Consider the following 288,358-nt stretch of genomic DNA (forward strand, 5'->3'; position numbering starts at 1 on the left):
AAAGCACATGTCATCTTGAAATTATGCTTAGGCAGGACTTTTCATATAAATAATTTTCTACTAGGCAATCTATCAAAGGATGCTTTTTTCTTCCTTTTTTTTAAAGTTGATGTAGTGTGCATGTGTTTTTAAAAAAAAAGGATAAACCTTAAAAGATCATCTCTAATAACAGACTTGGTAAGAAAGAACCAAGAATTTCTTTTCTGGAAAATAATACTCTTTCTTAAACATTTATAGTTCATCATCTTGGGTTCTTGATTCAATAAATAGAAAAGTTTTAACCTTGTCTTTCACTAACGTTTCTTACTTATGGTTGTATATATTATTATATTTGCAGGTAGTTTCAAATAATCTATTACCTTATTCATCCCTTTGATTCTACTTTTTTATTTTCATGAAGCTAGCAAATTTAAAATGTAGATTATTAGTGTCCAACTTAAAAAGTGCTCTTTTTAAATTAAGGACATTGTAACCTAGAGAGTTTCACTAAGTTAAAAAAGTAAAGCTCGTACTCTTTCTTTTGTTTTAGTATAATTGTTAAAACTATATAAGAAGATTACAGGAAAGTTACAAAATAGAGAATCTCCTATTGCTTTCTCCACCTACTAATATAGCTAATGTCATTTTTGGAGTAGTTCTTTCTAGTATTTCTCATACATAAATATTTTATTGTAATTACAATGATGGCAAAATTTGACATTTGTAAAATTCTACCTTTTTTAAGTTACAGGGGTGTCATGGTTAGGGACATGTGTCAACTTGGACAAATTGTGGTAGCTATTTATCTGATTGGGCAAGTACTGGCCTGCTACTGGGCCTTAGTAGAGACTGAACGCTTAACCATGGGCCACCAAGTTACCATGAGACCTGAGTTGCCTGTCATGAGTTGGGTGTTGTCTGACCCACCAAGCCATAAAGTTGGGCGTGTACAGCAGCACTCTATTGTAAAATGGAAATGGTATATACGAGATAGAGCCAGAGCAGGTCCTGAAGGCACAAGTAAGTTACATGAAGAAGTGGCACAAATGCCCATGGTTTCCACTCCTGCTGCCACATTACCTTCTCTTTCCCAGACCAGAGCTATGGCCTCTTGGGGAGTTCCTTACAGTGAATTGACTGAGGAAGAGAAAACTTGGGCCTGGTTTACAGATGGTTCAGCACGATATGCAGGTACCACCCGAAAGTGGACAGCTGCAGCATTACAACCCCTTTCTGGGGTGTCCTTGAAGGACAGTGGTGAGAGGAAATCCTCCCAGTGGGCAGAACTTCGAGCAGTGCACCTGGTTGTTCATTTTGCTTGGAAGGAAAACTGGCCAGAGGTGCGTTTGTATACTGACTCATGCACTGTTGCTAATGGTTTGGCTGGATGGTCAGGGACTTGGAAAGACCATAATTGGAAAATTGGTGACAAAGAGGTCTGGGGAAGAAGTATGTGGATAGACCTTTCTGAGTGGGCTAAAAACATGAAGATATTTGTGTCCCATGTGAATGCACACCAGAGGGTGACTTCAGCAGGTGAATGTTTTAATAATCAAGTGGATAAGATGACCCATTATGTGGATACTAGTCAGCCTCCTTCCCAGCAACTCCTGTCATCACCCAATGGGCTCATGAACAAAGTGGTCATGGTGGTAAGGATGGAGGTTCTGCATGGGCTCAGCAACATGGACTTCCACTCACCAAGGCTGACCTGGCTACAGCCACTGCTGAGTGCTCAATCTGCCAGCAGCAGAGACCCACACTCAGCCCCCGATATGGCACCATTCCCCGAGGTGACCAGCCAGCTACATGGTGGCAGGTTGCTTACATTGGACCACTCCCTTCATGGAAGGGGCAGCGATTTATTCTAACTGGAATAGACACACACTCTGGATATGGGTTTGCTTTCCCTGCATGCAATGCTTCTGCCAAAACTACCATCCGTGGGCTTACAGAATGCCTTATCCATTGTCGTGGTATTCCACATAGCATTGCTTCGGATCAAGGAACACACTTCGCAGCAAATGAAGTGTGGGAATGGGTGCATGCTCATGGAATTCTCTGGTCTTACCATGTTCCCCATCATCCAGAAGCAGCTGGATTGATAGAATGGTGGAATGGCCTTTTGAAAACTCAATTACAGTGCCAACTAGGTGGCAAAAACTTGAAAGGCTGGGTTAATGTTCTCCAGGAAGCTGTGTATGCTCTGAATCAGCGTCCGCTGTATGGTGCTGTTTCTTCCATAGCCAGGATCCATGGGTCCAGGCACCAAGGGGTGGAAATGGGTGTGGTACCACTCACTATTACCCCTAGTGATCCACTAGGAAAATTTTTGCTTCCTGTCCCTGCTGCCCTGAGTTCTGCTGGTCTACAGGTTTTAGTTCCAAAATGGGGTATGCTTCCTCCAGGAGAAACAACAGCGATACCACTGAACTGGAAGTTAAGATTGCCACTTGGTCACTTTGGGCTACTTATGCCTCTGGATCAACAAGCCAAGAAAGGGATTACATTATTGTCTGGGGCAATTGACCCTGACTATCAGAAAGAAGTAGGACTGCAACTACATAATGGAGGTAAAGAAGAATTTTCTTGGAATATAGGAGATCCCCTAGGGCGTCTATTAGTATTACCATGCCCTGTGATTAAAATCAATGGAAAGGGCGGGCCGCGGTGGCTCAGCGGGCAAGAGTGCTTACCTGCCGTGCCGGAGGACCCCGGTTCGATTCCCGGCCCCAGCCCATGTAAAAAACAAACAAACAAACAAAATATAATAAAACAAGAAAATGTTTAAAAATGTTTCCCTTTCTTCCTCCCTTCCTTCCTTCTCTGTCTTTCCTTCCTTTAAAAAAAAAAAAAAAAAATCAATGGAAAACTGCAACAACGCAATCCAGACAGAACTACTAATGGCTCTGAAACTTCAGGAATGAAGGTTTGGGTCACCCCACCAGACAAAGAACCACAGCCAGCTGAAGTGCTTGCTAAGGGTAAAGGGAACATGGAATGGGTAGTGGAAGAAGGTAGTGATAAATATGAACTTCAACCATGTGATCAGTTACAGAAACGAGGACTGTAATGCTGTTTTGTTCACGTTATACTGTTGTAAGATATCAAGTTTAATAATGAATGTTGCCTAAGGATTTGCACCCTATTCTGGAGAGATTGAATGTGTTTCCAGTTATATGCAGGACAGTTGAGTATTGTCAGGTAAAAGGAAAAAAAAATGTGTGCTTATTTGTTTTCATCTGGAAATTAAGTATGGTTTAAGGTGATATATATATAGGTGCCAAGTTGACAAGGGGTGGACTGTCATGGTTATGGACATGTGTCAATTTGGCCAAGTTGTGGTAACTGTCTATCTGATTGGGCAAGTACTGGCCTGTCTGTTGCAATGAGGACATTTCATAGGATTAGTTCATGATCACATCAGCTGCATCCACAGCTGATTCCATTTGTAATCAGCCAAAGGGGAGTGTCTTCTACAACTAGTTATGCTAAATGTAATCACCGGAAGCCTTTTAAGGAGGACTCAGAGGAGACAGGTTCCATTCCTGCTTCAGCTGGTGAGCCTGTCCTGTGGAGTTCATCCAGGCCATCCATTGGAGTCTTCAGCTTCACAGCCTGCCCTGTGGATTTGGACTCTGTGCTCCTGCGGCCACGTGAGACACTTTTATAAATTTTATATTTGCAAGTGTTCCCTGTTGATTCTGTTTCTCTAGAGAACCCTAACTAATAAAGGGGGGGTATGCTGGTTTGAAAGGATTATGCACCCTAGAAAAGCCAGGTTTTAATCCTAATCAATCTTGTGGGAGCAACAGTTTCTTCTAATCTCTATTCAGTACTATAGGTTGGAAACTTGATCAGGTTGTCTTCACAGAGATGTGACTCTATCAATTGTGGGTATTAAACTTGATTAGATGTAGACATGTCTCCACCCTTTCTATGTGGGTCTTGATTAGTTTACTGGAATCCTATAAAAGAAGAGACATTTTGGAGAGAGTCCCTTTTGAAAACGAAGAGAGAGGTGTAGAACCACGACATAATGATCAGAGAACCAGAGTCCACCAGCTGGCAACCTTTGGAGAAGCAGGAAGCTGGGAAAGAAAGCTAGCAGACTGTCACCATGTTTGCCACATGCCTTCCCAATTAAGAGAAAAACACTGAACTCTTTGGCCTTTCTTGAGTGAAGGTAACCTCGTGATGATGCCTTGGTTTGGACATTTTTATAGATTTGCTTTAATTGGGACTTTTTCTCGCCCTTAGAACTGTAAACTAGCAACTTATTAAATTCCCCTTTTTAAAAGCCACTCCGTTTCTGGTATATTACATTCCAGCAGCTAGCACAGTAGAACAGGGGGTTTCTAGCAGCAGTCACGTTTCTCCTCTACACCGCTTGTAGCTGCTCAGAGTCAAGCCTAAAGAACTGCCTTTAAACAAAAACTATGGTGACTTCAGAGTGTATTGGCATCTCCCGGGGAGTCAGTGCCTGCCTGGGACACAGTGTGGGGAGCTCAAATGTAATCCTGGAACAGATTATAGGAGGATCTTGAAGGTAAGACAGGGGAGTCTAGAATTGTTGCAATAAACCCAGTGAAGCTATCATTTCTGGCCAGGTATGTGATCTAAAGGAGGTCATGCTTTGGGAAGGCATGGCTAGAAGCCGAATAAGGCAAGTTAATTAGGGACAGAGGGAAATAAGAGGGGGGGTTCACTTATAATCATTCAGACATGAAGTGGTCACTGCTTGTTTTTTTTTTTTTTTTTTTTTTTTTTTTAAAGAGAGAGGAAGGAAGGGAAGACAGAGAGAAGGAAGGAAGGATGAAAGGGAAACATTTTCTTGTTTTTATTATATTTTGTTTGTTTATTTGTTTTTTACATGGGCTGGGGCCGGGAATCGAACCGAGGTCCTCCGGCATGGCAGGCAAGCACTCTTGCCCGCTGAGCCACCGCGGCCCGCCCTCACTGCTTGTTTTGAGGTTGGAGACGTGGAAATGATGGAGAAAAAGTAACTCTGAGAGAGATTTGAAATTTGTAAGGGACAGTACTGGCCAGTGGACTTTAGATAGAGACTGAAGAATAAAATAACCCAAAGGCCAACTTTGCCCTCACTCCCCATCCCAGGAAGCTTCCTGTTGTCCACACCCTCTCTGAACCCCCTCCTTCTCTACCCCACTACCCAAGAAAAGAAAGCCTCTGGCCATCGAACTGCTCAGAATCAGAGACATTGATTGGGCCATTATTGTGGGGTCACTGTGTATGGAGGGCAGGAATCAAACTTCATCCTTTCTTGCACTCTGTTTCACAGAATCAGTCACCTTTGCCACCTTGGGCACCTCCAGGTTTGATATAGCTGATGAAAAGGAGGCTTGGAGAACTCTGGGGACCAGCCCTCTCTGCCTTGCTTAAGGCTCACTGGAATATCGAGTCCTGAGGCTTGGATCTGGAGGAGCTGGGCGGGGGTGGGGAATGAGGGAAGGCTGCAGAAGAAAGGGAGGGCAGGACAAGGAAGGGGACCCCACTAGTATAAGCCAAAGCCCCCAGTAGACTGTGCATCAGTGTCAGGAACTTGTCCCACTGTTAACTGCTAAATTGCAGTTCCCATTTGGGTTTTATTCTGTGTGTGTGTGAGGCTACCTTGAGAATCCCAAAGGGCAGGGAAGGGAGGATAGGGTAAGACTGGACAGGCCTGGGTCTCCAGTAATAATTCCACCATAACACAAAGTATGATCGAGGTCCCACATGGTCTCTTGTCAACTTCTAGCTGCTGAGCCTGGAACAGAGTCCCAAATTGTTAACTAGAGTGCCTAATATAGCCCACAGACATCTCTTCATTGCCTGCCCATTTTTAAAGTGAGAGTTGGCATTTCAAATCAAGAGAGTCTTCAAAACTCCTGCAGTGCCAGTTCCTTTTTAAAAATTGTGCCAACCTAATACACAAGTGGCACTATTTGGCTAGAGCCAAGCAGGAACTACCCTCCAAGACTGTTGTCTTAGTTTGCATGAGCTGCTATCACAAATATCACAAATTGACTTCGATTTAAACAACTGGAACTTACTGACTCATGGTTTTGAAACTAGGAAAACTCCAAAATTTAGATATCAGCAAGTCTCACTTTCTCTCCAAAGACTAACATTCTGGTGCTGGCTGCTGACAATCCTTGGGGTCCCTTGGTTTTCCCATCACATTATGATGTCCTCTCCTTTCTTACATTTCCTCCTGACTTCTTACTTCTTCCCATGACCTTCTTCTTAAATAGCTTCCAAGGGATCTGAATTATGACCCACCCTAGTTCAGTTTCCCACATCTTAATTTTAAAATGGCATCTTCAAAAGGTCCCATTTACAATAAGTTCACACTTGTGGGGACATGGATTAATATTGAGAACATAACTACACTGGGATACATAATGCAGTCTACTACCACATGCATGTTCTCACACTCATTGGACTGCAAAGATGCCCAACCCATCTCTAATCTGCCCTACCACCAACACCAAGGATTATTGCCTTTTCTTTTCATGCTCTAGTCAGTGTGTTTCTTATAGTAGTTAAGGGATAGAGATATTTCTTATACCTATGTCTCCAGAAAAAGTGAGTGATAGTTAGACTACGCGAGCGACTACTAAGAGATCTAATAAGTCTAAGAGACAGAGTGCATGAATGATAGTCTGAAAACCCATATTTCAAGAAAATGAAGATATTTCTACATTTTAATATGCAAAACAAAAGCCTCCCCCCACCACCACCCCACCTAGTTTTCTTCCTTGTCAATTTGGGTATTTAGGCGTGGCAATACCACTGTTTAAATAGTGATATGGATGCATGATTTTTTATAGAAAAAAAATAGGTGATTCTTTTCTGTCTGCACAATAAAAAAACTTTGAAAATTTGGGCAAACAATAATAATAGCTGTTATTGATGATAATTATTATTGTTCACTTATTTCTGGAGGACACACTACTTTAGGTGTTTCATGTAAATATCACCTAAACCTGTGTGGTAGCTAGCATTCTCCTCATTTTACAAAGAAGCAGGCTCAAATTAATCATCAAGCCCACACTCTTCCAGTATTCTATTGCTCTGCTATAATACACAAATCAGAACCACAGTGGAAAAGTATCACAACGATATTTTGTTTGTTGTTTCAAAACGATATGATACACTATTGTACAAAAATTAAGATATGGCTGAAAGTTTGCATATTATAAAACATAACTAGGGGCGGGCCGCGGTGGCTCAGCGGGCAAAGTGCTTGCCTGCTATGCCGGAGGACCTCGGTTCGATTCCCGGCCCCAGCCCATGTAACAAAAACGGAGAAACAGAATACAATAAAACAAGAAAATGTTTAAAAATGTTTCCCTTTCTTCCTTCTATCCTTCCTTCCTTCTCTCTGTCTTTCCTTTAAAAAAAAAAAAAAAAAAAAAAACATAACTAGGCGATGAAGTCAGTTACTGTTCTAGTTTGCTGGCTGCCAGAATGCAATATGCCAGAAAGGGAATGGCTTTTAAAATGGGGAACTTATTAAGTTGCTAGTTTACAATTCTAAGACTGTGAAAATGTCCAAATTGAAGCAAGACTGTAGAAGTGTCCAATCTAAGTCATCCAGAGAAACATACCTTGGTTCAAGAAGGCCGATGATGTTCAGGGTTTCTCTGTCAGCTGGAAGGGCACATGTGAGCATGGTGACATCTGCTAGCTCTCTCTCTCCAGGTCTCTTGTTTCATGAAGCTCCCCCAGGAGCCATTTTCCAAAGGTCTCTGGCTGCATGGGCTCTTGTGGTTCTTGTGGCTCTACAAAAGGGACCCTCTTCAAAATGTTTCCTCCTTTAAAGGATTCCAACAAACTAATCAAGATCCACCTGGAATGGATGGAGTCACAACTCCATGGAAGCCATTTAATCAAAAGTTACCACCCACAATTGGGTGGGTCACATCTCCATGGGAACAATCAAAAAGCTTCCAGCCAGCAATATTGAATGAGGATTAAAAGACATGGCTTTTCTGGAGTCCACCACAGATTCAAACTGGTAACGTTACCATCCCAGATTCTTACACCAACCACTTGTTAAGGTACTAAAGCATCTAGACCCATGACTAGCAGTAAGATTTTAGAGGTTGCCTAGCCCATTTTCAAACTGTGTTCCTTGGAACTCTAAAAGATCATCAGAAGAGCTTCAAGCCAATTCACCTGCCACACTTATTTGCTACATTTGCTCACACTTCCCAGTAAATGTAAATAAGGAAAGCTCATAAATTTCATTTAATTGAAAAAGAAAAAGAGCATGGAATTTTAGAGACCTAAATTGACTTCCTCCAAATCATGCATAACATATTAGAGGCAGAGTTAGAACAAAATCTCTGAGAGTGTGGCTGTGTTTAAGGCAGACTTCAAAGCTGAGACTATTGATCTGGGACCACAGGAAGCATGAAGCACTGGTGACATTCCTGTCCTGTGTTGCCCCATGTCATGCATGTTGCTGTTTAAATGCTTTTCTCCCAAGTATCATGCTAGATTATAGGAATGGAAACTCTGGAATTTCAAAGAGATTGCTTTATTTTTTCTAGGAATATCAAGATTCTCTTTTTATCAGCTCAGTTGTTTTTACTTTGACTCATCTCTGGATTCAAAATAAGGTTCCTTCATTTCCAAATATGATACTGGCCTTCAGTATTCATAAAAATTGATGGAACTTGCATGGTGGTGGTGGGGGCTTCCATTAAAAATAGCATTCCATGAAAAAATAGGTAATGAAAAGTGATCTGGACTTAACCAGTTTAATAATCTATACATATTGATCAAAAAGAAACAAAAAAAATCAATATGAATTAAGGGGGGGGAACATGAAGAGACTCTTGGAAAAATATTAAATGCAAGAAAGAGCCTAATAAAATATTTCATGATACCTAAATGTGATAATTATTTATCCTCATGAGGAGTGTTATGTAAAATATAATTTTGGCCAAGGTCGAACATGTAATTTAATAATTCAAAACATGCATATAGTTGCTGTTTTGAGTTGGCACAACAGCAATATTTCCCACAACCTTGAAATTGGCTCAGAGCCACAACAGCATAAGGATTAATGACTTTCACTCTGGTGATCCAGAGCCCAAAATGCTCATGCTACTTCTAGAGACTTCCCTCAGGGTTATGGCTTCTAGCCTATTTAATAAAATTAAGTTTCCTATATCACAGTAGCATTTTATTAAAACTCTTTCTCCCTTATGTCTGAGCAGATAAACAGACCATCCAACAAAACGATCTTTTATTACATAAAGAAAGCACATGACTCAGAACCTGCCCACACCAAGCTACTAGTTCTCAGCCATATTGCTAAATAGCAGTGAAATTTCCATCTCAACTACCGTCAGTCCAGTTAGACCCCTGATTCTTCTGCTCTAATTAAGCAGTTGTTGAGCTAAATTGATCAAATCCATTGGCCAATACAGCATCATATAACTTTGGCTTTAGTTTCTAAAGTAACTCAGAATCTGAAATTAAATTTCTTTCCCTAATAAATCTTGTGGGCGAAAATAGCTCTCTTACCTATTACCTCAGTTTATACATCTACAAAGTGAGAATTTTATCTACAAGCAAACCGCGAAGAAAGGCTGAAAATCTAAATAAATGATACATGTGACATCCAGCTTCTCTGCTGAAATGTTCATCACCCGGGCATGGCAGGAAAGGGCACTCTCCTTTGCCACATCTTGCTTTCTCCCCTTTGCCTGCTGATAAGCAGAGCAAGCCCGCACCCCCAGAATCTCTCACACAAGCTCCAAGCACAGTCCATAAGCACAAAGGCAGGGGAAGGAAGGACCACAGCTTCTCCCGACGGGTGTTGGGCTGATGGACACAGCACTCTATGGACTCAGAGCTTCAGATAAATGATTCTAAGGACCTTGAGGGACCAAAGAAATGGAGGGAAATAAAGACACAATTAAGAAGCAGATAAAGGTCATTTTAGGAACACTTCCAATTACCTAAGTCCTTCTAGCCCTTTCCCAACGTCTCCAGACCCCCACAGCGGCCCACAGCCCTGGAATAAGCAACCTAAGGGGTCATGGGCATTACACTGTCTTCCAGGCTTTCCTCACTTCTGTCTCCTCTTAGTGCCTCTTGATCCCATTGAAACTTCTCTGATAATGGGGACTAACTTATAAACATAGCTTTCCACTTTCCACTTTGTATTGTGCTAAACGCATGTTGGCACTTCCCTACTGGATTCTGAGCCCTTTGAGGAGAGGAGCTGCTCCACTCTGACAGCATCATATACATAGAAATATTTGTTGAATAAATAAAGGAATGAATGTTCTCACCTCCTGCACCTGGGCAAAAAAAGATAATAGTATCTTCTGTGTAGTATCAGCACGGTGTTTATGCTGTCTTTTCATGTACTTAAATGATCCAGCCACACGAGTGGCTTTATTTGACCAATAAAGAAATAGAGACTCAGGTCTAAGTCTAAGGCTAAAGGCTTATATCTAAGTCCAAGGTCTAAAGACTCAGATCTGAGGTCTAAGGCTCAGTCTTGCTTTGCACTTGCTGCTCCCTTTGTCTGGAATGCTTTAATAACACATCATCTCTAAGTGGGCTCCTCTTTTCCAGCCTCAACTCATCTCAGGGAAGCCTTTTCTGATCACTCAACCTAAAAGAGCCCTCTGATCTCTATCACATCTCCCTGATTTATGCATCCCACTTCATCCCACAAGTGGCATTTACGTTACCTAAAATTATTTTGTTCATATGTCTTTCCCCAGCTAAGCTCTGTGAGAACAGGTACCTTACTGAGCTTGCCCATTGCTATGTTCACAGTGCCAAGACCTTGTCTATACATAGTGTAGGTGCTCAATAAAGATTTCTCAAATGAATGAATGAATGCATGAGTAAGGGGACAAGGTGATTCGCCATAAGACCCAGGGCAGGTATTTAAAAACCAAAGCTGTTTGATCCCCAAGCCCACGGTTTTTACATCAGAGCAGTTGTTCTTCCAACCTGTTAACCAAAAGATTCCCTTGGGGAATTTGCTAAAATACAGCTTCCCAGGCACCTCCCCCAGAGATTCTGATTCAATGGGACCCAAAATCATTATTTTAATAATATTAGTGATTCTTGCATTCAGAAACTGTAGTAGTTTGGAGATTATATGTACCCCAGAAAAGGTCATATTCTTTAATCCATTCCTTTGGGGTGCAGATCTATTTTAGGTGGGATCTTTCGAATGGGATTATTTCACTTGAGGACCTGCCCCAATGTGGTCTCAATTCTTTTATTGGAGTCCTTTACAAGAGACAAAATTAAAAGAAGCTCACAGAGAAACACCCAAAGAAATTTAGAGAAAAAGCCACAGATGGAGAAGCCAGAAGCCGAAGAAGCAAAACTCAGGAAAGAAGGGCCAGAAGACGTTTCCATGTGTCTTGCCATATGACAGAAGAGCCCCAGATGCCAGCAGCCTCCCTTCAGAGTCCAAGTATTATCCTGTTGATGCCTTGAGTTGGACATTTTTCATGGTCTAAGAACCATGTGATGGTGGCCACAGAGTCCCAGAAGTTGTAAAAGAAACCAAGCCCCCAAACGCAAGCAATTTTGAAGCCTCTATTACCTAATGTTTGCCACATCCCATTGGCTAAAGCAAGTCACATGAGTTCAGAGTCACTGTGGCAGGAGACTACTCAAGCCCTGGATACAGGGAGGTGTGAAAGAAAATGGAGCCTCTTACTGCAAGCTTGCTCCTCATGTGACCTGGACTATGTTGGTGGACGAGAAGATGGGAGATCATGAGAAGTGGATGAATTCTGATTATATTTATAAAGTAAGGCCAACAGGACCAGCTAATGGATTAGAGTGGGAAATGAGGGAAAAAAAGAGAAACGAAGGGTGGTCCCTCAGTTTGGGGCTCGAGCGACTAGATAGAGGGTGATAATACTTGTTGACACGTGGAAGATTGGGGAAGCAATAATATCTATCCTTTTCCATCCCTGCCCCACAACTGTGTACAACATTTTTTTTCAAAATTTATTGATTTCAGGAGTTCTTCAAAATTGAAAATCATTGAGGACCCCGAAGAACTTTGTTGCTATGAATTATGTCTATTGGTATTTAATGCATTAGAAATTTAAATCAATACCTTTAAATACATTTACTATAGCATTTTTTAGAAATAATAAATCCATTCTGTATTACCATAAACAATATAACTTTATTCAAAATAACTCATTTACAGAACAAAAGAAATAGCGACAAGAGTGGCATTGTTTTATAGTTTTGCAAATCTCTTCAACATCTGACTTAATAAAATACCACTGAATTCTCGTATCTGCTCTTGCATTAATCTAATGAGATATTTATTTTGGCAGATACATATGAAGAAAATCCAGTCTCATACAGATATGTAGTTGGAAAGGGATAGATTATTTTATAGCCTTTTCATATAATTGCAGATATTCTTCTTTGATAACATACCAAAACTCAACAAGTGAGAGTTTCCTAAATGTTAGCTGTGATAGGAAATCCAGAACCACGCTGATGAGCTTCTCTTGCTTGTTTATATTAAAATAATATAAACAAATAGTCTGATCTGCACCTCAAGTGGGTTTCTTATTTATGCATGATTTTGTAACAACATGTGTTGACTGTTTTTTAATGTTAGCTCACTGATTTATGCAAATCTAACAATTGATAACTCTTCCATTACATAGAATCAAAAAATCACATTCATTAATATCACCACCAACCTCACTAAAGAAGCCTTCAAGTATTGGGAAACTGTCAAGCTCACAGCGGTAGATACAAGTTTTTCAAAATTCTAATTTTCACTTGAAAGCTCAAATTTTATCATTGGCAACAAATACTGTCAGTTGTATTCCTAGAAGTGACAAGCTCCCCTCATTCATTTTTAAAAGGAAACGTCTGCCAAATCGCCAAGTCTGAATAACCCGTTTGTCTGTCAGATGTTTTCAAGTAAAAAATAGTGTTTCATGAAAAAAAAGCTGCTGGTTCAGCTCGCAAGTCAGTCACACAACTGTTTGTCTTCCAGACAACCACTGTACTGCAGAATGAAGCAGAAGTGTTTTGTGTGTACTTCCATTTTCTCACACATAATATTAAAAAGATGTCTACTCAACGGTCGAGATATAATAAAATTACTGATTTTTACTGCTGTGTTTATAGTTACAACTGTCTCCTTTATACTGCAAGTGCATAACAATGAAGAATAAGTGATTCTTATATAGTTAAAACCATAGAAGAGGTGAAAAGACAAGGCATGCCCAGGGTTAACAAAACAGGTGTCAGTTATGGAGCCGCATGGGTCTGGGACCAAAACAACACTCCACGCCACGCCAAGGGCTAAAGGACATGGAAGGTGAGAATGATCAGAATGGGGTGAGATTGCACAAGGAAGCCTCTTGGAAGTCAAGTGTCGAAGGGCAAAAGGGATGTAGAGTGGATTAAAAGACAAGGCCTTTCATCTAGGAATTGTTTTGCAAGTAAAGGCAAAGCAGGGCATTGAGGAGAGGAGACTGATTAGTGGTTAAGAGCATCAGCTCTGCAGAGCATGTTGCTACAAAATGCAGAAACATTTGAATCCTGGCTCTGCCACTTTTGCTGAGTAGTGTTATGAGTAAGTAATATTAACCTCTCTATGCCTTAGTCTTCTCAGCCATAAATTGGGTATAATAACAATATCTGTTGCATAGGATGATCATGAAGATGGATGTGATAATGGATGCAAAGCACTTAGCAGAATGTCTTACCACACAGCAAGCTTTCAATACATGTTAGCTAGTAGCAATATAGTAATTGGAGGCGAAGGAAGAGGAGGAAAAGGAAGAAGAATATTGAAGCAGGATTTGGCAAGACTTAGAGGAGGGATAGCAAAGGAAAACAGCTGAGCTGGAATGAAAAGATCTCACCGAGTATTCTGAGATGATGCTGGAAAGGGAAGAAGTGAGAAACAGTTGATGGAGAACTTAGAATGCCCTGTCAAGAGGTTTGGATTAAGTACGTAAAGCAGAATGGAGTCAATTGTGAGATGCTGGCCAGGAGAGTGAAGTGACAGAAAAATAAAGCTCTATGGGGAAATGTACACTGACGTGGTATATAATGTAGGGGGACAAGCAAGGGCCAACGACAAGAATCTCCACTGGAGGCCTTCACTAGAGGCCTGATGAAGGGTATGTCAAAGGCATACCCTTTAAAAAAAAAAGGCACAAATAAAAGAATTTTCACAAATGAGAGAAATGAAAGAAAGGGAAGAGCTGAAATGGCCAGAGTTGCATGGCATGGTCTACCTACCGCCTTAGTCACGCCTCCAAACGCTCACTTCTAATCATTGGTGGTTACCCTCTAAATGGATCAATAAAGTCCTATACTGAATGTAGGTGAAGCACAAGTGAAACTGTTTCATCATTTGGGGTTGACTCTTAAAGCAGGCACACACACATAAACATACACACACACATACAGAGCATAGCAACATTGGTGTAGATCCTTAAAACTCTTGAAAGTCTTTCTATCACCTTCAGTTTAAGTCCCGTCCTCTTAACAAAGCATGCAACACTTTTCATAACCTTGCCCTGACCACGAAACAAACACATTGCTTGACACTTCCCTGAGTGCATCTACTTTATCAGGATATTTTTTGTTTAAAGTAACTGGAAACCAATTCCAACTAGCTCAAGAAAATAAGTTTGTGTGTGTGCAGAGAAGGGGTGTATTACTGGCATATGCAACTGATAAGTCAAGGAGTTGCACTCCAGCCATATTGTATTAATTGTAGTTTTTCGAATCTTTGACTATCTTTACCCCTGTGACCAATGCTGGAATGTGCAGACACATCCCCCTCTCAAGGGAACCACAACTAGGCTTGTTCCTATTCTTCCATTACTTCTCAGCTCACCTGTCAGCTCTTCCAGGAAGCTGTTTCCTGATCCCTGCAGAGCCCTGCCTCTTCCCCACAGGGTGCGGTACCTCTCCTCCTTTCTCTGCTACTACAACCCCTGTGGCTATCTCTACTGGGGTCCTGTTCCATGTCTTAATTTGCCAGGCTGCTATGACAAATACCATGCAGCATGTTGGCTTAAACAACTGGAATTTATTGTCTCAAGGTTTCAGAGACTAGAAGGCTTGCTCCTCCAGGGGTTGGTAGTGTCTGGTGCAGGCTTGCTGCAACACTTAGGGTTCCTTAGCTTGCATCTGTGCCTCACCTTGCATGGCAGCGTCCACTTTCTCTTCCAGTTTCCATTGACTTCCAGCTTCCAGCTCCTCCACATGGCTTTCTCTGACTTTACCTGAATTTCTTCTGCCTTTAAAGGATTCCGGTAATATGGATTAAGGCCCACCTTCCTGCAGCTGGGCCAAACCTTAACTAAAAATAACAGCTGCAAGAGATCCTGTTCTCAATGAGTTCATTCCCACAGGAATACAGATCAAGAACAGAAACATGCTTTTACCAGGTACATAACCCACTCCACCACACTCCCCAGAGAATGATCCCAGCCTCACTTGGCTAGATGTTAGGAGGAATGTAGAGCCTGGGACCCCGCCCAGACCTACAGACTCAGGATCTGCATTTTAATGAATCTCAAGTGGATTCCTAGGACGGTTTCAATTTGAGAAGTACAACTTTAAAGAGTGTGGCCGGTATAACAATCGCTTATTTACCTGTAAATCTCCTTGAGGACAAACATTTTATGCTGTTAGCTAAACTCTCACAGAGGGCCTGCTACATGATAGATGTTCAATAAATGCTCACTGGATAGATGAAGGAATAACAAATGAGCACACTGAATGCGATCTGTTCTTACATATTTAGGAATGATTTCTAAACTAAGATTCGATAATTATCCAACAGAAGGTTCATTTCATCTTTGTCAGGGGCAGAAATATTTGAACATATAGTTAAATTCTTCTTTAAGGTACTTATTTTTAAATGCCTACTTATTTATATCGGCTACACCTGTTCCTTCACTGAAACCTGCTCTTTGGTTTCACAGAGAAATTAAAATATTCCAATAATCAAAAAATATGTATGCTCTAAGAGTATATATATATATACATTATGCCTTAAATGTTGGCCAGTGAATCTTTATGACATTTATTGACTTTGGGAAGCTTCCTCTAGATTACTATGCAGTAGAATCTGTGCATCTAAATGTTTTTCAATCAATGTTTTCATTTGGGGTTTTCTCCCCTTTTCTTTTTATTCAACAAATAGAAGTGGTGGTAAAGAGCAGTTTGTCATTTTTAAACCATGAAAATAAAGCTTTGACTAATTGGAATATTTTCCCATTATTTAAATGCAACTTGTTTGCTATTTCATCATCCATGTAGATCAGGAAAGGCGCTGGCTAGCCCATCAATTTGTTTAGAAAGGAATAAATGAATAAGGAGACTGACAGTGTTCTCTCGTGGGAGACTCTCTGTCGCTATATTGTTGCTCCAGTATTAATTATCCACGTAAAAATAATTCGCTACACTGCAATATTATCTCCCCTGCTCTCAGCTCCCCAGTCAGCTGCCTCTTGGCCTGCCTCTTCCTACACATTCACATCTCCCAATGTCAGCAAGTGCTGCTCATTGATGTGTTCACTGTCAACAAAACACCAGGAAACTGGGGCTCTAGGCAGCCAGGAGTTATTCTGGCTTCAAGCTGCCTCTGAAAGTGAGGTTAGCTCTCCTCCAGCTGTAGGAAAGCCATAACTCCCCTTCTCTGGTTAGTGTTTAAAGGGACTGCCAGCACTTTGTGCAGGAGCTTTAAGTGAAAAGACAGGGGGACATTTGCTCTGTCTAAAAGATTTCCTAAAGCATCAGCATGGGAGGTGTAATCTATCCTTCCATGTACCATTTAAATGATGACGGAAGAGTAGATTCTGTTTATAGTGACAAAAATAAGCCATAAAGTGCAGGATAAATGAGACTTGATGGTCAGATGAGGTTCAAAGCCCCTGGGGTTTAGTACAAAGGATGTTAGGGTAGCTTTTTTTCTTTCCATTTCAATGGACTCATGCCTTCTCGATTACAATTTCAGCTCTACCTTAGACCTAATTCATAAAGTCAATTGGGTTTACGTACTCTCTTAGTTTTCCAGGATTGCTGTGACAAATATCACACAGTGGGTCAGCTTAACAACAAGAACTCATTGGCTTACAGTTTGAAGGCTAGAAGCTCAAAATCAAGATGTTGACAAGGCAATGCTTTCTCCCAGAGTCAGTAGCATTCTGGTGATAGCAACCTACTATACTTTCCAATGTCCTTGAACTGCCCTCCTGTGGCTTTCTTTGACTCCTGGCTTCTATGTCTCCAGGTTTCTCTGGCTACATTTGAATTTTCTCTCTTTATAAGGACTCCAGTCTTAGGAAGGAAGGCCCACCCTGATCAGTGTGGTCTCATCTAAAAACACCCTTGGAAGAGCCTACTCACAAATGAATCCATGTTTCAACTGATGATACATCTTCAAAGGTCCTATTTATAAATGGGTTCACACCCACAATAATGCAGATTTAGATTAAGAGTGTGTCTTTGGTGGAGTACATGACTCATTCCCCAACAACTACCATTAAGTGATTGTGTTAGTCCGGGTTCTCCAGTGAAACAGAATCAAAAGGAAAGATCTGAAAATATGAGATTTATAAAGGTGTCGCACACAACCATGGGAATGGAAGCGTTCAAAATCCACAGGGCAGGCTGTGAAGCTGGTGGCTCTGATGAAGGGTCTGGATGAACTCCACAGGAGAGGCTCGCTGGCTGAAGAAGTGGAAGAGTCTCTCTTCTTCCTTAGAGATCTCCAGCTGATTGGATTATCTCTCTACCTCCCTCCCCTCCCCACCCATGCCTGGATGCCCCCTCCCTGCTCTTTCATCTGATTACATCCTCCTCATGCCTTGGGACTCACCTTAGACAATGCCTCCTCTTCCAAGACCAGATCTATGGCCCAATGGTGTTCCACCAACACACTGCACCCTCTCCTAGGCAAGCTTCACACTCTACCTTGTGATGGTCACTTGGAGAGGTCACCAGTCATCACAACATACCTTGAACAAAGCAGAGCACCTGGCCCCAGATGCCCTTCAGAACCACCTCATGAAATCATCATGATTGCCTCCTGAGACCCAACTGTAATGCTCCAGGAAAGAAAAGTGGGGTAGGAAGAAGTTCAAGACAATTCTCATTCTCCATCTCTCTCCTACCTCCAACCTTCTTGAAAGGGATGACTAAATTTTCTCATTTAGTGGAAAGACGTGTAGAACAGGGCAAGCAGACAGAAAGTACCAGTTCCAATCTCAGCTTCTCTCCTTTGTCCTCCCAAATTTCCCCCACTTCCCAGCCAAGGAGAGGAGGGATTACTTTCTGTAGGGAAATCTTACTCCCTTGTCCCTCAAATCCCTGCTCTGAGCATGAATTCCCAATTTCTTTGTAACGACCCATTTCCTCCTCCTACTTTCCTCTGGGTTACACTTGGTTATTGTCTAGGCATGGGAGAGCCGCCCTCAGAAGGAAAGCTTCCAGAGCGGCCCAGGGTGACGCTTCAGAGGTCTTCGGGTGCTGCCAGTGTTCGCTCTACTTTGGATCACAGCCAATCATCCCCAACTCTGCTCTCCATTCAGCTTTTGTTTTTGCCAACTCTTCCCTTTAATCTCCAGATGAGTGCCTTTTCTTGCCCAGTCCCCAACTTCCAGAATAAACATTCACCCCAAAATGGAATTGCATTGCCTGGTACAGTCTAGTTGATTGGTTTCTTGCCCATGACTTCTGCACTACATTTCAGAGTCTTTTTCCACATTGTCCACCACATGGCTCTCAAATACCCTGTGGTCAGGAATCTCCATGGTGAGCCTCCCAGTAGCAGAGGGTAGTTTTCCATGTACAGTTCCATGAATTATTTCTATGTATATAAACCCCCAGAATTTGGGGAGTTTTGCCTCGATGTCACACACAACTTCATTTATGTCTCCCTGCATCATCCCTTCTCACACAGCACAAATGCAATATCTGTGGTATCAATTCTTCCCTTTTCCCAAAGGGTTGCCAAGGACTCTATGACATCATCTTACAGTCCCTTTTTTTAAGGAACACAAGCCTAGATTCTTTGCCTTTTCAGTCTCACTGAGTTTCCTGAGTACCTGAATCATTTTCATTGCTTTGCCCTTACTTTATCTATTGCTACAATATCCTTTTTGCACCAAAGTGATAAGAATTGAAAATGATATTCTAAATGAGACTCTGCTAGTCCTTTTATATAATGGTAGAATAATTCCCTTTGACTCAAATTCAATACACTCTATTCACACCTCTCAAAGCTGTTGGTACATTTTTGTATTGCTTTATCATGGTGGTTTCGAGTGCTAGCTATTTTTACATAGGATCCACAGACTGATGGAGGTTTGGATGTTATAACCCATTTGCTTTTTTGCCTCTGGCTTCATCACGTCACTGTTGTGCGAAAGCATGCACTAATGACATGTATTTAATATGCACTTCATTTGATATTGTAGATTTTCCTTATTAATTAGGTCATACACAAAGGGGAATCCCCTTCCACTCCAAAATTAGGGGAAGAAAATTACATTATTGAGCACAAACTATGCCAAATGTTTTATATGCGTTATAAAAACGCAGATATTATTGTTGCAAATAATACTATTATTATTATCATTTTTTAATTTCCATTTTACAGATAGAGAGTCAGAGAAAGAGAAGAAGCTTGACCAAAGGCCACAGATGACAGGGATCAGGCCCAGGGCTGGAACCAAAGACTGCCTGGCTTAAGGCCACTCTCCTTCTTCTGCAACACATAACCAGCCAAGTAGAGGACAGTTGGCATTATTCTCTTCTGGATGGAAAAAACTGAGACCCAAAGAACATAAATAGTTAGTTGAAGCAATATGTTATGTTGCAAAGACCTCTGAGCTTGGATTAAGGAACGCTGAGATATAGAATCGGCCCTTCCCATAAAGTACTATAAGCCATAAGCTTCTCTTGAGCAGAAGCTGTGCTTTATTTAATTTACCTATTGCTGCACAATCTTGAGCAAATCACTAAAACTCTCTGGACCTAAGACTTATCATCTGTAAAATGAGGAGCTTGGAGGAGGCAATCCCTTCACACCCCTTGCCAGTGAATCTTGATTGGTTCTAAAACAGGTTGCAGGACAAATCAATCCCTCTGGCCTTTAGCTCCTGTGTACTTAATGTGCTCCATGTTCATCATTACTTAGCATGGAATAGTTTAAACTTCTTATTAATTTCTGTTCATTGCAATTTCTTTCATTTATTGGTTTTCCCCGGAGTGAAGAACATACAGCAAAACAAGTAGTAAGAAGGCACAGCTCCTTCTACCTCCCCATCAAATTCCCATGCGGGTGAGGCTGACCGCACTTGCCCTGCTATGTCAGCGACAGGAGGACGCCGGGGAGGGAACTTCAGTCCAATTCCTGCAGCTCAGTGAGTCACCCCTGACCAAGCACAGCAGTTACCATGGCAACCCCTCCACTGTGCTCCACAGAGGCCATGGGTCACCACTGCAGATGCCACCACCACAGACATGTGCTCTTCTTCCCTCCCAGGCAGGCTTCTGACTCAGCAGCACCTTCCACTCACAGCAGCAACAGGCTGCCAGAAGCAATGAGCTAGTGCCAGGTTAAAAGGAGGTCCAGGTGGGGAATCGCTGTCCAGTGTCTCTCTCAAACCCAAAATACGCAAGGCACATGCAGTGCCAGATATCTTCCACGTGGTGGGAGAGCACCCATATGGGTCACTCCTCAGCAGACCCTATGGTCCACAAAAGGAAAATGATAAAAATGCAATAGTCCCTCACCATGCTGTGAACTAAGAATTATCCTCTTTGCAGTATAGAGATATGGGTCTAACCTTTGCAGATCCTGCTGGTGCCTTTGATGTGCATGCAAATTACCAAGGGATCTCATTAAAAAGCAGATTCTGGTGGAGACATCTGGGGTGGGGGTCTCAGTTTCTTACAATCTCCCAGGTGATTTGGATTCCACTGGCCCATGGATCCCACTTTGAGTAGCAAAGTCTTAGATCTCACTGGCTCCTACTACACAGAAAGCTGACCCTGTCCAAACACTGCCATTTATTATTTCAATAAAGAATCAAAGTAAATATTAGCTGGTTCAAATCATACATTTCTACAAGGCAGAGACTGCATTTGCTTAGAATAAATATAATAGCCATTATATTTACAGCGATTCCCCACCTGGACCTCCTTACGGAGCACTTGCTCTTTGCCAGTACAAACACACACACTTACATGAACATATATACATATATACTCCTCCCAACAACCGTTGCTACACAGTTTTTATTTAATCAGATTTCTAAGATAAGGGGACTAAGGCTCAGAGCTGTTATGCGACTCACCCAAAGTCACACCGTTGGTAAGTGCTGAACCAAAGGTGTTTCCAGTGAAGCTGACATTCCAGACATGGAGTAGTGGGGGTAATGAGGATTCCCAGACAAGTCGGATCTCTCTGGGGTCAGACACCTTGTTCAGTTACTCCAGCACTTATTAGACGTGCAACCACAGAAAAATCATTCATCCCTCTCTAAGCATCAGGGGCTTCTTTTCTATCTTTCATCTTAATTATGGGATTAGTAAAACCCACCTCCACAGTTCGTTATTCAGTTATTCATGTTTTACAGTTTCAGGCACATGGTAGGTACTCAATGAAGGGTTGCTTTCTTTCATTCTGTAATTAAACTGATCAAGTTTCAAAAAAGAGCAATTCAGGCTGAAATCAAGGAGTAGAAGCAAAGGAAGTGGTAGCAGGATGGAAGCCTCATGCTTCTTATGAGGACAAACAGACCAGATGGGGAAGGTCAGAGAATGGAGTAGAACAGAGAAGTAAAAGGCAGTCATATGACCCAAAGCCAGGCTGGACAACCAGGTAAGAAAAATAAGGAAGCAAAGAGCTAACCAGATTCAATAACTGGGATTTTTCCTGGGAAGTGAGTTTTACCAACAAAGCTGTTAGAGAAGTCTTTCCTTCCCTTTCTCATTGCTTTCTTCCTTCCTTCTTTCCTTACAGCCATCTTCTTTCCTCCCTCCCTCTCTCCCTCCCTTCCTTCCTTCTCTTTACCATGAAGTACATGACCTCCTTAAAAAGTCCCCACCACATTGGTATGGTACCTCCTGATCTTACAAGGGCATGTCCAGGGCATACAGGATTGCTGCTGGGTCACTAATTCTCCCCTATGATCTTCAGACATCTAACTCCCTGGTGTTCAACCTTTGTCCATGAATTCTAGGATATTGTAACATTTGTATCCCCACACACCTGTAGGGAACACATTCATAAAAATACATTTTATTTCAGAAAAATGGATTCCACCTAAATAAACAGAGGAAGAAGGGATTTTTTTAAATCACTTTCCCAATGAGTGAGCCAGCACTGTTTCCTCTACTCATTCAGACAACAGCAGATTCAGATAGATGGTCACCAAACCTACTTCCAGCTATACTTCCCAATCTTTCTTGCATTTGTGTCTGGACAGCATAATGTGGGCAGAAGGAATGACTGCTACTTCCAGGCTTGACCCCTTAAAACATCCCACACCAACCTCTATTTAGTTCTGACTGAGGCCAAGGTGACCTTGAAACACAAGATGGCAGAGCCACAGAAACAAGAATGCTAGGTCCCTGATGTTTGAGTAGCCATCTGACCCATATTAGAGTATAGCATGAACAAGGATTAAATTTCTATTAGGTTAGGCTCTGCAGTATGAATTCTAGTGGAGGCAGAGGGGTAGAGAGACAGTGGTATTTGTTATAGCAACTAGTATTACTTATTCTTACTAAAGCAGAACTGTAGCTCTTGACTAATGTTCCCTGTAGTCTAGCGTCAGTCCCTGCCTTCCTCAGTCCTGCTCAGCTACAGGCACTAAGGATTTTCAGGCTTCATGGAAATTCAGCCACAGCAACCCATGAGAGCTATTTTAGCTAAGCAGCAGCCTTTCCACAGGTTCAGGCCAGATTCTACCCAGGTTTATGGTTCAAGCACTGAGAAGTGACAAACAGCCAGAGTGATTCCCTGTGTCACTGCCCATAACTGTTAGCAGGTCCCTCTGCTTCCTCACTGGATGCCCTTTGTGCCCCAGTTTGGGTATTCCAGAAAGTCTAAGTGGGAAGGAGCAAAGAATTGCCCATAAGCCATGCTGTATCCTCTTAGTTATTGCTAAACTTCACAATGCATTTTCATCTGGTCTTTTGAACAATCTCTCCCTCTATCACAGGTTTCCAATCCTACATTCCAGTTGTTTTACAAGAGTATTACTCAAAAGCAAGATTCTCAAATGTTAATGAGTACAATATACAAATTTCACGGGATCTTTTTAATATGAAGGTTTCGTTCAGTTGATGTAGCATAGACCCAAGATTCTGCATTTCCAGCCAGGTCCCAGGGGACACTGACGTAGCTGAACCACAGGCTACACTTTAAGTAACAAGGCTCTAGAGGGAACTAAAAAAAGAAGCACTGATAAAGTGAGACCGATTATACTACTGAAATTCTGTCTCTTTCTTTTTTGCCTATGTCTTCAAATAAAGGAAATTCCACCAGTTGAGATATGATTGTCTTGTTGTGAATCCATTCCCACATGAGAGTTTTCTACTTCTGTCTTCTATGGAGATATCAGTGTGGTGCTAATCCTGCCACACCCAAACACAAGCACCCAAGATGTTTCCTCTCCCATCTCTTATACTGGTCATGAAAGGCTAGAGAAAGAAAGGAAAAGTGTCGCTTTCCTGAATCGCAGTAGAAACAATCCACATTTCTCTTTCAGATGCCTCAGAGCTGAACATGAGAACCAGAATCTGTAAATTATGGTGCTTGGAAGGAAATTGGAGAACATCTCAGAAATCATCTAGCCCTGTAGTTTCCAAATTTTATTTTACTTGTAGAATCCTTCCTCCCAATGCAAATATACATGAAGCTCAAAATGAAAGGAAATAAGGAGGCACCTCCGATTGAAGAAAGATGTGACTTTCAGAACCTGGGTCCTCTTAAAAGGAATTAAAGGTCTCGTCTCTCCCAGCTCTTGCCTCAGCTTAGTGGCAGTAGCAGGATAAAAATACAGATGTTCTTTTAGACACCTTGCTGCCTTCCCCTTCATTTCCACTATCCCCCTTCATTTATGGCAGTTTCCAGAGGAGCAGCATGGTACACTGCAGGGGAGAACAGGCTTTGTGGTTAAGTAAGTCACGACTGCCACTTATGTTCTGTGTGACACTGGGCAAGTCACCTATCCTTTCTGCACTTCAGCTTTCTCATGGGTAAAATAAAGATAATTCCTACATTGCAGGGTACTTGAGAAGATGAGACACTGAATTTCAACATCACATCTTACAAAGCCAGGCAAGGAGTGGACACTCAAAATTAGGAGCTCTGGTTCATTGATCTCATCTCAAGACACTCGACTGTAAAATTCATTTCCATTTTGGCAGATTTTTACTCAATGGCCTCAGAGCCCTCTCATGCTAAGGGAAACCCAACCTCCAGGTATAGTGAGGGCTGGGGGGAATACCTCTTCCACTTTCTGGCTTTATTCATTCAGTCAAGCCTATGGACTGGGATAATGATGAAAGCAGCTCTCTGAGACATGCCTGACATCTTAAGGAAGGCTTTAAATTAGGACAGATTGTGGATAAAGCATGTACTAAAGAAGACCTCCAGATACCCTCTCACTCTATACCCCATTGAGCTCTACAGATAAGGAGCCAGTGATGCCACCTACAAAATCCAGGTCCTGGGCAGTCAGAGGGTGTGTCCTGCTGGGACAGGAAAGGGGACTTCTGCAAGGCACCCTTCCCATGATGGCTAAGAGAAGCAAAGAGAAAATTATATGATGTTCTGTATAATTTTTATAGAATTTTATCAAGGACTTTGAATGATATGTCCAATCACATTTTGGGGGGAAAGGCTTCTTTTTAAAGAATTTGGGGTATTAGGGATAAGTACCACTCACACACATATGTGATACACAGCCGACAAAGCATAGCAACATTACATAAATGCACAGCAGACAGCCCTGATTCCCATAAAAACAGCTAGATATTAAAGATGAAAGACGAATATGGTAAAAGGGAAGAACAACAGATCTCCATTCGGGATATTGGTTGTTTTCCTTTAAAGGCAAGCACCTGCAGGTGCTGCTACATTTCTCCGTGGAAGGTCTGGGAGGACCAAGGCCATCACAAGTACTTGAAAGCCCCATTTAATGATGCAGATAGCCTCAATGCCACACCAGATCTACTGAATCAGAACCTGCAAGCTGGGAATCCAGGATCTGCCTGTCAAACAAACTCAAGCATTCCTACATAGACATAGAAACATAAGAAACTTTGTTGAGAGAGCAAGATTATTTGCTCTTCCATGAAAATTAGTTTATCATCACTGCCACTGCTTTGATTTAAGTCCCCTGGTGTTTTGGGGGAAAGGCTGGTCTGGGTGGGCTGTGACGGGGTCACTGGGGAGGTTTGGGTTGCCAGATTTCTGCTGGGAGGGGGGAAGGCAGGTAGAGCCACTCCGGGGAAGCCACACCTGCCTGATCCCCTCTCCTGATGCCCCATACCCTTCTCCTTCTTAGTCCTTTTGGATGACAGATGACCTCTTAACTTTATAAAAATCCCAAATTCCCTTAGAAAGTCAATTCCTCATGTTTTTTTTTCTTTTTTTTTACATATGCAGGGATTTTTCTGCTCCTCAGTGACACAGCCCACCCTGCTCTTGCAGCCCCTACTTAAAGCATATCTCCTTACCTCTAGGTATTTCTTACCCCTAAACTGTCCTGTATGCCCCACCCCTATGTCATTCTAGATCGTGGTTCTCAACCTTGGCTGTTCACCTATATCATCCAAGGGAGTTAAAATAAAAAAATAGATTCCTGGATCCCAGCTTTGATGCCCAATGCCATGGACACTGGAAATTTTAGAAGCTCTGTAGGGTGATTATATTATGCCGCCAAAGTTGAGAACCACATCACTAGTCCAAGAACAGCTACAATGCAAAGTAATGTTAAATGACCCATGGTTCTCAACACTGGCTACACTTTAGATTCACTGGGAGAGCTTTAAAAGTCACCAGACCCTGTCTCCCCTGAGCCCACCTCCACTACCCACCTCCCCACCCCACCCCAACCCCACCACGACCAGACCAAATAAATCAGAATCAATTGTTCAGTGTAGACTAGGCATTGGTAATTTTTTTAAATTTCCCAGATGATTCTAATGTGCAAGCCAGGATTGAAAACCATGATTGCAGCCCAAAGGTGTGGTCAGGAAGCCATCCCTGGAGAGAAAGGGGCTGAATGGCTGTCTGGTGGGTGGAAGCAAAGGGATAAGGAAAATGTTCTCCACTCACATTGCCACAGCAATGAGCAGCTTTTTTCAGACTCTGCTTCTACTTTATCTTTGACTACCTTATCCCACTGTTAGCTGGTTACCTGCCTGCCAATATTTGTGCATAGTCTCCAGGAGTTTACATCAATAAGGCACCCACCTGCAGACTGAAACACGGCCATTATGCGGCACGATGTTGGCGTGATGCCTTCTATATTGCAAAACTATTTTATCGGCTGGTCTTTTCGCTCCATCAGTCTGCGGGAGAGGAGAGAGCCCAGAAACCTCAGAGCAAGTTAACAAGCCTGGCTGAGGAAATGTGTTTGCCCTTTCTGAACATCTACTGTCTACTGTCAGGCTTTTCCTAAGTTTAGGATCATTACTGAGAAATGTTTTTCAAAGTACGTACTTTTTTTTTGCAATGGGTGCTTAGAGTTCTCAATTTTTGAAATGCCTAGAGCTAATTTATTACCTGTTTGTCGCATGAACCAAAAAAGAAACTTAGTAATGTATTTTGTTTTTAAAGGGAAGATATCTGGCACTGAAAACCAACATATATACATTAAGAAATAAAGATCAGGGAAAGATATGATTACTCAAGACTGTGCAGTAAGACTAAAGAAGAGCCCAGAGTAATTGAGAACCCACAATTTTTGAGTTCCTAGATTCACTGGTCATCCCAACTGTTCTCAGATTTACTTTCGCCAAATTTCCTGATGAAAATACAAAGACAGCTCATTTTCCATTTATTAAGAGAATAGAATTTGGTTTGTAGATTTGGTACTTTCCCTTGATTTCCCTTTATCTACACTCGGCTTCCCGCCTTATACTCACCAAGCTACTTAATCAGCTCTCTTCCCATAGAGTAGATGACATGGGAAGGGAGGAGTTTCTGGAACTGTTGGTCTCCTTTGTACATAGTAACTATTTTGATGGAGTCTTGATGTTGGGGGAGTAGAAGCTATTAATTAAATTAGTTTGGAGAATCATCTCTAGAGTTTGAGTATAATTAGTTCCAAGTTATGCATTACAGACATTGTCGAGTGCCTCCCCAAAATCAATCCCAATTTCCTGCCAACAGCATGTTGATTTCCCATTGGGCAATATACCCCTCCAGCTTTGTTCATGCAGCATAGAGGAGCTGAGCATGAGCAAAGTATTACACACGTCATCTTTATAGGAAGCGGTCTGTCCATGAGGTATGCTGGAGGTGAAGGTATGCATTGTAAACAGCCCCACAGTCACCAATCTCTGTTAACTGAGTGGTAAAAAGTGAAAGAATTTTCTCTCACACGTACCCAAGGAGATAAGAAGTCCTGGTAGCCATCACCCTAACTTCTCTACCACAAAAATTTCTCATAAATATCTGTGAGCAATAACTAAAAAGAAACCGGCACAGATGCTATTCAAACAGATCTCAATAGCCAAGAAAGAAAAAAGAATCAGGGGAAAAAACGATGACAGAAAATTCCAGAAAAAAAGAATATTTGCCCAAGAGCAAGAAATGTTTAATCTAAAAATATTTAAATTTTTTTCACTTAATTCTTCAAAGTATATAACTTGATATAAATGTATTTTGAACCTTTTCTCTGACAGTGAATGCCAAGATTTTAGGACATCTGTTCTAAGAAACTCTTCCACCAACTGGACCATTTTTATCTGCTCCAGTTGTGCACTAAACTCTCTACTTGGTGCAACCTCAGAGAAAGAAGGAACTCACCAAATTTAAATTGCAGTGTGCCATTGGTGGAAATATCTGTTTAAAGATGCCTCTCTCTTCTTGTAGAGAGATTGGAAATTTCCATATTTCCCATAATGGAAAAAAAATACGCATTGGGTGTGGTCAGACATACTGCTGTGTCTTTTCTCTGAGAAAAAGGAGTTATGACAGAACTGAAAACCAGTGGCAAATGACATCTACTAGCAACATGTAAGTAGTTCAGTTCTCAGTTCTATGGGTTGTGCAAGCTGGTCTGATCAGCAGGGTTACAGCTGGGGCCAACCATGGAATGAGGAGAACTGCCAGGTAAGAGGGAAGGTGACATAGAAAGGAACATGCTAAGCGTTTATGGTAAGTCCACTCCTAGATTAAGCGGTGGCTGACAACATTTACAAATCAAGGCGAAAGAAACTAAATTGAGCCTTATACCTTGCTTTTATTAAAATCTTATTTTTAATGTATCATTAGTAAACCCCATCCCTGGAAATACTGCTGTCTCCATAGAATTTTATTTCTGCAAATAAGGTCTGGAAAATTCATGGATTTGAGTGTGGTTGAGCGTGAATAGATAACTCAGACAGGAATCTGAGCATGCCTAATTACAGGTTCTATTATCTAACCAGTGAATAAACCAATTCAGATCATTTCAGCAAACATTTATTGAGAATATTCAATATGAAGAGGCCTGTGATTTTGCAAAATTAAATATACAAATAATGATGAATATTATTTTCTGTTAAACTAGTTAAGAACTAGAAGAGGCCCTAATTAACTCAAAGAACATGTTCTTAAAAGAGAGAGAGAAATCTTCATTTTTGCTGAATGATTCTAACAAATAGTTCCCTAAATATACTGAACTATGCAAAATCACACACTAAAAGCCACAGGGCAAATGGGGAAAATGAGGGTGGGGCACAACATTCAAAAGCTTTGTCCATGACACATTATTGTATAAAAGACACATCAAAAGTGTGGTGCAAGGGTAGTTCAGTGGTAGAATTCTCACCTGCCATGTGGGAGAGGCAGGTTTGATACCAGGTCCCTGAACCTTCCCCCCTTCCCCCCCAAGAAAGGCATTAAAAAATAAGAATCTAATAAAAGCCAAACGGCACATGTAAAATGGCTAAGTAATAGACATGACGATAAATAGGGCACTTTCCTGCGAAAAAAAAACCTGGAGTCTGCTTGTGGAAGTGATTATCGGAAAGGCTGCTGCTAGCAAGTCATTGTGAAATAATGGAAGGTTATTGAAATCAGATAAAAAGTTGTAACACAGGGCGTGGCACAAAATACACATAGCGAACTGAGGGAGCTAGCAGATGTTTGAGGTGTGTGCATTTCGTGTATTCCTACAGGGCTTAGTTCAGTTGGGAACAGTTTTCCCTTTTCACCTAATGTTACTTCCCGACCAAATCATGGATAAGCCCACAGGAAATTCAACTTGTGCTCCAATTGTTCCATCACATATCAATCGCACTGGAACAAATTTGTGGTTTCGAAAATAAACATTATAGCAGAATGGACCGCCATACAGATATTTCTTTTGCAAAAAGCTGTCCTTCCTCTTTGACCCCTAAACCTATCGCATTATCACTTTTGTCTAAACAATACAAAAAATATAATATTCCAAAAACATTATTTGTGGTGTCAAAATAAGAACAATAATACCCATTGCTAAACAGTTCTTCATCAAACAATGGATAATTGTCCCACCCCCAGTAATAGGTTCAGCATTTGATGGGGATCTTTAGATTCCAAAGAAATATACCTGAAAGCAACCTGTGGATCTAGGGGCTGAGTCCTCAGCCCCCACCTGTGAGAGGTTTCCTTGTATCTCTGGCAGTAAGTACCTCTCCTACTTCTCCAACTTGTGGGGCACTTCTACTTAAAATATCATTGTGCATTGGGAGGAGTGCCAAACATAGTATTCTGTGATCTCTCTTCCTTTCATCCTATCCTCACTTTTCCTTGCACAGCCCTTTGGGACAAAAATCAGCATTTGCTTTGATTTATCATTTTAGCATTTTTTTAATCTCCTATCTGATATGGGGTCGGCATATTTTGGCACAATAAGCAGTTAAGGCCGACCCCTTTAATATTTATGAAAGAGCATAGTTTTCCCCATACTACCTTAATTATTTACCCTGAGTAAGTGCACATTAAGTCATAGGCTAATGGGCGGTATATTTTTTATATGGGCTCTTATTTCAATGAAGCATTTCAACTGTCTGGTAGTGGTGACTCCTTAGGGCACTGTGAATGAGTCCAAGGCTATAGGAGCAATGAGGCTATAGGATATTCCACGCACACATTTCCATCCTAATAAATGCAAGTCACCCAAAGGATGGAACACAGCACCAACATCACTTTGGTACTTAAACCAATGGTATTTGCCTCAAGATAATGCCACCAACTTCTCTTTATAGATTTTGGCTTAAATGTGCTTGGCTGGACATAAATTACTCTTTGGGGGTTAATTCCTACTAAGAGAATAAAATCCAACCTCCTTCTGCTATAAACGCAGCTACAATTTCATTCCTGTGCCAAGCAGCAGGGAGAGAAAGCAAACGTTGGCCCCCAGTGAATTCGTCTATCTGCCCCAGTTTCCTAACACACAGGCCGTCTCAGACAAGAGACTGGGTTTTAACTCTTTCCTGTCATCCCCATCGTAAGCAGTCTGATCGCATTCTTCTTCTCACTTCTCACCCCGTTACTCACAAAGAACATCTTTTCCCATGGAACCTGAGCTAACGTACTCAGCAACCAGTGCTGGAGTCAGCAATAAAAAGTCAGGTCTCGCCACGAGAAGCACATTAGCATGCAAAATATTGCTATAGGAAGAAAAAAAAAGCTGTCGATCGCCGGAGCGCCGCTTCACTGTCTTAAATGTTGCTGTTCTCGGTGAGAATGTTCACTCACCTCTCTTCTGAGATAATGCATGTTCAGATCGTGAAGACCCTGGGTAGGACGGAAGAGCTAAAGCTACATTCCAGTTAGATTCTACACAAGTGGGGGATGGGACTGGAGGGGGGGAAGAAGGGCTTTCAGACAGAAATCGAGATAAATTCAGGGAAACAGTTAATTACTGTACACTTTGCAAGAACGGTTTAAGCGAGTCCCTGGAAAGGATGAATCTCAGCGCTAACCAGCACTGTAAAGGTACGAAGACAACTGGGTAAAGGAATCCAAATTAAAGGGAAACAGTAGTCGTGGCACAACATCCTGGATTCCTTGCCTCCCACCCAGCGGTCAGTTAGGCGGACAAATGAACGGTTAAAAAGCTCCACTGAACCATCGTCTCCCGATCGTTATACTTAAATGGCTCTTCTCAGTATAAAAGAAGCTCTTCAATAACCATAGATCTAATTTTTCTGTTAATTTTATGTAACTCTAACAGAGTCATTAACATCCATGGAACCCACTGCACGGGCAGCCCCTCCCTCCTCTGCTCCCCTCATTTCTCCTGCGAGCCTATCTCTTGAAAATTTAATTATCATCAGTGGAATTCCTGCACTAACTAAAGGCTTTTGCAATCAAATCAATAGTTGATGAAAGAGTGGTCCAAAAAAAGCCCTATTAAATGCATTATCGTCCTTCCCCTTCCAGCTCATCTGGGTGCCTCCTCTCAGGATGCTACAACTGGAGACCCTCAAAATAACATCACTTTCAGGGAGTTAAGAAATCTAAGTGTTATCCAGAGGTGGCTATTATATATTTATAAGGGCTCCCCTATATGCTTCTCCTGGATTTATTAAGTGCTCAAAGGAGCGGTTTGGCTTATACCAATGACGGCAGGCTGATCTAAGAAATCAAGGAGAGAAAACTCACAGCCTCACCGGGGCCGAAGGGAAACGTTTATGGGTATCGTGATGGCTATAAGGAAGAAGACCAGTTTTATGTGTTATTTAGAAATGGTAATAAGTCAGCTCCCCACTTCTTGCTGACTCTTAGCAACCCCCACCTTTCTGTTCTAATGGAAGCGTCCTGACGCCGTGCTGTGTCTCTTTGTGCTTTTCCACCTATGGAGAGTCTCCAGCACAAAACAACTCGCCTTGGAGAAGGAGATGCTCTGGTGGTGGTGTGTCCTTTGCTGCAATTGGTGGAGAGGGCTTTGGTGCCTCACTGAGACTACTATAATGAGATTGCTACCGGAGATGGCTCTGTACAGAGAGCATCTTACCCAGGCCAGGTAGAGTGTTTCTCCAGGCATTTTGCAGTTCTCCCCATATGTGAACTTTTTTTCAACATGTGACACGTGCATTATAAATGGTTACCAGGGGCTCCAGCAGGACGGTCAAGGGAAGCCACCAGCAGCGCAGTGCACGACGGGATCATGAACAGTACCACTTGACTAGCAGCCAATGGAGGGGTGGATTTAGATGAATTCTCAGGATAAACAATGAGTCCTCTCCTGAAGTGCCCACAGGCCAAAAGGGTAAATGAGAATCCTCATATAGAGAACCAGGCACACAAATACAGCCCAGATCCCCAGCCCCAACCCCCATCAAAGTGATAGGCCAAGAAGTAGCACTTTTATTGTCTTTTTGAAAATCCACCCTACTATTACTTTCCTGCTAAATTGTCCAGATAATTACTTCGATCTTCCGACTCACTTTGATGAAGAAACCTAGTCACGAGATAATAGCAGGTCCTTGTACAGGGCAAATGTGCATCTGCTTATTTATTTATACTGCTGTCCAATCAACAAGCAACTTCCAAGTGCCAGGCATGCCCTCAGAAAGTTTTTTCTAATCTAAATCAAAATCAAGACTCAAAAAAGATCAGTGAGCATGGAGAATGATCTAGTCCGAGATGCATTCAGTGCGCGAGATTAGAATTCAATGACAGCTGGGGCCTGGGGCTCAGTGAGGGCTTCAAGGAGGAGGCAGTCTTGCCACAGACTCCAACAGGTACCTGGCTCTCTCCATATCCCACAGATAATCCCACAGAAAATACATACATCCCAAGGGGTGGACTGAAGAAGTTGCTCACAGCCAACAGGGGCCGGAGCGATCAGCCACCCCAGAAGTGGCCTGGAAGCCCTAAGGAATTGCAACAAGGAAGCAGCCTCAGTTGATGATGTGGTCCAGTGGTTAAGTGTCCAGCTTTAAAATCAGACAGTCCTGGGTTTAAGACCCTTCACCGCCATTGGTGTGCGGCCTTGGGCATATTATTTGACATCTCCATGACTCAGTTTTCTGTAATAGGAGAAAAGTGACAGTGCCTACCTATGATAATCCCTATCAACCTGTGTTGTGAAGAATAAATGAGATAAGGTGAATAAAGCACTTTGCACATAGCCTGGCCCATGGAATGTTCAGTCACTACCAGCTATGATATTAGTCATGAGTGTCATTACTCAAGGTGCCAAATAATGTACAAGGCTAAAACTCAGTAGTCTAGAAGATGGAAATGAGGATTAGAAATACAGAATTTTAGAAGACTGGGGACAAGTGAACATTCTATACATTTGTTGATGCAAAAAAGAAAGTGAAAAACAGTTATTTCAGAAGGAGGCACTCTGGTCAAATCAGAGTATCATGGGATGTTTCTAACAGCAGTCTAAAGTCAATTAGGACTCCCATTTCCAATGACTCATTCAAATGTGAACCTGCAAAGCAGCCAGTTTTCTCTTCTCCTACTGTGTGTGTGTTCACTTGTGCAGCTGCACCAAAAATGGACAGAAAGTTTAACACAATTGCCAAATGGGCTCCACATTCAGGGTCACTGTGGCTGCACTGAGGGCTCTCCTAAGGGCTCTCATAGCAAAGCTGAGAAAAGAACAACAGATCGTGAACACTGGAGGTTCATCCAGCCAAAGTACCACAAAGTATCTACTATCCTTTGAGCAACCAAGCCTAAATAAAAGTTGGTTATAGAATTTGAGACAAAATTGAACTTCCTGAAACATAAGAGAACATCATTTTCAGCATTGTCAGCTGTGACATGTAAATACCCATAATCTCCAAAAGGAGAAAAGAAATGACAAATTTTCAATACCTAGCATGGCACCATATTCAAAGTAAGTGATCCATTTATACTGGTGATGGATAGCAGGATATATATTTGCAGGATATATTCATCAAAGTTTTCTCAGGAAGAAAAAGGTTTGCAAATGAGAGATGTCATAAATTGTTCATTTTGTTTTATTATTTAGAAATAGACATTTCACTGCCTAAAGTGAAATGTCCATATAAAGCACATTTACAAAGCACTTCATTTACAAGTTACTTTGCATCTATTTATCACTCTGAATTGCACCATCACCCAGGGAAAACTGCAAGAGCATTATTAACTCCTTTTACAGATGAAGAAATTAACTGGCCCCTAGATCATGTGATTTGGAAAAAGTAAGGACAAGACGCAAACCCAGGTCTTCCAACTACTGTCCATTCCTTATCATAATATATTCACTCCTTCCATTATGGAGGCATTGCTTGAGGTGTAGGAGAAGTCAAGGCTGAGAATGAGTGAGTACAATTGCGTCCACATAGCAGTTTAGGGGGCCTGGTCAACCAAGAAGACCCTACACAAGGTGAAGTTAGAGCACATAGGACACACTGACAGCCTGACTGAGTGGACTGGCTCCATTGGTGTTTAAGGGAGTATGAAATATGAGCCCCAAGATGCCCTAAATGCCATAATGAGGAGTCTGGGGTGTATCCCATAGGAAATTGAAAGTCATCGAAAGATTTTTAACAGTGGGGTGGTGGTGACATAATCAAATAGAACCTTAGGTACTCAAAAAAGTAAGTTGAGCCAGGGTTGGGGTCTGGATTTCAGGGGCTAGTAGAGATGCAGAAGGTTTGGAGGTAGGAAGATAAATGGGAACAGTTCTTGGGGAATATCTCCTATGCTATATCTTCTATGATTACAAATGGGTTCATACCCACAGAACATGGATTAAGACTTGAACATTCTTTTGTGAAGGACATGATAAAGTTTTGATTTAAGGATGAAAATTAGTAATAACCATCGTAGCATGAATTATGCATTGCAGAACCTGGCTATGGGACGTTGCTTCCCAGATAGTCCAATAGCATTTAGACCTCAACAGAAACAAGACTGAATGTATTATTTTCCCCCAAAATACCACTTCTCTTCCATTTTCCTCTCGCCTGGTAAATATGGCACTTCCATTCCTCTGGTTATTCAAAATCTGACACCCATCCTAAGTACTTTCTCTTCCCTTATTTTCATCCCCCCACTCAAAATATCCTATATGCTCCCTCCTTTAATACCTCTCATATCTGCCCTCCTTTATAATGCTCTCTCCTTAACATCTTTTGTATGTGTCCCTCTTCATTTACCATGCTTTGATCAGAATCTTTTATCTAAATCCTTGTCTGCAAACTTACCCCATTTGAATGTATTCTCAACACAACTAATAAAGGGATCATTAGAAAACATAGATGATTATGTCACTGCCCTGCCTAAAATCCTCTGTGGGCCCCCCACAGCCTAGAACAGAAGGTCCAATCCGTATCTGCTTCTCTACACATAAGGGGCAGAAGCTCCTCGTCTCCACTCAGTCATCTCCATGCACCTACACTCCAGTCAAACATCTACCAACAGTTCAAACTGGCCATGCTGGAGTGAGCCCAGGAGCCTTCAGAGGTGCTTTGCACCTTCATGACTTCCTCCCAAGCCCTCCCACACCTGCTGTCTACCAGATCGCTGACAGCCCTTGTCGATCATCTCTTCTAAGAAAGTTTCACTCACACAACCACCATTATTCATCAGGCCCCAAAGCAAAAAATCACTTCCTCCTTCTGTCAAGTCACATCCATTACTTACTGCTACCATAGTTCTCATCACATCATATTAAAGGAATTTATTTTTATGTTATCTGAGGGCAGGCATGCTGGCTAAGTCATTTCTCTGTCCAGCGCCCAGTACTTACCATAGAATAGATAGCTCAAACAGTTATATGAATCACTGCATACATATTTTAAAGACTAAATGATTGGATTAACAAATGATGGAATACTGGGCCCCTTTTTCCTTCTCTATCCTCAACATATATTTAATTCTGTATGAATCCCTATAGAATCTGACAACAGATGTTTAAGATACATATGAATATGTGTGTGTGTGCACGCACATGCATGGGTGTGTTCCGGGATTCTACAACCTATCTCATTATGTTCCACTTACACATTATCCACAGAGAGCAGCTAGAGCTTAACTTCATGTGCTCTATCTGTAATGAGATTTAAAGAGTCCACGATTAAAAAGTAAATCTCCACATTCCCTTAAATGAGTCAGAAGCAACTCTCCCTATGCTGGTTTTATTGCTCTTCCTCAGATCACAACATTAGCCTCTGCATCTTGAAAGCAGAAAGTCAAGAGGTATTTTTGGTAAATGATTGGCTAATAAGTTAAAGGATAGCACCTGGCTTACTAACCAGGCTGCCCAGTTTAACAAGATAGTCTTTTTTTGATGGGGCGTAAGTTAACTAATAGCCATTAGGTCTATCAGAGTGATTTTAAAAGTCTTTATTTCACCCCTTAAAGATTCAACTTGAAAATTTTGGGGAGTGACCCTGAGACAGCCTAAATAAAATACATTTGTATCGGGCGGGCGACAGTGGCTCAGCAGGCAAGAATGTTTGCCTGCCATGCCAGCGGACCCGGGTTCGATTCCCAGTGCCTGCCCATGTAAAAAAAAAAAAAAAGATATATATATATATATATATATATATATATTTGTATCGTCTTGAATAGTACAATGCCTGGTACATAAGAGACATTAAATGCACCTCTGTGCTTGTTGAATGACCCCTCCCTACTCGATTATACGATACCTGAGAGGAGGAACTGTGGCCTGTTAGCAGTGCCGCCCTCATAGAGGCGAGCACTTTGAATAAGCAAGTGTTCATGGGCATTTGAAATGCGGCAAGACAGATGCATTCTTCAAACAGTATTTGTGTAGTTTCCATTTCTTTAAGAATAGAGTTCATTGGTCTCCGTAGGTACCAGTCATTATTAAATTGAGCACTCTATTTGACATTTACAGGCACAAATCAAGTACACACCTGCAAATGCAAGCTTCCATCTGGCACCAGGGACCTAAATGTGAAATTCTAGGTATTGTCTAAAAAGAAACCAGGCTCAAAATCAGGAAATAGAAACAGTGATTCGTAACTGTTGTTTCTTCATCTGCAACAGTGATCATTCACAAATAAGTAGAGTGAAGAGTATTCTCATGGTTAACTGTTTCAGATCACCATCTGCAAAAAGAACACAACAGGATGGAAATTGCTTTTATAAAGTATTCAACACAATTTAAACATCTCATGATATGCAATGGGGCTTTCCAAGATGTGCCAGATGCTATTAAGTACAACATGCTGTATGGAAAAATCATGCAAAATGCATTCACTGAGTGAATTCTCTTGCAGGGCAGAAAGGGCCAAACACAGAAATCAACCCCCATTACTTTGAATTGGAGGCATTTTTCCTACTAACTCTCAGATATAGAACATGAAAAATAACAGCAAATGTAATGCCTTTATTTTTTTAGTCAGCAAGATGCTTTCAAAGCATTCCACAGTTATAGATCGGCATACTCCAGAATGCATAAACATTTCTCATAAACAAGAATGAGGTTTTTCCATTCACATTTGTATTGTTTTTGCTTAATAGAGTAACTTTGGGAATTATTTACTAAAGGAGCCATAACAGGAAAGATGCACAGCGGCTAAAATTCATTATAGGCATCCATTCATTTGTTAAAAATATTTTTAAAAGCAGCATATATTGACCAAATTCAGGGAAGTTCTGTTAATCTGTTTGTAGCAGCAATTGACATTTGTAAATCCTGCTCTATTTTATGGAGAATTTTCACTTTTTTCATGTTTTCTTTTAAAAAAAATCTGACCTATAAGATAGGTAAGGCAAGAATTATTTGATACATTTTTTTTTTTTAATGAGGAAACTAAGGTTCCTGGAGATTACGTGTTTCACCCAAGGTCACCAAAGAACCAGCTCTCACACCTACAACTTCCAGCTCGAGGCCTATGTTCTTTCTTCCCAGGGAAGGATGCAAGAGCTGGGCAGGGCACCCCCAACCCCTCATACAGGTCTGTTTTATGTGTCATTCATTAAAAACAAAATCTTTCATTTAAAAAAAGTTACTTTTTTAGGGCTGAAAAACATACACACTTAAAAACCAGGTTGTGACTACAGGGCAGGACATTAATATGCTGAAATCATAAAGCTGTAGAGGTAACTCAGGATACAGCATTCTGAGCCAAAAGAGCATCTGAGAGCAGGAGCCTCTACCAGGCCCCCAAAATCAGGGTTTGCCACTTTGTCTGTCCATTGTCTTTCTCATCACCCACTGCTGTGGTTCCCTCTCAGCAGGGGTCTCTTCTTCCAGTCTGACATAAACCCACCCATCAACCCCATTTCACATGAAAGCGTTTTACTCAATGCCCTGCTGATCAAATAGAATTGGTTTGCACCAACCGATTGGAAATTAACTCACGAATTTGTGTGCATCTTTTCATAGCAGTAGATGGAAGATTACTTTTCAAAGTTGTAGATACTCATGCCCAAGGCCTGGACCAGCTAAGGCTCTTGCTAAAAGACACACAGAGCTGAAAAAAACAGGGTATTAAGAATGGAGCAACACTTTGGAGACATACCAAACACAGAAGAATTTGACAGACTGTCCACTCTACAAGAAATATTTATTTTATCCATACACTATAAATCATCTTTTGTGTGGATGGGAAGCTGGCATAGAGAGCAGCCAGAAGGAGAATAAATACGATTGGTGAGGTGGAGAAGATGCAATATGACCAAGATAGAATCTACATAGGTGATTGAGTATAAAAACGTCAGTAATAAATGTCAAGTGTAGGACCAGAAGTAGGTCCATTAACAAAAACAGAGATGGCAGATCGGTGAGATTCTTGGGCAGAAAAGTTCTTGGGCAAAAAAAGCCCTGATGAGACTTGTTTTGGGATGTTAGCAGGCATCAAAGTTGCACTGTTCACGTGGTAGTGTGGAACTAGAGAGAAGTAAGGGTACAGGTCTTAGTCACCCACTGAGCAGGATGGTTGAAGCCAAGGAAGGAGGAAAGATAGTCCAGAAAAAAACCTGAAAAGGGAGCAGAAAAGATGTGTAAGAACTTAGACCCTTGGGTCAAACTGCCTAGGTTTGAATCTGAGCTCTGCCATTTACTAGCCCTGGAAACTTGGTCAATCATTTAACCCCTCAGTCCCTCAATAACCTCATGTGAGAAATGGGAATAGTAAGAATCTCTACCACATGGGTTTTGGTGATCATCAGCTATGCTAACATATGAAAAGCATTTGGAACAAGGTCAACAATCCCGGCGTACTAGTTCTATGGAAAGAATAGTAGTGACCATAATGATAGCATTGGTAATTTTATGGATTACCTTTACACATTCCTATGCAGAAGAACACAAGGGGAAAAAAAGAGGAAACCAACATGGGGATAACCAACAAAATGAGTTGTCATAGAAATAAAGAGAAGAGAGGGCTTTAAGCTGAAGAGACTAATTAACAATATTAAATGGTAGGCAAGGTAAAGGAAATTATACCTAAGAAAGGATCTTTGGATCTGAGACATTAGAGCTTACCGATGACCTTCCAGAAAGCATTTCCACTAGAACACTGAAAGCAGAAGCCAATGTCTAAGGGATAGAGTCATGAATATTGAAAAAGGAACGGGAAGTGTAGGCTACTTATTAGAACACTTTAATGGTAAAAGTAAGGGGGATTAAAAGAGACACTAATGGGGGCAGAAAAGATTTGTTTTAAGATTGGGAAATCTTAACAGAAGACAGAGAACAAACAGCTCACAGAAAGAAAGAGGATGAAGAAATGAGTTTCAACAAGTGAAGAGTATTGAAAATTGGTGATGCCAGGTGCATGAGGTGGTAGAAAGTTACTTGACCCATGGCACAGGTAGACATGTGTAGTAGAGTGAAGGGCCATTCTTCCACTGAGACAGGAAAGGAGAAGGAAATAATAGGAGAAAATACAGATACATAATGAAGTGGAGAGGAAGGAAGTTGGAGGGAGTTTAATTTGAATAGGACACTCTTCCCATTAAAGTTGAGCCAAGGTCATTTCCTATGGATGCTTGAAGAGTATTGGATTGAATGTTCAAGAAAAATAGAGTTTAACTTAAAAATCCTCCTGGTTTCCGTTTGAATGCTTCAAATGAATGCACAGGAAACTCGGTTGTCACATTTTTTGTGAGTCTCTACAGGAACAGCAAAGAAGCAGGAAGTAGAGTCCAAGTTGGGTAAGTAAGACTTAGCGAGAAGTCCAGAACACAGATGTACCAGGACACTAGGGAGGTTGGACACCTGACCGGGCTGGAGAGGGGGTTGTGATGCCAGGATCGGCTGCAGGTCCCAGAAGAACAACAGGTAGCACAGGACTGCAGACCTGAGAATAAAATAGACAAAAGCAAGCTTTGGGAAGTAAATGAGTAGTTGGGTGGTTCTGGCCTGGAAGAGAGGTGAGGGCAGAACCCCAGAGCTTGAGACGCTAGACTGACCAATTGGTGTTGATTCCTTGACAGAGCGGCTGAGGCAGAGAACAGTAGATGTCAACAAGTGCCCAAGGTTCTAAGAGGAAAAACTCACTCACCCTTTTTCCATTAATGATTGTTTTTCTTCAGATTTAGTCCAGGAACTAAAATTAAAAAGTAAGTGATAGTTCAGAGAAACCAATCCTTACATTTTGTCACACATTTCTTTATCATTATTATTGTTGTTGTTGTTTATTACCATTATCCCTTTACTATCATTTTAAAGGCAATCTTTGGAGAGAAGAGAGACAACTGCACAGGTCCACAATTCATTTTGAGTTCAGTTGTGCTGACTAGGTTACTCTCACCAGCAGCAACAACAAAAAAGACTCTCATGAAGAATTTTCTAAAATAACAGAAGCCAAAAATTTGGCCAGTTCTTTTTCCTGAACTTGTCAAACTTGAGTGCTTCCATGACTTCAAGAGTGCTTCTTTTTTAGCCTGGAATGATTCTCTTACTTATCTACTGAGAAAATTCAAACTTATTCCTCAATTCTCAATTTAAGTCTTAATTGTTCCTTAAAGCTCCCACTGGTTCCCCCAGATAGTAAGTACCACAGGGAGAGGATTTTTTAAACTGCTGTGATGTGTATCCCTTTTATTGTTAAGCCTGATTCCCTTCCTGCACACCATCTACCATAAAAGTCAAGGCAATAGCGTTTAGCTCCTCTGGCAAGAAAGAACATATAGCAAAGGGATATCCTTTCCAGGAGAAGAAATGGAAAGCCTGACCTTTCCAGTCCGGAAGATGGTAGAAGAAAAAAGAGAGACTAAAGGAAGGCAGAATATGCATAAGATACATGTGTCATAGCTTCCCATTTTTTATGTGGATGTAGCAGCTTAGGTTGAGGAAGAAGCCAAAAGATATGGGCTTTGTGTACCAGTTTCCATTTAGAATTGAAATGAAGGTGGGAGATGGCTGAGCTTGGTGGCCCGTCAGTATGTATGGTACTTGCATTAAGTAAAAATAGTAGCATGCTGTGGTGATGGAGATCAGCCTGAGTTATCACTCCCAGGTATTTCTTGAACTCTGTATGGTAGAGGAAGTCCCATCTTCCCAGTGGAGAAACGGAAGTAAAGTTCATGGTGCTTGCAGTGAGATGAGCAGACAGGAGGATGGTAATATGGAGAGGTAGTGAGAAAAGTCACCATGTAGCCAGTGGGTTCAGGGAAGCCCTCACTCAGCCTTGTGGTATATCATCAATAGCAGGGAGCACTGAGGAGGGTCCCAGACAGTAGGGGAAGACCACCAGGCTAAGGTGGCACAGGCACAAGTCCTCCCACCACAGATTCCGACATGCATAGTGAGCAGGTGGATGAAGGCATTCTGTGCAGTAGAGGGACCAGCAAACATGCTTATGAGACATTTCTCTTCTTCTCCAACACAAGATCAAGAGTGAATCAACCACCACCACCACTACCAACATATACTTATGTCATTGTGGAACAGGTCACTGTCGGAGATTGAATTACGTCCCTCACCTCGGAAGAGATTTCTTTGGAACAAGAGAGAGGGGCTAACAACCCAATCTTTGATGGGGGCAACGGGTCTTCCATCCTGGTCATCAGAGAGAGTGGGTCCATACTGGCATTTGGAAAGGACAGGCCCACCCCAGTATTTGGAGGCATTCAGGGAGACCTTGGACACCCCACTCCAGTGCTTGGAGGGTGGGGCCTCTGCCCTGATGTTCAGGTAGAGTAGGGTCACCGCCCCAGCACTTGAAGGGGGTGACACTGCCACTCCAGCAGACCTAGAGCACAAAGTATCAGGCCACAGATAATGCTCAGAACTTGGATGACAATGGAGTTTACCCTGTAGAGTTTCAGACTTGCTTGGGGCCCATGATCCCCGTTTTCCTTCCAATTTTTCCCTTCTGGAATGGGGATATCTTTCTTATGCTTGTTCCACCGTTGTATTTGGGGAACAGATCATTTGTTTCTAACTTTCACAGGTCCACAGATGGAGATGAATTTTGCCCCAAGTTGGACCACACCCATAAATGATTTCGATAAGACTTTATACTTAGAGATGCTACTAAAATGGCTGAAGGCTTTTAGGATATTAGGACTGGGTAAATACATTTTTCATGTGGGAAGAACAGGTCTTTTGGGGTTTCAGAGGGTGGACTATTAAGGATTGAACATGTCTTTTGTGGGGGACATGATCCAATCCATGGATCATGTCCCCCACAAAAGACATGTTCAATCCTAACCCCGAGTCTGTGGGTGTGAACCCATTTGTAAATAGGACTCTTGAAGATGTTATTATGAGCTTAAGTGTGGGCTTATTTGTGAACAGGATCTTCAAAGATCCTATGTAGATGAGGCCACATTGAATCAGGGTGGGCCTTAATCCATACAACTGGAGTCCTTATAAAGCACAAGAAATTTAGATGCAGTCAGTCAGGAGAAGCCAAAAGTCTGTAGAAGCCAGAAGGAGAAAGCATGTGACCGAGGCAGAAATGCAAGTCAAGGAAACCCGAGGATTGAAGCAAGCCAGCTCCAACAAGCTTCAGCTGCCAGGAGAAAACATGGCCTGTTGAGATTTTGATTTTGGACTTTTAGCTCCAAAGCTGAGATAATAAAGTCCTATTGCTTAAGCCAACCAGCATATGGCATTTGTCATAGCAGCCCTGGGAAACTAAGAGCATCACAACAAGAAAGAGGAAAGCTAAGAGAGTAAACATATACCCAAAAGGAACTAAATTACCTATAAGACAGTATTTATGCCAGAGAATAAAATAAATTAACTAACCGGTTAAAGCCCAGAAATAAATTAACTAGTTAAGGCCCAGCACACACACAGTCACACATCCAATTAAACTGGATGGGGATTTATGGGAAAGATCATTATAGAAATAAGCTCAACTTTCCCTCTTTGAATGCTTGTAGGGTTTTTTTGAATACTTGCAAGACTGGCACTATATTGTAATTACTTATTGACACATCTATATTCCCCAGGAAACTGAAGTTTTGAGAGGTAGGATCCTGCATTTTCATCTTCCAGTTCTAGCACAATCTCTGGCATATGGTAGGCCCCTGAGAAATATTTACAGAAAGAAGGAATATAAGACTAAGGGTTGGTAAGGCAGTTTCAGTGTGAATACTGAACATTCTCGACAAACATAATGGCAAAATAGACTCAAGAATGCACACCAGAAAGTTGATCTTACTCTCTGGTATGGATTTTGATGGCCTTTGTTTCTAAATTTTCTATTCAGTCTCTGTTCTCCTGTCTTTTTCCCTTAAGCATTAAGGAGAAAAGAAAAGTTGACCTCTTAATCAGCACTTTAAAAATTTGTTTGACCGACTGCTCCCCATGTCTGTATACATTGTGACATTACAGTACAGGTGAAGGAAAGTTGAGGGAAGCAGGCAAGTAGCACAGAAGTGGGAAAAAAGCCAAGAAGTAAAAAAAAAAAATGTCCACATGCACACACACCTTTATGCCAGAAGAGAATGAGATACAATTAACTAAAAAGGAATAAATTTATGCCTATATTTTGATAGCTTTAAGCCAATACACAGATAAATATAGATGACTAGATATAGATAGCGAGGTTGATAGATGCTGGAGAAATATATAAGGCAGGTACAAGATAGTCTACCCGCAACCCAGTACATTATTTCAGCATATTTTCCATTCAGCCTTGCTCCATAGTAAGAAACAATAAGAAACGTAACTAAATGGTTTTTAGAATTCATCTTTACACCTGCTTCTGTAATACGAAAGTGAATTTTGACCAAATGTTGCTGAAAGAAATTTTATTTAAAAAAAAAAAAAAGGATTTGGAATTGGAGTTGGAAGGAATTATCCACCGGAGACAGAATGTCTTTTCCTCCTCCCGTGATCCCTCTTGTCTTTCAGGGCTGGAAATGTGAAATCTACATTTCCCAGAATCCCTGCCTGCAGCGTTCCAGGTGGGAGTCTACCCTGGAACACGCAGGCGTGACCTGGAATGCAGGAGGCCAGCAGTCATCACTGTGACACTCCCCTGGCAGCGTAAGTTACATGAGAGACCTTGGCAGATGTGGGGTTTTTCTGTGAACCACACTCTGTGTTCAAGGCAGGTGCATCTGATAGTTTACTGGAGATTTTACAACCACCTTCCTCTCTGAAGGCTGATGACAACATCTAAAAGGGAGCAGAGGCCTCTCTTGACCTTCTGACAGCTTTTTTTTAAGGTATTTCCTTATATTAAATCTATAGCACATATGGTCATACTGTGGAACAGAGCATTTTGGGAAATGCTGCCTCCGGTTCAGCTCTTACAAATCCCTCTCCTCCCTTCCCATATTTAACCCATACTTAACCCACCAGCAAGTGCTTTGACTTGCCTTACCAGTTAGCTCACACAGCTGCCCTCCTGACTCCATGGCAACCCCTCAAGTGTGGACCCCCCAGGCTCATGCCTTTCCGTGGTGGAGCAGCTTTCAGTCCCCCTTCTGCCCCAGTGTCCGTCACAATGAGCGGCACATCCAATCCCATTCATCCCACCAGCAGTTCTTCTCCCATATCTCACACGCTTCTCATATGACCAAAAGTCCTTCGTTGCTATCTCCTTCCATCTTAGAGCCCACATGCTCTTAGGGTCAGATCTCTTCAAGTCCCAGCCAAACCCTACTGTATTTGCAGCACTTCCTCAGAGTCATCACATATGTTCAAACACATCGCATCTTTCTGGTACAGCTTAAGACTTCCTTCTCTACCTACTCAAAATCTCATCAATATCTTGCTCCTCTGAACGTAAATATTTAAGCATACCTGAAACATCCTGCTGAGTCCGGCCCAAACTGACCCACAGACTTGTGAGCCACATAAATGGTCATTGGTCTAAGCCCTACATTTGGGGATGGTTTCTGAGCAAATGCTAAGGAATCAACAATGCTTCCACTCTTGTCTGCCTGCAGTATCTTCTCCATAAGTCAAAGCACCTCACCACCAACAGGTCCCAAGGACTCACTCTTTTTCACCTCCTCCCACTCACCCTTCACTCTTTCCATTCCAGACACACTGGCCTTTTGTTGCCCCTTGAATAAGCCATGCTTGCTCCTACCTCGAGACATTTCTTCTTGATTCTCCTTCATCTGTAAAGCTTTTTCCTTAGGACCACGTCTCTCCCTCACTCATTATACGTGGGAATCTACCCAAATGTCACCACCGCAGAGAAGTCTTCTCTGGTAACTCACATAGAAAATCCCCACCTTTGTTCTCTGTCTTATCACCCTCCTTTATTCTTCTGCAGAACACTTAGGTTGCATTTTTCGCTTGTTCACCCTAAAAGAGAAACTTTCTAAGGACAAGCACCTCAGTGTTGCTCACTGTTGTTTCCGTGGTGCTTGAAGCCACACTTTATGCACAACAGCAGAGACTCAGTAAAGACTTAAAGATTGAAAACAAGCAATTTGATTTCAATCTCTCAAGGATTGTTTGTTATATACTGAGTCTTATGTTTTAGAACTCAAATCAGGCCTGTACAACTAGAAAAGCTTCCTGTATCTAAATGCACATAACCAATAAAGAATGAATGAAATCACATTTAGAAGTTGTTTTTCTTTTTACATGGCATTATAGTCATTTTGATGTGACACTTACATAGTTCTTGTTATATTGTTTCCTTTTAATAATGCAATTTCCATAATTTAAGGACAACTCCATGAGATCTGCACAATTGAAGGCAATGCCAGAAAATATATTTCAGGAGTGTCATGATTTGCAATCCTCATCAGCAATATGTCATTTTGATGCATCTTATGGAAAAGACATGAGGTGGGTTGTGTACACCACATACAGTTGACCCTGGGTAGGGAACTACGAGCAAATGTTTAAACTTTCAGGCCCAGGACAGCATATAGTTGTCTTCCTTACTGTGATCAACCAGGGCTGGATGCCCCAACATTCAGCCATACTCAGAAAGTTCACAGAATTAGAAAGTATTCAGCCTTTTTCTAGCCATACTCCATTTAAACCCTCTACTTAAAGATCTAAATAGCTCTTTAGAACCAAAAATACATAAACTCTCAGGTTTATGAAGCCAAGACTGCCTATAAAATGAGGTTGAAATACATATGGTGTAAGTCAAATAACACAAGTTAATCTCAAATAACATAAAAAAAATGACAACAAAAGTGGGGTTTGGATAACAGAGCTACTTAGAAATGTGCATTAATTTTCTACCAACCATGAAATAGGTCCAGCACCAACAGCATTTTCCATTGACATGTAATTTAATTATTTATGACCTTTTTCAATACTCTATGTATGTTTAAAAAAGTATAGAAAATTTTATTGAATAAATAAAAATATAGTTAGCCATTGGTAAATGGCCCCTACTTATGATAGGGCTAGAGCCCACTTAGATTACAATAAAAGTTTGATACATTATCCTAACAAAAACAAAACATAAGGATTTGCAGAATAAAGAAAATGTTGTTTAATTGTTCCATGAATGCAATATCAACATTACTAAAATTATTTAATGAAAACTTATTCCTAAAAAACAAGTCCCTCCATGCATACTATGATGTTCGGTGCATACAAGGAAGCCATCACTGCTACAGACAAGCTCAGCTGGGGTGAAGCTGTGAAGGATGAAGTCCTGTAACATGCATCTCCCTTTATGCACTGCCACCATTATTTTTTATGAGTGGAGGGCCTATTAAAATAATATTTACTTTATTGTTAGATATTAACATTGCATGGATATGACAAAAAGACTTGGTTCTGTGCCAGAAAGAACAGAAAGATCTTTAGACAAGCCAAGGAGCATGGAAGGACCCAGGCTTAGGGGTCCCTGAAGATTTTACAATCTCAGGAGTCCTCTTTAAGAAAAAGAAGGCAAAATTACAAATAGAGGATTGTTGTGGAAGTACATATTTATATAAAACTGAGAAATGAAACCTCAACAAATGACACAATTTAAGCTGACAAATACCACCAGGAGTATAGAAATCCAACAAAACCATAATCTTTTTACTGACTAAATAACTAATATACGTCTATAATCCTTTTTTCCTTCATCTTTTGGCTGGCTATTTTTGGACCACTTCCTACTAAGACAAAAAGTTTGTATTCTGTATACAGAGAATAGAAAGATAATTCAGTCTTTCCTCCAGCACAGTAGATAGAACGATGCTGCATTCATGAATATATTGCTGATATGAGAGAACTCCCATTTTGACTAGGTGTTGATAAGAAACAAATCTTCTGCTTACAATGTTAAACAACTGAACAAATTTTCGTAACCTGGCTTCTGGCAATGTGCACTTCAAACTTGGTTTCTCCACAACCCACACACTTCTGGAAGCAAGGAGAGAGAACAGGCTCATGTTGCAACATGGCGCCTGCTCCAGAAACCTTGTGCAACATGGCCTGGAGGTTGCAAAGTGGGTGGGAGTGTATGTTCCTGTACTGGGGGAGCCAGAAATGCCTTACTATACATGGAAGCAACTGCAGATCACAGCAGCTATTCCACCAAACCCAAAGTAAATCTACCCTCACCTCACCTTCTCCTTGAGCTATCTCAAAACTGTCCAAGGTTACTGCCAGGATGCCCAAGAAGAGGGGAAGTATGTCAGAAGACAAGTTGGAGTACAGAATAGTGCATGTAATTGACTGAGGTTAAAATACCTGATTTGGGCAAAGTTTACAAAACCGTATGTCTCTGTGAACTCATTTCTAGGACTTCTTCCACGGCCTTGTGAGGAGCCCTTATAAGTGAGGGAGTTGATAGTCAAGTTGCAGTAGTTTTACGGTGACACTACATCATGCAGGAGATGAAGATTAAAGAATAAATCCCAAAGTGGAAACAGATGAATGCTTCAATCAGAAATGGCAGGCACCCTGAGCTCCTATTTCTGCTCTTCCCTGCCCAGAGAATGAGGCACTGCATGGAGGCAAAACACATTCAGTTTGAGGTTGTTTAAAAGAAGCAAAGAAAAAAATATGTTAAATATTATGGTCCTGTTTTGGGGGGTAAAAACAGTTAAATATCAGCAGTTTCACATGGAGTAATCTAATAGCTAAAATGTATTGAATATTTACCATGTGCCATGATATATATCTTGCATCCATTGACTTCTTAAATCCTCACCATATTCTAGAAAGTGGGTGCTCTTATTATTCCATCTACTTCAGATGGAAAACTGAGGCTCACTGAAGCTAAGGTCCTTGTCACAGACGCATCAGATAATGAAATTGAGCACTGAACCCTGCTCACCAGGCTCATTATGCAATCCTACCCAGTGGAGTTGCCTTCACCATAAATAACCATTTTTTTTTAATTAGCAACACCCATAGATAACATGAAGACTGTACTAAAATCCTTTATAACCACTTGTTCTCTGAAATAATTTTTTTTAAGTCCACTCTAATCTTGTTTGCTGGACAAGAGGCTCTTCTTTCCAAAGGATAATTGGCACCAGGGAAAGGGCACTTTAGGTGACTATAGAGATCAAAATTAGTAATAAATAATGGGGGAGGGGTATGGCTTCCAAGTCTTCATTTTGCTGGGAAATCTAGAAGCAATTCATGAATCTCTAGAATGAACAAAATAAGAAACCAAGTTTGACAAGAAGTCAACTATACTAAATGTCAGATAAAATTATCTGAGACCATATATTTCATGTTTAATTTGCATCACATGTTTATAAAGTAGATCATTTTTTGAAGAAAAAAAGCATCCATTTCTCCAATAGTATTTCTTCTTCTTTGGAATTTGGAAATTCAGAACTTTCTCATTGGGAGAATTCATCTAGTCTTCATCCTTATTGAGCTTTTCTTCTGTGGCCCTTAAGTGGCTTAACTCTCCCAGAATCTCATTTGAAATGGCTTTTGTTAATGTTGTAACTGCCTTCCAGTGCTACTTTCATGTACTCTTTTGAAAAAATTCCCATTTCACCTTGTAGTTGAAATAGCATTGTGCGGTCAGATATTTACTACTCAGGTGACAATCAGGAAGATTATAAGTCAGAAAGATACTGAACACTTGAAGCGCATTGATGAAATGGATGAAGAGAAATGTTTAAATAGGGCGACATAAAAATTTTTCAGTTTTTAGGGAACATTTTGTAGTATAGCAAAAATATGATTTCCTAGGCAACCTCATATCAGGAGCTTGATAATCAAAACTCAAAATCTGAGAACCTTCACACATCTTTCCTTAGAACACATACACCAAAGTGAATTCCAGGGAACCATAATTCACTTAGATGTTAGTTGATGTATATGTGAGAGGCGGATAAGCGAAGAATAAAGGAAAGCTATGGTTGAACACATACTGAATTAAAAATAGGCAAATGAACAATGTAAGAGTCTCCAAGACTATTTTTTGCTAATGTTATGCTTTTTGAATTTCTAACATCGAGAGACAACATGTAGTGTTCTCCAAACATTGTTTATTTGACCATGAAACCTGCTTTTCTAGCATCTAATTGGACTAGTGTTTGGAAGAGCACACGTTAAGAAATACCAACTAAGAAAATCCTTTGTGTGCAACTGGCACGAGATTATACTTCAGTTAATTTAAGGTGAATATTCACAAACTCTAACTCCAGGACATCTGAATTAGCATGACTTCTCTCTGTTAAATAACAATGTCTAGAGCTCAGCTTCAAGCAGTTTTGAGAATAAGACCATAGAATGTTATAGCAGAAGCACTAAAGTAAGGAGGATTTATGATAGTCTCTGTTTTGTGGGCATTGTTTCATTACCCATTCGAATAAGGTGGGGGTCATCTCTAAAGTTCGTTGTGGTAGTTAGGATCAGAACTAAATGGAAAAGAAGATCCAGAAAAGAAGAAGATCCTGAGAGCGCAGAGGACCAGGCAATAATGTTGCCTTTAAAACCAATCATTCAGAAGTTATGTAACTGAAAGCACAAGATTTTTTCTGTCCCGCAATGTCTAGTCTAGTAGAGGGACACCCCATAGGCAGATTTCTTTGAAAAGGATTAAGCCTATTTTAGGGACTTAGTTTTTTTTAAAGGTTATCAAACCTTAGGCAAAAGTAAAAGAATTAGAGAAAGAAGAAAGAATTGGAAATGTAAATTTCATGACTGATAAGTAAAGCTGACAGGAAATAAAGTATTCTGGGGAAACAGTTCCTATCTATGAGACTTGCCACCAAAGGAAATAATATATTCAAAAAATTCAGTTATTTACTTATTCAAAGCACAGTTAGCAAAGGTTTTGTTAGTATTATATTATTAAAAAATATTAAGGTCATTAACTTTAAAATTTTCTCTCTTTTTTTTAATCTGTTATTTACTTATCATTTCTACCCTGTTCACATCCCCAAAGAGGTGAGCTGTCTTACATTATCAAATCATACAGAAAAATTCAAAGTAAAAGACAAACCAAGACCAATGAAGAGACAGGCATCTGGGCTTAATTAGTCATTGCAATTGAGCACTCTGATGGACTTTCTATTAGCAGCTAAGGAAACTCACTGGCTTCCTAATAAAAGGAAATATCCACATTTGTGGAAAAGAGATTACCTTCCAAGCACTATATTCCAAAAAGATTATATGCATGCATGTTTATATAAAAAATAATGAATACAGAAAGTTTCCAACTACAACGTCAATCCCACCCCACCTTTTCTCTCTCTTTCCACCCAAGCTTTGACCTGTTCTGAGGGATCTGAAGGGTGAAGGTGGCTGAGGGCTGGCCTATCCTATTCTGCAGAAGTGAAGAGTTAAACCACCTTCCAATGTGATCTCTCCAGAAGGCAGAACTTGGGGCCTGGGGTGCCTTCCCCTTAAGTGAAGCTTTGGGTCTGGATTGCTGGGAGGAGCCAGGCTAGCACTTGGTGTGGGGTGGAGATGCAGATGAGTGCAGAGCAGAAGTTTCATGCTGGCTATAGGCTAGGTTATAAAGGCGACTGAAGTTTCCATGTTTTACAGTCAGTTTCCATAAGCACAGACCTGGTCTCTTCCTTCTGCTGTCAATGCTGTTAGACTGCAGATGCGTACAGTTTTGCTAAAGTCACAGATACATTCTTAACAGTCATGTTTCCTAAATAACACCACACACATACACACACACACACACACACAAAATACTGTAGGGAAAACTTTTGATCATCATTATCACAACCTTACATGGCACTTTACAGGTTCCTTTCATTATTCAATCCAGCCCAGGAGTCTATCAGCTCATCACCTCAATTTGGAAATCCTTGGAAAACTAAGGTAATAAGAGGTATATATGTTGGATTTTTTTTTTCTCAAAAACTACTCAATGCAGGGAAGGGTTTTAGAGAATCTAGAAGAGTAGATAAGCAGAATTTCCCCTGGACCGCCCCCCTCAAATCAAATCTCAGTTGAACTTTTAGCAAATTCTGGATTGGTTGTTTTAGAGTTGACTTCCCTGCAGGTGATAGGGACAACAGAAAAGAACTCTCTGAGCCTTTGATGCCAGCTATACAGAGGTGGAACTGGAATGCTGCTGTAAAAATACCTTCATAACTCTCACCTTTATGGAATGCCAGCCCCAAACCACACCCAGTGGGATCTCAAAATGGCCAAGGGATTCTCTACCCTGGCTTTATTGGTATTTGGGGCTACATAATTCTTTGTTGTGGGGTTGGGGGTGGTTTGGTTTGTGCACTGCAGGATGTTTAACATCCTATTGGATGCCCACCAGGTGCCAGTAGAACCTCCACCCAGTTGTGACAACCAAAATACATCAGATGTTTCTTGGGGCCAAGAGGCAAGGAGCAGGGGAGATTACCCCAAGTTGAGAACCACTGGCTTGGAGTTAGGCCTAAAGGCTTTCACAAAAATTAGACCTTAAATCTTCTCAGGTGCTCAAATGCATGGAGGGTCACAACCCTCTGATTGTGAGGCCAAAGGAAAAACATAATTGTGGTTTGAAAAACTTTAGGTGAAGTGATACAGGTTGGCAACTTCAATAATTTTAAAATCTCAGCATGGCCCCAGGAGAACCTCTAATTGTCAGTAGTTCTAAATTCTGACGAGCCCACCGGGATATTAGCTGTCGTAGGAAACCACCTAGAACTTCATAACACAGATGACCACAAAATTAGTCTTTAATGTACTAGAGGTTCATATTTTACCCAGAACCTTCCCCAAAAAATGCATTATCTTATTTAACTCTGAATGAAATGTTCATTTAGACTTGCCTATTAAAGTTCAACTCATCTCTAAGGAATCTTGGCCAACTACAAAAATTTTAGTTTTCTTGAAGTTGATACTGATCTGTCTGGTAATAATCAGGAACCAGGCTCTTGGGTGTTTTATGGCTATCCCAATAGGTGATATGAAAATTATGTCATCAACATATAAGTGGATGTGTGTTTTTTAGTGCCCATGAAAAGCAGTGAGGCATGCAAATTTTCTAATTACTGTACCATTTCTTAAATATGCATTTAATGGAAGAACAGCATCATTCTACACCACTTAGAATCGGAATTTGATCTCTCAAAAGACATTTCTTTCCCACTTAGATTTTGACAATAATACTGCAAGTTGGACTTTGAGAAACACTAATAAAAGCCTAGGATAAATAATGAAATTTTAAAGATTGGCCCATAAAAAAAAATTCCTACATAGTAAAGACCAATGAAACAGCAATAAGCCTTGAGTAAAGTTTTATGTTGTTCTGACATCGTTTTATTGGTGGCCTAAAACAATGCAGCAGTGATCTCTACTAGACTAGTTTTAGAATCTAAACCATTCTAAATTAGGTTAAGGGGAGTGCCACAAATTACATAAACGTCCCATGGAGTGCTGACTTGATAATTTGTGGGCAATTGTGATTCCCCCTTTTTCGTCTATCCTGATGGAATAATACGTGAAGCAAACTTTTCACTTAGCAACGATTTGGGGTCTATTACTCAGGAGACACTTTTAACATTTTGAGACAGAAAGAAAGTATGACTTCCTGGCATACTTTCCAGCAGCAGATAAATGAAGGGCTTTCTATTTATTTTGTTGCATTTTTAAAAAATTATTTTCTGAATGAATGGCTTTTAACAGGGCAGATGATTTCTTGAATGCCAGATTAAAAGAGGTCTGAAATATATAACACAGCAGCAGGACCCTTGCAGAAAAGTCCAACGTAATTAGTCATCCACCAAGATTTATGCTTCTGCAGTTCTTCTTACAGAATACATTCCTTGGATATCAATGTCCCCAAATCTACATTTGGTACTTTCAGGCAAGCAAATCCAAAGACTCCCTCCAAAATCCATTATAACCTGATTTTTGGAAAGGATAAGTTGCTTATGAAAACATTTGGACTTAATAAATTTACAAATGACTCAACTGGATTCTGCTTGCGATATTATCTTGATAACTATAGCCAGGCTTCAGGGCTTCCTGGCAGCCTGTATCCAGCAAGGAGACAGCATGGCCTTTCCACAACCCAGAAATGAGGCCATCCTGGCCAGCAGTTCTAACACCAGGACTGAGGACAAACTTTATGGGAATCACCTGAGCATTTGCTGAAACCTGCAGATCCTTGTTCCCACCCGAGAACTACCAATCAGAATGATAGGAGAGAGGAATCTTTGGAGTCTGTATTTTAAGAAGCACCTACAGGTAATTCTAGAACGCACTAGACTTTGAACCTCAAAAGAGTGATATGTGGGCGGGCCGCGGTGGCTCAGCGGGCAAAGTGCTTGCCTGCTATGCCGGAGGACCTCGGTTCGATTCCCGGCCCCAGCCCATGTAACAAAAACGGAGAAACAGAATACAATAAAACAAGAAAATGTTTAAAAATGTTTCCCTTTCTTCCTTCCTTCCTTCCTTCTATCCTTCCTTCCTTCTCTCTGTCTTTCCTTTAAAAAAAAAAAAAAAAAAAAAGAGTGATATGCAACTAGATCTTAATTTCTTACATCCATAGCCTCACCTTTTGGGTTGTATGTTTGATCAGAGATGGTGACTACTTATCAAGCACTGGATTTAGTTTAAGAGGGAAGTGCTAATTTAGTTTGAATTCCCACTCTCTGCCATAACCACCCTTAATTGAGACATTGTTTTAGATTAAAGCCACACGCATAGCACAAACTTACACTTTTAAAAAATAATGAAAAAGCTTAACTGACTCCTTTCTCAGGATGAACCACTACTGTTGACTTTTCTCGAGATGTTAGTTTGACCCTTTGAATGACTGTCACATTTATCAGAGAAAACCTGGAGCCAAGCCTCTTCTTCTCCTCATATCAATTATTCATTATTGAATAATATTCCATTATTTTTAAATGAAATAATTAAATTTCATTTTTAAAAGAGATTCTCCATTCCCCATGAAAGATTTACAAAAATTGCTCACTATATATACTTGGCATTAACACTGATCTCATATGACAACCTATATGTTCTAATAGATAACACTTTCTCTTTTCTCTTTTCAATTGGCCAGCCAATAAGCTATAGTTACTGTTGCCCAATAGCAAGCGCTATAGCAAAAAAATGAGAGAAACTTTTGTGAAAAGCAAATGTGCACAAAGAATGAAAAGAACTTAACACCTCTTATTACTCAACCTTCACATCATATCACATACCACAAAACTCTTTCAATGAAAGAGAAGATAGTATCACTTAGGACAGTTCATTCTTCAAGGAAAAGCATGAAATGTTTGACACTTCTGCATAAAGTGATGATCTAAGCCAGATCTTTGTTGAGAGAGAAATAGAATGCATGCATATATCCACATCTTACTCCTAATTTCATCCAGGGAACAAATTATTGTGTCAAGGTAAAAAACACTTTATTTTATCCCACAAATTCAACAGCATCTCTGACCACCAGAGACTCCCAAACTAGTTCTTGTCATAGAACATTGGAGCCTTCCATACATTGTATGAGGTTAAAGCTAGAACCCCATCACATCCTCCAGTTCGTTCGTCCACAAATATGACTCTGCGATAGCAGAAGAGTTCCCAAATGTACTGGACATCCCTCCAGAGATGGAGAGCACAGAGCCCGAGTGGACCTCTCTGGAGAGGTATTCCCCAGAACCTCCACACCACAGTGCTGCTGATGCTGACATAGCCAAGGGTGACACAAGACTCTCATTCTGCAAAATTCTGCTTATAATAAAGATTATGTGGTCAAATTCATTTTGGAAAACACCATTAACTATGGTCTCCTTGTACAGATTCACAAGGCATATTACTATATCAAGGCTCAAAAAATGCATATGGTAAAGAAAATTTTAACCTTGTTGGATGTAGCATGGCTTCAGCTTACTTGACCCCAGAACTTGGTTTTCCATACTGCACCTGTGAGCATGCTAGGTACCCTCAGCTAGCAGTACATGTTGATATACAGTTCTGTCAGGACCTAGGTCTGTCTTGGGCTCCTCAATGAATGCTTAAGCAGGCTGGTCTATGGTTTTTCTAGAAATGTTAGTTTCCTCCAAGAAGTCTGGGACTCCATCAGACAACAAATTTTGATTTAGTCGCACAACTCAGAAAGACATGGGGTGACCAAAGGAAACATCAGAGATGCTTCCAAGCATTCCAAATCTAATTGGGGAGCTAAAGTAGGCATGGAAATAGAGCACAAGTAAGTAACAAACATAAAATAGAATATAGTAACAGATCAATGAATGCTGTGGCCCACACTTGTTATAGGAATTTAGCAGATAAAATCACTGGGCCCCAATATCCACACAAAGCTGCCCAGAGCGTGTGAAAGCAACACATAGGGCTTAGAATAACATCAAGATGGGAGTGGATTCTGGGACTCATTAATTAGAACGATTGTGGGGTAATAGGGAAAAGGAGGAGCAAAAGTGGATGCTGGTGGTTTGCCAAACCCCAACCAATATCATTCGTGTTAACCCCAAAGAACACCCAGGGCTGTGTCTGAGATCCTACAAAAGCTGCATGTATATGTTTAACTTTCAGAAACCTAAAACCTCCAGATGGTTCTTAGGCCAGATAAGTCCCGAAACCCAGAGTTGCCAGTCTCTCCAAGAACATCAGCCAGTTCCAGCCCCCTATCCCATGTTGTCAACAGCCCTTTCGGTATGAAAAAAGTAAGAATGGGCATAGCCCAAATATCCCTAAAGATTGGGAGACGGATCAAAGGAGAAGGAGAAGTCATAGAATTTAGGATTTAACAAGTGAGTATGACAGCTGAGTCATTATATTGATATTTCTTTTAGTCTCCAGTGTCTTGGGGCAACTAAAAGAACAACCTGAAATTATAGTACTGTTCAAGCTCTGAAATCTGTTCTCTAACTATTTGTTAAAATGTACTTTGAACTTTATTGTTTTTTGTACATATGCTATATTTCACAATTAAAAACCACTTAATTTTTAAAAAGTGGATGCTGAGCTTTAGAAAAGTGACTGTTCCAACATAATTAGAAGAATCAAGTCCTGCCTTGGCTATGGTTTGATGAAATTGAGGAAGTACAGTACAATTGTAGTGATTGTCTACCATTTCCACCCATCAGCATCCATTCAGTCTTCCTTTCTTGAAACAGAGCCCAGATTTTTAGACTGGGATTATGGACACTGATTCCCTTCCGAAATTATGAGAAGAGGCTCTCTGTCCCCCTGTGTGGTACAGTAGGAGAAGTATGAGGACTTGGTAGGTTGTCCCCAAGCAACTGGAGAATAAGCCCAATCCCAGAGAAGTCAGAGTAAACAGGAAAAACCCAGAACTGTGGTTATGTTAGAGGAGTCCCCAAGTTAAACTGTTCTAGTTTGCTGGCTGCCAGAATGCAATATACCAGAAATGGAATGGCTTTTAAAAGGGGGGAATTCAATAAATTGCTAGTTTACAGTTCTAAGGCCAAGAAAATGTCCCAATTAAAACAAGTCTATAGAAATGTCCAATCAAAGGCATCCAGGAAAAGATATCTTGGTTCAAGAAGGCCAAGGAAGTTCAGAGTTTCTCTCTCAAGTGAGAAGGCACATGGCGAATACAGTCAGGGTTTCTCTCTTGGCTGGAAGGGCACATGGTAAACCTGGCATTATCTGCCAGCTTTCTCTCCTGACTTTCTGCTTCATGATGCTCCCTGGGAAGCATTTTCCTTCTTCATCTCCAAAAGTTGCTGGCTGGTGGACTCTTTACTTCATGGTGCTGTGGTGTTCTCTGCTCTCTCCGAATCTCTAACTTTCTCCAAAACGTTTCCTGTTTTATAGGATTCCAATAATTAATCAAGACCCACCCACCTAATCCAGTTTAACAACCACTCTTGATTGAGTCACATCTCCAGGGAGATGATCTAATTATAGTCTCAAGCATACAGTACTGAATAGGGATTAGAAGAAATGGCTGCCTTTACAAAATGGGATTAGGATTAAAAATGGCTTTTCTAGGGTACATACATCCTTTCAAACTCACACAGAAACTGTATCTGAAGCCATCGATTCTGGATATTTCAGCTAATGAGCTTTTTTATTATTTAGGCCAGTTTAAGGTAGTTTTTCTGTCATTGCAGCAAACACACACTCATGCACACAACTATTAACTGGAAAAAGGCTAGATCTGATTATATGAATCTGAAATACCAGCTCAAAGAAGTGATAGATGAAGCCAGAGAAGCAAATAGGGTCAAGGGAGGGAGAACAGAAAACAGCTGAAGGATATCTTGCTAATCATCATATATAAGCATAATCCGAGAAACAGAGGAGTCCAAAAAAAAGAAAAGAGAGAGGGTGATAAGAGGATCCCCCAAATATCAAAATTTCCAGTGTGTAGGTGAACAAGGAGTCTAATTTTCTATCTGTCTCTCAAGGCAAGGGCCTTGGTCTCAATAATTGTTGTTTGTATCTATTTAATGCCTGCTGTGTGCCAGGCAGTCCTTTGAGTACTTTATATGTAACAAATCATTCAATCCTTTCACCACCACCATGAGGTGGGCACTACAGTTATTATTTTACAGATGAGAAAGCTGAAGCACTTGAAAGTTAATGAACTCACTGATAGTCACACAGCTAGAGAATGGCAGAACCAAGATTCAAAACCTGGTATTCTGTCTCTAGCATTCAATCTCTGAACCAGTATACTTTTGTACTTCTTAAACCTCAACATCTGCCTGGGACTGCTGACTTTTGGATAGGTCTAGGAATGCAGGTAGGGATTCATTTAACCAAAAATTAATCTCCCACTTTCATTCAGATTTGGTCATCTGAAATCCTGTCTCTTTTGCATAAGTATTGCTCTCTTTTTATGCTCTGTTAAAATGTAAATACATTGGGAAATATAGCTCATTCAGTCATTCACATCTTAGCATGAGTTAATTTGATGGCCTTCTTATACCAACTGAGGGCCTGGTGCCATTTAGATGTGCTAAGGAAATGAGGTGCTGCAAATCAAAAAGCTTAGAAGGGGGAGGTTTGAAAACAAACTTTTCCTCTTCAAAATTATTCTGCGCAGCAAGACATTTTTCCTCCTGCCCAGTTTCTATCACCTGAAGCCCAGCACTACATGCTTCACAAAAGTAAAGGTTTCAAAGGGTCTTCCATAAAAGTTAGCCTTCCTGTCCATGAACTTTCATAGAAGCACAGAAATGCAATGTTTATTCCAAATGCTCACTGTCTTACCTAGAGTGAAGGGTCCTAGTCGGATCAAAAATTCAAAATAAAAACATGATGGGTGTATAAGTAAAACACCAATGGCAGAAAATATGAAGGAAATATTAATAGATTTCACTTCTTAAAGAACCTTGAGATGTCAACATAGACCATGAGCAAAGTTGGGTTGGGGAGGGAAGCAAAGAACCAAGAAGGAAAAAGTATTTCCAAAACATATGCCTGGAACCCGAGGCCATATTAACATATATTGTCTGATTTAATCCTCAAAACACTTGATGAAATGGGTGCTATTACTATGGTCTTTCTCCAGTCTTTGACTCACTAGACTATTTAACTCCACAATAAAAGGGTGTCAAACATACATTTAGTGGCATGGAAAGATGTTCCTGACAGATTGCAAAACAATATATACAATAGGATCACATTTTTTTTATAAAAATGTACACCATGCCTATATACAGGAATGATTTGGCTTATGTGCATACACGCAAATCTGCATGTATATCTTTGGACAAGGACTAGAAGAATTTATTTCAAGAGATTGTTTCAGGGTGGTGGGGTCATGGGATGACAGGGTCTTTCTTTTCTTTTTGCTTACCCCAGTGTTTTATGGCTTTCTACAGTGAAAATAGGTCACTTAAGTTGGTCTTTAAGTTAAACCCAAAATAGGCTAGGACTTCAGAAGACTTTATACAACCCCCAATCTAATCTCTTTCTTATTATTAGCAAGAAGATGGGAGCCTGAAGATACAAGTGAGCAGATCAAGGTCTCTTAGAGCCAGGCAGGTTTTGGAATCCATCTGCTAGTCACCAGCCCAAGACTCTGAGCACCGCCCTTCCTAAATTAAGACATTGCACATCATGCTCTCCTGCACCATGAATACTCATCATCCTGAGCACCATCTTCTCTATTTCAGCCTTCAGAGTGACACCTTGGTGCCCTGCAAAACGATATGTGCTACATGAGATATCAGATGGAAGGCCTGAAGGAAATAACAGGCCTCCTACCAAACAACTCTTGGTAATTGTATTAAACTAATGGATCTAATAGGGATGTGAATCAATATCGCCTGGCAAGCTCTCTCAAAGATGAGGCCATCCCCATGGACATTCTGACTGAGTAAGTGTTGCAGGGCCAAGACCTGAACATTTTGAAACACCTCTCCATGTGATACTAATGCACCCCCAGTTAAGAAACAATGGCCTCTATAAACCTTCAAATATCAGTATCCTAAAGGGAACTAGATATTGTTGGCTTCATCTTTATTGAAGCCTTCCAGGTCTGTAGTTCAGAAGAGCACTTTCAGCCCTCTTCACCAGAAGCATTGTCATAGGTCTGCATTTCCTTTTGCTTATCCTTTCTAGTTCTAAACAAATAAACATTATAAAAGGTGAAGATGTTGGCTCCATCAACCCCACTACTCATATAGATTTGACCAAACCCCCAATATAAGGAAATCATAACCCAAGACTGGTCAGGTAGCGAATGGGCAGCCCTGGGCAGAGTTGAATGCTACCTGAGAACCAGTGCCGGGACCAAGGCCAAGGTCTACAAAAGGACTGCCCACCCCATGGTCTTGCTAAGCACCCACAGCCTGAGAACAGATATTAGGGCTCTGGGGGGGGGGGGGGCTTTTGGGCTAAAATCAGTCTTGGTACACATTGCCAAAGGCACTCAAAATGGTTTTGAAGCAAATCTTCTTCTGAAACAAAGATCACACTCGCTATGACCTGTTTTGCCTGAAATGGGCTGGCCCTTTCTTGTTTCTGTTTAATAAAATAAACTAGAAGGTAGGATAAAATACAATGTCATCAGAGCTTTTGTTTTCAACCTGTCTCTTCCTGTCACAAAGGATTAATGGCATGGGAACATTTTCCTTTCTTGTTAAAATGGTGGAGAGAAAAAGAATGCTGATAGCTCTTTCTAGCCAGTTGCACCAGCCATTGCTACTGATGTGAGGACTGAGGTGTCATGTGCAAAGCATGAGACTTTTTAATTGAAGTACGTGGGTCTGAGTATAATAGACAGGGAAACAAAGGTACAGAAAAAGGAACCAATTCTGGAAAGAATAGAAAATGTTTATAATGAAATGTGATGCAAAAGTGGAAGGAGACATAAGAAAATTTGAGATGCAATTGTGAAATTATGAAATACAGTACACTCTATTACCAGTAATTTTAGTGACTGCTCACTTAGGAAAGATTTTTCCTTCTTAAAGAGAAAAATAGAACAGCTTTTTCTTAGTTGAATAATAATAGAGAGATTTTAAATACTTGATTGTGTTTCTTGCTTTTTGACATTGTTTATATTTGTTATTTGTATATATTAATACATAAGTAGGTTTTAAATAAATCCTACCCAGGAACCATCTTGGATTTTTTTATTTTTTTGACATTCTTCTTTTTGACTACTGAACTCTGAAAAACTGCTTAGGAATACATTATAATTGTAAAGAATACTACAGCTAAAAATGAAAATTAAAATAAGGAGTGTTTTGTTTAAAATTATATTCAATTCCTCCACTACAGAAAACGTTTGTGGTTCCTTTGCTAAAAAGAATGAGCTGTCCTTGGTTGTTAACAAATGCAATTTGTGGGTATTTTTAATCCTACTTACTTCGTTGTCCCCAGGGGCTGCTGCAGCTAGAAATACATTAGTCCAGCTGAGTGTAATCCAAAGGGTACAACCTCAAGTCCAAATGTGGGTCTCAGCTCCTGTGCATTTTTTCCAGCCTCAAGGGTGCATTATTGCTTGTCCCCAAACTATACCAAAATTGCTCGAGCAAACCCCTTGGATAGAAGTGTGAGCCCGCCTCTTCATCTTCCTTTGATGAAATCTCCACTGACATATAAGGAAGTCTCAAGCCAAACATTGTAGGCTGTCTCTGACTCCAGGCTTTTATTTCCCAGCTACAAAATATTGGCTCTAGCACAGCTGTGAAAGAGTAATAGAGGTAGAGTCAGAAGGCAAAGGTTCAAGTCACAGTCAAATCTCTTGCTTGCTTCTGTGATTTGAAACCTCTCTGAGTGATAAACTCCCCCGTAAAACAGGAATAATACCAACTCCCCATTCTGCAAAAGGTTGTGCAGGAAGTACACACGTATATATGTTAAAGCCCTTCACACTTAACAGTGCCTGCAAATATAGCTGGTGGGTAGAAAGATGAGGACAGACATGGTCCCTCACTGCACTGTTATCCTCTCTGCTCTCTAGACCGACCTGCCCTAGCAGCCAGCCTTACACTTCTCACCCCAGGCCCTGCAGGGCCGCCATCAAGAATTCAAGGAGGGCCGGTTTCCTGGCCGCCCACCTGGAGGAGTTGTGAGCTGTGTTCTTATGCCAAAGACCCTGTGTGCTGATTGAGGTTTCCTTGAATCTAATAGCCACCAGTTAAGGATGCTCGTGTTTTGTGTATTTTCATCCATTGCAACCTTGGCTTTCAGCAGCTGAGGCCAATTTCGTCCAAAAGAGGGCTCAGCAATAATGGTGTTGAACAAATAGTGCCAAGACTGGTATTTTTGATACGTTAAAAGTCTTTTTGAGCACAGTGTGAAGGCCTGAAAACCTGATTATTCCCTAAGGCTGAGCAACTACTGATAAGAGCTTTATCCAGTTTATAATGCAAGAGAAGGGAATAATCATGCGTGATGGAATTGGACAAATAACCAAGCTCCAAACAATTACGAAATATAATTTTATTACAGAACAGAGAGCCAGGGTCCAGGTTCTTCAGTTTCATGGGTCAACAATGATCTAGAATTTTGATGCTTCCAGGCTGCTCCAGTAACTACAAACTGTAGACAACCTAAAAACAAAACAAAACCAATATAAACATGTATATGTGGGTCATGCACTCTTTTTTTTTTCATTTTCATGAATTCATCGTATAGAATGTCTGTGACCTGGTGAGACCACAGCCGTGAGGCACACCCTGCTCTCCCCAGCAAACAGAAGATGCCTCAATTAATGCCAGGGGAAAAAATACATGAGAATACGTATACGTGAGAAATTCAGATTTTACCAATGATTTCTTGGAGAGACAGAGAAAGTTTCATATAGACTCGATAGAGAAGAAATGGGAAAAATTTTCCAATGAGTTTTTCTATTCTCTACCCAAACATTTCCTCTTTTCCGCCACTGAATATGCCTCTCCCCGACTCTTCATCCACAATTATCTAGGACAGTAGTTTCCTGAAATCAAGATATTATCATATTGAGTGGCTAAACCAGCTGTGGTATGTACATATGATGGACTATGACACAGCGGTAAAACAGAATAAAGTCATGAAGTATGTAATAACATGGAAGGACCTTGAGGACATTATGCTGAGTGAAATTAGCCAGAAACAAAAGGACAAATACCATATGGTCTCACTGATATGAACTAACATTAATGAGTCAACCTGGAGAGTTTCAGTTAAGAACACAGGTTATCAGGAGATAGAAATAGGGTAGATATTGGGTAATTGGAGCTGAACAGATACAGATTGTGCAAAAGGACTGGTTATAAAAATTCAGAAATTGATAGCACAATATTACCTGATTGTAGTACAATAATGTACATATACTGAATGAAGCTGAATGTGAGAATGATAGAGGGAAAAGGGCTGGGGGCACATATGAAACCAGAAGGAAAGACAGACAATAATTTATAATTTAGGAATGCCTAGAGTTTACAATGATAGTGACAAAATGTACAACTTAAAAACTGTTTTTGCATGAGGAAAAACAAAGGAATATCAGTATTGTTGAGTGCTGAAAATAGATGGTCATTTCTATTTTAAAACTTCAACTTCTGTGTGAGACTAAAGGGAGAAATGTTTATTTGATGCAAAATTTGGTACATTTCCTAATTTGGTCGGTTTAATTGAACACCATAAGTACATGAAACCTTGAAAAGGGCTTGAGATTTTGTTGGTTTGTCCAGGTTAGTGTGATGCCCTGATAAATCAAGAGTGATTTGAACAGTGAATAAAAAAGTATTTGCAAAGTCTCCTTGGGGAAATAGGGAAAAAGGAGGAAAAATTCAATTTCCCCATTTGGAGAATTCCTAATATTCTCACAAGCAGTAGGGACAACCAAATCAATAGGCCAAGCCCTCAGTCTTAGGATTCACCCCTATGAACCTTATTCCTGCAAAGGATAGGCTAAGCCTACTTAAAATTATGCCTAAGAGTCACCCCCAGAGAATCTCTATTGTTGCTCAGATCTGGTCTCTCCTTCTCCCCTCTATTATTGCTCAGATGTGGTCTCTCCCTCTCCCTCTCCCTCTCCCTCTCCCTCTCCCTCTCCCTCTCCCTCTCCCTCTCCCTCTCCCTCTCCCTCTCCCTCTCCCTCTCCCTCTCCCTCTCCCCTTTCCCCTCCCCCTCTCCCTCCTTCCCCTCTCCCTCCTCCCCCCCTGCCTCCTCCTCCCCCCTCTCCCTCTCTCCCTCTCTCCCTCTCTCAGCCAACATGGCAAGCAAACTCACTGCTCTCTTCCCTCCACATGAGACATGACTCACAGGGTTGTAAACTTCCCCGGCAACATGGGACAGAAATCCTAGAATGAGCTGGAACTCAGCATCAAGGGATTGAGAAAACCTTCTCAACCAAAAGGAAAAAGAGAGAAATGAGACAAAATGAAGTATCAGTGGCTGAGAGATTTCAAACAGAGTTGAGAGATTATCCTGGAGGTTATTCTTATGCACTACATAGATATTCCCTTTTTAGTTTATGGTGTATTAGAGTGGTTAGAAGGAAGTTCCTGAAACTATAGAGCTGTGTTCCAGTAGCCATGTTTCTTGAAGATGATTGCATGATGATATAGCTTTTGCAACGTGACTGTGCAATTGTGAAAACCTTGTGTCTGATGTTCCTTTTTCTAGCATATGGACAAATGTATAAAAAAGGTAGATAAAAAATAAGCAAATAATATGGGGAACAAAGATTAAGATAAATTGAGTAGACTGAAATCCTACTAGGGGTCAATGAGAGCGAGGGGTAAGGGGTATGGCATCTATAAGTGTTTTCCTTTTTCTTTTTATTTTTTTTGCTGGAGAGATGCAAGTGTTCAAAAAAATGGTCATAGTGATGAATACACAACTATGTGATGATTATTATGAGCCCACTGATTATACACCATGTGTAGAATGTTTGCATGTCAAGAATATTTGTATGTCTGTTGTTTACAATAAAAATATTTTTAAAAGATATTATCATAAGATACGTCGTAACTTATACATCTCTTGTATCTTTCAGACAGACCATAGAGAGAAGAATCATCATTCTAAATTCATAGAATAATGAAAAGAGAGCGTGAATGAAAGGACTTGCCTTACAAAGTAGTGGAAAGCAAATGTGGAAAGATATGGCAGACCAGCTGGTAAACTAGCACTCATCAAAGCCTAGATGATAAGGTCTGGGCTTGATCTGGTTTCACCTTTGATAGGATAATGGCAACTTGAGTCTTGGCACCATGCCACACAGTAATAGTGAAAGGGTCCTGGGTCTCAGTTGGTAAAGAATAAGCTAACACAGAAGGATATCTTCAAATACTGAAAGAGCAATCATAGCCAAAAAAAAGCCAATGTTTTGGTTGCTGTTGATATAGTGGGCAAAATTGTGTTCAACTGGTACGACCTGGAGGGATTGGATTTCATCTCAATCCAAAAACAAACATGCTAATACCTAGAGCTGTCCAGCAAATGAAACCAATTATGTCATAAGTGTCTGTTGGTAAAAGCGATAAGCAGAGAACATAAGACTGTTGGGGAGATCATTTCTATTTCCAGCAGAAAACTGGATTTCTGTGATTCCTTTCCATTCCCAGACTCAAAGGACACTAGAGGGCCATCAGAAGTTTTGAGCCAAGGGCAGTGTGATTTTTTAAAGTATTCTATTCAAAAGATCTGTGAGAAATTTTGAAACCTAAGAAATTTTCCGTAGTGAATGAAAGAATTGAAATCACACTGAGCTATCCAAAGACCCGGGTGGGAAATTATTGCTCAGAATGAAAACTGATATGACAAAAATAGCATTTAAAAAACAGGCCTTGCAAGATTTGTAATAGCTATCAAAGTCTCCAAGATAAGAATTTTCTTCATAACTAACATCTTTAATGATAAGTAGATCAAGGCTCTGCATCAGAGATTTTAGAACATATTTCAATAAGAATGACCCATCACCTTAACATTCTACGTAGGATACTCAATTACAGCAGTTGTTCAAGATCAAAAACTTGTAGGATGTCTGATCTATCTACATATATTTGAACTTAAAGCTGAAGAGAATCTTTCTTCTCCACAAGTAATTAAAATAAGGCTCTCATATTATATTTACGTGTCTAAAGGGGACTTAAGCTCTCTCTTCCACAGATAACACTGCTGGTATAAAACCCTCATTTTAAAAATTCAAAAATTCCAGCCTCCTTTTTGGTTCATCACCACCTGTTCAGTTCAAGATGTTTTTTCACAGAAAAGGCCTTTTTTTTTCCACAAAATCTGTTATGGCCATTTTTCTGGTTTTTTACACTTGGCAGCGATCAGTGTACCTGCTCTATCTTCTCTTATTTCCTTTTCCTTTCTGGCTCAGTTTCCTGACTGCTATAACAAATACCACACAATGGTTTGGCTTAAACCACAGGAGTTTATTGGCACATGGATGCAGAGTCTAGAAAGCTTGCTTCCTCCTGGGGTCCACAGCCATCTGGAAAGCGGGGCAAGCCTTGGGTTCCTTGGCTTTCCTGTAACATGTAAGTGGTCCTCTCTTTTCTCCTGTTGATCTGCAGCTTTTGGCTTCTTCTCGTGGCTTTTTTTTTTTCCTATAAGGCCCCCAATAACAGGATTAAGATCCATCATGAATCAGTTGGCTACACTTCAACTAAAAAACGACATCTTCAAAAGGTTCTATTTACAGTGGATTCACACCCACAGGAATGTGGGTTAAGATTAAAAACTTGATTTAAGATTAAAAACTTTTCTAGAGTACACAACCCAATCTGCCACACTTTCCTTTTCTTGTACTATGTGACCAGGAAAAGGGTTTCTGCAGGGAAGATGCCATTTGCAAAACCCCTGGATAGTGATTCAAATGTTTGCTGAACATTCCAACTGCTGGAAGTAAATGGGCTTTGCTCAGGGGTGGTGGTGGTTAGAATTTCAACTTGCCCTACATACATAGATACACACCCACACAAGACAGTTTCCCTTCATGGTGGAACATGTAACTGGGGCCAACTGCCTTAGTTCTCTTTTACCATTTAAAGAAAAAGCAAGAAATATGTTTTCCACCACTTGCAGCTAGAGAGAATACTTTGCCTTCTCTCCTAGAAGGGGTTATGAGATAGGAGAAAGAAGATAACAGAGACGATGAATGGTCTAACGGCTTCCTTTGGTCTGACCATGCCCAGGCCAGTCAAACCTACAGTAAATAGCAAATTCAAGTTTATGATGCCAACCAAGGTCATCATTAATAAAAAAAAAAAAAAAAAGTAGCCTCATTGGCTGAATACTGAAATATGTATAAAGACACCTTTGCAAGGTTTAGAAAGAGAGAATAAAATATAAAAGGAATGTCTAAGCTTTTCCATATTTTTTTTGTATTTCAGTCAGCAAAGGACTGTTTTTTAAAATGTAATAGAGGGTGACTCTAGGTTTATTTAGTCTGAGGGAAAGACTGTCTTCAAGTACATGAAGTAATCCCGTCCAAACGATAGCACAGGTGTTTCAGTTGTCTGAGGTAACAGATTTTAGAAGCAGTGAGAGGCCTTTAGTTTAAACATCAGAAAATATTCTTATTCTCAAGGCAATGTAGCCACTGAAACAGAGTTGAGCTAAACTTTGCAACAAAGCCAAAATGCAAATTAAGCTGGCGATTTCTGTTCAGAGCTTTGGTTTGGGAGGTTTCACAGCTTCATCTCTAAAGGCTTGATTCAAAACCGCAATGTTCAGCAAGTTAGTGAGATTTCACACTTTCAGATGAAGCCCAATCCAACAAATGCATCTCTCGATGCAATGCAGGGTCATAGAATCTCACTAAAGAACGAAACCAAACCATGGAACACAATCTCAAGAATCATTTCGACCCAGAGGAGCAGAAGTTCCACTTTAAGTTTCCATGAACACATTATAGGTGGGAAAATGCATGCTGGAACAACATTAGTTGCCACACTTAAACCCACCACAGTATCTGAATGTGATTGAGGTTTCAGAGGAAAACCATTCGTGGCATGAAATGTAGCAATTTTGGGGCTATTAATATAGCATGTTAGTCACTGTCAAATACTTTCTCTAAAAGAGGGGGACGGGAAGGAATGCTTGCTGCAAAGGTAAGTGGCAAATCTTTGCAACTAGTAAAGAACAAAATTAAGCAATTTGCTGGGGCTGATCTCTATTTCAGGTACGGAAACTTTCTGATGGACGTGAAATCAAAGTTAGTCAAGCAAAAGTAATGTCAGTGCCTCTGTTGTACAGTTTCAAGTTTGGAAATCAAAGGAGACATTTACAAATGGGCAGTAAGAAACAAAGAAAGAAAGTGTGTGTAGGAAAAGAGAAATAAAATCCTACAAAACCTTTCCAGTTTAACGACCTTCAGACAGCAGGGCTCATGAGCCAAAGTGGAAGGTGGCTGTAATTCCTCTCTTCCCTGTGTACCTAGGCAGGGGGCGCAGCCGCAGCAGGTTGCATTTTCGCGGGTCCGGGCTGCAAGGAGGAGGGCGGTGCCCGCGTCCCGGGCTAGGGCCTCCGAGGTTGACGCTGCGCTGCCGTCCCCCACTCACCGGCTAGCCCAGCTTCCTCTGTTTCCTCTGGGCGGCCCGGGGGCTGCCGGTGGGTAATTCACCCCGCCCCCAATGCGGCAGGCGTAGACCTTTTTAATGACCGCAAGACCCGGGACGCTGGGCAAGGCTCCGGGGGTTCCTCTCCTATCCTGCGCCCGGATCCGGGCTAACCATACTTCCGTCCCCGCCTGGCTGGAGGGAGGCCGCATGACCAACACAGCAGAACCACCTGCAGAGGAGGCTTGGCTCTCCTGAGCGTTTCCCCTCCCAGAGAGGATGGCTTGAGGGGCAGAGGTGCTCCCTTGAAAAGGGGAATGAGACATGGACCTGTGGCTAGGCAACGAAAAGCCCTGCTGGAGAAATGGTTAATTCCTCAGGTGCCTGCAAGTCACAACGGAATTTTGCAGAGAGGGGAAGGGGGCAGGGTGTTGCTCGGGAAAGATTTCTGCAGGTTGGGAGATGGGGGTTGGATACTAACCAGGGAAGGTAATTCTGCAAAACTGGAACACACAGGCACTCTTGTCTGTAGGCAACTCCTGCAAAGGGCACAATTGAGGAAATTGAATAGAAGTTTGTCCCCTGTCTCTCAGCCTACTGACCCACTTTCCTAGGACTTCATAGCCCCTAGATCCCTGCCCCTTTCTGAATCATCCCGGGAACCAACAGGGAAGAGAGATTGGGCCTTGGGATCCTAATGCAGATGGAATAAGCAAAATGGGCCTGATCCACTTTGTATAGAGAGACAAAAGTCTCTCTCTTCCCCAGAAAATCCTTTCTGGGTCATCACCAACTTCCACTGTACCTGCACACACCCCTAAAAATATCTCCTCCAGCTCCCTGTCAAGGGGCCTGGAATTCTACATTTAGTCACTTATTTTTATTAAAGCACTGAAAACACCTGCACCTAAAAAATGTAAGTGTGCTGTTCTAGAACGAGAAACCCATTATTATGTGTTAAAGTTGTGGCACAACGTACTTTTTCAAAGAGTATGCAGTCACTTACCCCAATGCAAACAATAACTAAGTGAATGCTGAGAGAAAGATCTGGAGCATGAGACACTGCCCATGGATGAAGGAGCACATGTGTGCACATACACACCACACACACACTCATGCACACTCACACATGCACACGCTCACACACAACTCATGCACATACACATGGGCATACTCACACATGCATTTGCTTACACACTCTCCACATACTTACATTCATTCAGGCACATACACATGCATGTACTCATACACACTCGTCACATACTTTCACACACTCAAGCACATACACACACTCATGCACATGGCCACACACACATACACCCTCACTTTCATACACATGAACTCTCTAAGATTTTTCCCACGATTAGTTTTAGTCAATTCCCAAAAGCCCAATGTGGCTACTAATAATTTTGTTACGTCCACTTGAAATAGCTATGATGAAATACATGCTACACGATTATTGGAGGGCATGGTTGCCTCTGCTCCACAATTGTCCCTGGATGCAGTGAGTTGCAGCGGCGAGAGTGTGTACTTTAACATCAAGTGCATTTAGGTTTGAAACTTAATTCTCCAGCTTGCTAACTCAAGTTCCTGAATTTACATTCTGGCACTCCCACTTCGTAGCTATATGGCCTTGAGAAAATTATCTGACTGTCTGTGTCTCAGTTTCCTCATCTTTATTATGAGCATATTAACAGAAGCTCCTGGCTCAGCAGGTACTGTGTGAGGAGTGAGTCTGACAGCCCTCACAAAGTACCCATGTGCGCTAAAGAAAATTAAAATTGCTACTTTGATTGTCATCTGTGAGCCTATGGGGCACAGTTTTCCTTCTTTGAGCCTCAGATTCCTCATATGTAAGATGGAGATAATCTACTTTTACAGGAGTGGTGTGAGGAAAACTATGTGTTAAGAGTGCTCAGCACAGTGCCTAGGAGACTGGGGAAGTGCTTAACAAAGGGGGCAGTGAGGGGGAGGAGGAGGGGAAAGAGGGGAAATAAGGAAAGGAGAAGGAGGAGGCTTGTGACTCAAGTGAAGCCAGAAAATTCATAGGTGTCAGCCTTGCCCCATCCATTTCCAGGCCAGGTAAACCCATGAGCACTCATTCACCCCCACCTGCTGCTGACATTTAGCTTCCCACAATGACAAGGTCTGAAGCTACATAGGACATAATACAAATTCTGGAACTCTCAGATATTTTTTTCTTTCCTTTGCACCTCTTTTCCTAAGCTCTGATGCGATGTAGTATATTGGAGAACTGACTCATCTACCAGTATTTGTTCATTACAGCTGTTGCTAGGAAGTTATTCTGTAAATGACTCTGCTCCTCCATCTCCATTATGCTTTTTTCTTGTTATTATGAGACAGAATTAAGCAATAGCCAGTGCTGAGTTTTCATTATACTCTTCCCTAATTTTCCCTCCCCTTTTATCAGCAACTTTAGGAGTTAAGCCTTTATATTTTAAGGACATTAAGGAAGATGTAGAAATGATTGAGTATTTTGAGGGGGGACCTCAAAGAGAATTCAGTTTCTCTCTCTTCTTTGTAGTGTCATTTTTTAGTACCTGGCTTTTTTAATTTCAAAATTCAAATTAAGACATCATCACGCTCCTGTAAGCTTCACTACCTCTAATAATCAAAGAACAAGTTTCAGCTTGACACATGGATGAGGTAATGCTGAGCCATATTCATTACCAACCCTTGCTTAAGCCAGTTTCTAAAGAGGAAAATCATCCAAGATAAAAGGAAAAGTAAACACGAGTGCTGAAAGTGAAAAAAAAAAAAAAAACACCAACTTAAGTAAATATCCCAAAATCAATTTGGAAATCACAACTAGGTTGTTGGAATTTTCTTGTAACATTCCAAAAGATCTTTGTTGCATGTCCCAAAGTGCAAAGTCAATATAATTTTACCCCCTGAAGGTATACCAAACATGTATGAAGATTTCCAAACAAGCCCAGCAGGTTTTCCAACAAATGGAAAGTGAAGTTGCACAATTTCATTTCAGCTACCTATTTCTAAATCATTGATTTTTGTAAAAATGCCACACCACACAGAAGAGAAGTCTCTCTTTCTCAATAAACATACAGTAAAATTCCCAGAAAATGCCAGCATTTTTAGTAAAGTTACAAAGCTTCAGAAAAAAACAAGAAATTCAATTCACACTCCCATCTTATGCACACAATATCCAGTGACTTCAATTACACACCGGTCTTCATCTTTGCACTTGAGGGGGATTTTTAAGCCTAAACAAGCAGTGAATTGGTCCTACCTGCTGGAAATTTATGGGAAGGACAGTGGGAAATGACTATTTACTCTTTAGATTCAATACACTGAGGAAAAAGGGCTAGACTTACTGCTTGAGGTAATAAGGCCAAAGCTGTAAGGGTCTGTAAAACAGACTGCAGGTTTACACCTGGAGTTTTATTTTTCACCACACTGTAACCTTCAGGCCAGATCCTCAAAGACTCGACCCAGCCTTCTCAGGTTAGAAGACAGTTTCAAATTCAGGGACCTCATCAAACTATCTACAGTAGTCCTAATTTTCTGCCATTAAAAAAGGACAAAAAAAAAAAAAAGGAGGATATAAAGGAGGAGGAATAAAGATCGTCAAGGTAGAAAGGTTATCACAAGCCAGTGGGAGTGGAGTCAAGTCCTAGAGTTCACTGAGATTTCCAGAAGGGAAGCTTAGAAGATGCAACAATCAAATGCCACATGTGGGCCTTGTTGAGATCTTAATTCAAGCAAACAGTGGGAAAAAAAGTCATTTTGAAACAATTAGGAAACTTTAAATATGGACTAGGTATACGATGATATCAAAGAATAGATTAATTTTGTTAAGTGCAATTGTGCACTGCATTTACATAAGAAAATGGCTATACTTTTAATAAATGCATACTCATGTACATAGGGGTGAATTGAAATGATGGCTGGAATTTGCTTGAAAATACTTAAACAAAAAGGGAAATAAATGAAGAGAAGACACAAGAGTGGTAAACTGGCTAATTGTCACAACTGAGAGAAGGGTATATGAGAGTTTATTATACTATTTGTGCTGTTAATACTTTTGTGTGTGTGAAAATTTTTATAATGAAATATTTAAAGGAAATATATTTTTAAAAAGTTTGGCAATTACTAGTTCAAGGGGTTAAACAGTAACACAGGTATTTATCTGGTGGAAGGAGAAAGAAATAGCTCCACCAAGTAGTACTTGAATGGCCCTGAGGTCTTCAGGCATCAGGGTTATGGTGCTCAAAATTCTTTAGTTTTTAAAAAAACAAAATGCGGTAGGGGGGGATGCATGCAAAGATAGCTCAGTGGTAGAATTCTCACCTGCCATGCAGGAGACCCGGTTCAATTCCCAGTCCATGTACTTCCCAAAACAAACAAATAAGCAAGCAAACAAAGAAAGAAAAAATAAACAAACAAAAAGTTCAACAAATAGTGCTGCAATAACAAGGAGACCCACATGGAAGAAGAATGCAATGTGACCCTCGCCATATAGCATACAACAACCACAACAAAAAAAGCATATTGGCTGATTATCTCCCTCTATCAATGCTGAGCTCAGTGTTCTTATTAACCAGATGTCACTTGCTGGAAAAAAAAAAAAAAGAATTGCGGGAAGCCCCCTAATTATGGCTCACTGTAGCACAAAGCTTGCTGCAGATAGTACCTTACTAAGTGCACTAAATTGCTAGTTGCACCATATAGAAGGAATAGTAAAATGCAGAGGGAGGGGTCCCTTCTAACTGAAATGATCAGGGGGGGTTTCTTAAAGGAGTTGACTTTTCAACTGACTACAGGAGTTCTTCAACACCTTCCTATACATATTGCCATATCTGTCACAATTCCCAGCACTTATTGAATGCCATTGAATACGCTCAACACTCCCTCCTCAAATACTGTCAAAGGCTCAACTCTGGATAGAATATAAAATTCTAAGTTTGCAGTCATTTAGGGTCCATCATGAGTGGACCCCATCCTGCCTTTTCAGCACTTTTTCTCCTTATCCTGTCCCAGCGAGCCCATCTCTGCAAATTCCCTTCAACCCTGTCCACTTAGCATGTCTAGGTCACCCCAGTGCTCAGACCAGCACCTCCAAAAGACAGAGGAAAAGAGACAGGTGCAGGTGTCCCAGCCACTGGGTGCTGTCCACAGCTGGAAGGGGTCAGGAAGGGCATCAACTGCATCTGTGCAGGCCCTGATCAAAGATAAACAAATCTATCAACAGTTAAGAAAAGTGTTTTTCATTATTGGCTCTCTACACCCTAATAAAACTCTCCATAATGAGCTCTGAGAAGGCATTCCTGCCTATTTGGAGAAAATCTTCTGCAGCTTCTCTCAACCAGGAATTTTCAAGGAATCAGCCCCTGCCCCAGATACCATCTTGGTTTGGATTCCTCCAGATGCAAATGCTGACTACAAGGATTCATACAACTGGGTGATTTAGGAGGTGACTGTGGACTTGTAGGTGAGGCAGGACAGCAGACAGAGAAGGTAAAGCAGTAAGGAGCATGTTAACAAGCAACTGACAATGGTGGGCCATGGGACTTGACCCACTGGGGGACTCAAAGAGACAGTCTATAGAATATGCGGGAGTGATCTCTCAAAGCGGGTAGGGAGCTGGGACATTTATCCATCAACTCCTTCCAGTTACTGGTTAGAGCTCAGTAGAGAGGGTGAGTTATGTCAGTTCCCCAGCCACCCTCCTGCTCTATACCCCACACTTGGCCTAGCAGCTCTGGCAGCCAGAAAAAAACCTTCAGGCAAAGAGTTGTTGATGCTGGCAATTGGAAGCTGGGCCCGTATGCCTGGAAACTCTAAGTGCCATAGATCCAGATACCAGCAGGTTATTCCGATACACACCTTAGGTCTATGCACACACATATTTATAACTCTGTGAAGACATGTTTATTAGAACTCCAAAGACAGAAAAAAAAAGCACTAAAATGGCATCATCTTAGTGTTCAGCGAAGTCTGCCTCTGCACATCATCTTTCTGTAGCCAGGATCACCGACCTATGCTCCACAGGCCAAATCCAGCCTGCCGCCTGTTTCTGGAAATAAAGTTTTCTTGGAACACAGACATACTCATTTGTTTACTGTGCTGCATTCACGCTACATTGTCAAAGTAGTTACATCAGAAATCTTATGGCTTGCACAGCTGATAATATTTACTATCTGACCTTTTTTTTTTCCTAGACGCATTGTGCAAAAGTAAGTTCAAAAGCAATGACCTTTAATTCCTTGATCAGTCCTTCTACCCATAAAGAAATAGTTTCCTAATCTGTGTGTGTGTCATGCTCCATCCATTCCTCAGTCTCTTGTTACACTGCTTTGTGACTATTCGCTTTCGTACCTAGCTCACCACCTCTGCAGGAATTGAGTTTTGTTTATTTTTAGATCCCTCATGGGTAGACAGTCAATAAATGCATATTTCAATAAAATTAATTCATCTGGGGAATTTGATCTCCATGATCACTGAGCCGACCCTGACTGGGTTTGGGAAAATGCAGAGAACTTGCTCAAGATCATATTCATGGCCAGCGTTAGACCCACGCAGCCCTTTGCTCCTATCCTGTCATCCAATGGCCTGCTCAGTTATGCCATCCCTGCTCCTATCACACATGTGCTACATTTAACACATGGGCATTTCTGAATGAGCAGCTCAAGGTTCTGACTTAAGTCTCCACATCCTGTTCTTGGCCACGTCTTCAGTACCTTGGTGACCCACTCTATTTGCCCTTATGGCGGTCGTGATACACCTTCTGAAAATTCTCCTCCACCTACTGGCCCATTGCTCCTAAGATCAGACCCTAAAAGTCCCTAGCAGTTATAGCTCTGTGACCCGTTATCTCTCAAAACCACCTTAGGTGTCAATGATAAATCCTTCACTTTCGAAAGAGGTAAATCAAAGCTTTGAATATCACTAGCGAAAACGGCTTTTCATTATTTCTGCGTATTATAACCACAAGAGTTCAGATGTTACCTTTCAGAGCTGCTGAAACAGGAAACAATAACAGAGCATCTTCACCTCCTGGTAACGAGAAGCAACTTACCGTCATCAAAATAAATCTCGGCAGATTTCAACACCCTTGGAAGGAGTTGGAGGGGATAAAAGGGAAAAAAACAAACCTTAGTGGAATGATGTTTTATTTATATCTTGTAGATATGCCCTGCTTTTCTCACACCTTAAATGCAGGTCAAATTTGCAGCCAAACAGTTAAGGGAATGGGTTGCCTGTTTAATGATTTTTGCTAATATAATTCAGAAAAAGTTAGACCAAACCACCGACTAAAACCTATGGCCACAAACACCCTATCAGTCTAGCCCATCTGGGCCCACTTAAAGAAGCAAATCATGAGATGGTATTTTAAAAATAGCCATGCTCTAATGGATTTTAAAGGGGTATTTTTCCCTCTTTAGTAAAGATAGAACTTAATTTTCAAGACTTACAAACATAACTGCTTTTCCACCAGATCACCCTCTCAGTTAGAAACCTGCCTGGAAAAAAATTGGCAACAATCAAAATATATGTCAAATATTCTAAGTGGTACTTTACATTCTATAGACATTTTTTAAAAACTCTTTCATACTTGTATATATATATTTTTTTATTGTATGCTGTATGCCAGAGTCACATTTCATTATTTTTCCATGTGCGTATCCTGTTATTACAGCACCATTTGTTGAATTTTGTTTCTTTGTTTTGCCTGTTTGGTTTTTTTTTATCTTTTTTTGGGGGGGGGGGGGGGGGAAGGAAGTGTATGGACCGGGAATCGAACCTGGGTCTCCCTCATGGCAGGCAAGAATTCTACCACTGAACTACCCTTACACTCCCTATACTTGTTGTGTATCTAAAGTAATTCTGTAGAACACAATGGAAAGAGTCGGGAAAGTAATCTAGCTCAATTTAAAGGTAAAGACACTAATGGCATGGCAGATAGAATAAGCGTTATCATCTCCATTTTTCAAACAAGGGTGAACTAGCCCTGAAAATTATGTGATTTGCCCAAATTCACAATGAGCACAGAAAATGGCTGGAGTCTAGGCCCGCTCTCTTCCTGGATACATTTCTTTCTTCTGCATTATGTTGACTTCTGTGTCCAACAGCGCTAACCCCACTTAATTTTACTTCCGATGCATTTTACAAATTTTAATTAAAATTGAAAGTATCACCATAGAGCAGCTTGAGGTTATCATAAAAGCTACAAAATGAAATGACTACCTGGCATTAATATGGGAAATTTTCTGCTTTTCCCAAAAAATGTGTCAAATACCTTGGCCTGGACTTTGCAGAGACGATGTGGGTGAGAAACATCAGAAGAAAACTTCATAAAGTTTGAGAGTAAACATTATGAAATACCAGCTCCTCTCCAATATGGTTTCTTACATGATACTGTACCCACCTCTCACTGAAGAAATGGTCTGAGAAAGAAAACTCACCAGTGATACTGATAAACCTAAAACAAAATGCTTACAGGAAAAAAAGTATAACCTCAGAATGCATTTAAAAGTTGCAATCAACAGCCACTCTATGGGCAATGCATAAGTTAATATTTTAAGATAAATACATGAAGAAATGTGTCCATCCTATGAGAAAAGTACAATATTCCAGCGGGAATCTTTCTCTCTCTAGTGGTCTCTTTTGAAAAAGATTTTTATCTGTGGGATTGAAAGCGAGAAAGACTATCCATCCATTAACAAAAGACAGGCAGAAGCAGAGTGTACTCACTGGGCTACAAATAGTAGCCCCCAAGAAAATGATCCATTCAAATAATAATCTCTTAAAATGACATTTGACTATTTTATATCCAGTGTGGTCAGTGTTGAATTTAATTTTCATCTAAATTTAAAATACAGGAGACATCCAAAGTCATTATTTCATTTGGAGTTGAATGAAGTAAGTCATCTGGAAGTACAGTTTAATTTTTAAAAGTCATAGCATCACTAAAGGAAACATAGCCAGTCAATTTCTACTTTGGAAGGATGCAAGAGCTGCCTGAGATGCTTAAATGCAAAGTGCTATATTACAAAAAGAGCAAAATTAAGTAGTTGAATGTATTTGCTACATTAAGGCAAAATGAAAACTACTGTGATTAGAGCAGTTTGAGAAAAATGGATCTAAAATACTTTCCACTTAGATTGTAGCAACAGCTACAATTAAAAGAGCACTTAGCTACTTGTGTTAACAGGAGGATCGTATTGGTGTATAGTTTGGTATTTTGGTTTTTAGTTGTCGTTTTTTGCTGTTGTTGTTTTTTTTAATGTAAGCCTGGCAGCCTTACAGCAGCCAGTCCCAAGCCCCACTTGGGTTCCATTTCTAGCTCCTGTGAATCACTCTCCCCAGCAACCAGGCACCCTGCAGAGGTCCTTGAAAAAGGCCACAGGAAAGAAGAGGCTCATGAAATCTAATCATGCCTGGATGGCCAAAAAGTACCAGACACAGAAATGAAGAAAAAAAAAAGTCATTTGGCTCACAAAAACGGGCAGCATCTGTCACTCTGTTCTCAGCTGTAAATGGCTGTATCTCTTCTCTTCAAGGTGGAGAAACTTTAACCCATTGATATTGAGAAGGTAGAGTTCAAATATTCTTTTTTTTCTTACTAATTTTTAACCATTTTATTGTACAATATAACATATATACAAAGCAAAGAAAGAAAAAAGCAATAATTTTCAAAGCACTCCTCAACAAGTGGTTACAGGACAGACCCCAGAGTTTGTCATGGTCTGCCATACCATCCTTTCACATTTTTCCTTCTAGCTGCTCCAGAACATTGGAGGCTAGAAGGAATAAATACTTTTTTTTATCATCACAATCGACTTTTTTTTCTTTTTTTGTGAAAAATAACATACATACAAAAAAGCAATAAATTTCAAAGCACAGCACAACAATTAGTTGTAGAACAGATTTCAGAGTTTGATTTGGGTTACAATTCCACAATTTTAGGTTTTTATTTCTAACTGTTCTGAGATACTGGAGACTAAAAGAGATATCAATTTAGTGATTGAGCAATCATATTCATTTATAAATCCTTTCATCTCTATATAACTCCACTATCACCTTTAATCTTTCTATCCCTCTCTTTAGGGGTATTTGGGCTATGGCTATTCTAACTTTTTCATGTTGGAAGGGGCTGTCAATATCATGGGGTAGGAAGATGGAACTAGCTATTCTTACTAATTTTTAAAATAATGTTAGTAACGAGTTTTTTTGCAATGTCTGTACAAACCAATCTAGACGGAAATATGTAGACTGAAACCAAATACATCCCAAATCCCTCCTATAGTTGGTTGTATTCTTCCAGAAATTTCTATGAGCTTTCACACCTACCAGCATGAGACCACACCATGCAAACTATTCTATATAACACACACCTTCACACGCTTTCCCCTGGTCCTTTTGCTCGCGAACACACTCAGGTTGTAGACTCTAGAAATTTTGAGGAAGATTACAGGCTGTGAACAAATATATGAGTACAATAATGAGTCCAAAGTTTTCTCTGAGCAAGAAATAATCCCCACTTGCATCCTTTGTTGCAGCTTGCCTTTATCCCACTCTTTATAGGTTCTAGCAGTAGATAAAATATTGGAGCGGAAAAGAAATTGGAGTGGAACTTTTACTTTGTACTATTCGTAGGTCTCTGTAGTGTTTTCTAAGTTTGTTTGATCATATAAAATGCCTGGGCAATTATGTAAAATCCAAAAAATCTGGGTCTCTCTTCTGTAGACTTTGACTTTTTTATGTCTTGGGTGGGACCATTTGATCTGCTTCAAAAGATCCCTATAATCAAATGGTTTGGTAAACTCTCTTCTATGTAATAGGGCAAGTTCAGGATTTACTAGTCCTGAGAGAAAAAAGGAAAGGAATGATGGTAGCCTCTCGGCCCCAGTCTACACAGAATTGAAAACAGGTGAGGCAAGATATTTCTTGTCTGTTGTGTGCTTCTTTATAGTGCCTTTCTTCTCTTTTCAGTTTGACTTATTGTGTCTATTAGCCCATGTTTTTTTTCAGATTCTTTATGAGTGTTTTGTCATCTTTTATTATATCTATCCATATCCCTGTAGCTATTAGCAAAACAACAACTTTTAAATCCTCAAAAAATGGGTAGTCTAAATATTTAAAAGAATAACAAGTGTTGGCAAGGATGTAGAGAAATTGGAACCCTTATACATTGTAAAATGGTACAGTCACTGTGGAAATAAGTTTGGCAGTTCCTCAGAAAGTTGAACATAGAATTACCAGGTGGCCCAGCAATTCCACTTCTATATTTAACCAAAAGAATTGAAAGCAGAGACTTGAACAGGTATCTATACACCAATGTTCATTGATGACAATAGTCAAAAGGTGGAAGCAACCCAAATGTCCATCAACAGATAAATGGATTAATAAAATGTGATATACACACACAACAAAAGATTATTCAGCCATAAAAAGAAACAAAGTTCTTATTAAACTTTCTCACCTGGGAAATCCTTAGAACTCTCTCAAACATTAGGAACTTCCAAGTTAATAGGCCAAGCCCTCGATCTTGAGGCTTGTTCGTAATGAAACCTATTTCTGTAACAGAGAAGCTAAGCCTAACTATAATTATGCCTAAGAGCTTCTTCTAGAAAACCTCTTTTGTTGCTCATATATGACCTCCTTCTCTCTAAGCCCAACTCTACAAAGAAAATCATTACCCTTCTCCCTATATGGGACATGACATTCAGGGGTGAAAGTCTCCCTAAGAAGGTGGGACATGACTCCCTAAGAAGGTGGGACATGACTCCCTGGTCCTGGCACTGTGGGATCGACAACAGCTTCCTGACCAAAAAGGGGAAAAAGAAATGTAACAAAATAAGATATCAGTGTCTAAGAGAGTTCCAAGAGAGTTGAAAGTCTATTCTGGAGGCTACTCTTATGCAAGCTTCAGTTAGATAGTGCCATGGTTTGCCAAATCCTAACCAGCATCATTCTTGTTCACCCTAAAGAACACCTTGGCCTCTATTGGAGATGCTACAAAAATTTCATGCACTAAGTTTGTTTCCAGAAGCCTATAACCTCCAGATGGTTCCTAGGCCAGATAAATTCTGAAATCCAGAGGGGACAGCCTCTCCAAGAACATCAACTAACTCCATTCCCCTGTCCTATATTGCTGACATCACTTTTCAACATGCAAAAGTTAGAATGGGCATTGCCCAAATATCCCTCAAGATTGGGAGAATGATCAAAGGAGAAGAAGGAGTTATAACAGGGAAGATAGGATTTAACAAATGAGTATGTCTATTGAATCATCATATTGATATTTCTTTTAGTCTGCAGTATCTTGGAGCAGCTAGAAGGAAAAACTTGAAACTGTGGAAGTGCAACCCATACCAAACTTTGAAATCTGTTCAATAACTACTTGCTAAAATGTGCTTTGAAATTTATTGTTTTTTGGTACATATGTTATATTTCACAATTTAAAAAAATGAAGTTCTGATGCATGCAATGACATGGATGAAACTCAAAAATGTAAGTTAAGTGAAATAAGCCAGAAAGAAAGAGAGCTATTGTATGCTCTCACTGATATGAACTACGTAAAATATAGTGTAGGATTGTATGTCTCCTTTTTTGTGGTGAAGACAGGATGAGGAGGTTGGCCATGTTCTGGGGCCAGTGGAGAGAAAGGAAGAGGGAATCCGGAAATGATTCTAGGAAACTGCTCTAGCAGAAATTCTGGAAAGTTGCTGTGGCTAGGGAGCCACCTTGAAGAAAACAGGATGGAAGCAGCTTCTCTTTGCTCTTTATTAAGATGCAAAAGTGATCTGAAGTCCCAGAAACTTCCCAGTGATGTAACTGTCCTGGGGCTTCTCAAGTGCAGAGCTAGAGAATGGCAAACTGAGAGCACGTGGCCTGAAATACTCTATGATTTATTTGTGAGGAACCAGAGTTTCTCCATCCCAGAAGATGGAGATGCATCTGTGCATTTCTTATAATCACACTGACAGTTGCTGGATGTTTCACCTAACCGTCTTATAAATGAAGATCCCTCTTTTCCCACACACCCCCTTTTCAAACCTGAGGACCTAGGATATAATTCATTTTATGATAAAAAGGGATCTCTGTTCATTTTAGCAGTTGCCACTGCAATGAAATATTTCAAACACATTTATAGTGAATAATCACACTTACATGGCACAGTCAGATTGATATGTGAAGTTCCCAGAATAGTGAGCAATTAACACTGAGCATACTACAAATCACTGGGCCTGGGCAGAAGATGGAATGCTTCTTCCACACACCAAGAAATGAATCTGCATGCCAGATGTGTAAGAGGATTGCGTTCCTGGGCTCACGTTTTAGTTGTATCGCTTAGCAATGTACAATCAATGTACCATCAAGGTGCAGCCCAGAGATAGGACAGTCATACATAGCAGAGGTGATAGCAAGAGGACAGCTGCCTCCTCCTCTAGGCCAGGTAGTGTTTGTGGGACATGTGGTCTACGATATCTGCAAGGTGGCATAGTCCAACTTTATAGTCCAAGTTGGGAAAAGATTCAATTTTAGAGAAGAGATTTTGCTTTTATGGGAATTCTGCTGGATGGTTCATTTAACATTCACCTGTCTTTTGGGTTTTTTAATTTTCAAACAGTTGGCTTTTAAATAGAGTTCCCTCTCTATCTGGAAACTTGATCACTTTCAGCTTCTCTTCTGTCTGTGCTAGTGTCCAGAACCATCAGAACTAACAAACACAGCTAGAGGAAAGAGGAGTTCTTTTATTTTAAATAATGATTGCTCAAAATGATCATTTGTAACCTAGACATTAATCATTACTGGCTTATGACCTTAGTTCACAAAATGATGATTTAACAAATGTCCTCAGAGAAAATGTACTCACATCCCAAAAGCTTAATCTACTCCCAAAGAATAGCTCGCCTAATATATTCTCTTTCTGTAATTATAAAGAAAGAAATTATAAAATAAAGCTTAAAATTATTAAAATATTTAAGTGATCTGTAAAGAAATGTTATCTTCCCAATAATACTATAAATGGTTTTTTTTTAAGACATGCATAATGTTCTATTTGTTATATTCTGGTTAAGCTAAAATAATTAAGCCAACATGTTAGTGGTGGTAATTTTTCTTAATGATAGAAAATATAGAAGAAAGCAAGATGATTAAATATATCAATATTTTATAACTATTTTCTCAATTTTATCATATTTGATATTCTATAAATAAATCTATTTCATATGTATAAAAACCATTACTTGCTCAAAATGATAGTTTATATGAATAGTCTCACTGTAAATACATCTGTGCCTTATTAGATAAAGACATTTTATTTTTCAGTGTTGGAATTCACAATTTATATCTTGTTGTTGATAGGAGATAGATCCTTCCTGATTCATTACCACAAGGATCTAAACTGATTATTCAAAGATATAAGTTACTTCCAAATGTGATTAAGTAAAATAATGCATGGAACCAAAAATATCCGATGAAACCCAAGAATACACACACGAAAAATCCATACATAGGCATATCCCAGTCAAATTGCTAAAATATAAAGATAAAGATAACTTGATAAAATCCCAAATAAGGCCAAAGAAAAAGGACATATTGCATACAAAGAATATAATGATTACAGTCTTCTCATTAGACTAATGCAAGCCAGAAAAATAACAAAATATCTTTGAAGTAGGTTAAAAAACCCAACCTAGAATTCTACACAGCAAAAAATAGTCTTCAAAATTAAAGCAAAATAAAATTTTAATTTTCAGATAAACAAAACTGGGAGATTTGGTTAACAGAACTTCATAGCAGGATTAAATGAAGTTCTTCAGGCTACAGGAAAACTCTGTGAAACAGAAACTCAGATTTACCTGAAGGAACAGAGAATGCCAAAAAAAATGGTAAATATCTGGATAAATATAAAAGAATCTGTTCTTGTTTCTTAATTCCTTTAGTGGAAAATTAACTGTTTCAGGAAAAATCAATAGCAATGTATCTGATAGTTCATAGCATACTGTATTAGCTAGGGTTCTCTAGAGAAACAGAATCAGCAGGAGATATCCATAGGTATAAAATTTATTAAAGTGTCTCATGTAACCATGGAAATGTAGAGTCTAAGGTCTGTAGGGCAGGCCACAAGCTAGCAACTCCGATGAGGATCCTCAATGAACTCTGAGGAGAGGCTGGCTGGGCAACCATGGGAATGGAAGAGTCCAAATCCCTAGGGCAGGCTGTGAAGCTGGCAGCTCCAATGAAGGGTCTGGATGAACTCCACAGGAGAGGCTCACTGACTGAAGCAGAAAGAATGACTGTCTCTTCTGAATCTTCCCTAAAAGCCCTCTGGTGATTAGATTAAGCATCACTCATTGCAGAGGACACTCCCCGTAGCTGATTACAGAAGGAACAAAGAACAGATGCAATCAGCTGCAGATGGAGCCAACATGATCATGATTTAATCCTATGAAATGTCCTCATAGCAACAGACAGGCCATCTTTGCCCGACCATACAACTGGGCACCACCAGCTGGCCAAGTTGACACATGAACCTGACCATGACATATGCATAGAAGTAAAATGTATGACAACAATTGCATAAAGGATAAGAGTATATATGGTACATTGCTGTAAGGTTCTTAACAAAACATACCATTATACATGAAGTGTTATTAGTTCGAGTTGAATGGTGATAAATTAGGGATGCATGTTGGACTCCCTATGGGAACTACTAAAAATGAAACAAAGTGATTATGGCAGGCCAGAATAATAGCCCTCAAAGATGCCCAGATCCAAATCCTTGGAACCTGTGAACATGTCACCTTGCATGGAAAAGGGGACTTCACAGATGTGATCAAGTTAAGAATCTTGAAATGCAGAGAGTATCATGGTTTATGTACTCTCCAATGTACTCACAACCATGCTTGTAAGTGAAAGAGGAAGGCAAAAGGGCCAGAGAAGGAAATGAGATGACAGAAGCAGAAGGCAGAATGATGTGGTTGCTGGCTTTGAAGATGGAAGGGGACCATGAGTCAAAGAATGTGAGAGCCACCAGAAGCTGGAAAAGGCAAGGAAATGAGCTCATACCTCGAGCCTAGAGCCTACAGAAGGAATGCAATCACCCTGATGACTCCTTAATTTTAGGCCCATGAAACCCATTTCAGATGTTTGCCCTATACAACTATAAGGTAATAAATTTGTGTGTTTTAAATTACTAAGTTTGTGATAATTTTTTACATTAGCAATAGGAAACTAATACGGTGATGTAACTTTAAAAAATAAACTGAGACAGGAGAAATACTAGATTCAATCACAAAAGGCAGGAAAGTACAAAAAAGGAACAAAGAACAGATGGCATAAACAAATATAGATGTATATCAAAGAATTGAAACCATACAAAGCATGCTTTTTGATCACAATGCAATTAACTTGAAATCAGTAAAAAAAAAAAAAAAACTAGCAAGCTCCTCCAAATCTTTGTAAATGGTGCATCATACTTCCAAACAATTAATGATTCAAGGAATAAATCATAAGGGAAATTAGAAAATATTTCAAATTCCATTACAATGAAAATCTAACATTAAAATTTGTGGGATGTAGCTAAAGGAGTGCTCAGAGGGAAAAGATAGTGTTAAATACTTACATAAAAAAAGAAGTTAAGTTTAAAGTTAATGATTTAGATACGCACCATGAGAAGTTAGAAAGCAATGAGCAATTTAAACCCAAAATGAATTGATGGAGAAAATAACAGAGATTGGAGCAGAAATAAAATAAAAATAGACAGTAGAGAAAATCAGCAAAGCCAGAGGTTCGCTCCTTGAAAAGAGTAGTACGTTGATAAACCCCTAGCAAGACTGATCAATGAAAAGAAGGAGATAAACAAAACACAAATTGCCAAGCTGTTGGGCAGTTTCCCAAAAATTAAACATACGTTTATGCTATGATCCAAAAATTCCATGGGTAAGTATTTACCCAAGTAAAACTAAAGCATATTTTGACAACAAGACTTACACAAGAATGATCATATTGGCTTTCTCTATAATAGCCAAGAACTGTAAATAACCCAATGTCCATCAACAGGAGAAAGAACAATTTGTTCACGGTGGAATACTACTTCACAGTAAAAAAGAATGAGCAGCTAATATACACAATAACATTGATGAAGTTCTAAAACAACAAGCTGAGCAGAAGAAGCCAGACACAAGAGTATGTACTGCTTGACTCCATTTGCATAAAAAGTTCAAAAATAAGTACATAGTAAGCCTATAGTGAAAGCAATCAAAAATTGGTTGAAGGGGAGAACACAATTATGCCTCAACCAAAGTTCATTGAACTGTATCTTAAGATCTGTGCTTTTCACTGTATATACATTTTATCACAGCTGTAAAAAATCTAAATAATCAGTTAAAAAAATCAAAGATCTAGACAGAAAAAAGGCTTGAAGAATTCTGTTGTTCCTTGAGAGAAGCATATCACTATCTTGTAAACATTTTTTTAAATGTTTCAGCAATGGAAACATTTTATTTCCAACAGTAGGGTCTTTGCAAATGTAGATTTTTTTTCAACCCTTATAATGATGGAAAAGAAATCACAATCCATTTAACATGAATGAGTGTCGTCCTGTTAAAGACCATCCCTACAGTTGAACATTCTTATTTAAGCTAAGCCACAACAGCCTTCACACTGATGTGTCATTAAAAATAAATTTAACTTTAACACATCTATATTTTAAGTGTGTTATTTTATTATTCAATGTGATAAGAAAAAAGCATAAATACGTCAAAAATGTATCTTTCTAGCAATCTGGCAACTTCATTTACATATAATTGGTTTCTTCTATTATCCTATTTTTTTGTGTGTATTTAAAATATTGATTTTAGGAGAAGCACAAAGCCTTTACCAGAATCTATGGCACAAGAATAGGTTACGAACTCATGGAATTAAGTTTAAACCTCACTTTAAATATATATGCAGAAATACATCATATTATACAACTTATGGCTTGCTGTTTTGATTTTTACTTAACAATGTAAACCAATAATTACATGTCATTATATAGTCTTCTACGAGAAGACTATAGAAGTCTTCTACAAGAAGAGTATATAAGGATATAAGTATCCTTATTTAACTGCATCATTTTTCTGTTCACCAGATATTCCATAATTTTAGCAATTCCTTGTATTAGGATAAGCAGTTTTTCTCCAATTCTGTAACTATTTTAAAAGAATATATTTTCCAAGTAATTGTAGCATAGAATCTTTCTATCTTTTTATGGTTGCAGAGAAATTTGATCCTCACCAAAGAGAAGAATTGCAAATCCCACACGGTTAAGAAGATTTTTGGGCTCCTATGACACTTGGCTTAAACATATTTGTAGCACGAATTTCATTCCACCAAATAATATATTTAGTTTATTCAATAGTCAATAAATTTTGAAGCACGTGGCAGGCATATGAAGAGTAAGAGGGTGTTCTAGTTTGCTAACTGCCAGAATGCAACACACCAGAGATGGATTGGCTTTTAATAAAAGGGGATTTATTTCATTAGTTCTTCAGAGGAAAGGCAGCTTTCATCTGAGGTCCTTTCTTCAGTGGGAAGGCTCAGGATAATCTCTGCTGGCCTTCTCTCCAGGCCCCTGGGTTCCAACAACTTTCCCCAGGGTGATTCCTTTCTGCATCTCCAAAGGCCTGGGCTGAGCTGCGAGTGCTGAGATGAGGTATGCTGAGCTGCTTCAGCTGTGCTACGTTGAGTCTCTCATTTAAGCACCAGCCAATTAAGTCAAACATCATTCATTGCAGCAGGCACGCCTCCTAGCCGACTGCAGATGTAATCAGCAACCGATGAGGTTCACATACCATTGGCTCATGTCCACAGAAACAGAACTAGGTGCCTTCACCTGGCCAAGTTGACACCTGACTCTAACTACCACAGAGGGGTTGCAATTCTGAATAGGGTGAGCAGAGAAAGTATCACTAAAGAGGACAAAAAAGAAACCCACGTGGAAATATTTGGGAAAGAGGCATTCCAGGCCTGAGAAAGAGCACGTAAAAAGCACTGAGCAGGGAGCAGGTCATGCACATTGAAGGTGGAGCAAGAAGGCCAACATGGCTGGACTGGAATGAGCAAGGGAAGAATGGTAAGAAATTTTGTCAGAAGAGTAATGGGAGCCAAACCGAGTAGGGCTTTACAGGTCACTGAAAGAACTGGCATTTAGACAAAGGGCGATGGGAAGCCATCAGAGGGTCAGAGGGCTTGGAGCTAGGGAGGGACTTGATCTTCAGTGTATCAACAGAACCACTCTGGTGCTGTGCAGAGAAAACGAAATGAGGGGGGTGAGGGCAAAAGCAAGGAGACTGGGAAAGAAGCCATTACAATAAAACAGAAGCATACATCCGCTGTCCTCTAGATTGCAAACTTTTGGGAGTCAAGGATCATGCATTGCTCATCCTAATATTCTCCAGCAATATGAATCAAAGTGAGTTAAACATCGTAGGAGGGATCTAGAGGCAGGTGTCAGTCATCAGAAGCAGGCATGATCCTATAACATGATAGAAAAAAATACACATTTTGAAGTAGACAGACCCTGGGCCGAATCTGCACTGCTTCTAGACTTTTCTGAGATTTGAGTGCCTCATTTGTGAAATTATGGATGATGCACCTACTTCATAGAGCTGTGGCAGGATTAATGAAATAGTACCAGCACAGTGTCTGAGGATAGTGTCCAGTACAGGGAAGTGTCTAATAAACTTCTCTAGATAGCAGTTTCCTCAACTATGAGATGTAAAATTTTGAAAAGATGTAGAGGGGGTTCCTGCATTTGTTTTATAATTCTTTGAATCTTTGAACATTCATCAGTGTGTTGACAAACATGTATTTCCCACGATAGAGCGAGACAGTAGAAAGATAAAACTAAGATCCTCCCAACTTCTGGCCATAATGGGCCCTGAGATCCTTTGACATCCACTGCAACAGGCCATACTTGGCTGCACTTGCAGAGGTAACCACATTTATAGAAACCAGTTATTGACCAAAAAGATCTGCACTGTACAGATAGATGCGTCGTGAATAGTGCTAAGTGTCAAAATACATTTACACAAAAGGCGTACAGAAAAGGTCATTATGGGGAAAATTAATGTTGACTTTCTTGGCTTAAGTTGGGTTTAAAATCAGAAGTTTAACTCTTCAGGAACACAGGTGATTAAGCTGATTATACCAATATAACTAGCAATGGGTCAGATTGGTAGATTAGGCTCCTTCACTGCCATTACTCATTTCTTATAGGTTTTCCTTCCACAGGGCACAAAAGGAAGCAGAAAGCAGAAAGTTGTGTTTATAGGTTCACAATCCTTAGAAATTCAATGTCAGATGTATTTTTGGAATTCAGAAATGTTTAGGCTTCAAACAAGTCATTGGGTACATACACTATTCAGAGCATAACACCTGTCTGAGATGGAACCCTGAAATCAAACAATAAGACATAGCAATAGTCACATTAAAAAGGATAAATCAAGATTATAAATAGCCTTATGTCCACTAGGGCAAAATTTTGCTGCAAAATTAGTTCAGGTTGGCTCAGGCTTTGCCACCAAGTTAGAAACAAAATTTTGGATTTTCAGAGCTTTTTGGATTTCAGATTTGTGGATAAGCGCTGTATCAATGCAATTTAAATTATGTAGAAGTTCATGGGCTAATTGTTATCTAAAGTATCTATTGATACATCTAGGTTATATAACCAGAATTAGGATTAGAACTCCTTTTCACCAAATGCTTTGTGCACTCAGCAGAGAAAGGGAAAAAAGGCAAATGCTACTCCCTACTTCCATTCCCAGGGAAGACAAAGCTAAAGGGTCGGAACAGGGTACAAACTATGGCCAATGGGTCATAATAATACAGCCCACCACCAGCGCTTGTAAATAAAGTTTTATTGGTACGCAGCCACACTTTTTTTTACCTTTTGTCTTTCACACTACAACAGCAAAGTTGATTCATTGCAACAGAGACCATATAACACAAAAAGCCTAAAATACTTACTATATGGCCCTTCATCAAAAAAAAAAAAAATTGCCAACTCCTGATCTAGACATTGTCTCATAAACTTTATTTCAGCCAATAAGTTACCAAAATATCAGAGATGACAGTCAATATGAAATTTTTGTGTTATATGGTCTCTGTTGCAATGAATCAACTTTGCTGTTGTAGTGTGAAAGACAAAAGGTAAAAAAAAGTGTGGCTGCGTACCAATAAAACTTTATTTACAAGCGCTGGTGGTGGGCTGTATTATTATGACCCATTGGCCATAGTTTGTACCCTGTTCCGACCCTTTAGCTTTGTCTTCCCTGGGAATGGAAGTAGGGAGTAGCATTTGCCTTTTTTCCCTTTCTCTGCTGAGTGCACAAAGCATTTGGTGAAAAGGAGTTCTAATCCTAATTCTGGTTATATAACCTAGATGTATCAATAGATACTTTAGATAACAATTAGCCCATGAACTTCTACATAATTTAAATTGCAATATGAAACCTATTTCCACCTCTGGAAGAGTATGTCAAAATCATTTATAGTAACCTCCATTAATAACTAATGTGCACTGCCCTTGCTTAAAAGGAACGCAGTGATTCCAATTATCTCAAGATTCATTGATAATAATTACACTGTGTGCTTCTATGGCACAAAATATACAAATACCTCAAGTCTCCCTAGCCATAATTAGAATTCTTTCCACTTTAAAAAGATGAGAAAAAAAGAGAGCAAGAAAGGCTGAAAATTCTTAACAGAACCAACTGGCACAAGATCTGTCTCATTTCGTATTTAAAAATAATAAAAATTCAGATATTTCTTCTATAGCTTATCCAAGTGTGGTAACCTATCATGTGGAGGTGTGTGTGCAAGCTGAACACTAGAGGAAATATTCTCAGTATTAGATTCACCTCAAAGTGAGGCATAAATTATCTTGACAAAATATAACTCAACATCAGTGTTTTATAGTTGGCCTGTTCAAGTTTGTGTCAACATGAAAGAGCTTTTTATCTTGTCTCTCTTTTTAGTCAATGTAACTCCACAGGGGGAGCCTATGGGGTTAATTATGACTTAATGAATGAATGGATGTTCTTCACATAACCTAGAGCCATTTCCACATATAATTCACTCTCCAAGGCCACTCTGCAGACTGGCCATCACCAACCAACAGAAATGTCAATTCTTGGAGAAATACGATGTCTTCCCTCAATGTCTGTGGGCAGAACATTCCCACTCTACTGTGCAGAGCTGTGTGCTAGGCTTGCTGGTTAATTTTGGAAGCATAACCCTAGCTTCTTGGCCACACTCATCTTACAATTTAATTGGGAAAGCAAAGCATACCCTCATAAAAACTAAGCTATCCTAGATAATTCCAGGCAGTTTGTGATCATTTGCCAAAGTGGTACCTTGTTTAGGCCCAACTTTCTAAACGCTTTAGCACAACTCACATTGCAGTTAAAGACTGTCTGGAAAAATCTTTCTCATCTAATAGCATTCATACATGTTTTAAACAGTGAGGTCTCTACTAATTTTTGACAACTATTCCCAGTGCAGGGATGTGGCAAGCAAGCATGAAAGGATAAACAGACATCACTTGACAATGTAATTTTATAACAGAGATTTTGGAAATATTTATGGGATAATGTTTATCCTATTTACCATCCATTCTCACAGAAAATCTTAGAATCCCAAAATATTATCTGTCAAGGCAGTTTAAATGTATGAAATGTCCCACCATTGTTTACAAAACTGGAAACAGAAAGCCAGAGTTTATGTGACTTGTCCGTTGAATTGTCAGTCACAAAACTAGACTGGATTAAAGGTCTCCTAATTCCAATCTGGGTAGAAGGTGAAGGGAAGGATAGGTTACAATAACTCATAAAATTGCAATAATCTACCTGGTAAGGAAAGGCCCTTGGTGTGCCCAGGAGGTCTGGAAGCTGAAGAAGCCAGCCTGAGATGCAGGATAAGAGCCAAAGAAAAGACCTGGGGTTTTCAAATGGAGGACATCCAACACTGTTTTGGAGACAGAGTATCTACAACCAACTCCAGCTGCCAACATAAGATAGAATAATATTGGGTGGGCTAGAAAGCAGAGTATGGATTCATGGCAAGAGCTAAAGGAAGGATTTTCTTATCACAGAGAGAAAAGAGCCATTTGCAAACAGACACCAGATGTGGGATGACTCACAGTCCTAGCAGGTCTGGTTTGGGCACTGATAGTCTCATATCATGGAAAACCCAGCAATCCTGGGCAAACCAGGATGGTGGGTCACCCTAGAAGAAGGGCCACCAATGCTACCATTGTGAGGACATTTATTTGATTTGGATTTGGCTAAATAAAGGTACTTCTGCCTCATAGTCTTCTCTAAAGTTTAGTGCATACAGGAAAGTCATCCTTACCATACCTATTAAAGACTGATCACTCCTCCAATTAAATTGTTCAAGCTTCAGACTAAAAAGCTATGACTGCCCAGAAAGTCTACATCTGGTGACCAGTTGACCAAATCACCCAAGAAAATGCTTCTTTCTGGAATAGTCTTTGCATAAGTCAATGTGAGATTTAGTTTGTGTGTGTGTGCTACCATTTTAGCATGGAAGAATGCATCTTTCTTTCTCTCCATTATGCCTTGCTCAAATGGTACCTTTGTCAAAATGCCTGTGATTACACAGTGAGTGACAAGCACAATGTGAGTCCTTATAGGTACTTTTCCCTTAAAGTTAGTCAGTATCTTAGAAACTTTATTTTTAGCAAAGTGCTTTAATAAGAAGTTTTTGAAACGACAGTTATCAAAGGCATAGGTGAGAACAATTCGGTTCTGTGCTCTGCAAGTCTGGCCCATCCCCATCTCTATTAGTCCATGCTGAGGAAACCAAAAATGAGACTGATACTGCCCTAAATCAAACATTATCACACAGGAAACTCTCTGCCCTGAAAACAAGACCCTGCTCACCCAATCCAAATATAAATGGGCAAATGGATTTGGGATCATATACTCATCATAGCTGACCAACCATGCTGGACTGGTCTAGAAAGAGTTCTAGTCCCGCCTCTGCGCCTACTCATCTGTGTAAACAGGGACAATCATTTGCCCTGCTTCAGTGCTGGCCTTTGTAAAACAAGATCACTAGACTGGGAACGATCTCTAGGTTCCTTCTAGCCACAGAAACAGTTGATAGTGAAATCAATCTACATCTTCACATGCATTCACATGAGCAAGCATTAACTTATTTATTCATTCAGCAATATTGAAGCACCAGCTCCTTGCTAAGTAGCATCTAGGCCCTGGGATGGGGCCATTTGCATTGGTAAATAAAACAGAGTACACAGCCTACTGGGAGAGAGACGATAACCAAGACAGCAAAAACATGGGTATAAGAGTGAATTTAAGTAACCACATCAAGTACACAGAAGGAAATCATAGGAGAGATCAGGGAGCCCCATCAGATGGCTTTCATTTTTTTCACTGAAGTATGAGGGGAAAGTGTGCACTGGGAAGAAGAAGGAGAGAAGATTTGAGAAGAGAGGAAAAGGTATCAGAGTCATCTCAGAGGGTGAAGGAAGCTTACCAAAGAAGTGTGACAAGATGGCCAGGCAGTACTGGGAATCCATTTGAAGTCTGAGATCAAGAATTTAAAGAGAAGCCAGTCTGCTTTCCACTGGCTTTCCACTGGCTTGGACTCAGATGCAAGCAGGACAAGGCAGATAGTCGAATTCATCAGGGCAGTGGTTCTTGACCTTGACCGGATGTTAGAACCACCTAAGATGCTTTTTAAAAACAATTATGTCTGTAAGACACTGATGAAAGTGACTAACCAAAGAATCTAAGATGAACGAAAAAATGAGGGGAAGCCAAGCGGAAATTAATGAACAATGCAAGCTTAGGGAATTCAATGGATGGCCATGAGGCCAATGAATGATTATAGTGGTGGGTTCTTAAAGCCTTTGGTAGAAGAGTGGACATTAGCATTTGAGATATGTAAGGGATTTTTAAAAGGTGTTATGGTGTAGAATTCTAAGATGTGACCCTGGGAGCCAGCGACTGATGATCACAGGAAAAAATGAAAGACAAGGGAGATGAGAAGGTCAAGGAACGGAGAGGACAGGATGTGGTCTCGACGATCCAGCTGAATGCTGAGGTTGCCAAGAATAATCACAAGAGTTGGGATAGAGCATGAATTAGGTTCACAACTAAGGAGAGGGTATGGTCTTAATAAATTTAAAAAGAAAGAAATTATACAAAGCACTTTCTTTGATCATAATGGAATGAGGCTGATGTGTTAGTTAGATTCAGTTGTCAACTTGGCCAGGTGAGCATACCTAGTCTTGTTGCTGTGGACATAAGCCAATGGTACGTGAACCTCATCTGTTGCTAATTACATCTGCAGTCAGCTAGGAGGCGTGTCTGCTGCAATGAGTGACGTTTTGACTTAATTGGCTGGTGCTTAAATGAGAGAACGCAATGTAGCACAGCCTAGCAGCTGGGTATTCCTCATCTCAGCACTTGCAGCTCAGCCCAGGCCTTTGGAGATGCAAAAAGAAGTCACCCCAGGGAAAGTTGTTGGAACCCAGAGGCCTGGAGAGAAGACCAGCAGAGACTACCCTGTGCCTTCCACGTAAGAAAGAACCTCAATGGAAAGTTAGCTGCCTTTCCTCTGAAGAACTAACAAAATAAAGCCCCTTTTATTAAAAGCCAATCCATCTCCGGTGTGTTGCATTCCAGCAGCTAGCAAACTAGAACAGCTGAAAATCAATAACAAACAGAATACTGGAAACTACTGAAATAGGTGAAGGTAAACAACACGCTCTTAAACAATCATGGGTCAAAGAAGAAATTGCAAGGGAAATCAGCAAATATCTCAAGACAAATGAAAATGAGGACACAATGTATCAAAACTTATAGGATGCAGGGAAGTCAGTGCTCGGAGGGAAATTTATAGCCCTACATTAAAAAGGAAGAAAAAATTAAAATCAATGACCTAATTGAACAGCTGGAGGAAAAACAGCACTTATCCCAAAGCAAGCAGAAGGAGAGCAATGGATTCGAACAGAAATTAATGAAATGGAGAACAAAAGAACAATAGAGAGACTCAATAAAAGCAAAAATTGGTTCTTAGCTAGACTGACAAAGACAAAAGGAGAGAAGCTGCAAATGAATAAAATCAGAAACAAAGGAGGGGTGGAGGGAGGTATTACCATGGACCCTGAAGAAACATCAACTGACCATAGATGTGAGGGTTTACTTCTGAACTCTCAATTTGATTCCATTGGTCAATATAGCTATTCCATCCTAATAAGACACTTAGTCTTATTGTGGTACACTTGTATGTGACAAATCACTTTTTTCTTGCTGCTTTCAGGATTTTCTCCTTATTTTTGGCATTTGAAATTCTGGTTAGTATGTGTCTTGGATTAGATCTATTCGAATTTATTCTGTTTGGAGTATGTTGAGCTCCTTGAACATGTATGTTTATATCTTTCATATGAGTTGGGAAATTATCAGCCTTCATTTCTTTAAATATTCTTTCTGCCTCTTTCTCCTCCTCTTCTCCTTCTGGGACACCCAGGATGCATATGTTTGCACACTTCATGCTGTCATTCAAATCCCTGAAACCCTGACCCATTTTTCCCATTCTTTTCTCTATCTGTTCTTTTGTCAGTAAGATTTCAATTGTCCTGTCTTCTATCTTGCTGATTCTTTCTTCTGCCTATTCAAATCTGCTATTGTATGTCTCTAGTGTATTTTTAATCTCTTCTATTGTGCCTTTCATTCCCACAATTTCTGTTATGTTTCTTTTTATATTTTCCAATTATCCTTTATGCTCACGGTGTCTTCTTAATATCCTTTATCTCTTTAGCCATATTTTCCTTCATCTCATTGAAATTATTTAGGAGATTTGTCTGAATATCTTTGATTAGTTGTTCCAAATTCTCTATCTCCTCTGACATTTTGGTTTGCTCCTTTTACTGAGCCATATCTTCCTGCTTCTTACAAGTATGGCTTGTGAATTTTGCTGATATCCAAGCAGCTTATTATCTTGACAAATTTACTCTGGAGGTCGGTTTATCTCTCTTACTTATGCCTTTAATGTTGAAAGGATTTTTGCTAAGTTACTTCCTTAACACTTAGTTAAATGTACTCTAGACCTTTAGAATAGTCCATGTTTAACTGATCAGGTCTTCTCAGCTCTTTATCTGATTCTTGCCTTGGATATGTGGTACAATTTTTGAGATTGCACTATCTGTGCAATTGTTCAACCCCCAGGAGAAAGCTTCCTTTCCTCTGATCCTTCTCTGGGAATGTTGAACTGTTCTGTTTCTTATTGATTTGACTCTATAGCTTTTTTAATCCTCCTTTCATTGTCTCTAGCTGCTTTTGCCTAGAAGTAAAATGCTGGGAGGAGGGCCACCCCAGAGAAGATTCTCCCAAATCTGTGTATCCCAGTCAAAACAGGGTTAGGGGCCCATGAAGGGGGGTGTAGACGGTTCCAAAGTGCCCTTATGTGTGCCCTTCCAGGAAGAATGCCAAATCTGTGCCTTCCTGGCCTGCCCAGCAGATGGTGTTCTTCAGCCAACTTTTCCTCACAATTCTTAGGAGGTACTGTGCCTTTAAATATCCACCAACTTCGCCCCTATTGGGGGTGGGGTTGAAACAGAGGCTGCTGGCTGCTTTTGTCCATGCTCAACTGTGCCCCCCACCCCACCCTTCTATTCTTGGGGAAGAGGACTTTTATGTCCCTTTCTTCCAGCAGCAGTCAGCCAAGGACTGGATCCCAGGCAGTGTGACGTGAGGACAGGGGATGGGCACTAGGCACCACTGGCATGAAGAAAGCTACTCACAGTTCTTCACCACAGCTTACCAGTCTCTTCCTCCTACTCTTCCAGGATGCTCTCCAGAGCCTCAGAACAGTTATTTCAGACACTACCTGGCTGTGTGGTAGCGACCCTGGAAGATGGACTGAGTCCTGGAGTTCCCTACTGTGCAATCTTTCCCAGAAGTCCAGGCAGTGCATTTTTACCCTTACAATTGCTCAGGACAACTCCCATGGAGTCACCTTGACTCTTCACTTTCTCTTACTTCCTGCATCTGCTTTTTAACCCCTCCACTGCCACCACCCAGATATGAGCCAGCATTGCAATAATCTCTGAACGAGTCTCCCAGATTTTATCCTGGCCCTATACAGTCTATTCTTAACCCAGCAGCTAGAGTGATCCATTGAAAAACTAAGTAAGATCATCCCTCTAAGCAAAATCCTTCAGTGACTTTCCATCTCACTCAAAGTAAAATCTAGAGCCTTCAATAGCCTTCAAGACCCCGACATAATATGACACCCTGTCATTTTTAACTTTTCCTTCTACTACTCTCACCCTTGTTCACTTAGTGCCAGCTACATAATTTTCCTCATTTTTAATCAGACACACCTGGCATGCTTTCAACCTATGACATTTACCCTTACTGTTTTCTCCTCCTGAAACACTCAAAGAGGTTTCTCCCAGAGAGCCACATGGTTCACTCTTTATCATCTTCTCAGTGGAGCCTTCCAGAACCACCCTATTTAAAATTGCAACCCTGACACTCATTATCCCATTCCTCATTGCCTCTTCCTTATAGCCTTCATTAAAAACTAATTATTGGTAGTAATATCATATAATATATTGTTTACCATACTTATAGTCTGTATTCCCACCCCAGAAGTAAGCTGCATGAAGACAGGGATTTTGTCTAGTTCGTTCACTGCTACACTTCCTGTGCTTAGGATGACACCAAACATGTTGGAGACACTTAACTCAGGCTTGTTAAACTGGATGAATAAATAAATGAATGAATATGGCACTCAGAAGGATAGGTCAGTGTCTATGGCTCAGTCAAAGCTGGCTTGATCTGAGTTTTTCTTGGGGATAAAGAGGTTTAGGTTAAGGAAAAAGTGGTAGGACCAAAGTCAAGATAAAACCTTTTAATCCTTGACTAGAGAGTGTGACATTATTCCGACAACCACTAGATGAGGGAGTGAAGAATATAAATATGTACTTTGCAACTCCAGCTGTGAGGCTCACAGCTGACTGAAAATGGTGGGAGGTAAAAGAAATAAGGCAGGGACTAACACAGAATTCCACCCTAAGAAAAATACTTAAACATTTGTGAGCATAATGTTGTGCCAATGCTTCACTAGAAAGAGATGGTCATGTGAATGTTATGGTTTGCTGGATAAAATGTGGTCTCCAAACATGAGTCAGAGTTCCCTAGAAAGTCTGGAATTTCTAATAATTAGGTTTCCTCAATGCAATAGAATGATCTCATCTCGCCTATGAGCAGCTGTGTTTTCCAGGGTAACAAAGTTCAAAATTTCTCTTTAAAGGATGTTTCTAGATGAAATATAAGAAAACTAATCCTCATCTATATTTTCCTGCCTAATATCATTATTGCTTTTCTTTCAGCAGCCTCCCCCATTGATGATTGCTGACATTCTTTCAGCTGCCAAAAATATTTTAAAAGTCAAAGAGAGTACAGAAATCAAGCACCTTACTTGATTAATATTTTCATTATAACTGGAATGACTTGGGTGATATCAGTTCATCGCTTGGCCTTTCATATCCTAGTGAGCAAATACTTACTTTGGATTGGCTGTTAATCTATAGTCTAAAGAAGGCCAGCCAAAGCTTAAATACAGTGAAGAGGTATCAGTACAGCCAAGGATCAAATGCAGGAATGAAGCTTTGGGCTGGTCTTTCAAGAGAAAGCAGTTTAGGGCAAGAAGAGGATAGGCATTTTGGGTTTAGGGGGGCTGTGTGTGTGTGTGTGTGTGTGTGTGTGTGCATGTGTGTATGCTTGATTGGGCTAGTTTCTACCAACAATACATGTTTTTTAGTTAAATAGTGTTAATTCAACAAAAAAAATCTAAAAATTAAAATAAGCCATGAAAGCCATATTGCGTGTGTGTGTGTGTGTGTGTGTGTGTGTGTGTATAAAATTAGATTTAAGAAACTAATGCCCCTGGTAGAAGTAAGTGAACTATATCTATAGGGTGGAGGTCGGATTGTGGAAACAATGAAGTCAATTATGATTAAACTACTGTAGGAACTTTCAGGAGACCTGATAGATCAGAAAAATCTAAACTAAAGAAAGGAAAATAGATCTGAAAAATAAACCCCAGAAATACAGGAAGTAGATAAATGATTCCTTTAGGTAATGAGAAAATCTGTAGGGCTCAGAATCAAGGAAGGGACCCAAGATCTCCATGGGCAGGTCAAGGGATCATGAGCCAAGTCAGAGAGCCTAGGAGCAGTGAGGTGGGTGATACGAATTTTACTGAACATGAAACTAGGACTCCTCCCAAAAAAGATTTCTTTTTTCAAAATTGGGTTTGGAAGTACATGAACTAGTGATAATGTATTCATTCATTTATTCAGTCCTCCATTCGATTATTGAGCATGCTCGGCAAACTGCTAATTTGGTGGCCCCCAATGAACCTCTCATCCCAACCTTTTCATCATTGCATGGTCCTCCATATTGATTTTGGGCGTGGCCAGGGCTTTGGCCAGTGGACATGGGTGATCATGATTGAAGCAGAGCCTAAATAAGGCTTCACTTGTAAGAGTATTGTCTCTTGGGAGCCATGAACTGCCATGTTAGAAGTGCGCCTGTCCTGGTGAAGAGCTCACATGGAAGAGGAGAGGCCCTGAGATTACACAGACAGAACTGAGGACCCCAAGGTGAACTAAAGTCCCAGATGTATGACCACAGTCAAGTTGCACTTGCTAAGGCATCAGTACATGAGTAAATATGACACCTTGAACATTCCAGATTCCACAGGCATAACGTGGAGCCAGGACAAGAATTGAGGGAATCTATGAGTGTGAGAGTGACACAAATTGTTGTAACCAGAAGAGATACTCTAGTAGGTAGTTTTCAAGGATGGCCTCCAACCATTCTTCCACTCCCTATATCATACACACATGCCATCCCTCACATCAGGAGGTATTTATTTTCTTCCCCTTGAGTGTGACTGCTTTAACCAATAGAAGGCTGCATAAGTGACATTTTGGGACTCCCAAATACATGTCCTAAAAGAACTTGCAGCTTCTCCTTTCTTAATCTTGAAAGCTCACTCTTGGCACACTCCCTATTAGGGTCCACTTTTCATGCTCAGGGAAGCTCAAGCACATGGAGAAGCACATGGAGGAGATCTATGGTTCTTAGGCCAAAAGCCACAGCTGAGCTCCCAGTTGACAACCATCATCAACTGCCAACCATGTGAGTGAGCCATCTCAGATGTTCCAGCCCAAACAGTCCCCAAATGACTACAGATTCAGCCAACATCATGAGGCACAAACGTGCCTCCCAGCTGAGCTCAGTCAACCCAGAGAATTGTGAGAAGTAAGAAACTGGTGTTATTTGAGGCAAATAGATTTGAGGGTGGTTTGTTGCACAGATTTTTGTTTCCAAACTCCTGACAGATATTAATCTTTTGGATTCAAAAATGAGGATAGGGAATTCTTGAGAATTCTTGGGTTTTCCTGAAATCATGAATTTTTTTTTTACATATTTCCAACATTCTTCATAATCTTTAACATTTAATATTTAACCAAACCTAGTTCCTATCATCACAGAGCTTACAGTCCAGGCAAGGAGATAGGTTCTAGATAGATGATCAGATGTAACTATAAGAAGACAAATCAGTATGGGCCCTGCACTACTATCATCCATGTGAAGATGGGGAGCTGCCAAAAGAGAGAAAAGAAAAAAAGTTGGATTCTAAGCAGGTGTTCTTAAAAAGAACCCAGAGAGATTTAGAGCAGTGACCACACAGTTACCCAGGAGAAGCAACATGAATATAGTTAAGAAGGAATGTTTGATTTGGAAGCTATTCTTAGAAAGACCATTTTGCCATGAAAAATATCAATATGGCTATCATCTTAGGTCAACAGAAACCAGTATTACCAGGCTGTTGAAGCTTTTCTACAAGAAGGTCTTTAGTGAAATGCTTTATTTACATGATCGCTATTTACATTTCTTCATAATTTATACCTTTTTTCAGCCTCATTAATTTTTCTTTATGAATACCATATTAGTCAAGGTTTCTACAGAAACAGACCCAGAAGGCGTTATCTGTAAATAATGAGATTTATAAAAGTATTTCACGCAACTGTGGGGATACAAGAGACCAAAACCCATAGGGCAGGACATGAGCTTGGCAACTCTGATGAAGGTTTTCAACACTCTACAGAAAAGGCTCACTGGCTAAAGAAGTGAAAATTCTCTCTTTTCCCTTAAAAGTCTTCAACTCATTGGATCAAATCCAACTGATCAGATTCTCTCATTTGTGGAAGACACACTATTAGTTGATCATAGGTGTAATCAGTCATACGTGCAATCAAATGACTGGTGATTTAATACACCAGCCATGATATGTCCTTGCAGTAATAGTTAGCCCAGTGCTTGCCTAACCAGACAACTGGGCACTCCCACCTGGCCAAGTTGATACCTGAACCCCATCATAGATGCCAACACAATTAATGCTACATTTCCTTTAATGTGTGGTCATCTCTAAAATCCTTGACAAATATCTATTGCCAGCAATTAGACTAGAAGGGAGTACAAAGTTACTTGTATAAGCTTCTTATAAGCATGTAGCATTATCCTTATAGATCCTGATTCACCAAGTTCATCCCGAAGAAATGATTCACTCTTATGGTTGGATGTTTCTGAGTTAATGACCAATCTGAGAATGAAGATGGCACCTATATGACCAACCCCTGAGGAGCTGAGAAGGTTCTATCATGGAAGTCTTTATAGGTGTTTCCTGGGTTATTGTTGAATATAAAAATATGATGAGAAAATGACCTGGTTAAATTAAGAATTCTGTTGGTTTCCATGTTCTTGCTATTTACAATAATCCTCCTTACACCATGAGATAATTTCCCATAGACAGAGGGCAAAATTTAATAGTGAGCAGAACAGAACTTATGGCCATGGAACCCCTCATCCAGTCAACTTCAATCACTCCTGTTGCCAAGCCTTGCCCTCCTCTTATTAAATATTCTACATAGGACTAATTTTGAGACCTCTAAGACATAAGTTGAATTAAGTAAGGAGAATGAACATGAGGAAGAGAAGAAAGTGGATAAAGAGAATAAGGCGATGGATTTTTTTTCCAACAATGACTAGAGAACCTGACTGAATTAACATTTGCATGTTTTGAGAAACCAGCATGGTTCTATGAAACCCTCTCAAAGATTTGGCATAGCTAATGAAAATAACTTGTGCTTATGTAATGGATTGCTTTCCAAGAAATCCTTGCAATTCACAGCTGATCCTCATAACATCTCAGTATGACAGAGCGAAGGGAAGAGAAATAAGTTGGCAACTACAGAGCTTGCTGGAGGAGTCACAGTCAGCATCATCAGAGGCATGGTCTCCAGCTCAGAATTCACGATCTCCAGTGCCCAGTGAGATCCTCCCCAGACCACATCTCCAATAGAGGGATTCAGAATGATGGATTACTTCACTCCATCACTTAACTCAAATATTCACAAAGGCTTGGGAAGCCCCTTCCCCTGCCTCTCATGACCCTGCCTCAGAACATTAACCATGATCATAGGCTAACCTGAGAGTGAACTTGAAGGAAACTTTAGGGAAGTCAGTTTAATCAGAATTTAACCAGATGAATTTTGATCATAATTAGACCTCTCAAAACAAAACATAAAATTTTATATGGGTTATTTGATTCTCATATCTCATAAATTGAATGGGATGGATTCTGGCCTGCCTAACTCCTCCGGGTGAATGATTGGTGAGGATGGCCAAAGGGGTTTTTGATGTATTTGGCCTGACTGTCCCTCAGGGCAAAGGCCCTTTGGAAAGTGGTACACGCTGTGATAGAGTGACAGGGTGGATCCTTCCACATAACATCTTTGATGAGACCAGAAGGGAAATGGTATACCCTATTCTAGCCTTTTAGCCTTTGGGACATCACAGGCTAATATGAGTTATGTGCAGATTAACCATGCTTTGCAACTCCTTCTGAAAGTCCCATACTACCTTTAAATGACACCCTTCTCCCCTCAGTTGACCCCTGCCTTCCCACTTTTCTTATACTTGGCTTCTTTAGATGAACCAAGTCTATATACTGGCTATTCCTCTACAAGATACCACTTTGATGCCTTGAGGCAAGCCAGGTCTCAAACATTCTCCCTCCCAAGACCAGTAACATAATTTGCAGGACCTAGCACAAAATAAAAATGCAGGTCCCATGTTTGAAAGTGATTAGGAATTCAAGGTGGTAGCAAAAAAGCATTAGTCCTAGGGCAGAGAGCTTCTAAGGATGAGAGACCTGAGCAACTAATTACACAGGCCATATGCCCATGAAGCTGGCCCTGTCCCTCTTTCTCCAACCTTAGAGAAAAGAATGTACCTCTCTAGCAAATGTTCTCAGATACATAATCTCCACTCAACCAGAGTGCATGGGTTGATATGCTGATTTTTGTATTTATGTACCACCTTGCCATAGGGATTATAAAATCCCCTTCAAATAATACCATGCTTTTTATTTTTTTAATTCCTCAATAGTACCTACTACAATGCACTGTACATAGCAAGTACCAGTGAAATGATTGTTCTCTGAATAAAATTTCAGAACAATCACTAACTGCCCTTTGCTTTGATACGGTTTCCATGATTGGCTTCAACTCAAGTAGCAACACCACCCCTGTAGAGAAGTAGAATCTTATAACCAGCGGTCTTCAGGACAGCTCCAGGGAAGGTTTGGGCTCATGGCAGAAAGGCATGTTGCAAAGTACACTGGCACCTGTAAATCATTTATTAGGCCTGCAAAAGGACAGTCCCTGCCAGGATGCTGGACATGCTGACCTTGTTTGGATGTTGCCTCTAGAGCCAAAGCAATAAGAAACAGGGATGGGGACAGCTGAACTGACATGTGGCTCCTTAGAGGCCAGCCACAAGGCACTGGGAAGGGGTTATATCCACAAAGCATTTCACTTTCAAAGCCTAGGTTCATTCTTGACATCACAGGCGATAACTTTCCCACTGAAACTACATGGCCATGTCTCATCAGGGTGTATGTTTGGTTGCTGATGTCAATCATTTCCCTTTGTGTCCCTCACTGGCTGCAACTCAGGGTGGCAGGTGGTTTTTACTCCCTGCTCTATTGATGTTGGTTATTTTTATGATACTATTTTTCTCCCGTCCTTTGATATCTATCAAGTTCTCAACTCTGCAGTGAATGGGGGGTTATCCAAGAATCAAAGAACAGAGTTGGTACAAATGGAAGAATGTTAATGGAAGCTGATGTGATTTATTTCAAAGGAATCTGCCACCATCCATCATTCTTGGAATATCAACAATGCTTTTGCATCTAAGAGTACCCTCCATAAAAAGTTAGCCATGTGCTTCACAAACACTGATCCAGTCATTCTCCATCATGTGCACAAGCTCCATGTTAACTGTTCATGCCTTTGGCCTTAAGAAAATAATAACAGGGAAGCCTCATTTTTCTGAAGACTCACCTCTTTGCTATCCTTGATCATCCAATATGTACTGAAAGCCTGGGAGGTCTCTAAATGGTCAAAACCAATGCACCAAAGTCCTTACCTTTTGTTCTCAGAGAAAGCCCTCCCTTAGAACCCTACTATTCTTATTTTAAGTTTGGTTATCTAATTTCGCAGACAACAAAAGACAAGGGACAGTAAAGGCAGAAAGAAGAAAAGGTTTGCAGGCAGGCAGTGACCACAGAGATACATAACAAATTAAAGCCTGGGGAAAGAGGCTTGTTTATACTTTCAGCTCCCAGACTTCCATATTTATCTACTCTCTAGACCCCTATACTTTCCCTACTCAGGCAATATACCTTCAACATCCACACACTTGTGCACATGTTGTGATCACTGCCTGGGATGCTCTTTCCTAGAGTGTCTGGTCATCAACTACCTACTCATCCTTCAAAACCCAATTCAAATGTTCCCTCCTTTGTGACATTTTCCCATAACATATTTGGCCCAACCTGAACCACTTACCCAAGTGTGGATTTTAATGTATGCATGTCTTCTTCTCCAGCCAGACTCACTTTGGCACAGGTCATCTTGAGTATATCTTTGTATCCTCACTGCCTAGCACGTAGTAAGGGCTCAATAAATATTTGCTCAAAGAAAGAAGGAATTACCAATGGAAAGTAGTTTGAGTATCTAAAAAAGTATTGCAAACAAAAGTCCCTGAAATTATCACTCCGAAATATAGCCTCTAGAGTAAATGATGACCATCATGATCATAGTAAATTATTCAGTAAAGGTTAAAATGTGGTCCATATCCTTTGTTTTGAAAGGCAAGTCAGTGTGTAGCATATTTTTAGAAAAAAATTTTATAATAACTATAGAAAAGTTATTTGAAACTCCTCTGAAATAATATTGAACAGATGAAGAGCTACTAGTAACAATATTTACTCAGTGTTTAAACTGAAAGCAATTAGCATTTCTAAGACAGGTGCTCCGAACTGTAACTTCAAGCCCTGCTTTCCCTCTCAGGCTTAGCACAGACCAGGTAGGAAGCATCTTGTCTTCTCATCAGAAGCAAACCTAAGTAATAGAAATGAGGTGAGCAGCAATAAAAAATAAATGCACCAGAACAAGTGGCAACTACAAATAACGGGAAGTTTTCTCCTCCGAGAGTGAGAAGATTTTTTTCTTTTTTTTTTTCTTTTTTTTTTTTAATTTTAGCACCATTTTGTTTACCATTCAGCCCTATGAAAATATATGGTGCTATCGAAATATTTATTAATAGCCATAATACTTGTCCAAACAAACAAGCTATTTTTGCTCTGTTTTTCAAAAGGCAAGCTGGGTGGAGGCTGGGATATAAGTATGTGAATGGATCTGCCTCTTTATCCCTCAGCATGTAGCTTCACAAGATGACACATTTAAAATTCAACCCTAACCACCCCTGGGAAGCAACAGCACGTTATAAAATAGTAAATTCAATTTCTTTAGGGAAGGTGATAAAATCCACCGTTGTATGTTTTCTGGGTATCTACTGTGAATTTGGCACTCAACCCATAAGTTTGAGATCATTTTAATTCTGCAATATGCTTGTTTGTCAAAAGAAATACAAATTTCACATCTGATGCCCATTTGAGTTAAATATTCTATTATTATAGCTCTAGAAAAGAATCTCCTTTTTGCTGACCATGTTACTTAGCTTCAATCATCACTGGTTCTACATCTTCACCTCTTGACCCTGATTTCCACTGTCCAGAAACAGGTAGATGAATAGGGAGAATTCCAAAAATAAAGGCCACTCAGCGCCGGAAAAATGGCACATCTGGTAGCTTCACCAGGACCCCATTCTCATTTGCCACCCATGTTTAAGGTCAAAACACACTTCTTTTCATTGTCATAGCTGTAAGCAGATACATGGTGGCCCTGTAAAGTATACTTCAGTTCTGAAAATCTGCCCACTGCCACAACTTTAAAAATAAGAACTACTTCAATCTCCATCTGATTGTCAAACGCAGAGAAAGCCATGCCAAGGTGTAGCAAAGCCAGTGCAGGCGAGCTGCATTTATAAAGAGAGGAGCTCATTGATATCCAACTTAAAGCAAATGGCTGAGACTGCTAAGGGACAAAGAGAGAGAGAAGCTTAGGAGGGTCTGAACCAGACACAGGCCTTCCTCAGACCCCCAGAGACACCCCTGTGATGGACTGAATCACGTGCCCCACAAAAAAATCCAAGTGTTAATCCCCCTGTGGGAGAAAGCCCATTTGTAAATAGGATCTTTGAAAATGTTACTGGTTAAGGTGAGGCCAAACTGAATCAGAGGGGCCTTAATCCAACATGAATGAAATCCTTATAAGCAGAGGAAATCTGGACACAGAAGGAGGGGGTGGATGAGGGGGGAGCACCCTCCATGGGACGGGTCAGAGACTGAGTTATGAATCTGGCAAGCCACCACTAAAATGCAATAGACTTCAGGGAAATCATGGCTCTGCTAACACTTGGATTTTTGGACCTCTAGACCCCAAACTGCGAGACAATAAATTCCCGTATTTAAGCCAACCAGTCTGTGGTATTTGTCAAAGCGGCTCTGGCAAACTGAGACAACCCCAAAGTGTCTACCTAATGTGATCCCAAGGAAGGCCTTCTGGGAAAACCATATCTGACCGTTCTGTGCAAAGTCACTTCAAGTGTGTTATTGTGATAGCTTTCCCAGAGTTCTCTATAAGGAAAACAACACTGTAGTTAAGAATGAAAAACATATTGATCAAAACCTTTTCATTCTAACTCTCTAGCCAGGAAACCAGGAAGACAGGAAGAATGGAGAAAAGTCATCCACAATCCCCACCTTTTTACCATACAGCCTCCAGACAATGCAGAATGAGAATTTCCATCTAAATGTAGCTTATATGGCACTGGAAGGTGAACTACATGCAGGGGTCACTGAAACAATGGGGTGGAATTCACAGACTGACTCCCAAGATATTTTCTGGTTTCTCTTTCTTGGTGCAGCTAGCAGTAGTGTCTTATAAGAATAGAATTACAGAGGTTTTGTTTGTGTGTGTGTGTGCCAGTCTGAATCTATTATGTACTCCCAGAAAAGCCATGTTTTAAATCTGACTCAATCTTGTGGAGGCAAGCTGTTTTTTTAATCCTGATTCAACACTGTAGGTTGGAAACATTTGATCAGATTATCTCCATGGAGATGTGACACATCTGATTGTGTTTAGATGGAGATAGGACTCCACCCATTCCAGGTGGGCCTTGATTAGTTTACTGGAGTCCTTAATAAGAGGAAACATTTTGGCAAGAGCCAGAAATGATAGACGCTTCAGAGCCAACTGAGACAGCAGATGCAGAGGCTTGGAGAACAGAAACTTCAGAGAACAGTGACATGGATATTTGGAGATGCTTGGAGCCCCCAAACATCACTGTGAGATGTTAAGCAACCAGAACCTGGAAGAAGCCAAGGGAAACCAAGAGATGAAAGCCAGCCCTGGAACCCGGGAACAAGGAACCAGCAGATGCCAGCCATGTGCCTTCCCAGATGACAGAGGTGTTCCAAATGCATCAGTATTTCTTGAAATAAGATATCTTTTCCTGGATGCCTTAGTTTGGACATTTTCATAGGCTTGAAGCTATAAATTTATAACTTATTAAATTCCCTTTATAAAAAACATTCCGTTTCTGGTATATCACATTCTGGCAGCTTGCAAACTAATACAGTGTATTTTTTAGACATGAAAGGAAAATGTAGAGTTCATCTATTCAGACCCCCAGCATGCAGATCAGCAGGGGACTTGCTCCCAGACCCATCCTTCAGTCTACTACTGCCAACGGATAGACCCTGACTGGGTTTAATCCAGGGGAGAACTGGTAGGACCCTGGAAGAGAGGACTGAAGGTAAAGCTAAGGTATTTCTCCTCCTCTCCAGGTATCAGCAGGCAGTCCCTGGCAGAGGCCGTATCTCCTCCAAGGCTCCAGGTCCTGCCAGGCAACCCTCTCCATGTCCCTAATTCCCTATGGGACACCAGACAGAAGGGCCCCTTTTCCCTTTGTCCCTCCAACCCTAAGGGTGGTAGACACATCTTGCTTTTCTGGGCTGCACACAGCTTCAAACTACCACAACTGTTAGGGTCTGAATTGGGACCTCCAAGTCTTAATCTCTGATCCTGAGAATGTGAATTTATTTGTAAACAGCATCTTTGAAGATGTCATTAGTTAAGGCAGGGCTAAACTAGATCAGGGTGGACCCTGCCCTCAGATAACTAGTCCTTTTAAGGAGAGGAAATTTGGAAAGAAAGAAAAAGACAGAGAAAGAAACAGCCATGTGAGAGAAGCAGAGATAAATTATGAATTGCCAGCAAGCCACCACCAGATTGCTGCAAATTTAAGAGGAAGCATAGACTACCAACAACTTGCCTTTGGAATTCAGTCTCTAGAACCGTGAAATTATAAATTTATGTTGTTAAGCTGTGGTACTTTGCTACAGCAAATCTGGTAAAACTAAGACAACTACCCAGAGTGGGTTTGAACTCCCTGGCTCAACTCTGACCAATATACCTAATACAAGAATCTTTTCTGAAATGTTTCTCCAAGTTAACTTTGTAAATTTTACTTAGATGCTTCCAGAGACTTGGAACTTATTACCTCACAAAACATCCTAGTCCTAATAGATTAGTTTAGAATTTCTTCCTGGGCAGTGTGATAGCGGCTCAGTGGCAGAATTCTCACCTGCCATACCAGAGACCCAGGTTCGATTCCTGGTGCCTACCCATGGGGAAAAAAAATTCTTCCTTATATTGGGCCAAAACATACTTATCACGTACTTCTATCTACAGTGAGCCCCCAAACTTCATAGAATTAGTCCAAACACTCCTGTGGCACCAGAGCCCACAAGTGACCCCTCATGTTGAGGCGAGGTTGGGGTTTGAGTTTGTGGTCTGATTTAAAGGGTAAAATTAGAAGATCTTTGCCAAAATCCCACCTTGTTTGAATTCACTTCTTAAGGTTAAAAAGCACCTCAAGGAGTCCACTTTATAAAAATACCACAATAGAAGGGAAATGCATTGTTGCCATCTTACCAAAACTTTAGTAGGAATTAATCCTATATCTTTCCTTACAATAATTAGTTGAGAGCAGGGTCCTTTGGAAGTGGGGTCTTGGTGAAATGGTGGCTGTAAGAGCAATGATTTGGGAGCAGCCAGGGGTCCTGAGGCATAGGTAGCCTCTGGGAAAAAGGCCCAGACTGGGGTTCTGAGCTGCTCTTGGCACTAAGCCATGGGGAAGAAAGAGAAAACAGAGGATAGAGAACCTTCAAAGAGTTTGCCCAGTGTTTGCCAGGCTCATCATCTTGCCTGCCTCTCTGCCTCCCAGGTTTTTCCTCCTCCCCTTTCCCGGCAGAGGAAAGCTGAAGCCATGCTAACCTTCACCATAACAAATAAAAGGAAAAAAGAAAATGCCAATAAAATTACTATTTGCATTTATATGTGCAATTCCTGCAAGTTTTAACGTATTTCATTGGTAAGCACTGCAGGAAGTTAAAAATAAAGCTCAAGGAGATATTTTATCCTGCTGCCCTCTTCCCAGAAAGTACACAGATAATAAAATAAATCTAATCAGCATTCCTTTTCACTTAGCTGAAATTAAATTTTACTCACATGGGTAAGTGGCTAATTACATGTTTAGTGTAAAGAAAAGTCCGAGGACATTACCTTATTTACTTTCCTCTTGTGTCAATAGATGAGGGGACATCAGCATTCAGATGTAGGTGGCAGCAGCTGGTTGCTGATGCCAACTTACTTTTTATGGCCAAATGCAGAGCAAGGAAAAGCAAACAGTGCAGACACCAGAATTACATTGCCTTCAACCCCCAATCCAGGCAATTCGGCCATTGATTTAAAGCAAGTGCAAGTTATGAGAGAATTGCTTCTAAAATGGATTGATTTCTGAGGTCTAAGAGTTTTTTGTGTTTGCTTGTTTGAGCAAAATTTCTTGAGGGCTTGCAATCGACTAGGCATTGCTTATGTTACAGATTCCTCGCCAAAGCCCTATGAGGTAAGACATATTTTTATACCCATTTTGCAATAAGGGAAACTAAAGAAGCTAAGCAACATTCCCAAGTTCAGTCAGCTGGTAACTGAAAGATGCAAATCTGACATTGAAGTCCATGCTTTTAACTGTGGTATTGCCTCTGGAGCAAAAGCGGCTCCTTCTTGACCAAATTTTTTAAAAAGTGGCTTTTTCACACTTACTGATTGCTGAGAACCTATGTCATTTATGCTTTGCTTTTGTTCTGTGAATGTCATTATAATGGTTATTTTGAAGTTGTTTTTCTAATAAATCCAACATCTGATCACTCTTATAGGCAGTTTCTCTTGCCTGATTCTTTGGGGGTTTTTGTTTATCTTTCCAGTGTACAGTTCATACGTTCCTGTTTCTTTGTATGCCTAGTAATATTTTGTTAGTAACTGGACATTTTAGATAATATATTGTCGCAACCCTGGGTCTGGGGCTAATCATTACTATTTGCTTGCTTATTTGTTTAGATGGTTCTAGTGAAGTCTAATTTCAGTCTATTTAGTGAAGTCACCTCCCCACCTTTCAATCCTATAAGCCTCTGATGTTGCTTCCCAGAAACCCACTGTTTTGGGGATACTCCCGAACACCTGGGATGCTCGACTATAGGTAGGGCTCTCTTCCACTCCTTCCCTGGCCACATCCCCAAACCCAGCTGTTAACCTCCACTAATTGCCAGCTGATTACTGTATTGTTTTCAGAAATGCCCTTGAGCATAAATTCCTTTACAAACCAATTCCCTCAACGTGTGGTGCCTTCCATGGAAGGTCAGTTCTTTATATTTGTTCTGACCTAGGAGGGCTCCTCCAAGCTATTTTATACCACTCCCCCACCCCCAGTCTCTCAGCCAACTACAGGCCCTACAGTCTAGATTGTATCTTCATTAGATCCACAAATCTCCTCCTAACTCCCTTTACCACAACTTCCATCGTTTTTGAGAGTGTTCTCAAGATAAACATCTCCAGGCTTGGATGCAAATGAAGTCAGATCCTTTGAGAAGACAGAAGAAATGATCTGCTTTATCGCCTGCTTCTCCCCACCCACCATCCACCCCAGGCAAAATCTCTAGTCCTGGGTTGGAGCCAGGAGTAGAGACAATGGCCAATTTCTCTCTGAGCAGCTGCCCTGCTCTTGGATTTGGTGGAACAGTGGCAGGGATTTGGGGAGAAAAGCTGCATGAGGTCCTCTCAGTTCACCTCTCCTGGAAAGGAGATGCATCACGAGCTGAAGGATGGGCTCTCAGGGCCGCAGGAGTCTCAGCCCACAAGTTCTAGGTAGAGTGGGGTTTAGGCAGAAGAATCCCCGCAGGTCAACTGCATTTGCCTGGGACTTGAGTTCAACAACAGTAGATGCTGCCAGGATGAGAAATGCTTCAGTCCTGCTCCTCCTGGAAAGAAAGCCTTCCAGCTGGGAGCTGGGGGAGGGAGCCTTGTGTTCTTGGCTGCAGCAGTGTGGTGTGGCGTCTCTGCCTTGCTGAGCTGGGTAGGGAATGGAAAGGAGCAGTCTTGGTTCAAATACCACAGACTCTCCCCTTTCTTGCTGGATTTTTATAGATTTTCTTGAGTAGAGATTTCTTCATTGGCTGTTTGTCCTTTGGACCATTCCCAGGAGATTTCAATCATTTATACATATATATATATATTATATATATATATTATATTATTTATATTATATCATATATTATATTATATTATATATATATATATATATATATATATATATAATTTTCACCAATTTCACTGGGGAGAGCATCAGGGGAGCTTCTCTCACTGTCATACCAGAAGTTGATCCCTTCAACATTTTTCTCCGTGTCACTTATGAAAGATTTCCTTAATGAAAACTCAAAAATACTAAGCTTCATCATAGAACTGGTCATCTCTCACCTGCTCAAGCGTCTTCATTTAGACTTGTCCCAAGAAAATGATTAGCTCCCAAGTCACCTTTTTGGTGACAGACCTCCCATATGCTGGCTGTTTGTCAGTGCTAAGTCTTTCCAGTCTAGAAGCTGTTGTTGTATATGGCACACTGACAAGGAGAACACTTTCTGCAAAATGTTTAGGGAATTAAGCAGACTGTACAATTCATAGAATTGTTAACAAGAGCTGTATGTTTAATTCCCCCTGCTTAGAGCAGGACCCTGGAGTATTCTTTTTCAACTCAGGAAAAACATAAATGCAAATAATTCCATACAAATAAAACTGCCCTGAATTATTAATACACAGATGACTCCATGCACAATTATTCCAGCTCCTGTCATTACTAATTGAATCTTTTGCTTACGTCATTATAATTTACTTATAACACTCTCCAAACAAATGTTCCAAGTGTCAGGAAAAGGGACTTTTCTAGTCCTCTTGTTTATTCCCGATTTTTATACATCCTAAGTCATTGTCAACATTCTCCGGGTTTTAAATCCAGTTTATTTTCTTCTATAACTGTTTTGAATTATATACGGAAACACAGTTAAATAAAACCTGTGTGAACCCAACAATTCCAAATCTGTCATGTGTAGCCTCTAGATAAATAAAAAGAAACAAGCTAAATCATGTGGTCTAGGTGATCGCTGCAAATACCGAAGGAAAATATTTTCCCTCCATTATGAAAAGTTCATGACTAAAATTAGTGTTCAGCAATAACTTTTCCCTTCAAAATATACCTCCAAAGAGTTTCTCCCTGGTTTAACATGGTGAACAGAGGACATGATACTTTTATTTAGGTGAGCTAGTTTAGAGGATATTAAAAACCATAACAAAACTCATCAACTTTTGATGTTGCCAAACTCTCCTTGGGGAACGAGCCACCTGATTCTTTCCTGGTTGTAATTCTAGGAGTCCAACCAAGCACACAGGAATAAAAAGCATTCCTGTGGCCCCCTGAAAGCTGACTACGAGAAAGCAATAGCTGACTCCTACTGAAAATCATATTCTCCTAAGGGCAGAGGTTGGGTGGTGAGGGTTCTATTTCTGTACCTATCCAAACTGAAACCGCAACTTTAGAGATTCCACCAAAATATATTTTACATCATGTTCCTTGAAATCACAAAACCTGGTCTAGAAGTACAGGTGTGGGGGGTGGGAGGCAATCCACAGATGTCAGCTTTATTGTGAATTTTATCTCACACTGCAAGGATTATTTCCTCATTCCTCCTGACACCTGTTCTTGCCTATAAATTAGTGTGCAGAATTTACCACACTTTCCCAAAAGACAGAAGGTAGCTTTTTGAGTTACTTTCATTTGCGTATACCTGACATGATTTAATATATACTAAAGGATAGGTCATCTCTCTTCCATGCTTCTAGTCTTACTTGACTTATAAACCCCCTCTTACCCATTCTTTTCTACCAGCTGTATTTTTATTTGGGTTGGCACACTTACTCCTCTCCCATGTCCACTTTCTCCATCTTTATCCTTTTCCCTTTCTCTGCTTGATTTTCCAATCTGAAAAGAGAAATTTGGCTTGTTGCTTATTGTTTCTTATAACCCTCCTGTCTATTTCAAAGCTTCTACCATTTAGCATTTGGAAGACTTGTAAGATAAATTTTGGTAAGCTAGGATTCCATTTTCAATATCGCTGCGGACTTATGTCTAGTATCCTACCAGAAGTGAACCCCTCAACATGAGAATTAACAGCTTCCCACGCCCTAGAAACTACTTATGTATCGACAACTTGAATCCCCGTCATTTCTCCTATACCAATGAACATGTGTTCTAAAACTCTACCTGTTATGGAATACCATGCAATAAAAGTAAAAAGTAAAGCAAATGCTGTCAATGCTTCACCCATATCCCCTCAGCCTTATCACTATTGAATATGGGCCAGACTTACCATGGCCTGCACCTATATTCCTTTGAATCAGGGTTACTCTGTGACCTCTGAGGTCCATTCTGCCAGGTAGGAGACTGGAAATGCTGGGAAATCAACACCCCTAGAGGCAGCTCCCACCAATGTCTAACCAGAGTTGGAGTACAAATACCCTAGCTCTCTTGCCCCTCAAGTGGGGTAACTCAGAAACCTGTGTCCTTGCACTGGCTCCTTGAGTTTTCCCAGAAGGATTAAGTTCCAGCCCCCCATGGTAGTAGCCATCCTAACACATCCTTGTTGGCTGCCTTCTCTTCCCTGTCTCATTTCCCCTTCATCTCTCAGTTAGACTACTTGCACTCAAGTTCTTGCCGATGGTCTTCTTCTGGAGAAGCCAAACTAAGACCGAGAGCTGTGGGAAAATATATATATATGGCTGGGCAGAAACTCAAAATCTGTTCCATTTCCTAATACACTAAAAAGTGAGGAAGAAGAAGGAGGAGGAGAAGGGGGGAGGAGGGAAGGAGAAGACCTAATAAAGAATCATACCACAGTCTTAAACATCTTAAATTCTCAATAAGTGAACAAATAGCAAAACACCATTTGATGCTTAACCTGAACAAACGGTGTGAATTTTGCTTAGTGAAAGTGGGTGCATGAAGTGTGGTGGCTTTGGAACTATGAACAGAAGAAGGAAAAAAAGCATCCTAATTTTTAGAATGAAATGATGTGTCACCAAAGATGGATAACTGCTGCCCTTTATTTCTTTCCTCTACCCTGGCTTAAAGTAGAAATTCAGCTTTTGTTGTTTTGTCAGTTCCGCTTTTCATAAAGAAACTATTTATTTTGTTCTGAGACTGGATGACACAGAGTGCCAGCCTGCTGTGTTTGGCTTTAGGTCATCCTCTTCAATCCACTGCAGGTGCTTTTGAAAACCATTGCAGCAGATGATGTCTGCCACACAAGTTATTTTAACAGTGAGAATTTAGTATAGGGAACTGGTTAAACAGGAAATGAATGACTGAAAGGACAAAGAAGAAACACTGAGACAAGTTCAGGAAGCATCTGCCACCCCCAGGGCTGGGGACACAAAAGAAAGAGGCAGAAGTTTCAAAACCTATAAGGAAAGAGGCAGAAGCTATCAAAACCTGTAAGAAGGAGCACCACATAAATGGACTGAGACATCTGGGAAGAGGGAGGGTGACCAATCATACTGGTTTCCTGGAACACCAGACTCTCCGTGCTAAAACTAGGGCAGAGCCAGGTAAACTCGACAGTTGGTTATTCTATGGGAGGGAATGATGTTCGGCTGGGGATGATAATCTGACACTAGGAGAAGGGACCCCAACCCTCCAGAACTGGGAGTCAGATATATGATCAGGGAACCTGCCAGCTGGTGCGGGTATACCCTGAGCTGATAAAATGGATCAGGTTCCAGGAGCATGGGAACCAACTGCTGCTCCTCCAGGCTTCCAGCCTCCCTCTAGCATCTACATTGACAAAGCCTGGCAAGTAACAGTTGGCAAAGGGCAAAGCAGAAAAGATGGTTTGCTTCACAATGCAACTGTAAGGATGGGTTTGGAACTGAGAGCAATAGCTTGATAACCAGCATTGCCATTGTGTGTTCAGTGCCTTTCTTTCTATTTCTGTCTCTTTTTTCTTTTTCTTTCCTGCTCTTTTCTTTCTCTCTCTCTTTTTTTGTTTCATTTTGTTTTATTGTTTGTTGACAGCATTGTCCTTGATGACAATTCCTTTAGGCCTGTTGCCTATTTTTACATATTTTTTTAAAAACATTTTGCTGTTTTAAGTTTTTCCTCAATAGTTAACAGCCTTCCCTTCATGCTTACTACTTGGATTTTTATAACCAAAACTCTTACTCATGTCTGGATTGCTGTAATAGATACTTCCACCAAAAGAAATACACTCAGGAGAAAAGCAAAGGAAACTAACTCAAAGGAAAATGTAAGAGAATAAACCAAGATAAGAGGGAGAGGATGAGCTGTGTGTTGTGTGTTTGTTTGCAAATTGTTAAAATCAGCTGGATGGCAATTTTCTGTGTTCACTCACTGTTTCTCAGTAGCTTAGTTAGCATGTGAAAAAAATCTCATTTGAGCTACAGCAATTTTGCATTTTGGCAAAATTTATTCTCCTATTTATCTAACACAGAATAACAAATGCTGACTCTTTCGAGACAGGCATTTTAGCCGGCAACTAAGAAAAGAGAACCATCTCGGAGACCTGAAATTGCAGTGATGGAACTCCCGACCTGCTCACACGTGGAAGTTTCTCAACGTGTCTCTCCGAAAATAGCTTTATAATCTTTCCTATATCTCCCATGCTCCTAAAAGAGTATTAAACCAAAAATCACTCAGGATTTACTTGACGACCAGTTTATTCATCTTAGCTGACTAATACATATAGGATTTCACGTATTGTGACTATTGGGTCTTTATTTCCCAGAATGTCTCAGAATATTTCAACCTCAGATACGGCCCAGTAAGATTAGTAGGCTCCACCACAGAGCTCATTACACAAGCAGTCTTAGCAGATATCCCAGTTTACCCACATACACCTGCCTGGTATCTACAACCCACACTCCCCCCACCCATTTCCCACAGTTGTATCAGGGAGCTAATAATCAGACCAAAAAAAAAATCTAGAAACCTTGGCTTATTTTTTTTTAACTACTTGAAAAAGCGCAAAATAAAAACCTGTACTGACTTTCATCTTCAAAGAAACACCAAATAACGAGTTATCGTTTATTTCAAACTTTAAATTATTTCCAGGCTTGTTTCAGGTTTCCCGTCTTGTGCTTCGCTCACCTCATTCCTGGAGCCCTTGATGGTCTCTGTGGACAGAAGCTTAGCATTTCAAAATAGGTCACCGGCAGGCTCAGGCCTGTGCCCTGCAGCCCTGAAACATCTTTATTTCAAATGTAAGCAACAATAATCTTTCAATCAAATTTGCAGGGGTCTCTGCTGCACGTGTGGGAAATCCTCAGGGTGCTCCCGCCTGGGCACCCCCGTGTGTCACAGAGGCTGGTCACACCACGCCCGGCATTCAGTCTGGATATAAAAGGTCATTGCCACTCTATATACATCTAACTTTTTAGTTAACGATTTATTCAGTGGATGACCACACGCTGCCCGGTGAAAACAAACATATCCTTGACGCAAAACCCACAGAGAAGCTGAGAGAACTTTAAATAAGCTTCTTCCAGATCATCCTTCCATTGTATCCGCCTGGGGAATATTTTTCCTTTTCTTCAAAGGAGGATTTTCTTCTGGCTTTGTGCTCCTTGACCTTTCCCCATGGCAGTCAAAGGCCCACTTGGGCCTTAAGACTTTAAAGTCACAAGATCACAGTTGAGATGAAATCCAAAATAAGAAAATTCCCTGAGCGCAAGAAAAGCAGAGCACAGGGAGAAGTCACACCCAACTGAGGCAACCCCACCTACATGGGACTAATCAAGGGCAAAATCGTTGATGCCAGCCCGTTCTTAGTCCTTCTAGGCCTGAGGGATTCTCCCTGGCCCAAATGTTTTCATTTGGCACCCAGCATGTACAATGGCGGTTACTCACCTAGTACAAGAAATGGAAAAGAAACCTTTGCACACAGAGCAGATGTGCAAAGAGAACACCTCTTTCTGTTTGGTCGTGTATCCTGGTGCCATTTTCTGTGAATGTGGTCAAGAAGAATGCTTTCTGTTGTTGTTTTATCTTTTCTTTTTTTTCTTCTGTGGTGGGGTAGGGGTGAGCTAAGGCTGAAGGAAGAAAAATGTGATGAATGTGTCCAGTACGTACGATTTTGTTTTTGTTTTACAAGAGGAGTCAAACTATTTTTGATAAGAATAAATGGTGAAAAAAGGGGGTGGGGGGAGGAACAGGCTGTACTCTTCTAAAGGTGGCAAGGATTTGCAACCACCCTTAGAAATACTCAATGGCCTAGAATCCTTGGGAATGGGCTCAAATGCCTCTGGGTAGGAAATTCACAAAAGCACATCGAATTGGGATGCTGACAGCAAAGCCTCAGCCCTCCTCACTCTAGCCTCCTTGCATTCTCCACTCTAAAGGTGGACTAAGCAATCGACAGGGCAAGAAAACTTCCCCTCCTCCTTGCCTGTGACCATGGTTGGATTCCCTATTTCCCATAGCAACCATTGGTCCTACATCTTATACCAACAATTGGTCATACCATTCTTTCCATGCAAACTTTCATAATCCAACTGGGTGATTTAGGAAGAATGCAGAAGTTCTGCATACCACTATGTGTAGTTTGTTTGTTTATTTGATTGTTTAGCTTTAACTTCTTTACTCAAAATTGAAGAGTTTATAGTCTATAAGGACAAGGACTTTATCTCAGTGCCCTATTCTCAGTAACCGTCTAGCACAATATCTGTCACATCCTGGAGTCAATAGGTATTTGTTGAATGAATAGCACTGGTTGGAAGAAGCAAATCATACTCTTAAAAAAATAATTCCAAAAGTAATTCAAGCCACTGATATAGATGATGAATTTAGGTTAAAATTCTTTCAATATTGCTGGGACCCGGCATCAAGTGATTGAGAAAACTTTCTTGATGGAAAGGGAGAAGAGCGAAATGAGACAAAATAAAGCGTCAGTGGTGGAGAAATCTCAAAGTCGAGAAGTTATCCCGGAGCTTATTCTTTCACATTTTATGGATATCCCTTTTCAGTTTATGCTGTATTGGAGTGGGTAGAGGGAAGTACCAGAAACTGTGGAACTACTTCAGTAGCCTTGATTCTTAAAGAATATTGTATGACTATATAGCTCTTACAATGTGATTATTTGATCGTGAAAATCTTGTGTCTGATGCTCCTTTTATCTAGGATATAGACAGATGAGTAAAAAATATGGATAAAAAATAAACAAATAATAGGGGGAACAAAGGTTAAAATAATTTGAGTAGATTGAAATACTACTGGTCAGTGAGAGAGAGGGTAAGAAGTATGGTATGTACTCGTTTTTTCTTTTATCTTTTTTATTTCTTTTGCTGGAGTGATGCAAACATTCAAAAAAATGATCATGGTAATGAATATACAATTATGTGTTAATATCATGAGCCATTGATTGTATATCACACATGAAATGTTTGTATGTCAAGTATGTTTGTTTGTTTGTGTGTTAAGGTTTTACAATAAAAATATTTTTAAAAATTATTTCTACATTAAAAGGCACATTTTTTAAAAAAAGTTTGAAAATTTCAGTCTCTTCTATTTTATCTGAAATTATTTCTGAAAATCACCAACTCCATTGCTATTTGTTTAACCTGTCAAATTGTGATCCTCATTGCACTTTATATTGTGTGTGTACATTTATACACATATTGTAAATATATCGCAAAGTAATACTCAATGATGCACAAAATAAAATATGGTTTGCATCTCTTCTTCTTGGACGTGGTAGGCTGAATAATAATTCCCAAATATATCCAGGTTCTAATCCCCAGAACCTGTGAATGTCACTTTATTTGGCAAAGAGGACTTTGCAGATGTGATTAAGGTTATTGAGATGAGGTGATCATCCTGCATTGTCTGAGTGGGCTTAAATTTGAACACAAGTGTCCTTATAAGTGAACAAGGGAGGCAGAGGGAGATATGACTGCAGAAGAGGAAAAGGCATGGAGATGACTGTGGTAGAGTTTGCAGTGATGTACTTTGAGATGGAGAAAGGGGTCACAAGGCAAGGAAGATGAAAACAACAAGGAAATGGATTGTCAGGGCCTCCAGAAGGAAGCAGTCTTGCCAACACCTTGACTTTAGCCCATTGATACTGATTTCAGAGTTCTGACCTCCAAAAAAATGTAAGAGAATAAAGAATATGCGTAGTTATAAGCCATAAATTTTTGACAATCTGTTTCAGCAGCAATAGGAAACCAATATAGACCTCCTTTCTTGTGGGAGGCACAAACACATAGCTTAGAAAGTTTGCTTGTCTAAATACTAAGCTCCATGTAGGCAGGGACCTACTTGTTTTTCACCAGTACTGCCAGCACCTAATGCATTGTCTAGAGCACAGCAGTAGGTATTCAATAAATATTAGATGACTACAAGAGTTATATGTGCCTTAACCAAGTAATTGCTTCTGTTTGGATGCTCTTCCCTCCTGAGAAAGCCCTCACTCTTTCACCATTTCACTTAAGGCTCACTTGGTCTTAGAAGCCAACCCTTCAAAATTAATTTCTCCCTCTCCTCTACCCTCATAATGCCTGGTCTGTATCTATCAATTAGATTGTGAGCTCCTAGAAGACAAGAACTTTCCCATTTTTTAATTTTTATTTGCCTCGCAGTACTTACCACAGTACTTTGACTCTCGAGGAAGCTTAATAACAATAACCATAACTTTCTTTTTTTTTTTTTTTTTTTTAGCTCAGATGCAGCTTCATTCAGTGTTTTAACATGATTAATTTACAATTAGGTATATTGTGCTGTCCATTTTTGAGTTTTTGTATCTAGTCCTGTTGCACAGTCTGTATCCCTTCAGCTTCAATTACCCATTGTCTTACCCTGTTTCTAACTCCTGCTGGACTCTGTTACCAATGATATATTTCAAGTTTATTCTCAAATGTCCGTTCACATCAGTGGGACCATACAGTATTTGTCCTTTAGTTTTTGGCTGGACTCACTCAGCATAATGTTCTCTAGGTCCATCCATGTTATTACATGTTTCATAAGTTTATCTTGTCTTAAAGCTGCATAATATTCCATCGTACGTATATACCACAGTTTGTTTAGCCATTCTTCTGTTGATGGACATTTTGGCTGTTTCCATCTCTTTGCAATTGTAAATAATGCTGCTATAAACATTGGTGTGCAAATGTCCGTTTGTGTCTTTGCCCTTAAGTCCTTTGAGTAGATACCTAGCAATGGCATTGCTGGGTCGTATGGCAATTCTATATTCAGCTTTTTGAGGAACCGCCAAACTGCCTTCCACAGTGGTTGCACCATTTGACATTCCCACCAACAGTGGATAAGTGTGCCTCTTTCTCCGCATCCTCTCCAGCACTTGTCATTTTCTGTTTTGTTGATAATGGCCATTCTGGTGGGTGTGAGATGATATCTCATTGTGGTTTTGATTTGCATTTCTCTAATGGCCAGGGACATTGAGCATCTCTTCATGTGCCTCTTGGCCATCCGTATTTCCTCCATAACTTACTTTTTAAAGGTCTATTGTAAGTGATGGACCTTGCACTGTTCTAAGGACCAGACACAGATGAACTCATTGGATCTTCACGTTAACTCTTTGAGATAGTTACGCTCAAGATTTCACTTTACTGGTGAGGAAACTGAAGGCCAGAGAGACACAGTTAGTAAATGGACAATATCCAGATCCACACGGTTGGCTCCCAAGTCCATCCCCCTTAATCAGAAGAAAGCACCAGGCTATGTCTACAGATCCAGCGAGACAGACTTATGGACCTGTCAGAGCTTAAGGCAATCTTCACATCCACAGACCATGACACAGACACACAGAGAACTGAACCAGGGATGAACATACCATGCAAGCAGCTTTTATGTCTCAGATAACATATGAAGAAAAATGGATGATTTTTTGTGGCACAGGAGGGGTTCATTAAGGGAGTCCCAAGGAAAAGAAGTTTTTGCAAGATTGTATCTCCATTCTGTTCTGCCCCTCTTCCCTTCTGATATGGGGTACACTTTAAACTTTTCCACATTAACTTATTTTTAATTCAGTATAAAATTCCTTAATAATTCATTGAGTAAATAGGAAATGTTGTCAGTTGCATTTCCTTTTACAAACTTTGGATCTTGCATAAAGTCACTTGTGAAGCATGCTTTGCTATCTTTTAATAAAGGGACAATGAATAGATCGTAAACCTGTGTCGAGCCCAAATGGTGACCCAAATGACTTCAACGGAAACACTATGTGTCTTTCATGTCCTCAAATAGCACTAAATGACAAATGTGCTGCTTCTTAATCCTTTCATTTCCAGTATTACAGAAACACATAATGAAGGAATTTACTAATATTTCACAAAGATCCTAGCATATTCTGTGCAAGCAATTTTCAATTACAAAAAGAACCTTGGCGATCACATGCTTAACATTCACATTTTCATTTACTTTTGAGTGATCCCAATATTGATATCAAGCAGTGATTTAGAATGAGATAAGACTCTCTGCTTCACGGGTGTGTTTTGAGGATCTAAGATGTCACAGGGAAAGAAGCAGTTCCCACAAACTTAAACTATGCATGCTACAAGGCTGGCATGGGTGATAGGCCAAGGAGCCAGGGAAGGGACTAGTCGTCCAGCTGCTGTTTGGAGAATTGGAGAGTCACTAAAATTTCTGTTTGTATCCATATCAAAATGACAAGAGAACACCTTTATTTCAGCCTTACACGTGTAATATTTTGTGAAGGCAATTTTTCCACATCTATGAAAATTAAGATGCAAGTGCCCTCTGAGCCAACAAACATACTTCAGTAATTTATGCTATAGATGCATTCACATCTAGACCCAAAGATTTATGTGCAGATGTGTGGCGATAGTGGTCAGATGCCCAGCAATAAGGAGCAGGTTTTTGAAGTAATGGCATCTCCATAGACTAGATTTCTCTACAGCCATTAAAAGAATGACGTGGCTTGATCTCTCTGTATGGCTGATTTGGAACCTCGCTGAGATAAATTGATAAGGGAAAGGTGTAAGGAGTGAACAGTATAGATGGAATGCCCATCTGTGTTTTTAAAATAGGAAGAGGCATGTGTATAGTGCTCCTATATGCACAGACTATTTCAGGAAGAATTCCCAAGAATGTAGGAAGAGCAAATGCCCATGGCAAGCAGAAGCAGAGATTGGATCAAACAAGAAGGGGATCCATTTTCACTATATACCCTTTAGCATCATTTGAGTTTTTTCTACTACATTGAAGTATTATATTTTCAATTTAAAAGCTAGGCAGTTTTTTCTTAGATGATAGGTCAACATTCATTAATTCAGTGGTATGACTGGTGGGAGACACTTGGTATCTAGCCTTCTAGTCTAGATGAATGTAACATTAAGCCACTGGAGGTGAACCAGAGCATGTGGTGGCTGGTAGGAGAAAACACACACTGGTTTGTACAAAATCTCTTGCACAGGTCACCTGCTGTCCTGCACATCCAAACTTTGGAGTCAAGTGTGTCCACCTGAAGGGAAGTAAAAAGCAGGCAAGGAGATTTCCTTGCAGCAGCCTTGCAAAGAATAAATAGTTTTGGCAGCGTGGAGTTTTTATTACTACACAAGTCACACCTCACTAACACTTCGTCTAAGATGGGCCAGTTCGAACAACTAGTGTAGCTGTAGCCTTATAATTTTAATTATATGCATTTGTTATTATGCCTCATCTTGTAGTAGTGTAAAACACTTAAGGAAAATGACCATATTTTTAAACATAATCATGTTGCATAACTTAAACAAGTCTCTAATTACACAAGAATGAATTATTAAATGAAAAATGTAATTAGATGTTTAAAATGTTATTGATAGCTCACACTAACAAAACAAACTCTGAATTCTATTTTTTGAGCATCTGATTCAGGCACCATTTTTATAGATTTAGTGTCCTTGAGGAATATCAGATGTCCTCAAGATATGGAATTGGATTTAACTGGAAGATACAGAAGGGAAGTTTGTAGGCAGACAATTCCCCATTGGCTCTATATTTAAAGATGATCAAAAGCATGAGTTATTTCAGCTAAGGCTAGCAAATAATTTATGCTGAATAAATTATCTGCAATTTAGCTTCTTTCTGCCAGGGCATAAGAAGAAGTTAGTGTGCATGCTAACTTGAAGCTGCCTGGGACTGTATGACTCGCTGGCCCAGCTGTGAGCAGAAACCCATTCCCAGTCTCCACCCAGTCACCTTGTCCAGCCATGCTTTTGATAGACAATCGTGAAATGCAGAAAGCATGCACTAGAAATGAAGTGGAAGAATAATGCATCATTTAGAAGGAAAAATAAATATAGAGAATACAAGAATGTATACTTCAAAAGATTTTACTGGGTGGGCCACGGTGGCTTAGCAGGCAGAGTTCTTGTCTGCCAGGCCAGAGACCCAGGTTCGATTCCTGGTACCTGCCCATGTAAAAAAAAAATTAAAAATTAAAAAAAAACAAATTTTACTGATGCTATTGGCAAATATAATTAATTCTCTAAACCAGAAAGGACTCCAAAGCTAAGGTAAACCAACAAATGCTGGTTCAAAGTTTTAACACTGAAGTGGTAGGCAGTATAAGAACAGTCCAAGAAGATATACTGTCCCCCAAGAATCTGCTTGCAAGACCTGGAATCAGGTGGGTGTTGAAGGAAGGCTAAACTGGCTCACTGTTCTTGCCATTTCTGAGAGATCCAAGCCTATATATTCTTTTCAGTGACTGAGTCAAAGGCAAGACCTTCTTGGGAGCATGGGCTTATGCTGTCTAAAAGGCAAGTGCATTAGGCAAGTTCAATCACCTTGCTAGCTAATGATTAGAACCTTTAGAGCATCGGCAATCATTATCCCAGCATATCACCAGTGAACACTCCAGAAAAGCTAATTAAAGGATCTATTAAAATGCTTACCAGAAAGTTAGGGTTTATCACAAAATCTCATTCTCGTTTGAAGAATTTGTAAGATTTTCATCTTGTCTGCTCCTACCACCTTTCATTTCCTTTCTTGTGATCTCTAAAAATGAACAAAATTAATTAGGGAGATTCTTATTTTCCTTTTATCATAAATTAGGGCTCTCATTATTTCCCCTTTCTCTAATACTGTTTGCTACCGACCTAACATTACCCCAAAGAATTAGAGGCTAGCAAATATTTCTTCGAGACCCTGCTTTCTAGGGTAGCACTAGTCTACTTTCAGAAAATTCCTTTGGGGTTAAAGCCCTGTGTATCACTCAGTATTCTCCAGAGAAACAGAACCAATGGGAGATGCTTATTTAATGAATTGCTTTAAGCGAGAATGGGGCTGGCAAGTCCAAAATCCCCAGGGCAGGCCAGCAGGCTGGGAACTCAGACAGAAGTTGAAGTTGCAGTCTGAGGGCAGGATTTCTCTGAAACTCTCTCTGGAGAGTTCTCTGGAACTCTCAGAACTTTGCTCTTAAGGTCTCCAATGTATTGGATGTGACCCACCCACCCTGCCAAGGGTCACCTCGTTTACTCAAGTGAGCTGAATATAGATCCTGAGCCCACGTACAAAATACCTCCCAGCAACATTTAGACCACTGTTTGACCAAACAACTGGATGCCATAACCTAGTCAAGTTGATACATAAAATTAACCACCACACTCTGCTTCTTGCACTTCAGGAGGTGTCCTTAGATAATATGGGGTCTTTCAATATCCTTTAATTAATGTTCTCCGAAGTGAGGACTGCAAAGACAATCCAATAGAATGTGGGAAGAAAAGATTATCTGTTCTCTTTATATATATTTTTTGCCTCATTCTATGATAATTTATATCTTTTTGTCTGTGTTACAATAAATATTCCAGCAATGTTTTGACACCATTTGAAAGTAAAATAACCATGAATCAGGAATGTGGGCTCAAAAGGTTTTACTGATGACATGAACACTCAAAAGGGACCAGTCTGGAAAGCCACAGCATCCGTTTAGGGTGGTCCATCATGTGCTCCATCAATAACCATCTGCTCTAGTTTGCTAACTGCCAGAATGCAATATATGAGGAATGGAATGACTTTCTAAAAATGGGAATTTATTAAGTTGCTAGTTTACAGTTCTAAGGTGGAGAAAATGTCCCAATTAAAGCAAGTCTATAAAGTTGTCCAAATTAAGGCACCAAAAAAGAGGTTACATTCACTCAAGAAAGCCTGATGAAGTTCAGGATTTCTTTCTCAGCTGGAAAGGTACATGGTGAACATGGCAACGTCTGCTAGCTTTCTACCCAGACTTCTTGTTTCGTGATGCTCTCTCAGGGCGTATTCCTTCTTCATTTCCAAAGGTCCCTGGTTTCATGGGCTCTGGTTCTCATCATTCTCTCATCTTCCTGAAGCCTTCCCCAAAATGCTTCTTCTTTTAAAGAATTCCAGTAAACTAATCAAGATCTATGTGGAATGAGTGGAGTCACATCTCTGTAGAGATACTATAATCAAGTTTCCAACATACAGTACTTGTCAGGTCTCAGAAAAAGAGCTTAACATATAAAATGGACTCTGTAATAACCAGGGGGCCCCTCAGTTTCTTTCCCAGCTTCTTTCCCCCTGACAGGGCCTGATGAGACAGCAATATAAATGACCACAGACCTGCTGACACTCTAGCCACCAGAAGGAGAATGAAGCAAAATCAGATAACCATAGGCATGAGGTCATGGCCTGTTCCAGCCTGATAACCCCAATGATGCCTACAGCTGTACCTCACCCCCTCCCCATCTGGAGCATTTTTTCCTTTAAAAATCTGGCCCTCAGAAGAAGGGTCAGAGACATTTTCTTTCCTTGCATGGGCTCTCACTCTGTTGCGTCCCCCTTCAGTAAATCTATTAAGTTTTGACTCGCTGTCCTGCATGGATTCTTTAATGACTCCGTGCCTAATAGTGCTGAGTAGGGTTTAAAAGAAATGGTTGTGTCCACAAGGTAGGATTAAAATATGGCTTCTCTAGGGTGCATAATTCTTTCAAGCCAGCACACCATCTTAGGACACCTACTGTGTGCACACGAACCTCTTTCAAGGTCCCAAGGAACAGACTCCATGTGTGAAAAAGAATGAAGGGCCACTGGATCAATAAAGATTCACAATCATCTGTGACTTCATCTTATTGCTCTCCTATTCAGAAATCTTAAGGAATGCGCAAGTGAAATTGCTAAATATACTTCCCCAAGTGATAGATTCTTTCCCCTGCACTGGAAAAACTACAGAAAATGCCAAAGTAACCTATAAGTTTGATTCATTGAATGCACTGGTAAAAATTCTAGCCTTTCAAAGCAGGGAACCAGAACAGATATTTGCACATGAATGTTCATTGTGGCATTATTCGCAAATGCCAAAGATGGAAGCAACCCAAATGTCCATCAACAGATGAATGGATAAACAAGTGTAGTATACACATACAAAGGAATATTATTCATGCTACAATATGAATGAATCTTGAAAACATGTTGAGTGAAATAAGCTAGACACAAAAGGACACATATTGTATGATCTCACTTATAGGAAATAATTAAAATTTGAAAATTCATGGAATCAGAAACTAGAATACAGTTTACCAAAGACCAGGGGTGGGGGAGGAGGGCGGGAAAGTGGTGTTATTGCTTTATTGGTACAGAGTTTCTGTTTGGGGTGATGGAAAAGTTTTGGTAGTGGATGTTACAGATGGCAGCACGTGGTGAATGTAATTAACACCATTAAATTACACACATGAAAGTTGTTAAAAGGGGACATTTTAAGTTGTATATATAGTACCCGAAAAAAAAAAAGTTGAAGGAACCATAGAACTATACAACGGAGTGAACCCTAATGTAAACTTTGGACTACAGTTAACTGTATAATTACCATAATATTGTATCATCAATTATAACAAAGTCACCACACTAATGCAAAATGTTAGTAATAGGGAAAAGTGCAGGCTGAGCACTTCTGGGAACTCTGTGCTTTCTGCACCATTTTGCTGTAAACCTACAGTTTCCCTAATCAAAAAAAAAAAATCTAGCTTTCCTTTTTTCCCCCAAATGGAAGGTCCAAATAAGCACCATCCTTTTTTTTTTTCCAACTGCTTCTTCTTTGGGGCCATTAGTCTTTTGTTTGTTAGTTATAAAGTAATATGTGACTATGACAGAAAATCTAGAAAGCAAATATAAAGGGAAAAATCTTTTTTTTTCCAAAATCAAAACTTAGGAGTCAATAATCTACTGGGAAATATGTAGTGTAGTCCTCATCATAATTGATACTCTGCTTATCTGGTCTCCCCACACCCAGCTTGGGAAGACGAGGCGATCCTCTGCTGGAATGCAGGCCCTAGGAGAGCAGGGGGTTTGCTCCCGAGAGCCCTGCTCAGGGACCAGTGCCCTGCATGTGTTCAGTACCTTTGGGCTGGGTGAATAATGACACTGCTTCGTAAGATGAAGCCAATATTCTCTTTGTAAAAATAAGATAGCAAAGAAATTAGAAACAGGGAAATTGGACAAGTCAAATTAGCCCATTTGAGATTACGTTTCCTTACTCACTCCTTGAGCAAACATTTATTAATTGGGCCCAACCTTGGGCCAGGACCCAGGCCAGGTACAGGACCACACAAATGAATGACTTATTCCTGGGAGAGAAAAGCAAGAAATGAGATGGCTAAAATGCAGTGTGCAGAATGTAACTAATGTCACTGAATTTGTATGCTTGCAGGTTGTTAAAATGGGAAAGATCATGGTGTATGTGTTTCACCATGATTAAAAAAAAAAAAAGAAATGCAATAGAAAAATAAAGTATGTGATGGTCAAAATGATAGAAACCCCCTCGGGGCACTAGCCAGCTCAGAGGTAGATTCACCATTCAAATGGAAAAGGAGATCTTTCTAGAAAGGGTGAGCTCTGGACTGGCTGACATATTAACATATTAGGAGTTTCCTCTGGAAAGGAAGTTGTGTTAGTCAGGGTTCTCTAGAGAAACAGCACCAACAGGAGAGATCTGTAAATATGAGATTTATAAAGGTATTTCACACAACCATGGGAATGGAAGAGTCCAACATATGAAGGGCAGGCTGTAAAGCTGGCAGCTCAGATGAAGGGCCTGGACGAACTTCACAGGAGAGGCTCGCTGGCTGAAGAAGCAGTGAAAGAGTCTCTCTTCTTCCTTGAAAGCCTTCAACCAATTGGTTTATCTCATTGTGAGAGACACACCTTAGTTGATAGCAGCTGTAATCAGCTACTGATGCAGTCAATTGACTGATGATTTAATACACCAGCCTTTCGGTTGATCAACCAGTCAGAAAATATCCTTGCAACAACGGTCAGGTCAGTGATTGCCTGACCTAAGAACCGGTCATCATCACTTGGCCAAGTTGACACCAGAACCTGACCATCACAGAAGGTGAGAAAGGGCAATGAAAAAAGATTTCAACTTTATCTGCAATGTGTTATTTCTCTGCAAAGAAAGATAGCAAATAAGGCAAAATGTTAATAGTGGTGAATTCAGGAGAATGGGAGTATGAGTGATTGACATATTATTTTTATAGTGTTCTTAAACTTAATTTCTTGGGGCAGGAGCAAAGAAGGATACGTAGGAATTAGCCTAGCAAAGACGCGTGCTCTTGGAACAGACAAACTGAGCAAAATTATGGAAGCAAGAGGGCACAGGGATCTGCAAATGGTGAGTTCTGCCTGCCTTTACCTGCTGGCCTGGCAAGGTTGTTATAAAAGTCAAGTGAAATAAGAAATGTGAAAATACTTTTCTAAACCTACAGCTCTGTTGTGTGGGGTTTTTTTTTTTCTTCATTTTTTTGTTGTTGTTGTTGCCTTTTTTGTTGTTTGTTCTTACCCTTTAATTAATATATGCAGACCAAATCACTTTTTGCCATCAATTTTGGGGACCAAGAAGACAATTGCTATCGTTTGTCCTGACATACCAGTGCCTGGAAGGGAGAGGAACTCTCTGCCACCCAGGAGTAAACTGTGGGGACCAATAAGGCATCAGCCATTAAATTCTACATCAATGATTAACCCCTGATGAGCACATTTTTAAGTCAATTGTGTCACAAAGACCTTGCTGAATTACTACAATAGCAAAAGTCTTTCTGAATACTAGGAGTATTTCCCCATCCCTTCATCTTTACATTCACTACACTATCAACTACTAACAGAAAATTGATTTTGTTATTTCTGACACTGAGTCTATCTTATCTAAGGAAAAGCCAAAGGGAAATCCCAATGGATACCGGTGGAGACAGCAATTCTTTACACATTTTGTATACGATTTTGAAGGCCTAAGAAAATAGCAAAATCACACACACACAAAAGAAATTTGTGTCCTGCAGAGTAAAGCTCAGTACCTGGAAATTTCACTGCAGGAAGTTGAAATTGACAGATAGAAACTAGACAAGCTTCATAATATCACTTCACAAACTCAGAGTGAAAAACTGTTCTGAAAATCTAGCTTTTTTCCTCACAAGGATCATAAAATGGCAGAACTGAAAACGGCGTTAAGAGATCATCTTCTCCAGCCTTCTGCTCAAACAAAGGAATGTATTACCAGACAAGATAGGTGACCACCTCTACTAGTCTGCTTTCTTTCTTTATTTTTTTTTTTAAATATTCAGAGATATTTAAGATTCCCTTAGTTACATGATCAGTAACTTGGTCAGAGAACTCACTGGACTCATTGTAGTTTAGACTCATTTTCTTTTGTTCGATTCTCTGAAAGGATGAATTGGTCATTGTTATTGTAAGGATATCATTGATATGCTTGTAAAGAGTCGTAGCCATCTATTTCAGATAGTATGGTAACTTAGATACTCTACCCTACCCTTTTGCCCTAAGCAATCAAAAAATGCTTGATAAAATCTAAAATCTATCTTCTGAGCTGCATCAATGAACTGATAAGAAACTAAGTAATACTCAGAAGGCGAGACCCAAATGAAAGTCAGAACTTTGACTTGCAGAGCCCTAAGGCTGGCTCTCACCTGAAGTCATTTGCCAAACCAGATGAACTTGAGCTTTGGTGTTTATGGCCTCAAGAGGAACAAGTACCAGCAGACAAAGCCTAAAGTAGAAAGAAAATAGGAGATACATACGCTACCCCACATAAAGATGGAACCCAAAGGCCTGTACTCTCAATAACAGTAACCCAAAAATAAGTCCCCTATCTTCTAGGAGACTACAAGGGAAATTATGTCATGATCTTTGTTGTTGAAAGAAGAAAATCTTCCCTGATATTTTGTAGCCACAAAAAGACACTCCTCACATGATATTACACGATCTAGCATTCTGGAAAACCAAGACTCTTATTTTAAAGGAATCCTAGGTTAGCTATGCACCCCTGAGCATCTGACTAAAACAAATACAAATCCTCTCTGGAGGACACCAACTTCAAAACAGACCTGACAAAATTTCTACAAATATAAATCCAGAAAATATGGACCATGGGGAAACACCATTCAAGGAAACAAGATGTCAGGCTTGATATTGGAATTATTAGACTCAGAATATATGTTCAAAGAAGAACATATGTTTAAAAATAAAATGAAAGATTGAAATATAAGTAAAGAGCAAGTCATTATAAAAATTGTCCAACTGTTAAAATAAATTTAGATTGAAATGCTAGTGATCAATGAAAGGGAGGGGTAAGGGGTATGGCATGTATGGATATTTTTCTGTTTTCTTTTTATTTCTTTTTCTGAATAGATGCAAATGTTCCAAGAAATGACCATGATGATGAATATGCAACTATGTGATGATATTGTAAATTACTTATTACATATGTAGAATGGAATGATCAAAAGTTAAGAATGTTCGCATTTGTTTGGTGTTTTTTCGTATTTAAAAAAAAACTTTTAAATTAATTTTTAAAAAATTGGCCAACCATATTTAAAAATAAAACAAACAGAGCTTCTATAAATGAGAGCTATTAAAATTAAATACAGTACTTTAATAGCAAATTAGACACAGATGAAGAAAGAATTGTGCAATTAAAGACAAATTTGAGGAAGTTATCCAGAACGTAAAGCACAGATTTTTTTTTTTAAAGAGATGACTATTATACAAATGAATAGAAAACAATGATAAAATAAAAGTGGCCAAAGGGACAAACATTGGTTCTTTGAAAAGACTGATAAACTTAATAAACCTTTTGGAAATTTATCAAGAATAAGCCAGAGGAGGAATAAATTACAGGAATGAAAAGGGGAACATAACTGCAGATCCTGCAAAGCTCAAAAAGGTAAAAAAAAAGATACTATAGAACAAGTTAATGCCAAAAAAGTTAGAAAATCTGGTTGGAATGGACAAATTCCCAGAAAAGAAATATTTCCCACACCAACTCAAGAAGAAATGGAAAAATCTATATAACTATTAAAAAGCTGAATCAGTAATTTTGTGTCCCCAGAAACATACCCCATTCCCAGACAATCTTAGAAACAAGTTCTATCAAACATCCAAGAAAAAGATTATTCCTCTTTGTACAGGCACTTCCAAAAAAAGAGAAAAGTATGGGAAATTTCCCAGCTCAGTTTTCGATGGTGTCATAACTTTATATCAAAAACAGACAAGAAAAAGAAATCTTAGGCCAAATTCACTCACAAATGCAGTTGCAAAATCCTGAGCAAAATATTAGCATAACAATTCCATAAATTTGTGGAAAAGATAATGTTCTTAGTGTTCTTTTTTCCCTGTTGAACTTCATCCTCTATCTCTCTCTAAGTAGTTTACTTATCAGGAATTTAGGTTGAAAATAAAAGTGTCCCATCCCAAAAAACAAAAGAAGAATGGTAAAATTGTACAACAGACCAAGGCTGAGTGGCATGAGCCCAAACTGGATGAGTTTCTAGCAGACAATGAGCTTCCAATGCACAAGGTAAAAAAAGAAAGGAATATCATGCAGTGTTAAGCATTTGTTGGCTGATAAAATAGAGCATGACCATTTCCCAGGAAAAACAAGCTTCTTGATGACTAAATTATAGGAATAGTTTTACATATAGATTGATACATAAAGGGGAATGTTTGTTTATCTGTTTATGTTTTTGGTGGTGTCTCCAGCAGCTAGGAAAGTTTCAGGGTTTCCTTTCACACATGTCTATACTCCACTTCAACCCTGCCCTCCACTGCACCTGCCTCATTGTCACTAAATCAGAATTCTCTCTTATTTCATTTAACCCAGAAATGAGCCTCTTATCCTCTGCCTCTGGAGACAGTCAATTGGATGCATGGGATGCACGGGGAATGAAGACCCAACCACTCCATCCCCAGGCTTTCCCACAATCTCCCTGGTTGCAGCATGGTGTCTCACCCCGTCCTGCCTTCCACAGTAACTGGAACCTCAAGGCCTCCTGCTCTCCAAGTTTCAAGGCATGAACTGACCCACTTGGAATCATAGTTTTCTAGGTTCTGCTCATCCAGTTGCCTCTCCAGGCCTCCAGAAATACTCTCTCATTTGCTGGTGGCTCCTCTCACTTTCTGTTTGTACTGGTGGATTTATCGATTTTTATTCCTTTGCTGTGATTCTAATAGGGCCTAGGGAGGGAGAGAACATAAGAGGTGTGGACAACGGCCATGTGTAACCAGAAGGTCAAGGTGAACTTTGAATGGCTTGGGTGGTCATGTGTGCCCATCATAGACTACTTCCCAGACTCCCCCTTGGTTTTAAATTTCCTATTTAAATAGTTGGCTCCTCCCTGGGAAGGCAGAGACCATGACCTACCTTTGTTATAGTCCCAGAATCTAGAACAATAAATACCTACTGAATGAAATAAATTCACATGGTTTTAGTCTCAATCATCCACAATGAAGTCATGTCTACCATTTATTTGTTAAGTGCCTTGTATGTGCCAAGGCCTGGTCTGAGACTTTACAAAATGGTTATTTCACTTAATCCTCATGACAGTACTATGATGTGGATATTATTAGTCATGCTTACCAATCATAAAACTGTGTATCAACTTTGCTAAATGATTTGGTGGCAATCATACAACTAGCTAAAATATGATAGAGCCAGTATTCACATCTAAATTTCCCTCAAACCAAAGACCTTGCTTCTTCTATTATATCACACTGCCCACTCCGTCCCAGAGTCTACCACCCAGAGAATGGGGACAGAAGGGCTACCTACACATAAAAGTTGCATTAAAGAACTAAAATCCAGAAAACATATATCAAACAAAGATGGACTACGAAAGATTATTCAACCCAATCCCTAAATGTCATTGAGTGCTTATTTGCTTTTGGCAGTTCAGAGCTGACGAAAGGCTGCTTTTCAAATTTCATAATTAGTATGTGTTGCACATGGCAGTTCTAAAAGTGCTTTCAAACACATTATCTTGTTTAAATAGCTAAACAAAATGATCAAAAGTCAACTAGATGTGAATAAGGTGCTTTTAAGGTCCTGAATGAAGAGTTTTAAGAGACTATTTTTAATATGAAAATAAAATGTAGTTCAGAAGAATATCTGAATTCTAAATTCACAGTGAATTAAGTATCCCCAACTGTATGTATGATTCAACATCATATTCCCCAGGAAAATATTTGGACTTGGAATTTTCCTTTGAACAACATATTTTCATTCAAAAACATATTGAAATATAAGCAGCTTTCACAACGCTTGCTTTCAGAATCATAGAATTTTGGCTTTGTTGAAATTACTTCTCCCATAGCTTCCATTTCTTCTGCATACACAATTTGATAACCAAATCGTGAAATAAAAACAGAATTTTTCTCATAGCAAAGGATGCCATGCAATTAGATTCACCATATTTTGAAAACCAACTATAGACAAAGGCTGTGCTAGGCAGCTTTGCAAATCTAAAGCTGAGCAAGGCATGTTTCCAAGCGTCATGGCACCTACGTCTAAGGCAGGAAACAAATCCAGGCAGCCGAATGCAAGGCAGCCTGAGCAGCAGGATTCTGCATACAACGTGCCGGGAAAACCCAGAGGAAAGGACTGTGAATGGGACAAAAAAACCAAGCTGATGAGGGGATATATGAATCGGACTTTGAAGCATGGCGGGATGGATCTTGGCAGAGAGCATGGCATTCCAGGAGAGGGGTCAGAGAGAGCCAATTCCTGAACCAGATGACATCCTAAATTAAGGAACAGTAATGTATCAAACATAAGGGTCTGGGGGCGTGAATTCGTTTCCCAGGGCTATGGTAACAAAGCACTACAAACTTGGCAGTTTAAGAGGAGTGTATTGTCTCACAGTTCTGGAAGCCAAATTCAAAATGTGGGCAGGGTTGAGATCTTTACTCTAATTACCTATGCAAAGACTATTATTCTGAAAAAGGTCTTGCTCCAGGTTCTGGGTGAACATGTCTTTTGGGAGCCACAATTCAACCCCAGTAAGGGCATCTTCTATACACGTATAATTTAAAAAATAAATTTTCCTTGCACTTATACTTGGCCATCAGTCGAATCAAGAAAATATCAAGGTAAAAATTTCTTAAAGGCAGTCTGATTGCTTTTTTCTTTTTTTTTTTTTTTTTTATACCCTGAGTTTATTTTTGAACTAGTCAGCAGGTTTCTGAGATCTTGGTTCAGGCCCTGGTCCAGGTGTCTGATTTTTTCCCAAGCCCTCCTCCCACTTACATGTGGAGAAGCACCAGCCTCTCAATTTCACTAAACCTGCAGCTGCCCCTAGCAATTGGCTGTGAGTAATTCGGTCCCTACAACCTTCCACCTTCCACACGAAGAGGAGAACTGATCTCCATATTTGAAAAATGGCCCTGCAAAATTCTAAGCAAGAGACATGAATCAAAAGCATCGTAAAAATTAAGGGAAAATAGGATGTCTAAACTAATTCAAAATTTATTTTATGCACACGAAGGAATTCGAAGCTGAACCTTAGGAATGGATTTTGTAATGCGTTTCATAATTGCCTTAATTATGGAAAGCACGTTCTCTCTCTCTCTCTCTCTCTCTCTCTCTCTCTCTCTCTCTCTCTCTCTCTCTCTTTTTATTTTGTATGGGCAGGCACCGGGAATCGAATCCAGGTCTCTGGCATGGCAGGCGAGAATTCCGCCACTGAGCCACTGTTGCACTGCCCGCACTTTTTATTTTATTAAAAGTGCAACTGATACTCTTTGTATACTGGATTGGGAACTCGGTAATTGTATAAAATGATGTACAGGCTTTCAGGCTCCTGCACATGTTTTTGATGCTGTGACTTAAGTGTGAAATTGATCTGAAGTCTGTATAGGTCTATCAACGATGCTCAAATGGAAGTAATATGGTTTCATTTGCTCTAACTCAGTACAAAATAATCTTTTGGTGGGCAAAACTCAACCACATCTCTTAGAATAGAGAGTGCAAATTATGTCATGCTATAATCATAGCAGTTCTAAACTAATTTAACACCCTGAAGAAGTTAATTAACATCATTAAAAAGTGCATCCAGTCAAGTATAACATGTGACCCAAATAAATAATTAAATGAACTTTCCTCTTCCAGGGGTGACAATTTCCAGGGCTGTCCTCCTTCATCAGACCTGGTCAACAATTGTTTGAAACATCTGACACCAACCACATTAGATGATTTTCATGAAGGTGTAAACTTACATGGCAGCCTAATAAACAACTTAAGTTTCATGGCTGACATTGATTTATACATCTTCTAAAGAGATGGTGCATGAAACGATCAGAACAGTCAATAATGCAAGCAAAATGTATGGGCTTGAGATAAGAGAGCAGAAAACAAAATCAATGCCTTCCAGCTATTAACAGCATGCAGCAGAGTTCATAATAGATAGCACTAAACTTGAACAAGTTGCATCATTCAAATACCTCAGAGAAACTGTCACTCCAACAGTAATTGCATGAACAGCGTTTGCATAAATGAGTATATATGATTTTGTTGGTCACTGAAGGCATTTCACCAACTAAAAGCTACTTAGATGAGCTGTTTGGGGTACACTGTTATTGCAAACATTTCAAAGAAGGTCACTAAGCCTACTAATAAGTATCATTAGGTGCATAAAATTCAGATAATGAAGAAAGTCGATACGTTGCTATAAACCTTCACACGTGAAACAGATGCACGAAGGGCAAAGCAATCAGCTGCAAATGGATGATTATTTTTCCTTTAAAAGAATGAAATTGAATGGAATTAAATATTGCTAGCTTGTAATCAACACAGTCATTTTTTAAACCCTACTGGTCAGATAACTTTCTGTCACAGAAACATGAAAAGCGGACTAGTAAAGCATTCGGTATAGCATGTTGGCTTGGGGATTGGATCCTACCTTTGTTTGATTCGCATCTTTGCCTCTTATTCCCTTCATTATTTAACCTTCCTGAGCCTCTGCTTATTCGTCTGTAAAATGAGATTAATTATAACTACCTTGCAGTGTTGTAATAATACATGAGGGATGCCTGTAGCCCCTGAATAAAACTGTGTGTATGAGTTTATTTGCCCTTACACCAAGTTTCTTCAGAACTAGTAAATTAATATAAGGCATTTCAAAATGAAGGTCAATCCCTAATAACCTCTATTGGTTATGAAAGTTACAATGTTCAAAATCCAGAGCACGTAGCTCTGGTCAAACTTCTCTCTAGCAAATTAAATACATTTTGGAGAATGAGGCCCTAAATGTGGCATTCACATGCATGTGTTTATCTCTCCACTTCCTCTTTCTTTATATATCAGCCAGGTAAAGAGAATTCAGAAAATCCTAGCTCAGAGGATCCTTTCAAATTCCACATCAGCCACACACTGCCTTGCATCTTAGTAGCGCTTTCCATTATCTGCAGGTCCTACTGAAACCTCAAACACAACTCCACCATTTTGCATTTCTACCACATTTTTTTTTGAGAGACGACATACATTATCAGAGGGTCACATGGCTCATCTCTAAGGGTGATTGGTAACTTTTTTCACACAACCATCACAATTGTCATCTTTGTTTCTTCATCTGTAAATGTCTTGAACAATAGTTTAGCTAAGTAAACTCTTGGTTGAAATACGATACACAAAAAATTGTCATGATGTTAGGAATCACATGTCTGAGCGTTGTCACGTTATGGGCTGAAATATCAACTTGGAGAGGAGAGCACTCACAGCCCTTATGGTGGGCCGTCATTCAGTTATGGAAATGCAAACTCAGTCTCTCCATTAGCTGTAAAGGTGATCGTGAAGCAACCAAAAACTGAAAACCATAGATTCTCCAACATACGAACACTCAGTGGAATCAAACATCTTTCCATGGAGCACCACAAAGAAATGTCACTGGCATTTTCCCCGGACTTCATGCTGCATTTGGGGCAGCCCAGTCCAAGAGACCATGGGAAGACCAACCAATGGGAGTAAATTATTGTCTTCCATCCCACTGGAATAAAAGACTGCGTGGAGATGCCAATTTCCCATTCCTATGTACTGAGCACCCACAGGTTGCAACTAAAAACATGCTGCAGAACACTTCATAAGTGGGTATTCAATCACCAGTTGGGAAATTCATGGCCATTGTAATACCCCCCCCCCAAAAAAATCATTAAAAATAGAAAACTGGGTCACTGATGTGGCCCTTTGGGTGGAATCTTTAAATCGGTGGTTATAAAGAAGGGGTGGGGGTGGTAGTGAAGAGATGCTTAATAATACTGCTCTCTTCTAAAATCATATACAAAATTAAAAAAATAAAAGCCCTACAAGCGGAACTATTGATATTAAAGGAGGCAGGGATAGGCAGCCAGCCCATGGAACAGATTTTCAAACCTCTGCTAATTATCCCCTCTGTGTCCTGATCACGTCGGGTCCTCAGAGGCACCAGGGTTATTCCTTGCCCCCAAAGAAGTTACAATCCATTGGGAAAGCCACAATAACGAGTATGAAATGACAGAAAAACAGGAGAGAATTTATCGTTTCACCTTGTTTATGTGTGTGATATGAATTTAAAATGCTGTATGAATTTAGGGGAAAGAGAGAGTTGACGCTGGAAGACACAGGGTCTCCATGGACCGGCCCCACCCCAGGCACAGACCCACACCCCCACCCCCGACCCCACGCTTGTGCCTTTGGTTGCCATGTTTCCCCAACCACAGGCATTTCCCCATGCCTACCCAGACTGCCCGGGCACAGCAGCGCCCACCAGTGCTCCAGAATGCCAACAGCTGCCCCCATCTCCTGTAGATCACCTCTCCATTGTGGTAAATGTCTAAAACACATTGGCAGGTAGTTGATACAGAGAAAAGAAAGTCCTTCAGGATCTTTCATATACTGCTTCTGATAGTGGAAATTGGTTCGCCCTCTTTTGTACAAACCCTTTGAACCATTAATTACGCTTCGAATAATTTCTTTTAACGACAATTATCAGAGATGTTAGTGATGTCTTAGCCACCAGGATATGGTTTGCAGCATTGTTTATAATAATGACATTTTGAAAATATTCTAAATATCCAGTAGTAAGGAAAGCAGCCATTAAATGATGTAATAAATGAATATTTATGAACACAAAAATATGTTTCCAACACATTAAATGAATGAATAAACAGGATACTTCCGTGGATACAACACAATCCTAAAAATACATAAATACCTATATATATGTTTATATGCAAAAAAACTACTTATCACTGAGTGAGGTCCATTCGTGCTTTTGCTTTATTGCTTTTGGTATTTTTCTGATTTTTCTTTGACAGAGAAAGCAATCCAAAGATGTTTATAATGCCTGTTAGAGCAAATTAATGCTTTCTTTTTTTTATTACGTGATATGTTATGCCTACAAATGAGTTTATAGACTGATGTAGCAAATCCCTGAATACCTACCACCAAGTTTACATAACCCCTTTTTTGGGCAACTTTGATTTCAACACAGGAGTATGGGAGAGGAACAAAAGTGGGTGGGAATGCTGAAACACTCTATATTGACCCTCTGGTAATGAGAGGTTTATTTCTGACCTGCTTAAACTTAGTTTTTAACTGCTAGACTACCTCTAAAAAGCACCCTTTCTCCTAGCTTCTGCACCAGTAATAGTAACATATCTAATGCAGTACAAAGAGGCATGATTTTTCCCCATCCAGGGAGCTGTTATCATCTGCTGGGGTCTGCTGGCCGCAGAGCCCACGTCCTAGCCCGCACACTGCTCACCTCCTGATTTACTTAAATCTCTCTGCTTCTATCAACCACAGGGAATGCGGACACTTACGGGTAACAGCTGACAATTTGAACAGAAAATACAGAGAAAAGCTGTGTAAAGCAAGTGGTTCAGATTATAGCTGTTGACTTCTAATATTATTTGATAGATGAGGCCGCTGCAATTATCTTCTGCTCATGGGTTCCATTACTGGAACAAGAAGCACACAAAATAAGGGCAATTTCCCAAACAATATATAAGACCACTTAACTTTGTCAAGAGCCAATTCTGCAAGAGCAGTCCTCCTCAGTTAAAGATACAAAGATAACGCGCTGGCAGCTTGACATAAGCATGTAGTTCATACCACATTAACTGCCTTTTGTTATTTCAGCCATGCTCTAGTTAAGGCCAAATGGGGTATTATTTTTAACTAAATGTTTGTTTAAAAACGCAACCATGGGATCTACCCTTTTCCCCTAAAATGAAGGAAAAGGGGAGAAAAAAAGTCGTAAGAAAAATTTGAAAATCTTTAAACAAGTAAGAGTGAACAAAGTTTCCTTCTTCATTTTCATGAATCTTCCTTGCATCCAGCTATCCTTAAGTTAGTAGAAAAGATTTCATTCTTAAAAAAAAAAAGTGTAGTTTAACTTTATGTTACTATTTAATAGGGAGCTCTGTCTCTAGAGGAAGAAGAAAGCAATATATATATATATATTTTTTATTAGAGAATTTGTGGGTTTATAGAAAAACCATGCATAAAATACAGGGTTCCCCTATACCATCCTATTATTAACACCCTGCCTTGGTGTGGAACATTTCTTGCAAGTGATGAAAGCACATTTTTATATTGTACTATTAATTATTTTATAACTGTATTATTAACATGATTTAACTTCAGGTTCACTGTATTGTGCAGTTTTATGGATTTTTTTTTTATTCTCTTACCATATACACAATCTAACATTTCCCCTTTTACTCACATTCAAAGATATAATTCAGTGCTATTAATTAAACTCACAATGATGTGCTACTATCACCACCCTCAAAAGCAATATATATATTGGGGGGGGTACATGGTCCAGAAATCAAATGTGGGTCTCCCACATGGAAAGCGAGCATTCTACCACTGAACCACCCATGCACCCCAAAAGCAATACATTTTTGAAAGACAAAAAAAAAGTGTCTGAGCAGTGAAATGAGTTGTTGCATCCATGTCAGCTATTAATTGGCTTCACAACTTGGATTTGGGTTGAGCCATTGGGTGGCATGAATGTTGGAAAAGTTAGAAATGAATAGGGAATACTTATCCCATAGACCCACACCCTTACCACCTAGGAAAGGGGAAAGAGAATGGAGGAATCTGAGGGAGATACGAAAATACTTAAACCAGAAAAGCAAAGGATGGCTACTATAAGCATGGTGGCTGATAGTTTCATGATGAATAGATCCCTAGCAATGGAATTTTAGAATGGAGGAGGGAGTGGCCCCCAGCGAGCTGGCCCAAAGGAACTTGCTTTTATCTCCTAGATAGAGACCACAAGAGTAAACTGAAATATTGCCTTATTTTTTAACTTAAAATTCCCCTGATTTTTTTCCCTCTTTTTATTCACACTTCTTTGATACAAACCAAAATACAAGGAAGTCTAAAGTCATACAAGATATTGGACTCCTTTCCTTCCCTTCCCTTTTCTTTTTTGCTCCTACTTTTCAAGAATAAGCAATTGGCCAATCCTGACAAGGGTCAGGGCTGTGTGTCTCCCTTGACCAGATGCTCTAAATTCTCAGGGGTAGTCATGTGAGAAATGCCCAAGTCCTCTAAAATTCTGGGTCACTGTGTGCATAAGAGAGTGTCCCTGGTCAAAAAGTACATGCCTCTTCAATAATACTCAAGAGAGATGGTTAAGTCTGTATACTTTAATTATAACATTCAGGACTTTTTTTTTTTTTTTAATTCTTTCTCTGCTCCCTAAGTCTTTTAAGTCTCTTTTGAAAGGGCCTCTATATAAAAGGTAACTTCATCCTGGAGAGAAAGAGACTCAGACTTGGCCACACCACTTCCACTTGGGCATTGATTCGATGTCTTTTTTTTTTTTTTTCAGCAAATTCAAAAAGAAAGGGGACATGATTTAAAACTAAAATAGAACCAGGCACATTGTACAAAGGATTATTTCAAGTAATTCTCCTTGAAACTATAACAAAGGAATGTTTCCTGGGGATTAAATGGACTGTCAGGTAATCAGAAAAGTTCTTTTAGGTTTTTCCTCAGGAAGAAAAAGAGCACTTTGGATGGATTTTGTTCCTGGCATTTTGTGACACTTTACAGCTTATTCCCTGGCGTCACACCGATTTATTTTATTATTCATGAGCTCTGTGAAGGAAGAAATGATCTTAGAGGTCCCCAGCTGGACCACACTAATAGATCCTTTTCCTACCCTCCATCTACTGTTACTTTAATATGGATAAGATTGTTTTATTAATGAGAGCAAATGGGTTTCCTGAATATCATCCTCTTCTTTGGTCACTCTGGAACCTGATATACGTGATTAATTGATTCTCAACTTTTTGAGCACCCACACTATTTTTGACACTGTACTTAAAAAAAAAAATAAAATAGGGCATAAATGAACAAAAGCTGCACCTCCAAGAAGTTACATTCTAATGAAATAAGACTGACCTCCATTACTAATTGATGATACTACAGTCAACTATCAATTATTCATTTAAGATTATCCAAGACACACTTTGGAGAGCATCCATTGTGAATTTCTAAATCCCAGGCTTTCCTACTTCTCAACTCTAGAGGCTTAGGGGATACAATGTGAAGCACTTTCCCACACTATAGATTTATGTACAGAGCAAAGCAAACCAACTTCACCCAACCTCCCATAGAGTTCAATCTCCAGTTGCTAAGAAGACATGAAATATTTTGAATGAGGTACTCTACTAAGCACTACAGAAACAGACAAGAATTGAGTGGGTATAAAGTATGGTAGATGCCACAGATTGGAATGGGTAATTCTGTGGGTGGAAAGGAATAGGAAAGGAAAGATGACACTTGAATTAAGGATTGAAAATTGAGTAGGTGTTGAGAGGTGAGGCTCAATGAGAAGACACTGAAAGCAGATACATAGAAGTGTGAGATGTGAAATGATGCAGTGTACAATGGGGTTTGCATGTCCCATAGTGAGGCCATAGGGCTAGCAGGTGAGGGGGGGGGTGATGTAGTTACTAACAAGAGATGGAGCTGAAAAAATAAGCAGGAAAGTTTCCTCAACAAGACTATGCTACTTCAGGGTTTGAAGGGAAGTGGGTGTCTAGCATGACCCCCCAGGATACAAGGGTGTCATGCTAGACATGTAACGAATCAGTTGGATGTCATCACTAAGATTGGGAATACCAGAGAAATATCCAGTTTTGGACATTTATCTCACTGTAGCTCTGATAACCAAGAAGAAGTTATGGCCCTATATCAACATTTGCTGCTGAGCTAATGGTCAACTGAAACTAACAATTTCTTCTCTCACACACCTCAGCTATTTAAGCTAGGTCTCCCATAATTTCTATGTATATAGTTACATTTTCTTAGAGTTGGTGTTTTGATGCTTCTACATGTACTAACCCAGACTGAAAAAAAATTCAATCAAAGGTTGGCTATTTATATTGCTTAATCTCTTCTTTTTTTCCCTAATTTAGAATAGATACTTTATTCTGGAGATCTACACAATACACAGGCTACACTGCGAAATAATTTCTCAGGTCAAAATGAAACAGAGTCATAATTAGTCCTAATATCAGCCCACATTTCACTCTGACTGCAGAATGAAATGATGCCAAAATGTCTAACGAATGTCACTGGAAGATAGTATATTCATTCATTCATTCATTCATTCATTCAGCAAGTCTCCATTGGGGACTTACTAAATGCCAGCCCAGGAAACCCCATAGTGTACAAAGAGCCCGGTGGGATCCTGCCCTCAGGGAGCTTACACTCTAGTTAGGTGGACACACACCAGACAGCAGTGTTGGGTGTCATGAAGAAAATAAAACTGGGGAGAACCAATGAGTGGTGGACAGCAGCCTGAGAGAGGAAGGTAGGGGGAAGACTCGCTGAGGAAATACCATGGAAACTGAGAGCTGAAAAGCCAGAAGAAACAAACCAGGCAAAAAAACTGGAGGGAAAGAAAACAAAACAAAACTCCAACAGAAAAACCACAGAGGGCCTAAGACTGGAATCGGCCAGCTGTGTTCAAAAAAAGACTAGTATGGCGGAAGCAGAGTCAGTGAGCGGAAGAGTGTAATGAGCCACAGGGGGGAAACCAGCCAAGCAGATTATGGTGAGCATGAGTGGAAGAAAGAGCAAGAGCTTCAGATACATGGGACCCAAAGCCTGGCCCTTTTTGGCGACCTGAGGCATGTAACCTAACCTTTCACAAACTTTCTTTCATTGCTCATAAAAATAGTACTAATCACTTTTATCACTTTAGGAGGTCAATACATGAGGCAAACTCCACAAAGTTTCTGGTACATAGAAATTCTCTAATAAATAATCCTTCCTGTCCCTCATTCCTTTCTTCTTTTCATAATGATCAGGGAAGCCAGTGTAGATTGTTCAGGTAAAGAAATGAGCCTTTTCTGGTCCCAATGCGTGAGGTCTTCTCTCATGCAGCTCCTGATTTCTGGAGCTGACCTTAAGACACCCTACTTTCAGGAATGCCCAGGGGTCAGGGGTCAGCATTGCCAAGATAAATCAAGTCGTGGGATGGTGGAAAACGTTCCCCTGTGAGTAGGAGACCTTCAAACTAATTCCCTATGTAACCCTAATATTTGTGAACTAAGGCCTCTCAAGTTAAAAATAAAACAGTAGATAACACTGCAAGATAAATGTTTTTTAAAATCAACAATTACTCTGAAGTCCTTGGAGCTACTTTTAAAGCGCAAGTTATTCTGCTTGATCATTTTCTATTCCTCACCTCCTGGGGTTTGGGAGGGGAGCAGGGACTAGGAAATGCTCCTGCTTTGCCGACTTTCATCACAGAGCTAGCCTTGTGGACACACCATCGTTTCTGAGACCTTCTGCAAGAACAGCCTACCTCCTTGGCTGCCTACCAAACATCCCTCCATCTCTTCTGCATCCCAGAGAAGCCCCAGAGAAGTCTGATCCTGCCCCATGGCACCCACCCTTTTCAGTTTTAGCTTTTCCTCTTAAAGACAGAGTCACCTTCTTTTCTCTGCAGTTCCATTTCTTCTGGGCACACACAACAGACTCTCACTCAAGGGCCGGTCACTGGAGTTGTGTGTCCCTAGGCTCTCTTGTTGCCAGCATTTTGGCTGTAAGAGGAGGACAGAGAAAATAATTACAACTAACTCACTCATTGTCCCGATTAGGGGACCTAGTGAAATGTTTGTTGGCTCTCTTTAAACATTGGCTTAATAAAAGGGGGGGGGTCAACCTATGGACAAGCTTTGTCTTTATTCTCTTTGTCTTCTTATAATATGTGCCTGATAAACAAGACAATTGTGGGATTTCAATATACAAGGTAAATAATTCTTCATAAAATTCAAAACCTTTGGATAGTGGGTTGAGGAGTGCCTTCCCCCCAAAATTACATCTACGTCCTAATCTGCGAATATGACCTTATTTGGGGAAAAAAGGCGTGTCATTGCAAGTGTAATTAAGGACCTTGAGATGAGAAGTTCATCCTGGATCATCTAGGTAGACCCTAAATCCAATAAGATGTCCTCAAAAGAGAGAGGCAGAGGGAGATTTCACACAGACAAAAGAGAAACAATACGGCTATAAAGGCAGAGATTGGAATGATGCAGCCACAAGCCCACAAATGCCGGCAGCCACCCAAAGCTGCAAGATGCAAAGAACTGATTCTCACTGCCCTGGAGCCTCTGGAAGAAGTATGGCCCTGCTGACACTTGATTTCAAGCCACCCAAACTGATTTCCGATTTCTGGCCTCCAGAACTGTGAGAAAATAAATTTCTGTTGCCTTAAGCTACCCCATGTATTCGTTACTGCAGCCCCAGAAAACTAATATATTATGCTTAGAGGATGTATCCAAGATATCATCATTTCATATGGGCACATCTCAACTTAGTCCTCAAAATCACAGACTCTAATATCAAAACACCACTGTCCATTTTCTGTCAGAGGGCAGTGGTGCAGTAAACCTAAAGAAGAGCTCATCATTCTATGCACTTGTTTTAAATATCAGTTACTAGAAGAGTGGGGAGTCAGTCATTAAGAGCTTATGTCGTTAGATGGTAAAGGATTTTATTTTAACGTTTTTCAAAGAGATCTTTCTCAAATGAGCCTTAAAGCTTCCTGCCGGTTGGAGATTACAAGAAATAGAAGTAAACTTTTCTTAATGAGAGAAGAAAAATTGAATCAATTTAGAATAAATATCAACTGCTGTGATATGCTACGGATGTGGCTACATGGGTACAAATTTTTACGTGGTAAATGGCTCCATGCCCCTCTCTCATCATCGCACTGCCCGGGTTTCCACACTGTATTAATTGACACTGATACCTTCGAGAGCTATGGAACCACAGCCCCTCTCCCTACCACTCTCTCCTCCTTCATTCTTTCTAGTCCCATTATTGGAATTTCAAGAAGACCACTAAATAAGAAGGGAGTAGACAATGCATTGTGACAGGTGAAGTCCTGACACTAAAATACTGCCGGCAAGGACAGTTACAAGAAGAGTCTCGGTAATGTATGGTAGGAATTACCATTCTTTCGTTTACTAGAATGTTTTGGTATACTTAAGAACAGGAATAAAGTGGAGGAAAAGAATCCCTCTCAGTAGAGCAGAGCCTGCCATTCACTAAACATTAGACCCAGAGATACCCAGTCATCTCCCTTTAGCTGTGGTACTGGAAAGAGGATACAGTGTCACACATGAAAACAAAGAGCAGACAAAGGACCATCCAGATCCCCATTTGTGGACCTCCATAAGCCTGGCTTTGTTTGAAGATGAGTAAAGAGGGAAAAACATTGACGTGCAGAGCAAAGGAGAAGAACCCACAATCCAGACACTCAACAGCAGAGTCATATTTGGAAAACGATCCTGAAAACCTTTAGAAAATTCTTTTTTGCACTCGAGTGCTAAAAAAAACAAAAAGGTTTCAATGAACAGGAATACCAGTAAGTGGAATCTTAGCACTTGCACTTAGAAAGCAATAATTAATAAATGGAACAAATGATAATAGAGGTTAGGAGGAGAAAAGTGTACTTTACACCTCCTTCTAAAAGGGAAGAGAGAAGCAAAAGAGGACGTTTCAGCTTTGACTATGACACTTGGAGAAACAGGTCAGATGATATTTGAAAAACTTAAAAGAAAACAGCAAACAGTAGTAGAATTAGATACAGAATAATTGGGGAAGGACCTAGTTAGACTGTAAAGTCAAGGAAAGGCGTTGGAGAAAGTCACCTCTCCTCAGAGCCCTGGAATACCAGCAGGTGTTATCCAGGTGCAGAGTGAGGGGCAGAGCCCTAGAGAAGAGAGGAGAGGACCCTTCACATGTCCCATGAAGGCTGTGCACTCAGTGCAGTGGGGGAAGAAGGTCGAGATGTGGAGTCCAGGCAGTCACGAGGGATGACCCAAGAGGAGGGGAAAGACAGGACAGGCAGGGTCAAGTAGGGTCTGGTGGCATTTATCCTCAGTGCTACCACCAGTCCCTGCGGAGGTCTCAACAAGGGAGGGGCTTGGCCTGCTTTCCATTGGAAGATCATTTCTGGTTGCATAGCAGAATCAGGGGCAGTGGTGAGCGGGAATGGATGTGGAGTCAGCCAAAAGGTCTCTGAGACAGAACAGGAAGAGACGGAGGTGATGGAGAGAGGGGGGCTGGGATGGCGGCAGTGATGATGCATGAAGCGAGCAGACGTCATTCGTGTTGGAGGAAGAAGCAACAAGGCTTGGAGACATGGGGATCTGAGAGGGGAAAGAGTTCAGGCTGACTGCCGAACTTATCTCCTGGGTGGTGGCATCGCTGGGCCTGCACACAAAGGAAAAGCAGCAGGTCCAGAGATAAAACTGTCTTCCTTTCCCTTTTCTACATCTTGCATATACTATCATATAAAACATGTAAATAAGGTAAAACAGTATTTCATGTAAAAATATTTAGAATGAAACCAACTTAAAATATTTGTTGACAAAAGTATAGGTAGAGAAAGAAAATGCAGGAAGGAAAGGGGTATCATATTATCATATTGAGGACATTCCCTTCTATTCCTAGTTTGGTTTTTTTGTTGCTTTTTGTTGTTGCTGTTGTTTTTGGTGTTTCTATCAGAAAAGGGGGCTGGATTTTGTCAAATGTCTTTTCTGAGTCAATTGAGATGATCATGTGTATTCCTGAGGTTAATCCCACTTAGTCATGGTGTAAGAAATCCTTGATTGTGCTCTTAGATTTGGTTTGCTAGTATTTTGTTGAGGATATTTGTATCTATATTCATAAAGGATATTGGTCTGTACTTTTCTTTCCTTGTGATTTATTTATCTGGCTTTGGTATTAGGGAGATACTGGCCTCATAGAATGAGTTAGGAAGTGTCTCTCTCCAGGGAAGAACAATCTGTGCAGGATTCGTGTTAATTCTTCCTGGAGTGTTTGGTAAAATTCACCAGGACAGCCACTGTTCTAGTGTGCTAGCTGCTGGAACGCAACACACCAGAGATGGATTGGCTTTTAATAAAAGGAGATTCATTTTGTTAGTTCTTCAGAGGAAAGGCAGCTAACTTTCCACTGAGGTTCTTTCTTATGTGGGGAAGCACACGATGATCTCTGCTGGCCTTCTCTCCAGACCTCTGGGTTCCAAGAACTTTCCCCGGGGTGATTTCTTTCTGCACCTCCAAAGGCCTGGGTTGAGCTGTGAGTGCTGAGATGAGGTATGCTGAGCTGCTTGGGCTGTGCTACGTTGAGCTCTCTCATTTAAGCACCAGCCAATTAAATCAAACATCATTCATTGCAGCAGGCACACCTCCTAGCTGACTGCAGATGTAATCAGCAACAGATGAGGTTCATGTACCATTGGCTCATGTCCACAGTAACAGAACTAGGCGCCTTCACCTGGCCAAATTGACAACTGATTCTGGTCTTTTCTTTGTTGGGGAGAGGGGTTAAATACTGATCCAATCTCTTTACTTTTTGTTCTGCTGAGATTTTCTATTTCTTCTTGAGTCAGTTTATGTAATTTGTGTGATTCTAGGAATTTGTCCATTCCTTACAGGTTATCTAATATGTTTGGGTGAAATTGTTCATAGTATTTTCTTATAGTCCTTTTAATTTTTGCAAGATCAGTAGTAATATACATACTTTCATTTCTGACGTTAATAATTTGCATCTTCTTTCTTTTGCTCTCTGTCTGTCTAGCTAATGTTTGTCTTCTTGATAAATTGAACCTATTATCAATATACAGTGTCCTTCTTTGTCCCTGGTAACAGTTTTTTACTTAAAGTCTATTTTGTCTGATCTCAGAATAGCCACCAGCTCTCTTTTGGTTACTAATTCTATGGAATACTTTTTTCTATCCTTTCACTTTCAACCTATTTCTGTCTTTAAAGAGGGTCTCTTGTAAAGAACATACAACTGAGTATCCTTTTATAACCATTCTGCAATTATCTGTCTTTGACTGGAGAGTTTAATCAATTTACATTTAAAGTAACTACTAACAATGCAAGACTCACTTCTGCCATTTTGTTATTTGGTGTTTTTAAGTTTTACACCTTTTTTGTCTCTCATTTTTTTCCATTTTACCCAGTTTTATATTTAGCTGATCTTTTGAATTCTACTATTTTTAGTTAATACTATATAATGAGTATCAGGATTTTAATATTGGCAAATTATTCCATTGAACAAATGTATTTATTTACCCATTCCCTTATTATCAAGTATTTAGGTTTTTTGTAATTTATTGCTTCTTTAAATGCTTCTATCATGAATATCCTTGAACATAAACATTGTGTGATCCCTTATGATAAATTCAATGATGTAGTTCAGAAGATATGAATTGTAAGGATTTTGAGGTATATTGACAAACTTCCTTCCCAGAAGAATATGATAGGGCCCAATTTCCCCATAATCATGCAAACACACACACACAAAAAAATGCTGCACAGCTATGCTGCATATTCATCTAAATCAATACGTGGGAGCATGAGTCTTCTCTAAAAATGTTTGTAGGTGGATGGAGTTTTATAACATATTTAGGTTGTCTCCAAAATTATGTTCTTGCTTTGGGTAACATTAAAAATTAATTTGTATTCCTTGATTAAGTGGTAGAAGGAGATCACAATGTAGCAGCTTACATACATATTAAAGAACTGACTCTCAAACAAACCAACAAAAAAAAAAGAACTCACTCTACCCTAGTGTTTGGATAGCACTTAGGCTATTAATAATAATACCTGCCACCTTTGGGAGATTACTAATTTGGATTTAAACTAAAATTTGTTTAAAATTATAATTCAAAATTGGATCTCTTATTTTTCCTTTTCCCATGTAAAAACACAAAGCAAAATATACATTTACTTTTAACGCCTGCTTCTAGTTAAATACTATTTCCAAAATTAAGAAATATAAAAAAAGAATTCTCCGAATAGAGCTGCAAACAGAGAAACAAGCTCTGTATGTAGGCTAGACCACAACAATAGCATTAACTGGAATGTGTGATTAGACTACATTAAGAGGGCCTGTTTTCTTGTTTTTCTCTTCTATTTTTATGTTTCTGTAAACTCATAAGGAATATTCCTTGATTACAGTTTAAAAACTGCACCTTTTTATTGCATTGCTTTCCCAGTGGACTGCAGTGAAATCTTGGCGCAGATGTGACACATAGCTTATCTCCGTATTGGTTTAGAGTAAATTTTAATACAGACATCTAAATCCAATATATTCCATGGTAAAGGATAGTAAGGTAAATAGAACCTTTTGATGAGGATACTTCAGTTAAGATGGTGTGGCCCATTTCAGCCAAGATGGGTCTTAATGCTATTAGTGGAGTCCTCGCCAAACAGAAAAATTCAGATAGACAGAGAAAAAGCCACAGAAGAAGCAGCCGAAAGCTGAAACAATGGAGTCCAGAAGAGAAGGGGGGGGATTTCTTCGGGAAGAAATCATCGTAGAATCTACTCTAATATCCTAATCCAATACAGAGATAAGTTATCTGTCCTGTCAGCTCCAAGGCACCAAACTAAGAACCAAGGTTCACTGGCAGTCAGCCCCAGGACACCTGTCTCTGGGAAGAAATTACCCCCTTGATGACGCCTTGATTTGGAATTTCCCTTAGTTGCAAGACTGTAAGCTAATAAATTTCCATTATTTAAGCTAACCCATTTCATGGTATTTGCTTGAGCAGCCTAGGAAACTAAAACACAAGGCATATAGGGCTTTTGATCAACAAAATCATGGTATTGAGGCAGTTTCTGGATTTCTACAGGTAGTGGAATATATTATTTTAAATATGCACATGGAATATAAATGGAAGCTCTGTAGTTCTCCTCGAATTGCACTATGACCTCCCATTCAACTGCTCTCTCCAAATGGCGGCAACCTACGGGTGGATTCTACAAATAGAAGGTGCTGGGGGAACATAAGTTACTCATATCAGTCCAGGTACCCTCAGACTAGGAGAACTTCTTCCTTGGTATAAAAAATATATATATGTTTAAAAACTGTTATGTTAAGTGAGATGGAAAGTTAATTCCTTTAAAAAAAAAAAACCTATCTATATATGAAATAGTTGTCAGCAGACAGTTTTAAAATGCCAAGAACTAAAGCATAGAACCTGGAATTCATTGAATAAAAAATGACATGACTCACAATAGAAGTAAAGAAATCCCTTGTGTTCATAATTAGTCATCCAAGCAAAACTTTCTTAAGAAGAAGGTAAAGAGAAGGGACAAGATGAGGAAAAGAAAAAGCCATGATCTCCATGAGCTCTTACTCTAAGGGCCTCCATTTCTGACCACATAGTAAAAAGGGAGCAGAAAGTCAAGGCCTAGGGAAGAACTTACTGGAGACTCTCAGGAGTCTTTCCTTCTGAGGGGAGTAAGATCCCTTAGTTCCTCTGAGAAGATGGCAGTCAAGAAATAAGGACTGTGACATTGGGTCTGACTAAACCATCTTGAAGACTTCCAGACTGAAATAGCAGAAGCATACAAAGCTCTATAAAGGCTGATGCAATCATTGCTTTATGACAATTAGAAACTCTGCAGATGAAAGCTAGAAAGTTTCTTTGGCTTCTCAAGCAAATACAATCAGTTGTTGGCTCAAACAATGGGAATTTATTGTCTCATGGTCTGACACTATGAGAAGTCCAAATCAAGGCCTCATGAAGATGATAACTTTTTTCCCAAAAACTGGCATTCTAGGGTTGGCTGCCAGTGATCGTTGGTCTCGGGCTCCTTTGTCACATGACAGTGCACATGGCAGCCTCTCCTGGGCTCTCTTCTCTTCTGGGTTCTACTGGCATTCAGCTTCTAGCTGTTCCTTCTGTGGCTTTCTCTCTATCTGTCTAATTTCATCCCACTTATAAAAGACTCCAGTAGAGGACTTCCGGAGAAGATGGCGGCTTAGTAAGATGCGCGGATCTTAGTTCCTCCTCCAGAACAGCTACTAGGGGAGTAGAAACGATACAGAACAGCTCCCGGAGCCAGGACAGAGATAAAAAAGACAGCATACCCCATCCTGGAACGGCTGACTGGCTGAGAGAACCCGCTCCGGTGAGATCGCCGAGGGGAGCGGCTTCCCCGGGCAGGGGCGGCAAGCAGCCGGAGTCCCTCCCTTCCTCCTTCCCGGGCCAGCTGGGACAATTGGACAGGCGGTCCCCTCAAGCCGCGGTGGCTGGCACCCCCCCACGTGTGGCCCCTGGGACCAACTGGGAAAAGTGGATCAGAGATCCCCAGGCCACAGAGAACGGTGACCGGGGTCCCTTCCAAACACGTGACTTCCCGGTCCGGCTGGGAACGGTGCACTCTCCCGGGGCGCGGCGGCTGGCGCCCTCCCGCCACGCTTGGCGCCCCGGGCCAACTAGGAGATCCGGACGGGTGCTCTCCCAGGCTGCGGCAGCCAGCGACCCTCCCCGCGTTCGGATCCCTGGGCCAGCTGTCACTCTTCCAAGCTGCTTTGGCTGGTGAACCTCCCCCAGGGCGAGAGTTTTCCAAAGTTAAAGGACCCACAGCACCTTTTATTGGTGGGATCCGCAGACAAACGTGTGCCACGAGCGCCAGCTACTGGACAGGATAAGAAAAACAGAACCCAGAGATTTCACAGAAAAATCTTTCAACCTGTTGGGTCCAACACCCAGGGAAATCTGTCTAAATGCCCAGACGCCAGCAGAAGATAACGGATCATGCTCAGAAAACTGAAAATATGGCCCAGTCAAAAGAACAAACCAATAGTTCAAATGAGATACAGGAGCTGAGACAACTAATGCTGAATATACGAACAGAAATGGAAAACCTCTTCAAAAACGAAATCAATAAATTGAGGGAGGACATGAAGAAGACATGGGCTGAACAAAAAGAAGAAATAGAAAAAGTGAAAAAACAAATCACAGAACTTATGGAAGTGAAGGATAAAGTAGAAAAGATGGAAAAAACAATGGATACATACAATGATAGATTTAAAGAGTCAGAACATAGAATTAGTGATTTGGAGGATGGAACATCTGAATTCCAAAAAGAAACAGAAACTATAGCGAAAAGAATGAAGAAATTTGAACAGGGTATCAGGGAACTCAAGGACAATTTGAACTGCACAAATATATGTGTTGTGGGTGTCCCAGAAGGAGAAGAGAAGGGAAAAGGAGGAGAAAAACTAATGGAAGAAATTATCACTGAAAATTTCCCAACTCTTATGAAAGACCTAAAATTACAGATCCAATAAGTGCAGCGCACCCCAAAGAGATTAGACCCAAATAGGCGTTCTCCAAGACACTTACTAGTTAGAATGTCAGAGGTCAAAGAGAAAGAGAGGATCTTGAAAGCAGCAAGAGAAAAACAATCCATCACATACAAAGGAAACCCAATAAGACTATGTGTAGATTTCTCAACAGAAACCATGGAGGCTAGAAGACAGTGGGATGATATATTTAAATTACTAAAAGAGAAAAACTGCCAACCAAGATGCCTATATCCAGCAAAATTGTCCTTCAAAAATGAGGGAGAAATTAAAACATTCTCAGACAAAAAGTCACTGAGAGAATTTGTGACCAAGAGACCAGCTCTGCAAGAAATACTAAAGGGAGCACTAGAGTAAGATACGAAAAGACAGAAGAGAGAGGTATGGAGAAGAGTGTAGAAAGAAGGAAAGTCAGATATGATATATATAATACAAAAGGCAAAATGGTAGAGGAAAATATTATCCAATCAGTAATAACACTAAATGTTAATGGACTGAACTCCCCAATCAAAAGACATAGACTGGCAGAATGGATTAAAAAACAGGATCCTTCTATATGCTGTCTACAGGAAACACATCTTAGACCCAAAGATAAACATAGATTGAAAGTGAAAGGTTGGTAAAAGATATTTCATGCAAATAACAACCAGAAAAGAGCAGGAGTAGCTATACAAATATCCAACAAATTAGACTTCAAATGTAAAACAGTTAAAAGAGACAAAGAAGGATACTATCTACTAATAAAAGGAACAATTAAAGAAGACATAACAATCATAAATATTTATGCACCGAACCAGAATGCCCCAAAATACGTGAGGAATACACTGCAAACACTGAAAAGGGAAATAGACACATATACCATAGAGATGAAGACTTCAATTCCCCACTCTCATCAATGGACAGAACATCTAGACAGAGGATCAATAAAGAAATAGAGAATCTGAATATTACTATAAATGAGCTAGACTTAACAGACATTTATAGGACATTACATCCCACAACTTTTTCTCAAGTGCTCATGGATCATTCTCAAAGATAGACCATACGCTGGGTCACAAAGCAAGTCTTAACAAATTTAAAAAGATTGAAATCATACACAACACTTTCTCGGATCATAAAGGAATGAAGTTGGAAATCAATAATAGACGGAGTGCCAGAAAATTCACAAATACATGGAGGCTCAACAACACACTCTTAAACAACGAGTGGGTCAAAGAAGAAATTGCAAGAGAAATTAGTAAATACCTCGAGGCAAATGAAAACAAAAACACAACATATCAAAATTTATGGGACGCAGCAAAGGCAGCGCTAAAGAGGGAAATTTATTGCCCTAAATGCCTATATCAGAAAAGAAGAAAAGGCAAAAATGCAGGAATTAACTGTCCACTTGGAAGAACTGGAGAAAAAACAGCAAAAAAATCCCAAAGCAAGCAAAAGGAAAGAAATAACAAAGATTAGAGCAGAAATAAAAGAAATTGAAAACATGAAAACAATAGAGACAATCAATAAGACCAGAAGTTGGTTCTATGAGAAAATCAATAAGATTGATGGGCCCTTAGCAAGATTGACAAAAAGAAGAAGAGAGAGGATGCAAATAAATAAGATCAGAAATGAAAGAGGAGACATAACTACTGACCTCACAGAAATAAAGGAGGTAATAACAGGATACTATGAACAACTTTACGCTAATAAATACAACAATTTAGATGAAATGGACAGGTTCCTGGAAAGACATGAACAACCAACTTTGACTCAAGAAGAAATAGATGACCTCAACAAACCAATCACAAGTAAAGAAATTGAATCAGTCATTCAAAAGCTTCCCAAAAAGAAAAGTCCAGGACCAGACGGCTTCACATGTGAATTCTATCAAACATTCCAGAAAGAATTAGTACCAACTCTCCTCAAACTCTTCAAAAAAATTGAAGTGGAGGGAAAACTACCTAATTCATTCTATGAAGCCAACATCACCCTCATACCAAAACCAGGCAAAGATATTACAAAAAAAGAAAACTACAGACCAATCTCTCTAATGAACATAGATGCAAAAATCCTCAATAAAATTCTAGCAAATGGTATCCAACAACACATTAAAAAATTATACATCATGACCAAGTAGGATTCATCCCAGGTATGAAAGGATGGTTCAACATAAGAAAATCAATTAATGTAATATACCATATCAACAAATCAAAGCAGAAAAATCACATGATCATCTCAATTGATGCAGAGAAGGCATTTGACAAGATTCAACATCCTTTCCTGTTGAAAACACTTCAAAAGATAGGAATACAAGGGAACTTCCTTAAAATGATAGAGGGAATATATGAAAAACCCACAGCTAATATCATCCTCAATGGGGAAAAATTGAAAACTTTCCCCCTAAGATCAGGAACAAGACAAGGATGTCCATTAGCACCACTATTATTCAACATTGTGTTGGAGGTTCTAGCCAGAGCAATTAGACAAGAAAAAGAAATACAAGGCATCAAAATTGGAAAGGAAGAAGTAAAATTATCACTGTTTGCAGACGATATGATACTATACGTCGAAAACCTGGAAAAATCCACAACAAAACTATTAGAGCTAATAAATGAGTACAACAATGTAGCAGGTTACAAGATCAACATTCAAAAATCTGTATCATTTCTATACACTAGTAATGAACAAGCTGAGGGGGAAATCAAAAAACGAATCCCATTTACAATTGCAACTAAAAGAATAAAATACCTAGGAATAAATTTAACTAAAGAGACAAAAAACCTATATAAAGAAAACTACAAAAAACTGCTAAAAGAAATCACAGAAGATCTAAATAGATGGAAGGGCATACCGTGTTCATGGATTGGAAGACTAAATATAGTTAAGATGTCAATCCTACCTAAATTGATCTACAGATTCAATGCAATACCAATCAAAATCCCAACAACTTATTTTTCAGAAATAGAAAAACCAATAAGCAAATTTATCTGGAAGGGCAGGGTGCCCCGAATTGCTAAAAACATCTTGAGGAAAAAAAACGAAGCTGGAGGTCTTGCACTGCCTGACTTTAAGGCATATTATGAAGTCACAGTGGTCAAAACAGCATGGTATTGGCATAAAGATAGATATATCGACCAATGGAATCGAATAGAGTGCTCAGATATAGACCCTCTCATCTATGGACATTTGATCTTTGATAAGGCAGTCAAGCCAACTCACCTGGGACAGAGCAGTCTCTTCAATAAATGGTGCCTAGAGAACTGGATATCCATATGCAAAAGAATGAAAGAAGACCCGTATCTCACACCCTATACAAAAGTTAACTCAAAATGGATCAAAGATCTAAACATTAGGTCTAAGACCATAAAACAGTTAGAGGAAAATGTAGGGAGATATCTTATGAAACTTACAATTGGAGGCGGTTTTATGGACCTTAAACCTAAAGCAAGAGCACTGAAGAAGGAAACAAATAAATGGGAGCTCCTCAAAATTAAACACTTTTGTGCATCAAAGAACTTCATCAAGAAAGTAGAAAGACAGCCTACACAATGGGAGACAATATTTGGAAATGACATATCAGATAAAGGTCTAGTATCCAGAATTTATAAAGAGATTGTCCAACTCAACAACAAAAAGACAGCCAACCCAATTACAAAATGGGAAAAAGACTTGAACAGACACCTATCAGAAGAGGAAATACAAATGGCCAAAAGCCACATGAAGAGATGCTCAATGTCCCTGGCCATTAGAGAAATGCAAATCAAAACCACAATGAGATATCATCTCACACCCACCAGAATGGCCATTATCAACAAAACAGAAAATGACAAGTGCTGGAGAGGATGCGGAGAAAGAAGCACACTTATCCACTGTTGGTGGGAATGTCAAATGGTGCAACCACTGTGGAAAGCAGTTTGGTGGTTCCTCAAAAAGCTGAATATAGAATTGCCATACGACCCAGCAATACCATTGCTGGGTATCTACTTAAAGGACTTAAGGGCAAAGACACAAACGGACATTTGCACACCAATGTTTATAGCAGCATTATTTACAATTGCAAAGAGATGGAAACAGCCAAAATGTCCATCAACCGACGAGTGGCTAAACAAACTGTGGTATAAACATACGATGGAATATTATGCAGCTTTAAGACAGAATAAACTTATGAAGCATGTAATAACATGAATGGACCTAGAGAACATTATGCTGAGTGAGTCTAGCCAAAAACTAAAGGACAAATACTGTATGGTCCCACTGATGTGAACCGACATTTGGGAATAAACTTGGAATATGTCATTGGTAACAGAGTCCAGCAGGAGTTAGAAACAGGGTAAGATAATGGGTAATTGAAGCTGAAGGGATACAGACTGTGCAACAGGACTAGATACAAAAACTCAAAAATGGACAGCACAATAATACCTAATTGTAAAGTAATCATGTTAAAACACTGAATGAAGCAGCATCTGAGCTATAAGTTTTTTTTTGGTCTGTCTGTTTGTTTGTTTGTTTTTTTTTTTTGTACTATTATTATTATTTTTATTTTTTTCTCTGTATTAACATTCTATATCTTTTTCTGTTGTTTTGCTAGTTCTTCTTCTAAATCGATGCAAATGTACTAAGAAATGATGATCATGCATCTATGTGATGATATTAAGAATTACTGATTGCATATGTAGAATGGAATGGTTTCTAAATGTTGGGTTAATTTCTTTTTTTTTCTTTAATTAATTAAAAAAAAAAAAGACTCCAGTAATAGGATTAAGACCCATCTTGATTGAGTTGACCACACCTTAGCTGGGGTAACCTCTTCAAAAGGTTCTACCTATGTTAGGTTCGTAGTCACAGGAATGGATTAAATTTAAGAACATGTTTTTTGGGAGTACTTAGCTCCAGATCTCCACAGGGTAAAAACTGTTTTGCTGTGGATCTAAAAGCAGGCTTTAGCTTACCAGTTTAATTACCTTAGCTACCAAATACTTTCTTCAGGAGAAATCTTATGCAGAGAACTATATGTTAAGTTTTTAATGAAAAAGAATAATGGTCCAAGCAAGAATGGAAGGTCCAGAGTTCATCCACTTGTGCTCAACCAGTTCAACAACCCCCAAGTTGACTCCACAGAGCATAAGTTTGAAAATGACTAATCTGGTCCGGCTCTGGCATTTTACAAATGACAAAAAAAAAAGAAAAGAAAAAGGAAGAGACAGAGAGAAGTGTTCAGTGACTTACCCAGGGCCACCAGGTGGTACCAGAAGTAGAAGTCATTGTTTCTAACTCCCAGCTCAGTGTTTTCCCTAAAATGCAACTCTGCTGACAAAGTTATTTCTTTACATCTTGTTTCTGTTACTATTTTCTCTTATTATTAATATATAAATATTTTCACTTCATGTTTATGCAGTATTTTAAAAATATTTCAAAGTACAGGTTTGTTTTGAAATAATTGTTATGGAAATACATGACACATACATTATTTGAGTCTCAAAACACTCCTTGTGACAAACCTACCTCGTCACTTCCTAGAAAGTATACTTTTTAGAAAGAACCATCAACATGGTGCTACAGACACAATGTTGAGGAGAAAACCCTGCAAGGTTAGCCTTGCTAATTCAACTTATTGAATACAAAAAATACTAATGTAGGATGTGGTAAGGTGGCAGCATAAATCAACAGAGAAAGGGTAGACTATTCATTAAAAGGTGCTGAGATAACTGACTATCATTTAGAGGGGTAACACATAGAACCTTATCTCACACCATACACAATGCCAATGGGATTAAATGTCAAAGTATAAAAAGCAAAACTCTAAAATTTTAGAAATATAAGAATGGACATTTGTGTACTTGGGGTAGAGAAGGATACCTTAGACAAGATTAAAAAAAATTTATAAATCAAGTTATATTAACATAAAAAACATCTGTTAAAAAAATCATGGTAAATAAAATCAAAAGATGAGCTACAGCCCGAGAGAAAATATATGTAACACATAATTGACAAAGAATGAGAAATCAAGAGATATAAAGAACTACTAGGAATCAATGAAGGAAAAGAAAAAAGGCGATCTAATGGAATATGAAGGAGGGATAAGCAAAGAATACAAAGAGGTAACTCACAGAAGAAAACCAAAAAGTCAATAAATATGTCAATAAATATTTAATTATATCAATTTCGCTAGTAATTAGGGAGATATAAATAAAAATGATGTGATACCATCACACACATCAGACTGGCAACAATCTTATAGTCTGACACACAAAATACTGGTAAGGATATGTATAAACAGAGGTTTCATACTCAGCTGGTGAAAGGTTTCATACTCAGCTGGTGGGAATGTTAATTCTTATTCAACTTCAGAGCAATTTGAAGATATCCATGTCTACATCCAAGTTTATTCCACTGTTATGGCTATACCTTATAAGTATAAATTATTAAAAATTATTGTAGGTTATATCTATAAATATTTATAATATTAGAAAATAAAACTGATAAATTTTTAAATTATGATAATATGCTCATTATATGCTAACACTAATAAAATTTTATGAAAATAACTGTTTTTTCAAAAACCAAAAATATTCAGTGAGATTTTTGCAAATCTTTTTAATATTTTATTTAATTGAGCATATTTAGGTTCTCATACCTACTTCAACATTTATTCTGCTGAAATACATTTGATTGAAGGATATAAAAAAAATCTAGCCTTGCACTTGGAATGGATCTTCAACCCAGATATAATTTTGTGTTATTATGGTTATTTGGAAATGCTAGTTCACTGTAATATCATGGTCATTTGGAAATCCTATTTCACTGATTTGTGCAGCTCTTCTAAATGTGGACACACTTCCTGATCCAATACCAAAAAAGAATAGTCTCTATTAACATCATCACTGATTTCATGAGGAAATATCTTCTTAAAAGTTTTAAGAAACTGTCAAGTTCATTGTGATTGATTTTTTTTTAATTCTAAATTTTTGTTTGAAAGCTCAAATTTTATCATTGGAAACAAATAATACCAATTGTCTAACTTGAAATGATAGCAATATTACATTCATTTTTGAGGAAATATCTGCCAGGTACCTAAATCTGAATAAATACAGTTTATCTGTCAGAAATTCTTTTAAGTAAAAATGGTATTCCATGAAAAAGCAGCTAGTTCAGCTGGTAACGTAAACAACTGCAGTATACAGAAGTGCATTATACAGGAGCTCCCCCCTTAGTAACACAGGATATTTTAAAAAACATGTGTTCAAGGGTTGAGATTAGTTTTTAGTGCTTGACTAAGGTCATTCCTAAATGATTGGCACTTTCGTTTTTCTGGGAGTGCATGCTGGTGAAGAATATAATGACTACAAGAACAGTTTGCGCCACTGCTAAGGCTCCAGAAGTTTGACCAATCATTACTTTTCACCATCACTGCAAATACCAACATAGTGAAATAGAGTCTCAGCATTATTAAGAAAATAGTTTCAACCTTGATGACCTCCTAAAAAGTGTGACATGAACCCCAGGTGGTCCACCACACCTTGAGGATCTTTGCTCTAGGGAAACATTTGTACACATAACCAAGCAGGCATAAGCACCTAGGCATTATCTGTTTAACAGAAAATTGGAAGCTGCCCAAATATCCCTAAACAAAACAGATAAATAAAATAGTGTATGTTTATTCAGTGAAACACTAGACAACATTGAATGTTGAAGGAACAAAAGCTATATCCATTAACAGGAGTGATTCTCAAAAGCATAATGCTGAACAAAGACAACAGATTGCATAAGATTAAAAACAGTATGAAGTTATACTTAGAAAAAGTTTAAAAGTTTGCAAAACAATATAATACTACATACTATCACATACTTTGCTGCTATAATATTATAAAACTATAAAACCATGTATGGAAATGACAGTGATAAATGATACTGAATTCATGATAATAAGGAATAAAAATGAGAACAGGGAGGAGTTCATAAGATGACCCATTTGTATTTTAATGATTTAGGTCATTATATAATAAATGTGAAGCAAAACAGGCACTATTTTAAGACTTAATAAGGAATTGTGGTAGGTATATATGTATTCCCTATAGTAATCGCTATTCTTGTGTGTGTGTTTTAAATATAGCATGTTTTTAAAATAATTTCTAAAAAAAGAAACTAATTCCAGATCTATAATTTTTAAAAATAAAGAGTCCTTCTTGCTTTTTACTCTGCATCTTTTTTGGGGGGGAAGGGGGTTGTGCATGGTCCAGGAATTGAGCCTGGGTCTCCTTCATGGAAGGTAAGCATTCTACCACTGAACCACCCATGCACCCCTCTTCCTGCTTTTTAAAATTACCATTAATAAATGTCAAATTAAATTCAACGGCTGTTCCTTAAATTTAGATGTAGAGAAGAACTAAAATTTGAAAACAGAAAGTTATATTAGCAAATGGCTATCTTCAGAGATTGACAACAAGTATTTCCCCACCTCACCAGGGAGCAGGACACAACTAGAAATATTCTAAAAAAAATTACTAACATTACATGACCTTTCACTATTGATCCCAGACCATATCCTGTTGATTATTTATGACATTTATGATTTCAAAAAAATAAAATCATCCCTGAGACTGTAACCGGTGTTTTCTTCCTTTTAGTTACACTCTAGTACATCGGTATGCTTATAACCCTCAGCACCTCAATAAGAAACATAGGGTAAATATCAACAACCCCTTCCAACATGAAAAAGTTATAATGGGCATAGCCCACATACACCTAAAGAGTGGCAGGAAGATCAAAGATAATGGTGGAGTTATACAGAGAAGGTAGGTGTGCTAGCTGACGGAATGCAATATACCAGAAGTGGGATGGCTTTTAAAAAGGGAAATTTAATAAGTACAAGTTTACAGTTCTAAGGCTGTGAAAACATCCAATATTAAAGCAAAGCTATAGAAATATCCAAATTCAGGCACCAGCAAGGGGTTACCTTCACTCAAGAAAAGTCAGCGGAGTTCAGGGTTTCTCTCTCAACTGGAAAGGCACATGGCAAACATGGTGACATCTACCAGCTTTCTCTCCAGGCTTCTTTTTTCATAGAGCTCCCTCTGGGGCTATTTCCTTCTTTACCTCCAAAGGTCTCTGGCTTCATGGGCTCTCATGGTTATCATTGCTCTCCCGATTCGTGGCTCTGTCACGACTCTGTTACTCTCCCTATAATATTTGCTCCTTTAAAGGATTCCAGTAAACTAATCAAGACCCTCCTGGAATATGTGGAGTCACATCTCCATCTAATCAAAAGTTAATACCCATAATTGGGTGTGTCACAGCTCCATGGAGATACTCTAATCAAAAATTCCAACCTACATTATTGAATAGGAGTTAAAAGAAATAGTTGCTCCCACAAGATTGCATCAGGAATAAAACACGGCTTTTCTAGGGTACATAATCCTATCAAACCAGCACTGTAGGGCTTAACTAATGAATATGAGTGCTGAATCATTATATGGATATTTCTATTAGTCGCCAGTATCTTAGAGCAGCTAGAAGTAAAAACCCAAAATTGTTGAACTGTACCAAACTCTGAAATCTGTCCTACAAACTAATTGCTGTGTTGTGCTTTGAAATTTATTGCTTTTTTGTATATATGTTATTTTTCACAATAAAAAAAATAATTAAAAAAACAGGGTAAATGAGATTTAAAAGGAGAATTTCATTTGGTCTAATGGGAAAATGTATATTAAATAAGTAATTGTTAAGTGTAACAGGATATTAAATAAATCTAGGGTCAGAATTAGATCAGTGGTTATGTAGGGCTGGGAAAGTATAGAGTGATTGAGAGGTGACTGTTAAGGGGTATGGGATTTTAATTTTTGGAGTAATGGAAACGTTCTAAAATTGACTGTGGTGATGAATGCACAACTCTGTGATTATACTAAAAGCTATTGATTGTACCCTTTGGATGGATTGAATTGTATGTGGATATATCTCAATAAAACTGCTTTAAAAATAAAAGAAGTAACAGGATATTTATAGTGATTTTTTCCTATGACTCAAAGCCAAAGATAAATAAGCACTCATCCACACCCCACAGACATTTTAAATAAATCTCTACTGGGGGGGCAGTGAAGTCAGCAGCTGTCCAGAAAGAAACTTCAACTGGGGCCAGAAATTCATAGGACCCTTGCCATTCTCCTGTCTACTTTCTCACCCCCAGATCAGAGGCACTGGAGCCAGGGGTGGTAGGGGGTGGCAGTGGAAGATGGAACTAGGGGATGAGGGAAGGAGGAGTGAAAAAGATACCTCCATCCCTTACCACTAAAAACCCCTGGGCCTGAACTGTTGAATTAGGGTGGGAGGTAATTATGTTTTCAACTGAACTGGTGTGGACTTTTTAATAACCAAGGGGGGTGCAAGTGTAGTTGCCTGCCATGCAGGAGACCTAGGTTCAATTCCCGGTCCATGCATATCCCAGAAAACAAACGAACAAACAAAAATTCAACAAAAGATTTTGCAATAACAGCATACTCACATGGAAAAATAATGAAATGCCATACAGCATACAAAAAAAATAATAATAACCAAAACGGATCAGAGGTCTAAGAAATCTGCTTAAGATTTAATTAAGGGATAGGAGAAGGAAATTCGAAAGGCATGGACTAGATTGCAAAACTTCTTACAAAGCTACAGTAAGCAAAATAGTTTGGTACCAGCACAAGGACAGACAAATAGACCAATGGATTAGAATAGAGAACACAGAAATAAAGTCACACAACTATGTCCAGTTTTTTGACAAGGTAGTCAAGTCCACTCAATAGGAAAAGAACAGTCTCTTCAACAAAAATGGTGCAGAGAAAACAGGATATACACATGCAAAAGACCCCTACCTCACACCATATACATCAACTCAAAATGGATCAATGATCTAAATATAAAAGCCAAAACTATAAAATTTTTAGAGGACAACATGAGAAAATATCTTTAGGACTTTGTTTTAGGCAATAGGTTCTTAGATTTTATACCAAAAGTGAAGAAATAAAAGAAAAATAGATGAACTGGATTTCATCAAAATTGAAAACTATTGTACATTTAAGGACATTGCCAAAAAAGTGAAAAGATGATCAACAGAATAAGAGAAAATATTCAGAAACCATATGTCTGATAAGGATTTGTTTGTTTGTTTTTATGTCTGATAAGGTTTTAAAGCCCAGAATATATAAAGAACTCTTACAACTCAATAACAACAACAACAAAAAAATTTTAAAACATGGAAAAAGGACTTGAACATACATTCTTCCAAAGAAGATACACAAATGTTCAACAAGCACATGAAAAGAAGGTCAACATCATTAGCCAATAGGGAAATGTTAATCAAAACCACAATGAAATATCATCTCACACTCACAGAAATAGTTTATATTTTAAAAAGAGGAAAATAATAAGTGTAATGAGAATGCAAAGAAATAGGAACCCTCACACATTGCTGGTAGGAATGTAAAATGGTGCAGCTGCTGTGGAAATCAGGTTGGTGGTTCCTCAAAAAGTTCCATATAGAATTATCATATGACCTGGCAATCCTACTTCTCAGTATAATGCTAAAAAAAAAAAAAAAATTGAAAGCAGGAACTTAGCTAGAGAGCTGTACACCAGTGCGCATAACAGCATATTCACAATAGCCAAAGAGTGGAAGCAACCCAAATGCTCAATAACAGATGAATGAAGAAACAAAATGTGGTAATACCTACAATGAAATATTACTGAACCTTAAAAAGGAACATTCTGATACATGCCACTATACAGATGAACCTTGAACACATCATATTGAGTGAAATAAGTCAGACACAAAGGTACAGATAATGTATGATTCAGTTATACAAAATAACTGGACTATGCATAAAGACAGAAAATAGAGAACAAGTTACCAAGGGCGGGAGGGAAGGGAGATCAGGAGTTAATGCAAATGGGTATAGAGTTTCTGTTTGGGGTGATGGAAAATTTTGGTAATGGATGGTGTGTTAGTTAGATTCCGTTGTCAACTTGGCCAGGTGAGCATACCTAATCTTGTTGCTGTGGACATAAGCCAATGGTATGTGAACCTCATCTGTTGCCAATTACATCTGCAGTCAGCTAGGAGGCATGCCTGCTGCAATGAAGGATGTTTGACTTAATTGGCTGGTGCTTAAATGAGAGATGGCAACATAGCACAGCCTAAGCAGCTCGGCATTCCTCATCTCAGCACTCGCAGCTCAGCCCAGGCCTTTGGAGATGCAGAAAGAAGTCATCCCAGGGAAAGTTGTTGGAACCCAGGGGCCTGGAGAGAAGACCAGCAGAGACCATCCTGTGCCTTCCACGTAAGAAAGAACCTCAGTGGAAAGTTAGCTGCCTTTCCTCTGAAGAACCAACAAAATAAATCCCCTTTTATTAAAAGCCAATCCGTCTCTGGTGTGTTGTATTCCGGCAGCTAGCAAACTAGAACAGATGGTGATGAAGGGAGCACAATTTTATGAATATGATTAATGTCACTGAATGGTATGCTTCAGAGTGGTCAAACGGGAAATTTTATGTTGTTTATATGTGTATGGTAGTTTGAAGTTGTGTGAACTCCAGAAAAACATGTTTTTAAATTTATTCCATTCCTTGAGTGTGAATCCATTGTAAGTAGGACCTTTTCATGAGGCTACTTCAGTCAAGGTGTGGCCCACCTCAATCTGGATGGGTCTTACTCCTATTATTGGCATCCTTCATAAACAGAATGAGGGTGAAAGCCACAAGAAGTAAGAAGCCGAAGCAGAACCCAGAAGAGAAGGAAGAGAACAGGAGACGCCACCACGTGCCTTGCCATGTGACAGAGGAACCAAGGGTCACCAGCAGCCAGCCCCAAAAGGCAACAGTCATTGGGGAGAAAATATCACCTTGGTGATGTCTTGATTTGGAAACCTTTCAAGCCTCAAAACCAGAAGCAAATAAATTACCATTGTTTACCTGACCCATTTAATGGTATTTGCTTAAGCAGTCTAGAAAACTAAAACAGTATGTTTCTAAAATTAAAAAATAAAATAAAGAGTATCTAAAGAGGCAATGACAAATATAATACATGAGCCTGAACTGGATCCAATAATGGAAGGGAAAAGACTGAGAAGGACGTGATTTGGATATATGGAAGAATTGGAATATAGACTGAAAGCTTTATATCAATGTTAAAGTTCTTGAAAACAATAACTGTTTAAGGTAATTACACAAGTGAATGTCTTTGTTCTTAGGAAATTGTGCTGGTTTGAAACTGTTATAAACCCAAGAAAAGCCATGCTCTTTTAATCCTAATCCAATTTTGTGGGGGCAGAGCTATTCTTTGAGTGGGACCTTTTGGTTAGGTTGTTTCCATGGAGATGTGGCCCACCCAATTTTTAAACCTTTTGATTAGATTATTTGCATGGAATTGTGATCCCACCCATTGAAGGTGGGTCTTAATTAGCTTACTGGAGTCCTTCAAGAGGGTAACATTTTGGAGAAAGCTCAGACACAGATATCTGGAGATGCTTGGACACAGGCAGAAGCTCAGAGAGGAGGCCACCAAAACCAGGGACTGAAGCAACAAAACTTGGAAGCAGAGGGTCAGCAGATATCACCATGTGCCTTCCCATGTGAAAGAAAAACCCCAGACAGGATCAGCCTTTCTTGAGAGAAAGTATCCTCTTGTTGATGCCTCAATTTGAACATTTTCATGACCTTAGAGTTGTAACTTTAACTTAGAAAATCCCCTTTATAAAAGCCAATCCATTTCTGATATATTGCGTTCCAGTAGAATTAGTAAACCAAAACAGAAATGTAGATGGAAGTATTAGGTTTTCAGGGAGCATGATGCGTGCAACTTACTCTCAAGTGTCTAGAAAACTGATGGAAAGATAGATAGACAGATAGATAGGTTGATATGAAGATGGATGGATAGATAAAAAGATACAGCAAATGTAGCAAAATATTAAGAATGGGTGGATCTTGGTATCTGGGTAGGGGTATGTTGGAAATAATATCTGTAAATTTGTGCTATTTTTGCAACTGTCCTGTAAGCTTAAAATTATTTCAAAATAAAATGCTTAAGAAAAAGAAAAGCATGGACAAAGTCAGTAATTGGAATAAATTAACAAAATGAATTAAAATAAATTTATATCTGTTATACCCCATCAAGTCTGGCCATACAATAAGTTGCACAGATTTGATGAGTATTATAAAATAGGCTAGGGTGATGAGGGAACATGTAGGAAAGGAAGTTAAAAGGAAAGAATTGTAGGTTGAGGAGGAATTAACCAACCAACCAAAGGTGCAGGTGGGGTTGAAGTGGAGGTGGGGGAAGTTGAGGTAGGGTGGGAAAGAGAAGAGATTGTAACTAAGTAATCAGGAGCAATATGGCTGCTTGCTGCAATAACCAAATCAGATAAGCCACAACAGACTACTCCAATCTCCATATTCCTCTGGATCCTACTTTCAGCCTTAAAAGCATAAACTGCATGAAATGCTCCTTTTTAGAACAAGGCTGAGTTGGCGAGGAGTATGGTGTATTAATTAAAAGTACAAGCTCTGGCACCAAAATGTGCAAGATCAAACCTTCCAATTGTAACTGGGGCGTCAGCTTCCTCACCTGTAAAATGGGGAAATAATAGTACCTAGCTTTGAGGTGGTTGAGGGGATTGAGTGAGAGATCTGGAATAACACCTGCCATTAAGCAAAAAGTGCAATAAGTGCCACGCCATTAGATGATTGAGCTAATATACATAAGAGCCCTTTAAAACTATAAATTACAGATGTCTGAGGCATAAGCATGATTGAGTTTGCCTCTGTTTAATGCCATGAGGTGATTCTTGGAACTGAGATTTCTGAAGGAAAACTTTAAGTATTTGTCTGCTGATACTGCAAAAAAATTCATATGGCAGAGAGAATTCTTTTGAGAAAACTCCAATTTACATTAACAAGAAATTTATTCTCACATGGCTATTTCTAACATCGTCAATATAGAAAACTAATCAAACATGTAAATACAGTCAAAATAACCAATACCTATGAGCAAGTACAAATAATGCATTCTGAATAACTATATATAACGAATATAATCTACAAATTTAAAAAAACTTCATTTTAACATCCTAATAAAATAATTTTATTGTTAGTTTTGTATCAGAGTTACCTAGATTATAACAAAGCACATAGTAGGTGCTCTATAGATTTTTGTTGAGGTGAAGGATGACATAAAGGATTGTGTATATTCAAGGAGATGTTTTGTTTTGTTGTATACTTTTTTGACCCTGTGAATGACTTCTTTCAAACAGATTCTTTAGTGTGTTTGCCTCTTACATGAATCCCATTTAGTATAGGGCCACACTAAATCACTGCCATAGGACAAAATTCAGAATCACCAGAATTCTGGTCACCAATATCTAGAATTTATTTTTTCTGCATCTTATTCAAAAAAGAAGCTATACCATGAATTTTAAACAAATCTATTACATAAATACATGTGTTGGATGATTTTAATACCAGCATATCCAATTCAAATGCTACCGTATTATAAAATCGACTGTCTGCCATGATTCACTTATACTTTAAACATCTGTGGGTTACTTCACATTCCCTTCCATTTTTTTTAAAGGGTAGAAAGTGAAACCTAATAAACAATTCTTCCTTTTACCCACCTTCAAGGAAAAATACAGAGAACTGGTGATTCAAGTACCACAAAGTCACCATCTCTTTAGGTTGCCTTATTGCTTTCCTTAGGTGCTCAGCCTCAGTGGCTTGGAATTATCACCTTTAAGCCCTCCTCAAACAATCGGAAGCAATGCATGTTATTTGATACGCTTAGCAGTAAAAACATACATCCATAATCTATCTACTCCATACATATAATTGCTTGCCATTTACATCACATTTACTTTAATTATGGCACTTTGTAAAAATTATATGGCTCCTGGGGTGGAGGGAAGTTAGAATAGAAGAGCTTCCAAATAACAAGCAGATTGTGTCCACAAGATTGCAGATAAAGAGATAAACAGGTAGAAAGATAAGATAAATGAAATAAGGTAAAATAAGACAAAGATAATAGATAGGTGGGTAGGTAGTGAGGTGAATGAGAGGGTAAACAGAAAGATTGACAGATGATAGGATGGATTGGGGATGGATGGATGGATGATTGGTAGATAGATAGAAAGATAGATAGGTAGATAGATAGATACAGGTAGGTATGTAGAGATAGATACAGAAGCACTTGGGTGGTTAGATAGATAGGAGGTAGGTAGGCAGATGGGTGCATGGAAGGATAGATATAAATGCATAGGTAAGTGGATGATAGATTAGATAGATGGATGATACATAGGCAGATGATAGATTAGATAGACAATGGATAAATAAGATAGATAAGGTAAAATAGATGATAGGTAGGTAGGTGGGTAAGTGGATAGATGGACAGACAAATGATAGATAGTTAATTAGATAAACAGATAGGTAGATTGAGAGAGAGAGAGTTGATAAACAGATATAAACATGTTTAGATGGAATTGAAAGACTAAAAGAAGAGTCAAAATCTCAATTGCATTGCAAGCCAACTCAATGTATTGATTGATTGAGCTCATAGTTCATCAGAATGTTCCAGAAAACACTAACAGTGCTCATTATTAAGGGTTTATTCTGCTGCAGGCACCTCACCTAAGTGCTCCACATGAATTGTTTCATTGAATCTTCAGATAACCTTTACAACTCACAGCAGCTCAGAGAAACATGAGGCATTTAGAGACATGAGCTGAAACATCTCGGTAAACAGGGTCTAGAGGACAAGTTCCTGGCTCCTTCCCCCACAAAGCCTATCAGGACAGACTGACCTATCAGCTTCTTGATTAGTAAGGTTGAAATTGAGTGTTGTACAGCCATGAGCTATGAGGACAATTTTTCTGTATACTCTGTGACTGAGAAGATACCTAATTTCAAAGCACTACCATGAGTTGAGAGATTATCCTTATGAAATTTGATTTATCACAAAACATCTTATATATTTGGTAATGGAAATACACCCATGATGCCAGAATGTAATTTATTCAAATGATGGACAAAGACAAAGCAAGTCTTTACGAGCAGTTTCCATACTAGACTAAGACTTATTTATGTTTAGCACAGTCATCAAGGTGGTAGGGTATATTTTTATTAAGAACCACCAAAGATGTTGTTTACTTAATAATCCTGGAACTTTCACAAAATCATAGTTGTGACTTTAAAATTACTTCAGTATCATACCTTATCATTTTCCTATTGTCATTTCTGTGCAGTAATAATTAAGAGATTTATTCAAAGTGTACTTTTCAAAAGGATGCTATTCATATACAAACAAATATCTCATGCTTAGCATTAAATAGCTTAGAGTTTAATTTAGCAGTTCTCAAACAAGGATGTATAAGAAAATATAACAGGCAGGGCCCCATCCACCACCCCCAAATATTCTGATTCAGCAGCTCGCTGTGGGTACAGGAATTGCACAGGTTGCTTCATCTGCATAGTTGGGAAGCTCAAGGGTATTGGTGGATGGCAGACCAAGAGATTGGCCAAATCGTGGCTGCTGCTTTACTCTGTGCCTCAGTCTTCCTCTTCTGTAAATTGAGGGTAGTGATACTTCAAAAAATAAATAAGATAACACCTTTTAGATTGAATTACAGGAAAGTGCTGGCCTTCCATCGTTTTTTGGCAATTTTAGGAATACGGCAATTTCCAAGATTTAACCTAATGTCTACATAAAGTGCTTAGCATAGACTAACACGTAGTAGTAGTCAATGAACAGTGGTGGTGGTGAAATGAGGAGATGAAGGAGGTATTATTGACTCATGAGCCATTAACAATAACTGTCATCTCCCTGTCCACCCTCCCACCCATCCAGTGTCTACAGCCATGCAGGAGTGAACAACAAACCAGAGAATCGGTTAGAAAAGACTTAATATAAGTGGTTTTGCTACCACAATTTAACTTTTAATTAGTGTTGGAGATTGACTCATGTACCCCAAAGCTTAAGATTTGACCAGGTAAGACAACATCAGAATACTACAGACTCCAGAAAAAAACAAAAACAAAAACCATAGCCCGTCAAGCCTTTGGACTTTCAGCCTCCAAAACCATGAGATAATAACTCCCTGTTGTTTAAGCCAACCCACTGTGTGGTACTTGTCATAGCAGATCTGGCAAACTAAGATGGTTGGGTAAAAAGTTGAATCAGTTAATTGGCGGAATAAGGATTCATTTATTTCCCAGGTCATCACTGCCTTGGTGTGGATGGGTAGCTGAGTTAGTAAAGCACATTTCTAGTGCACTAGAAAGAGTGCTAGACAAGAGGCTGTCTGGAGACTGGCCTAAATACAGGGAGGAATGTCCTGGAACTTCTATAATGGAGAAGTGGAGGAAGCCAGTGAAAGACATGTATAGAAGCTCAAGATTTCATGGTCTGAAGAGATGATGTAGGACTCAGCATTAGGGTATTATTGCTGCAATGGAATCTGTGCTCTTTCACAAACTGCCAACTGGTAGACTGCTATTGAATTAGGTTCCAAACAGTGAATTAGAGAGGCAATGTGTGCTTGCAGGAGAGTAGGCAGCTTGTATCTGGGCTATCAGCTGATGTAGGTGCTATTATTTTATTTCACTTTATAATATTTTTGCTCCATTTTTATATATTATCATATATATGAATTAAGGATTTTAATCAGTTTGTACTGCTGGATGGGATTCTGTACATCTCTGTGTTAGTTAGATTCAGTTGTCAACTTGGCCAGGTGAAGGCACCTAGTTCTGTTGCTACGGAACATGAGCCATTGGTACGTGAACCTCATCTGTTGCTGATTACATCTGCAGTTGGCTATGAGGCATGCCTGCTGCAATGAATGACGTTTGACTTAATTGGCTAGTGCTTAAATGAGAGAGTGCAACATAGCACAGCCCAGGCCTTTGGAGATGCAGAAAGGAATCACCCCAGGGAATGTTTGTTGGAACCCAGAGGCCTGGAGAGAAGGCCAGCAAAGATTACCCTGAGCCTTCCCACGTAAGAAAGAACCTCAGATGAAAGTTAGCTGCCTTTCCTCTGAAAAACTGACAAAATAAATCCCCTTTTATTAAAAGCCAATCCATCTCTGGTGTTTTGCATTCTGGCAGCTAGCAAACTAGGACAATCTCCTTCACTAACAAATAGATAAATCTCTTGGTGTCTTCTTTTATCTGTTATATAGAAAATGTATTTTTTAATATATGAAAGAGTGGTGCTTGGAAGCAAGTCTTTACGAGCAGTTTCCATACTAGACTAAGACTTATTTATGTTTAGCACAGTCATCAAGGTGGTAGGGTATATTTTTATCAAAAACCACCAAAGATGTTGTTTACTTAATAATCCTGGAACTTTCACAAAATCATAGTTATGACTTTAAAATTACTTCAGTATCATACCTTATCATTTTCCTATTGTCATTTCTGTGCAGTAATAATTAAGAGATTTATTCAAAGTGTACTTTTCAAAAGGATGCTATTCATATACAAACAAATATTTCATGCTTAGCATTAAATAGCTTAGAGTTTAATTTAGCAGTTCTCAAACAAGGATGTATAAGAAAATATAATGGGCAGGGCCCATCCACCACCCCCAAATATTCTGATTCAGCAGCTCGCTGTGGGTACAGGAATTGCCACAGTTGGCATGTGGCCAGGGTTCGTGACACACTTGGGGAAGCACCATTTCACGAGCTACGGAAAGAAGACTGAAAAGCTTTCCATGACACAGAAGCCATTGTTAGAGCTTTGAGATTATTCCCAAGTTTCCTCACAGCCCAAAAAGAAACTATATGCCAAAGGCACCAAGAGTAAACATCCCGCTTGTAAGTAGGGCCTACTTTATTCTGAAAGTAGTGCCATTTTAGGGCTCACTCATAGCAGAGCCAAGTAATGCTTTCAGTCCATTCAATCTGAACCCATTCAGCCTCACAGTCTCTTTGGTGGATACTAGCAAGAGGGACTGAGCAATGCCTATACATCAGACCATTATATTCTGGAAGACAAATAGTAGTTATCTATTTGTCTAGTAGTAATAACTACTACTATTAGTTATTTAGATAACTAATAGTAGTTATCTAAAGAGTATTCTCTTTTCCTACGTTGTAACCTTATTTCTTTAGCATCTTCTGCTAACTTTTATCTCCCTAACTAATCACTTCCTCTCCTCTTCTCTGGATCCTCTTCTCATTCTCTAAATCATAAGATAATTGGCAAGCAGAGCTATCAGTAGCCCTCACAGTCATTTTATGGGAATGAGAACATGGAACCCCTTCCTTGAGACACTTTACTTCCATCTCATGGAAAATTGTCACAACTACTAATTTTGTTAGCACAAGTTACTGCTGGGTGACAGAAATTTGTCCTAACAGAAACACAACTAAATAATGCCTATAACACAAATGGAAGTCCCTTACGTGTGGGTCTGGTTTGGTGTGTTCCATCTGACACCACACCTGGGGATCCTGGCAGATGAGCTTTGGGACTATTTGTGTCTTTTATTCAAATTTTCTATTCTGGGTCCAAATGCTAATTCTTCCCCATCACCAAGAAAATGCAGGTAGACTGGATCTTTGGATGACAATAAGTCTTTAGGCAGAGATTTTATTTTTTCCCTAAGTTGCTGCCTTGTGGGTAGGATTTTGGGATAAGTTGGTTGACTGGGAAATTAGGCCTTTTATAGGCATCCTATTTTGGGGAAGAAAATAATAGCATCAGCTCAAGTTCTCACCACTTAACTAGAGAAAAATGCAGGGTGGGTAAAAATCAGCACGTACACAAAGGCAAAGAAATATTTTGTCAAGAAATAAACTGCAGTATACAGGGATGAAAATAACATCTATAGATGTGCCTTAATCTACAAAATGAAGTGGAGAATTAAAGCAATCAAGCTTTCTTTCTTCTTTCCCTTTCTTTTCTCCTACTCTGCTCACTTTCAAAGGAAAGCACTATCTGAATAATTGAGGCAAGGGGGATTATTTTTCCTTGAATAATTCAGGAAATTGCCTCAATTTTCCTCTTCACTTTTCACTGCATTACTTGTGTAGACCTAGTCCACATCTACATAATGAGATTATATTGCTAGTGCACAATCAACAAGGTATTTTTTTCTTGTCTCCTTAATTTTTCAATTGATTAAGTGGCACTTAACTTTATCTACCACACATTGATCTGAATTCTTGAGGATAAAAAAAAAGAAAAAAACAGAAAGAATTGGAATAGCCATCCCAGCCATGCCCTCCTTAGCTCTAGCTGCCCAAACCAGGTAAAGCCATGAGCAGTATCTCTCCAACAAGTGCATTTTCTCATGTTATTAACAGAGTTGACCTGTTCCTTTATAAATCAACAGGATCCCAATTTCATTCTGGGGAAACTGACAACAGAATGATGTAAGAGTGCTTGCTAGGGTCTTTGAAAGCAAATAAAAAGTTGACCAGCATAAACCCTATTGTAGATTCTGTACCAGAAAAGTAATTTGAAATTCAGAAATGGCTTTGAGTCACTCTCAAACAGTCCATTTCAATTTAGTGAACTTAATTTATACAGATAGAGCATTTTTTTTGTTTTTTAAGGCAGGCCTAACAAACACATAGTTTCCGATTTTTATCTCTCTTTTTAGATGCTTTCCGGTTATCGGAAAGTGTCTCACCATGTTCAAGGTAGAAACAAACATTTTCACTCTTGCTGCTATATAATTCATGGAAACCTGCCCATTTCATTGTTTCTGAGTAATTTTTTTTCCTCACTAATTAAGCACTCACAAAACAAAAGCACAAACACTACTCAGTTCCGAAGCTTCCTTGCAACAACACAGCCATAACTGGTGACTCAAAAGGAAGCATTTCCCACAGAATGTCAAATTCATTCCTCTCAGACACAGGACATGGCTTCGCTTCCCCTCCCTGGCTTTATTAAACGTGGCATGATCCCTGAATGAAAATCAAGCGAGGCTCAGCGAGAGCTGAGTTATTAAATACCACCACTGTTCATGTCTCTGTGATATTTGTGTGTTTACAGTGAGACTATCGACTCATGTCCTGAGGTCTTAACAGTTTCTCTTCTCCCCTGGCTCTTCACTGTTTGTTGCCCCATTCTAGCCCCATTTATTTTTAATTCAATGTAACTGCTTTTTTTATTTTATTTTATTTTATTTACTTATTTATCTGCTTTCCTTTCTTTCCCCTTTCTTTCTTTTTGGCAAAAATACATTTTTTGCCTTTCATTCCTTACCTCTTTGTTCACTATTCTCAATACACTATTTTTTCCTTGGTTTCCTTGTTGCAAAAAAAAAGCTCTTCATGCTGGATCCAGCCTGGACATAAGCAGAAAAGCTCTTGAGCCTCTAGCTCTGCTTTGGGAAAGGCTGGTCATATGCTGCATGGAGTCAAGAGGACACCTCCTTAAATGCAAATGCACCTATACCTGCTAACCACCTTGGCTGTAAGTGGGCAGTGGCCCTACCCACTCCCAGTCCCCCTAGGCAGGTCCTAAGCACAGCTACTTCAGGGTCAGGTGAACCTGTGCTGGAGCCGCAGCATTGCCACTTATGGGATCCTCACCAAGTCCCACCAACGCCCAGGGCCTCTGTTTCCTCCTCTGTAAAATGGGGCTAATCTAATTGTTGCTGTTGTGAGGGTTAAAGGAAGCAATTAAGGAGAAACAGCTCGGTGCCGGGCAGATGTAAATAGTGACACAACAGCGCCCTTTAATGAACGCGCTCTGCGCTCCAAGCTGCGGGCTCAGCACTTCAGCAGCCTCTGAGTTAGGGGGTTCATTATCCACATTCTCTAAGCAAGATCACGGAAAACTGTAGTAAGGTCTCTAATACAGGTCTTGACGACGATCCGGGCCACGAGAGCCGAGAGCGGAGCCCCTGTGTGCACTGGCAGTGCCAGGCAGTGTGGCGGGAGGTGAACCACGCGCTTGCCGCATCACTACTGCTTCTGCACCGCAGATCCGTCTACCTGCTTCCTCCTTGTGGAAACCGGAAGTGGAGAGCTGCAGGGAGGGGAACAACAGCCTCACATGTGCCAGAAGGAACGTGTCCCCACAGAGGGGTGCCAAGGGAGGGCACAGAGTGCCAGGGCCTGCAGAACGATGAAGGTGGCCCTCTTGTTTGGGCTGCCCAGTCTTAGAACCTGCTGGGATGGATTGACTTGAGTCCCCCACAAAAGACATGATCAAGTTTTAATCCTCATTCCTATGGGTGTGAACCCATTTGTAAATGGGACCTTGTGAAGATGGTATTGTTAGTTAAGGTGTGGCCAGGCTGAATCACGGTGAGCTTTAATCCATATTTCTGGAGCCCTCAGTAAAAGAGGATATTCAGACATGGTCAGTCAGAGGAAGCTACAGGAAAAAGCCAGGTATCAGCAGAAAGCAAAAGAGCTGACTGAAGGAAAAAGGGTTTGCCACCTGTGCTGGTTTGAAACAGGTAGGTATCCCAGAAAAGCCATGTTCTTTAATACTGATTTAATATTGTTGGGTAGGATCTTTTTTATTAAGTTGTTTCCATGGAGATGTGACCCACCCAATTGTGGGTGTGACCTTTTGATTAGGTGGTTTCCATGCAGATGGGTCTCCACCCATTCAAGGTGGGGTTGCTTACTGATGTCCTTTAAGAGGGAACCATTTTGCAAAAAGCTTCAGAGCCCACACAGCTAGAGACCTTTGGAGATACAAAAGGAAAATGCCCCCCAGGGAAGCCTTATGAAATGAGAGGCCTGGAGAGAAAGCTAGCAGATGTAGCCATGTGCCTTCATAGCTGACAGAGGTGTTCCAGACAGCATCAGTCTTTCTTGAGTGAAGGTAACCTCTTGTTGGTGCCTTAACTTGGACATAGTCACAGCTTTAGAATTGTAAATGTGCAACTTAACAAATACCCCTTTTTAAAAGCCATTCCATTTCTGGTACATTGCATTCCAGCACCGTTAGCAAGCTAAAACATCACGTGACAGAGGACTGCCATCACCACACCACTACTGACCCTGGAAGAAAGCATGGCCTTGCCAACAGCTTGACTTTTGACTTCTGGCCTCCAAACCATGAACCAATAACTTCGTGTTGTGTAAGCCAACCCACTATATGGTATTTGTCATAGCAGCCCTGGAAAACTAGACAATACCCAATATTTGAAACTCAGGGGTTACCTCTGTTGGACCCACAACTCAGTAGGGCATAATTTGCAGACCTCTGTGACAGGCAAATACAGTACTTCTAACATTTCTAACACTATTCATAGTAGGATGTCTTTGAAAATTTAATCTCTGGTCCACTATGGCCTATTGTAAATTGGTAATCAGACCTGCAAATATTAATTAAACTTATGGTTCTGTTTATTGTGAGGCTCTGGGGAAGGAACAGACAGCAAACAGCAATCAGTACTTCTGAATGTTCTCCTTGGCTTAATTATTGTCCCATAGTTAGTCCATCAAATTGATGTACAATCAACAAGGCTGTACTTACTACATACTGCTTGTTTAGAGTGAGAATACTCAAGAGCTGCTAACATTTTCTCATATTGCCTAAGTTCATTGGAAAATTTTAAAAAAGGGACAAGTCTTAGGAAGCCTCTATTCTAACCCATCACTTATCAGTTTGGCAGAGCTAATCTTCCTCTCTCTCTCCCAGTTTGCACCTTTCTTTTTAGATATAACCTTGATTGGCATCAGAAAGTTCTCTGGACTAACTAACTACATCATCCTACCAAATCTAAACAGGACAAAGAGAAGAGCAGAGTTAGCAAGTATCCTGTGGTTTTTAAGCCTTCTATGCAGTCAACACAGATAATTAAAAGTATAGATTCTCAGAATCTAAAGGGACTTTAGAGGTTATCTAATTCAACCACCTCATTTCATACATGATGAAACTGAGACCAGCAAAGCAAAGTGGCTTGACTAAGGTCACACAGTGTCTTAATAAGGGAATTTTGGGTTGCAAGAAAGAGAGACCCACTCGAGCTGGCTTAATTAAGTAAAGGAAGATTTATTAGAAGAGAACAGAGGACTCTCACAGAATCCAAATGGGGCCTTATAGGAAATGGAAGGTCATCAGCCTCTCATCTCATCTGCTTCCTTCATGTATCTGCCAAGCTTCTAATTCTTATCCCTCTTGACTCCAGCTTGCATATAGCTTTGTGTTGCCATACCAAAATCTGATCTTACATATATTATTTTCCAGCTTCAGTTCCCAACACCTTCTAACTATAGGTTCTGTGTCACTTCAAATTCTGTAAATTAAGAATTTGATTGGCTCTTTGTTTTAGTTTCCTAGAACTGTGTAACAAAGTACCAAAGACTCGCTGGCTTAAAACAACAGAAATCTATTGTCTTATAGTTCTGAAGTCTAGAAAGCTGAAATCAAGGTGTTAGCAGGGTCATGCTCCCACTGAAAACTATAGGAAAGAATTCTTCCTTTCCTCTTCCAGCTTCTGCTGATTTGCCACCTATGACTGTGGCAGACTGGATTATATACCCCAGGAAACACGTTATTAATCTTAATCCATTCCTGTGGGGTGTGTCCAGGCTTTTGATGAGGTTATATTTAGTTATGAGGTGGCCAACCAAATCAGGATGGGTCTGAATCCTATTATTGCAGGCCTTATAGAAAAGGCTTCCTTGTGGAAGAAATCAGAAGTCAACAGAACCTGGAGGAGAAAGGAAAATACATCTTCATGTGCACTGTCATATGACAGAAAAAGCACGGACAAAGGTCACCAGCAGCCAGTACCAGAATGACAGTCTTTAAGGAGAAAGCATCACCCTACTGACGCCTTGATTTGGGACCTCTTGAACCAAAACAGTAAGACAATAAATTCTCATTGTTTAAACCAATTCATTGTGTGGTATTGTTTCAGCAGCTAGGAACCTAACACAGATTTTAGTACCAAGAAGTGGGATGCGGCTATGACAAATACTAAAAACCTGGAAATGGCTTTGGAATTGGGTAATGGGTAGAGGCTGAAAGAATTGTGAGATGCTTGATAGAAAAAGTCCACATTGCTTTAGAGAGACTGCTGGTGGAAATACAGCCATTAAAGCTACTTCCAAGGAGGCCTTAGAAGGAAATGATGCGTGTGTCATTGGAAACTAGAGGAAAGGCAATACTTATAATAAAGTGACAGAAATTTTGTTTTGAAATTGTGGCAACTTGCATTCTGATGTCAATGGAAGGCAGAACTTGAAAGCAATGATTTGGATAGTAAGCTGAGGAGATTTCCAGGGTAAGTGTGGAAAGTGCAGCATGGTTTCTCCTTGCAGCTTATAGTAGAAAGCAAGAGGAATGGGATAAGCTGAGAATTAAACTGTTAAGCACAAAAGAACCAGAAACGGATGATTTTGAAAATTCTCAGTCTCTCTGGTGTGCTTTGAGACTGGGGCCAGAAGTGGCTCTATCAGGGACCTCACTTAGCTTTTAGGAAGTGAATCCCCCGAGAAGAGTGAGGGTTTTACTGAACAACCCTTTGCTAAAGAGGATGTGGCTGAGCCTGCATCCAGTCAGCCATTTCATTGGAAGTCAGGATTGAAAACATAGTTATCCAGAAGGATTTATGGAAAGTTCTATTGTCTCGTGATATGGACCCAATTTGAACTACACTCAAAGTTGACGAGGTTTTGCAAAAATTCTATGAGCAGAATCACTGTCAACCTGGACTGAAAGGAACAGAAAAGGGACAAATTGAAGGAAGAATCTCCAAGAGCGGAACCATGGAAGCAGAGGTATGGACTGAAAAGATTTCCTTGGGCCAAGAGGGCAGGCGCATCCAAGTGTGTAGAAAAGAAGAGTCCACCACTGCATTTGGAGTGGGCGAGCCTTGCACCCCATGTTCAAGGAGAATGTTATCTCTCTTTCCTGGGGGTGGCCACTTTCCTTCTATTCTCTATTTTATAGGTAAAATAAGATTTTTTTTTTTTGGCCAGGTGTAAAGGCAAAAATATTATCTCAGGTAACTACCTGAAGTGAGTTGAAGTCTTCTAAAAGAAAGTCATGTCTCTGGAAAAAGTGCTGAAGCAAGTTCTGGTGCTGGCTACGGAGCAAACCAGCTGTGTGGCCAGAGTAGAGTGCCCTTTGACCCTGAGGATGATACCTTGGTGCTGTGCTCTGGGTGGGCCTCAGCAGTGCCCAGCCAGGTCTTCTGGAATGTCCCATCCCCTCCCCACCCCCCCAGAGCTTACCACAGGGAATTTCCATTGTGTGGCTTAAGGAAGCAGGAACTGGGAAGCAGAAATTCCTGTTCTACCTTTGGCTCTGCCACAACTTAACTCATGCAAATTATTTTCCGTCTCATCCTCTTGTTCCTCAATGCAAAATAGGAGATTTCAACTAGAACAGTGGATTTTGACCTTTCCAGATTTTTTGAAAAATCTGATGCATGCTATGGACACTCTCTCCAGGGGGGTTGGGGAGAGGGGGGAATACACAGACCATCGAGTGCTATGTACAATTTTAAGGGGTTCACTTAACCTCCTGAAGCCTGTCCTTGAGCCTATTAATGATTCATAAATCTCACATTAAAATCTCTTAAACTAAAGACCTCTAAGACCTAGCTAGTTCTAGAAGCCTATGAAAATCATTTATCCCCTAGTATATCTATGGAATGAAAGGACTGCAATACTCTGTGGGACATGAGAAATGATCAGTTCCAACATCTCCCTTTACAGATGAGGAAAGTGAGGATTAGAGAGCTTCAACGTGTTGTCCACCGTCACAGAGTCAGTAGGGCTGGGAGTAAAACCTGTCCTCAGACTCAGGTTCCATGCTGCTCCAGTCAGGAGGAGGATCCCTGGTTACTGGTGCCTTGCTAATATCGGGCTCCTCCTTCAAGAGCTCACAATCCCCGCCCCCTCCCATGCCCTGATTTGAGAGGGCTAATAGAAGAGAATGTTGTCCTGGAGTCACTGCATTCCAGCAAGAGAGATTGGATGCCCCCTTGAGATATGCTGGTTGTAACACCAGCAACTTTGGAAGTCAATGGGGAGTGAGACTAGCAAAGAAAATCATACTGCCCCAAATATGGTTTTGTTTCATGGGGCAGAGGAAAGTGATTCTCCTCTATGCTTCTAACGACACCATCAGCACTCCACTGGTACCAGGCAATGCAAGAAGAGAAAAGGTGCCTCCTCTGTTATTAGTAAGAGCTCTAGCTTGAGAACCTATCAGAAAATTCATTTATGCCCTGCCTCACCTAAACCTCAGGCTCTTTTGATAACAACACTACAGAGTCATGTCACATCCTATAAATCATACATACGGGAGGAAGGCTGAAAGCATTTTCCAGAGTTTGTGTAAAATCAGATACTTTCTATTTTTTGCTAGTCTCAACTAGCAGTGGGTGTCTGGGTGGGTGGATTGAGTGACACATTAGTGAGAAAGTTCCCTCCCCTTGTAGAGCTCCTCGAAAAAGGAGTCAGAAAGAGATCATTTGAGGAAATGGCAGGCAGATCATGTTGCACTGCCAGTGATGAAAAGGGTTTAAATCTGTCAGAATCCTGAATTCAGAACAGCACTGGGACAGACAAGGGAGTGAACCGAACTTTACTAACCTTTGCCAGGGCTGCGTTTTCATTTTGTACAACCCCCTGGAGAATCATTTCAGTCGCTGCCTCCTCTCTTACAACATCCCACAGCCAATAAAAGAGGTCCTAGCAGTCAACGCACAACACGTGGACACTCCACCTCCCATTTTTTCCTAGGCAACCCCACCCTTCTTCGCCCTCCCTGCACAGGCTCCGGAGGTTTCCCCAATTATCTCCTCCACCTGCCACCTTAAAAAGTAAAGTATGTGAGTTGCCAGAAATTCAGAGTGTGAGGACATGCCACGGTGGCAAGCCATGACACTAGAACAGATGGAAAACTTCTCAGGAACAAAATGTGCACACAAAAATGGATTCTGGCTTTGAAGTGTGTATTCGCCGTGCCGCTTTCAAGTCACTTGAAAAGCCCAAGCTCAAATCTGACCTACTTAGGAAGTGTTCTTATTTATGTCTCAGACAGAGGAGCTGTATATTTAGCAAATGAGAACTGTTCATCCCCCCTGCCCACTTCTTCATGTTTATAGTTGAGCAATTTCTGCATTTTAATTTTTCCCGGTTGTCTCCAAAAAAGTGAATATATAAGTTAAATACTGTTTTAAAAAAATCTTTAAGTTCCAGGAATTCTGTATAAATGCACTCAGATTTTCATTGACTATGTGTGTTGATATTGTTTAAAAAAAATAGACTGCAGTTGATCCGTGTTTATTCACCTTCTCTTAAGTGGCAAGCTGGCTGCAAGGCTTGTCTGTTATTAACACTGAAGTTTAGATATACTGATGCTACAACATGCAAACTGCTTAAATTTCTGTTAGGGGAGTCCACACATGCAAAGTGAAGTATAGAATTGAAGCTATTATCTAGCTGACTCAAGCCAAAATAGACATTAGTTTCCATTATGTGGGTTTTCAAGAGAAAGCCTTTTTAACCTTCATTATCGGGATAATTACCTCGACTCTCACTCTTTGTACATGTAGTCAAAACTGCAATCTCTTGTAACAAACAGCCATCTCAAGTCTTTTTGGAAGTGATGGGTATAGAAATAATAAGTACATTAAATCCATGAAAAGGACACATCTTTAAAAGAAATTTCCTGTAGCTTTGTTTAAAGGATTCCTCCAAAGAGAAACTCTTCTTCAGCAAAGCCACTGGCTCAAGAAAGTCACATCACTTAGGCTCAGACCCCCTTGGATGTTGTTAGAAACAAAAAATAGGGCAGCTTTAGGGATTCCAGGGTGCACTGTTTCCATGCATGTTAGAACTTAAAACTTTTCTTCCTGATAAATTTGCTAAGCCCACCCTTTCTTATTGAACAGGGAGGCAGTAGATGAATAGTGTGTGAGAATGAAAAATGATGAAATGGAGTTTCAGTATTTCATGTACTTTCTCTTCCACTTCTCAAAACAGGCTTATGTTTTTGGTTTTTAATAGTATGCTTTATCCACTCAGCTTGCTTTTGTTCAATTAAACAAAGTCATATGGAGGACCCAGGGCATGCTGGTGGCAGTGACTCCCAGCACCCAACAGTCTCCTGAGCAGAGGACATGGGGTTTGATTCCATGGAAACAGGGCCCAGAAGGCAGTTGTAGATCATCATCAGCATAGTCAGCATCATCAACATCATCACTGTCATTGCCATTATCGTCATGATTACCATCATCATCTTCTTGGTCATCATCGTCATCATCATCATTATCATCATTGTCGTCATCATCATCATCGTCATCATTATCATCATTGTTGTCATCATCATCGTCGTCATCATCATCACTGTCATCATCATCATCGTCATTATCATCATTGTCATCATCCTCGTCACCATCATCATCGTCATCATCATCATGGTCATCATCATCATCATCATCATGGTCATCATCATCATCATTGTCATCATCATCATCATCGTCATCATCATCATTGTCATCATCATCGTCATCATCATCATCGTCGTCATTACCATCATTGTCATCATCATCGTCATCATCATCATGGTCATCATCATCATCATCATCATGGTCATCATCATCATCATTGTCATCCTCATCATCATCATCATCATCATCGTCATCATCATCATTGTCATCATCATCATCGTCATCATCATCATTGTCATCATCATCATCATCATCGTCGTCGTCGTCATTATCATCATTGTCATCATTATCGTCATCATCATCATCATCACCATCATCATCATCATCATCATGGTCATCATCATCATCATCATCATGGTCATCATCATCATCGTCATCCTCATCATCGTCATCATCATCATTGTCGTCATCATCATCATTGTCATCATCATCGTCATCATCATCATCGTCGTCATTATCATCACTGTCATTATCATCATTGTCATCATCATCGTCATCATCATCATCATCATCATCATGGTCATCATCATCGTTGTCATCATCAACACCACCACCACCAAGATACTGCAGTTATCTCATCAATATCTCCTTCTCTTCTGAAGATTTCCCCAGATCTGCACTTAACAGGCCTCTCTCATCCCAGGAAAATCAGAACTCCATTTCCAGGTAATGCTGTTGACTCCATGCCTGCTAAACTGGGGTCCTTTGCATAACCTACTTAACCCAACATGTTCAGTGCAAATGAACACGTGCACCAGGATGTTTCCCTAACCCAGCTGGCTCACGGATCACGTTCTTCCTTGGCTCATCTGGACACAGCAGGACCCTCGAACTTGGCTCCCCCAACCCGAACTAACAGATCTAAAATATGACACTGAGCTCCAAGCCCACCATGCTATCTACACTTAACTGGGAAGGATACTAGTGTGAGGATTAAACAAGGTGATGTATGCACACAGAGCTCAATAAATGCCTGGCACAAAATAACCCACATTCCTCCTTTTCCTATTGCTACCAACATTCCTACACACTTAACTCCATGTTGCCAAACTCTTTCCTTCCCACATCAGCCTGAATATTCTGATTTGCACTAAACTCAAAAGGTTTGCCAGGAACTTACTATGTGCTTGATGTGGGGTAAAGATTGGAAAGAGCAGTGCCCTCTAGTTAAACAAGCTGCCAGTGGTGCCCCTGGGAGCTGCTTGTGGTCCCACTCCCAGTAGCAGGTATGCTGAGTTCAGAGAGTAAAGTAAATGAAATACAGCTATGTTGGCTTCTGCGCCATTAGAAAAGGGAAAAATCAATGTTTGCCAAATGTAGAAGGACAAAATCAATAGCAAAAGAGATTTTATTTTCAACCTTCTAAGGGAGTATTACAAAGAAGAGAGAGCGAAAATTATTATTATTTATTGATGGATATAGCACCTTCTGAAAGCCTCAAAGTGTTTTATGGAATTACAAACTGCCTCACCCCTTTCTGCATACAGACCACTCTGTTCCGCTCACACTCAGCCCTCTCTAGAGGGGGCAAGCACAAGAAATATTAGAGCAAGATGACACCTTGGCTATGAGATGATTACTTACAGTTGGGATCTTATTTTATTTATTTGAAAAACAGAAAGTACTAATTAGTCAAGCAATGAAGAGGATAGCACACTGTAATTTTGTGGAAAGTTCCTGAGGAAGAAGTCTCTCCTTTAGATTTTCGATGGCATCATAATATATGGTGTTTGGCAGCAAGAAGAGAAAAACCTCTCTCCACCCTTCTCCAGTGTTTCTTCATTGGAACAAGCATCACATTTGAGGAGTATCAGCCACCTGCTGCCAACATCTTAATGCAGCTCCTGGCAGAGGAGTTTTGATAGATGGCTTCAAAGCCAGGAGTGTAAACTACTGAGCAAAACTTTCTGGGGAATGAAATGTCAAAGGAATGAGCCTGTGGAAAGCAGTGTTTCTGGAGGTTGATGGTTGTCTAAAAAAAAGCTCACAAAGGGAATAGTCAAAATTAAATCCTACAGTCCTACATGGGTAGAGCAATTGAAACTTTTCAATCTCCTCTCATTTGAACTTTGTGACAATTCTTTGAAAAAGAGGGCAGGAATTATTAACCCAATTTTAGAGAGGCTGATGGAGTGTAAGTGACCTGCCCAAAATCATTCAGCCAGTTATTAACAGAGCTAAAAATGGAACCTGTTCTCCAGGATGCCTACAGTCAGAAGTAGGCAAATTTTTTATTCAAAATAGGAATCCCCTTTGCCACATCCCAAATAAGCAAGCAAATCTAGTGACAACAAATTTCATTACCTTGGAAGGATTTCATTATATTTTAAATTCTTACTTCTTCTCAATTATTAAAATACAAAAATCTAACTTCATTAAAAAGTCCTCTGATTTCTCCTTATTTTTCCATGTAGAACTGTCCAATCTAGCCTCCCTTCCATATGAGAAACTTGCAAGCAGCATAGGCTGTTAGGTATGTGCCACTGTCTATTCGTTGACAAACATCTCTAGTTCTTTCAAAAATTGTCTCCAGAACTTCCCCCTCTACTACTCTGGACAGTTCCAATTTGTATCAATTACATTTTAAAGTACTGTGCCAAGAATGCAACTGAAATTCCAAATCTGACATCACGAGACAGTAAGGCCATTTCCTCCTGTGTTCAGTATCTTGTTAGACTTGCTTTGAGAGAAATCCTCATTCACACTTGATTTTGAGTGAGCAACTCAAAGTCCAAGGTCTTTTTCATAGGAACTGCATAATTTCCAAGCCTCCAGCCTTCCATCTGTACCTGTGCAGTTGATTTTCTAAACCTCAGTGGAAGATATTATATTTAACAATATTAAATTCTCTCTTCTTATTCACACTCATTATTTCAGCTTATTGAGTGAATTTTTATGACTCCTAATTCTGTCTTTTCACACACTATCTTTTTGCCATAGATTTATGATTCAGACCTTCTATGTCTTTATTCAACTCATTAATAAATCAATTAAGTTAAATAGAGTCCAGAGTGGAGCCCTCTGGCAGGCCATTGAAGAGGTCCCCCTTGGTTGACCTTAGTTTATTCATCTGACCCTTTGGTCATTCAACTAGCAATGAATTTACCAAACTAGTATTTAGTCCACATTATTCCTGTCAGGCTGTGCTCTAGGGCTGGCTGCAGGTAATGGCTACTTTAAGAATAGAAGGGATGAAGTATGCTCAGTCTCCCTGGACCCATTACCTTCCCTCCCCTTTGCTTTAGGTCTGAAGCTCCCCTTCGAGAATTCCCTTTGCCACATCAGCTTCCCCTAAAGCCTGATGTCTCTCGTATAATTAGCTTTCATCTGAGCTTTGATGCTCCTAGTTCCCCATCCAAATGAACCAACTTGCCCACTATAGATTGTATTTTCAGCTCGAGAGCTCCTTCACGAAGCCTGACTTTGCTTCCCTCTTCCCTTTGCCCTGTTGTGGTGTCCCTTGTTCCTGAGACTAGTCTATCATCTCACACACCTTCATCTTGTGTACATAAATATTTTAAGAAACTTTCTCAGAGACCTGACAGAATCCAGATATACCATATGATAGCATTCTGCCACCTATTAAGCCTAGTCACTGCAGGAGAAAGAGAGAAATGTATTCACCTCTGTATGAGTAGTTGGATTGCAACTTGCAGAAGTAGAGTAAACCCCGTATGGTTTTAACAGCCCCTCCCTTCTTCTAGAAACAATCTATCTCCTTCACACACCATTTGCATGGTTTCTTCACAGAACAATGTAATCTCACACCAAGCCATGGTTGGCTAGTCCAGGGAGTCCACTGCCCTAAGCTCAGCCCCTCATAATTCTTCTACAGGAACTAACACTGAAACTGAAGCAGAGAGGCTATAGTCTCTATGGTGGCTAGACTCTTAAGACATGGTGCTTGGAAACTGTTGACTGCCATGTTAATCATCGTGTGGACCAAAAGGAAGTCCCCTAATCAAGAAAGAAGAGAAGATGGAAATGGAAGGGTAGAAAGAAGAGAGACCAAGTGAATCCTAAAAGGTCAAAGACTCTGGTTGCTCTTGTTCCTCAGACAAGCCACATTCTCCTTGGGTCCCAGAAGTCACCTACAATCTTTAAGTTAAACCCTGTTTTTAACTGAGCTGGTCTTAGTTAAGTTTCTGTCATTTGCCATCAGAGAGTCTTAAATGATTCTATGAGGGGCGCTGAACCCATCCCAAGAGCCAGCCAGCTGCCCCTAGCCTTTCAGGATTGTACCAGTGCGATTGTCCACCACTCCCCTCAATTCCCTATGCAATACCATAAAGGCCTCTTGGCCTAGAAAAAAGAAAGGTAAGTAAACAAATGTAAAGCCCCCCCCACACCTCTCTATTTAAGGTAAATTGGGGTCATTAACAACAAGATAAGCAAAACCTCTTATTTTTGTCATTTTCCAGAGCAAAGTACCATCAGCTAACACAATTCTTTTGTATCATGCTGTTTATTTCAGTCTTTCTTTTTCTTTTTTCTTTCTTGATCCCGTCTCTTCACAGGCAAAGGAAAGCCTCAGTCCAAATAGTTAGACATTTACAGACCATGAGCGAGAGAGAACCTAGATAGACTAAGGCAGCTGAGTGTGTCTGTTTATTTTTGTTGCTTTGGGTTGAGCAGCGAATGTGTTTTCCAGTTGACTAGCTCCTAGAAGAATGGCACAAATATTTCGTGATACTGCCAGGCTTCCTCTCCTGTTCACAGCCCAGGAAGGTCCCTGGTAGATACCTGAGACAGTCACTTTTTTATTAGACTTCCTGGCTAAATAAAAACAGCTTCTAAAAGGTAGGTATGAAGAAAGCAAATGTGCTCTCCACAGCCCTAAATTCAGTCCAATTCACCAACACAAGACACAACAGCTAAATATAGAAAGACTTCATCCATTTGGGGTGAACAAAGAGTGTCTACACTCTGCTCTTGGAACCTGAGTGTCACGTGGAAGTCACTGGCCTCCCAGTTCAGAAGAAGGAGACTTTCCCTCCAGACCAACTTGTGCATTGCTAGTCAACAGTCATATGGTGACCATCAGGCCCAGCTGACCGCAGGGATGCTCCCTGCAATTTTCTTGGGGGTATGCCAGAAGAGAGAGCCACAGGGCTTAGATGTTAAGAGCAGATTGTGTAGTGTACATTCCTCAGGTTCAGGTCCTTCATTGGTTTATCATTTTTTTCCCATCTAGTACTTCCCATAGTCAGGACCAGCTACAAAATGTGCAGTACAAAATGAAAATGTGAGGTTCTTTGTTCAAAGCTTATTACGAATTTGAAGACCATGACAGCAGAGCATTAGCTGGGTTGCTGCACAGTTTGCATGCCCATGAAGCCAGCCTATCGGTGCTTATTGATGAATCAGTGAATTAAAGAAGAGGAACCAGAATCAGAAGGGAAGGCAAGGGAACAAAGAGCACCCAAGCTTCATGCATGAAATCCATTATCTCTTTTGAGCTTCATCTTGGAATCCTTGTGAGAAAGGGTTAAATAAAGTTTATTGAAATTTATTGTTAAATAAAGTTTATTGAAATTTATTGTTAAATAAAGTTTAAGAGCCATTGGTGTGCAGACACATTTTTGTAGAATTTCATGCACAATATCATTCATATCTGGGTTCTTAAATCAATTCAGTTATGGATTAAATAGATGAAGCCGTTGAGATAGAGGATCACAGAGAAAGCATAAGCCAGCATGTGAAATTTAAATGTCTTTGAGAGCATGCTGTTCACTTATAAATAACCTGTGAGCTCATGGGTTGCTCTGCCCGTTCCCCTACTCATGACCATCTCTTCATCAGTGTGGTTTCATGCCACTTCCCCAATTTGTTCCTTTACGCTTTTATCTTTATCCATGACCTTAGTCTGCTGATTAGCCACTCTTGTCAAAGCACCTATCTGTAGGACTCAGGCAAGGGGATGAGCAGTCTTTAAAGAATGTACTAAACACCTTGATCTGCTCTTTAAAAGCAAGGGCTGAGGGTGGGCCATGGTGGCTCAGGGGCAGAGTTCTTGCCTGCCATGCCAGAGACCCGGGTTCAATTCCCAGTGCCTCCCCATGCCAAAAAAAAAAAAAAAAAAAATGCAGGGGATGAGAATGCTTACCAAGCACTTTCTGAGAAATGAGTATAAATTGCAGGATATAGTATGTAAAGGAAAGGAACTGCCTCATATAATTAGCCACACAGGAAATGTAATGGGGCTGGAAAATAAAAGTGCAGTTTATATGGAAATATCAATTGAAATAATGTAAATAATGGGTTTTTCACTGCGGCTTTTAGTTACTTATGGAACTAAGGCTGCCATTAGGTAAGGGAGTGCTTATCAAAATCTAGAAAGGCTCTCTAAAGATACTCTTTAGAATGTCATACCAACTTAGTGGAAGAGCTTTAATTAATTGTGTGATTTTTGTAATATACGTTAATGAACCCAGCAGAGTTTCCCAGGCCTCCCACTCTGCCAAGTATCACCCTATAAAATATGGGTTAAGCTCTTGGCCAGGATTCAGAGAAAAGCTCTACTCTGTCTTCTCATTCAATGCTGAACTTTTCATCCCTTTCTGCTTTGTGCTTCTCACTGTTTCGTTCTGAAGTGATCAGATATTCATAACATTGGCTTGTTTAATATCAGATACCTGATTTGAAATTATTATTGGTATTCCTGCATGTCTCCCCATGAATTAATTTAGTCAACTCTTCTTTCCCTTTCTAGGCTCTCCTCTTCTCTCTTTGAAGCAGTTAGCCTCTTAATGTGAGAAAAAGACATATATATATTTAGTAAGCCCAATGGTTCCTTACATAAATGGAAATATAACAGAAATCACTAAGTCATGATTAAACCACATAAGCCCTACCTGAAGCTTATGCTCAGGTATAGACCTTTTTTAATTAAAAAAAAAAAAAAACTATTTTTAAGTGTTTGCTTTTAACTATGAAAACCTGATTCTTACTTCATCTGATTATCCTAATTCTACCTTCTGTATACCAAAGGGGTTGACTGGCGGAACCTGGAAAAATAACGGTGATGAAATGTAAACACTCTTAATTACCAGTGCTTCTTAAATTCTTACGCACAGATTGCTAACGACAGAAAATTGAACTGCTAAATGTCATGGAGAACAATATTAGCAAGTATATTTTACAACTGTTTTTGTTCCACAGTTGTCTCTTGGACTAAGAACTCCTGCTGTCTTGTCTAGCTACAACTGCTGCCTGGTCATCTTCTAGTTCTCTTCTTGTTTCCCTGGGAATGGGGTTCTTAAGTCTGCACACACCCGGGAACACAGAGGACCTGGCCACAATGGGTCCCTTCACCCACTCCCGCCCCTACCCAGCTTCTCTTCCCTCCTCTGTTAGGGAAAAGGCTGCAGAACTGCAGCTCCCCTTGCTGCCTCCTCAGCAGCAGCCTTTCCCTCTCTGCTCCCACCTTCACATGGCAACCTTAAGAGTTCAGGAAAGCAATCCAGCCTCTGAAAAATGCTGTAACCCTAACCACCCAAAACAAGCACTTTTTCCAGTTGAGCAACTCAGAATTAGAGAATGGGAAAGTACAGCCCGGAATATTCTTTTATGTCTTGGTCAGCAAATGGCCGAACTTTTAAAATTCAGTTCACAAGAAATTCCAAGCCTCATCAGTGGTCTTTTACCACCCTGCTAGAGGTGTAGTTGGCTTCTTGGTATTATCATGCTTTAAAGGGACGGGTTGGTGACATTTCTACACAAAGAAAGAAACGAAATAGCCTCGTCCTTATCCTCATTTCTGGCCATCACAGATATCCTTCTTTATAATTACGTGGGCTATTGCTATTATAGCCATCATTTTCACTATTTACTCTTATGGGTATTTAGAGGCTCATAAAAACATGAGTTTCTTCAATGCTTAAACAGCACATGAGATAAATCAGAGGCACAGAGTATTGGCTGACACCGGATGAAACCTGACTGGGAACAGCTGGATCACTCTCTTGACTAAATATTTACAAAAGGCATGATTGTATCACTGAGTGACACTGTGCGAATATAACAATTTATCAATCATCTTGTTTAACAGCAATCCCCACAGGAAGGGCTGCATTCCCACTTAACAATTAGAATCTACTGTTTGCTAATTAATTTACTTATTTTCACTTACGGTTATTTTAGACACGTATGCCCTTGTGTTTTTGTAACACGCACAGACCAAACAAAACGTTTTAGAGCCAAGAGAGAGGAGTGTTAGCTATGAATCTGGACTCACACTCAGCCCTGTGGGATTAGAGTGGGGAAGAGTGGACGTGTGAAGGCAGATGCCGGGGATCTGGGTACAGGTGATGTTGCTAATTCTAGAGACTAGCAGAAGAATGATAGGCTGGGAGACAGTGACCTCCTCAATTTGAATAAAGAAATGTTAGCCAGTTGTTTTTCACATAAAAGCAGTCTCTGAGAGCGAGGGCATCATAACCATGCAGGGCACAATTTGGTTCGGTAACAAGGTTTAGCGAAAGGAAGTAGAAGCGATGGCTTCTGTCCTTAAGTGTCCTTCAGCCTCATGGGAAAGAAAGGTTGAGCTTAAATCATTTGCCCAATATCACGAGAAACACAGACGTAGCTCTCTACAAAACTAGTTAGGAGAGGAATTTGGGGAAGATGGCTATGACAGCAACAGCTTAGATTTTGCATCTTCCAGAATCCCCACCTAAAAACAGACAAAGCACATAAACAGCAAAACCAAAATCCCAGAACAAAATTCAGGGAACCTTGTCCTCATGAGTCCTTCCTACGGAATCTACTAAAAACAAGATTCATACAAACAAAATGGCTAGTGGGAAATTAACAGAAAGACTTGTGATGAGCATTAAATATATATGTAATGGCTAAATAACCTGGCAATGTAGATATAAAAATAGCTGTTTTTTATATAGGGACAGAATGAGGATAATGCATTTACTTTTTATTTTTTTAAAGAATAAAGAGTTATTCACTCTATTTTTTATGTAAAAATTTTATTATTTCTATTAATTTTACTTAAATGTCCTCAGTAATCAAAATTGATGGTAACGGTATTAATACTGCTATTCCTAGGCTTTTGTATGTATAATGTGGGATAAAGCAAATGAGCAATTATGGGATATTCTAATTCTAAGATCTCCTGTGTCCTTGATGTGGCAGAAATAAGATGTAGTTGTACTGTAGAAGAGTGTAAGTAAAAATCCTGTAGTCCCAAATTGGAATTAGAGATACCAGTATGAACTCATGGGATATTCTATCTTTAAATACACATGCACATTTTCTAGCTCTTTTAGAAAAGACTAGAAACAAAGCACAACCCAATAATAATAATATTCTTGGTTTCTAGATTGTGATCTTGAAATGTTATTTCCTATAAATTAAAAAGAGGAGGAGCATCTTGGAAAATGGGTGGGGCAAGAAATATAAATATGAGAAGAGAAACCTGGTGCACCCTGACATCCCAGATAGCAAGAAAGCTATCAAACCTACTTGGGCTTCAGTAAGGATAGGAAATGAAATATCATACAAGTTCAAATCCATAGATTTATGTTTTTTCACGTGGTCTCTTTCTGAAAATGATAGAGACAAAATGCAATATCTCAAAATCTGGATGAATGAAAGGAGAGAATCAAACACTTATCAAGCCATTCTTGTACGAACTGGGAACCAAACTGTAGATGAGGTGAAACATTATCTTATAAATTTACTCCAGCTAATAGATAAAAACAAAATGATGGAATCAGAGCATCACAATTTTGTCATCCCCATGAAAAGGACATTGGGCGTCCTAGACATTGAGTACCAGCACTTGCTAACATTAAAAAAAAGTGAAAAACAGACATTATGTTCTTCCTCATGAGAAAACACAAAGCCACCAAAAGTCTTGCCAAAGTGATTGAAGCTGAATCTAAAAAAGTGTCTGCACTCAGCTGCCAATTTTCAGAAAATAGAATTCACAGGGATATGTCAAAATGTCCATGTGTATACAAGCAACAGAATCTTGACTCTGGACAGACAAATGGCCCAGTGCTTCAACATATAAATTTGAAGTCAAAGAAAGCCATGTAGGGCAGCTTGGAGATTAAGAAACATAATCTTCACATATCAGATAAATGATGCCTGAGGATGCACAGTTGAGTGGCAAAACCATATTTAAATGTACAAGATTGAGATTATGCAAGGAAGGTAGGATAGTGTTTCCTTTGGAGGTAGCAGACTGTGGTTGGGTGAAGCATATGGACAGCCCTCTAGGTGTCAGACAAAGTTCTAATTCTTGGCTTGTGTGGCACTTCCAAGGGTGTTTGTTCACCATATAAAACTCTACTAAGCTATGTGTTTGTTTAGTGTGGTTTTCTATATCTGTGTTTTATTTTACAGGTTAAAAAAAATCCCCCCCCAAAAGATACAAAGACTATTATGGTGTAAAGAATATAAGTCTTTGAGTCAGACAGATTCAGATTTAAATTCTGATTGGCCAAAACGAAACTGTGGGACTTTTGTCAAGTTCTTTAACCTCTCAGAGTTTCAGTTTCTACTTTGAAAGTGGTCATAAAAAGACCTAACAGTGCCAGTAGTCTACAATGTACTCAATAAATATATATTAGTTTTAATAGTCTTCTCTTCTTTCTTTCTTCTTAAGTGTTCCCTGGAATGGTTGGCATGATTGCAGGCCTGTAGGATTAGTTAGTGAAGAATTTTGGAAAATTTGGGAAAGAATCTTGAGCAGAATCTGTAAAATGAAAGAGGTGGGATATTAACCCAGAAATGTGAAGGACAGTCCAAATGGGAAGTGGGAGCTTACATAGGAAAGAGCAGTTGAGTGCTACAAATAGGAGATTAGTAAATGGTTATGCCTGGATGCTATGACTAAGGTACAGTTCACCCACCCAAATATCCAGAGGGTGGGAGATAACAAAATGAGTGCAGAAACTCAGAATATGTAAAAAAAAAAAACATCAGTATGAAAATACTGACAAATGGTAACTAACACTCAGCCTCTGCCTCAGTGAAATGAGAGGGAGCGGGTAGGAATTATCAGACTTCTAAACCCATGTTTAAGCATGTTGTTTTTAAAAATCTGCTAACTACCAAGAATGTACATTCTATAATTCCTTCAAAGCCTTGACAAAGACTTGACAAAGAAAATAGCAATGATCCACATGTTAGAAATGTATTGTGCATGCTGGGATCACACTCTACTGTGGAGCCTTCTTTCATGGAGTGTTGACACATTAAGAAGTATTTACTCCATGCACATGGTAAATGATAACAGAGGTGGAGCACAAATATGCCAAGATCCTAATTCTAACCACAAAATAGCAAGGCATACCAGAAAATTAAAAATGGGTCCATAGGCTCATTTGAACAATTGAAACACAGGGATCCTGAATAAAAATGAGGGCCTTTAATCCTGTATAGTTTAATGTAATGCCTGGACACATTCTAGAATATATTAAGCAGATAATCAAAAAGTATCAGCAAAGACCCTTGAGGATGGGAGAAAAAATATGAAACTATTAAACTTTACCATCAGGGAATCCCCTGATACTGTTTCAAACATTAGGGACACCCAAATCAATAGGCCAAGCCCTTGATCTTGAGGCTTATTCTTGTGAAGCTTATGTAGGTAGCAGAGAAACTTAGCTGTAGGTATGCCCAAGAGTTACTTCTGGAGGACCTCTTTTGTTGCTCAGATGGGCCCTCACTCTCTCTAAGCCCAGCTCTGCAAGTGAAATCATTGCCCTCCCCACTACGTGGGACATGACATCCAGGGGTGAAAGTCTCCTTGGCAGTGTGGAAGATGGCTCGCAGGGATGAGTCCAGCCCTGGCACTGTGGGATCAACAATGCCATCCTGACCAAAAGGGGGAAAAGAATAAAGTATCAGTGGCTGAGAGAGTTCAAATAGAGTCAAGAGTCTACTCTGGAGCTTGCTCTTACACACATTTCAGTGAGACATTGCTACCTATCATAACTTGCCGAACCCTAACCAAAACCATTCCAGCCAATCCTAAAGAACACTTAGGGCAATATATAAGAGTCTACAAAGGTTCCATGCACTGGGGTAACTTTCCCGAAACCTACAATCTCCAGATGGTTCCCTGGACCAGATAAGTTCTGAAACCTAGAGGGCCCAGGCTGCCTCTCCAGAACATTGGCTAGTTTCATCTCCCTACCCTGTATTACTGACAGCCCCTTTCAACATGAAAAAGTTAGAATGGCCATAGTCAAATACCATAAAGAGTGGGATAGAAAGATCAAAGATGATGGTGGAATTATACACAGAAGGTAGAGTTAAATGAATGAATGTGATTGCTGAATCATTAAATTGATATTTCTTTTATCCTTCAGTATCTTAGAGGAGCTAGAAGTAAAATCTAAAATTGTGGAACTGTAACTCTGAAACTCTGAAATCTGTTCTACAACTAATTGTTGTGCTGTGCTTTGAAAATTATTGCTTTTTTGTATATATGGTATTTTTCATAAAAAAGGAAAAAAAAGTCGATTGTGATGACAAAAAAAAATATTGTGCCTACAATCGTCTAGAGCAGCTAGAAGGAAAAATCTGAGACAATGGTATGGTAGCCCGTGACAAACTCTGGGGTCTCTCCTCTAACTACTTGTTGAAGAGAGCTTTGAAAGCTCTTGCTTTTTTCTTTCTTTGCTTTGGATACATATGTTATATTATACACACAAAAAAAAGAAGTTAAAAAATATTAGGCCTAAGAGTCATCCCTGCAAACCTGTTTTGTTGCTCAGATGTGGCCTCTTTCTCTCTCTAAACCAACTCAGCCAGTGAACTCACTGCCCTCCCCTCTATTTGGGACATGACTCCCTGAGGTATATATCTCCCTTGCAACATGGGACAGGACTCCCAGGATGAGCCAGGACCTAACATCAAAGAATTGAGAAAATTTTCACAACCAAAATGAGGCAGAGAGAAATGAGGCAAAATAAAGTTTCAGTGGCTGAGAGATTTCTAACAGAGTCGAGAGGTTATCCTGGAGGTTATTCTTATGCATTATATAGATATCCCCTTTTTAGTTTATGGTGTATTAGAGTGGCTAGAGAAAAATACCTGAAAGTGTGGAGCTGTGTTCCAATAGCCATGTTTCTTAAAAAATCATTGTATAATGATAACAGCTTTTACAATGTATCTGTGTGATTTTGAAAACCATGTGTCTGATGCTCCTTTTATCTAGGGTGTGGATGGATGAGTAGAAAAATATGGATAAAAAATAAACAAATAACATAGGGAGCAAAGGTTAAAATAAATTGACTACATTGAAATACTAGTGGTCAATGAGAGGAGGGGTGATAAGTACGGTATGTATGAGTTTTTTCTATTTTCTTTTTTGTTTCTTTGGCTGGAGTGAGGCAAATGTTCAAAAAAATGATCATGGTGATGAATGCACAACTATGTGATGATATTGTGAGCCATTGACTGTAACCATGTATGGGATGTTTGTATGTAAGGATGTTTGTATGTTTGTTTGTTAAATTTTAACTTTTAAAAAACAATGAATGAAACAAAAAAACAATTGTCTGTAGGTTTAATATTTATTCATGTTTACATTGCCACAAGTTTAAAGGAACACTCATTCTTACTGGGTTTTCTTTTTTGAAATTTATTTTCTAATACAGCACCCACAGGTAATTCCTATATCTACAAGCAATCAATAAATAGAGATGATACCAGGGAGAGAATGAATGAACGAGATTCAAATGTCAGTCCCTTGGACACCAACAGCAAGAGATAAAGCAACCATGAGTGAAGAGGTGATTGGGAAAAGCCACCCCTACTGAATATAGTGCCAGGTACTGGGCGAAGAGTCAGTTCACATCACCTCCTTCAGTCTTCACCAACAACCCTTTGTGGGTATAATTATTTTGAGCAACACTTTCCAAAAAGGAAACTGAATTCAGTGGTGTTGAAAGCTTGCCCAAGGTCACACCACTAGTACATGGCAGAAGCAAGATTCAAACCCATATTCTCTGACACCACTGCCACATACTCTGTCCTCTCTGTTGTACCTGCTGAGAAAGCCTGCATCGTATTAGCTCAAGTGGTCATTCCAGTTATTCTCCATTTATTTCCGAGAGTCCCAGGATCAAGAATGCCATGCAGACATTCTGACAGATGAAGCATCTGAAGTTGAGTCGATCAACCAAGCCCCCCAAGTCTGACTGAGGTGCTGGGATGGGGCTACCACCATGACTGCCAGGTCACCCACTGCCCCACTTCCAACCTAGAAGAGAGAGAACATAGAATGTGCAGCTTAAGAACTGGGGCTCATATTCCAGCCCCAAGAATTCACACCTAATTGGTAGAGTTTCTGTTTGAAGGGATGAAGTAGTTTGGGTAATGGATGGTCATGATGGTAGCCCAACATTGTAGCATAATCAGCAGCATTGAATCATATATATGAATGTGACTAAAGGAGAAATTTTCTATTGTATATATGGTACTAGAATAAAAAGTTTAAAAAATATAGGACTGTACAACACTGAACCCTAATGTAAACTATGGACTGTACTTAATAGTATAGTTACAAAGATATTCTTTCATTAGTTGTAATGAAAGGCACTAATGCAATGTGTGAATAATAGGGAGGCTATATGGGAATTAGGTTTTTTCTGTATGATTTTTTCTATTATCCTACAGTTTCCCTAATAAAATAAATTAATTAAAAATCTCCTTTTGTTAAAAAAAAAACTGTCCATGCTCTACTAGGCACAAACCAACCTTTTTTTTTTTTTAAGTTTTTTTGGATTGAGGGCTAAGTGCATGGTTGAGTTGCTAAAATATATTGTTTTTTTTTTTCCATACAATATCCTTAAAATTAGAATGCAGTAAAATTCATTTAACTGAAAGAAAAAAATTCCAGTCCCCAAATTCAGTAGCTATGTGTATTAATTAGGGTTCTCTAGAGAAACAGAATCAACAGGAAATACTCACAAATATAAAATTTATAAAAGTGTCTCACATAACCATGGGAACACAGAGTCCAAAATCCACAGCACAGGCTAGGAAGCCAATAATTCCAATAGAGGGTCTGGATGAACTCCACAGGAGAGGCTCGCTGGCCAAAGCAGGAAGAGCGCATGTCTCTTCTGAATCCTCTTTAAAAGGCTTCCAGTGATTAGATTAAGCATCACTAATTGCAGAAGATACTCCCCTTGGCTGATTACAAATGGAATCAGCTGTGGATGCAGCTGCAGTGATCATGATTTAATTCTATGAAATGTCCTCATCGCAACAGACAGGCCAGCACTTGCCCAACCAGACAAACAGGTACCACCACCTGGCCAAGTTGACACATGAACCTGACCATGACAGTCCGCCTCTTGTCAATTTGGCAGCTATATATATCACCTTAAATCATACCTAATTTCTAAATAAGAAAATAATAAAACATACATTTTTTCTTTCACCTAACAATACTCACCTGTCCTGCATATAACTGGAAACATATTAAATCTCTCCAGAATAGGGTGCAAGTCCTTGAGTAACATTCATTCTTAACTTGATGCCTTACAACTTAAATAGTATAACCTGAACAAAACAGCATTAAGTCCTCATTTCTGTAACTGATCACGTGGTCATAGTTCATATTTATCACTACCTTCTTCCACTGCCCATTCCATATTCCCTTTACCCTCAGCAAGCACTTCAGCTGGCCATGGTTCTTTTCCAGGTGGGGTGACCCAAACCTTCATTCCTGAAGTTTCAGGGCCATTGGTAGTCCTGCCTGGATTGAATTGTTGCAGTTTTCCATTGATTTTAATCACAGGGCATGGTAGGGCTAAAAGATGCCCTAGGTAATCTCCTACATTCCAAGAAAACACTTCTCTACCTCCATTCTGTAGTTGCAGGGTCAGTCACCCCAGACAATAATATAATCCCCTTCTTAGCTTGTTGATCCAGGGGCATCAGTAGCCCAAAGTGACCCGTGGCAATCTTAGATTCCTTTTCAATGGAATCATTGTTGTTCCTCCTGGTGGAAGCACCCCCCCTTTTAGAACTAAAACCTGCAGACTAGCAGAGCTCAGGGTTGCAGGGACAGGAAGCAAAAATTTTCCTCCTGGATCACTAGGGGTAATAGTGAGTGGTACCACTCCCAATTCCACCACTTGGTTCCTGGACCCATGGATCCTGGCTATGGGAGAAACAGCACCATACAGTAGATGCTGATTCAGAGCACATACAGCTTCCTGAAGAACATTACCCCAGCCCCTCAAGGTATTGCCACCTAGTTGGCACTGTAATTGGTTTTCAAAACACCATTCCACCATTCTATCAATCCAGCTGTTTCTGGATGATGGGGAACATGGCAAGGCCAGAGAATTCCATGAGCATGTGCCAATTCCTGCACTTCATTTGCTGTGAAGTGTGTTCCTTGATCAGAAGCAATGCTGTGTGGAATACCATGATGATGGATAAGGCATTTTGTAAGCCCACGGATGGTAGTTTTGGCAGAAGCATTGCGTGCAGAGAAAGCAAACCCTTAACCAGAGTATGTGTGTATTCCAGTTAGAACAAATCGCTGCCCCTTCCATGAAGGGAGTGGTCCAATGTAATCAACCTGCCACCATGTAGCTGGCTGATCACTTCAGGGAATGGTGCCATATCGGGGGCTGAGTGTGGGTCTCTGCTACTGACAGATTGGGCACTCAGCAGTGGCTGTAGCCAGGTCAGCCTTGGTGAGTGGAAGTCCATGTTGCTGAGCCCATGCATAACCTCCATCCCTACCACCATGACCACTTTGTTCATGAGCTCATTGGGCAATGACAGGAGTTGCTGGGGGAAGAGGCTCACTGGTATCCCAGAACAGGTCATCTTATCCACTTGATTATTAAAGCATTCACCTGCTGAAGTCACCCTCTGGTGTGCATTCACATGGGACACAAATATGTTCATGTTTTTAGCCCACTCAGAAAGGTCTATCCACATACCTCTTCCCCACACCTCTTTGTCACCAACTTTCCAATTATGGTCTTTCCAAGTCCCTGACCTTCCAGCAAACCATTAACAACAGTCAGTGTACAAACACACCTCTGGCCAGTTCCCCTTCCAAGCAAAATGAACAACCAGGCGCACTGGTCGAAGTTCTGCCTACTGGGAGGATTTTCCCTCACCACTGTCCTTCAAGGACACCCCAGAAAGGGTTGTCATGCTGCAGCTGCTCTCTTTCGGGTGGTACCTGCATATCATGCTGAACCATCTGTAAACCAGGCTTGAGTTTCCTCTTCCTCAGTCAATTCACAGTAAGGAACTCCCCAAGAGTCCATAGCTCTGGTCTGGGAAAAAGAAGCTAATGCGGCAGGAGCGGAGACCATGGGCATTTGGGCCACTTCCTCATGTAACTTACTTATGCCTTCAGGACCTGCTCTGGCCCTATCTCGTTATTACCATTTCCATTTTACAATAGAGTGCTGCTGCACATGCCCTGTGGGTCAGACAAAACCCAGCTCATAGTAGGCAACTCAGGTCTCATGGCAACTTGGTGGCCCATGGTTAAGTGTTCAGTCTCTATTAAGGCCCAGTAGCAGGCCAAAAGCTGTTTCTCAAAAGGTGAGTAGTTATCTGCAGCAGATGGTAAAGCTTTGCTCCAAAATCCTAAGGGTCTGCATTGTGATTCTCCTATAGGGGCCTGCCAAAGGCTCCAGACAGCATCTCTATTTGCCACTGACACTTCCAGCACCATTGGATCTGCTGGATCATATGGCCCAAGTGGCAGAGCAGCTTGCACAGCAGCCTGGACCTGTCACAGAGCCTTCTCTTGTTCAGGTCCCTACTCAAAATCGGCAGCTTTTCTGTTCACTTGATAAATGGGCCAGACTAGCACACCCAAATGAGGAATATGTTGTCAACATATTCCAACTAGGCATTATGTCTCTTTTTTGGTTGTAGGATGGGCCAGATGCAGCAACTTGTCCTTCACCTTAGAAGGGATATCTTGACATGCCCCACACCACTGGACACCTAGAAATTTCACTGAGGTGGAAGGCCCCTGTATTTTTGTTGGATTTATCTCCCATCCTCTGACACACAAATGCCTTACCAGTAAGTCTAGAGTAGTTGCTACTTCTTGATCACTAGGTCCAATAACATGATATCATCAGTATAATGGACCAGTGTGATGTCTTGTGGGAAAGTGAAACGATCAAGGTCCCTGCAGACAAGATTATGACATAGGGCTTTAGAGTTGATATACCCCTGAGGTAGGACAGTGAAAGTATATTGCTGACCTTACCAGCTGAAAGCAAACTGTTTCTGGTGGTCCTTACTAACAACTATTGAGAAAAAAGCATTTTCCAGATCAATAGTTGCATACCAGGTACCAGGAGATGTACTGATTTGCTCAAGCAATGATACCACATCTGGAACAGCAGCTGCAATTGGAGTTACCACCTGGTTGAGCTTACAATAATCCACTGTCCTCCTTCAAGACCCATCTGGTTTCTGCACAGGCCAAATAGGAGAGTTGAATGTGGATGTAGTGGGAATCACCACCCCTGCATCCTTCAAGTCCTTAAGAGTGGCAGTAATCTCTGCAATCCCTCCAGGAATCCGGTATTGCTTCTGATTTACTATTGTGCTAAGTAAATGTAGTTCTAGTGGCTTCCACTTGGCCTTTCCCACCATAAAAGCCCTCACTGCATGAGTTAGAGAACCAATATGGGGATTCTGCCAGTTGCTCAGTATGTCTATTCCAATTATACATTCCAAAACTGGAGAAATAACTACAGAATGGGTCCAGGGAGCCCACTGGACCCACTGTGAGATGGACCTAAGCTAAAACTCTATTGATCACCTGGCCTCCACAAGTCCCCACTCTGTGGTAGACCAGGGTGACGTCTTGGATCCCCTGGAATTAATGTCATTTCTGAACCAGTGTCTAATAATCCCCGAAATATTTGATAATTTCCTTTTCCCAAATGCAGTTACCCTAGTGAAAGGCCATCAGTCTCCTTGGGGAAGGCTTGGAGGAAGATTAACAGTATAATTTTGTGGCAGTTTAACAGGGTTCTCCCCAAAAAAGGCCTGGCCTCCCCTTCATTCAAGGGGATCTCAGTCTGTAAACTGTCTCAAGTATGGAAATTGATTAAGGGGCTGTGACTCTGTGTTTTTGTAATTCAGGTTAGACTTCTGTTTACTTGACCTAGAACTCTTTTGTTTATACAGCTCGAACAAGAATTTAGTAGACTGCCCTTCTATTGTATTTCTAGGTACCCCATGACTTACTAGCCATTGCCACAAATCTCTGCAAGTCATATAATTTTGACTCCTGCTTTGAGTTTGCTGTCTATTATAATAGCCATGTCTATTCTGTCTTTGGCGATTAAGTGCTGCCACCTGGCTTCTGCCAACTCGGGATGCCATCATCCCCATTGTGTTTAAGGATTCCAGCTCAGTGACAGCTGTACCCACAGTAATATCTGACCTAAAGAGAAGTGCAACTACAGAGCTCTTCAGAGATGATGGCGCTAGTCTCACAAATTTATTTCTCACTGTTCTGGTAAAAGGTACATCCTCTGAACATTCCTGGGGTGTAAGAGCAGGGTTTGCATGATAAATCCACTCTAACATTCCAATCTCTCTAAGCCTCTGGATCCCCTCATCTACATTATACCAGGGCAGTTCTGGCATTTCAACCTCAGGTAATATTGGCCACCTTTGGATCCATGTTTCAACCAACCATCCAAACAAACTGTTAATGCCTTTTTAACCCCTCGAGCTATAACATTGAATGCAGAATCTCTGCTTAGTGGGCCCATATCAATAAATTCAGCCTGATCCAGCCTTATATTCCTCCCACCATTATCCCACACCCTTAAAATCCATTGCCACACATATTCCCCTAATTTCTTTCTATATAAACTGGAAAACTCACACAGTTCTTTTGGAGTATAACATACCTCCTCATGTGTGATACTTTGTCCCTCACCTTTAGGGGCCTGTTGGGACTTTGTTCTAGTTACAGGTCTGGAAGAAATGAGGGGTGGTGGGGGTAGGTCATGAAAAGAATTAGAAATATCTTCCAAGCCATTTGCTTCAGGGCCTTCATTTGCAGTTTCATCTGGTGAAACAGGATTAATCACTCTAGGGCTAATCCCTTCAGGAGGAGTTTGGGTGACCAACTCCTTAAGGCAGGCTGGAGGTGGGGCAGTTATGTCCTCAGGGCAGACTATTATAAGGTTATCTAGAGAAGACTCAGCATGATCTAGGGTTTCAGCCTCACCCCCGATATCATTATCAATCCATATATCACCATTCCATTTTTCAGGGTCCCACTCCTTTCCATTCAATGCCCTCACTTTAACAGCAGACACCATACAACACTGAGATTTCTGTTTATGTTGTAAAGTTGCTACTCTAACAATAAGATTCTGAGTCTGATTTTCAGAGATCTCAAGTCTACAGCTACAGGAAATAATATTTTCCTTCAGGATACTCATAGAAACGTTTACATCTGTCAGACAGCACTTAAGCTTCTCATGTGAAGCCTTAAGCCCATCCCTTCACTCCTTAATGTATCCAGTGTATCTAACAACAACCAGCCAACATCTCTCTACCTCTGATTTCCACAAAACTCTGTAAAGGTGTCAAAAACATTACTCCTAGAGCCTGGCTTCATACAAGCCAGGCATTAGGAGAATCGTATGGTGATATTTTGACTATTTCTTTTGCCAACTCACTCCATGGATTGGGAGTGTCATTCTGATTATGGGAATCAGAGTCCGTAGTGCCTTTGAATCCAGACAGAGTAGACCCATTCATAAAAACCCATTTTTAAGATTCTGTTTCTTAAGAACCACCCCTGGTACCAAGTTGTATTAGTTAGTATTCTCTAGAGAAACAGAACCAACAGGAAACACTCACAAATATAAAATTTATAAAAGTGTCTCACATAACCACGAGAACACAGAGTCCAAAATCCACATGGCAGACTGTGAAACCGGCGATTTCAATAGAGGGTCTGGATGTACTCCACAGGAGAGGTTCACCGACCAAAGCAGGAAGAGAGCCTGTCTCTTCTGAATATTCTTTAAAAGGCTTCCAGTGATTAGATTAAGCATCACTCATTGTAAAAGACACTCCCCCTGACTGATTACAAATGGAATCAGCTGTGGAAGCAGATGATGTGATCGTGATTTAATTCTATGAAATGTCCTCATCGCAACAGACAGACCAGCACTTGCCCAATCAGACAAACAGGTACCACCACTTGGCCAAGTTGACGTATGAACCTGATCATGACACTATGTATAGACTTGGTCAACCTGTCTGATTCTGCTTCCTCAAATGCAAAATAGAAGTTCAAAGTATCCCACTCCACAAGAGTTGTTGGGAATATTAAATAACAGAATGAGTATCCTACAGTCAAATTCATCTTCTTTCCCCCAATAACTCCACCACCACCATATACTTCATCCTCATATTTCTATCTTGGCGCACCATCTGAGGCTGAGGCCGCTATCACATTTTGTGTGGTTTTGCTCCTTTTAAAGCATCCACACATCATCCCAAGTTCAACAGACTTGAGGATATTTATTCCTACAATTTGTTCAAAATTGGTCCAAAATCTCCCATCAGAGTCTGTCCTGGAAATAATCTCACTCCCCAAATAAGTCATGATCTCAAGAAGGCAGAGAATATTACAGATAGACTTCTCCAAATGACATCTCAAGATTGCCCCTTTGAACAAGCTAACGGGAGCTATTTTGAAAAGGATCCCTGCTTTCCACGTGGAACATAAAAGAGAGAGAGAAACATCAGCCCCCTGGCCATCTCCCTTGGCTTCCTTTCTGTCTAGGCTGGTCAACGTGGAATCTAGAAAAGCAAATCAGTGAAGGGAAGGAGCAGGGGAGGCTGAGAAGGGGCCCATCTAAGCTGCCCTGCCTTAGTGCCCGGCTGGTATGCATACCCTGTCATTGACCACGACCCACATCACAGGAGAAAAGAGAGGGGTGATGTTAAATACTGCTTAGCATGCTTCTTTTTGTTTGTTTTGTTTTTGTTTTGGGGAGCGCATGGTCTGGGAATCAAACCCCAAACTCCTGCATGGAAGGTGGGCATTCCACCACTGACCCACCTGTGCACCAAGGTGTCTCTGTCATACCAAGAGCCTCTGTAGGAGGTTACTAACTTCAAAGAGGAGCTAAATTTATCCCAATGCCTTCTTTTTCTCTGAACTGCAGAGAAGGCAGTCTCTGGGGCTGCCTGCACCATGAAGCGCTCCTCAAAGAGTTTCCAAGCCTCAAGTCCCATCCCTGGGCACCAAGTGATTCTTAAACCCACTCTCAGAAAATAAAAGAATTTTTTTCGAGAGGTGTATAGGTTCCCTATGTTAAAAACGCAATTACTAAGCAGGTTTCTGGTAGGGAAAGAATTGGAAGAAAAAAACAGAAATGAATAACATTTTAGCTTCTCAAATCTTCAAACTGCCAAACTCTATCTTAAATGGAAAATTCTGAACCCAGACAAAACTTCCTCTCAAATGTTTATGCATTACCCGTAAAATATATTTGTAAATATTCAGACCACAATGCAGTATAATTCCTGTACCAATTTAACTGAGAAAATAGACTTACTTGTCATTTCCCCAGCCCTCCATTTGTGTGTGCATACATTTAAATGATGTCATTTTTAAATAAGCTATTCACTATCAAAGTATTGGTTTGAAGAACGTTTTACCTTAAAATGGCTATTCAGTCTTTGCCTATCCTTATTTCACGTCTAATCAATAGTCACCAGGACTTTAATGCCTGTGATTCATACCTCCAAATCCTTTAGTCACAGTGGCCTAGTTACACCAAGTTCTCCCTCTCGGTCTCCCCCCAACCCCCACCCCTCAGAAATCACCCTCGCATCACCCCAGACACTCCTGGGTGTGGCTATTTCTCTCGAAGCCTTGGTTGTCCCACCAAGTGGTGGCCCACCCCACCAAGCCTGGCACCCAGCCCTCCAAGGGCTCACTAGATGCTTCTAGTCTCATCACTCCACTGCCCTGATAGAAAAGAAAAAGGCCTGCACCTCAGGGCTTATGTTCTGTAGGCTTGCCTTGAAGAATTCCAACTTTGGAGGATGCTGGGATGGTATTCTAGTTTGCTAGCTGCCAGAATACGTTATACCAGAAATGGAGTGGCTTCTGAAAAGGGGAATTTAGTAAGTTGCTAGTTTATAGTACTCAGGCCGAGAAAATGTCCCAATCAAAACAAGTCTATAGAAATATCCAATCTAAGGCATCCAGGGAAAGATTCCTTCATTCAAGAACGCCGATGAAGTTCAGGGTTTCTCTCTCAAGTGGAAAGGCACATGGCGAACACAGGGTTTCTCTCTCATCTGGAAAGGCACATGGTGAACATGATATCGTCTTTTAGCTTCCTTTCCGAGCCTATTGTTTCATGAATCTCCCTGGGAGGAGTTTTCGCTCTTCATCTCCAAAGGTCTCTGGCTGGTGGATTCTCTGCTTCGTGGTTCTGCAGCGTTCTATCATCTTTCTCTGCTTTCTCCGAATCTCCAAAGGTCGCTGGCTGGTGGACTCTGCTTCTCATGGCTATGTCGTTCTGAAGCTTTCTCCAAACTACTTCTTTTATAGGATTGCAGTAAACTAATCAAGACCCATGTATAATGGGTGGAGACACGTCTCCATCTAATTAAGTTTAATACCTGCACTTGATTGAGTCACATCTCATGGAGACAACCTAGTCAAGTTTCCAACCTATAGTACTGAACAGGGATTAGAAGAAATGGCTGCCTTTACAAAATGGGATTAGAATTAAAACAGACTTTTCTAGGGTACATAAATCCTTCCAAACCAGCACAGCTGGGAAGCTGTGCAGCCCACAAAAGAAGTTCCAAAAAAAAAAATTGGCCGATAGAAGACTCCAGGGGATGCGCAGTGGTAAGGCAGCACACCACCCACTTCCAGAGGGCACTGAAGGGGTGTGCATCCTCAGAACCCCTCATCGGTCTCTCATGGTCTTCTCAAGAGTCTCTTTGTCACCCTCCAGAACCTAAGGGTCTGTATATAGGTAAATACATGCGCAGCAACCCTCTGAGTGCACCTGTCCTCCCCATCGGGCAGGGAGCTTGCTGCCTGGGGGCTTCTAAACTCCCAGAGATACCTTCATTGTCCGGTGCCTCCACATCCCACAGTTTAACCTGAACAAGCTCTCTTGCAACCTTCCCTCTGCAGCATCTTTCCCATTATGGTCAAGGGAAAGGATATTTGGAGCCTGCTTTAATGGGAATTCAAGTCCGAGACGATCAGTTCTGAAGAGTGGGGCGTGTTCTGCGTTCAGTGAGCCTCTCGCAGCACAGCCTTGTCCAGATCAGCCTCTGCCTGTGACTGACACAGGAAGCTGCTTGTATATATTCTTTCAAGTAAGCCAATAATATGCTGAATTACAGTGGAAGCCAAAAACCTCTGCTCCTTGACACTCTATACTATATATTAATGAGGTGCGTCCAGTTGAATATTCACAAACCAAATCTATTCCTTAATAATCTGAAAATAGATTCTTCCCCTCATGATTTAAAGCCTGTAGGCTCTTTCACCAATGTTTATTATCTTGGTTTTTCTACAGTAAAAACAAAAAAATAAATAATAAATAAACTTTTAAGGTTAATAGCTTTGAATAATTAGCATAAATAATCGCACACTTTGATCTTTTCTGCAGTATTAATTTCAAAACTGAGCACACTAGTTTGCTGAACCAGACTACTAAACTGAGTAGAAATTATTTTCCATTCACATTTCATCCATGGAAGTGGATCTATAATATTCTTCCTGTTATTTCCCAAGTTAGCCCAATAGTCATGCAACATGCAGCCATTTGCTTCTGTTGATACTGGGAAAGTTTTGTGGCATGTCTATATGAGGCTAAGGAATCCAGTCATGCTCTACCACCTTGCCAAGAAAAGATCTTGCCTTTCTTAAGCTCTGACTGTGCAGAAGACACTCCGTAAGTGCTTATTGAGCAAAGGAAGGGGGCATAGTAATGCTTTCAGGTACTTTAGAAATGAGGTCACTCTGACACTTTTGGTCTCAGGGCCTAACACAGTGCCTGCCCATAGCAGACGATGAATTAGATGTAGGCAGTGTCTACGTGGACAAGCAATCACATTTAGTCATTTCCACTCATAATCTGGCTGGCTTGCACTTCCAGTTTCCTCTGGAAACAGATTGAAGCAAAGGGACTGAATCATTGATCCTGTTCATTGAGTCGTAGCTGAGGACTAAAGGCCCAGGGCTCTGAAGTCAGGGAAGCCACTTAGAAGAACTGGCCCTAACACCTGGAAGGTGGGTGTTAGGACTGGCCCTAACCTGGCTCCTTGACCAGGTTAAGATGAGAAAAACTAGGGAACCACCTCTTCATCCCAGAAATAAGACATGGGCTATTAGCACCCCGAGTGTGTGTGGGAGGCATCTCAGGCCTTGCCGCTGGTAAGGGACGTGAGAAGTTATAGTGATCGTACTTTAAACATCTTATATTGTTAGCAAGACTTTGAGAGTGCTTAGATGTTCTTAGAGGCGTTTAGGAACCGATCAAGGGCTGCTGAGCAGCCCCACTCTGAAAGTCAACATACTCGAAAAACTTGAAGTCAACTCTGTGTTTTCCTTCACTGTTTGATACTATAAGTATTGAAGTCATAATTATTTGTGTTGATTTTGCTGGCAGTCAAAATATGTAAAATAATTCCTGAAAGCAAAATGAAATAAACAAATTCTTCGGGTAACAGGCTATAATCCTTTGTATTACAGAGATCTAAATGTCATGCTCAATACCGCTAAAAATAATGTTTCTGAATCCCAATATGCTACAAATATCATTGCACTTAGTAACTGAGGTATTGTAATTTAATCATTATTATGTGACTACTTTGGTGTGTTCCATGCCTGGTTTCTAGACCACCCATTTTGTATTCCTATCTTTATAGGGCAATTAAATAATAAGAGAATGAAGTCATTAAAGGTCATTTATTTTCAAGGCAGTATACGCATTTTCCTTAACTGGATTAGGATCACAACTCTCAGAATACTGCTATAGCATAAGGTTCATGTCATTTTAAAAAGAAAATTGAGGAGGAGAAATGGATGATTCACCTTTGTTAATGGGAAATACAGTTTTGGGGGGTTTCACCACCCCCACAGGAAAAAAAGCTTGTCTTTTATTCTCAAATATGAAAAGCCATTTTTGAAATGTTGTCACTGAATTCAGAAAGTTTACAAACAGTTGGATCTTTAAGACAGTTGATCACTTTACTACCAATACCTGTATCACTGATCCGATCACCTTATCTATTACCTTTTGAAGATGATGAAATTCTAAAAACTTCAGAAGGACTAAAAATCTACAAGGATAGTTTAATATTAAGGCATATATTATATATCACATTGATAAGTGAGAAAACCTTCAATAAGTGAAATCATGGCCAAAAAGTCGTTTGGTAACTTAGAAAGAAATGGGGAGGGAAGGAAGGAGGCTGGGTGGATTAGGGAAAGGACACATCATCAATATAATAAAGACTATTTATTTTACACTACCAGTTAACATTTAATTGCAAAGCACTACCCAGATAAGAATGTCTGTTATTATCATAACTACTTAACATTCTCCTGTAAAGTCTAACTAATCAATAAAATATTTAAAATATGTATGTTATAAAAGATAATATTGTATTGTACCATGTGATATGTAGCATGTTACAAATATTATGTATTATATTATATATATGTAAAAGACAAATTAAAGTGATTTACAGATAATATGATTACACAACAAAATATCAAAAGGTTTGTCTGTAAAATTCTGAGATTTAAAACAGCATTCAACAGAGTTGTTACTATAAGATAAATACACAATATAAATCATTCCCTTTCTATACACCAGCAATAAACTGATCTTATAAAAGAAATAAAGAAATCATTCCCAACAGTGACAAAAATCCTAGAAACAATCCTATCAATAAATGTATGATATTTATGTGGAGAAAATTTTAAACTTTCACAATAGACATGAAAAAAGAATTGAATGAGTACAGTGATAAATCATGTTCCTTCATCAGAAGACAGTATTTTGAGGGTGCCAATTCTTCTGAAATTTGTTTTTACCTCTATCAGAATCAAAATCAAAAGGTAAATAGGATCCAGGGGATGTCAATAGGATCCAGGGAATGTGAGAGTGGGACACCCCAAAAAAAGATTCAAAATGATGCCTGAAAAAAATAAAATATGCAAATGGTTGGGTAAGTTTTGACAAAAAGGAATGAGAAGAATTTTGTTCTGCCAGATATTAAAACAGAAAGCCAATTAAAACAGCATGATTCTGATCAAGGGCCCCACCCTGATCAAGATGTGGGCACGAGGCACTTCAGGGCTCCATTCCCCTTCACAGAAGCTTTGAACAACCAGCAAGAACTGGCAGAAACATTTTCTCAAAGTTCCAGAAAACAGTTAAAGGACTGTAGTAACAGGGTGAGCACCAAATCAAGAAAAGGTCTACTCAGAAGCAAGTCCTAGCCAGCCCTTTCCCTACTCTCAACAGCTGTGCCCAAACAGCCAGCTCTTGCTCCCAGTGCAGATCTCAGAACCAGTTCCAGAGGAAGCAAAGTCACCCTCGTGCACATGCTGGGAGCCTGTATGCCTTAGGCAATCAGCCTGGTGGTGGCCAAACATAGTTTGTGTCTACCATATGCACCTGGCCCTCCATGTAGAAGGTGGCTCAGTGATGTCTGTACAGAACACTGTGGAAGGGGAGTCAAGTTCGCTGCCTGGGGCAAGAGGTTACTGACTGTAGGATATACAATGCAGTGGCAGAAACTGTTTCCTAAGAAAGAAGGGACATTAGTATCAATGTAAATGGGGGACTCCTGGGGCTACAGGTGCATACTTAAGAAAGGACATATGCACAAAAGCATTAGAAAAGCCCCTACACTTTGGCCTGGAGCTATTCTCTAAACTCATTGTATAAGCTCTTGAGGAAAGCACTCACAGAGGTCAATCTACAAAAATGGAGAGAGTTTTTTCTTTTTGTTTCCTTTTTTTTTTTTTGCTAGCTCCTAGCATTCGAACAGAGCTATGTCATAATACTAACTAGATTCAATCATAAAGAAACATTACTTCAGAGTCTAAATTCCAGCAATGATATTAAAAATATCAAAATGTCCAGGTTTCAACAAAAGATCTCAAAACATACCAAGAAACAGGAAGTGATGGCCCAGGCAAAGAAGAAAGTTAAAGCATTTGAAATCAATGAGGAGGCTCAGATACTGGACAAAGCTTTTTTCAATGGGAAGAAAAGCAGAAAAATGATAGATGAACACAAAGAGCTTATGAATAGAGATATGGAAATCATGAAAACAAAATAAACATAGATGAAGACCACAGTATCCTAAATTTAAAAATCCCTTGCCTAGGAGCAGATTGGAGCTGGCAGAGAAAATCAGTGGACTTGAAGATAAAACAACTAAAACCATCCAGTCTGAAGAGCAGAAACAAGAAGAAAAGTAGACATAAACTGAGGAACCCATGGAACTTCATCAGACATATCAAGTACATATTGTGGGGGTGCCAGAAGGAGAAGAAAGAGACAAAAGAGCAGAGAGAATATTAGAAGAAATAATGGATGTAAAACTCCCAAATTTAACAAAAGACATGGATATACACATCCAAGTTGCCCCACAAATTCTGTACAGGATAAACCCAAATAGAAGTACACCATGACATATTATAATCAAACTGCTGGATGCCAAAAATAAAGAGAGGATTCTGAAAGCCACAATAGAGAAACAACATGTCACATACAAGGGAGTGTCAATAAAATTAAGTACCAATTTCTCATCAGAAGCCATAGAGGCAAGACAGCAATGGAATGACATATTTAAAGAACCAAAAGCAAAATATTGGTACCTAAGAATTCTATATTTGGCAAAACTGCTTTCAGAAATGAGGGGAGATATCAAGAGTAACTTCCAGGAAGATGATAGAATAGAGTAGCTTACACTTAGCCCTGCTGCACAGAAAAGTAAGAGAAAGGACAGGAGGGTGACTGAGGTGGCAATTTGGGAGTGTGGCTGACCTGGGAGAACCTTCTGCACCACATGTGGCAGCCCTGGTTGCAGAGGCCGAGGAACTGAGAGGCAGAAAGCTGGAGCCTGGCATAGAGGGGCAGAGGTGTGGAGCCCGCAGGAGTACACAGACAGGTTCAAGGGACTAGGAAGTAAGCCAGGCCATGTTCCTTGGGTGTGCTACCCTCACCAGCACAGCCTGTGACCAGCAACTCACCCCACACCCCACACACCCAAACCCCATCACGCCCTCCCATTACCCGTGCTCCAGGTGCCCCCACCCCACCAGCCCCCAGTGCGTGTACCTGCCTGTTCTGGTTTGCTAGCTGCCAGAATGCAATATACCAGAAATGGAATGGCTCTTAAAAATGGGGGATTTAATCAGTTGCTAGTGAACAGTTCCAAGAATGAGAAAATGTCCCAATTAAAACAAGTCTATAGAAATGTCCGATCTAAGGCATCCAGGGAAAGGTACCTTGGTTCAAGGAGGCCGATGAAGTTCAGGTTTTCTCTCTCAAGTGAGAAGGCACATGGCAAACACAGTCAGAGTTTCTCTCTCATCTGGAAGGGCAAATGGCAAACACGGCATCATCTGATCATCTGCTAGCTTCTTCTCCTGGCTTCCTGTTTCATGGAGCTCCCCGGGAGACATTTTCCTTCTTCATCTCCAAAGGTTGCTGGCTGATGGACTCTGCTTCGTGTTGCTATGTCATTCTGCTCTGCTCTCTCTGAATCTCTTTCATTTTCCAAAGTATTTCCTCTTTTATAGGACTTCAGAAACTAATCAAGGCCCACCCGAATGGGTGGAGACACACCTCCATCTAGTCCAGTTTAATAACCACTCTTGATTAAGTCATATCTCCAGGGAGATGATCTAATTACAGTTAGAAACATGCAATGCTGAATAGGGATTAGAAAAAACAGGTGCCTTTACAAAATGGCATTAGGATTAAAACATGGTTTTTCTAGGGTACATACATCATTTCAAACCAGCACATTCCACCCCTTGGACCCAAAAAAGACATGTTTCCCCATATACAAAATACATTCATTCCATAAGAATATCAGAAAACCTTAAACCATTTCAATAACATTACAAATACAATACAAGGTGAAAACCAGTACAAAAATCTCAAAGTTAATTACAAGCATAGTCTGTCCTAAGCCAAAATTCTCCTCTGTCTCTGAACCTTTGAAAACTCATAACAAGTTATTTGCTGCCAACATACAAAGGAGGAACAGTCATGGTATACATATATGCATTTCCATAGGGAGGAAAGAACACAGGGGTCACCAGACCCATACAGTTTTGAAAACCTACAGGGCAAAGTCCATAAGATTTCCAAGTCTGAGAGTCATTTATCTTTGGGGCTTTAGACAGCGGCAGTCCCACCCTTTCCAAGGATCTGTGCAGTGGCTTGCCTCTCTCTGAATGCAAACTTGGGGGACACTGGGGAGACCACCTTTTTCTTGGCTACACCCTCTCCAAGCATTGGGGCTGCATCCGGGCTCTCTGCCATCTCCAGGGCACACGCTCAACCCCTCTATGTGGTGGTAGCCAGGCTCTGCCCAAACCTCAAGGAATGTGCTTCACCCTCTCCGAGGCCTGAGGCGGCATGACTCTTCCACTGCAATGAAGTGGAAGGTCAACCCTCTGCCTTCCAGGCAAACTCACCCTCTCCATGGGTCCAGATAAGTCCTGAAACCTAGCCCAGCCTCTCCAGAACATCAGATAGTTCCATCTCCCTACCCCATGTTAGTGACAGACCCTTCCAATATCAAAAATTTAGAATGGCCATATCCCAAACAACCCCACAGAGAGGTATGGAAAAATCAAAGGTGATGGTAGAGTTAGACATAGAAGATAGGATATAACAAATGAATATGAATGCTGAATCATTAAATTGATATCTTTTAGTCTCCAGTAATTTTAGAGCAGCTAGAAGTAAAAACCTAAAATTGTGAAATTGTAACCCACACCAAAGTCTGAAATATGTTCTAAAACTAATTGTGGTGCTGTGCTTTGAAATGTATAGCTTTTTTGTATATATGTTATTTTTCACAAAAAGAAAGGGAAAAATGTCAATTGTGATGGTAAAAAAAATATTTAAGCCCTCTAGCCTCCTATATTCTGGAGCAGCTAGAAGTAAAAATATGAGAGGATCGGATGGCAGCCCATGACAACTCTGTGATCTCTCCTATAAGTACTTGTTGAAGAGTGCTTTGAAAACTATTGCTTTTTTATTTCTTTGCTTTATATATATGTTATACTATACAATAAAAAAGTTTAAAAATTAAATTAAATTAAATACATAAATAAAATGAGGGAGAGATTAGAAATTCCCAGAAAAACAAAGCTGAAGGAGTTTGTTACCACTAGACAAGCCTTACAAGAGATGCTAAAAGAAGTTTTATAGTTTAAGAGAAAGGACACTAAGTAATAGATCAAAGCCACATCAAGAAATAAGGATCTCTAGTAAGGGAAATAGCATGGGCCAATATAAATGCCAGGACGATTATAATTTTGCTTTGTAACCCTACTTTTTATATCCTATAGGATCTAAAAGGCAAACACATAATATATAATGAGAAATCAGTGGTTGGGGACTTGTAATGTGTACACATATAATTTATGACAAGTACAATATAAAGGTGGTAGGACAGTGGGGTATGGAAACACAGTTTGCATATACCATTGAAGTTAAGTTGGTATCTAAGCAAACAAGAGTGTTATTGATTAAGGATATGGAATTTAAGCCCCATTGTAACTACAAAAAAAATTTGGAGAATATGCAAGCTTACAGAGACAGGATACAGGTTGTCGGGGGTGGGAAATGGAAAGCTAGGTGAATGGGTATTCAGGCAAAACGAGTGTAAGGTTTCTGTTTGGAGAGAGAAAGTTTTAGTAATGGAAAGCAGTAAGGGTTCTATAGGATGGTGGATGTGATTGATCCCACTGAATGCTATGCTTGGGAGTGGTTGAGATGGGAAGGTTTATATTGCACACATAAATAATTAAAAAGAATTTTTAAAAAAGAATAGCAACTAAATTCAATACATGATGAGAAGACCCAAAAGGACAATTTGGAAACATATAAAAAATTAGTATAGCCTGTAAACCATATCAATGTTAAATAACTTGAATTTGATAACTGTGCTTAATTAAGACTGTTACATAAGTGAATATTTTTGTTCTTAGGAAATGTACATGGCAGTATTATGTGTTCAAGGAGCATGACATATACAACCTACTCTCACGTGTTCAGAACATGGATTGATAAATAGATAGACAGATATACAGATGATTGATAGATTAATAAGTAGTTAGAGAGACTGATACAGCTAGTGTGGCAAAATGTCAAAAGTGATGGATCTGGGTATCTGGGAGGAGAGGAATATGTTGGATTTCCCTTTATGGTGTTTGTATTATTTTTGTAATTGTCCAGGAAGTTTGAAAGTATTTCGAAATAAAAAGTTTAAATAAAAAAAAAATAACAGTATGATCTCAGCACAATAATCACTCTGTAGATCAATTAAGAAAAATCAGGGCCACATACATAGAAGAGTTAAATGGAAAAGCCAATCATGTAAAAAAGAAACAAAGAAACATGGGTATGGGGACAAAGGAAGGAAGGGATAAAAAGGAAAAAGGAGGAGAGAGAAAATAAAATACAAAACAAGTTTAGTTAAACTCAAGATAGGGATGGACTTTCTAATCATAAAAAAAAGGAAGAAAATTCAAAAGAACAGAATAATAAATATGTCTAACCACATAAATATTTATACAAAATACTTTCAGCCTACTTAAAAGTGAAAAATAAATATTGCTGATAACAAACTAGGAAAGAAAAATACTTGCCACAACTCTGATAGACTGAAATAAAAGACTTCTTACAAATCAATAGGAAATGTACTAATACTCCATTAAAAATTCCTCAAAGAAAATGAACAGAAAATTGTAGTATGAAAATACACATTTCCAAAAACTGAACTCATTAGTAATCAAAGATACACAGTTTTTTAAACAGTATGCTATTTCCCCAATCAAATTGTCAAAAATTATTTAATTTAAAAATAAAATAACTTTAAATGCTGGCAAATAAGCATACTGTAAAAATGGACATTCTTATACACTGCTAAAAAGAATGGAATGGAAATAAACTTTCCAAATAGTAACTTGGAACTATGAATAAAGGGTTTTTTTCCCCAGCAATCACAACTTTGCAAATTTTTCCTAAAAAAATAGTCAGGGATATGGGCAAAGATTTATGTACAGGAATGTAAGTTACAGTATTATTTATAGTGGTAAAAAATATTAGACCCAATCTAAATGCTCAACACAGCAGAAGGGTTGCATTTATTATGGCATATCTTGACAATATAACGAAATATTTGCAATAAAATACAGCCATTAAAAATCATGTTTGATAAGGCTATATAATAGATTTCTCAGAATATGTTACATAAAGCAAGGCACCGTGTTTTGTATAAAGACCAATACACAGGCACAGATGCACAAACATATAAATTGGGGCAAAAATAGTAGGCAATGGCTATTTCTAAGTAGTTGGATCATGGGTGACATTAACTTTTCCCGATAGTTGAGACATCTGAATATGCTGTCAAGTGATAAAGCAATGGACAAGGCATCTTGAATTTCATACACAGCTCTGTCTCTTTAAAAAGAAGGCTAACTCCTCAGCTATGTACGGACGAGAATTGCCACAAACTGGAGGGCTCCTCTACTTCCCTCTTCTTGAAAGGTTTAAAGGGAATCCTTACTCACTGATGGCAAAGAGGGCAGGAAGAATAGGAAAGAAGGAATTCTTTCCCTGTAAAACTTGAAAATCAATGAGATTTTTCCCATTTTAGAGAGATCTTTGTCAGTTCTCTTTCCCAAGGTAAATTTCATCTCTGCTAATCTCATAAGTTAACATTAAAAATAAATATGGTGTCCTGCCTATCCCACTTCATATAACATTTCTCTCTATGTAGTGATCCTCAAGACTGTATTTATCTAAGAAACTCCCATCGGACTGTCTTAGACTTTCAAATTGGACCAGATCTAACAGCCCAAGAAACAGGATTCCTGCTATTTACATTGACTTAGTCACACTTACAGATTGACTGTCCTTGAAGCATAACTTACTTTGGTTAGATGGGCATAGAGTAAGCCATCAGTGGCAGAACCTAAGCAAGATGCTTTCAATTAACTAAAGCTGTAACACAGTAAATAATGCCTTAGGAACCTCAAAGAAAGCATGTATCTTCCAAAGGGCCCCATTTATGGGACGTGGGAGCATAATTAGGCACTGGAAACACTTGCCTCAAAATAATTAAAGGAGAAAATGGGCTTGCAAAACCTGTATGCTTCAGATCTGCTTTCCAACTGTAGCGTGCTTTATTAGACCTAATGGAAATTGTGGGTAGACACTCGAGGAAAAAGTTTCCTAAAAGACATAGGAAATCCCATTAGCTTGGAAAGGATTTAAGTAATTTTCCTTTATGCAGAACAACTCTTGGGCTTATGTACAAAATTGTTAATAGTGAAGCCAAGTCCTGAGCACTGAATTTGGGGGTGGGGGAGTCATTTAAAGTGACCTATCAAATTAGCAAACAAACAAAAGATACAACTAAAGAACAAAAGAAAGGAGGACAGAAATCAACATCGGTTAGAAAATGAATATAGTCTCTATATAGGAAAGGAAAAAAATGTTGCAAACTACTGTTGATGGGACATAAAATGTCAAGGGAAGACATAAAGATTAGCAATTGGGTGCCCTGTGCATTCTATTTAACCTTCTCCAGGTTGGTACACAGCCTCAGGGCTACATATGTTCAGGATCAGGAATTGTTTTTGCTGTTTACCTTTAATAGGGAAATAATAATTATCAATGAGTAGACATCAGAATAAAGAAAGAAAAATTACGCTGCCCTAAGGTATTTGGAAGAGATGCAAACTTAATATTTACCTCCCATCAGCCTAAACACTGATACTTAGAATAAAAAGGAAAAACAAAATAAGGAAAATTCCTGTTTATTGGTTAAGTTGAAGACTCAGTTTTGCCACATGCCCTGAATTTAAAGGCCACTTTCCTACCAGTTTTCTGATTTTCTTAAACTCTATATAGGCAACTGTCGCCATCATATTTGATACATACTTGGGCCTAAATTACCAGCTCAGTTTTTTAGGAATCTAAATTACACAGTGGTCTGAATCAAATTTACTTTACTTTGACCCAATTCTTCTCTTAATTTCAGTGTGAAATTTGTTCTAAAACCTAGATAGGCAGTTTCTTCCGTTTATTAGCAATGATAGCTAACATTTCTCAAGAGCTCGGTTCAAAAGCCAAGCCCTACTCTAAACAAGAGAAACTGGTAGCCAGATAATTCTTTAAATGAGCTGCTCCTTTTTTATTATTCTTGCTGCAGGAAGAGTAGCAAAAGAATGAAAGGTATTATTGGCTTCCTCTTCCTGCCTGGTGCAGGGGATGCTGGGAGTGAAGGGGGCACTTCAGCAGTCCTCCTATTTGAGGTACAAAGATACAGAAGTCTGCCAGGCACTTGAAAGGTGAGCCCTGCCCAGGCTTTCGTTGGGAAGTACAGGCCTAACAGAGATTTCTCCAGGGGATGCTGCTGGCAGCAAAAGTGGTTCTACCTGGGGTAGGAAAGTAACTGTGGGGAGGTTTCCATAAGGGACCAGGACGTGCATCTCTGATGAGGCTGGACACAGAGAACTGATCATCCACCACCTGGGTAAATCCCCAGCCTGAGCCAGGACTTCTCAATCTCATTGGCCCTGGTGGGTGAAAGTCTTGTGGGGCTCCTTCTCCCACTTTCTGAAACTTTAATATGATTCCATGTTGGGGAAAGCAATTAGTGCTAGGGTGGAGCTGGCCACACAGACTCTTGAGGGCCCATTGTTAAATGTTCAGGAATTTTTGTAGGCCAATTTGTTTGGGGTTTGTTAAGAGGTTTTTTTTTTTTTGTATGCTATATGGCAGGGTCACATTTCATTATTTTTCCATGTGAGTACCCCGTTATTGCAGCAGTTATTTGTGGAATTTTTGTTTGTTTGGTGTTGGTTTGCTTTGCTTGTTTGCGAAGTGCAGGGGCTGAGAATCGAACCCAGGTCTCCCACATGGCAGGTAAGAATTCTACCACTGAACTACCCTCGGACCCCACCAACCCAGGCCAGTTTTTAGGCACATCCATGACTAAAAATTAACTTAAAACTGATATACACCTACAGCTAAATAAAATTATATGGAATACTCAAAATTCATTGCTTCCTATGCAGTTGACTACATTTTACTATGATCTATGCACTTGGTGTTATCTGCATTGACTGTATCTGAAAGGGAAGGTATTTTCCAACTCCCCATGCAGTGATATCTGTGAGTAGCTTGATATCGGACTTGGTGGCAGTATCGATATCAGAGAAATCAGCAACCCCTACAAATCAGGGCTTGACATATTATTCTAGACCAGGAGTCAGCAAACTGGCCCATGAGCTAAATCTAGCCCACCACCTGTTTTTGTAAATAAAGTGTGATTTGAACACAGCTGTGTCCATTCATTTACATACCAGCCATGGCTGCTTTCACTGCATTCACTGCTGTCTCTCTTCAGTGGTCGAGGTGACCGTCAGGCCTTTAAAACCCAAAACACTTATTTTCTGGCCCTTGACAGAAAACTTTTGCTGACCCCTGGCCTAGACTTAAGGAAGTAACAGAGAAAATGTTAAAACGCAGGTTTAACTTAATAACGTGTTGTGTCTTTAGCCTGTTAGTTGTGTTTGAATAGCGTGAAAAAATTAAGGAACTATGCTTCCAGTATTCAAAAACGATTACCTAATTCAGCAAAGAAGATGCTCCCATCATCGATGAACTATTGAAATTCTGAAATATGTCTTCATTATTTCACTTTAACATAACTCACTGGTCTAAATGAAAATATCAACTAACACTCACGTTAGAACTATCCTCAGAGAGCCCGTTGTTAAACATTTACCAGGAGGCAGGAAGCACATCACTGAATCAAGCTGAAGCCTGCCACGGAATGCCGTGCCATTCGGGTGACTCCAAGCCTTTCTGCTGAATCTGTTTGACTTCCAAAACTAAAGTAACCTTATAAAAGGGAACTCTTGTGTTCAAGTGTCGTGGAGTTCATTCATAAAACTACCATATATAGTATGTCACTTAAACTTTCCAACAATACAACGAAACTGGCATTAAAACCTCATTCCGTGGGTGAAGAGGCTGAGAGGTAGAGAGGCTAAAAAACATCAGCCTCTTGGAAATCTGCGTACACTCATGAAACTTAAAGTGTCAGTATCTGTAGTGTGAGGAAATACTGTTAACTCAGTTATACTTTAAAATAAAGTTGTACTTTATGAATCACAACCTTGACAGAGATTTGGAAAGGTATGGGTGAGACATTCATTCATTCATACAGGTGGTATTTGGTGTGGATTCACAGCTCCTTGTAATAATTCAGCCATGACCTCAGAGTTCTGCAGTCAAAAACAGGATCATTTGAAAACTATTCTCGTGGCTTATCCCTAAGGTTCCTCATGCTGAGAGACTAAATCCCCCTCCACTATTTGGTCCCAGACTTTGCTCTCTCTCTCTCTGCCTCCATTGCCCTCCCCTTCCCCCCGAAACAGCTGTTCACAGTGTCTGAAACACAACTGGTTTCATCAGACTTCCCACCCACGGGACAGCTCTTTGCCTTCCTGGTCTTGCACGCTTCGTGGGCCTTCCAGGATGACGAAGGTGGGGTTTCTGGCAAAGTCTCCGTGGTGAGAGAGCAGACGCCAACAGGATGCTGCAGTCAGGTCAGAGTAACCACAGTGGAAGATTTCGGAGGGAGAAGTGAGAGGTCCCTGGGGACAGCTTTCACCTGGTAAATTATACAGCCTGACTCATACTTTTAAAATATGGCCTCACAAATATCTATGACAGTGTGAATCCCCCCACATTCTCACCTCCATCCTTACCCCACAGAAAAGGATCCAGAGCCCAGGCCCAGACGGGGACCCCTGTGGCCCAAGGCCAGGGAGGTGGAGCCTCTGGGGCACGAGAGAGCAGAGTGAGTGGAATCTCCATCCAAGAAGCCAAAGGGGGGACCTGAGCTGTCACAGACCACGGGAGGCCACCAATGCCAGGGCCAGGGTCAGGAAGAGCAAGGTCAGGGCAGGTGGAGAGTGAATCTGGAGGATCTCGAGCAAATGTCTGCAGGAGGCACTGCCATGCGCAGTGACTGATGTGCTGCCAGGGCCAAGTGCTGAGTATAAAGAGATAATACAGAAAGCACACGGATATTTTGAAACCAAAAATCAACTTTTCAGTTTTTCTCTTTCTCTTTCCTGGGTCATTAATACTCAGGATTTTGATAACAATTGACTAAAAAAAAAAAAACATAATGAATTTAGTAATGCTTTAAAATTAATCAATTACTATATTCAAGAAGGTGAATAGTCTGGACATAATTGGAGTAAATTTAGGAAATTGTACTGTTCTTTGTGTCCGGCAGTATACAATGCCAAGCTTTTACTAGGCAAACAGCCGGATTCATAGCCCAAGATCCTCCCTGCAATAGTAATGTTCAGGGCGCGTTAGGTTACTGCCGATAGGTTGAGAGACGGGTCTCCCCACCCAGCCACCACCTCCACCATTCAGGAAGTACAGAAGGAACGAGGGAAGATGCTATAATGCTGGGCTGCAGCCTTTGGTGAGAAAGATCCTGTCCTGGTTTCACGGCTGCTATGCCAAATGCCACACAATGGGTTCATTAAATTAAAATACCACACAATGGGTTCAGTTTAACAACAGGAACTTACTGGCTCAGGTTTTCAGAAGCTAGAAGACTTGTTCCCCTCCAGGATCAGGAGTATTCTGGCTGGGCGACTACCCTTGGGTTCCTTGGCTTTCCCATCACATGGCCATACCCTCTCTTTTCTCCTTTGGTCAGGTTCTGGCTAACTTCTAACTTTCAGCCTCTGGCTTCTTCCTGTGGCTTTCTCTTTATAAAGACCCCAGTAATCTGATAAGACCCACCCTCATTCAGCTGGGCAACACTCAACTTCAAGTGGTCTTATTTACAATGGGTTCTTACCAAAAGGAGAGGATTAAGAACCTGTTCTTTTGTTTTGTTTCCCCCCCTGGGGTTCATAATTTAACCTACCAGGGACCATCTCATGTTTTTTGTCCTTGGAATGAATAAACATTCTCTCCGAACTAACTCTGTACTAAATCTGTACATTTTCAACCACATTTTGCTTACCAATTCCCTACCTGGCCTTTTACGATCTCATTGGCTCCATTCAAGTTCTCATTCCCCTTAGTTTCCATAATGCTAGGCTGTCTCTCTTTGCAACCAAGCCTTTGTCAAAAGAAGAAGCCAAAATGATTTGATGTGTACAATATGGAGATTGAAGGAGAGGCACAGGGCCAAGACAACATTAGTATTTCAAGTGTGTGCATCTGAAGCATGTTGCCGAAACAGAAACTGGAAAATTGGGAGGGAAACATGGTTTGGGAGCGAGCTTTAGATATGTTCAGCAGACTCTTGGAGAGACGAAACTCCAAATCAGGATAAGAGGCCATCTATATAAAGAAAGTAGCTCAAGTCCTGAAAAAGAAGGCAGCTATGTGGAGAAAAAATACAGGTCACACTGAATTCACCTTCCCTCACTGCAGCTCAGTCCTTGCCATTGACAATTTTTTCTTAAACACTGCTTATTATCTCTGGTTCAAAAGTGTTTCCTAGTTCATCCAAATTAAACTCCCATGACCTGGCACATGAGGCCCTGAGTCACCCTCTGGTTTACCCATGGGATTGCCTACTCCTCTAAGGCACACCATCCCTTCCAGCAGGAGCTCGCCCTGCCATGGGCCAACCAAACTTCTCACCTTGAAAGTTTCCTGGCCAGAAGACAAAGCTGCCCCAGCTATGCCACCTTCCCCTTCACAAACTTCTCCCTCATTCTCCTCCCTTGTGTCTTTATAGAAACCATCAGAAGACCATCATTTACTACTTAAAACCCATTTTCTATTTTCTCCTACCTGCATCTGAGGGCACCCTTTTCCTGACTAAATTGGCAAGAGGACTCTGTCTTCTACTACCAAAACACCCTAAAATCAAGTAAGTGTGGCATGCATATTTAATTGATTGACGGATGGATGAATGGATAGATTGATTGATTGTTTAATATGTGAAAATATGCCTCAGTAAAACTAAAGAACTGATTATTTGCAGCATCAAAGGGGTTCTGTCTGACAAAATTATTCAGTACATATTCTAACTAGTTCCCAACTAGGCTTAAAATTCATCCGTTTCGAAATATGTGGCAACCTCTACGACTTGAGCACTTGATCCCATAGAAAAACCTCGTGACTAGTCAGGTCAGAATGGGTACCGGCCACAAATGACACCAGCCCTGCCTTTACTAAATGGGAACTCCTACACAGATGCTCAAAACCACACCAATTTTGGAATATAAAATGCACCATAGCTTAAAGAATCATAGGGGGAGAAAAAGCTACATCCCCGGAATGTTACTAAATTCTTTATCATCTCATTTAAATCTCACAACAATGCAAAACTTTAGACCTGGATCATCCCCATTCTACAAATGAGGAAACCAAAGCTTAAAGAGGCTAAGTATTTTGCCCCAAAGCACTGCCAAGAAATGTTAGAGCTGCCACTCAAACAGATGCCTATTTGACTCAAACGCAACACTCTTAAACAACAGGTACTACACACACACACACACACACACATGCACGCATGCATGCACGCACAGTCTAGAGGAAAGCAAGGACATCACCCAGATGGTCCAAAACCCAAAATCAAAATAGACTATAAGATTTAAGTTAAAAGAATGCTGAGAAGGTGACTTTAAAACAGCCTGAGTCTATAAATTGTGATCAGACTATTAAAGTCTCCTTTAAAGAGAGAACAAATGGGTCTCAGCATAACAGGAGGAATTTCATTATTATATGGATTATCATAAAGGTTGTGAATTCCCCTCCTGGGAGAGTGCAGGGGAAAAAGAGGCTCAGAGTCGACTCGATGCAGCCTGCCAGCCTGGGGCAGAGAGGTGAGCCAGGTGCTGGTTTGTCTCCCTCAGCATCCGAATTCCCACGGTGACACTTGTGAAGCTTTTGAGCTCCTAGAAGAAAGGCTGTCTAGAAACACTAGGTAAGTGTCATAAATCTAAGTGTATATTTTATCCTCTGTTATCATTATAGTCCTACTGGGTGGGGTGCATGTCTGACACTCCTAAAATTAAAGAGGCCATGTCCCCTTTGATTACAGGGCATTCTGCAGTGAACTAACTTTCAAACTAACTCCAACTCATATTCAAACAGCTTCTTTTAAATTCAAGCCAAGTGGTGAGTTTGCCTTGATGTGAATATTTCACGGAGCAGGGAAGATGCTAGCTTTTCATTTTAATGTCCTTACAGCAGGCACTATCTAAATACATTACTCCAGAGGCTGAGTTTGTCAAGATATGTAAACAGCAACACCAAATAAATGCACCTTTCTCAGGATGACCCCGCCTTCTGAGGGAGATGAAATCTACTGAAAGGTCACCCACAAAACCATCTTGCTTTCAGAATTTCCCTGAGAGGAAAAATGAAACAAAAGCATGCCCATTCCAGGAGGTGGGAAACATCTACATATTACAGATGCTCTGAGGAATAAACCCATGTCAGACCTAAGATTTTTCTGTAGCAGATACATCACCTTTGGTCTTGCATTCATTCCGCCACGTTCCATAAGCCTGTATGAGCTCGTGTTAAATGGCCACCCTTCTTGTGGTTTTAAAAGCATTCCAAAGCCACATCCACGTCCTTCAGTCAAGACTTTAATTTAAGTGGGCTCATCAGCCACAGTCACTGCTTCCTGCTTCTCTGCCATGTTCCCTATCTCCCCATCTGTCACTGGGAAGCCTCGGTACAATGCAAACAGTGTTTCAAAGCTGCTTGCCTTCCACGACCTCTGAGATAACTTCATTTGGGGGATTATCCAGATTTTCATTGTCTAAAAAATATTATTTTATATGTGGTGTTTATATAAATGCCTGGATGGATTCAGACCGGTATTTGCTGATTTTGTACAAAATGGAATTCGTTTCCAAAGCATTATTTTATATGGGGAAATTTTGAAAATAATGGAGCTATTTCTGTGAACATTAAAATGTGGGGACCCTATATCTTCTACGAATGATTTCATACCTAACTCCCAAGATGAATGCTTCCTACTATTTACAGAGCAGCCAGTGCCAATGGATGGAAGCTTCACCCTTGGATGTAGTCTGTTTTAGTATGCATTCGGTGTATTGACAGAAGCTGTAGGAGGCTTCTGATCTATTGGCATTTGTTTACTAGAAGGAGTCAGAACATCTAAACACACAGCCTCCAAAATCAGCGTTGACACAGTCAATCCCATTTTTCAGCTCCCTTTTCAATTAATGAAATACGGTATCAAATCACACAGGAATCCCAAAGGGGTTGCAGTGCACACGGATCACTGAGATGGCTGAGAGAGCTGGATAACCAAGCCACAATCCAGTCGTTTCTGCTCTAGAGACATGTCCTGTGCCTTCCCCGAAGAAGACATCAACCCATATACGTGCATGGGTCTCCAAGTCATTGGACGGTTAACTTTAAGAGTGGATGAATTCATGGGGTACAGCTGTCTCCCAGAAATTCACCCCAAATTCAAACCAAAACCAAACTTAAAATCCATAGTCATTATTCATCAAGGCAGTGGAGCATCAGTTTCTCACCGCTGGTGAACCTCAAGACCTCCAAATTTAATATTGTCTACTCTGTTACAGCACAGTGGGTAACTATTATTATGCAATAACGGGGACAAAAAATGAAGTGTGAGAATTTAGAGGTAGTTGAACTAAATCAATAGCCACAGTTCAAAGACGTATGAAAAGCCTTCCAAAGAAATATCAGTCAGGAGGGAGTCAGCCACGTGGAAACACAGGGAAAGGATAGCTTCAGGCCTAAGAGGGGAGGGTGGCCTGGCCTAAGGACACAGCACCTGAGAAACATGCCTGGAGCTGGTTCTTAGAGCCTGATGCCAGTAAACACTCAAATTCCTTCACCAGGCCCTTTGTTGAAAGTTCATGCTCACCTGCAGTCTTCCAATTGCTGATCCCATGCCCATTTCAAAATAACAAATTATCATTCTGGTCTGTATCAGCCTTTTATGAGCTTGGCTAATATTGGTCATCCCTGTCAGACAAATCCAATCAAAACTGACTGCAAGTGTGGGAAGAAGTTAAAATGATCATTGTCCAGATATCCCTGAAGATTGAATGATCAAATGAGAGGGAGGAATTGTAACCGAGAAATCAGGATTTAACAAATGATTGACTACTGACTTGTTATATAGATGTTTCTTCTTAGTTTCAAGCGTATTAGAATAGCTAAAAGGAAATACCTGAAATTGTTGAACTGTAATCCCGTAGCCTTGATCTTTGATGATAATCATATAGCTGCAGAACTTTTATCGTGTAATCCTGTGATTATAAAAATCTTGTGACTGACTTTCCCTTTATCCAGTATGGGTAGATGAGTAATAAAAAAAAGACAAAAATAATAATGATGATGGGGCGGAATAAGGGGTATGAGATGTTTTGGGTTTTCTTTTATATTTTTATGTCTTTGTTTGGAGTAGTGAAAACGTTCTAAAATTGATCATGGTGATGAACGCACAACTGTGTGTTGATACTGTGAGCCATTGATTGCATACTTTGGATGGATTATGTGGTGTGTGACTATATCTCAGAAAAACTGCATGAGAGAGGTGCATGGGTAGTTCAGTGGTGGAATTCTCGCCTGCCATCAGGAAGACCCACTTCAATTCCCAGCCCATGCACCCAAAATAAAAAAAATAAAAATGAAACACTGTGAACAAGATTCCCTATGATATACATAGTACATATCTGCCTCTGTATGTGTGTGTGTGTGTGTGTATAAATATACAAATACATATAGGTAGGGAGACACACACACACAGAGAAAATTTTTTTAACTGACTGCAACTAGTATAACTTAGGCCTATACCTAAGAATGAAACAATTATCCCCCCCCTTCCCCTACCTCTGTAGGACCTGGTCTCCACTGGGTGGTAGCTCTGTCTTGCCACAACCACTGTTTCCTTCTGTATATACTGCTAGCAAAATGCATTGGAGTTATGTAGAATGCAGCAACCCTGTGCTCTGCTCAAGCACAAAGCTTGGCCATTCCACTCTTTGGCAAGCTAGGAGAGCCTGAGGGATCCTGCCGCAGAATCTTAACAATGTGCAACCCCTATCTTGTGCCCAGACATGCAGGTGAGCCACTAGGTGACCAAGAGCTGAAGGAGCATAGTTGGGTCAAGGGTCACCCTAGGATGCCTGCACAGCCTCTCCAAGAATGGCTGGAATCTATTTATGAGCTAAGCATCTGTGACCTAACCCTGCATCTGGATGTCAAGAATTCATGTTTAAGCAGACCGAATGATGTTTGGAAAATTCTGGTGATGCAAAACCTAAAAAAATGCCCATTGACATCAAGGCCATTCCACCTACAGAAACAAGTATATATATTAATACATGGTCTTAATCTGCACTATGAAGTAATTTTTATACTCAGAAGTTGATTTTAACTGAAAATAAAGCAAGTCACAAAATCACAGATCACATGACCACAATTTAGTTGTATGTATTCTATATATAACTTTCATACTTGATGCATTAAGAATCTATACCAAAATCATAACAATGATTAGCTCTAAATATGGGGATTATCAATCATTTTCTATTTCATACTTCCTAAAGTCTTTCCTCATGTTTTCAAAACAGTGATCACCTACTGTTCACATAACTGAGTAAACACACAATACACTTTCCATTTTTATGTATGGAACACTGGGACAGCACCAAAAGGGCAACAAGAGTAAGAATAAAACTATCCCATTTGGGGGAGAAATGTCATAAGAAAATTCTCCATTTTTGACGACTGATTGGCTTTTTGGCGGTTCGCGAGCAGAGGCTGGGTTTTCATATTTTATATTTTTATGTTTCATGAGTATTTTGTCCTCCACAGTCCTGGCCCCATTCTGGACACAGAGCACTCAAATGCTGGTTATTTTAAAAAGTGAATGAACAACAGCAGCTGAACAACGCGTTGCCAACGACGGCAAGCAGCTGATGCAAAATAAGCCAAAATGTCTCACCTGTGGAACCAAAGGGCCAAACCCCAAATATCAGAGGATCCATAAAGAGTCGTCCTGACTTCTCAAAAGAGCCTGGCCTTGACCTCGGAGAGAAGAAACCAAGTCACATGCTGGATTTCTTTCAACCCCATTCTCTTCCCCCCTTGCTGGAGTGTGCAAAGCAGAAGGGAGCCTGGGGGCGGGGGGTCTGAATGGGAGAAGATCCTGGCTCCTTCTGAGGTCACCGCCTATCTCTGGGTTTAATGACTGTTGCAAGCAGCCCGTCCCCACAGCACTGACGAAGCATTGTCAGTTCTCTCTCCCTGCTCACTGGGTGAGAAAATATTTTTCATTTCATACATCATTTACGATTTGCTGCTGTGATTCTAAAAAAATCAGCGGGCTTTTGCAAGTTAATGAGCAAGAAAAACATATTTGGTGAGCACGTTAACTTCCCGAAAGTTCTGCTGATCCTGGGACATCAAACAAGGGGCACAAGACAGCTGCGCGCAGCAGGGAGTTAGCCCCCTCCCCAAATTCATTCCACCCAGCTATAGGAGCACCTGACAATTTGCTAGTAAGTCAGAAAACTCCTCTTAATAGAACTTAAAACAGCAAATGCGTCCCTCAGTATATGTTCTCTGCATTGCCTCCCTGCAGGAAATTTGGAAACCTTGTGCAAACGTCCTCCCTGGCCTGGTTGAGTTTCTCTTCTAGATGCCACTCTTCTAGGGGACAATTCAGGTCAGGTGGGGGCGGGGTTGGCGACATGAAATCCATGTTCAGAATTTTCAAAATGATGTAAGACTATCTATCCAGGGAATGATGAAGAGTTGAAGGCAAAAGCCCAGGCACTTGGATGAAATGGCTGTCAGAGGACCAAATTAAGATACTGAAATGAGTCTTGCTTTATTAAAGGATCCTTTTTGAGTTCTTATTCTTATCTATCAAAATCTCTGATACTCAGGGCTGGTTAAAGGCATCTCAGCCTCAATCTGTCCATGAAACCACTGAACCAGAAGCTTCATATTATATTCTCCATTCTCTACAAGTCTGTCTTTGACTTTACCCTTAAGTCAGACACTTGAGATTAGTCCCCAGCAAGTTCATGGACACTTCATCAGAGCTGCTAGCCAGACTCACACCCAGAACTCAAAAGGCACCATGAATTTTCCTATCTGCTCACAGGAGGTATGCAGAATTGATTCTTAACAGAGATGGGGGTATGTGTGCAGTTGTATTAAATGGAAATGCAAAATGATAGCCACAACTCCAAGACTTAGAATGGCCCTCTCTCTAAACAAAATTGACAATGGGCAGAGTTAACATTTTAATATGTTATAAAAACTCATTTGGGGTAGTGCAAGGGTAATTCAGTGGTGGAATTCTCGCCTGCCATGCAGGAGACCCGGGTTTGATCCCCGGCCCATGCACTTCCCCCAAAACAAAACAAACAAGCAAGACAAACAAACAAAAGTTCAACAAATGGTGCTGCAATACAGGGTACTCACACGGGAAAAAAAAAGAATGAAATATGATCCCCGCCATACAGCATACCAAAAAAAGAAAAAAAAAAACTCATTTAAAGATGGTCAATTTTTGAAACCCCTCCTATCACAAAGAAAACCGCCCTATAAACACACACGCTCACATGCACAATTCAAAACTCCCAGACAGCTTAAATGCAGTAGATTGTTTAGATTAAGCAGATAGCACCAGAGACAGAATACTTTTTTGCTGGGAATTATACTAAATTGGTTGTTTTCCTGATAAGACAAAATGCAAAATGGTCTATTTCAGAAAAGATACAAAATAAGTATCACTGTTTTGGGGAAGAACATAATTATGTTTTGTTGGAGAATATGAATCCAGGAAACACTTTCGTATTCTGATATTTAATGGTGTTTTGTATCCTCTCTTACTAGGGTTGTGATAAACCTCGACTGAACAAAGAGACACAGTGTTCAGTAACCGAGACCGCAGCCAGCCTATTATCTCAGGATGAGGGGTCTCCATCCTCACCCCAAGAGGAGGACAAGCAGGACAACTGTCTAGAAGGATGTCAGTGAATGTTTAGGAATGTGAGTAAGACATGCCTTCATTTGTGAATGGTAAGTATCCCTTTGAAGAAACGGAGGCAGAGCTGAGAAATGTGGACCAACCAGAATGAGGTCAAGGATCCTGTACAATTAGCAAAGTTCTTCCAAAAGAGGTTTAGACACCTGCCTCAGCATCCCTTCCAGGAAGGTCCACATGCCTCCCTACCCCAAAGCAGCATCTTCATCACCTCCAATGACCATACAGAGCAGACAGCAGGGCCAAGTGTCTGCCCCGGATATGGAACCTAAAAGAATCACCCTGAGTCCTCTGGGGCACAACCCGCAGGCACTTAATAACTCCCCCATCCAAACTTGAGGCTCTCTTTTCTCAGCAGAGTATGGAAATACTCTTAAAAGAAAGCCTAATATAATAGATTCTGCAGGTCCACACTGCAAAAAATAAGTCCTGGCCAGGCAACGCCATGGGAAATCTCAAAATTCCCAGAAGAACTCATGCACAAGTGGGGAGAAACAGTAAGGAATGGGATGGGAGAGTCAGGCAAGAAGAACAGCGCCTGGGGCAGACTTACGGTGGAAAAAAGGGGCCTTCTGGTGACTAGAAAGCAAGCTTCCTTTCTTCCCATCTCTCCCTCTCTCCCTCACTGTAGCCCAGATCCTGAAAGCCACCTGGCCCAACAGCTGGGAAGGAGTCAATAACACCGTCCCACCCAGCTTGCAGCTAACTCCCTGGGTTAGGCAACATCCTATGGAGACCCCCAATGAGTCACACTGTATGCAGCTCCTTCCCCTGGAGTGCAGGTGGAACCTGTAACTTGCTTATGGTATGTTTACCAGAATATGGTAAACATGATGGAACAGTCCTGTGATTATGTTACATAAGATTTCATCTTAGCAGACCATACGGACACATTTCTCTTCTTGGTGGCAGTAGATAAAATAATGTTCCACCAAAGATGCTCAACAACCTACGGCATTGCATGACATGGCAAAAGAGACTCTGCAGGTGTAATTAGGGAAACAAACCTTGAAACAGGGAGATTGTCCTCGATTCACTGGGTGGGCCAGATAATACTGGGGGTACTAAGCCCAGTAACCCATAAAAGCAGAAAACTTTCTCTGGCTGGAGTTCGGGAGATGTAGCAGAAAAGAAGCAGAAGAAATGCAACAAACGGAAGGTCAGAGAGAGTCTGAGCTTGAGAAGGGTTTGATGCACCATTTCTGATTCTGAGATGGAGCAGGCCACGTGCAAGAAACACAGAAAAACTTCTGGGAGCTAAGGGTGGCTCCCAGCTGACAGCCAGCAAGGAAATGGGGGCCTCAGTCCTATAAGCACAGGGAACTGAATTCTGCCAAAGACCCCATAAGCATGAAAGAGGACCCTGAATTTCAAATAGGAATGCAGCAGCCAGATCAGTACCTGGATTGCAGCCTTTTCAGAACCAGAGCAGGGGACACAGCTACACCAATGCCCGGACTCCTGACCAGTGAGCCTGAGAGATGATAAAAGTGGATTGCTCTAAGACACCAAGTTTGTGACTACTTGTTACACAGCAATCTGTAACTCATAAACCCCCTCCCTGACGGTGACTTTCTGCTTCTTCCTGACCACATCATCCCCAACACCTAGACAAACAAGAACATCTAATTCAGGAGAGAGAGTGTAGCGGCTGGTGTGTAATATGTAAAAGCATAGGATAAAGATCTAACAAGACTGAGCAAATAAATATAAATCATCTCAGGTCCATGGGAATTCAAAACCAGATCTATCGAAGTCTCCAGGTCATACTCTATTCTTTCCTGTACCCCACAGTACTGCCTTACTACACAATGGCTATGCCAGTTCTCCAGTGAGAACACAAACTATCATTAATTCCTTTCTACAGCATTTGCCAGAGGCTGCTTAGGAGTTGTTCTGGTTTGCTAGCTGCCGGAATGCAACACACCAGAGACGGATTGGCTTTTAATAAAAGAGGATTTATTTTGTTGGTTCTTCAGAGGAAAGGCAGCTAACTTTCCACTGAGGTTCTTTCTTACGTGGAAGGCACAGGATGGTCTCTGCTGGCCTTCTCTCTAGGTCCCTGGGTTCCAACAACTTTCCCCAGGGTGACTTCTTTCTGCATCTCCAAAGGCCTGGGCTGAGCTGCAAGTGCTGAGATGAGGACTGCTGAGCTGCTTAGGCTGTGCAATATTGCGCTCTCTCATTTAAGCACCAGCCAATTAAGTCAAATGTCACTCATTGCAGCAGACATGCCTCCTAGCCAACTGCAGATGTAATTAGCAACAGATGAGGTTCACGTACCATTGGCTTATGTCCGCAGCAACAAGACTAGGTATGCTCACCTGGCCAAGTTGACAACTGAATCTAACTAACACAGGAGTCATGAAAGAATATCAACCCATTGCATTATTTTCTAATGTATTTTCATCCAGCTTGATCCTTTCATCCAGCAGAATCCTTTAACATATAAGTGACAGAAACCCCAACTCAATCAAGCTCAGACAAGAACAGCACAAGGACTGAAAAGTCGAGCCCAGATTGGGCTGGCAGCCCTGGTCTCTCTCTACCCACGACTTGACTCTCCTCAGTGTTTGCTTTATGCTCTTGGGCAGTAAGAGGGCACAGCAGCCCCAGAGTTCATCTTCCTTGCCCCCCGCCCCCCGCCCGCCCCAAAGTTACAACACAGGTCCTGAGCCTGATGGTCAAGGGCTTATTTCGGGCACATCACCCCTTCTGAAACAATCACAATGGAGAAGAGGACAGAATTTGCCAATTGGCTGAAGCCTGGGACATATGCCCAATCTCAGAGCAAGAGCTGAGGCTGCCCTCTCCAATCTTTGTGGACTGAGAGTCTGGGAGGAGTTGTCTCCCTAAAGGAAACATAGAGGACGTTTCCAAAAGAAGACACATGCACACACACTGGCACAGCCAACAGCTCTCTCTTGATTTATCAAGGGTGACTCCAACTGGCATTTGGTTATTTCCAAACTCAAAGTCAACTTTCAAAGACAAAAGCTATTGTACCATAGAGACATCCATATATGGTGTTTGGACTAGGCTATGGCCTGGGTGGTCCCTTCCACCTATAGATTCTAACTCTAATGGGAGTCTAATTGGAATCCATGTCTGGTCTCCCAATATGATTATTTTTGAAACAGAGAATGTTCTCCTGATAAGGATGTTACCATATATGGTAGTTACATTCAGTTGTCAACTTGGTCAGGTGAAGGCACCTAGTTTTGTGGCTGCGGACATGAGCCAATGGTACGTGAACCTCATCTGTTGCTGATTACATCTGCAGTCAGCTAAGAGGTGTGCCTGCTGCAGTGAATGATGTTTGATTTAATTAGCTGGTGCTTAAATGAGAGAGCTCAACATAGCACAGCCCAAGCAGCTTAGCATACCTCCTCTCAGCACTCACAGCTCAGCCCAGGCCTTTGGAGATAACAAAAAAAATCACTCTGGGGAAAGTTGTTGGAACCCAGGGGCCTGGAGAGAAAGCCAGTAGAGATCACCTTGTGCCTTCCCATGTAAGAAAGAACCTCAGTTGAAAGTTGGCTGCCTGTCCTCTGAAGAACTAACAAAATAAACCCCCTTTTATTAAAAGGCAATCCTTCTCTGGTGTGTTGCATTCCGGCAGCTAGCAAACTAGAACACCATATATCCGTTCGTAAAACCATCCCCATCGCTTCCTAGTTACATCTCGAGGGTCACCTCTGCTGTTAGGTGTTTAAATGGTCACCCCTCTCTGGCAGCTACTACAAACACAGGGACATGGAATGGCTGAATGTCCATGTAAAAGTAAAAAGGAAAGAGGCCTCAGGGGGCTTGCCAGGTGCTGAGCTTGCACTTTGCAACTCCCCAAACTTTGCTTTTCAAAAGCAAATTTCTTCAAAGCAGTTGCGAGTCCTTAGTCAATTGAAGTTTAAAAACAAAGATACCTTTGAGTTTTCTAAACACATTTTGAAAGAAAAAGTTATTTTTTAACTTTCGAGAAAGACAGATGAATTCTTTTGGTGTTCAAATTCAGCCAAACAGAATTTAGCTAAAACTTTTCCCTGAGTACTAATTTGAGAAAGAGACCAGGCACCAAAATTTTTAAATCTGAAAGGGTTTTTAGCTTTCAAAAAAGAAAAAGGCATAGTTGGAAGAAGATGAATAAAGGAGCTAAATAGGGAAGTCCCACACATATAAGTGCCTAATAAGATATCAAATGAATTGTTCGTACCTTCTCATTGGATGTCACTTTTGGATCCAGATGATAATTTTAGGGGAAATCACTCAAACTTCTCCAAGGTAGAACAATCACTAAATCTTTAACCCATTTCAGTGATATAATATACTCCACTCCTATTTTCAGTGCCTTGCATCTTCTTTAGCATAATCTGGGAGGAAACACTTAATTTTCCTGCAAGCAAACCAAATGCATTCTTTTCCAGTACCAAAATTTATAACTATAAGTGTTATTTTAATAATCAATTTGAGTATAATGGCAGGATTTGCTTCAGTTGCATTTAAATCATAACAAAGCTCAATAAAAAGAAAATGAGAAAGAAAGAGAAAGTATCATTCAGAGGATTAGCAAAACACTCAAACAAAGGGGACCTTTTTAAATTTCATGATGGGATAAAGTGATAGCCTTTTGAATAGACAATTAGGCTCATAAACCCAATACACCAAGGGCTTAATTCACAAACACACATTGCCACTAATACATTTGCAAAGGAACTGTATGCTTAACAGGATTAGGATACAGCAAATCATTCATTATTAATGGGAATCTACACTGCCTAGGTATTCATCCCTAGATAGACCAGTATTTAAATCAAATAATTTAGTACAATTTCAGGAGCTTAATTCTGTACATAGATTGCTCATGGGTAGTCTGTATTTCCTTGCCTAGAGCTGGAAATCTTTACTAAGAGCAATCTTACTCTGCCTTACTCCCGTTACTGGGAGGATTTAGAATGTAGAAGTTCTGTGGTTTGCTGTGGTCACCCATAAAATGGGATGTTATCAACTGGTTCCCCAGCCGATAAAGTCATTTACCTCCCCAGGAGACGGTCAACTTCGTCATACTCCATGCTCAGTGTTGGCACTTTAGCTGTGATCAGCAAATGTGAGGCACGCGTCTCAAGGGAGTTCAGACGAAAAACTAGTCTACATCAGGGGTGTAATTTACAGAGTCTCCATTTCAACAATGACTCAAGGACACTGCTGTCCCACAGAAAGGACACTGGAGACTTCCCTCACTTTGCCTTACAAAATAAAAAAGCTGACTTTATATATTGGTGTACCAAGGTGATATGGTCTGAGGGAAGACAAGGGAATTTATTTATCTTGTATTATTGAGTGGTGAGTTTGTGCCAAGCAGAGGGTGAGCGATAGTCTGTGGGGTTCCCCCAAGAAGTGGGACTTGCAGGTTGAAAACCTGAAATGTCCCAGGCAATCCGAGATAAGCTGCTCACACTGGTGAAGCAATGCGCTTCCCATTATTTCATGTCCTCCTCAGCCTTAGGAGAGAGATAGCCCCATTTGTAGATGTGACATCTAGATGTCAAAGAATTTCAATAATTTCCTCCAAAGTCAAGGGCAGTGGAGCTGGCATTCAATCCCAGATCTCCCAACTTCTCTGCCCATTACCTCCAGCATTGCCCAGGCAACTAAATGCGACGACAAGTGGAAGCAACCTGCTGTTCCACTCCCAGGGCCATCACCCAGGGTCACATGGGAACATCAAGGCTTCCTAGATTTTGAGATTAACGCATCCCATAATCTGAGAGCAAACCAGACCCTTGAGAAAGGCCACACTAAGGACACATTCAGTTCACATGAATGTGACAGTGTCAACTGGGAGGGGGTGGCCATCAGAACCACCTGGGGGTAATTTTTCAATCCAGGAGACTAGACGCTGATTTGGGAGGTATAGTGGTGTGCCTGGCATGTGTTTTTTTTGTTGTTTTTTTATCTATTTTTTTATTAATTAAAAAAATTAACACAACATTTAGAAATCATTACATTCTACATATGCAATCAGTAATTCTTAATATCATCACATAGATGTATGATCATCATTTCTTAGTACATTTGCATCAATTTAGAAAAAGAAATAGCAAGACAACAAAAAGAAATAAAATGATAATATAGAGAAAAAAATAAAAATAAAAAATATAAAAATATAAAAAAAACAAAAAAAAAACTATAGCTCAGATGCAGCTTCATTCATGTGTTTTCAAATAAAGATCCCAAACTCCCCCAGGTGCCTCATAAAGCCTTGACACCCACCCATTCTATGGCTGGAGCTCTTCGTTCTACCGCTGGGTCAGTACCTACACCTCCTAAAGTGAGTGGGATGAGCCCCTTCATAAGCGTCCTTCAGCAGTCAGATAACCTATCCAAGGCATGCTTTGGGGTGGGGAAACATCCCAGCTCTGCTGTGCGACCTTGGATAAATCTCTTAACCCCTTAGTGCTTCCATTTCCTTTGGGGGTAGTAAGACCTGCTCCCAGGATAGCATATGGAAAGAACTGAAGACAAGGGCCCCCTGAGAGCAGGTTCACATCACCTCTCCACCATGATACCTCAGGCAAAAGCCCTGACACCACATTATTCTGGTTGAAAGCAGGTTCCACTCAGTGAGCAGACATCATGGACATTCGCCCATGTGTCCTGGCTTGTGTCCAGCTGTCCGTTTTCATCTCACTGAGCATCTCGATTGCCAACTGCTTTGGAATAATGGTGTCCTCCGTGGCCTTGCAGAGCTGGTCCAGGGAGAGGGGCTTGATGTGTTGATATCAACGATGGGAGTATGTCCTCGAAACAGTAAGCAGGTCACTCTTCTTTTTAGAGAGGTCCACTTTACCCGAGGTTTAATGAAAGTTATTTAAATAGCAACAGCGTCTGTGTTAATCATTAATTATGATTAATAAAAAATAGTTATCCCTTCCACACCATAGGGGTTAGTGGCACAGCGCCCCCGTGATCTGGAAAATCCAAGCACACTTTTTTTTCCCCCAGGATTTCAGGAAACTCCCCCCCAGCTGCCTCTTGATCGGCAGATGCTGCCTCTCCTGTTACATTGCGGAGGCTAAACCTCTTTTAAAATTTTTCAAACCAGCCTTGACTGCTCTGAAAATCCTTCATCTTCATTTTTCTTTAGGGAATCATGTAAGGAATTAGCCTTTGCTCATAGGATACCAGAGCCTACCAGACTGTCTTTTTTATAACAATCCTCCACCCAACAGAACATTGGACTTTCTACGCTTGAGAAATGCAGAGCTCATGGTTTACACAAATGCTTTGCAGTTGTTGGTGTAGCTGCAGCAACTGCTTTGTGGGTTTCCTTCTCTCCTTTCTCGATATGCCTTATGGTCCGCTACCGATGCTATAATGGCAGCTTCCACAAAACTCCCCAAATACTCCCATTTAATTTCTTATGCTGACCCATGATATATCAAAACTGCAATAGGGAAAGTCATCATGTGGATGGGATAACTGTAGTAACATCGATTCAGCCTCTGAAATTCTGAATTCTTAAGACCTGGTATATCCCAGAGAGGAAACTTTGTGGTGTATAAAAGAAAGCAAGGCAAGAAATATTAAACTTAATGTTTTTTCCATTTGTACAGGGGTAACACATTGTATTAAATACATAAGGTCTTATCTACGTGGGTTTGATTACAGAAATTAATAAAGTATTCTGTAAATAATGAAAACAGAAAAGAAAGACAGAAAGGCAATATGTACTTAATTCCCTTCCCTTTTCAGGCTCCTTTGCCAGTGTCCTGGCCTCCCCAGCTCTCCAGTCCTTAGCCCTTCTCACCCTGCATTCTCTCCCTGAGGGATTTCATCTATTTGCATTTTGTACCTAAACCCAGACATTGTTTCTGAATATCAACCGCCAGTCCTGACCAGGACCTGTGAGCACCTCAAGGGTAGCTTGTCCAGCACCCAGTGCTTGTGTCAGTAAATGGAGCCTCCCTGAGCTCAGGGGTTGAGCGGCTGAACTGCACAACACCAGCCTCCAGCCCTTCCCTCCAGTGGCTATTCTTTTTGCTAGAAGTCTCCCTCAGCTCATGTCTACTCAGTGTCAGGCCTCAGCCCAAAAGCCACTTCCTCAGAGAAGCCTGGCTTGGGCCTCATACCTATAACCTCTCTTCTTACTTTCCATTTCTCCTGCCTGGCATTTGTCAGCTCCTTTACATGTTTATCAGCGTAGGGTGTTCGCTGCTGTTTTTAATGTCTTTCTCTCCCTCGCTATAGGCCTCATAAGAGTAGGGACAATGTCTATTTGTTCTCCTCATCTTGGCAGTAAATAGAACAATGACTGGCTCTTGGGAGGTGCTCTATAAATATTTGTTGAATGGTTGATCCTAAATGCCTCCTTTTGTGGCTTGTTGAAATATAGGAGGGTGTGGACTCTAAAATAAGCCCAATTAGCACTGGCACAAGCACTGCTCGTGCCAGGAAGACTGAGGGAACTCAGAGCCACCTGTGGAGAGAGGGGTGGACAGTGCTCTCTCACTGTTCTGCAGCTTACGGGGTGCTCCAGACCAAGGACACCTGGACATAGGTACCACCTAATGGGCTCTTCCTACCTGCAAAGCTCTTCTTCAAGGATGAGCTTACCAAGACTGACAACCCAGTGAGGCAGGTCGAGTAGGTGTTTGTGTCCCCATAGCACACATAGGGACAGAGGGGTGGAGGTAAGACAACCAGGTGGAGCCCTTCAATGCTGCATAAAAGAGCATGGCTCTTACGAATGACTTTTGGGTAAGGCCCCATATGACTCTAACAGGGAACTGGTCTGATCACACGGAATTATTGTCTGGGTTCAGTCAGAGCCCCTTCCGTGGTCACCAGGACATGGTCCAGACGATCACTTCTGATGTTGTCACAGGAAGGAGTTATGTACAACTCTTGGAGCTTGGAGAGCTGTCTCAGCCTGGATGCTTCCTGTCTATCAATCTTTTAGGTGATTGCAGGGATCCACCGAGAATTAGACAGTGCACTGTCATTTTTCCACCAAATATATAACAAAAGGAATTTTACCCATATTCATCTGGTGAATAAGAGAATTCTAGGAGAGTCATGATCCCCACCCCCAATTGAAGACCCTGATCAGGTATTGACGACACTTAATTTGTCTCTCCCTTTGCTTTAACCAAGCAGAGGATCCAAACGAAAGGAAAGCAGCAACAGGTTGATTTACCAGACTTGCTTATCTGTGATGTTTTCCAGGCATCATAATTGTCAAGTACCTCGCCATGATAAAAGGATTGAAGATGCATTCAAGGACTACACAAAGACTGAAAGGGAATCCCGCTGCCTGGCCTCAACCTGGCCATGGAAAGGCTAACTGCATGTCGGAGACACATCAGGCTTCCCTGTGGACTCCTGGCCTCAGCATCCCTGGAGAGGGCTCCCTCCCCAAGGAACACCAGCTTCACTTTGTTCACCCAATGCCTCTCGAACCCAGCTCCTCCCCCTCTCAGGAACCATGTGGCCTCCACTCAGGCCAACCATCATTTTCCTGGACTGTTCGCACAGCCTCCTTCCCCGTCCAAGTCAACATGAGCTTTTCAAAGAGAAACCTTTGGCCTGCGTTTTCTGTACCAGACTGCATGCTGAGGCAATCTGAGGCTCCACGGGGAATTTCCAGGGCTGCCGCAGAGATTTTGAATTTTTGAAGGAAAAAGCAATACTCAGCATCTGCCGGGCACTGAGCAGAACAGGAACTTGCCCAAGGTAGTTCACACTGGCATCATTCGATTGCTCGTCTCTGGCAGTGACACCACATCCCTGCGAAGCTGGGTTTACCAGATAGCTGTGAGAACAAGCAAGTACCTTGTGACAATCCAGATGAAAGAGGAAAGGATGGTGGTGGTCTGCAACCTGAACCCAAGGTTTGAGAAACTCTGTGATGGCCAGTGACAAATAAGTATGGCTATTTGAGAAAGAAATGAAAATATGATCTTTTTCTTTTAGTTTATCTATATTAGCTTTCAAAAGGCCACTAAGTTGTTAGAGCATAAATATGTATTAAGTTGTTTGAAAATAACTAATCAACTGAACTGTCAGGTATTTCTTTTGATCTAGGGTCACCATGAAAAAATTACATGAGATAAAAGAGTGCCATGAACCAAGACACCACCTATGAAGAACGCTTACCAAAAAATCAAATTTGTATCAAACTCCAAATTTACAGGACATACAGGGGATAGAAGAACTGGTTAAAAGATACCACAGGTCGGCAGTTAGCAAATCTAAACAGTAAGCAACACTATAGGCCCAGCAACCCTGTTCTCCAACAGATAAAATACAGAAAAAGAAAGCAAGGGAGAAAGAGAGATAAAGGAGGTACCCCCCAAATTAAAAGACACAAGAGACATATCAACCAGTTGCAGTATATGGACTTCATTGGATCCTTATTCAAATAAACTGTAGAATTAATTATGAGCAAGTCAGGGGGAATTTTAAAACCAACCTAGTATTTGACAATATTAAGGAATTGTTCATTCTTTTGAAATATAACTTTATTTTTTTAATGAGTTCTCACCTTTCAGAGATATATATTGAAATATTTACAGAAGAAATGAAATGATGTCTGGGGACTTATTTCAAAATCATCTAAACGGGCAGTACAGAGGAGTAAGTGGGAAAATAGAACAAAGCTGGCAATGCATCGACCTGTGCTAAGATGGTTAATGGAGATGTAGAGGCTCAATGAATTGTTCTCTTTACTTTTACATAGCCTGCAGGTTTTCCACAACAGTTGAACCATAAATCTTTGGAAAACCTGGTTTGTGCTGCTCCCCTACTTTAACTTTGGCGACTCCCTGTGCTTTCAGGACAGACTTGTGAGCAGGACACCTTCCCCCTGCTCGCTGCTCCTTACCCATCTCTCCAGTGCTCTGCCTGCTCAAGTGATACTGCACGTGTCGCATCACACCTTCTCCTGGCCTTTGACGATCCTTCGCCTCTGTGTGACACTCTCACCCTCTTCTTCCTCTGAATCACACCCCTTCAGCATGCAGAATTCAGCGGCATCTCTGCTTCCCCCCTCCTGCTTCAGCTGAATTCCACCCCCAATACTGGATTAGGAGCTTTTCTGAAATGCTTCCCCAGCAACACATTTTCCCTGTAGTAAAACTTTTAAATTGCACTTTAATTTCTCAGTAAGCCACTCGATTATGTCTAGTACACACTCAATAAACCATTGTTGAATTCATAAATTAGAGAATGAGTAAAGATGAACAAATATTAGTGTTATTATCACTAAAACTCGCCTCTGACAATTTGCCATTCACAGGCCTCATCATAAAGCTTTTGTTGCAGGTAGAAATGAATTTTCCCTCTTTCCTTGGAGGAGGGACCTAAGGGCACATGTGAGAATAAAAAGGACACCTCATTGCGTCAAATGATGCAGACATATGGGAGCAAGCCAGCATCACAGTTTCCAGGGAAGCAAAACCCTCCTCAAAAAGTAAACGGGTTGGAAGGGGGTCTGATCTGGTTATGGGAATCATAACTTCAGATCAATCCAATCCTCACCCTCCAGATACTTCCCTAAATCAATGATTCACTTCTTCTGGAGCCTCAGTTTCCTCACTTGGCCTTCAAAAATCTCTCCCAGAGCTAACATCTTCCAATTCTACCCCAGTTCCTACCAGATGCCCACCAGCCTTCACTTCTTCATTATTTGGTAACTAGTGATTGATTGCTGGTCATGCCCAAACCTCATCCCAGACTATATGCCAGCCGGTGTGACAAATTCAAATGTGATCATGGGTCTCAAAACCTGATGGAGAGAGAAGACAGGTACAGAAGTAACTACACTGCAGAATGGAATGTGCCAAGTAGCAGAAGAGAGGAATGGGCAAAATGTTAGGGTACACCATAGCAGAGTTAGAGTTCTTCCAGTAACAGAAACAATAGGAGAAGCAGAATTAAAACTGAGGGCTTTGAAAGGTAGGTGGAATTTAGAGGGGGGCATATCCATTGGAATGCTTTTGGCTGCCTGCTTTGGGTTTCTAACCCGGTAAGGAAATGTATTCTCAGTTGACTGAATCCAGAGGCAAAGGGCTGAGCACCTCCTCGGTTCCATCCAGAAATGGGTCCATCCCATCTCTGTCCTCTCTCCCATCATCAGGTGGGCTTCAACATGGAGCAAGAAGGCTACAGAACTTCAAACATCATTTCCAAGCATGACAAGGTTCTAAGGAAGAAGAAAAACCCTTAGGCTGTCTGTCTCTTCTTGTAGCTCTCTGCAAGAAGAAAATAAACTGCAGGAGACCTACAGCCAATGTTAAGTCAAGACACATGGTCAAAATTGGGTGAAGCAACCATTCTTGAGCTAATCCTGGACCAGCCTCATCACCTGGATTTAAAGAAGGGGAGGTGTAGATTATACAGTGTCCGGTCCAGGGGAGATTCACTTACTCTGCCATTAGATATCTCCACATTCTAGACACTGTCATGAGAGTGTCTCCCACATTCTCCCCACAACCAAAGTTGGTTACGAACCATCAGGTGGTTCTAAGCACAGGGTCTGAAGATAAGAAAAGACAGACCTGAGTTCAAATCCCACCTTGCCTTTTTCTACCTCAGTGCCTTCAAATCTTGGCTGCACATTAAAATCACCTGGGGCCCAACCCAGACCAATTAAATCTGCAGTGGTCCAGGTATCTGTGGTTTTTCTCTTTTAAGGTCCCCGGCTGATTCTGATGCTCAGGAAGGGTTGAGAACCAGGGCTTAGAGGTCTTCAAACTTGAGCGTGTATCAGAGTCACCTGGGGAACTTGTTAAAACAGATTGCTACACCCTACCCCAGAGTTTCTAATTTAGGAGCAAGAATGTGCATTTCTAAGAAGTTTCCAGGTAGTGTTGATGCTGTGGTTGTCCAGGAACCACACTTTGAGAACCACTGCTCTACTTGCTCTTGATCAAGTCACTACCCCTCTCAGGACCTCATTTTTCTCTCCCATCTATTGAGGGGATTAAAGATAATGTACACAAAGTCCAAATAACAAGTCCTTGGCAGGTGTTCATGAAAAAGGAGGCATTATTATCAGCTATTTCACGATCGTTTTGTCAGTGTGCTGCCTGGATGTGACCCTGCATTGGGTCAGCTCTCCTTATTGCCTAAGATTTCTTTGTGTCCTCAAAATGTATAAGCATAAAAAGTGTGCAGTTGTGCTTTCTGCACTGGCTCCAACTCTCTGGAGTTTTCTTATAGAATGATGCTTATCAGAGGAAAAACATCTGTTCCACTTTCTTTAATCTCTAATTTATCTAATCTTCCTTTGTAAAAAGGTATATTGCTAATGAGTGAATTTCTGCCAAGGGAGGGGAAAAAAATGCTTGTTTCAATTATTGATTCTTCTCGTCGACTTTATCCTCAGTGGTACAATATCACACAATATTAACATAATGAATGGGCCACTTTTTTCTGGCATCTTCATCACTGGCCACCAATAGAGACTGCTGGAATAAAGAGATGTCATTTTCCATATCCCCACCCCAAGCACCAGACTCCCAAATGTCTCAGTAATTCTTGTCCTCAGACAAATGTCCTCGCCTGGACCAAAGGCACCGCCCTGCAGGTGGCGACGTGGCGGAGAGCAGCCACCAGAGGGCGCAGCAGAGCAGTGCAGCCCGCCCCCACCAGGGCCCGTGCTGGGGACTGTGCCAGGACCAGCCACGCCTCCCGCTGGCATCTGGGCCGTGCAAGCCTGGGCTTGGGGGGTTGTTGTTTTGTTTTTTGTTTTTTTTTTCTCTGGGAAGGTTGTTTCTCAGAGTCTGCGAACACCTAAATATGTTGGTTGTCTGGGTTTTTTATTTTTCTCTTTTTTTTTTTTAAATTTAGATTAGAGTATTAATACAATGATAGGATTTGCTCCCATGTGTTTATACAAGTAAGCGAGGATGAAATTATTTACAAGAATGAAAGTGGATCCAAATCCTTTTCATTTACAAGAATGAAAGTGGATGAGAATTTAGAGCTGGGGGTGGGGCTGTTGAAGACCTTCTGAGCTAAACCCCTTATTTTATAGATGAGGCAATTAGAGGAGAAGAGAGATGACAGAAGTTACAACTAATTAATGGCAGGTCAAAGCCAGACCCGAAGCCTCGCCTCTGAGTCTCGACTTCTCAAACCCATGCCCCTCAACCCCTCATTCTCGCCTCCACCATCCTATCAAAGCCAAACGACTAGGGGGTGGGCTCCGACAGCCCTGAACCCCAATTTCCGCCTTATTCTATCATCTAGCCTCTCTTACTACACACACACACACACACACACACACACACACACACACACACAGGAAAGAAAAGAAGACAATTGACATTTCCTCTTCTAACTCGAGTTTGTAGCGAACCCTTATATCTCTGGCATCTTCGTTCTCAAGGCTGATGCCCAGGCCAGAGGGCTGACCCTTCTCCATCTCTAGGGGGAGGGACATGAGCCTCTGGTTGGTCTGCCCACGTTCACGTGATGTAAGGGCGGATCTGGGGCCCCACTCATTTCTTTCCACTCACTCGGGGGCTCTCTCCCCTGTGGGCTGTTGGGCCTTTGTGCATACAAGCTAGAGGGCATCCACTGTCCCTCTCCTGGGCTCCTATGGAGAGAAAGATGGTCCAGTCCGGGGAGTGCGTCCAGCCCGCCCACAGACCAGCCGTGGGTGACACAATGGAGGGGACGTCCGGAAGAGAAAGTGAACCAAACCAGGGAAAACAGTGAAAAGAGCTGACATGTGCATAGATCGTGCAACCAATTGACAAAGCCCTTCTGCATATCTGAAGACAAAATGAAAGGAAATTTAACTTTGTGTGTGTGCATTTTGTTGTGGGATTCTGTTGGTGGTAGTGTTGGGACTCCAGCTTGTGTCAACTGAAATTAGTCCAGCCAGCCATCAGGTGTGCCAAGGCCCTTTTGTCTTTAAAATCCCTCTCTGATTGGGAGGTCTGGTTAAACAATAGAACCTATGACAAAGCACCCAAGGGACACAGCAGCTGGGTGTCCTTAACCAGGTAAAGTTTTCCAGCGTGATAATTCACATAAGAAAAGTCTAAAATTAATAATGAGCTTCATCCTCAGGCGACTAAAGATTCATTTTACAAGTAGGTGCGTTACGTCTCATCTACTTTTGTTTTCTAAACCAAACTCATGACGCCTCATTTTCCTACCATTGGGATTATTACTGTTCGTTATCCATGTGCTTTTTCTACATTACATCATTGAACAGCTGGACACGCACTGTGAGGTATGAAGGTCTAAAGATTATGTAACTTTCTCTGGATTGTGCGGCCGGTAGGCCTGAGCCAAGATTCCAATTGAGTATGGTGTCTGAACTCGGGCTGGTCACCGCGGAGTGGCATTAGCTCATGTGAAACTCTCAGCCTCCTACCTAGAAGGAGGCAGTGGTCCTTGGAGGAAAACATACTCTCACCCCAGACCAAAGTTTCAGCCATTTATTCAATTCAAAAGTCCTGGTTTGGGGGTGGGGGTGGGTGGTGGGGGGCTGCAAGGGTAGTTCAGTGGTAGAATTCTTGGATTCCATTCCTGCCCATGCACTTCCCCAAAGCAAACAAACAAAAATTCAGCAAATGTGCTTCGGTAACAGGATACTCACACGGAAAAAGAATGAAATGTGACCCCTGCCATAGAGCATACAAAAAAAAAAGTCCTGGTTTGGGTCCCTTCTTTAGTGGAAGACCCTGGGCAGATTCTTTGAGAAACACCAAAATAAGAGGGCCCCAACCCTCCTGGAACTCACATCTAATAAACAAATGTTCATTGGATCTTACATGACTTGGGCTCACAGTTCAGAGTATTATGGAATTTCAAACATAGTAATAATTCGGCGTGTACTAGTAGAAACTAAGAAATAGTTGAGTGGACAGCATTCAGGTGGGAAGATCTAGTGTCTCCATTTTTACCAAAACTCTCTGCTAAGGCTTTTCAAAACTTTGCTCAAGCCTGCAGAGACATGTGCTATTCCATGAGCTGTGTCATCTTGGTCCAGTAACTTCAATCATGCATTAAAGTGTGTTGCCAGTATCCCTGCCAAAATGTGTCTAAAAAATCAAATGCCATGTTCTCTGAAACCATATTTACTCTAGGGATACTGGGACTGACAAGAAAGCTCCAACACCTCCTGTTTTGTATGATAAATACTAAATTTTCTTGAACTCTAATCATTTACATAAGACGAAGCAACACTCAGAAAAGGTTGGCTGATCCTAAAAGGATTAAAATCTGTCTCAATGGTCCAAAAGCCCTTTGTAATTTCAGCTGCTCATCGTCCTTGACTATATTTGCCAATTTTCTAATGTGAAAATGCTGAAGGTATTCAACACCACCTCAGCTAGGGAGATCTGCAGACACAGGAGTAGAAAGAGATGCTGTCTGATTTTTACAGTTCTATTCCCTCAGCTCCCACCCCAGCGTGTTACCAAGGAAAAGGAGGCATTCTCTCCAGTTTGTTGTAAAGAGGAACGCTTGTACCAATAAATAAGAAAAATAAAGGAAGAGTGTTTTCCTTCTACTAAATAACATGAGACAAAAATAAGAAAATATCATTACCCATTGTGATGGCTTAGAGCTATGTACCCCAGAAAAGCAAGTTCTGACTCTTAATCCAGTGCTATGGGCATGAACCCTTGTAAATAGGACATTTGATGAGGTTACTTCAGTTAAGAAGTAACCTGTGGCCTATGAATCAGGAAGGGTCTTAAACCTATTACTGAAGGTCTTATAGGGAAGGCCACAGAAAGAGAGAAAGCCAGAGGGGGGCAGACAGAAGCTGGAGGTCATCAGAACCCTGAAGAGAAAGAAGACACAGCCATGTGCATTGCCCTGTGACAGAAAAGTGAAGTGCCAAGGATCACTGACAGCCAGCTGCTGAATGCCAGAGTTTTCTAGGAGAAAACATCGTGTTGGTAACACCTTGATTTAGGACTTCTCCTAGCCTCAAAACCACAACCCATTAAATTTCCATTGTTTAAGCTAGCACATTGCTTGATATTTGTTTTAGCAGCCAGGAAACTAAAACACCTGTGAACAATGTTTTACTTTTACCATCGATGTACTCTAAGAGTGAAAAGATAGCACAACAGTTATTTCCACTAAGTTACTCTTGGGATAACTTTTGGGTAATATTCCAAAAGAGAAAGAATTTTTACTACAAATAAGAGATTAATATTGTGCCCAGCTACTTACTTGACTTGGAGCTATATGGCTGGTGCCAAGGAATCTCAAATTCCAAAACCAAATTCAGGATATTTTCCTGCCAAGCAATAGCCATTTCTAGTGTTCTGTTTATCAGTGATGCATCACTGATCCAGGTACATGAGGCAGAAATTCAGAGGACATCCTCAAAACTCACTCTCCCAAACCCCTGAGGCCCATCATCGAGGGGTGTTAATTTTACCTTCCAAATATTTATCTGAATCTGTCTACTTTTCTCTGTCTTCAACCTAGGCTCTTCCTTGCTTCACTTATTTAGTGTTGTACCCCTTCAATCCAATTCCTATACTTCTCAAAACAAGTCTGCTATGTTATCACCAGCCTATCCACACTTCAGACTCTTCAAGGGTGTTAGGGCTCCTAATCCTAAGTACTGCTATTGCTCTCCACCTGCCCATCCCTGCCCCCAGGCCCCTCTGAGGTTCAGCCACGTGCCTTCCTTTGGCCATAAGATGGTGATCAGAGGTGACACGCGCACAGGCTGAGAAGAAACCTTAGGGGGCATCACATCCCTCTTTTCCCTCTGCATGAGAAAGGCATGACCCAGAGGCAAACTGCTTCTTGAGCCCGGGTCCTCCAATGAAGAGGACACGTCGAGCATAGCTGCAGCCTACCTACAGCCAAGGTGGAACACGAGTGAGAAATTAGTGTCTGTGTCTGGGAGCCACTGAGATTCTGAATCTGCTCGTTACCCAGCATTACCTAGTGAGCGCTATCTAATATACAGAGCTTTTTGTTACCCTTAGATTAAAATCCAAATTCCCTAGCTTGGCTTTAAAGCCCTCCCTGATCTGGCCTTGTGGGAGTCCTTTTACTTCCCTAAATTAGCCTTGCTTCCTCCCACCAGGCCTGTGCACTCTGCTTATTCAAGGACCTCCACTCCTGTTGTGTGGTTTGTTAATGGTAACTCTAGACTTCATCTTACAAGTAACTTCTTTAGGGAAAGGGTTTCCTGACTCCTTGTTCATTCCACCACATACCTCTCCTTCAGAGACTGTATCTGATTCGTAATTATATATTTATGACAATTATTTAGAATGGATCCAATTCATAATTATTTATTTATGACAATTATTTAGAATGGATCCGATTCATAATTATATATTTATGACAATTCTTTAGAATGGATCGATTCATAATTATATATCTATGACAATTTACGTCAGTTTTTCAGTAGTTACCTCTACCTCACCTTTATATCAGTAATCACAACTGTAATTGCTCTGATTACTTACTATCTACCCCTCCTCCAACCTCTACACACTCTCTATGCCATGTAAGAATAGATCATTTCTGTTTTAACCACCATCGAATTCAAGGCCTAGCAAATTGCCAATAAATGTTCAATACATATGTGCAAAAAAGATGAATGATTCATAGAGGATCAAATACTACAGCTTAAAAGCATATGGTGAGAACTAGGCTTCTGGACAGAGGGAAAATCTACGTCAAAGACCTGAGGTCAAAACTGGCTTTATATTTTAAGAACCCAGCAGGAGGCTATGTGGTCGGCCTGCAGTGTAGAGAGTGATAGGAGACAAATTCAGAGAAGAGTCCAAAGACCAAAGTATACAGGACCTCAGGCGGGGTGGGGGGAGGGGAGGGAAAATATATACATGCTGAGTAACGAGCAGATTCAGAATCTCAGTGGCTCACAGACACAGACACTTATTTCTCACTCCTGGTCCACCTTGGCTGTAGGTGGGCTGCAGCTGTGCTCGACGTGTCCTCTTCATTGTAGGACCCGGGCTCAAGAAGCAGTTTGCCTCTGGGTCATGCCTTTCTCATGCAGAGGGAAAAGCATGATGTGATGCCCCCTAAGGTTTCTTCTCAGCCTGGGCATACATATATATGGCAAAATGTGAAAATGACAATTATTAATGGCCCTTGCAGAATTGAGTAATATGGAATGTTTGTATTTAACTGAAGAGCAGTAACAAATTTACAGTAATCTCTATGTCTGTCTCCTCCCAGGTCAGCATGGTTCCTGCTACTGAAGAACATTCTGTGACCCTGCTCCTGCATCCTGAGACCTCACAGCAATGGGTCCCTGGAAACCATTCCAGAATGTATGAGAATCACCCGGGGGGGCTAAAAAGAGATTGCTGGGCCCACCCCCAAATTTCCTGATTCAGTAGGTCTAGGTGGGACGCAGGTAGGAGAATTTGCATTTCCAACAAGTTCCAGGGGAGGCTGATGCAGCTGGCCTGGGGATAATACTGTAAGAACTACTGCCTTATAATTTACAGAGCACTTCACGGGCAACTTCTCTTCCTTGAAACAACCAAGGACTCAGACTCAGCATTCTCACTGCAAGTCCAAAGCCCGTCTGCCTTTACCAGCCACTACAGTCTACTCAAGGAGTCATTAAGTCTGCTCTGAAATGTCCATCTTTAAACATGCATAGACACGCCAAGAAGGTGGCACAGACAACAAGAAATCACAATCCAAGTTTCCCCTTTACTTTTTTTATAATCTAAAATGCATGATTTGCCTTTTACATTTGGGAGATGTGTGATTGGGGAAATGGGATTGTCACTTCCATTTAGGAAAAGTTAAATTCATCTTTGCGTCAAGAAGTGAGATATCAGCATGAAGGAAGCCACTGGGGGAGTGACCTCCACAAACACAAGTCTCAGGAGAACTCAGCCTGGTCCGGGGTTTCGTTTCTCCCTAAGAGTCTTTCTCCTCTACTTCAGCCAGTAAGAACCATCTAGTTCTTTCTACACATGTCATCTCACCCCTAAAGTCATCTCACCCCTAAAGTCTCCTCTACTTCAGCCAGTAAGAACCATCTAGTTCTTTCTACACATGTCCTCTCACCCCTAAAGTCTCTAACACAACTAGTTCTCAGATCCGTGATCACACTACAAATCACTGTAGCATCCTAAAGGGGTGATCAATTTCTTGATCTGAGATGAAATTCACTTAATGTGACCATTTTAAAGTGAACCATTCATTGACACTTAGTACATTCACAATGTTGTGCAACCACCAGCTCTATCTAGTACCAAAATGTTTTCATCACCACAAAAGGAAATCATGGACCCATTCAGCGATAAGCCCTTATTTCCTACCCCGTAGCCCCTGGGTCAAGGTTGACAAAGACAGTCAGAGGGAAAACCTGAAAGCACAGGTGAGAAATCGTGGTTCCAGACTGGGGAAAGGCTTGGTAGCCGAGAGATATAAGCAGACTAGCATGATGGGCTCTCGGGTGCCACAAAGGTCATGCTGCCTCTACTAAGAGGAAATAATCTTCTCTGTTCTGCCGCAGTCCCACTGAGAGCCATCCACATATCATTGCTCACTAGTAACTTGGCCATTTTTATTTAGTTAATATGGAAGTTTGCAGATGTATCTAAAAAGAATCAAGGGATAAGAGATCCAGGGGGTTAGGGCAAAAAAAGCACAGACATCCTGCCCTCTCTTGTAGGCTAAAGGACGTGACCGTCATACAAAGACAAGTTGCCTCTACCGAGCTTTGATCCCAAAAAGTAAGCAAGAACCACATTTTCTGCAAACCCCTGCAGATTAGAGGTAGAGTGACAAGGAGACCATCCCTCTGTCATTGGACACTAACAACGAGTAACCAGAAAGGGGAACCCTGATACTGTTGGGACAATAAATAACACATCAGGCACCAAACTGGAATTGGTGCAGTAATTACGTATTTATGACTCAGGCACACACAACATAAAGGAAACCTCATACAGAAATCCTAATTAGAGAAAAAAATTTTTACAGTTATTCTACAATTCTTTGAAGCGAAAGACTTACTGCAGCAAAAACAAAGACTCAGTAATCTCCTAGTTAGATAAGCAAGGACTGACTATAAGGAGGGAAGAGCTAAAAATAAGCTCAGCCTTGTAGGGCAGTCCGAGCCTGCAGATCCTCTTCCAGGTCCGGCCTCAGCTTTTTTCATCTGCCTCCCTCCTCCCGGGCACCGTCTCTGACTCATGGTGTCATGTGTCCTCTCCTCCCCCTGACATCTGCCCTCTCCCTGGCTTTTCCTGGACAGCCAGAACCTTGCCTCTCTTTGTTAATTCCGTAGCTCCAGCTCCCATGCAGGAAGCGTGATGGGGAATAAGGGGTGCGTGGGAAAGCACGCGCTCCAGGGCTCTGCTTTCTACAGAAGGATCACATTCAGCATAGCAAAGCATGTGCAACACACAAAAGCAACCAGCCACACCCTGAATAAAAGCCAGCAGTGTGGGTGCCGCACAGACCTTCTGCTCCAGAGTGGTGGGAACCTAAGGAAACGCGCCCCAGGCTATGTAATTCTGAATCACTTTAAAAATATATCGAATTGGTCTCATGGATGTTAACATTTATCCATCTGGTTCTGTTCCTTGCCTTAGTCTTCTTTTTTCTATTTTTATACATAATTAGAAAAATATCTTTTATTAAGCCCCAAATTCCTCTTTATTTTCCTGGGTCTGGAGGGCCTACGGTGATTAGTAACTTTCCAGCCATCCCTACCCACCCATCTTGCCTCGGCACCTCTTCGTATCCCATGCAACTATTGGCCATCCAGCTCCTGGGACAGAATGTCCAGGCCCCCCCAAGAAAAGGTGGGGACAGAGCAGATAGATTGTTAGATTTCACCTTGATCTGATCGAAACCCATTTCCATCCCTGAAATGTACATTTCTCACTTAATCCCAATTCTTCACACATGTTTGGGGATACGATTTCACATGAAATGTGAAATATTTACTTTGTGACACCCAGGCTGGTCCATACGCTGATTCCACGGTGCTAATCCCTACAGAGGGTTACAGGTTAAGACTAGAGCTGGCAAGAAGCGCCTCCCTCCCTGGAGAGTCACAGCTCTGTCTCAGCAAAACCTCAACAGCAGGGAGAAAGCTGAGGGAGTAGAGCAGGAAAGCGTCATGTCCAAACTGAGCCTGCTTCCCCCTCCCCAAAAGGAGCCCTGTGTTCCCCTCCTCAGAGCACCTACCCCAGCCCACATCATAATGCTAAAGTCCAAAACCAGGAGGTCCCATATAACACCTGTCTTCTCTGAGAGGTAAATATATATATATATATAGCATCATGCACTCTTTTCCATTTTCTCTTGTTTTCCTGAAAGGCAGAAGAGGTTAAGAATGCAAATTTGAAGCCCCATATTGGGTTCCAATCCTGCATCTACTATTTTCTGGGATGCCTTGGACAAATCATTTCAAGCTTCCAACAGGTTTAGTTTCATTTTCTGAAAATTGGGTTGATCGTAGCACTTACCCTGCCTTAGTTTGCCTGAGCTACTGGGACAAATATCACACTACGGGTTGGCTCAGATAACAAGCACTTACTGCCTCACATCACAGTATGGAAGGCTGGAAGTTCAAAACCAAGATGGCGGCAAGGCCATGCTTTCTCCTGGGGTCGGTAGGGTTCTGATGCTGACTGTCCTCCATCATACGGCAATCGGTCTCTCTCTCATCTCTGGCTTCTACTTCTGGCTTCTTCTTATGGCTTTTACCAACCATGTCTGAATTTCCTCTCTTATGAAGGCCCTCAGTCATATCAATTAGGGCCTACCGTGATTTCTATTGGCCACAACTTAATCAATGATGACATCTTCAAAAGCTCTGTTTACAAAGGGGTTCATGCCCACAGGAATACAGATTAAGACTCAAACGTGTCTTTTGTGGGGAACATGATTCAGTTCCCAATATGCCTCATTAGGGTTTTGTGAACATTAAATGGGGGTAATTCATGTAAAGAGCACACAATGATGGCATACTGGAAGTGATCAATCAATAGTAGTCATTAAAATCATTTCATCATCATTACCATACATGGTTCTTGTAAAGATTGAATAAGGTAATGTTATTATTGTGGTTGTTATAAAATAAAGAAAAGTCAAGTAACATTGTGCTGATTTTACAGGTAGGAAAACCAAGATGGCAAAAGCTGACATCACTAGTTCATGGCCTATCAAAGTGAAAACTTAAACTTCAGCTTCATAATTCAGTATGGATAAGCCCCAGCTGGGGGCCTACTGTTGATGCTTTGGGGGAGCTCCCAGAGAAACTCCCCGTTATAGCCACAACAGCAGGAGCAGCAGGAACAGCAGGAACTCTTCTTCGCTCTGCTGATGCTTTGCCTAAGAACTGCTGCTCCAGTAAAATGTTTACTCTGTGACCCTCCAGTTTTGTCTGTATCCCAATTCCATGGTACTACACATCCACGGCAGTGCTGGTAAAGATGTTATTGTGAGGATCGGGGATATGGGCTCAGTACCATTGCTTCACTCAACTCCAGGGACACCGTTATCCTGCTGGAGAATACAATATACTGCAATGCTGCTCCTTTTGGTTGTCTACAGTGTGAACTGAAGGAAAAAGCAAAAAAAGGAATGACTCCACTCCTACTGTTTCCCCACTGTAGACTAACACCTGAATAGCAGGGAAACGAATGAATTTCCCATAGTAGTAGGAATAATCAGGGAGTTTTATGAGCAAGAAGTGCTAATATCCCATTCTAATGCATTTGTGGTACTAAACTGTGATGCAATTCCCCTCTGTGGCACTGAACTACTTCCACCCTTGAGTTGATGGTACTTGGCAAATAGAGGGAGGATTAGAGCATGGTATACTGTTGAATGTTTAAAATGTTACTCTCTGGGAAATAAAAATATTGATATGTAATATTTCCCAATGTCCCTGGTTTGAATACCTTCCCAATGTTCAATTCCAAGCTATCAATAGGATGTCACTGAATGTATAGTTGGTAAGAGATATACACAGTCAGGGTCATGGCTGGAGAAGACAGGAAGACAACAAATACAGACATCAAAAAAAAAAAAAAAAAAGCATTCAGGAAAAGTAAAAATTCAAAACTAGCAGTGACCAGGAAACATGGAAATCACCCCCAAGAATTCCTATGATTATTTGAAAGAATGACGTTTTTTCTACCCAGTATAGGTTCACACAAGATGACTTGGTGTGGATGTATCCAAGAGTCACCTAAATGATGCATACAGATTGAACTAGGAGAGCTAAAACATCTGCAAATTCTCAGCCAAAAGCATAGATGACAGGTTAACTGAGAAAATGGATCTAAAATGTTTTTCTTGTTTATGAATATAAGCGAAAATATCATGAGAAAGTTAAAAGGTATGAGGTATTCTGAGCTTCAGAATGGAGCATACAAACCCACACTCTGTTGTCTCTTCAGTGTTCTTTTATGTACCTGAGCAACTTGCTCCACAGGTCTGCAATTGCTCTTACCTCAGTTTCTTCCTTTATGAAATGAGTGTGTTGATCATAAATTTCCTGCCCCATAGAACTATACAACCACTTTTTAAAGTGAATAACAAATCACAGCAACTTCATTTATACCTCACACTGATACAGTTCAGAATTCATATCACCTTACAGAATGATCAATTTCAAAATCCCTAAAACTAAATATCAACAATCAAAATAAGAAAACTGGCTTTTTAAAAGAATGCCACTTGAGAAAAACATCCTCAGCTTACAGTCACTGAGTAGCTTTTTTTTTTCCAAACTAAACCTCCTACCAATAACTAGAACACATGGACAAAATATGAGAAACATCTGCTCAAAGATATTAGAGAACCACCAAGGCAGCAACAACTTAAAAGGCTGAGATTCATCAAGAGAAAGGAATTCTGGAGAAGTGAGCATGACATTTGGCACCACATTTTCCCCCCAGGCACTTTTATTCTAAAGTAACAGCTGAGAGACTGAAGTTGAGCAGAAATTTCAGTACTCTCACAAAAACTGGAACATGGGACCCACCAAGGAGGAGGGTCCTACTAAACACTTGAGGCTTTTCATTGGGGCCCCTAAAAGCGTTACTCCTAGAAGGAAGAAGGACATACACTTTTCCATGTAGGAGCAGACGGAAATACCTAAGGTCTTACAAAGGGCTTACAAAGTTGAATAAACTCAACTTCTGATTGGATGAAAGCAATCATTTACTGCCTGCCAGAAACAAAAGTAAATTCCTTTAGGATGGGATGATAAAAATCATCCAAGTCTCAAATCAGCCCAGTAATTTTTCATGCACAACATTTTCAATTCAATAAAAAATAACCAAGCATGAAAAAAAGACAAGAATGAGCCAAAACACAAAGGAAACAAGCTCACAAGAAATCCAGATATTAAAATTATCAGATGAATTTAAAATGCAATACGTATATCCAAGAAAATAAATGTAGCTAATGATAATTTCAGTACATAACTAAAAACTGTAAAACAGAAGCAAATGAAAGTTTTTGAACAAAAAACTTAATCAAGGCTAAAAACTCAACAGATTAGTTCAAAAGCACATTCAAAATAGCAGAAGAAAGATTTATTCAACTGGAAGACAGTTCAGAAGAAAATATCCAGACAGAAGGACAAAGATAAAAGAGAATGGAAAGTACAAAATAGAGCATAAGAGATAAAGGACAGCAAGAAAACGTTGAACATTTTTCACAGGCATCTAAAGAGGAGAGGAGAGAGTTAATGGGGGTGTGTGATGAATTTGTATCATGTCAACTTAACCTAGCTGGAACTACTTCTGCCAGAATTATGTTCCCTGGATATTGTGGGTTTGTATGATTACAAGAGACATTTTATACAAGCTTCAGAAGGCAGAAGTAAGATCGAATCCATTTTCCTTTTATGCTGAGAGGTCACAGCAGAGCACCAGGCACTGTTGTGCTCATGAACCTTGTCATTTACCTTCTGGTTAACTCTGTTGGCTTAAGCAATTAGCCAACTCCTGTCAGATCTTCTCCTTTAGCTTCTCCATCTTCAGGGCCAGGTGCATTTTCAGCTCTATGATAATGTTTCTTCTGCAGGAAACCCCCATCATTTAAGTTGGAGTCTTGGAGGCAGTGAGAGATTAATTTGGGTTCCAGTCCATCTTTGTGTGTTCCCAGTGTCCCCTTTCTCCCTACCCATCCTGAAGAGCTCAGGCTGCAGCACCAGACACAAGATAAATATCTTCCCCTAAACTATTTAACGAGCTGGGGCAATTTTCATAAGGTCAGATTCCTACAATAACTCCTTTATTGTATATGTGTATGTGTGTGTACACATACATCTCCTAGTAGTTCTGCTTCTTTGATTGAACCCTAATACGTGGTAGAAGAAATATCTGAAGTGATAATAGCTGATACTTTCCCAAACCTGAAGAAAGACATTAAATCATAGTGTGCTGGTTGGAAACCATCAGGTACCCCAGAGAAGTCATGTTCTTCTAATCCAGTCTTATGGGGGAAGACCTATTGTTGGGTGGGAACTTTTGACACACAGGTATGACCCACCCAATTGTGGGTGGGACCTTTTAATTAGATTATTTCCATGGTGATATGACCCTGTCCATTCAAGGTGGATCTTAATCCACTTACTGGAGCCCTGTAAGAGAAAGCAAGCAAAAAAAAAAGTAGCAGCAAGCACAGATGCTTGGAGAGCCAAGACACATTTGGAGATGCCAAAGAAAATGCCCCAGTAGATGCCAGAAGCTAAGAGAGCCATTTGAAGCCAGAAGCTGGGAGAAGACAGCGGACATCACCACGTGTCAGAGAAACCCTGGACATGGTCGGCCTTTCTTGAGTGAAGATGTCCTTAATTTGGACATTTCAACAGCCTTAGAATTATAAATTTATAACTTAATAAGTGGTATATTGCTTTCCAGCAGCTTTAGCAAACTGAAATAGATTTTGGTACAGTGAAGTGAAGCCCTGAGTTTGCAAATAAGAAACACATTTGAATAGGTTTCTAAATGGATAAGGGAAGGATTCTGGAAGAATTATGAGGAGCATAAAAGGAAAAGCCCAGAATGCTTTAAAGAGACTATTGGTAGAAATACGGATGCTAAGTGTTCTTCTAATAAGTCCTTAGACAGAAATGATGAATGTGTCATTGCAAACTGGAAAAAAAGGTGATCCTCGTTTTAAAGTGGCAAAGAATTTGGCAAAATTAAGCAATATCTATATAAATGGAACCACTGCCAGTTTCGATTAAAAGGGACACAGAAGGGACAGATTGAAGGAAAAATGGCTTCCAAGGCAGAATCATGGAAGCTAAGGTCTAGAGCCAGGAAATCTCAGACTAGGAGAGTGGACCCACCCATGCATGTGGAAAGGGTGAGTCTGCCTTGGAGGCAGAGGTCAGGCCTCCTGCTTTGTTGCTCTGGAAGAGTATTGCCACCTCAGGCCTCAGAGAGGATGGAACACATTCCCAGGGGATTGGGGAGAGCCTGGCCGCGACCCTAATGTTCTGAAGGGGCTGAGTGGGTGCCCCAGAGGTAGCAGAGAGTCCAGGTGCCACCCAGATGCTTGAAGAGGGTGGGTTCAAGAACGAGATGATCTCCCCAATGTTTGGATATGTTGGAATGCTCACCCCAGTGTGTGGAGACAGCAGGGCTGCTGCCTAGGCCCTCGGAAAGGGCAGGACTGCTGCTCTCTCAAGCCCAGAGGAGAAATGATTCCCAGACCTTAAAACCTAATGGAGTTTGATGTACTAGTTTTCAAAACTGTTTAGGTCCCATGATCCCTATTTTCCTTCTCATTTCTTCCTATGGCTATGGGAATGTTTATCCTATGACTGTTCCTCCCTTGTATATTGGCAGCAGATAACTTGTTCTGAGTTTCACAGGTCCACAGCCAGAGGAAAATTTTGCCTTAGGACACACCATGCCTGTAGTTGAGTTTGATGAAATTTTGTTCTGTTTTTTGACTTGGTATTATATTTGTATTGTTACTGAAATGGTTTAAGTGGTAAGGCTTTTGTGATATTGTGATGGAATTCATGTATTTTGTATATGGAGAAAACATATCTTTTAGGGCTCTAAAAGGTGGAATGTGCTGGTCTGAAACTGTAATGTACCCCAGAAAAGTCATATTCCTTCAATCCAATCTTGTGGGTGCACATTACTATGGGTGGGATCTTTTGATTAGATTGTTTCTATGGAGACGTGACCCACCCAATTGTGGGGGTAGGACATTTTGGTTAGTTGTTCCCACAGAGATGGGACCACACCCATTCAAGATAGGTCTTAATCTGCTTACTGGAATCCTTTAAGAGAGAGACATTTCGAGAGGATATAGATGTTTGGAGATGCAGAAGGAATATGTCTCCGGAGAGGCCAGAAGCCAGGAGAGATGGGTCAGCAGACATCAACATATGCCTTCCCATGGGACAGAGATATCCCAGACATGATCAGCCTTTCTTGAATGAAAGTGTCCTCCTGTTGATGTGTTAATTTGGACATTTTCATGGCCTTTGAACTGTAAATTCTTAATCTGATAAATCCCCTTTGTAAAAGCCAATCCATTTCCGGTATACTGCATTCTGGCAACATTAGCAAACTGAAACACCAGCTCTGTGGTGGCATGAGAATGGAAACCACGGTTAACAACCTCTCCTGTCTCAGCCTGAAGTCACAGGCACATGGCCTGTGACTGAACACCTGAGAAGCAGCTTAGCACACCCAGCGTGCTCTGTATGTCTTAGATAACATATTCTGTTCATCTTTGCAATGGGAAGGATGGTGGCTTCAGGGCAGGAAGCATAGAAAGGAAAGAAATAGATTCTCCTCTGAGCAAAGATGTGGCAGTGAAGGTGGCTTATTAAACCAGTTGGGGCCAGACCGCCATGCTAGTCATGACTGGATTCACTAGTAATAATGATGACAGCAGTGATGATCATGATGGCTGCAGCTGTTATATCTTGGACACCATGTTTGACTTTTGATAGACATTTTCCCTGTTTAAACACCATACCACTCTTTGAAGTAGTTGTTCTTGCCCCCATGTAACTCATGGGAAAACTGAAATTCAACAAGATGTGGCCAGGTCCTAACTTTCAGAGAAGTAAGCCTAGGGTTGGTAGAACAAAATGAATTTCATAGAATGATGCCAAATTTCAATTATGTTCTCTTCTTGATATTGCATTCCAGCACCTTTAGCAAACCAAAACACACAGAGTGAATAAGCCTGATAGAATCAATTCCCAAGCATTAAAATTATAAAGAAACACAAATCACAGAAAAACTGCTAGAAACTGAAAATGAAAAATAAATATTTAAAAGTGGAAACGAAAAGGCCTGTTACCATCAAAAAAGCAACCATAAAACTGAGGACAGATTTTTCAATAGAAACAAGAGACCCAACAGATAATGAAATGCTATTTTCAAAGGACTTAAAGAATATAACTTCCAACCTTTAGAATAAGATTCTAATATAATACCCAGCAAAACTACCCTTTGAAATGAAAGCAAGCTGCTCAGGGACATCCAGAGCTGGAAAGAGCATTGCTCCCATACACACAAGAAAAGGGAAAAGCCAGACAATCTGGAAGTCCATGACTATCTGGAATCCATTAGAGAAATGAAGTTGCAGGGCAACCAACTCTTCTCAAATTTAAGGAGAGACAGGTGCTTTCAGGGAAAGATTAAATATGAACATTGGCTAACCTGATGTAGATGCAAGTCAACACTGGTAAGAAGAGTCATCTAGGAGTTGGTGAAGGTTGGTGAAGGCCAAGTATGCACCGGCAAGAGTTGAAGCCCCTGTAAGTCAAACAAATTAGATTGATGTGTTCGCTCTTCAGGCTTTCTCTGCATGGACCACACTAGGAACCAAAGAAAAGATTGAAAAGAATCTTAATGCCTAAGAAATTGTTCCCTGAGGTGCAGACCTGGAGGACAGGAAGAGCAAGCACGCCTTCTCACCACCTCCTTCATGACAAAAAAGCCTTTATCTATGGAGGAAAGGACAGACAAACACTGTTGCTCTTAGAACACTGGAGAAAACCCATGGCAGCTGGTAGGAGAGAATCAGGAAGAAAATATTCTACCTGTACAGGAAGGATAGGAATACATGCTGGGTCCAGAACTACAGCCAGAGGAGGATCAGGGGTGCTAAAAAGGAAATAGTTCTGAGTTTTAAAAACAAATGTCTGCCTAAGACTGATATTTAATCAAAACAATAGAGAACCCCTACACCTTACTCCATCATATCAAGACAAACTAGCATTGCATAATAGTGAGAGTGGAATACTCCTGAGAGAGGAGGGACACAAGCATTAAGAGACTTTCTCTGCAGCACAACACAAAAGGAACACAACATATGCTGAGGATGGAGCCTATATTGAGGGAAATAACACTCAGGCAAATTTTTTACAGCCCTAAATACAGAATATAATTAGAAAAATTTGAAGCCTGTGGTTTACTGAAGCTAACCATAACAACAAAAAAACTTCAAACCCAGACTATTTCCTAACTAGCTTAGTTTAAATCCCTGCACCAAAAGACATAGCAGAGGAAAGGGTATGCCCATTCAGACATAAAAAAACTAGTGTTCTTAGTCTCTACTGCCTAAGTAGATGACTAGTGTGATATGTAAGTTCATGTATTAATTTAGCTAGATTTGGGTGTACAGTTGTTTAGTTAAGCAAGCACTGGCATGACTATTACTGTGAGGGTATTTCACAAATGGATTTATATAATTAGTCAAGTAATTGCATTTATGGCTAACTGTATCTACAATCAACAAAGGAGATCACCCTCAGCAATGAGGAGAATCTCCTGATCCAATCACTTGGAGGTCTTAAAACCAGAGTGGAGGATTTCAGAAGTCAAAAAGAAAATTTCTGCTTTTCTTCAGCCAGCCAATTTCTCCTGGGGAATTCAACATTGCCTTCTGAAGTTTTCAGCTTGCAGCCTGGCCTATGGAGTCCTGACCACCAGATTTCAAAATCACCTTGTTTGAAGTTTCCAGCTTGTGGCCTCCCTACAGAATTTGGACCTGCTACTCCCTATAGTCTCATAAGCCAATTGAATTCTGTAATAAATCTTCTTATATTTACATACACACACACACATCTTATTGGTTCTGGTTCTCTCAGAAACCCTGACTAATAAATACATCCAGGTTTCAAAAAAATATATCAGGTATATGAAAAGGCACACAAAAACATAGCACAATCCAAGAGGCAAAGCAATCATCAGAAACAGATTCAGAAATGACACCAATGTTGGAACTATCTCAAAGGGAATTTTAAATAACAGTGATTAATAGGCTAAAGCCTCTAAGGGAGAAGTTGTAAAATGTTAAGATCAAAAGGGAATTTCAGCAGAGATTGAACTTACAAGAATCAAATGGAAATGCTATAAAATATTTTAAAACTAACAGAGTTGCCTTCAATGGACTCATCAGTAGATTCAATCAGCTAAGGAAAGAATGAGTGAATAGGTCAATAGAAATTACCCAAACTGAAATTTAAAAAGAAAAATGCATTCACACACATACATATATCATATAAACACCCCTTATATCATATTTAAAATGCCAAAAAAATAAACAATTAAAACTGTTAAGGCATCCAGAACAGTAAAACACACTACCTACAGAGAAATAAGCATAAGAATTACAGCAGGCTTCTCATCAAAATTCATGCAAACTAGAAGATAAAGGAGTGACTTCTTTAAAATAAAAATAAAGCTGTGAACCCAGAATTCCATATACAATATAATTTAAAATGAAGGAGAAATAAGTACTTTCTTAGACAAATACTAAGGGAATTTATTGTCAGAAAACCTACTTTATAAGAAATGTTAAATGAAATTATTTAGAAAGAAAGAATATGATACCAGGCAGAAACATAGATCTACCCAAACAAATGAAGAACACTAGAAATGGAATAAATGAAGATACAATAAAATGTTTTTCTTATTTCTAATTGCTCTAAAAGATAACTGACTGTCAAGGGAAGAAGAGTGATTTTGTATTATGTGTTTATAGCATATAAATAAGAAAATATATGACAACACTAGCACAAAGGATGAAAGGAGGAATTGAGGATGTATTTTTGCAACATCCTTACATTATCCATGAAGTGGTATAATATTATCTGAATGTAGACTTTGATTAATTAAAGATGTATATTATAAGCACTAGGGCAACCTCTTAAAAATATAAGAGGTGTACAAATAATGTCAAAAGTGGGGATAAATGGAATTTTAAATGCTTAATAAAACAAGTGAAGACATGATAAAAAGTATTGAAAACAAAGACAGGTGGAACAAATAAAAAACTGCTAACAAGATGAAATATTTTAATCTAACCATTTCAAAGATCACACTAAATGTGAATGGTATAAACACAACAGTAAAAAGACAAAGATTGACAGATGATATAAAAAAAGACAAAGATTGACAGATTATATAAAATACACTATCTACAAGAAATCCCCTTTAAATAAAAGGACATAGATATGTAAAAAGTAAAAGGATAGAAAAAGATATAACATGCAAACATTAACCAAGAGAAAGAAGAAATAGCTACATAAATATCAAACAAGGTAGACTTCAGGAATGTTATAACGGTAAAGAGGGATATTATATGGTAATAAAGAGGCCAATTTTTCAAGAAGATAAAACAATCTTAACATCTGCACACCTAACAACAGAGCTTCAGAAGAGATGATGCAAAAACTGATAGAACTGAAAGAAAAAATAGACAAACCCACAATTATGGTTGGATGATCAATAGACTAAGTAAACAGCAAATCAGTAAAGATACAGAAGACCTGACTAACACTATTAATCAAATTGATCTAATTGACACTTATTGGAATTCCACCCAACAAAAGAAGAATGAACATTTTTAATAAATGTACATAGAACATTACTCAATATACACCATATTCAGGCTGTATAACAAAACTTAAATTTAAAGGAGTACATATCACAGAAAGTCTGTTGGCAAACCATAATGAAAGTAAATGAGAAACCAATAATAAGTAGATATCTAGAACAACCCCCAAAGCCTTGTAAATTAAACAATATGCTTCTTAAGTGACTATGAATCAAAGAAGAAATCTTAAGGAAAATTTTTAAAATATTTTTAACTTCAGGAAAATGAAAATCCAGCTTAAGAAAATCTGTGGGAAGCAGTGCTTAAAGAAAAAAATTATAGCATCAAATTCTTATATTAGAAAAGAAGAAAGTCTCAAATCAGTAATCTAAATTTCTACCTTATAAAACTAGAAATGGAGAGCAAAATAAACATACAAGCAGAAAGAAGGAAATAATGAGTTAAGAGAAGAAGTCAATGAAATTGAAAACAGGTATTTGAAGGCATAATAAAGACATTTTCAGACAAACAGAATCTGACAAAATTCAGCAGCAGCAGACCCACTTTAAAGAACACATTAAAGCATGTCCTTGAGGTACAAGTGAAATAATCCCAAATGAAAGCACAGAGAGAGTGTATCAGTTTGTTGTAACTGCTGTAAGAAATTACCACAAACATAATGTCTTAAAACAGCATAAATTTATTACCTTGTAGTTCTAGTGGTCAGAATTCCAAAATGGGTTTCACAAGACTAAAATCAAAGTGTCCACAGGGCTGAAGTCCTTTGAAGAATCTAGGGCTGAACTCATTTCCATTCCTTTTCCAATTTTTAGAGGTCACCCACTGTGTCATTTTGAAACTGTTGTATACCCCAGAAAAACCATGCTCTTTAATCTTCATTCAGTATTGCTGGGTGGGATCTTTTTATTGTTTCCACAGAATGCAACCCACCCAGTTGGGGTTGGTAACCTTTTTTATTTTTTTTTTAACTTTTTTATTGTATAATATAACATATATACAAAGCAAAGAAAAAAGCAATAGTTTTCAAAGCGCTCTTTAAAAAGTAGTTACAGGACAGATCCCAGAGTTTGTCATGGGTAACCATACCATCATCCCAGATATTTCCTTCTAGCTGCTCCAGAACATTGGAGGCTAAAAGGAATAAATATTTTTTTATGCTCACAATTGACTATTTTTGCTTTTTTGTGAAAAATATATACAAAAAGCAATAAATTTCAAAGCACAGCACAACAATTAGTTGTAGAACAGATTTCAGAGTTTGGTATGGGTTATAATTCCACAATTTTAAGCTTTTGCTTCTAGCTGCTCTAAGATACTGTAGACTAAAAGAAATATCAGTGCAATGATTCAGCGCTCATACTCATTTGTTAAACCCTACCTTCTCTGTATAACTCCACCATCACCTTGGATCTTTCTCCCACTCTTTAGGGCTCTGTGGGTTATGTCCATTCTACCTTTTTCACATTGGAAGGGACTGTCAATAATATGGGGTGGGGGATAGAACTAGCAGATGTTCTGGAGAGGCTGGCCCTTCTAGGTTCCAGGGACCCATCCGGAAGTTCTCAAAAGTTACCATAATGCATCGAACCTTTGTAGAATCTATATTGTCCTAGGTGTTCTTTGTGATTGGCTGGAATGGTTTTGGTTGGGGTTTGGCAAGTTGTGATAGATAGCAATGCCTAACTGAAGCTTGCATAAAGAGTGACCTCCAGAGTAGCCTCTCAACTCCATTTGAACTCCCTCAGCCCTGATACTTTGTTTACTTCTTTTCCCCCTTTTGGTCAGGATGGCATTGTTGATCCCACAGCGCCAGGGCTGGACTCTATCCCTGGGAGTCATCTTTGTGGGTAGTAACTTTTGATTAGATGGTTTCCATGGAGGTGTGTCTCCACCCATTCAAAGTGGGTTTGCTTACTGGAGCCCTTTAAGAGGGAACCATTTTGAAAAAAGTTTTAGAGACGATAGAGTCACACATCAGGAGAACTTTGGAGATGCAGAAGGGAAAACATCCCCAGAGAAGCCTTGTGAAATGAGGAGAGGAAGCTCATAGATGTCACCATGTGCCCTCCCAGGTGAGAAAGAAACCCTGAATTTCATTGGCCCTTTCTTTGGAGTTAATGAAACTTTTTCTGGATGCCTTAATTTGAACATTTTCATGGCCTTAGAACTGTAAATTTGCAACTTAATAAATTCCCTTTTAAAAGCCTTTCTGTTTCTGGCATATTGCATTCTGGCAGCTTACAAACAAAAACACCCATATTCCTTGACTTATAGCCCCATTCCTTCATTTCAAAGCCTGCAATGTTGAGTCCTTCTTGCATTGTAATTTCACTAGTTCTTTCTCTTTTGCCTCCCTCTTCTACTATTAAGGACCCATGTGATTACATTGGGCCCACCCAGATAATCTGAGATAATCTCCATATTTTAAGGTTGATTTATTAGCAGGTTAATTTCTCTTTACCCTGTAAGATAATGCATTTACAGGTGCTGCATAGAATTAGGGCGTAGAGATCTTAAGGGGTCATTATTCTGCCAACTACATACAGGAAGAAATGAAGAACAACAAAAAGGGTGAATAGATGGATAAATCTAAAAGAAATTATGTGAAAACAATAATAGCAATGATATTTTATGGAGTTTTAAATATTGGTAGAATTAAAATACATGAAATGAATGACACAAAAAGCAGGATTGGAGATACATGGAGTTTCCCTTATTTATGGCCTATGCATTGTCCAGGAAGAAATCATAGCATGAATCTACTTGATTTTAATAACACAGTGATTTTGTAGTCTCTAGGCCCTTGGGTAACCAGTAAAAGAATGTATAACAGTAGATTGGAATGATTTCTAATTGTTTTGTTAATTCTTTTTTAATTAATAAAAAAAATGTAAAAAAAAAAAAAAAAGAATGTATAACATGTAATAATTTTTAAATATTTAATCCAAAATTAGGCAAGAAAAGAGATTAAAAGGAACATAGAACAAGTGGGAAAAATAGGAAAAAAAATCCAAAGGTGGGAAATTTAAATTTGAAAGAGTACCATTTGAAAAAGTCTGATCCGGAAAATGTAAGCAAATTATCTATAATCACAGAGCTTATTCATGGCAGAGAACAGTCCTAAATCTGGTCACACTCAACCAAACCCTGTGGGGTCCAAGCAGTCATCACCTATAGGCCTTTTCCTTTTCCACCATCACCTGGACCCACCTTGCCTACCGTCTCTTGGTGATGGGACCTCCTTACCTCCAATGCAGCCTGCATCTTTCTAGGACTGTTTCAGCTTGATGGAAAGTTTTCTGTTTATATTGGCACACTGTGATCATGTATAGCATATCAAATAAAATTTACTTGCATGGTGAATGGTCATAAACAAATGCCTGTACCTAAGCCCTAATATCATGGCAGCTGAGTGTGCTTGCCTTCACGTGCAACACATAGTAATGCATTTCACAGCACAATAAATCATGCATCTCAAGTGAAGTAACTGTTTGTAGGCACATACAGAATCAACTGTGCACTCAGAAACATTCCACGCGAAGTCATGAATACTTGCATTAGTGCCAATTAATCTAAGGTAGCATGGAGTCAGAGAAGCCTACATTTGCTCTCTGGGATAAAAGGGAAGGTGGGGTTGTGAAGGAGAAAGAGAAATATCTCTTTGCTTTCTAAATGGAAATCTCTATGGAGATGCCAGTGGCTTGATGACTTTCATAAGAACGAGTGACTCTTCCTTCTTTCTCCCCATTGGATATTTTACTTGAATCATGTAAACTATTACAACAGAAAAAAGAGGGGGTCAAAGAATGGTTTAAAAAACAAGATCATTGATATTGGGGCACAGATCACCATGAAGCAAGGCTTATTAACATGTCAGTCATCAGCAGTGCTTGCTTTAATTTGGCCCAAGTTTAAATCAGGTAACATCTGAAAATCCTAACATTCTTCTTTCCCCTCCCAAGGAAATCTAGTCCACAAATGGGGTGAGGCAATTCAGGCATGGTGCCATAAACAAACTTCTGGAACCCCTTCTTATTTTAAATCATATGCTTGACTTTTATGTTTTTACTGGTTTTTCTACTTTCTCGTTAATATATCCTTGTCACAGCCATTTTATCTTTTACTGCTTTTCAGTTTTGTTCTGTGATCACTGTGATTTTAGATGAGATCATGGCTATTGGTGTCTTCTCCAGCACAGGAAATGAAAAGTAAAGGTGAAAACAGCACCTACCTTAGCTTTCCCTCCTCTAACACCTTCCTGGTCCCTAGAGATATTTGACCTTCAATTCAACCAAATCTTATTGAGGCCAACTCTGTTCACTGCTGGGATTTGAGACAACGAAGATGAGTAAGACCTGGCCCCTATCCTCAAGCCCTCTCAGTCAGGTGGAGAGATGGACATGTAAGTAAATATTGCAGTGGTGATGAAAATATGGTTAGCCTGGGGCTGACTTATGCAATGGACCTCTGCTTCCCAGAAACTGAGAGAGGACATAAGTCCAAGCCAAGGCCACAGCTACCCATCCCAGCAGCAACCTACACCCAGAAGGAGCACACTTTTCCTATGAAAATCAACTCATCCATTCTTTCTTATGCTTCCATCAGAAACCATTTCAAATAGCCACTGGAACTCTCATACACTGTTGGTGGGAATACAAAATGGTAAGACCAATTCGGAAAACTGCTTTGCAGCTTCTTTAAGAGCTCTACATACACTCTTCCTGCAAACCAGCAATTCTACTCCTAGTTTTTTACCCAAAAGAAATGAAAACTTATTGTATTAGTTTGCTAAAGCTGCGAGAATGCAATATACCTGAAATGGAATGGCTCTTAAGAAGGGAATTTATTACATTATAAGTTTGCAGTTCTGAAGCTGTAAAAATGTCCAAATTAAGGCACCAGCAAGAGATTACCTTCACTCGAGAAAGGCTGATGCCATCTGGAAACCTCTGTCAGCTGGAAAGGCAAGTGGAAGGCATCTGTTGGTCCCTTGCTCCTGGGCTCTGTTGCTTTCAGCCTCTGTTTCCTTTGGGGGTTACTCACTCAGTTTCACGGGACTTCACTTAACACTTTTGGGACACAATTCTGGGTTCTGGCTTGCTTAGCATCTCATGGGAAGGCACATGGCGACGTTAGCTGAGCTGTGCCCATGTCTGGGCATCTGCTTTCTCTGTCAGCACTCCAACCGTCTCCAAACATCTGTATGTCTATCAGCTCTGAAACAATTGTTCTCTGAGGATCTACATCTGCATTTCCAAGCATCTGTGTCAGCATCTGAGGTATCTTCAAAATGTTTCCCTTTTTAAAGAACTCTGATAAACTAATCAAGACCTACCTCGAATAAAAGAGTCACATCTCCATCTAATGAAAAGGTCACACCCATAACTGGGCATGCCACTTCTCCATGGAAATAGTCTAATCAAAAGTTTCCATCCCACAATGTTGAATCAGGATTAAAAGAAAAGGCTGACCCCACAAGATTGGATTAGGGTTGAAATCCAATGGCTTATCTGGGGTACACAATAGTTTCCAATCAGCACACTTATGACCATGCAAACACCTGTAAATGGATGTTTATGGCAGCTGTATCCATTTTAGCTAAAAACTAGAAACAACTCAAATGTCCATCAACCATTGATGAGACAAATAAAATACTATTCAGAAGTAAAAAGGAAGAAACTACTGGTACACAAAATATAACATAGATGAAAGAAGCCACACACATTTATTCAGACACCCACATACACAATTTCAAGGATAAAACTTTCACGGTGGAAAAATAAAGTCTTGCATATGCTTTGTATAAACAATTTTAGATTTAAAATCTTTGGAGGTTCAAAATCAGTATGAATATTTTAGAGTTGGTTCCTAAAAGTTGAAAGTAAGAGGTTTCTTTTTTTTTTTTTAGACCCTAAATATCATCATAATAGTGATCGAAAATATACATAAACTCAAGTGGATCATGGCCAGCCCAGGTCATAATTGGCATAGTGTTGATGTTTTCTGAAAACAATGAGAGATCTACATACTAATAAGATAATGAGGAGCAATTACTCTCATAAAATTAATCCAAGCTTTGGTATTAATATGGTCAAATTCCAAGTGTCTGAGAAACAGCCCAGATTAGGGTTGAATTCCAGGTCTTTGCATCATAATAGTAATGACAGCAAAGTATCAAGACATTAGGGGACCTGGACCAGAGAATTTTACTTTCCTTTTTCTTTAACCAAGAAAATGCAAACAAGATGGATTGCTTCAAAAATGTCCGAGTAATCCTGGACCCTCCAGCTGGTATGGCCTAGTTGGTCTCAGGTGGCAGATACAGAGGAGTTTTCCCAAGACCCACATGGAAACAGCCTGGCAGTTATCCAAGTTGTGTGTGCTTGGGGGGCAATTTCTCATCCTTTTTATTTTCTCCCTTGAAAAGAGATGGCAGTTTGAGGCATTCTGTCATTCGAGACACGGTGGGGGTAGGTGACACCCTGTTTTCAACCGAATCATAAAACAGCAAGCAAATACAATTTCTAAACAAAGCGGAACTTGTAAGAAGGTAATGTACCAATGCTACTATTCTACCTCATGTTGCAAGATGTAGATGTCTTTGGAGAAGGTATTCATAGATCTTGGTATAAATTGATTAAGAATTATGACTTTCATTTCCCTTGTTTCAAAATAAGGAAAAAAGAATCATTATACAGTGATATAGGAGATCTTAAGAGTTTTTCAAAGGGCGGGCCGCGGTGGCTCAGCGGGCAAGAGTGCTTGCCTGCCGTGCCGGAGGACCCCGGTTCGATTCCCGGCCCCAGCCCATGTAAAAAACAAACAAACAAACAAAATATAATAAAACAAGAAAATGTTCAAAAATGTTTCCCTTTCTTCCTTTCTGTCTTTCCTTCCTTTCCTCCCTCTCTCTAAAAAAAAAAAAGAGTTTTTCAAGGGTCTCAATAATACCAAGTATTTGCTTTTTTTATATTCAGGTAACAGGAAAGGACTGACTTCTGATGATAGGAGTTTTAGACACATTTGCAGTCTCAGGGCTTGAGAGTTATTTGAGAATAAGTCATTTTAAATCCCACTCTATAATTTGAAAGACAAACACATCAATTTTTGTGCCATAGCTTCACTGTATGTTGTTGGAAGGAGTGCTAGACAGTAGGTCAGTGACCCAGCTAGGAAGTCTGCGAACTCCGAATTTCTAATGAAGTCACTAACTCAGCTGGCTTCAGTTTCCTATAATAAAAATAATATTTAAGAATGAGCATATGTTGAGAATGTTTGTGTTTTTCTTGTAATTTTTTTTAAAAATTAATATATATATATAAAATAATAATAATAACAATAATAATAATATTTAGGCCAGACCAAAGTTTCTCAAATGTTAATATGTGTCAGAATCACCTGGGAGGCTATGTAAAGTGCAAATTCCTGGGCTGTCCCCAGTAACCTGATTTATTATTGGCCAGGGGTGTAGCCCAGGAATCTGCATTGAAGTCTCCTTGGGAGATTCCAATGCAGAAGGACCATGGATCTGAATGTCATTCTTCTAGATGACATTTGTTTATTCCAGCTCAACATTTTATATTATTGCCATTTACAAGTGAGGCTACAGTAGGAAGTGGTATCACTGAAGCCAATATTGCTATCAACAATGAAAGCAGGGCAAAATATAAAGAGATAACAGTTTTAGGGAGAAGGCTTTGAGTCTATAGCCAGAAAATATTCTGATAAATTTTTCAGCATTTTACATTTAAACAATTAGAAAACATTTTAAAACCATCATCATATTCGATCTTTGCAAGTGAAAAAATTTAATTTTAAACAGATAACCTGCATTTAATCATGAGGATGAAAAATAACATCCTTTGTACTACTATTCTCCTGAGAAATATGCATGTTTTTACATTAGATATTTAACATAGAATAAAGATCAGGATTAACCTTAAAAATCTTTGGGTAGAACCAGAAGGAAATAATCCACAAGGGGGTCATGCAGCTGAGACACATTGGGGACAGCATCGATCGTAGGATGGTTCAAAAGGGTTTTCAACAGGAAGGCAGAATTGCACTGGCTCATTTTGTCTTATTTTTATTTAGAAGAGTTCATGTGTTGCTGCGACCTTTTCTGGAATAACCATTTAATGTAAAAAGGATGCAAATGTCAAGTTCTGTGTTTTTTTGACCTTCTGAGAAACCTGAATTCCACGGGGACAGAGGGAAAGGAGACCCTTCTTCTCCTGTCTCTCTCTGTACCCATCACTGGTGAATCTATACCTATGTGTTGGAGAACTGCATACTCACTGGCCATTTGTCTGTTCAAAGCAACCAACTATGAGATGTCTGCAAGAAGCACAACAAGTAATTAGGAACCCAGGAGACCATGCTGCCCAAAAAACACAAACGCTCCTTGCAAAGAAACCCTCAAGCTTTTTTTTTCCCCCATGATTCAAATAGAATCTTGTTCTCCAACCAGAGTTCACAGAAACAGTGCTTTCTCCTGGGCTTCTCCTTGGGTATCATGTCCTCCCTGCGACCTGCTGCCCCACTGTCTTGTTATCCACTTCCAGATCTGCAGTGCCCAGCTCCTCCTTCTCAGCCACATCTTCCCCATACTCCAAGCTCCTCTCTGAAAAATTTGAGGGACTCCTCTGTCTCTTATACTCTAATCCAGTATATCACCCATCTGCATTCTCATCTCCATGCCTGAAGGTCTTTCTTTCTCTCTCTCTTTCTCACACACATGCATGCAAACACACACACACACACACACATATTTTCCCACTATCAACACTATTGCTAGGTGTTTTCAACTGGCCCTTTGCCAGTTGGGTTTATTTTGTTTATTTTCTTCTGCCTTCTCTTAATTTTTTTTGTCTACCTCATATTTCCTCTCTCTCCCTTTTAAAAATCTTACAAGTATTAAGAAAATTTGTTGTTGTAAAAGTTCTATGCATGCATTTTGAGTTCCTTGTAGGAAAATTGTTATTTAAAAAAACTAATAATTTTTAAAATGAAATAAATATTGTTATTTTATTGAGCATAAAAAAAGTCTATGGATAGACAGGGAGGTTTCATAGCACCAAGAATCTTATTGATCATCCCAATATCAAAATATCATTCTCTAAAAAATCTATCTCCCCCAAGGATGATGGAAACCTGAAAATGTACTATGGTAATTTTCTTCCTTGGCTTCTAACCAGTGTTCATGATGCCAGCTGGTTTGTAAGTGTATTAGTTAGGATTCTCTAGAGAAACAGAATCAACACAGGAAATATTCATAAATACAAAATTTATAAAAGTCTCTCACATAACCATGGGAACATAGAGTCCAAAATCTGTAGGGCGGGCTGTGAAGCTGACAATTCCAACGGAGGGTCTCAGCGAACTCCACAGGAGAGGCTTGTCGGCTGAAGCAGGAAGAGAACCTGTCTCTTTTGAATCCAATCTAAAAGGCTCCCAGTGATTAGATTAAGTATCACTCATTAAAGAAGACACTCCCCTTGGCTGATTACAAATGGAATCAGTTGAGGAAGTAGCCAATGTGATCATGATTTAATTCTATGAAATGCCCCACAGCAAAAGACAAGCCAGCACTTTGCCCAACCAGACAAACAGGTACCACCACCTGGCCAAGTTGACACATGAACCTGACCATGACAATCCACCCTTTGTCAACTTGGCAGCTGTACATACCACCTTAAACCATACCTAATTTCTAAATCGAAAACAATAAAAGACACATTTTTTCCTCACCTAACAATACTCAACTGTCCTGCATATACCAGAAACTCATGAAATCTCTCCAGAATAGGGTACAAGTCCTTGGGGAATATTTATTCTTAAACTTGATATCTTACAACTTAAATAGTATAACATGAACAAAACAGCATCACAGTCCTCATTTCTGTAACGGATCATGTGGTCACAGTTCATATTTATCACTACCTTCTTCCAATACCCATTCCATGTTCCCTTTACCCTCAGCAAACACTTCAGCTGGTCGTGGTTCTTTGCCTGGTGGGGTGGCCCAAACCTTCATTCCTGAAGTTTCAGAGCCATTGGTAGTCCTGCCTGGATTGGGTTATTGCAGTTTTCCATTGATTTTAATCACAGGGCATGGTAGTGCTAAAAGACGCCCTAGGGGATCTCCTATATTCCAGGAAAACTCTTCTTTACCTCCATTGTGTAATTTCAGTCCTATTTCCCCCTGATAGTCAGGGTTAATGCCCCCAGTCGTTAATGTACTCCCCTTCTTGGCTTGTTGATCCAGGGGCATGAGTAGCCCAAAGTAACCAGGTGGCAGTCTTAGATTCCAGTTCAATGGAATCATTGTTGTCTCTCCCGGTGGAAGCACTCCCCCTTTTGGAACTAAAATCTGTAGACCATCTCAGGGTTGCAGGGACAGGAAGCAAAAATTTTCCTAGTGGATCACTAGGGATAATGGTGAATGGTGCCATTCCCATTTCTACCCCTTGGTTCCTGGACCCATGGATCCTGGCTATGGGAGAAACAGCACCATACAGCAGATGCTGATTCAGAGCATACACAGCTTCCTGGAGAACATTACCCCAGCCCTTCAAGTTATTGCCAGCCAGTTGGCACTATAATTGAGTTTTCAAAAGGCCATTCCACTGTTCTATCAATCTAGCTGCTTCTGGATGATGGGGAATATGGTAAGACCAGAGAATTCCATGAGCATGTGCCCATTCCCGCATTTCATTTGCTGTGATGTGTGTTCCCTGATCAGAAGCAATGCTGTGTGAAATACCATGACAATGGATAAAGCATTCTGTAAGCCCATGGATGGTAGTTTTGGCAGAAGCATTGCATGCAGGGAAAGCAAACCCATATCCAGAGTATGTGTCTATTCCAGTCAGAACAAATCTCTGCCCCTTCCATGAAGGGAGTGGTCCAATGTAATCAAACTGCCACCACGTAACCAGCTGGTCACCTCGGGGAATGGTGCCATATTGGGGGCTAAATGTGGGTCTCTGCTGCTGGCAGATTGGGCACTCAGCAAAGGCTGTAGCCAGTTCAACCTCGGTGAGTGGAGGTCCATGTTGCTGAGCCCATGCATAACCTCCATCCTTACCATCAGGACCACTTTGTTCATGAGCCCACTGGGCAATGACAAGAGTTCTGGGGAAAGAGGTTGGCTGGTATCCAAACAGGTCATCTTATCCACTCGATTATTAAAACCTTCATCTGCTAAAGTCACCCTCTGGTGCGCTTTCACATGGGGTGCAAATATATTCATGTTTTTAGCCCACTCAGAAAGATCTATCCACATACCTCTTCCCCAGACTTCTTTGTCACCAATTTTCCAATTACGTTATTTCCAAGTCCCTGACCATCCAGCCAAACCATCATCAACAGCCCATGAGTCAGTATACAAACGCACCTCTGGCCAGTTCTCCTTTCAAGAAAAATGAGCAACCAGTGCACTGTTCGAAGTTCTGCCCACTGGGAGGATTTCCCCTCACCACTGTCCTTCAAGACACCCTAGAGAGGGGTTGTAGTCCTGCAGCTGTCCACTTTCAGGTGGTACCTGCATATCGTGTTGAACCATCTGTAAACCAGGCCTGAGTTTTCTCTTCCTCAATCAATTCACTGGAAGGAACTGCCCAAGAGTCCACAGCTCTTGTCTGGGAGAGAAGGTAACAGTGCAGGAGTGGAGACCATGGGCATTTAGGCCACTTCCTCATGTAACTTCTTATGCCTTCAGGACCTGCTCTGGCCCTATCTCATATTTACCATTTCCATTTTATGATGGAGTGCTGCTGTGCACATCCAACTTTATGGCTTGGTGGGTCAGACAACACCCAGTTCATGATAGATGTGGTAGTTAGATTCAGTTGTCAACTTGGCCAGGTGAAGGCACCTAGTTCTGTTTCTGTGAACATGAGCCAATGGTACATGAACCTCATCTGTTGCTGATTTACCTCTGCAGTTGGCTAGGAGGCATGCCTGCTGCAATGAATGATGTTTGACTTAATTGGCTGGTGCTTAAATGAGACAGCACAACGTAGCACAGCCCAAGCAGCTCAGCATACCTCATCTCAGCACTCACAGCTCAGCCCAGGCCTTTGGAGATGCAGAGAGAAATCACCCCGGGGAAAGTTGTTGGAACCCAGAGACCTAGAGAGAAGGCCAGCAGAGACCATCCTGTGCCTTCCCACGTAAGCAAGAACCTCAGATGAAAGTTGGCTGCCTTTCCTCTGAAGAACTAATGAAATAAATCCTCTTTTATTAAAAGCCAATCCATCTCTGGTGTGTTGCATTCCGGCAGCTAGCAAACTAGAACAATAGGCAACTCAGGTCTCATGGTAACTTGGTGGCCCATGGTTAAGCATTTGGTCTCTACTAAGGCCCAGTAGCAGAGCAAAAGCTGTTTCTCAAAAGGAGAGTAGTTATCTGCAGCAGATGGTAAGGCTTTGCTCCAAAATCCTAAGGGTCTACATTGTAATTCTCCTTAAGGGCCTGCCAAAGCATCTCACAGCATCTCTATTTCTGACTGACACTTTCAGCACCATTGGATTTGCTGGATCATACGGTCCATGTGGCAAAGCAGCTTGTAAAGCAGTTTGGACCTGTCAAAGAGCCCCCTCTTATTCAGGTCTGCACTCAAATTTAGCAGCTTTTCTGGCCACTCTATAAATGGGCTGGAGTAGCACCCAATAAATGGGCCAGAGTAGCAAAATGAGGAATATGTTGTTGCCAAAATCCAAAGAGCCCAATTAGCCATTGTACCTCCTTTTTGGTTGTAGGAGGAGCCAGATGCAGCAATTTATCCTTCACCTTAGAAGGGATATCTCGACATGCCCCACAAAGCTGGACACCTAGAAATTTCACTGAGGTAGAAGGCCCTTGTATTTTTGTTGGATTTATCTCCCATCCTCTAAGACACAAATGTCTTACCAGTAAGTCTGGAGTAGTTGCTACTTCTTGCTTACTAGGTCCAATCAACATGATATCATCAATATAAGGGACAGTGTGATGTTTTGTGGGAGGGAGAAATGATCAAGTTCCCTGTGGACAAGATTATGACATAGGGCTGGAGAGTAGATATACCCCTGAGGTAGGACAGTGAAAGTATATTGCTGACCATGCCAGCTGAAAGCAAACTCTTTCTGCTGCTCCTTACTAACAGCTATTGAGAAAAAAGCATTTGCCAGATCAATAGCTGCATAGGGACCAGGGGATATACTGATTTGCTCAAACAAAGATATGACATCTGGAACAGCAGCTGCAATTGGAATTACCACCTGGTTGAGCTTACAGTAATCCACTGTCATCCTCCAAGACCCATCTGTTTTTTGCACAGGCCAAACAGGAGACTTGAATGGGGATGTGGTGGGAATCACCACCCCTGCATCTTTCAAGTACTTAAGGGTGGCAGTAATCTCTGCAATTCCTCCAGGAATCCGATATTGCTTCTGATTTACTATTTTGATAGGTGGGGGCAGTTCTAGTGGCTTCTACTTGGCTTTTCCCACCACAATACCCTCACTGCATGAGTTAGAGAGCCAATATGGGGATTCTGCCAGTTGCTCAGTATGTCTATTGCAATTATGCATTCTAGAACTGGGGAAATAACTACAGAATGGGTCCAGGGCCCCACTGGACCCACTGCGAGTTGGACCTGAGCTAAAACTCCATGAATCACCTGACCTCCATAAGCCTCCACTCTGACTGGTGTACCAGAGTGATGTTTTGGGTCCCCAGGAATTAATGTCACTTCTGAACCAATGTTCATCTGATCATTTCCTTTTCCCCAAAGCACAGGTACCCTGGTAAAAGGCCATCGGTCTCCTTGGGGACAGCTTGGAGGAAGAATAACAGCATAGATTTGTAGCATTGTAACAAGGTTCTGTTCTCCCTTTCATTCAAGGGGCTCTGGGTCTGTAAATTGTCTCAAGTCTGGAAATTGATTAAGGGGCTATGACTCTGTGTTTTTGTAATTCAAGTTAAACTTCTGTTCACTTGATCTAGACCTCTTTTGTTTATATAGCTCAAACAAGAATTTAGTAGACTGCCCATCTACCGTATTTCTAGGTATCCCATGATTTACTAGCCATTGCCACAAATCTCTGTGAGTCAGATTATTTTGACTCCTGCTTTGAGTTTGCTGTCTATTATAATAGCAATGTCTACCCTGGTAAGTAAGTGCTGCCGCCTGGCTTCTGCCAACTCAGGATCCCGTCATCCCCATTGTATTTAAGGACTCCAGCTCAGTGACAGAAGTTCCCACAGTAATATCTGACCTACAGAGAAGTGCAACTACAGAGCTCTTCAGGGATGATAGCACTAGTCTCACAAATTTATTTCTCACTGTTCTGGTAAAAAGTGCATCCCCCAGACATTCCTGGGGTGTAAGAGCAGGTTTTGCATGATAAATCCACTCTAACATTCCAATCTCTCTAAGCCTCTGGATCCCTTCATCCACATTATACCGGGGCAGTTCTGGCATTTCGACTTCAGGTAATGTTGGCCACCTTTGGATCCACGTTTCAACTAACAAACCAAACAAACTGTTAACACCTTTTTTAACCACTCAAGCTATAACACTGAATGCAGAATCTCTGCTTAGTGGGCCCATATCAATAAATTCAGCCTGATCCAGCCTTATAATGGTGGAAGGAATCCCACCATTATCCCATATCCTTAAAATCCATTGCCACATATATTCCCCCTGATTTCTGTCTATACGAATTGGAAAACTCACACAGTTCTTTTGGAGTATAACGTACCTCCTCATGTGTGATACTTTGTACCTCACCTTTAGGGGCCTGTTGGGACTTTAGTCTAGTTATAGGCCTGGAAGAAATGATGGTTGGTGGGGGTGGGTCATGTAAAGAATTAGAAGTATCTTCCAAGCCATTTGCTTTAGGGCATTCATTTTCAGTTTCATCTGGTGAAACAGGATTAATCACGCCAGGGCTAATCCCTTCAGGTGGAGGCTGCGTGGCCAACTCCTCAAGGCAGACTATTACAGGGTTATCTAGAGAAGATTCAGCATGACCTAGGGTTTCAACCTCTCCACCAACATCATTATCAATCCATATGTCCAATCAATGCCCTCACTTTAACAGCAGATACCATGCAAGATTGAGATTTCAGTTTATGTTATAAAGTTGCTATTCTAACAATAAGATTCTGAGTCTGATTTTCAGAGATCTCAAGTCTATGGCTACAGGAAATAAGATTTTTCTTCAGGACACTCACAGAAACATCTATGTCTGTCAGATGGTACTTAAGTTTCTTGTTTGAAGACTTAAACCCATCCCTTTCACTCATTAATGTATACAGTTATAACAACCAGCTAACTTCTCTATACTTCCTATTTCAAAAAAAAACTCTGTAACGGTGTCAAAAACATTATCCCCCAGAGCCTGGCTTCATACAAGCGAAGCATTAGAAGAATTGAATGGTGATATTTTGACTATGTCTTTTGCTAACTCACTCCATGGATTGCAATGTCATTCTGATTATGGGAATTAGAGTCCTTAGTGCCTTTGAGTCCAGTCAGAGTAGAAAAATATTCATAAAAAAACATTTTTAAGATTCTGTTTATTAAGAACCACTCCTGGTACAAAGTTGTATTAGTTAGAGTTCTCTAGAGAAACAGAATCAACAGGAAATACTCATAAATATAAAATTTATAAAAGTGTCTCACATAATCATGAGAGGTAGAATCCAAAATCCACAGGGCAGGCTGTGAAGCTGATGATTCCAATGGAGGGTTTGGATGAACTCCACAGGAGAGGCTCACCAGCCTAAGCAGGAAGAGAACCTGTCTATTCTGAATCCTCCTTAAAATACTTCTAGTGATTAGATTGAGTGTCACTCATTAAAGAAGACACTTCCCTTGGCTGATTACAAATGGAATCAGCTGTGGAAGTAGCCAACATGATCATGACTTAATTCTATGAAATGTCCTCACAGCAAAAAACAGGCCAGCACTTGCCCAACCAGACAAACAGTTACCACCACCTAGCCAAGTTGATACATGAGCCTGACCATGACAGTAAGTGCTCAAGATGGAAGAAATACACTAAGCCTTGGATGAAAATAAGTGACTACCATTTCCACTTCACCTGTCCACACAGACATTGCTAGTCGATCATTGCACCCTTTCCACCAAGCAAATATGAGACCTCAAAATCTTTATCATCTCAGTGCTTAGTGCTTCCATTTGACTGGAGTTACACTAAATTTTGTCCATCACTTATAATTTTCATTCAATAAATATGTACCATAGTCTATTACAGGCCAGGAAATATGCTGCAATAATTCCTTGAAAAGAGGATGAAGGATGGTAAAAACTACACAAAAGACTGGAGTTTCCAGGTAAAATGGTGGAGTATGGAGTTTCAAGACTCAGCTCATCCTCAAGAGCAGCTAGTAAACAGCCAGGAAATTTCTGAAACAGCTATTTGGGGGCTCCAGAGACCAGGAGGACACTGTACACGATCCAGGGACCCTAGAGGGAAGAGACTGATAACCTACAGTGAATAGCAGTGAATAAAACTCTTCACTGTAGAGGCTGGTGCCCCTCCCCCACTCCTGTGACAGGCTGCCATGGGATCCAGTCCCTGAATGAAATAATAAAAGTCCTCTTACCCAAGTACAGGGCATAAGGGAGTACAATTAAGCATTAACCATGGCTTTTGACTAGTGAATTCAGAATACTGGGTCCCGGCTCTAAAGGCAGCTATAGTTTTAACCCACTCAGAACAAAAAAAGCAGTTGGCACCCTCTGTTTCAACCCCATCCCCAACAGGGGCAGAGTTGGTTGAGATTTAAAGGCACAGTACCACCCTAGGACTGGGGAAACAGTTGGTTGAAGAGCATTATCTGCTGGGCAGGCCAGGAAAGTACAGATTTGGGGAGCCATCAAAGAAAAGTTTGGCATAAAAAAAAACCAAATAGAACTGAACAACATTCCTAAAGAAGGAACAGGGAAAGGAAGCTTTCTCCTGGGGGTGAAACAATTGCACAAATAGTGAAATCTCAAATATTGTACCATATATCCAAGGCAAGAAACAGATGAATAGGAGCTGAAAAAAATCACTTAAATATGAGCCATTCTACAGATCTAGAATAAGTTGAACCAAGCAACAAAGAATTGGCTTAGCACAAAGCCAATCAACAAGAAAACCCTAAACAAGAGAGAGAAACTGACCTCCAGAGTAAACTCATCAAGATAATCAGATACCTAGATATCTACAAAAAATTTACAGGCCATACTAAGAAACAGGAAGATATGGCCTAATCAAAGGAACACATTAAAAACTCAGAAGAGCCCAGGCTATGGGTTCCTGCTGGGTTGGGGTTGCTGAGGTAGTGGTCACACCAAGAGGAGGGCTTTGCCATCAGTCCAGATCAGGGATGTCAAAGAATATGGTTGTTGTCAGGCCAGTTCTGGAAGATGAGCGTGGATGAGTATGACCAGTATAAGTTCACGGATAAGGAAGACTGAAGTGATGGCCAGGCTCAACCTGATGGGGCAACATGGACTCCTGCCTGTGGCAAAGAAACATGACAGCTGCTCACAGTTGTCTGTGAAAAAGGAGCTCAGAAAAATCCCCTTACCAACACCAAGAGGCAGGCAGTGAAGGATTGGGCACGCAGCACTGTCTTGAAGGTGCTTATCTCTTTTAAATATTGATATTGGAAAGCAGTTCAATCTCTGGACAAGAATGGTGTGGATCTCCTAATGAAGTGTAATTATAAAGGCTTTGAAAGCCCCTCCAGCAATAGCAGTGCTACGTTATTGCAATGGCATGGAAAGCCCTTGCAGCTGGAGGAGGAAGGTCCTTCATTCAAGTTTTGGCTACAAGGAACATCGTGTAGTCCAGTAGGAACTGGATAGTTGCCTTGGGAGTGGGAGTTGCTGGTACAAAGACCAAAACAACCAAATGCTGCTGCTGCCCTTTGTAGCATCTGTTTCGCTCAGCTTTGCCTTCTTGCTTCCTTTTTCATATCTATAAAGAAGAAAATCATATATCAACTTTACTTTTAATAAAACAATAATGAAGAGGAAATTTTGTTTCAGCAGGAGTGCTTCATGGTCTCAAAAGCTATTTCAATGATGTGAATACCAGTCTGTACTTAGTATAATTTACATTTCAGTTTGTGCAATTTTTAACCTCTTTTGGCTCGCAGTGATCTTTATAAAAATTATGTTTGGGAGACTGGCAGCTATTAACACTGCCAAACTGGACCATATTTCCTCTGTTCAAGCAAATGTTTCTGAAATACATGGTAGGCGAACACCACTACCAAGTTACAAATTTGTTTCTGATTGCCTCCAGGTTATCTATGCTGTGAGTTTTTAAGTATGCTTTCTTCCTCTCAGCATCCAGTAATCATGGCTTTTCAATTTCTTTGTGGTTACCAGGGTCCAGAGCAAGAAGTCTTGCTCTATACAAATGTATCTATAAAGTATAAGAGGCTGTTGGCATGACCACAAAACTTTTTCCCAATAACATGGCCCTATTTGGAAAAACTATAATCCAAACCAGAAAGGATATGGAAACTGTGATGTAGTTCAATCTCTGGGCAGCTTCTACATGTAATGTTATTTTCTTTAGAAATATAGAAGCTGCCTTAGACATTATAAGGTGGACAATTAGTATTTAATCTGCCTTATAAATGTCTTCGTTGTTCTTCAGGGTGATTGGGATCACAAAAGATTTGGTTCAGATCCAAACAAATATACATTCCATATTTTATCTCAGTGTTTGTTTGTTTTTTTAAGAAAATATCACAGAGCAGAAAGTGTTTACTTTGTTAAACAAACCAAATCCATTAACAAGAAAATGCTCAGTGCTTATAAAAAGCTATTATTCAGTAGCTTCAGAACAAATCACCCAAATGCATGTGACTAGAATGGAAATCACTCTGCATTTATTATTTCATCAGAAATCAATTTCATAATCAATGACTTATGTAAAAACAGGTGCAAAAATTTTATAAATTCTTTGCTGCTTTTTATATCTACTCTTGTTTTGTTTTGTAAAAATATTAAGTTCAGAAAATAAAATGTCAGTTTTTAATTTAAAAAAAAATTCAGAAGAGACACAGATTTTGGAACAACAAATCAAAGATGTTCAAACAAATTGCCTAAATCAACTCAAGGAGATGAAGGAAAATATGGCTAAAAAGATAGAGGATATTAAGAAGACACTATGTGGGAACAAAGAAGAATTCGAAAGTATAAAAAAAAACAGAAATGATAGGAATGAAAGAGACAATAGAAGAGACTAAAATACACATAAGGCATATGACAGCAGATTTGAACAGGAAGAATAAAGAATCAGTGAGCTATGATACAGAGCAGTTGAAACAGTTCAGACAGAAAACAAATAGAGAAAAGAATGGGGAAAATTGAGCAATGTCTCAGGGATTTGAATGACAGCATAAAGTGGGAAAACATATGTGGCATGGGTATCCCAGAAGGAGAAGAGAAGAGAAAAGCAGCAGAAAGAATATTTGAGGAAATAATGGCCAAAAATTTCCCAACCCTTATGAAAGACCTGAATATATATGTTCAAGAAGCTCAACATACTCTAAACAGAATAAACCCTAATACACGTACTCTGAGACACATACTAATCAGAATGTTAAACACCAAAGATAAGGACAGAATCCTGAAAGAAGCAAGAGAAAAGTGATTCATCACATTCAAGGGAAACACAATAAGGCTAGGTGATGATTTCTCATCAGAAACCATGAAGGCAAGAAGGCACTGTTATGATGTATTTAAGACATTGAAAGAGTAAAATTGCCAGCCAAAAATTCTTTATCTGGCAAAACTGTCCTTCAAAAGTAATGGAGAGTTTTTAAAAATCACAGATAAATAGAAACTTAGAGAGTTTGTCAACAAGAGATCAGTCCTACAAAAAATACTAGGGCGGGCCGCGGTGGCTCAGCGGGCAAAGTGCTTGCCTGCTATGCCGGAGGACCTCGGTTCGATTCCCGGCCCCAGCCCATGTAACGAAAACGGAGAAACAAAATACAATAAAACAAGAAAATGTTTAAAAGATGTTTCCCTTTCTTCCTCTCTTCCTTCCTTCTATCCTTCCTTCCTTCTCTCTGTCTTTCCTTTAAAAAAAAAAAAAAAAAAAAAAAAAAAAAAAAAAAAATACTAAATGGAGCTCTGCAGGGTTAAAGGAAAAGACAGGAGGGAGAAGTTTAAGGGAGAGTATAGAAATGAAGATTATCAGTAAGGATAACTAAAAGGGTAAAAAGAAAGACAAAAATAAAATATGACATATAAAAACCAAAGGATAAAATGGTTTTAATTAAGTACTGCCTGTATAGTAATATAATTGAATATTAATGGATTAAACTCCCTAATCAAAAGATGCAGATTGGCAGAATGGATAAAAAGCTATGATCCATCTATATACTGTTTAAAAGAGACTCACTTTAAACCCAAGGACAAAAATAGTTTAAACATGAAAGGTTGGAAAAAGATACTCCACACAAACAGTAAGCAAAAGAGAGCTGGGGTAGCTATACCATATTGAACAAAATAGACTTTAAACGCAAAACTTTATAAGACACAAAGAATGACACTATGTATTAATAAAATAAATAAAAGGGGAAATCCACCAAGAAGAAATGACAATCATAAATATTTATGTACTAATCAAGGTGTCCCGAAATACATGAGACACACACTGGCAAAACTTAAGGGAGTGATAGATGCCTCCACAATAATAGCTGGAGATTTCAATACACCACTGTCATCAATAAATAGAACACCTAGAGAGAGAGAAACAATAAGAAAACACAGAATTTGAATAATATGATAAATGAACTTAACCTAAGCAACATATACAGAAATTGTACCCCAGAACAGCAGGAAATACACTCTTCTCAAGGGCTCATGGATCATTATCCAGGATAGACCACATGTTGGGCCATAAAACAAACCTTGATAACTTTAGAACGATTAAAATTACATGAAGCATTCTTCTGACCATAATATAGTGAAGCTGAAAATCAATAACAGGCAGAGAACCAGAAATTTCATTAACATATGGAGGTTAAACAACATGATCAATCATTGGGTCAAATACATTGAAAAGAATAAATATCCGGAGATGAATGAAAACAAGAACACAACATATCTAAACTTACGGGATGTAGTAAAGGCAGTGCTGAGAGGGAAAGTTATAGCCCTAAATGCCTATATTAAAAAGGAAGAAAGAGCTAAAATCAAATACCTAACTGCACACCTAGATAAAATAGAAAAAAAAATACAAAAGTAATCCCAAAGCAAGCAGAATGAAAGAAATACTAAAAATTAGAGCAGAAATAAATGAAGTTGAGAATAAAAAACAATAGAGCAAATCAACAAAATCAAAAGTTGGTTCTTTGAGGACATCAATAAAATTGACAGGCATTTACCTACACTGACAGAGAAAAAAAGAGAGAAGATGTAAATAAATAAAATCAGAAAAGAGAAGATAACATTACTATCAACCACAGAGAAATAAAAACAATCATGAAAGCATACTATCAACAACTGCATACCAACAAATTAGACACTTGGAGGAAATAGGCAAATTCCTAGAAACATACAAACAACCCTAACTCTAGAAGAAATAGAAGACCTCAATAGACCAATTACAAGGAAAGAGATTGAATAAGTTATCAAAAACCTCTCAACAAGGAAAAGCTGAGGAACAGATGTCTTCACAGGTGAATCTACCAATCATTCCAGGAAGAATTATTATCAACATTGCTCAAACTGTTCCAAAAAATTGAAGAAGAAGGACCATTACTGAATTCATTCTATGAAGCCAACATTACCCTAACAGCAAAGCCAGATAAAGATACTAAAGGAAAAGAAAATTATAGACCAACCTCTCTAATGAATATAGATGCAAAATCCTCAACAAACTACTTGCAAATCAAATCTAACAGCACAATAGAAGAATTATACACCATGATCAAGTGGGTTTTATCCCAGGTATGCAAAGGTGGTTCAACACATGAAAATCAATTAATGTAATACCACATTAAGAAATTGAAAGGGAGAAAAAACATGATCAACTTGATTGATGCAGAAAAGGCATTTGACAAAATTCAGCATCCTTTCTTGATTAAAGCACTTAGAAAACTAGGAATAAAAGGAAACTTCCTCAACATGATGAAAGGAAAATATGAAAAACCCACAGCTAACATTGTACTCAATGGTAAAAGACTAAAAACTTTCTCTCTAAGATCTAGAACAAGACAAGGATGCTCACTGTTACCACTTATTCAGCATCATGCTGGAAGTTCTAGCTAGAGCAGTTAGGCAAGAAAAAGAAATAAAAGGCATCCAAATTGTAAAGGAAGAAGTAAAACTTACACTATTTGCAGATGACATGGTCTTATATATAGGAAGTCCTGAAAAATCTACAACAAAGCTGCAAGAGCTAATAAGCAAATTCAACAAAGTGGCAAGATACAAGATCAACATGCAAAAAAAATAGCTAGTATTTCTACATAGTAGAAATGAATAATCTGCGGAGGAAATCAAGAAAAATTCCACTTACAATAGCAACTAAAATAATCAAATATCTAGGAATAAATTTAATCAAGGATGTAAATGACCTATACACATAACACTACAAAATATTGCTAAAAGAAATCATGGAAGACCTAAATAAATGGAGAGACATTCCATATTCATGAATTGGAAAACTAAATAACATTAAGATCTCAATTCTATCCAAATTGATTTACAGACTCAATGCAATCCCAATCAAAATTCCAACAGCCTATTTTGCAGAAATGTAAAGCCAAAACAAAATTCATATGGAGTGTCAAGGAGCCACAAATAAACAAAAACATCTTGAAAGGTAGAAAGGAGTCGGAGGACTCATATTCCCTGACCTTAAAGCATATTTCAAACCGACAGTGGTCAAAACAGCATGGTACTAGAAAGAAGATAGATATATTGTCCAACAGAATCTAATGGAGAGTTTAGAAATAGACCTGCATGTCAATGGTCAATTGATTTTTGACAAGGGTGCCAAGTCCACTAATAGGGATAGAACAGTCTCTTTGACAATATCCATATCTGAAAGAAAAGGGGACCCCTGTTTCACACCTTATACAAAAATTAACTCAAAATGGATCAGAGACCTAAATATAAGATGCAGGACCTTCAAACTCACAGAAGAAAATGTAGGGAAGCATCTTCAAGATCTTGTGGTAGACAATGGTTTCTTAGTCCTTACATTTAGGGCACAAGCAATGAAAGAAAGAATAGACAATTGGGACCTCCTCCAAATTACATACTCTTGTGCATCAAAGGACTTTATCAAAAAAGTGAAAAGGATGCCTACTTAATGGGAGAAAATATTTGGAAACCGTATATATGATGAGTTTAATATCCAGAATTTATGAAGAAGTCCTACAACTCAACAGTAAAAAGACAAGCAACACAATTTTAAAAATTGTCAAAAGACCTGAACAGACATTTTTTAAAGCGGAAATACAAATCACTAAAAGGCACATAAAAAGAAACTCAAAACCACTAGCTATTAGGGAAATGCAAGTCGAAACTACAATGAGGTATCACATCACACCTACTAGACTGGTCAATATTTAAAAACAGGAAACCACAAATGTTGGAGAGGATACAAATTAGTGTAGCTGCTGTGGAAGATTGTTTGATGTTTCTGCAGGAAGCTAAGTATAGAATTGCCACTGGATCTGGCAACCCCCACCCCCACTGGGTATATATCCAGAAGAACTGAAAGCAGGAACACAAACAGGTTTTTGCATGCTGATGTTTATAGTGGCACTATTCACAGTTGCCAAAAGATGGGAGCAACTCAAGTGTTCAT

At 40.2% G+C, this 288,358-nt stretch overlaps 1 long non-coding RNA gene across 6 annotated transcripts; it reads right to left on the reverse strand.

The window, feature by feature from the left end:
* Window positions 1–62,841: 62,841 nt before the first annotated feature.
* On the reverse strand, window positions 62,842–228,786 carry LOC143662602 (uncharacterized). Of its 6 annotated transcripts, none has more exons than XR_013165482.1 (9): window positions 228,482–228,786; window positions 227,820–227,931; window positions 145,193–145,302; window positions 124,848–124,950; window positions 79,279–79,359; window positions 76,357–76,400; window positions 75,890–75,994; window positions 69,384–69,441; window positions 62,842–62,956 (listed from the first exon to the last, which is right to left on the reverse strand). It is a non-coding gene; the product is annotated as an uncharacterized LOC143662602 (long non-coding RNA). The 6 variants fall into 6 exon arrangements; XR_013165477.1 differs by having other exon boundaries at window positions 76,357–76,404; XR_013165471.1 differs by lacking the exon at window positions 79,279–79,359 and having other exon boundaries at window positions 76,357–76,404; window positions 227,820–227,898.
* Window positions 228,787–288,358: the final 59,572 nt, after the last annotated feature.

Source organism: Tamandua tetradactyla, chromosome 2 (assembly GCF_023851605.1).
Source record: "Tamandua tetradactyla isolate mTamTet1 chromosome 2, mTamTet1.pri, whole genome shotgun sequence".
NCBI classification, from domain to species: Eukaryota; Metazoa; Chordata; class Mammalia; order Pilosa; family Myrmecophagidae; genus Tamandua; species Tamandua tetradactyla.